General features: G+C 40.5%; 2 protein-coding genes across 2 annotated transcripts; both read left to right on the top strand.

Moving 5' to 3' along the window:
* Positions 1-20,985: 20,985 nt before the first annotated feature.
* On the top strand, positions 20,986-80,628 carry ITGB3 (integrin subunit beta 3). Its single transcript, XM_065909084.1, has 15 exons — positions 20,986-21,096; positions 37,804-37,889; positions 48,835-49,030; positions 50,414-50,666; positions 52,609-52,771; positions 53,409-53,570; positions 55,968-56,063; positions 56,474-56,563; positions 57,273-57,407; positions 58,955-59,384; positions 65,922-66,144; positions 67,386-67,486; positions 69,730-69,849; positions 75,880-76,046; positions 77,526-80,628. The coding sequence occupies exons 1-15, from the start codon at positions 21,030-21,032 to the stop codon at positions 77,589-77,591; spliced, it is 2,355 nt and encodes a 784-aa protein (XP_065765156.1). The 5' UTR covers positions 20,986-21,029; the 3' UTR covers positions 77,592-80,628.
* A 12,022-nt stretch (positions 80,629-92,650) lies between these two features.
* On the top strand, positions 92,651-226,192 carry LOC136150108 (EF-hand calcium-binding domain-containing protein 13-like). The gene is made up of 25 exons (XM_065910880.1): positions 92,651-92,716; positions 96,688-96,848; positions 115,088-115,202; positions 117,186-117,307; positions 118,282-118,364; positions 122,926-123,069; positions 141,307-141,450; positions 144,998-145,069; positions 155,682-156,173; positions 159,454-159,591; positions 161,755-161,826; positions 166,865-167,008; positions 170,083-170,157; positions 176,849-176,992; positions 182,467-182,538; positions 186,698-186,841; positions 189,706-189,777; positions 195,913-196,035; positions 204,554-204,697; positions 205,153-205,224; positions 209,161-209,304; positions 213,708-213,779; positions 217,964-218,107; positions 225,534-225,677; positions 226,058-226,192. Exons 1-25 carry the CDS (start codon positions 92,687-92,689, stop codon positions 226,135-226,137), a joined length of 3,147 nt encoding a protein of 1,048 aa, XP_065766952.1. The 5' UTR covers positions 92,651-92,686; the 3' UTR covers positions 226,138-226,192.
* Positions 226,193-226,958: the final 766 nt, after the last annotated feature.

Here is a 226,958-nt window from a genome sequence, read left to right as displayed (position 1 = left end):
CCACTCCAGTATTCGTGCAGCACATAATATAAAAATTTCCATCTTAACAATTTTTAAGTTTTCGGTTCCGTAGTGATAAGTGTGTTCACATTGGTGTGTAGCAAGTCTCCAGAACTTTTTCATATTAAAAAATTGAAACTCTATATCCATTAAACAATAAATCCCCATTTCCCCCTCTCTCCAGTCCCTGACAACCACCATTCTACTTCCTATATCTATGAATTTGACTACTCTAGATAGCTCATATGAGCAGAGTCATAGTGTATTTGTCTTTTTGTGACTGGTTTATTTCACTTCACGTAATGTCTTCAAGGTTCATTTGTGTTGTAGTAAGAATTCCCTTCTTTTTTAAGGAGGAATAGTGTTCTGCTATATGTGTGCAGGCACCACATTTTATTTATGGTTCTTGTAACTTTTTTTTTTACCACGCCACATGGCATGTGGGATCCTGGTTCCCTGCCTGGGGATCCAACTTGCACCTGTCACCTGCACTGGAAACTCAGAGTCTTAACCATTGGACCACCAAGGAAGTCCCAGTCCTTGTATCTTCATATGGGCCCTTTAGGTGTCTCTTCCCCTGAGAGCAAGGCCCCTGATGCCTGATTCAACCCTGCTTATTCTGGGCATCTCACTGACTCCCTGGCCACACCCGGGACTCCATACAGGACTCTGCACCAGGGCTTCAGAGGGAGAACAGACCTCAGGCTGGGCAGGCAGGGGTGTGGCGGGAGGCAACTGGGAAAAGGAGAGACAAGAAACCAGAGATTGAGCAGAAGGGGACAGACCAGGTCATGAAACTAAAGACACGCATATGAGCAGAACCCCTCTGGATGGGGGTCCCCACATCCCTGAGAGCCCCCGAAGGTGGATTAGATCCTCCTCCTCACAGCCTTTCTGCTGCCCTCTCAAGGCATCCAACTGTAGAACTTTGTCAAACATCCTTATAAATCCAGCGAAGGCTGAGATTCCATGAGCCCAAAAGGGAAGTTGTCATGGGAAACTGAGAACCATGAGCCCAAACTCAGCCTTCTCAGAATTTAAAGTCTGGTTGGGAAGATGAGACCAAGGCCCATGTATACCTTTTCTTCTGTGAGGAAGGGGCTCCAGTGATGGGAGAGATCTGTTGAATCATAAAACTTGAGATCTCTATGTAGTTGTGATAGGGGTCATTGACTCCAGTGGTTTTCAAACGTGGTTGTAGCTCCATAGCCTTTTAAAAAATTGTTTATTTACTTATTTGGCTGTGCTGGGTCGTAGTTGTGGCTATTACCATTTGTGGGCTCTTAGCTGCAGCATATAGGATCTAGTTCTCAGACCAGGGATTGAACCCAGGCCCCTTACACTGGGAGCAGAGTTTTAAACCACTGAACCACCAGGGAAGTCTTGGCTGCATAGCCTTTTACTCAAACTAAATTCTGTGTAGAAGTCAATGCATGAACTGAAGGGAGCAGGGATTCTCCAGCTGAGGAGGTGAGGGATGGATGCCTGTATCTTGAGCTGCTACCTGGGTTCCTTAGAGCACAACCAGAAGACCACTGACTGAGTCAGACCAGCTAACTGTAAAAGTAAGGAAATGGCTCCTTAGGGGAGACTTGATTCACCCAAGGTCACAGCTAATGACCCATGAACCCAGGTCCCCAGAACCCCACATTTTCCCATTTTTCGACACACATCAATCTGCCTTGAAATTTTTTTCAAGTTAGGCTCTTGGGAGCTTTCTCTTGTATTATCCCTACCATTCTGCTTGATCATTTTTGGCCTTACTTATTTCTCCTTTTAATTTTTGTTTATTTTATTGCCAGATAATTTCAGATTCCCAACCAGGGATTAAACCTGGGCCATGGGAGTGAAAGCCTGGAATCCTAGCCTCTAGGCCACCAGGGAACACCCCATTATTTCTCCTTTTCAATTAATTAATGAAGATTTTTATGTGGACCATTTTTAAAGTCTTTATTGAATTTGTTACAATACTGCTTCTGTTTTGTTTTGGCTTTTTGGCCATGAGACATGTGGGATTTTAGCTCCCCAACCAGGGATCAAACCCACACGCCCTGCATTGGGAGGTGAAGTCTTAACCACTGGACTGCCAGGGAAGTTCCTGGTTCTCCTTTTGAAGAGTCACCCTCCCGGACTTGAAATGCCAGCATTCCTCCTCGGCGCTGGGGCCTTGTCGGGTTTTCCTCACTCCTTTTTCCTTTCTTCCCTCCCACTTCCCCTCCCTCCCTTTCTTTCTCCATGAAGTATTTATTGTCCACTGTAAACATGTAGGAGGGAATGGGGCCAAGCTCCCCATGATTTAAAAACTGAAAGTGTTCTCCCCTCCAAAGTCGATTACCGTCCAGTCAAGCAAGGACATGAGCATCCAGGGACTCACCAGAGAATGATCACCTCACAGCAGACCACCAGCAGGACAACTTCCGGCCACACGCAGCGCGATTTCCAAGGGCCCCGCGCCAAGAGGAAGTGAGCTGTGAGCGGGGTGATCTTTCTCAACGGGCTTTAAGTGAGACCTTCGTGGAAGAGATGACACGAGGCTGGTCCTCAGGTTCCGGAAGGAAAAGGGCAGGAGAGGGGGTCACAGACTTACCTGACGGACCTTACTGAGGGCCGGCCGTGTGAGGCACTGGCTTGGGCCTTGAGGAGACACTGGAGCGGGCAGACACCGGCCCTGCCCTCATGGAGCTTACAGTCCAGCGGGAAGACAGACATTCAACAGTGTGATCATGCGACAGATAACAGCCAACACTTACTGAATGCAATATCAGTCATGATTATCTTTGGCTGTGGATTACGGAGACTAAAAGACTGGTTTAAAAGACACAAAAGTACGTTTTCGCCTCCCACTGAAGTCCGGAGGTTGGCTGTCCAGGGCTGGTATGGCAGCCGTTCTGCGCAAAGTTCTTGGGCCCAGACTCCTTTTATCCTGTGACATTGCACTGTGACACCTACTCACAGTCCTGATGGCTGCTCCGGATCAGCCACCTCGGCTCCTGAGGGGATAGTTCTGGAAGCATTTCCTACTTGGTGAACCTCCTCAGGAACTGGTATGGCTTGCCGGGCTCTTTATGGTATTCGGCTTACTCCTTTGAAGACACAAGAACCCTTGTGCTCCTAGTCACCTTTCCCCCGCCCTAGCCTCCTCCTCAGCTTCTCTGGTGGCTGAGATGGTAAAGGATCCACCTGCAATGCAGGAGACCCAGGTTCAATCCCTGGATTGGGAAGATCCCTGGTGAAAGGAACGGCAGTCCACTCCACTATTCTTGCCTGGAGAATCTCATGGGAGAGCCTAGCAGGCTATAGTCCGTGGGCTCGCATGACTCAGCACACACACACAACCTCCTTCTGGCCGGCCCATCAGTAAGGCTCAGCACTCGTCCCATCTGGGAAGAGGTATGGGGAAGACTGACCCATCTGCAGGATTTTCTTTGAATGGACTGACTTCCAATACTTCAAACCAGGACTCAGACCATGTCTTGGTCTGCTTGGGTTGCTAGGACAAAACACCATAGACTTGGTGACTTCAGTAACAGACATTGATTTCTCAGTGATTTGGAGGCTTGGAGTCTGAGATCAAAGTGCAAGCATGATTGGGTTCTGGTAAGGCCTCTTTCTGGCTTCCAGGTGGCTAATTTCCTGCTGAATCCTAACAGAGAGAAAAAAGGGGAGAGAAAGAGAGCAAGAAAGAAAGAGACAGAGACAGACTAATCCTATTATGAGGGCTCCACTCTCAGGACTTCACCAAAACATGATTACCAAGGGCTTTGCCTCCAAATACCATCACACTGGAGACCAGGGGCTTTACCATATGAATTTTGGGGGACACAGTTCAGTCCCACAGTGGACCATGTGACTTACAGGAACAGGACTGCGCCCCCTGTGGTTCGTTCTCTCACCCTGCAGGCTGGCTGGCTGGACTTGAGAGGGTGGCACCACAGGAGGCTGAGTAAGGGTGGGAGGAGGAAGGAAGGGGTGTCCCAGCTCTTGGGTGGATTCAAGGAAGGCTCGAGCCTGGATCTAGACATGGCATCATCCTGACAGGGTGATGGCAAGTGATGGACATGGGAAAATCGCTTTTGTGGAGCACAGAGGATGACTGGATGTACCCATAGGCTGGGCATCGTGCCTCCCAGAGGTTGGTACAGGAAACACGGCCTCCAGTGCAACTACCTTCCCACCCTAAACCCTGCAGACAGATGCTGAGGAGAAAGTTTTATGGTTCAGTTCAGAGAGGATGGGGCGTTTCCTTTAAAGTTCCCATTGCCGGAGGGAATGAGCCAAGGCAAGGGTAGGGAGGAGAAGTAATGCTCTCGTCACTCAGCTACTTTCCTCTGCGGCGTTTATTAATGAAGTGCCATCAGGTGTTTGGTTGGTGGCGCAATACCCACATCACACCACTAGATGGCATAATTGCAACAGCCACGCTTCCAAAGGACTCCCAGGAGTGAGAATTCCAGGAAAGCTGATTCCCACCCTGGGCTGAAAGGAATCCTTAGAAATCACTTAGTCCATCTCTATGTTTTCAGAAAAATGGAGGTTTTATTCATTTTCAAGGACTCACAACTATTAGTAAGCTTCCTTCAGGACCCCCTCAAAGGTTTTGCAGCGAGGGGACAGACAGAGGACTCTGTTTTGGACAGGTGGAAACCGGGCATCTAGACCAGTTTGGCTCCTAAGATACACACACACTCGGCTTCTGATCCACAGGTTGCAAAATAAGGAAGTCGATTAGATCATCTTTAATGTCCTTTCCAGCTCTCTGATTCAGATCATTTGGAATGCACCCAAGTACTTCCTATACTCAAATTCAGTCCAACTCTAGATCAACTCTAGTCTTGTTTTATTTCCACCCTCACTGTGTATATGTGTTTAGAACCTTAAGAGGCAGAAAGCATTCATTCAAAATAACTGCAGAGTGCATAGCTGCAGGTGTTTTGGGAGTCACCTTCCAAAAAGTGGTTCCAAAAGCAAAGTCACTCATAGTCTTTCACTCCATGAGTTTGTACTCTACTGAAGTAAGAACGATCTACAGGTGAAAAGTTATAAGACAAAAATAGAAGAAAGGACACCAGGCAGTGTATATCTAAGGACTGAGGGAGAGGTATGGTATCATAGCACTTGGATCTCAGGGAATGGTCAGGGAGGGCTTCATGGAGGAGGTGTGGCAAGCTTGGATGGGATATAAATAGACAAGGATCTGGAGAGTGCGATTCCTGACAGGACGCCTTATTTTTTCCCGGCTATAATCACGCGCATGTGTGCTCAGTCGCTCAGTTCTGTCAACTCTTTGCTACCCTATGCAGGCTCCTCCGTCCATGGGATTCTCCAGGCAAGAATACTGGAGTGGGTTGCTATGCTCTCCTCCAGGGGATCTTCCCAACCCAGGGATCAAAACTGACTCTTCCGTCTCCTGCATTGGCAGGCGGATTCTTTAGCACTGTGCCACCTGGGAATACCAGAGTCTCTGCCTTTTAGGATTTGCATAAAAAGAAATAAAGAAGGATAAAAGAAGAGTGAGAAAAGTAACTGGAGAATGGGATAAGAGGCAGGGAGAAGGAAGAAAGACTGAGAAAGGGGGGAAGGGTGAGCAGGGATCACACTGGTGTGAGGTGCAGCTGTCCAGAGATGGAGAAGCAAAGTTAAAAAAATCTAAAACTAAGGTGGGAAAGTGCTCATTCTTTTCTCCCCTGATCTTTCAGAGTCACAGAATCATAAGTTTTCAGGGTTAGAAGAGATCTCTAATCCAAACCCTTCCATAAAAGCCTTGTAGAAGTCATCCAGTGTTCACTCGGATACCCACTATGACAGGAGACTTGCTACCACCCATGATAGCCCACTCCATTTGGGAAAAACTCTAATTGATATTCTTCTTAATAGGAATCTGACATTTACATCCCTGAAATTTCCATCCACTGGTCCTGGATTTGTCTTCCAAAGTGACCTGGAAAAGACCTAGAACCATTCCCCACGACAGAAGTTGGCATTTGCTCTTTCTCAGCTCGGCATCTTCCAGCTGGTGCTTGTTCCACATTGAGATTCTCAAATCCATTTCATGTGGCCAGTTGCTGTCTAATGTGTTCTATCCTGGGATTCAGTTCCCTCTTGGCAGTGTAGTTGGCCACTTCAGAGCTGGAAATTAATCTTCTTGGCGGAAAACATGGAGCTGAGGTCAAACAGAGGTTGGTGAACTCTGCTAATGTCACTCATGCAGTACCGAGGACTGTGACCTTTCTGTTCTTCTTGCTCAGAACTTTAGTGTAGCAAGTTTTTGTTAATTTTGAGATTACAAAAATTTCAGGGACTTCCCTGATGACCCAGTGGTAAAGAATCCACCCAGCAATGCAGAAGACCCGGGTTCAATCCCTGGTACGGGAAAATCACACATGCCGCAGAGCAGCTATGCAGCTGGGCCACAGCCCAGCCTGGGAGCCACAACTCCTGAAGTCCGTGTGCCTAGAGCCCACGTTCCACAACAAGAGAAGCCGCCGCAGTGAGAAACTCACGCACTGCAACTAGAGAGTAGCCCCTGCCTGGCGCAACTAGAGAAAAACACTTGCAGGGACAAAGACCCAGCCCAGCCAAAAAAAGAGAATTCAGTTCACTTGGGATTTATGGCTTCTTGGCCTTGTGGTCACAGCTCCATGCGACAAATTTATGTTCATAATAAGCCCTTGGCTGCCCCTCCTTCCATCTATTCTGGATAAGAACCCTGGAGAATTATCTTTCCTCAGCTCCACCAGCCTTTTCAGAGCCCCTTCCCCACCTGTTTCCTTACTGAGCTGTTCATAGTTCTCTTTTGAAGACAGTCCATTCCTCTGGTGATAGGAACAGAGATTCTTTTTTAAATGCTGTTAATGTGACATATTTTTTCATCTTAATGACATTTATTGTTCTCTAATTTTACAAGCAATACACGTTCATTTCAGACAACTAGAAATACATAAAAAGAATAAAGTGAAAAATAACCATCACCCATAATCTCCAACCCTCAGAGAAACCACCATTAGTATTTTGATGTGTTTATGTCCAGTGTCTCTCTCTGTCTCTCTCTGTCTCTGTCTCTCTCTCTATATATATATGTATGTATGTATCCAGTGTCTGTCTATATATCATTGAGATATAATTGACTTACAACACTGTTAAGGAACAGAGATTCTCTATCATAAAAGACACTTGTGAGCACATTTACACTCTTTCCGAGAACTTACACTTTTCATCACATTTTCAAAAAGTTCAGAGACCCAAAAAAGGCTAAGAATTGCCATTCGGGAGCCTTTGTGGGATTCTGTTTATCTTTCCTCTGAATGTTTTGATATTGCATCTGCTTTGGGCAGCCTTCCTCCAGGCTACCACGAGCTCTAAAATAGCACATCTCTTTCTCTCAGGACCTGCTTCACTTCCTCCTCTCCCCCAGCCATTCCTTGGGTCACACTTAGGTTTAGAGAGACAGTTCCACCTTTTACTTTTACTTCCTCTGTGGCCCTGCTTTTTGCTGAGTTAGCATCCCTACTACACCCCTCTGAGTCTTGCTCCAGACGCTGCTGAACCCGTGTGAGTGTCCACCACTCCCCATCCTCCTCCCTCACCCCACCAGCTGGTGCCTTGGGTTCACAGGCTCATTGCGTTCCCATGGTCCCTTTGGTTCCACTCTCCTTGATCAGGCTCCGATGGCCTCTGCTGGACTCTCTCTTTCAGACAGGTGTGTTCTCTGTGATGTGAATCTTCTTGACTGTCAACACTCACGTGCCTGCTCTCCTAGAAGTTTTATTTTTCCTAGAACAGAGACCATTGTTGAATGGAGATGATGCCTATCTCACAAATCTATGGTCACACCCAAGACAGTATGTGCAATTCCTAAAAAATCTCCACCGTTTTACATTTACATAAGTCTCACAGGATGTTCAGAGAAGGCAATGGCAACCCACTCCAGTACTCTCGCCTGGAAAATCCCATGGAAGGAGGAGCCTGGTAGGCTGCAGTCCATGGGGTCTTGAAGAGTCAGACACGACTGAGCAACTTCACTTTCACTTTTCACTTTCATGCATTGGAGAAGGAAATGGCAACCCACTCCAGTGTTCTTGCCTGGAGAATCCCAGGGCCGGCTGAGCCTGGTGGGCTGCCGTCTATGGGGTCGCACAGAGTCGGACACGACTGAAGTGACTTAGCAGCAGCAGCAGCATAGGATGCTAGTTATTAGGGGTTGACATCTCATTTTATAACAAAGGGCCGTGGGCAGTGTAAGGACAGGCTGATGAGGGTTTCAGTTCGTTTTTGTGCAGGGCGAGGCTTTGGTCTGGGCATTTGAGGACTTGAAACAGTGCATCTGGCCGTGCTGGTCTCAGGGATCCCTCCGTTCCCAGCCCTTGGGCTTCAAAGGAAATTTAAAAAATGATCTTGTTATCCCTACCCTTTCTCCCATTCCATCCCACCCACACTTCAGCTATCATTGCAGCCCTTCTGTGCCCTACATCTTGAGGAATAGCCAGAGGTTAAAGATCTAGCGTTTAAAAGCTTGGTTACCAGCTGGAATGTGGAGAGCGCTCTTGTGTGGTTAGTTTCATAATCATATATTTAATGCACTTTATTACTGGTACTGCAAGTTTGTTTTTTTTTTTTTTCAGAATTTAGTCTTTGTGATATTTTGCCAGTGTCTAGTTTCTGATAATGGCAGCTGGAGTTTTGCCAGGCCTTTGAGGTTTAGAAAATTGAATGGGACCTGGCTGTTGCACTCAGGACGGTAGGTAACCTACGACAGAGTTTAGTGCCTGCGCTCAGTCGTGTCCGACTCTTTGAGGCCCCTTGGACTGTAGCCTGCTAGTCTCCTCTGTCCATGGGATTTTCCAGACAAGACTACTGGAGTGGGTAGCTAAGACATATATGGTATACAAACACAAAAATATCAAGTGGAAGCCAAAGGCTGTAAGATAGATACTAACAAAGAAGTGGGGGGCTTTTAAAGGGAAAAACAGCACTATTTCCAGTTAGGACATCAGAGAAGGCTCTTTGAAGGAGGAGGGGCTGGCACTGAAACTGTAGAGGATGCAGGTGACTTGATGAGCGCTCTTAGAAGAGAGTCGTGGTTAAGAGTATAGTCTCGGGGTCAGGATGGGTCTACACTCATGAGCTGCGTGACCCTGGGCAAGGTTTTCAACCTCTCCAAGCCTCAGTTTCCTAATTTATAAAGTGGGGACAATAGTAGTACTGACCTCATTTGGTTATTACAAGGATCCAGTGAGTTGATCGATGTAAAGCATTAAAACAGCATTTGTATACGTATAACGGATTCAATTGGCTGTACGCCTGAAACTAACACAGCATTGTAAATCAACTATACTCCAATAAATTAAAAAGAAAAAAAATCTAAAAAAACCCACCCAAAACAAAATAGCATTTGTAACCTAGTAAGAACTCAATTATTAACTCTATAGGCAGAGGGGTATTCTAGGCAGCACATACAGTTCTAGCAAAAGAAGGAAAATGAAAGAACTCTTATCCTTTTGGGAAATCCCCAAATAACAGAAATACCTGGGCAACAAGAGGAGAGAGAAACAGTGCTCATCAAAATAGTGGTAAAGAACCCACATGCCTGGGAGGTGTCTTCCTTATTGACAGATGGGTTCTTTACCACGACACCACCTGGGAAGCCTGTAATTAAGGTGGACATGTTACTAAATTTATTTTTTTTCTGGGAATTTGGGCTTGTTAGGGGTAGTCTTGTGTGATAATCACTCTCATATTTTTTATTTGATTTTGTTTTACAACTTGATAAAAATACAATTAAAAATTGCTACAGATAAATAGGGGAGAGACTTAACGTCTCCAACCCATGTAGCTAATTTCATGTACCTTTGGCAATTTACCATGTATTTCTCCTCTATCTTCTGCCATGCTGCAATTAGTTTTTGAGTGTCTCTAACAGTTCTGTCTTCCAGCCTCAAAGGACACTTATGGTCACCTGCCTCAGTGTCCCAAATGTCCATTATTATTTATTTTTTTTGCCTTATCCCATAGCACATGGGATCCTAGCTCCCCAACCAAGGATTCAACCAGTGCCTCCTGCATTGGAAGCACAGAGTCTTAACCATTGGACTGCCAGGGAAGTCCCTATGAAGTATTTAGTACAGTGGCTGGCAAATAATAAGCCCTTGATAATTGTTACCTTTGAAGTTGTCATCACTCTGTCATCTTACCTTAATGGATTGCTTGGTAGAGTTCTGAGGCAGTAGGAAATAAAGGTTCATTTTGTGACCTGGGCAGAAGAAAGCTCTAGAAAACTAGGATGCTCCCAGTCTGAAGGTACTACTTCAAAATCCTTAGAGTACTTAGGGAATGACTAGAGTGTAGGGTTTCCAAGGAAGAATCAAAGGGTCAGGAAGATAGATGAGTGGTGGTTGCAAGTAACTATCCACAGATGGGGAACACAGCCCTCAGGGTAATCATGGGTGCCTGAGCTCCAGAGGGGAGGAGAAGAGGGTGAGGGAGGAGAGGGAAGGAGGAGGGGGAACCCGGGAGGTCAAGGTGTTCTCCTGCCAGGGGTCCTGGTTGGAGCACCCTAGGTATGGGCTTTCCCCTTCCACTCCTTCCTCAGGCCCTGGGGCTCCCAAGTCCTTACTGCAGGCCTTATTGGGTTGGAAGCAGCCAGAGCCTTGGGGAAGTGAGGCGCGCTGCCGATCATACACCCAGCTCACAGTCATGCCTCTCTGTCTCATCCTTTCAGGGAAAAGCTGAATCCCAGGGGCTCTCTGTCCAACCCAGAACTTGGTCTAATGCCCAGGTTTTTCCGGTGTAGTTCTCATATCTCAGGAGTCAGGCGGGCATGGCTGGTAACTTCTTGTAATAGTTAAGACAGGAAGTGGTCAGGACCTGGAAATAGAGCTGGGCTAGGGAGTGGGAGGGTTAGGAAAAGGCTTTTTCTGGAGAAAATGTTCTGTGTGCCTTCTTGGGCTGGGAGCACAGAATTCCCGGTCTTGGCCTGGGCTGCAGGGACCCTCGGGGAAACTTCTTTATGGACCTCCCGATTTAATATTTTCCTTTATTCCAATAGGAATTTCTCGCATGAACATAGCAAGGCCCACTTGAAGCATTAGAGGGTATCGGGCAACCTGTAGCCCCACTTACAGTTAGGGAGACAGTGGGGCGTAGAGTCAGAGGGACCTGCTTCTCAGTGCTCCTTTTGTCGCTTACTACCTAGGCACTCTTTTTTTTAAAAAATAATAATTAGCTAGGCTTCCCTGGGTCTAATTGTGGCATTCGGGATCTAGTTACCTGACCAGGGATTGAACTCAGGCCCCCTGCATTGGGGGTGCAGAGTCCCAGCCAGTGGACCACCAGGGAAGTCACCCTAGGTGTTCTTCAGCTAGCTATCCCATTCCTCTGAGCCTCTGTTTTTTCACTTGTAAGATCAGGATTCCCATGCCTATTTTGTGCTGATTAAATAAAGTATGAAAAAATTCTTAGCATAGTATTTTGCATATAAAAATTACAAAATAAATGGGATCTAATATAATAACAATAATAATAATAATAATTGTTCTGTCACCCTACTTAACCTCAGCTTCTGTAAAATAAGTTATTATGAGGATTAAAGGAGATGATCAATATTTATAAAGAAAGTAGTGTATAAAAAGAAAGATATTTATTTATTTACCAAAGAAGTACTCTCAAATTCTAGTTCTTTTCCTTGGAGGAAAATCACACTTGGGGGAAAGGGCCTGGGTCAGCAGCTTGTGACAGTGAGGGGACATGGGGGTGGCGGGGAGAGGCCATTCTCTGGCTGGAGAAGACCTGGGGGGATAGCACTCCCTGTTGGGAGAAACTAGGTTGAGGGATTGGGGGGTGGATTAAGACAGGTTTGGGGGGACCCAGTGACTGGGCCCTGTTTCTTGGGGTGATGGTAAGGACCTGTGGATACTGTTGACGTTGGACCTTTCTGAGTCCCCAGTGGCCCAGAAGAAGGCCTCCTAGCCTCATGGATTAGGGCTTGACTCTAGGGCTCCCCTATCCCAAAGTGATAGTTCTTAATACATGGTCATAGACCATTTAAGAAACTAGTCAAACCTAAGGACTATTTCTGTAGAAAACACAAACTTTTGGCTATCAGAGGGAGTTCACAGATCTTTTGAAATTCATCCAAGGACTTGTGGTGAAGAAACAATGTCCCTGGCTTCAGAATAGCCCTGATGCTTTAGGTGTTGGCAAGAAGAGTGGTCCATGAACTTGGGACAATCTGAGACTTGTCCCAGCAACACTGATTATGCTAAAGATCTTCCAGAGGTTGGAATAGGTACAGGGCCCTGACCCAGGAGCTACATCAGGGGATGGTCAGTTTGACCAGCAAGGACCCTCCCCATAGCCTGTAACATCCCCCTGCCTCAATTAATCAGCTCACCTTAACTAGAGCCCAGGGGGCTAGTGACAAGCAGCAACTATGAAGCAGTGGGTATCTTGACTTGCAGAGAAAATTTAGGGAATTCAGCATAGATGAACTGATCCTAGGGGGAAGAAATAGCTCACATTTATTGAGGATGAGATGGCTAGGTAGCATCACCGACTCAATGGATAGGAACTTGAGCAAACTCTGGGTTAGGACTCGGCACTTTGACTGTGGTGGCCTGGGTTCAATCCCTTGTTGGGGAACTAAGATCCTACAAGCCACATGGGATGGCTGGAAAAAAAAGTCTGGAGCCCAGTTACAAGTTTGGATTCACTGAAGCAGGGCCCCAAGGAAGGTGACTGAGAATAGAAAGATACCCAAAGAGGAATTTGGGGCCAGAAGTCAAGCAGCAGCTCTGTTCATCACCCTGGCTTGGGGGTTGGATGGAGTAAGTATCTGGATTGGTCTGAGATGGGGTGTCAGCAGTCATATGATGCCTTCTGTGCTCACAGAGCTTGAACCCAGGCTTGGCCAGGTGGTACTTTGTATGATGAGTTGAGATAGAAAGTCCTTGGGCTCTTACTTGTCTGTTCAGCAGAGAAAGGTCTGGTTTATGTGAGAATGCACCCCAAGACAGAACTTGACTGTCTTAGGCCCAGTGGGGATCAAGTTTTGGGAGGGCAGGGCCTGGTGCTCTTCACTACAGCATTCTTAGTATGCTGACACACAGCAGGCACCTAATACATGCTTGTGAATGAATGTGAAATGCCAAGGCTGAGCTCATCCCTTCACAACTTTGATAAAAATCTACGGGTACTTTCCCATACAGCTCCCCAGAGCCTAGAAATTCCAAGTTCTATCATCATTAAGTCAGTGTGGACTCTGAAAACTCATTTCCTTAAAGCCAAAGGAACAGCCCTGTCATCTCTCTCTCTCAATGGACAGAAGAGCCTCTGCCAAACGTGTAGGAGGACAATACTGTGAACCAATACACTTACTCCACACTCAAGACTCCTTAACTACAGGAACAAATTTTTTAAAAAGTCATTTATTTATTTGACTGCTGTGGGATCTTTGTTGCAGCATGCAAACTCTTAGTTGTGGTACGCAGGATCTAGTTCCCTGACCAGGGATGGAATCCAGGACCATGGCTTTGGAAGCTCGGAGTGTTAGCCACTAGACCACCAGGGAAGTCCTCAGAGGAATGAATTTGCATTGATAGACCTACAATATCTCCACAAATAATAAGAACAATACAAACATACTTTTCTGTGTTTTTCAGATTCCAAAGGCTTTCATATCCCTGATTTCTAGAACCTCATAAACATGTGTGGGTGTTGGGAGTGAGTAGAGTGGGTTTGGGGGTGGGGAAAAGGGCAGGGAACAGTTATTTTTTATAGATAAGAAAAATGAATATTGGGAATTCCCTGATGATCCAGTGGTTAGGACTCAGTGCTTCATCAGCTTTGGTCCATGTGGGTGTGAGTTTGACCCCTCATCAGAGAACTCAGATCCCATCCCACAAGCTGAGAAGGAAGGCCAAAAAAAGAAAAAAGAAAGAAAAATGAGTATAGACAGGATTTGGAGCGTTTTTAGATCACTTAATCAGTAAGAAGTAGGGCAAGGATGTGAACCCAGGGACCTTCTGACTCTAAGTACAAAGAGGAAATAAACATGATCTTGAAGGAAAGAGATCCAGGAAATGGCCACAGAAGTGTTTCCTCCAACTTACAGTGGTGACAATGAGCAACTGGATGGAGTGGGGCTTCCCAAAGGGTTGACAAGAGCACAGGGCAAGGTTCCCTATCCTGGTGTCAGCCTGGCCAAGGTCACTCAAGGAACCAGATAACGCGACTCCTGCATCTTAAATGGATCTTGGGGATGATCTGCCTGCCATGCATTGGATAGCACTCCATGGTCCTATCCATTGTGGAATATGGCACTTGGATAAATCACGGAATAGACACAGATCTCCCAACATCACTGCTTGATTAACAATTTTTTTTTAACATTAACCATCAAGGGCTGCTAAGAAGATAAAAAGTAGGAAGAAATTATTTTATTTACCGAAGGCCTACTGAGTAATATAAAGATAAAAAGCAACTGCCCCTGTGCTCAAGGATCTCACTGTCTACCAGAGAGAGGTGATGGTGGGAGAGGCAGAGATGGATAAATAATCACGGAACTTCTGCTCCTGACTATGACGAAGTGACAGGTATAGAACTCACTCTCCCACGATAATCAAGAATATATTCAGGCAAAATATTTGAGAAACTGCTTTAGACATTGAATATGGCTAGCAGAATTATAATCCTTGTGGGAAGAGAAACACATGAGGTGAGGAGTTCTACATTTGCCTAGGAGCTTTTGGCCTGGGGGAGCAGTGGGAATGCTTCTGGAATGCAGTGGGAGAAAGTGAAAGTGAAGTTGCTCAGTCATGTCCGACTCTTTTTGACCCCATGGACTGTAGCCTACCAAGCTCCTCCATCCATGGGATTTTCCAGGCAAGAATACTGGAGTGGGTTGCCTTGTCCTTCTCCAGGGGATCTTCCCGACCCAGGGATCGAACCGGGTCTCCCGCATTGCAGGCAGACGCTTTAACCTCTGAGCCACCAGGAAAGCAGTGGGAGAAGGTGGAGTCTAATAAGGGCATGGTGATCTCACTGAGGTGAAAAGCATAGATTAGAGTTCAGGGCCTCTGAAGAAGCTGTAATTTGTGGGAAAGGCTTTTAGCGAGGGGGATACTGAACAGAGGGGTGCCCCAGAAGTCCGCATGGGTGATCTCTGCGGTCTTTGGACAAAGGCCGAGCTGCGCATGCGCATAGTGAGACCCTCTAAGGCTTAGCAGAGAGCAGCAGAGAGCTGAAGAGAACTCTAGAGGTGGCCCATGGCTTAGAGATGGAGTTCTAGCCCAGTCAGAATGAGAAGATCTCACTAAACAACTTGGTGATACAGCTTAGATGATACAGAACGTCCATACCTTAGGAGTAAGGACCACGTTCTACAGGCACATACACACAAACACACTCTCTAAGATTAAGGATAGAATTTGAAATGACCAGCCCTCCCTGAAAAAGAATAAAACCATCCTGTCAAAATAACCTGCCAGTAATTTGTCTAATAGAACTAAATTCAGTTCTCCTCAAAGGAAGACAACATAAACTCTGAAATGAATAAATCACAGTGCTAATATATAATCTAATATCACTATACATATGAAGAAGCAGAAACTTGGGACCCACCATTTTTCCAAAAGCAATAAAGAAATATAGTTCCTGAGATGAGCTAGAATTAGCAGACTGGAATTTTAGAATATTGGTTATAATCATGTCTATGGTTTTTCCAGTGGTCATGTATGGATGTGAGAGTTGGACGATAAAGAAAGCTAAGCACCAAAGAATTGATGCTTTTGAACTGTGGTGTTGCAGAAGACTCTTGAGAGTCCCTTGGACTGCAAGAGATCCAACCAGTCCATTTTAAAGGAAATCAGTCCTGAATATTCATTGGAAGGACTGATGCTGAAGTTGAAACTCCAATACTTTGGCCACCTGATGCGAAGAGTTGACTCATTTGAAAAGACCCTGATGCTGGGGAAGATTGAGGGCAGGAGGAGAAGGGGACGACAGAGGATGAGATGGCTGGATGGCATCACCGACTCAATGGACATGGGTTTGGGTGAACTCCGGGAGTTGGTGATGGACGGGGAGGCCTAGCGTGCTGCGGTTCATGGGGTCACAAAGAGTCGGACATGACTGAGCAACTGAACTGAACTGAAGGACATAAAGGAAAATATAGACATAATTATTGAAGATATGGGGAATCTCTACAGAGAAGGTGAAACTGTGAAAGAGAAGCATGGGAAAATTCTAGAACTTAAAACACAGTAGGCATAACAGCATAATAGAGACTGCAAAAGAAAGGGTTGGGAAACTTAAACAGAGATTACTATTTAATCAAAAAGCAAACAATAAAGTTATTTAAAAAACCTGGAGTCTCAGTGACCTGTGGGATAGTTTATTTTAGATAATATCTAAAATACGTATGGGCTTCTCTGGTGGCTCAGCGGTAAAGAATCTGCCTGCAATGCAGGAGAGGAAAGTTTGATCCGTGGGTCAGGATGACCCCTTGGGGAAGGAAATGGTAACCCACTCCAGTATTCTTGCCTGGGAAATCTCATGGACAGAGGAGCCTGGCAGGTTACAGTCCATAGGGTTGCAAAACAGTCGGACTCGACTTAGTGACCAAACAACAACAAAACATGCGTACCTGGAGTTTCAGAAGGCAAGGAGAGAGAGAATGGGCAGAAAAAGTATTGGAAGACATAATTGCTAAGGAGTTCCTATATTTGGTGAAAAATAAACCACTTACAATGTCTTCCCTGGTGGCTCAGACTGTAAAGCATCTGCCTGCAATGTGGGAGACCTGGGTTCGATCCCTGGGTCAGGAAGATCCCATGGAGAAGGAAATGGCAATCCACTCCAGTATTCTTGCCTGGAAAATCCCATGGATGTAGGAGCCTGATAGGCTACAGTCCATGGGGTCGCAAAGAGTTGGACACAACTGAACGATTTCTCTTTCTTTCTCTTTCTACATAAGGAGAAGAGGGAGGCAGAGGATGAGAAGGTTGAATAGCATCACCAATTCAATGGACGTGAACTTGGGTAAATTCTGGGAGAGAGTGAGGGACAGGGAAGCCTGGCATGCTGCAGTCCATGGGGTCATGAAGAGTCAGACATGACTTAGTGACTGAATAACAACAACAAAAACCATTCAAGAGTCCACTAACCTTAAGTTGGTGAAGAAGAAAAGCACCTATTCATCTTATAATCAAACTGCTAAAAAACTGATAAAGAGTTAACTCAAAAGCAACTAGAAACAAATCTGAGACAATCTGGGCAACAAAATAAGTTAGGATAGTTTTGTATTATAATTCATAGAATAAAATAAATATCCACAAATTCACACTGAATTTTAAAAATGAGAGAGAAGAGAGCAGGTCTTCCTTACTGTGGAATACTAATTTAACAGCTATAGAAGGAAAAAATGGAAATAAAAAAATCACTATTAATGAAATATCACACTAACTAATTAATTGCAATCAAGAACCATTGATGGATGCTGAAATTAGTGGGTGAAAGTAGGAAGAGAAACAGGATACTTGCATAGAATTGAAGTATCTTCCCAGAAAATATTGATTAATTACAAAGAGCAAAATCGTTCTTTTATAGTAAAGAAACCTGGCAGACATCACCTTCACCATGAGATCAAAGATAACATCATAAGCAGTAGGATTCATTGTTATGTCAAACATGACTTAATGATGAAACACCCGCCTCCCCCACACACATGCATACACACACACCGCCTGGTATAAGGTAATGACAAAGCACATATTTTTGTGATATTCTTGCTTAGAAAGCTTCAATACAATCATGAGAAAACTCCAGACAAACCCAGAGTGAGGGCCATACTACACCATGTGTGTGTGTTTAGTCACTCTCTCAGTCATGGCCAACTCCTTGTGACCCCATGGACTGTAGCCCACCAGGCTCCTCTGTCCAGGCGATGCTCCAGGCAAGAATACTACATCATAATTGGCCTAATAATTGACACAAAAATGTCAAGGTGATGAAAGAAAAGAAAGACTGAGAAAATGTCATAGATTGAAGGAGACTAAGGAAACATGGTAACAATACAATATGGGATGCTGGATTGGATCTTAGAACAGAAAAAGGATATTAGTGGAATATTGGCAAAATTCAAATATTGTGTCTAGATTAGTTAATAGCATCATACTGAGCTTTCTGTGTTCAATAATTGCAATATGGCAATACGAAATGTTGACTGTAGGAGAAACTGAGTGAAGAATAAAAGGGAACTGAATATTTCGAAACTCTTCTGTAAGTGTAAATGATTAAAAAAAAAAAAAAACCCAAAGGGAAAAGACAAGGAAACAAGAATGTATATGATGGGAATTCCTTGGTAGTCTAGTGGTTAAGACTCCATGCTTTCACTGATGAGAGCCCTAGTTTGATCCCTGGTTGGGGAACTAAAATTCCACACACCTCTTGCTGAAGCCAGAAAAATAAATAAATAAAATAAATGATGGCTGGCTTCTCATCAGAAACAGGGGAACCAGAAAACAGTGGGACAACATCTATAAAGTACTGAAAGAAAAAATTACCCTATTAACCTAAAAATCTCTATATAAGAAGTATCATTAAAAATGAGACAAATGAAAGTTGAGCATTTTGCTTTTTAGTCTCAAAGTCATGTCCAACTCTGCAACCCCATGCGCTGTAGCCCACCAGGCCTCCTCTGTCCATGGAATTCCTGGCAAGAACACCGGGGTGGTAGCCATTTTCTTCTCCTGGGGATCTTCCTGACCCAGGGATTGAACCTGGGTCTCTTGAGTCTCCTGCGTTTACAGGTAGATTCTTTACCACTGAGCATATTTATTGCCTTTAAAGTCTGCTAAAGATAGTTCTTCAGGCTGAAGGGATTGGAAACTTGGACAGCATATTTGCTGGAGAGGTGTCCACCCCAAGTGGTTGGTACCAGCAGTGTTAGGCTGGGGAGACACCTAGGTGAAGGGGAGATAGTTTATATACATGAGAATGAAGCAAATAAGTAAACATCTAGGTGGAGATGAAACCTGTGTGATCCAGATTTTGATCCACTGTTAAAACGGCGTCTGACCTAGATGCCTTCCAGCAGTTAGGAACAGCATATGGAGCTCAGGTCAGGAAGCCCAGTGACCCTTTGTGGGTGGCTCCTCCCCTGCCCCCTTGCAAATTACTAATGACACTTCTACTGATGTGTGCTCTTCTTTTTCCTAGTGTTTGGAAGGTCTGAAGAGGAAATGCCCATCTCTGCTGAGGGTGGGGCAGAAGGAAGGGGGGGGGGATCAGACATGGTTATATGGAAGAGGTGACATCTGAGATGCTCCGATAAGTGGAATTTTCCAGGTGGAAAGAGGAAGTAAGATCAGTCAGACAGACGGGCAAAGAGTGTTTGGGAATGTTACATATCATTTTGAGCTAGGATGGGAGGTGGAGCTGGAGACCTGAGGCAGGGCCAGTTTCCAGGTATCTTGTGCATCTCAGGAGAGGGCTTAGTGAAGCCCAAGGACAGCCTGGAAGGCTTTGGGGGAGCCCAACATCTGGAGAGATTCCAAATCCTGCCTGATGCCTCAGGGCTTTTTCTTTTCTTTTCTTCATTTTTAAAAATTTTGGGGCTGCTCTGGGTCACAGCTCTTTGTTGCTGAGTATGGCTATCCCAAGTTGCAGTTTTAGCAAGAGGGGGCTACTCTCTAGTTGCATTGTGTGGGGATCTCATTGTGGTGGCTTCTCCTGTTGCAGAACCAGCGCTCTAGGGTTCCAGGGCTGTCATTGCCGGGTACCATCTTAGCTGTATGTGGGAACTTGGTTCCTGGACCAGAGAACAAACCCAGGTCTCCTGCAATGGCAAGTGAAAGTCACTCAGTCATGTCTGACTCTTTGAGACCCCATGGACTGTATAGTCCATGGAATGGGGACTATACAGTTCATGGAATTCTCCAGGCAAGAATACTGGAATGGGTAGCGTTTCCTTTCTCCAGGGGATCTTCCCAACCCAGGGTTTGAACTCAGGTCTCCCACCTTGCAGGCGGATTCTACATCAGTTGAACCACCAGGGAAGGCCCTGCATTGGCAAGCCGATTCCCAACCACTGGACCACCAGGGAAGTCCTCAAGCCTTGTTTTTCATTATCCTTAGAGCTTCCTATGGAGGCAGCCTGCACCAGCCCCTATCTGTGGTGGGCTCCTGCTCACAGTCCCAGCGCTGTCGCCTTTGAGCTTCCCGAAGTTTCTAGTTTGTGGAGGACGCAGAGACCCCTAAGTAGGGATCCAGGCAGGCAGGAGGCTTTGAAGAGAATGAGATAAAGCTCTAAAACCTGTGAGTTTGAGTGCAGGCAGTATGTTGACTGTCTTGAAATGTTTATCAGATGCTGTGCTTACTCCGCGCAAGCACCTGTTTGCAGAGAAAGGTCCTTTATGCACATCGAGTGCTTACACAAGCTTGAGATGCGGTCTTGTCTTCAAGAGGCTTACTGTTTACTGGAAAACCAAACTAATCCAAGATAAATATTAGTGAATAACAAAGGACTAAACAGGTGCCTGGCACAGAGTAGGCGTTCAGCAGGTTTGTCAATTAAATGAATGAACGTATCAATGACCAAAAGTCAAGGTACAGAGGGCAGGTGCCCGAGGACCTCGAGGGAAAGAGAAAGCCGTGTGGGTGTCTCCGAAGAGAGGCACAGGTTCCTGGCTTTTCTAAGCATACCAAGTGCCCGATGCGGACCCTGGGGCCAGGATGTCCCCGGAGGATGCGCCCTCGACCTCCCTGGGGTCCCAGTCTTGCCTTGCGTACCCGCAGGCGATCCTCGCGGGCTGAGCCGCAGCGGCAGAGAGGAGCGGTGGTTTCCCACTTTCCGCCCTGCGGTGGAGGGTCCGCAGAAAGGCCGGAGGGGAGGGAGCATCAGTCCACGGCCCGCCCCGTTGCGTCCCACCCACCGCGTCCCCTCCCCTCCGGCCCCGGGAAAAGCGGCCGCGGGCGCCGCCGCTCGCTGTGGGGCGGGAGGACGCTGCCGAGAGGGAGCGCGGCGGCGGGCGGACGAGATGCGAGCGCGGCGACTCTGGGCCGCGGTGCTGATGGTGGGGGCGCTGGCGGGCGTCGGCGTCGGAGGTGAGTGGGGCTCCCGCGCGGTGGGGACCCGGGTGAGCCGCGCCGCGCGTCCTGCCGCAGCGGAGTGTACAGAGCAGACGAGGAGCGGGGAAGCCGGTCGGGTGGGTCCTGCGCCCCTGCGCTCAGAGTGCGCGGGGCCAGGCTGGAGCCGTCTGAGCGGGGAGCTGGGGACCTTCCGAGCTCCGCTGCGGTCCGGGCGAGCCCCTACCTAGGGGCAAGTCCACCGGGACACCCAACTAACTCGTAAGCCGAGTTAGGCGCCTGTCCCGGGCGATCTCCACGTGAGCGGCGCGGTGGGCGCATCTCTGAGCCCGGAGTTCAGTCCCGGCTGCGCGCCTCGCAGGTGGTCCCGGCCGTGCGAAGGCAGAGTGGCTCCCGGAGTCCGGGCGAGCTTCCCGGGGCTGTTCCCTCGCGTTGGCAGAGGGATGCGGTTGTCGCTTCTCAAACGAGAGCGTGCGCGCGCAGACTTACCGGTTACTCATTTCTCTTTCTCTTTGTGTACACGTTCTCCCAAGTTTTTGTCTGTTTAGTTTTTACTTGGAGGCTCCCCGCGGGAGCGATTCGGAGGAGGACGAGGGCTCTACCTCCTACAGTGTCCTAGGGTGGCGGCAGTAGCCTCCGCTTCCGGGACAAGCCCAGCATCCGAACACTCTCCACTGCGTGCGCACGGCCACGCCAGGGGTCCCCGGAGCTGGCTTGGCTCCTGGCTTTGTCTCTCTTGCTGCCGCACGCGCACTGTCAGCTGCCAAGGCAGCTGGCACTCGGCCTCATTGGTGCTGGGAGGGGCACAGCCCAGGTTGCTGTTTCTGGTACTCGGGTGACCCTCCTAGGGAGAACTCTGTCTCTTGGTCCACTGCGGCGTTTCTCTGCAGAGGACGCACAAGTGTGCACATACCTACTTTTAGTGAAAAGAGTAGTACTCATGATAAGTAGTACTCCCTATGGCTCCGTTGGCTAAGAATCCGCCTGCCATGCGGGACACCCCGATTCGATTCCTGGGTCTTGAAGATCCGCTGGAGAAGGGACAGGCTACTCACTCCACTTGTGGCTCAGCGGGTAAAGAATCTGCCTGCAATGTGGGAGACCTGGTTTCCATCCCTGTGTTGGGAAGATCCCCTGGAGAAGGGAAAGGCTACCCACTCCAGTATTCTGGCCTGGAGAATTCCATGGACTGTATGGTCCATGAGGTTGCAAATAGTCGGACAGGACTCAGTGACTTTCAATTTCACTTTTTCATGGTAAGACAACTTAGATTCTACAGAAGATTAAGACTTATTGCTAAATCTGTCAGGAAATACTTGATGACTTCCTTTAAGACTCCTGTAGGTGTAACAGATTGTCCAGGATAGGGCTGGACCAGAAGATTGCTGGTCCAGGAAGTTCCCCATCTGCGAGGTGTGGCCAAAACAACCCACAAAAACAAACAAACAAAACAAAAACAACAAAAATCAAAAACAAAGGACAAAAGATCGTGGACTCTAGACAAGACCTCCAAAGTAATAAACCCCCAGTAATAGTGACTTTCTCAATGTCTCAGTGGGTAAAGAATACACCTGCAATGCAGGAGACAAAGGAGATTCAGGTTTGGTCCCTGGGTTGGGTAGATTCCCCTGGAGATGGAAATGACATCCCACTTTAGTATTCTTGCCTGAAAAATCCCATGGACAGAGGAGCCTGGCAGGCTATAGTCCAAAGGTTGCAAAGAGTCAGACACAACTGAACAGAATAGAGAGCAAAAGCAGTTTCAGTTATATTTCACACCCCCCTCACTCCAGTGTTTATTACTGGGTTGCAGGGATCATCAGATCCCTGGGAGGCAGATATAGGATGAAAGTAGAGAGAGCTCTGTTGGAACCCAGTGTCAAAGGGACATAGACTGGATGGGGATGTCACAGAAAGGCTGTCCCAGCGTGGGATAGTCTGGTAAGGGGAGAAGAGAGGTTGGTTGGTGGTAGACTTGAGTTTTGGAATTCATGTGCAAAGATGATCTTTTTGACTTCATTCAAGAAATATTGGGTTTTGTGGCTTCCCCAAATATGGGTCTTTATTTTAACCCAAGACCTACTGAGTAACAGGTTTGTTTTCTATCTAATTTGATTAGTTCTGAGCTGAGGTGCTGATTTCTCCTCCTGAATTTATAATCTAAAACTCTCCAGCTGAAAGGAACTCTCAGCACCTGGAGAGACATAGCAGGGGGCTTTTTGGCTGGGGAAAGGAACAGCTGTGGTTTGAATGTGTGCGTGCTAAGTCACTTCAGTCATGTCTGACTCTGCGACTCTATGGACTGTAGCCCGTCAGGCTCCTCTGTCCATGGGATTCTCCAGGTAAGAATACTGGAGTGGGTTGCCATGCCCTCCTCCAGGGGATCTTCTTGACCCATGGATCAAACCTACATCTCTTGCACCTCCTACCTTGGCAGGTGAGTTGTTTACCTTTAATGCCACTTGGGAAGCCCAGCTATGGTTTAAAGCCAATCAAATGTGGGTTTAAGTCTTCTTTTTTAAGCATTTTATTTGTATTGGAGTATAGCTGCTTAACAATGTTGTGATGGTTTCAAATGGACAGCAAAGGAACTCAAATGTATACATGTATCCATTTCCCCCCAAACTCCCCTCTCATCCAGGCTGCCACTGGATGTGGGTGTAGTTCTTAATTTTGCCTCAGTATCTGTTTTACCTTGGGCAAGTGACTTAATCTCTTAGGTCCTCTGTTTCCTCCTCTATAGAGTGGAGGAATTAGTACTTCTACGATTGTACCAATTAAATGAAATAAAGGCACAAAATAAGTTTTCAATGGTAACCACTCCTGTTGTTATTTTTCTTGTCGGTGGTAACTACAGTGTTTTGGAGGTTAGACTGTTAGTGCTTCATCCATGCATAAAATTCAAGTTCCTAGAATGAGACCCATGGGGTCCCTCTTCCCACACTTATGTGATAGGGGCTAAGTCGCTTTGATCATGTCCGACTCTTTGCAACCTTATGACTATAGCCTGCCAAGTTCCTCTGTCTATGGAATTCTCCAGGCAAGAATACTGAAGTGCATTGCTATGCCCTCCTCCAGGGACTCTTCCCTACTTCAGCCCATTCTCATTGGTATATCTCAGCCACTCTGACCCAGCAAGAGCTCACACAAGAGCCCAAGGGGGAGTGGGGGTCTCTCCTCATACATTTGCTTTATCCACAAGAAAACTTCAAGTCCTGTCCTTGGGAACAGAGGAAAGTAAAATACATTCACAGGAATTGAGAAGGATGCGTCTACTTTCTTCAGTACTCTATGTGCAGTGGTTGGAACATAGGTGCAAAATATATACCTGTGGAGAGGCATCTTGAGGAGATATGCCTCACCTTAAGATATCCAATATTTGAATATCTGCATTCATTCATAGATGATCCTCAAATGCTCCCTCTGGGCATTGTGGAGGATATTAAAATACAGTCGAGACCATGAGTTCTTTGGGCACTTGGACCCCAACACTCTTGTGCCATTTAGACCTCTGCTCTGAAGGTCCTGGAAACTCAGAGGATCTTCTGTGAAGTGTCTGCCTTTGTCCCTGTCTTCTGGGAGAATATGCATGGGAGGGCAACATTCTCCTTTCCACCTTTCAAAATTGTGAGTGTGAGTGGCCGAGGTCTCCTGGGGACAGCATAAATGAGACAAGGAGGCAGAATGAGGAGGGGGAGTTAGGATAGGACTCGGACTTTCCTAGTAGAAATTCCTCCTCTGCAACTCCCCACCCAACTCAGGATCTCTGGTTATCATTCCCTCCCAGACCCAAGACTCCTGTCCTTTTTGGCAGGAATAGGCAGGAAGCATGCCTGCAGGAACCACAACTCATGAATCAGCAGACAGATAATTAACTGGGGGGATGACTGAGCAGCTTCGGGATCGACTGCTTAGTTTGACCCATCCCCCTCTGCTGCCCACAGAGCTGGCCTGCTGCTTCACTCCTGCCCCCAGGCCCTTTCTGAGTGGAATGGTTGTCGTGGCTGATGGAGCTCAGGTCACGAGTGGAAAAGCAAGTGGAAGCAGAGGAATGAGGCTGCCTGTCCTTCCTGGGAGTAAACTGCTGGTGTTTTTTTAAAGGGGAGACTCTGCAGCAAAGAATTTATAAAATCTGCCTTCTCTCCATGCACAGTATCACCAGGAACACTCTTTTTTTTTTAAATTAAAGTATAATTTATGTACAGTGAAGTGTGTTCTTTGTAGGTGTTCAGTTCTATGCGTTTTGACAAACACACACAGTCAAGTGACCTTTCCGAGTGGCTCAGTGGTGAAGAATTCGTCTGCCTGTGCAGGAGACGCAGGAGACTCTGGTGCGATCCCTGGGTCCAGAAGATCCCCTGGAGTAGGCAATGGCAACCCATTCCAGTATTCTTGGCTGGGAAGTCCCGTGGACAGAGGGGCCTGGCGGGTTACGTTACAGGGGTTGCAAAGAATCTGACGCGCCTGAGTGACATGCACGCACCAGAGCGGTGGGGGAGTGTGGTGTCTCCTGCTAGGACTCCTACAGGTTCAGAACAGACCACACTCTCTCCTGGGAGTTTCCTGAGGACTGTGGGAATGAATGGGCTGGACCGAGTTTCTTCTGGAGTTCCCCTTGAGCTTTGGGATTCCAAGAGGTTACCAGGTTTTGATGCTGAAGGTCCTCATTTGTATAGAGCCTGGCATGCTCTGGGGAACCTACATTTAAATGAATGCAAATCTAGAGACTGAGGCAGAACAGAGGATATGTAAAAATAGCTTTATATATATATATATATATATATATATACATATACATATATATTTTTTTAGCTTATAAAAATAATTCAGCTTTTTGTGGGGGAAAAAAAATAAGTCAGTGGAGTTCCCTGTCCATCTAGTGGCTAGGACTCAGGGCTTTCATGGCGATGGTCCAGGTTTAATCCCTTGTCAGAGAACTAAGATCCTGCAGACCTCGCTCCCTGACCAAAAAATAAATTAAAAAAATCAAGCAGTGCAAAAATAGAATAATGTAAAAAGTACAAGTCCCTTGTAGTCTTGTCCTTAAAGATAACCACTTAAAAATTTTTTTTGAATTATAGTTTTTTTATTTTTGAAATTATGAAATTATGATAACATATTTATAGGAGACTTGGAAAATAGAACAAGGTTACATATAGTTCCACTGTATATTGCACTTATTTTTTAAGTAGATAAATTAAGATTTTTAGTTGGAGTTTCATATCAAACTCTCAAAAATTAGTAGAATGAATAAACAGAGAAGTTGAAGTCGACTTGAAAAGCCCTATGAACCAATTCAACATAATTAAGATTTATACAGACAGAAAAAAACAGAATTCTGTAAAGCAATTATCCTTCAATTAAAAATAAATACATTTTAAAAATTAAAAAAAAATTTATACAATTTTCACACAACAGCAGGGTACAAATTCTAGTCAAGTTCCCATAGACTATAAACCAGGAGACACTGAAACATATCTAGAGACATAAGATCAGGTACAAACATTTCAGGTCTTAAAGTGTTGAAATCATACAGAGTCTGTTCTTTTATTAGTGTAGAATTATGTTAGAGATCAATATCAAGAGATATTTGAAGATAGCCCACATGTTTTCAAGCACAGTGTGACATTTTCCAAGAGAGATCTTTGACTTAGCTATTGAAAGCTTCAATAAAGTTAGGAGACTAAGAGACACAGAGGGTGACTGCAGAGAAGCAAGCATTTAAATGAGAAATTAATATCAAAGATACTTTAAAAATCCTATGTATTTGGAAATTAAATGTCCACTTTTAAATGATGGGTGTAAGGTAACCACTGTTGACAGTTACTCCAGAATTCTTTCCTATGTGTATGGAAATTTTATTTCCATAAATAAATTTTTAAGGAAATATTTTCCCATGTATATTTCCACTGTATATAATTATTTATCTTTGTTGTTGTTTCTCAAGCAGAATCATTCACAATAGCATTATTGTCACTTAATAATATACCATGGACATCTTTTTATATCAGTTTATGGCTTTCTATTACTGTTTATTCCAAGAGCTGTCATTCTAGACCAAAGGCATATTATTATATGGATATATCTGAATTTTCTTAACCAAGACCCTGTTGGTAGTCATTGGGATCACCCCTAATTATCTGCTACTACAGATAAAGCTGCAGGGGACATCCTTGTTCATTATTATTCACCTTTGGAACTAAAACTCCTGGGTCAAAGGACATGAATATTTTAAATTTAAATTTTTATAGCTTTTCCAAATTGTCCTCAAAATGGTGGGACCAATTTGCCTTCCTACCAAGAGAGACTGGCAGCAAGGGCTGGTGGCACCAGATATGAGCAGCAGATATAACCACAAGATGTGAGCTGGAGGAAGAAAAGTAATGAAACTGAACCATCAAATGCCAAGTGAAGTGAAGTGAAAGTCATTCAGTCATGTCTAACTTTTTGTGTCCCCATGGACTATACAGTTCATAGAATTTTTCAGGCTAGAATACTGGAGTGGGTAGCCTTTCCCTTCTCCAGGGGATCTTCCTGACCCAGGGATCAAACCCACATCTCCCACATTGCAGGAGGATTCTTTACCAGCTGAGCCAACTAGGGAAGCTAAGGAGGTCACCAAAAGGGCACTGCGTGGCTGGGCCTCAAACAGAGCTTGGTACAGGCTTGCCTCTTTTCTATATTGAGTGAGTCAGATGGGAGGTGGGTCTTGTGCTGATAAATTTTTCCAGAACTTGAAATGCAGCATTTGAATGAAATGTTAGTTAGTTAGAACATTAGGAAGAAATAGACATGTGTATAAAATTAGAGGGATCTTGGGCCCTGGGATGCTAGGCTTCCTAGAGTATTAGCCTACTGATATTTTCTGCCAGGAAGATATACTTTCAGGGCTGCTTGCACTGTGAAAATCACTAATTTAGTCCTGCTTGTTTTATGAAGCAGAAAGGGAGGTCCTGAGAGGCGAAGTGACTTGTTCAAGATCATACAGCTAGCTTAGTGGCATTGGAGAAGTCTAGCCCTGAGGGCATCTGTCTACTGGTCTGTGATTCTTCACTGTATCCCATAGAGACCAAGGGCCGTTTCTCATCTGCCCCTGAGGTGGGTGCAGAATGTGTGGGGATGGGCATTCCTAGTGCAGGAAGTGATTGGTATGAAAGTAAGGAGGAAGGAAACCAACATTTACTGAGCATCCACTAATTTTTTTTTCTATTTTTAAAATTGGAGTATAATTGCTTTACATTGTTGAGTTAGTTTCTGCTATGTGACGAAGTGAATCAGCTATATATATACATATATCCCTTCCCCCTTGAGCCTCCCTCCCAACCCATCCCATCCCTTTAGGTCATCACAGAGTGCTGAGCTGAGCTCCCTGTGCTATACATGGCTTCCCACTGGCTATCCAATTTACACATGGTAGTGTGGGTCGGGAAGATCCCCTGGAGAAGGAAATGCCAACCTGCTCAAGTACTCTTGCCTGGAGAATCCCATGTACAGAGGAGCCTGGTGGGCTACAGTCCATGGGATCACATAAGAGTTGGACATAACGTAACAACTGGACAACAACAACAGCTAAGTGTATATATGTCAATGGTCTTCTCAATTCATCCTCTCGCTTCCCTGCTGTGTCCGCAAATCTTTTCTCCATGTCTGTGCCTGAGCATCCACTATTGATGGTTCATATTATCTCATTTCATCCTAATGACTCTTGAAGTATTATGCCCATATTTGGGAGTGTGGGGGAAAGGAAGCAGTTGTTGAGGGTCACAGTGCTTGGCTGATGTGGTTGGGTTAGACCTGTTAAACACAAGGGAACAATGATAAGTTCTTGAACAGGGATGTGACAGAGCCTCAGAGTCACTGGACCTTAGAGAGAGCACCAGAGAGACGAGAGGATGTGCTTGAGGTCACAGAGCCAGTGGAGTGGTTAAAGGTCTCCTGCCTGCTGTCTGCATGCTTCTCTCACCACATCCACTGTTAGACAATAATAACCTTCATTGTTTTTTAAATTGGGGTTTAGTTGCTTTACAGTGTTGTGTTAATTTCTGCTGTAGAGCAAAGTGAATCAGCTATACACATACATGTATCTTCTCTTTGTCACACACACACACAAAATGTTCATTGTTTTCTCCTCCTGCCCTCAGGGTGTTTTCCAGGGGTCGGGTGTTAATTTTAGATGGCAATTACATGCAAGACAGGACTCTGTCCTTTTTATGCGGTGTTCAACGCATGGCTATCTGATTATACCAGTTGGAGATGATAACCTGACATGATGTGGCTTCACTTATAAGGACGGGGACTACGGCTGAAGAAGGGTCAGCGAAAGGGCAAGGCCCTGTTCAAGTTAACACGTTTGAACTTTGTCCAAGGGGATCCACTTGCTCATGGCAAAATCTTTCCTATTTTTGGGTCTTGCCCCTTGTGCCATTGGATCAGCAAATCCTCAGAGTACATCTAGGGCCTAACCACGCCATGAACACCACTACCATCCAAATCCAATCCACTGCCCTTTGCTGCCTGGATTACTATTTTAAAATTTTTTAAATTTATTTAATTTTGGCTGCACTGGGTCTTTGCTGCTGCAAGCAGGCTTTCTCTAGTTGCAGCCCGTGGGGCTACTCTTTGTTGAGATGCATGGCCTTCTCGTGGCGGTGGCTTCTTTTGTCGCGAAGCACAGGCTCTAGGCACATGGGCTCAGTAGTTGTGGCAGCAGGCTTAGTCGTCCTGAGGCATACGGGATCTTCCTGGATTAGGGATCGAACCTGTGTCCCAGCATTGGCTGGTGGGTTCTTAACCAGTGGAGCACCAGGTAAGTCCAGATGCCTGAATTATTGTAATGCATCCTGACTGGTCTCTTTCTGGTCTTGCTCCCCTACTGTCTGCCCTCCTTTCAGTGGCCACGATGATCTTTTTCTGCTCATCTCTGCTCACAGTCCGACAATGGCTTCCCACCACATGGAAAATGATGACCACACTCTGTTACCGTGGGGGCCGCTTCCCAGTATTATGGTTCCTGACTGCATTTCCAGCCACCTCTCCACCTAGCTCCTCTTCCCTCTCTCTCCCTACTCTTTCTTAAAGAGGCTGAGGTTCATCTAGCTGTTGTGGGTTTTTTCTGGAGTACTTGTCCTCTAGATCTTCCTGTGAGTCACACCTTCCTGATTTTGAAATGTCACTCAGAGAGGCCTTTCTTGACTTTTTTAAAAGAATTATTTATCTATTTAGCTGCATCAGGTCTTAGTTGCAGCACTCAGAATCCTCTTTGCATCATGTGGAACTTTTCCTTGTAGTGCCCTGGCTTAGTTTATCCTGTAGCATGTAGGATCTTAGTTTCCAGATCAAGGATTGAACTTGAGCCTCCTGCATTGCCAGGTGGATTCTTAACCATTGGACCACCAGAGAAGTCCCTTGACCACTTGATATCCTCCCCCACTGATGCTTTATCCTGCCCTATTTTCTTTTTTAATAATAAATTTATTTACTTTTAATCGAAGGATAATTGCTTCACAACATTGTGTCGGCCTCTGCCACAGATCATTATGAGTCAGCCCTTGTCTGTTTTCTTAATGCATTTGAAATTGTACTTTCCGTTTGTGTATGTTTTGGTTTTCTGTTGAGCATGTTTGATTTTCTAAACTCCAGGAGAGTAGGGAGGTTGTGTATTTCATCAGTGTGCCTCCAGTACTTAGCAAAGTGCTGGATACAGATGCAATGAGTTTTTGTTGGGTATGAGTGAATAAATGGCAACATCATTGATACATCTTAGTAGAAAAGTATATAAGTCAAATGACCACTTTTCTGTTATCCATAAGTGGATTGACCATTGCAAAATGTTCAGTCTCGGCTAGTTTTTCTCAATCATGCAAAATATTTCAGGTCAGTGCTTCTCAAAATCATGTCATATATGCTACAGAAATGCAAATCCATTTTACATTAGCTTCTTAGGGCTGCTGTAACTGGGTGACTTAAAACAACAGAAGTTTATTCTCTAGAGGTTAGAAATCCGAAATCAGGGTGTCAGCAGGGCCATGCTCCCTCTGAGACACTGGGATGGACTCTTTCCTGGTATCTTCCTAGCTTTTGGTGATAGTTGGCAATGCTTGATATTTCTTGTCTTCCAGCTATATCACTCCAACCTCTGTCTCTGTCTTCATGTGGCGGGATTCTATGTCTGCACCTGACATTTTCCTCTTATGAGGACATCAGTCATATTGGTTTAGTGTCCACCTTCATGACCTCATTTTGATTACATATGCAAAGACCTTTTTTCTAAATAAAGTCATAGTCATAGGGCCTGGGAATTAGGACTTCAATATGTCTTTTGTGAGGATGTAATTCAGTCTATATAACACATTTTAATATTGGTTAAGACAAATTGTACACAAATGCCTTCAGATGTTAAGTACCATATTTAATTGTCTCAGATACACTTAAAAAAAAATTGGAAAATCTCTGAAATCAGGATACTTTCTGTATGGTTGGGCTTCCCAGGTGGCTCAGTGGTAAAGAATCTGCCTGCCAGTGCAGGAGATACAGGTTCGATGCCTGGGTCAGAAAGTTCCTCTGGAGTAGGAAAAGGCAACCCACTCCAGTACTCTTGCCTGGGAAGTCCCAAGAACAGAGAAGCATGGTGGGCTACAGTCCATGGGATAGCAAAGAGTCGGACTTGACTGATCAAGTAAGCATGCACACACGCACCTGTAAGGTAATTTGGACTCTCTACTGCTTTGGGTGATGCTTACTAGAGCTTTCTGTTCAGAGCACTGTGTTACCTTGAACTCCACCTTCCTGTCTTCTTCCCCTTCCTTGGCTCACTGAGCTGCTGTCACATATAATGAAAGGACCAAAATAAAATAAACTTTCTTAACAACTTGCTCCAGAGAAACCATTTGTTGCATGCACTGTGCAGCTAGGGTATGTTTTGTTCTTGGATGACTCACTCAGCCAGGTGACTGCAATGGAAGATCAGGCCCCTCCTGAGTCACCCAGTGTCCCCGTGAACCTGTTTAGGAAGTCACCAGTCAAAGGTCACTGGCAGGGCCAGAACTCTTTCCTGGTAGACAGTAGGAGAGATATCCGCAGTGTTTGCAGTGTGGATCGTCCTCTCTTCCCACTGAACACCTGTCCCTCTGACTGAGCCCTCTTGGAGGGCTTACAAGGGTGGCCTATTCCTGAATACTGACATCCTGTCTCATTGGACAACATATCCTCAAAATAGCTCTCATTGACGCATTAATAACTTTCAGTGGTTCCACCTCCCTTCCTTTTTCCTCTTTTTTTCCCTCTATTTCCCCCACTATTTGTCTCTCTTCTGGTTCTGTGAATTGATCTGATGTGTCAAACCACAGCCTTCTACTTCTAATTTCCAGGCCACATTCTTGGCTAATCTCGTCTATCTTTTCTAACTGGCATTCTTTTCTTGACCATCCCTTCTAGACTGGGTTTTTGACCACCTGCCTTCTACTGCTTGGGACTCAGGATATAAACATCAACAAAAAAAAACAATAGCATCAAATAGATGACCAACGAGGACCTGCTGCATAGCACATAACTCAGTGTTATGTGGCAGGCTGGATGGGAGGAGAGTTTGGGGGAGAATGGATACATGCATATGTATGACGGAATTCCTTTGCTGTCCACCTTAAACTATCAAAACATTATTAATCAGCTATACACCGACACAAAATAAACAAAAAATGGCAACCATAGCAGCAGCAGCCTCTATAGGGTGCTTCTGTTTTTGCCAGCTGCAGTGCTCAGAGTGTGCCAGGGGTTGGATCACCTATAAGTACCCTGGGAGGAATGGGACCAGTCTGACCTTGTTGCCTTGCTCTGGCTAAGCTGCCCGAAGAAATGGGTGGTGGGAGTTGTTAATTCATTTCAGGGACAGAGTTCTAATGAAGGTCCCTCATTCTCTAGCAGGGCTGAATCTGGGCCTCTGAGACTGAGTAAGAAAAAACGCCTTATGAATGACTGCAAACAGAGGCCTAAACTCCTTCCACATGTCTGGCGGGGAGGGGTGGCCTCAAAGCAGCAGCTCACTGAATCTGCACAGTCAGGCGCAGGGCCTTCTGATGAGTCACTTGCTTTCAGCCGGGGAAAGCTGTGTTCCGGGGAACCTGCCCTTGGTGGGCAGCATTCTGGGGAGAGGGGGGGAATCATTGCTCTCATGAAATCAACCTGTGGTTCATTACACAGAGGATGGGTAAGGGGAACTGGGTAACCATGACTCCCCAGCCATGACTTCCTAAAGAACTACCCCTGGCAGCTCATCTCATTTTCTGGGGTCAGGGACCGCCCGTTCACTGGGAGGGGGCCTGGTGTTGTTTATTTCACATCTGGTAAGGCGTCCTTTTGTGGCAACAAGTCAAGGATTCATGGGAAATGCTAATTTGAGAATGAATGGAGGGCTAAATGGATAGACCGGGAAAAGTTTTCAAAAAATAATTTGATGGCACGCACACCTCCCTTGGTTGGTCCTCTTCTTTCTTCTAACTTGTCTCTCGTCTCCCTACTGGAAATCCGTGGTACTTATGTCCAGAATTACTCCCCTAGATGTTGGGTCTCATGAAAACTTCAAAAAGGGATGCCTAAAATAATTCAGGCTATGTTTTTCTCAGAACTCTTCCAATAAGGCAGTAAGGGGGACTGAGTTCACATCTGGCTGAGAAAAGAGCTAAGAGAAGGCCAGGCAGCCTTGGCAGGGAGAGGCCTCCTGGATGCATTGTGGATTCTGAACACTCTGTCATGCTGACTCTGGCAGCTCTGGGAAGACTGGCTGCTTTTCTCCCATTAGAGTCAGTACACGGCTGAGGGCTGTCCCAACTCAGAGAAGGCCTTGATGCCTTCGGGCCAGACCTGGAACTGCTGCTGTGATTTCCACCTTGCAGCCTTTGTATCATACACGTAGGCTGGAGTCAGTCAGAGGCTGGAGTCATAGAGGTTACTCATGAGCTTACAGTGGCATGTGACTTGCAGAATTTTCGAGTTGAGAAAGGCATTTGAAGTTAGACAGACTCAGGGGTCTGAGGAAACATGGGGCTTCCAGGAGGCACTTCAAAGATTCCACATATAATCTAGTGTTTTTCAGAGAACAATGAAAATTTCAATTGTCCAAGGAACTGTATCAACCCATTTGTGTGTTTTATATTGGAATTCTAGGCATAATTTGGAGAAATGAGCTCAGTTGCTTAAAAAACAAAACAAAACTGACCTAGTCCAGGACTTTGCAATTTGCTCTGTATGTATGCATGTGTGCTCAGTCATGTCTGACTCTTTGTGGCCCCATGGACTGTAGCCTGCCAGGCCTCTCTGTCCATGGGATTCTCCAAGCAAGGATACTGGAGTGGGTTGCCATTTCCTACTCCAGGGGATCTACCTGACCCAGGGATGAAACCCACTTCTCCTGCATCTCCTGCATTGGCAGGTGGATTCTTTTACCAGTGAGACACCTAGGAAGCCCCATTAAATGACTCATCCAAGACTATGTTGTTAGTGGGTGACTCAGAACCACAATGTACTGACTGTGCGTGTACCTTTTCTGTTAGGTCACTCTGTCCTGAGGTGGATACTGTTGCAGTGTAATTTTTAGAGTTAAAAATATGATTCTTGTACAACTATAAAAATGAAGTGAAGGTGAAAGCTGCTCAGTCATATCCGATTCTTTGGGACCCCATGGACTGTAGCCCGCCAGGTTCCTCTATCCATGGAATTCACCAGACAAGAATACTGGAGTGGGTTACCCCTTCTCCAGAGGATCTTCCTGACCAGGGATAGAATCCAGGTATCCCACATTGCAGGCAGATTTTTTTACCATCTGAGCCACCAGGGAAGTTCAATAAAATGAACATGTGTCAAAGACTTCATTCAACTCAATGAGAGAACCTGTAAGATGTTGATTAGTCTAAAAGAATTCAGGGAAGGGAGTTATAGTTAGTTAGTCAATGGAATGCTGAAATCAGTTGCCCAATAGATTCAATATTGGTTAATGTTCTACAAAGCAATAAACCTTAACCTCTGGTGGTTATCTTTGCTACTAGACAGAAATCATTTGCATTGCTGTTGGATAAGAATCATATACATCATTCTCTTTAAGAATTATATCCATTGTTATTGATTTTCTACAGGTCAACTTCTACTCGTATAGGACTGTAAAATATCCTAATCAGTAGAGGTCAAACAAAGGTACACACCCCTAAAGTTATATAACCCCTTAGCCTGGTGAGGCTACTGGTCAACCCCTTGCGTTACCTTGAAAAGTCACCCAGTACTCCCTTTGCCTGTTTCCACATTTTGGATAATTTCTTTTAACAATTTCGTGTGTACGTGGGTACGTGCACATTTTCTGTTCCCTCTCCCCACCACCAGATGTTGAAAGGGAGTTCAGTCACTGTATTATAAAGTGGCCTGAGATACTCAGCTCTGTAAGAAGTTTCAGGGACACTGGGGAAACATCCCAATGATAAGGACGATTTTCCCTCAAATATATTTGCTGGTCTTACCAACTAAGGAGAAGGGACCACTTCAGAAAATTGGATAAAGGAATTGTCAGGATAATTGAGTCATATCAGGAACGGGTCTGGGCTTCCCAGGTGGTGCTAGTGGTAAAGAACCCACCTGCCAATGCAGGAGACATAAGAGATTTGGGTTTGATCCCTGGGTCAGGAATCAGGAGGGCATGGCAACCCACTCCAGTATTCTTGCTTGGAGAATCCCATGGACATAGGAGCCGGGAGGGCTACAGTCTACAGGGTCACACAGAGTCGGACATGACTGAAGCAACTTAGCACGCATGCATAGGAAGGGAGTCTCCCTCATTCTATTCTTTGCACAGTTGTTCCTTGGGATCTGCAGGGGATTTATTCCAGGCTCCCTTGACCAAAATCTGAGGATGCTTAAGCCCCTTATAAAAATAGTTTAGTGTTGGCGTATAACATACATACTCTTGTATTCTATAAATCATCCTATGTTCCTTACCATGTGAATGCTATGTAAATAGTTGTAAATCCAATGTAGATAAATAGTTGCTGCCATGTGGCGAATTAAAGTTTTGCTTATTGGCACTTTCTGGATTTTTTTTTTTTCTATATATATTTTGACCCTTGGTTGTTTGAATCTGCGGATGTGGGACCTATGGATATGGAGGGCTGACTGTACTGGAAAAGGCCTTCCTGGGAGCCCTGGAGGAAGAGAAGGTTTACCTGACCGAGGTCAGGAAGGCTAAGCTGTGGGGAACACGAATGGGGGCTTCTGACCAGGTGAATGTCTGTGGTTTACTTCCTGGCTGGACTTCTTATGGAATGCTTTTCATCCCTTTGGTTGTCTCTGTTCCTCCCTCAACTTTTTCTGCATCCTTTGACACTTTCACGACCATTCACAGTCTTCAGTTGAACTGAGACAATTTGGAACCAGTTCTCAGAATTCTGATATAATCAGACTTGAGGGGTCTTTACCCTTCCATATTATTGGAATCCAGTAACGATTTACTGAGCATCTACTGCTTTTTATCACTGCAAATGTAGTGATAAAAAGTCAAGGTCTCTATGATTAAAATCAGAGATGTCTTCAAAAAAGGAATGTTAGGTTCTCTTCTGGTGTTCCAGAAAGGTTCAACCCATCTCTTGTGCCTTCTATGTCAATAGTCCTGAACAAGGAGATTTAACCTTTACAGTGTCATTTTGAATGGCATTTTGTAGTGTACCTAATGGTTTTCCTTTACCTCACTGAATTCCATGCGCAAATCCTGTGACATAGATATTATCAGTTTCGTGGAGGTTCACCAGGTTGACTGAGGTCATGACATGTCTAGTTAGAAAAGCATTCAGAATTCAAATACAGGCTTTCCAACTCCAAAATTCCATGTTCTTTCAGCTTATATCAGTCAACTTTTTCTAGTATTTCTTTAGTCCTACCTAAAGCATTCTATGCTTGCATCCCAAGATATATATATTGGGAAGCTTGAGAAGATTTCAGAAGATGTGCTTTTCCCCTCATGGGCCAGTTGGACACTGCTGTGGCTGTCACCCCCTACCCCCATATTTAGGCTGGGTATTGATATTATTCATCCAGGCTCTGAATTCCCTGTGTAGTGACTGTGAATAAATCATTAAAGTAATTACCATGGCTCTAGACCTGAGATTTTTATTTGTACAATGTAGGTGTTAAATCAGTTGTTAAAGCCTTTCTTTATTAAATCTAATTTTTTTGTGTGTTTCTTTTTTTTAAAATATTTATCTATTTGGCTACATCCAGTCTTAGCTGTGGCACCATGAGATCTTCCATTGTGGTGTGCAGGCTCTAGACGGCTTGGGCTCAGTATTTGTGGTGTGTGGGCTTAGTTGCCCTGTGGCATGTGAGATCTTAGTTTCCTCACCAGGGATCAAACCCACACCCCCTGCATTGGAAGGCAGATTCTTAACCACTGAACCACCAGGGAAGTCCCAATGAAAGCCTTTCCGTCAGTTATGATCTGACATTTGCTCCATCACTTGCCATCACCATGGCCTCATCAGTTAAGAGCAGTGATGAGTTTCTCTTGACTTTCCTCATTCTCCTTCTCTTTCCCCAAACCATCTATTTTGGGTAAGCGTCTATGGGCTGGTGAAGGTGTATTTGTGTGCATCTGAGAGCTGTAAACTTGGGCATTTGGGAAAGCTGGGCAAGGATAAGGCAGGCCAGTTACTGTGTCAAGCCAAATTGGATGCTAATACCTCTGTCTTTCTGTTGCAGGGCCCAACATCTGTGCCACACGAGGTGTGAGCTCCTGCCAGCAATGTCTGGCTGTGAATCCCATGTGTGCCTGGTGTTCAGATGAGGTAAGGAGCAGATATCTGACTTTATTTCTTTCCTGGACTTAGCTGCCTTTGTGTAGAAACAGACCCATGGGGCTATCTCCTCCCTCCTAAGTACACAAGCCCTTGTCCCTTCTGAGCAAAACTAGGGAGAAGCCTTCCCACAGATGGATGTTGAAGGGAGCTGTCACGCGCTGTTGCTGGGAGTGCCATCCAGAGTGTGTTACCTGGCCCTGGCCTTAGGCAAGTAGGCTGGGCCTCCTGGCCTCCCCTGTGGCTGTTTTACCATACTTGGCTTGCTTTTGTTGGGGTGCCACACCCCCGGGGGGCTGGGCCTCAGGTCACAAAAAGGAAGGCACAAGGGAGGTATAGGTACAGAGTGGATGCTGGCTTGTGAACATCCAGAATTTTTAAAAGGCAAATGACAGACGGATCTTGCGCTTGCACGTGGGGTTGTTTAGTTAGAGGGCCTTTTCTCTCCCTTTCCTGTCTGACACTTGGGGCCCCGTGGCTGCTTTACCTTCTCTGTCTTTCTCTCCTTCCTTCCTTCTCTTGGGAAGGTGTTGATGAGAGAAGGAGCCGGGCCAATTTGGTGAGGGCGGGAGGGTGACAGGAAAGGGTTAGCTGTGTCTAGGCAGTGGGTTTGTTGTGTCTGGGGCCCTGGGGAATGAGTGTGTCTGAGGGGATAGTTGTGTTTGTGGCTAAGATGGGAATTTGGAGCTGGCAAGGGCCGGGCGTGAGTGTGGCTGGAGAGGGTCCAGTGATTACAGAGTGCGAGGCTGAGTCATGGGCCTCGTCCCGGCAGGTGGTTACCTGAACTCCTGGCCTGGCTGGGTGTCAGCTGCCTGAGGTCCCCTAAGGGGACAGCCTGTCCCGCGCTCTGTGGCTCTGTGAAGTGCTCTACCCGAGCCCTGGTTGTCTTTGTCCGGCTCCTCTCCCCCATCTGCTGAGTTTCCTAAAAAGGCAACCTCCCTGGCAGGCTGGTGAGGGGAGGGGGAGTGGGAGCTGCGAGGCCGTGTTTATCAACGAGAGGGAGGCCGGGACGGCCGAAGCCAGCCCAACACAATGCCTTGGCCTCTGTGCAGTTCAGCACGAGAAAGGCTTCCAGAGGCAGCTGCCCAACATCTGGGCCACACTGACTTCATTTAGCAAATGAAACGTTCCCTGGGGCCGGGAGCTGGGGGTGGGGCATTGAGTGAGTCCTTCCCCTCCACCCCCGAAGGTTCTCCACCCCTCTGGGCTGAACTGGCCCCTCAAGTGTGATGTGGCCTCTCCCTTCTCATCTGTCTTATCCTCCTTCCCTTGATCATCATCATGATATTATTAAGCTTCTTTTACAAGGAAATTGGAATTCTGCGGCTGAATCCTCGAAGAAGGGAGAGCCGGATGGGGAGGGTGCTGGATTGGAGGGCGTCTAGCTGGCTGGAGCAGAAGGGTAGTCAGGGGAGAAGCCCTAGGATTGCTCAAAGGATGCTCCTCTCTCTGCCTTCCCCTCTTGGCAACCTAAAGCAAGACAAAAGGGAGAAACTGTGGTTCAGAAGAATCTGGGGGAAAAGAAAACCATTTTTGGAATGTCTGTCACCTCTCTTGATTGGCATAGGGACAAACCAGGTAATAGATATGCTGAGCCCCCACCAGACAAAGCCCTTAGGTCATGTGACCAGATTTTAGAGAAAAATGTAGAGTATTTAATGGTGGCCATGGTGAATTTTGTCCAATCTGAGGTGGGAGGAGGAAAGAAAGAGGGGAAGAAAGGTGCAGGATAGGATCAAAGCTTAATGTAGGACAAGCCTAGGGATGGTGGGGTGGAGTCAAAGAGAAGAGGTGTGTGTGTGTGCGTGAGTATGTGTGTACCCAGTCATGTCTGATTCTTTGTGATCCTGTGGACTGTAGCCCGCCAGGCTCCTCTGTCCATGGGGTTTTCCAGGCAAGAGTACTGGAGTGGGTGGCCATTTCTTATTCCAGGTGATCTTCCCGACCCAGGGATCGAACCTGTGTCTCTTGTGTCTCCTGCATTGGCAGGTAGATTCTTTACCACTGTGCCTCTTGGGGTGTATTTCTTTGACCAAAGAAATCTAATCAGAGGTGGTGATGGTCCAAAAAGATATTTTCTGGGAGGATGGAATTTAAACAGGAAAGTGTTTGTTTGTTTGTTTTGAGTGACAAAGTCAGATTTGCTGCTCTGGATTGAATCAATGGAGACAGGACCTAGGGGGCAGAAGGCAGAGACAGGAAGTTGGTGAAGCACCCTTTTGGCCTTCATCAGTATGCTGGGAAAGCTGGGGGTGGGGTGTGGTGTGGAGGCCAAGGGCTTAGTGAATGACTGCAACTATCTCTCGAGGAGGGAGGAGAGGAGGAGGGATAGCAGAGGAGGCCAGCATGGGGCATCGTCTGTCAACCAGGGAGAATGGAATCCCGGCCTGTAACCTGAACACGACTGCCATTTTAATTTTTTTCCCTGAGGGCTTCCCCTGCACTCACCAAATGTAACTGCTGAAAGTGTCTTGGCTGTTGATTTTAAAAACCAAAATGAACCGCCTGGGCCATGTTGCCTGTGATTTGTTGAATAATCGACCCTGGAAAACCTTCGGCTTCTGCTTCTCCTACCTTGGCTGTTATAGGCAGGGTTTGGCAGTGCCTGCAAAAACAACTGGTTGGGCTGAGCTTTCCCTGGTCCTGCCGGACAGCAGCTCTGGGTGTGGATAGCAAGCACTTGGCTGGGTCTTAGGAAAACATAGCCAATGTGGATGAGTGCAGACTTTTCGGCCCATCTGCATTGGGTGTGTTCTTGGGGGGCTGGATGCTGATATGGGTTGGGGTGGTGTGCTGCCTCTGGACTGTGAATCTAGCAGAGAAGTTGGCCTCACACTGAGATTCAGCTTGTGGTCTTGGCCTCGGTGGCATCATGTAGGGAATTAGAGCTTTCCAAACATGCCTGCTGGTAAGAATCACCTTGGGTGCTTGTTAAATGTAAGGATGTCCAGGATGGACCCTGAACCCGTTGCATTAGAATGAGTTGTTATTGAATATCAATAACAATAAACTAAAATGCTTTCCTTTTCCCCTCCTTCTTTCTGTTCCCTCCATACCTCTCTCTGTATGTTCAATTTCTTGTCCTCATTAGATGTCAATCAAGAGAACAATTTATTATTGTTAGTTATGGTTAATTTATTTGGAGGCATTTGTTAGCTCTCTGGGAGAGGGGAAAGTCACATGATATATTGTTCCTTGCCCTCCAGGAAAAAAGTATGCAGTAATAGTAGTAGTGGGGATTTTCCTGGTGGTCCAGTGGCTAAGATACCATGCTCCCAATCCTGGGGACCCGGGTTTGATCCTTGGTCAGGGAACTAGATCCCACATGCTGCAACTACAGATCTCACATGCCGCAGGGAGTTCGGAGATCCCATTTGCTGCAACTCTGACCAGGCACAGCCAAATCAGTAAATATTTAAAAAATAGTTAAAATGGCAACAGTAGAAAAGAGGTACCTATTTGAATTTATTGTTTCTGTGTGCTTAGTTGCTTTAGTTGTGCCCAATTCTGTGGACTGATGCTGAAGCTGAAGCTTCAATATTTTGGCCACCTGATGGGAAGAACTGACTCGATTGGAGAAGACCCTGATGCTGGGAAAGATTGAAGGCAGGGAGAGAAGGGGACAACAGAGGATGACATGGTTGGATGGTATCACCGGCTCCATGGACATGAGTTTGAGCAAGCTCTGGGAGTTGGTGATGGATAGGGGAGCCAGGTGTGCTGCAGTCCATGGGGTCACAAAGAGTTGGACATGACTGAGTGACTGAACTGAACTGAAGTGTGCAACCCCGTGGACTATAGCCTGCCAGGCTCCTCTCTCCAAGGGATTCTCCAGGCAAGAATGTTGAAGTGGGTTGACATGCCCTCCTCTAGGGGATCTTCCTGACCCATGGATTGAACTGGAGTCTCTTCCATCTCCTGCGTTGGCAGCTCAGTTCTTTACCACTAGCACCACCTGGACAGTCCTTGTTTATATCAAATCAAAACGACTTGAGTATATAGGACCTACACTGAGATTTTTACATCTTGAAAGTGTTTCCTGTTCACAGTTTTATTTTATCCCCTGACCAGCCCTGTGAAATAAGTAGAATAATGACAGTTATTCACACTGTGCTTCCCCAGTTTCTAAAATGGGATTAATGGAGAATGGGACTAACAGCATGTGTCATTCTCCCAGGAGAGGGTGGGAATTCAGCTCACACAGAACGTGGGCTGGAGCCTCCCACCTCTGTGCTCCAACCCTTTCCCTGGGTCTGGGTTATTTTTGCCCTTTTTGTGTAACATCTGGTTTCACTAGGAACTGGAACTTGACTACTCCTCTCCGCCTCCTTCCAGCTTTCTCTCTGAGTCACCTGCACGCATTCCTTCTACCTGCTCAGCCTGGGTTATTAGGACAGGGAATGGAGCCCAAGTGTGTTGAGGTCACTGCCTTGGTGTGCTTCTGGGACAGCAAGCTCTCAGGGAGAGGGTGGCCAAGGAGCAGCCCTGTTAGGTTCCTGACCTCTGATGTCAGCGACCACGGAGGGAGGGGAGGAGACAGTTTTTGTTTCTTAGTGTTTAGATTTCTAAGGAAATTCATAACAAACCATAAGTACTGTCAGCAAGGCTTAGTACTTCAAACTTTCTTCTACTAAACAGTTCCTAGTTAGAAAATGGGGGTCAGGAAACCCCCTCTAAAACATTCTCTCCCTTTATGATGCAGCTTGAAGATACCCGACAGCCTTGCTGTTCTCATTGCTTCCTGGGCTCTCCCTTCCCCCCCCCTCTTTCAGCATCTGTCTTAGTCCTGGAAAGGATCAGCAACAGGGCATCTTGGTCCATCCAGTCATTGCCTTTTTTGGAAGGTTTTCTGCCTGGGGCTTTGCGGGCAGCTGGAATCAGAGGTACAGTAGGGAGTTTTGTGAGCAAGAAAGAGACTGCTTCCTGAGAGAGAAGGGTTGGGAGAGATGGGCAGGAGCAGGAAGGATTAGAATACAAAAACACTAAATGCTCGTGAGTTCTCCTCTCTGCCGTTCTGTCCCCGGCTGAGCTAGGGGAATGGGGCAGGATTTTCATCTCTCTGAGACTTGGAGGAGCTGTGAAGTCCTGTAGGATCTTTTGAACCAGGAAGGTTAAGTCTCGTGCGCAACAGTTTCCTGTTGCTGATGCCATTTCTCTGCCTCTTACCAGTGAAACTGAGAATAAGAAGGAAGCTGCTGGCTTCCGGAAGCAGTTTCCGTGTTTTGCCTGGGCCAGGTTGGTGCTTATGCTGTCTATCTTAGTCTGTTCAGGCTACTGTAACAAAAATGCCATAGCCACGGTGGCTTAACAATAAACATTTATTTCTGACTATTCTGGAGGCTAGAAAGTATAAGATTGAGGTATCAGCAAATTCAGCATCTCCTCACTATGTCCTCAAATGGCAAAAGGGGACAGGGAACTCTTTTTTTTTCCCCTTCAATTTTTGGCCACACCTCTCAGCATGTGGGATCTTACATGAACATGGGATGAGCATGAACAGGGATCACACTTGCACCTCTTGCTTTGAAAGGTGGAATCTTAACCACTGGACTGCCTGGGAAGTCCTCCAGGGAGCACTCTGGGGCCTCTTTTATAAGGGCACAATACCTTTCATGAGGGCTTCCCCTCATGATCTATCACCTCCCAAGCCCCCACCTCCTAATACCATCACGTTGGCGGTAAGGGTTTAATGTATGAATTCTGGGGGGATGCAGACATTCAGTCTATAGCACTGTTGGTGTTGTTCATGGTCCCATCCATGCGGGGAAGCCCTTCTGCCTACTAGAGAAGGGCTGGGCAGGAGAGTTCAGTTCAGTTCAGTCGCTCAGTCATGTCTGCCTCTTTGTGGCCCCATGAACCGCAGCACGTCAGGCCTCCCTGTCCTTCACCAACTCCTGGAGTTTACCCAAACTCATGTCCATTAAGTCGGTGATGCCATCCAACCATCTCATCCTCTGTCATCCCCTTCTCCTCCTGCCCTCAATCTTTCCCAGCATCAGGGTCTTTTCAAATGAGTCAACTCTTTGCATCAGGTGGCCAAAGTATTGGAGTTTTACCTTCAACATAGTGCTTCCAATGAACACCCAGGACTGATCTCTTTTAGGATGGACTGGTTGGATCTCCTTGCAGTCCAAGGGACTCTCAAGAGTCTTCTCCAACACCACAGTTCAAAAACATCAATTCTTTGGTGCTCAGCTTTCTTTATAGTCCAACTCTCACATCCATACATGACTACTAGAAAAACTATAGCCTTGACTAGACAGACCTTTGTTGACAAAGTAATGTCTCTGCTTTTTAATATGCTATCTAGGTTGGTCATAATGTTCCTTCCAAGGAGTAAGTGTCTTTTAATTTCATGGCTGTAGTCACCATCTGCAGTGATTTTGGAGCCCCCCAAAATAATGTCTGTTGCTGTTTCCACTATTTCCCCATCTATTTGCCATGAAATGGTGGGACCAGATGCCATGATCTTCATTTTCTGAATGTTGAGCTCTAAGCCAAATTTTTCACTCTCTTTCACTTTCATCAAAAGGCTCTTTAGTTCTTCTTCACTTTCTGCCATAAGCTTGGTGTCATCTGCATATCTGAAGTTATTGATATTTCTCCCAGCAATCTTGATTCCAGCTTGTGCTTCTTCCAGCCCAGTGTTTCTCAAGATGTACTCTGCATATAAGTTAAATAAGCAGGGTGACAATATACAGCTTTGACGTACTCCTTTTCCTATTTGGAACCAGTCTGTTGTTCCATGTCCAGTTCTAACTGTTGCTTCCTGACCTGCATATAGGTGTCTCAAGAGGCAGGTCAGGTGGTCTGGTATTCTCATCTTTTTCAGAATTTTCCAGTTTGTTGTGATCCACACAGTCAAAGGCTTTGGCATAGTCAATAAAGCAAAAATAGATGTTTTTCTGGAACTCTCTTGCTTTTTCAATGATCCAACATATGTTGGCAATTTGATCTCTGGTTCTTCTGCCTTTTCTAAAACCAGCTTGAACATCTGGAAGTTCATGGTTCACGTATTGCTGAAGCCTGGCTTGGAGAATTTTGAGCATTACTTTACTAGTGTGTGAGATGAGTGCAATTGTGTGGTAGTTTGAGCATTCTTTGGGATTGCCTTTCTTTGGGATTGGAATGAAAACTGACCTTTTCCAGTCCTGTGGCCACTGCTGAGTTTTCCAAATTTGCTGACTTTTTGAGTGCAACACTTTCACCGCATCATCTTTCAGGATTTGAAATAGCTCAGGAATTCCATCACCTCCACTAGCTTTGTTCGTAGTGATGCTTCCTAAGACCCACTTGACTTCCTTGATTCCAGGATGTCTGACTCTAGGTGAGTGATCACACCATCGTGATTATCTGGGTCATGAAGATCTTTTTTGTACAGTTCTTCTGTTTATTCTTGCCACCTCTTCTTAATATCTTCTGCTTCTGTTAGGTCCATACCATTTCTGTCCTTTATTGAGCCCATCTTTGCATGAAATGTTCCCTTGGTCTCTCTAATTTTCTTGAAGAGATCTCTAGTCTTTCCCATTCTATTGTTTTCCTGTATCTCTTTGCATTGATAGCTGAGGAAGGCTTTCTTATATCTCCTTGCTATTCTTTGGAACTCTGCATTCAAATGGGTATATCTTTCCTTTTCCCCTTTGCTCTTTGATTCTCTTCTTTTCACAGCTATTTGTAAGGCCTCTTCAGGCAGGAGAGGGAGAAGGACTTCAAGCATCAGAAGAGGTTTTAGGCTACAGATTCAGGATTTTCTGAATATGGATGGCTCCTTGTGGTTCAGTCTCTCCCCTGGAAACATGGCTTCCACACCCGTGAGGGGCTGGGAAGACAGGATGCTACCTATCCATCCCACACCTCCCGTATCCCCATCTAGCATTCGGTTCCCTACTCGGGGCATTCTCAAGTGTGGCTCTTCCCAGGACACTCTCTTCTACAGTCCTGATTCTCTGTCTTGATCCCCACTCTACATGGAATGTAATACAACTTATCATTTTTTCAGGTTAATCACAGCCAGGCCATCTAGTCAGCATCTCACATCTGCCCCTTCTGAGCTCTGCAACTCTGGGCAAATTACCTAATTTCTCCAAACCTTTGATTTGTTACATGTTAAGACTGAGCTCCTCATTTGTGAAACCTCCAAGCCTCAGGTTTGTAATTTATAAAAAACCAATAGTTCCAGCATTATAGAACTGTAATCAGAAGGACTGCAATATTCCACGTACAATGCTTCTTACAGTGCCTGACATGAAGTATGTGTGTGTGTGTTAGTCACTTAGTCATGTCCGACTCTTTGCAACGCCATGGACTGTAGCCTGGCTGTCCATGGGATTCTCCAGGCAAGAATACTGGAGTGGGTCGCCATTTCCTTCTCCAGGGGATCTTCCTGACCCAGGGGTCGAACCCAGGTCTCCTGCACTGCTGGCAGATTCTTTACTGTCTGCGCCACCAGGAAAGTTACAGGTCAAAGAGTTTGTGTTGTGTGGTTGTCACTTTAAGTGACAGTGAATGCACAGTGAAGACCATCGGAGAAGCAAGGCCACTGTTTCTTCTGCAGAGACCACGGTCTGGCTCAGAGGACGTCCCTCCACTCACGAGTGTGCACCCAGCCCCGGACAGTCTCGGGACAAGGGCCTCAGCCCTAGAGGTGGAGGCTGAGGGTGAGCTTGGAGGTGTCTTGGTTCCGTGCGAAAGAGATCAGGTTTCACTCATTTTAAGAGGTTAATGACATGCAGTACATACTCCGTAAATGTTAACATGAGTTGTTCTGGGATGTTGGTGTGTGTTATTCAGCTGCCTTCTGAATGTGCTGTGAGAGGGGGTGGCTGGGGTGTGGGGGATTGTTGGACCGAAGGCCTCGATGTTGTGAAATAGGTCTCAGGAGAGGTTTTCTAGCTTTCCAGGCAGCCCCCCCACAAGGCTGGCAAGAAGCCCTCGTGGGCTTGTGTCCACACAGTGCTGGCTAAGTTTGCTGCATGTCAGAGGAGGAAGGGGCTGAGAGCATCATGTCATCTAAGCCCTCTGACGAGGGTGAATGGGAGAGGGAAACTGAGCCTCAGTGGAGTGAAATGACTTATCTGAGTTCACACGGCTGGTTAGTGGCAGACCTCAGGTCGAACCCGTTTACTGATTTCCAGTGTCTTTTCCAACACAGCGTGTCCCCCTGTTCAGTGCTTGGGTGGAAACACACATGGAGCTCCAGAGGGTGGTGGGACACATGCCAGGGTGTTTGGAAGGGTGCTCAGCCTGCCGTTTGGCCAGTATGAGGGCGGAAGCTGAAAGTGATGGAACAGGCTCTGGTTAGCGGCCTGACATCATGGGATTTGCCCAAGCTTGTGAAATTTATTCCTAATTAATTTATCCAGGAACTATTTATAGCTAACATTTGTCAAGCACTTACCCCATGGCAGGCCCCGTAGCCTGTGTTTTACAGGCGCTGCCTTATATTGTTGTCCGGTAGAACATCCTTGTGAAGGTGGGGCTGTTATTATTTTCGTGTTCTATATACGAAGCAAGGCCTGGAGAGTTTGGGTCTCTTGCCCTAGTGACTAGCTAGTAAGAGGCAATGCTGAGCTGTGGTCTCTTCTTAGCTCCTACTCTCTGTTCTCTCCCTGTATCCTCCCCTATCACCTCGGTGGCCAGCCTCAGATTGGGTGCTGGGAATAGAGGGGAGAGGAGATACACATCCCTGCTCTCATGGGTCTCACACCCCAGCAGTGTCTTAACACAGTGGCTTCCAAACTGTTTTGACCCTGACTTAAAGAAAGAAGTACATCGTCTTTCTTTCTTTCTTTTTTATTGGAGTATAATTGCTTTACAATGTTGTGTTAGTTTTTGCTGTATAATGAAGTGAATCAGTTATATATACACATTTATCCCTTCTCTCTTGGCCTGCGTCCCACCCACCCCCCATTACAGATCACCGAGTTGAGCTTCCTGTGCTTTATAGGTTCCCACCAGCTGTCTATTTTACATTTGGTAGTGTAAATGTCAATCCTACTCTCCCAATATGTCCCATCCTCTGCTTACCCAGCTGTGTCCACGTGTCTGTACTCTATGTTTGTATCTCTGTTCCTGCCCTGGAAGTTGATTCAGCTGTACCATTTTTCTAGATTCTACATATATGCATTGATATATGATATTTGTGTTTCTTTTACTTCACTCTGTATGTCAGGCTGTAGGTCCATCCATATCCCTACAAATGACCCAATTTTGTGTCTTTTTATGTCTGAGTAATATTCCACAGTATATGTATACCATATTTATTATACAATTTATTCCCCACTTTCCAATATATAAACCTTTCACAAAATAATGTTTACTTTTACTACTTATATACTTTGGTACTTTCTATTCCGTTATGTTGTTGTTTAGTTGCTAAGTTGTTGCTGACTCTTTCAGGACACAGGGGACTATAACCCACCAGGCTCCTCTATCCATGGGATTTCCCAGCAAGAATGCTAGAGTGGGTCACTGTTTCATTCTTCGGGCGATCTTCCTGACCCAGTGATCAAATTCGTATCTCCTGTATTGCAGGCAGATCCTTTATCACTGAGCCAGCTGGGAAGCCGTTCTATTATGTTGCATTTTACTTAATTAATGGGTGGTTGAAACCTATTATGTTGATTTTTCCGACCCACAGGTAGGTTGCACTTCACAGTTTGAAAAACGACCCAATAGGTATCTTATTGTACTGCATCTCCTTACCTGCCAATCCAAGAACAGACACTCACCCAACCTTTCTGATGCCTCAATTTCCCCATTCTGTACAACAGGCCTAGGTACTGTCTTAGGAAGGACCACATGCGTTCATTGATGTTGGTTTAGCTCCAAAGTGCTGGGTCAGCTCCAGGCAGTCGGGAGGTGGTAGAGGCTGCAGGAAGCAGAGAGCCACCACTGGTCTGATCACAGGACTTGCCCCTGGGCTTCTGTCTTACAGGCGCTGCCTCCAGGTTCACCCCGCTGTAACCTGAAGGAGAACCTGCTGAAGGATAACTGCGCCCTGGAGTCCATCGAGTTCCCGATCAGCGAGGCTAAAATCCTGGAGGCCAGGCCCCTCAGTGACAAGGGCACTGGAGACAGCTCCCAGATTACCCAAGTCAGTCCCCAGAGGATTGCCCTCCGCCTCCGGCCAGGTAGGGAGCCCTGGCTCACGAGGAAATTGTGGTGGGAAGAGAAGGATGTGGGGGGAGGTGTGAGCAGGAGAAGGGAAGAAAATGGAAGGCTTGGGGACCTGGAGTCCGAAGATCGGAGTTTGAATCTTGACTTTTCCACAGATTAGCTATTTGACCTTGGGAAAGTTATTTAACCCTGCTAAGATTGTGATGTTTAGTTGCTACGTCGTGTCCCATTCTTTGTGACCCCATGTAGCCCACCAGGCTCCTGTGTCCATGGGATTTTCCAGGCAAGAGTACTGGAGTGGACTGCGATAAAAATGTCTGTTTCTTCTTTTCCTCAATGTCTGTTTTCCCCAGTATATAGCTTTCTCTTGGGGCTCAAATGATATATAAGATGAGGAAGCAGTTTATAAGCCCCCTTTCCATGTGAGATTGAGGCAGGGCCGTGTATAGGGGCAGAGAAAATAGGGGCAGACCTTTGGAGGAGGTAAGGCTTAGACTAAGAGACAGGCTTTTGGAAGCACTGATGTTGACTTTCCAATTCAATTAAGAATTTAAGAGCATTTTATGTGCGAGGTGTGTGTTGGGTATGTGCGATTCAGGGCATAGTGGAACACGGTTCCTCCCTTTACAGAGTCTGGAGTGTAGTGACTGCCAACACTTCTGTGATCCTGGGTGGCAAACCCTTGGGACCCAGGGATTAGACAGATGGGGATTTAGAGACAGTGAAGACTTTTAGAATGGAAGAGGTTAAAAATAGGAGAGTTAAGAGATTGAAAGAGTAATAGAATTGCAAGGGGGGAGGAAGAGGAACCAGGGCTTTCAAGTTTGGTTTGCTCAAGGAATTACTTCAGGGAATTCCCTGGTGGTCCACTGGTTAGGACTTGTCACTTTTACTGTGGTGGCCTGGGTTCAGTCCCTGGTTGGGGAACTAAAATCCCATAAGCCACATGGCACTGCAAAAAAAAAAAAAATTTACTTCATCCTAAATATGTCCAAAGGCTTCCCTGATAGCTCAGCTAGTAAAGAATCCAGCTGCAATGCAGGAGACTCTGGTTCAATTCCTGGGTCAGGGTGATCCCCTGGAGAAGGGATAGGCTACCCACTCCAGTATTCATGGGCTTCCCTGGTGGCTTAGATGGTAAAGAATCTGCCTGTGGGAGACCTGGGTTTGATTTCTGGGTTGGGAAGATCCCCTGGAGGAGGACACGGCAACCCACTCCAGTATTCTTGCCTGGAGAATCCCTGGACAGAGGAGCCTGGGAGGCTACAGTCCATGGGGTGGCAAAGAGTCGGACACGACTGAGCAACTAAGCATGGCACAGCCCAGCAAATATGTCCAAATCTGCTTAACTCTTAGAGGAAGAAGAGGAGAAGACTTAACGTCCTTCTGCCTTACAGATGATTCGAAGATTTTCTCCGTCCAAGTTCGGCAGGTGGAAGATTACCCTGTGGACATCTATTACTTAATGGACTTATCTTACTCCATGAAGGATGACCTGCGGAACATCCAGAACCTGGGTACCAAGCTGGCCTCCCAGATGCGTAAGCTCACCAGTAACCTGCGGATTGGCTTCGGGGCCTTTGTGGACAAGCCCGTGTCACCATACATGTATATTTCTCCACCAGAGGCCATCAGAAACCCTTGCTATGAGTAAGTCTCTCCTGTAGAAGCCAGGATAGCATCTCTTCCCTTTGCCCCAGATATGCCCAAGTCCTGCTTCTTCTTTCTACCTCCAGGTTGGTTTTGTTGGCTGCCTTCTGGACAAATTGTTTCTCCTCTTTACCAAGGTCTCCCTGTCTGGCAAGCGGGCCAACCCACTTACTGTGTTAACAGTTAATAATAAACCAAAATTGTTAATAATAAATAAAGCTATTTGGAGACCTAGAAAGGAAATTCATTAACTTCCCAGTCTAGGTCACAAATAAATAGTAGACAAGAGAGAATAAAAGAGAAATGAGACCAAACGTAGAGAGAGAGTTTTATGGAAAAGTAAATAGAGGAGTTATAATTTCAGAATGGTTGATTCCATTGTTATTGTCCTCCCTATCTAGAAGATGGGTCCTACAGAGTTAAAATGCAAAGAAATAAGTCCTAGAGGAATATAAAAGAGTGGAAATGATATTTATTGAACCTTCTAGCATAAATTGATGTGTCCCTACTTTGAGACTTTGGCTTACAACTGAATGGTTTATTTATTTAATTGGTGGAGAGACTATGCAGATTCATGGATTATAATTTAAAATGATGGTTATCAAATCTGACAGGGTACGGCTTTACTTTTTAGATTTGAGAGTTATGTGGGTTGTAAGTTTACCCAGTAAGGATGTCAACCATGATTTAAAGAAATAAACCAATGGACTGGGACAGAAATGCTCCTGTTTGACACAGATCTATCAATTTATTGATAGTTCAGAGACATAAAGTTATTGATGAATTTTTGCTTATTGTTATGTTAATGTTACTTTAGAGAAGTGTTGAGTATAATGTGTTACCAATAGCAACCAGAGCCTCACTCTGATCTGAGAACCTTCCCCATGTTAACTCACTTAAACCTCACAACTAAAAGACGCTTGCTCCTTGGAAGAAAAGCTACAACAAACCTAGACAGTGTATTAAAAACAAGAGACATTACTTTGCCAACAAAGGTCCGTATAGTCAAAAAAGTCTGTGTAATCAAAGCTATGGTTTTTCCAGTAGTCATGTATAGATATGAGAGTTGGTCCATAAAGAAGGCTGAGTGCCAGAGAATTGATGCTTTTAAACTGTGGTGTTGGAGAAGACTCTTGAGAGTCTTTTGGACAGCAAGGAGATCAAATCTGTCAATCCTAAAGGAAATCAGTCCTGAATATTCATTGGAAGGACTGATGCTGAAGCTCCAATACTTTAGCCACCTGATGCGAAGAGCTGACTCATTGGGAAAGACCATGTTGCTGGGAAAGATTGAAGGCAGAAGGAGAAGGGGACAAAGGGGATTTGATGGTTGGATGGCATCACTGACTCAATGGATATGAGTTTGAGCAAGCTCTGGGAGTTGGTGGTGGACAGGGAAGCCTGGTGTGCTGCAGTCCATGGGGTTGCAAAGAGTTGGACACGACTGAGCGACTGAACAACAAGGCTTCACAACAACCCTTACTAGCTATCATGTCCTCATTTGTTTTACAGGTTAGGTATAGAGAAGCTTGCCTAGGGTTCCATGACTAGTAAGTCAAGGAACGGGGATTTGAATCAAGGCAGTCTGGTTCCACAGTTCACTCTCTTATCCTCTGAGCTAGGTGGAGGTTAGTTCAATGTGATGCCTAAGTAATTTGAAGGATTTGGAGTCTAAACTCTCTGGATAATTCTAGCTGCATAGAACTGGACTGGTCGTACCACTTTCCACATCTCTCTCCCTCTTTTCCCTCTCCACTCCTCAGGCAGTCTTTTCTCCACCCCATCCCTGGCTACACCGCATGGCATGTGGGATCCCTTAGTTCCCTGACCAGGGATTGAACCTGCATTCCCTGTATTGGAAGCACTCTGTACTGACAGGGAAGCCCCCCTCCCTGCAATCTTTTGTCAGATGTCTGTTTAAATCACCTCCTTCCCTCCCCAGTATGAAGGCTACCTGTTTGCCCATGTTCGGCTACAAACACGTGCTGACACTAACTGACCAGGTGACCCGCTTTAATGAGGAGGTGAAGAAGCAGAGTGTGTCACGGAACCGAGATGCCCCAGAGGGTGGTTTTGATGCCATCATGCAGGCTACCGTCTGTGATGTGAGTTTGGAGGATGTGGAGCGCCAGGTGTGGTTGGTGCAGATCAAAATGGGGAGGAAGTGGCTCAACGGTGGGGATTTCTGGGTGAAATACAAGATAGGAACTAAGCAGAACTTTGTACAGTATGAGCTACATGTTGCTGCTGATAAACAACCTCTGCTTGTATTTGCTCCCTGGCTAGAACTGATATTTTTTTGAACCTTAGGGGACCCAGATGCTTACTGGGGAGAGCATCTCCCCACCTTCTCTGGAAGTGTATCCAAGTCCAGGCTGGGTTCACTTAACCTCAGCAAAGTGGGCAGATGTTCAGGCAAGAGTTCTTCTAGCCCAGTCCAGCTCTGCAGATGCAGGTGGGTTTCTGGATAGGTCATGTGATTATCATTGAAGAAGTTCTATTTGGAGGTGAAGTAGGTGTCTTTCAGCTGCTTGAACTAGTGAGCTCTGAGACTGTTTTTCTAAGAGAACAGAAACTGCTGAGTTGGAAAGCTCCAGCTTGTGTTCCAAGTACTGGGACTGAGGCCATTCTTCAGCCCATGTCTAGCCCTTCAGACTAGGAACTCCTTGGGTCTTTGCTTTGTACCAGTGACATAGCTAAAGTTGCTGTCTTTCACCTTTCTTTTTTTTTTTTTTCAAACAGGAGAAGATTGGCTGGAGGAATGATGCCTCCCACTTGCTGGTGTTTACCACTGATGCCAAGACCCATATAGCACTGGATGGAAGGCTGGCAGGCATCGTCCAGCCCAATGATGGGCAGTGTCATGTGGGCAGTGACAACCATTATTCTGCTTCCACCACCATGGTGAGATTCTTTTTTCCACTTATGGTTCCTATTCACTATGGCCAGGACTGCCCTAACTCAGGCAGAGTCTTTGTGTATGAAATGAAATATGAAGATGACAGGCCTTCCTTTGGGCAAGATGCAGGGCTCTTTGCAGCCTGTCTTCATCCAGGGTACAACCTGCACAACCATTAAAGGTGGTCCTGGCTGGGGTCAGTGTTACTGATACCCCCACTGCCTCCAGCACCAGCCCGCAGCATCATGGCATCCAGAATGGACCTAGAGGATTTTTACATGTTTAGCTGGAAAGCAGGGCCATCCTGTAATTGTGTACAAATTAGCCCCCTCTTGGAGCATCATGCTCTCTGTGGTTATTGGAAGAAGACAGAGCAAAAAGAGACAGACTGGCCAACCATGGTGAGCCAGTTCTGTGAGGAAAGGATAAATGGCTCAGAGTCATTTAGTTGGAATACGAGGGCTAAAGGATGGGTTAGCTGATACATGAGAAGACTTTTTAAAGTTAAAAACTAAAAAATTATTATTATTATTTTTTAATATGGAAAACCATTAAAGATATTTTATTTATTTATTTGGCTGCATTGGGTCTTAGTTGCAGCACTTAGATCTTCGATTTTCATTGCAGCATATGAACTCTTAGTTGCAGTGTGTGGGATCTTAGTTCCCTGACCAGGGATTGAACCCAGGGCCCCTGCCTGGAGAGCCTGGAGTCTTAGCCATTGAACCACCAGGGAAGTCCCAAGAAGACTTTTTTTAAAAATTATTTTTTTTTGAGGTGACGTTGGTTTATAACATTATATGTTTCATGGTGTACATCAGTATCTTTCTACTTCTGCATACACTACACCATGCTCACCACCCCAAATTTAGTTTCCACCTGTCACCATACAGTTGGTCCTCTTCACCCATTTCATCCTCCTCCGTCCCTTCCCCTCTGGTAACCACTACTCTGTATGAGAAGACTTCTTAGAAGTTTTCTATGTCCACAGAAGGTAAAACAAAGGAAAGGAGTTTACATGGAAACAGGAGAAATTGCAGTAAACCATAAAGAAAATGTACAGACCTGCAGAATACTGATACTCTGAGTATATGGGAGTGGGGGGGGATGTGAACTCTTCATTTCTTAAAGACAATATAGCAACTACTCCATCTAGGTGGCTTAAATGTACACCTGTGTAAAGGCAGGAACCTGAGTTTCATGATCTCATGAGCTCCCTGAAAGGGCTAGGATTCCAGAGACATGTTCATAATTTGTCAGCACTGCCTTTTTGGCTTGAATTTTTGGTATCAGTCATATGCAGGTTGAGCACTACCAAGCAATGGGTGACTCTATAATGACTGACATCTAGTCTCTGCAGGGCCTTGGGGTTTCCCCAGTGTCTCAGTGGTAAAGAACCCACCTGCAATGCAGGAGACGCAGGAGACATGGGTTCAATCCCTGGATTGGGAAGATCCCTTGGAGGAGAGTATGGCAATCCTTTCCAGTATTCTTGCCTGGAGAATTCCATGGATGGAGGAGCCTGGCGGGTTACAGTCCATGGGGTAGAAAAGAATTAGACACAACTGAAGTGACTGAACACATACATACTCAGCATGACCTTACCGGGGTTGGAGAATGTTAACAAGACTATATACTATGGCTGATTCATGTCAATGTATGACAAAACCACTGAAATGTTGTGAACTAATTAGCCTCCAACTAATAAAAAAAAAAAAAAGACTATATAATGTCCTGCTCTTAAAGAGTTTTTGGTTTAGTCAAGAAGATATGGTACCAATAACAGAAGGTGCGTGATTAATGCTAACTAGGTGAAACAGTTGATAAAGGCTTTAGGTATTCAAAAGAAGAAAGCTCATCGTGAACTGGGGTGGTCAAGGAACGCCTTCTGCAGAAGGTGAGACCTGAGCTGGATCCTAAGGAAGGAGGAGGATTAACAAAAAGAAGTCCACTTTAGGTGGGAGAAAGACAGGGGGCCAGATCAGTGGTGAGTGAAAAGGGGAGAGAGGTTGCATGATGACTGGAAAGGAAAGTTGAGATCACGTGGCAGAGCACTGTGAACACCAAGCCAAGGCATCTGTCAGGAGCCACAAAACAGGAGTAAGCTTCAAAACGACGAGGCCTGGCAGTACCTGGTCCAGAAAGCTGCTCCTTGGTGTGGATGCTTCAGATCTAAGTAGGAAGAAAGAGATGTTTAGTTTTGATACTACAAGCCTGTATCTCTTCGTCTATCTCGAGTTCACACCTGAGTTTGTCTTTGCCTCTCATTGTCATGGGGTGAAAAAGTTAAAGCCCCACCACTGTCTGGACCATCGCCCAAATCAACCAAGTCCTAAAGTTTAGAATCCAGGGATGTATGTGAATTACTTCTTAACTAATCTCCACATTCTCCCTTTTTACAGGATTATCCCTCCTTGGGGCTGATGACTGAGAAGCTATCCCAGAAAAACATCAATTTGATTTTTGCAGTGACTGAAAGTGTAGTCAATCTTTACCAGGTGGCTATACCTTCGGAGCTTCCTGGAGTGGGAGTGGGCTCTGTGATGGGTGGACCTATCTCAGGGAATCAACCCAGACTACCTTTGGCCATGGTCCCCAATCAGAAAAGACCTGGGAGCTAATGATTACTTTTGGTGAACCTCTCTCCTCTAACCTTGAACCTAGCAGGATGGGTGTGTTGATGTTTGCAGTGGTGGAGGGGAGTAATTTGGTGGGAAGAGGAGTGTGAGAGGTTCTGTGTAATTTTTCTCAGGGCTAAAAAACTGCTAGATATATTCCTGGCAGTGCTAAGTAAAATATCCCATCCCTCCCTCAATTTTCGTTTCAAGACCCTCCATCTGTTTGGGGAGGGCTTTTGGAGACCACCACCTTTATCATTCATCCCTAGATATCTTGTCTTCTTTTCTAGAACTATAGTGAGCTCATCCCAGGGACCACAGTGGGGGTTCTGTCTACTGATTCCAGCAACGTTCTCCAGCTTATTGTGGATGCTTATGGGGTAAGTATCTTACACTGGGAAAGGACCTGCTAAGAGTTCATTGCACTTGGCATTACCCGGGAGGCCTCAGATTCGGGAGTCCTGGCAGCTAGTCCACCATGCAGCCTTGACTGCCTTCTTCTTGTTCCTCCAGAGGCTAGGTGATAGGCAGCACTGGGAGGGATGCAGCCTTCTGCAACAGAAATGGCTCAAGAGGGGATGGCGGGAGCCATAGGAACAACAGGGGAACTGCTTAGAGAAGGTGAAATGGAAAGAGACAATGGGGATGATGTTAAGGAGCAGGGCACTGAAACTGGGAGTGGGTTCAGGCTGAGGGAGAGCTGGGCTCCAACAACAGAGGAAAGAGGGAGCTGAATTATGGGGAATGTGAGGCTGATGAAAAATGAGGTAGAAAGTGGTACTACCCAAGGTGACCAGTATCAGCACTCCTTTCTTGCAAGTCCGTGAGGCCTGCAGGAGGGCACAGCTGGTTTAGATTTTATCCAGACTCACCTAGACACAAGTGGAGAAAGAGCGCGAGCAGGTCTTGGGCTGGAAGGTTAGCAGGATGCAGGCTCCTAGGGATGCTGTGGCAGCTGAGGTGGACCTCAGCATTTAGCAGGGCAGGTGCGTCCAGGACCACCTGGTGGTTTTTGCTTGGTACATAATTGGCCCCTACTTATGTCCTCTCAGCCCGTTTTCTTACCTTCGTTTGCCCTTTCTTGCTCAGAAAATCCGCTCTAAAGTAGAGCTGGAAGTGCGTGACCTCCCCGAGGAGCTGTCCTTATCCTTCAACGCCACATGTCTCAACAACGAAGTCATCCCAGGCCTGAAGTCCTGTGTCGGACTCAAGATTGGGGACACGGTGAGGCGGGCTGGACAGGGGCGGCGCTGCGGCTCTCACCTTGGCCTGTGACCCGGAGCCTCTGTGGGCACCCACCCCTTCCCTGTACTTTCTTCCTTAAAGTCCTACAAGTCAGATGTATGGAGCTGCCAGCCTTTGCTTCCGAGGCTTCTGTTGCCTAAACTTTCTCCGTTAAGTAACTTCCCCATCGGGATTTTTAAAAACTTGCATTTGGTGGCTGTTTATGCACAGTCGATTGCAACTGATACTATTTCTTGCCTTCAGCCCTTTACTAGTTTCCACCCTCCTCTAAGGTAATGCCTTTCTTTGCTTCGCAACGTAAAATGGAAATGTCATCTGTAAATATTTATTGATTGTCCTAGGCATTGTCCTAGCTGCTGAAGATTTGACAGCAAACGGAATAGGTGAAAACACCCACTATCATGGAATATCAGAATGCTAATGTTCATTTTGCCTCCTTAGTCCCTCTGCGGCTTTCCTCCCCTAGTGGTTGGTTCTCCTCGGCTTCTGCCTTAGGGGAGAGGGATGGTGAAAGGGGTGGCAAGAAAAGAGGGGCTTATCTATAGTTGTATCATCCATGTCTGTATCATTTAATGTCTATATGTCTATCTGCATCCATTTATCCCTCTTTCTGTCTATAGTCTGGGCACATGTGCACACACCCTAGTGAGAAATATTGGCCTGAAACATGTTTGATTGCATAAGTGATGAAATGTTATATGGAAATTGAACAGGGCCCTCCCTGGTGGTCTAGTGGTTATCACTCTGTGCTTCCACTGCAGGGCACATGGTTTCGATCCCTGGTTGGGGAATTAAGATCTTGCATGCTGCAAGGTGGGACCAAAATAAATAAATAAATAAAAATAAAGAGATTGAACAGTAGACCTTGAGCCTGTGTTGGCCACTATGTGACACTGTATGGGTTAGGGTTAGGGTTACCATTGTTGTTTAGTCGCTGTCATGTCTGATTCTTTTGTGACCCCGTTGACTGTAGACTGCCAGATTCCTCTGTCCATGGGATTTTCCAGGCAAGAATACTGAAGTGGGTTGCCATTTCCTTCTCCAGGAGATCTTCTCCACCCAGGGATTGAACCCATGTCTCTTGCATCTCCTGTATTGGCAGGCAGATTCTTTACCACTGAGCCACCCGGGAAGCCCCAGGGTTACCATCCAATGCCACAAAATAGTGCTTTGTGTACCTTGATATTATGTAATCAGCTAGCTTAGCTGGCCAAGGCAGAATGTTTATAAGATCATAGGTTCTGCTCTGCTTGAACTGGTTTATTTACCTTTTTAAAAAAAGCTATCTCATGATTATAAGTCATGTCTACACCCAGCCAGCAGGTCACAATGGCACAACTGTCCCCAGGATCTTTCTTTGGCTTTGCAGACCCTGGTAGTGACAAAGCTGAGGAACTTTGGCTTGCAGGGGACAGGACACCTAGTTTGAGTATTTCTGGGCAGGGCGGGGAACAGCTTCTTTGCCTCCAGGGCTGGAGTGTCAACAGGGTCCCCTGTGTCTGAACACGATCTTACTTTCCATCCAGGTGAGCTTCAGCATTGAGGCCAAAGTGCGTGGCTGCCCCCAGAAGAAGGAGAAGTCCTTCACCATCAAGCCTGTGGGCTTCAAAGACAGCCTCACTGTGCAGGTCACTTTCGACTGTGACTGTGCCTGCCAGGCCGAGGCTGAGCCTCACAGCCCCCGCTGCAACAATGGCAATGGGACCTTTGAGTGTGGGGTGTGCCGCTGCGGGCCTGGCTGGTTGGGGTCCCAGTGCGAGTGCTCGGAAGAGGACTACCGCCCCTCGCAGCAGGACGAGTGCAGCCCCCGGGAGGGCCAGCCCATCTGCAGCCAGCGGGGCGAGTGTCTCTGTGGCCAGTGCGTCTGCCACAGCAGTGACTTTGGCAAGATCACGGGCAAGTACTGCGAGTGTGACGACTTCTCCTGCGTCCGCTACAAGGGGGAGATGTGCTCAGGTGAGTGGAATTGCACATGCCTTCCATCCTGGTACCCACACACACTCACGCATCTGCAGCCTCTGGAAATGGATGCAGGCTAGCGCTTGAGGTGGGCAAGGGGGGCTCGGGCAGAGGGAGCCGATGGTTTCCAAGGGCAGGAAACAGAAGCGAGGTTCTCTTTCATTCCCCTCAGCTCCCTCTGTCCTTTCTCGAGGGATACAAGGATGGAAATGAGTGTCTGCTTTCAGGGGGCTTCTCTCTTGAAAGAGTGAGGAAAATTGAAAGTGAAGATAGCTTTTTTCTTTTCTCTCATCTGCCCTTCAGCTCACATTTTAAGTCACTGGTTTCTAATCTTTTTGAGGATATGAATCAACCCCTTTTTTACATTAAAAAAGTTTTTTTTTTTTTTGGCCACATCATGAGGTATCTTAGTTTAGTTCTTTGACTAGGGGTCGAAACTTGCCTCCCTCCGCTACATTGGAAGGGTGGAGTCTTAACCACTGGACCACCAGGAAAGTCCTCCAACCCTTTTTTTACTTAAAAAAAAAAAAAAACCCAAAACCACTGACTAATGATAATTAAAATTTTAGTATACATAGATTTGGAAACTACATGATGTCAGAATATGTAGTGAAGTTAATAATTATTTAACATGAATTTATTTTTTCATCACACAACATGTGGAAAACAAGTAGTGTTTTTGGAAGATATTGGAGCACATTTAATGAGCCAGTACACTTAGGAGAGTGACTGAAAAATAGTAAGCTCTTATTAAGTGTTGGTACTGTTTTATTATCACTGTTGGTATATTATTACTTTTTGTACTCTAGATCTCTACAGTCCAAAATGGTGGCTATTTTAAATGAATCAAATTTAATTAAAGCTTAAGTACAAAGTTTAAATCAAATTAAATTAAAAAAAATAAGTTTCTGTGTTCCTCAGGAGCCATGTATAGCTAGTTGCCACCCTATTGCATAGCACAGATGTTTCTTGGGGGTGCTGTCACAGACAGTCCCAGACTGCAGGCTGGGGATTATGAGTTTGAATCCTCCTATCTGCAGGATACTGAATTGTTGTCTACCTCATGACAAAATTCAGTAAAATCTTGAGGCCCATGATAATCTCAAGCTGGTTTCTCCCTACCCCAAAGTCCACTCCTGGGGTACTTCCCCAGCTAGAAGAAGTCCAAGTAAGTTAACATAATTCTTATCTGCAGACATACTGACAACACTCCCAGAGGCAGTTAGGCAGTCTGAGTTGTTCCTGAGCACTAGTGATACATTTTTGCTGGGCTGTAGTCACTGCGGCTTAATCCCCACTGTGAGAGATAGACTGAAGATATCTGCAATTTGGTTGGGACCAGTTTGCAGTTGTATTGTGTGGCCAATCGAACAGAGATTATCATTGGCTTCTGGGGTGATCAAACCTATGACTCAGATTGGCTTCACTTGCACTGGGGTTCTAACAAGTGGAGCTAATCTACCCAGGTGTTCACTTTAACATTGGCCTTTAGGAAAGCTTGAGGAGAAAGGTAAATGTGTGTCATTCTAAAGCATACCCAATGGAGAAGGAAATGGCAACCTACTCCTGTATTCTTGCCTGGAAAAGTCCATGGACAGAGGAGTCTGGCGGGCTGAAGTCCATGGGATTACATGACTGAGCATGTGTGCACGAGGGTGGAGGGAAATGGGTTGGTAGCAATAAAGTGGTAGAACTGAAAAAAAAAAAAAGGAGAAAAAAAAAAAAAGCACACCCAAGTAATATAAAAATGGCTTCTATCTATTACCTACAACATTGTTTACTTAGGTCAACAAAATTTGAGAGACTGGAGAAAAATGACATCAGAGAAAAGGAATACTGTTCCTAGAATGTTAAAACCTTCAATTTGCTGTAATATGTTATAGCATTTGAGACGGATCAAATTAAATATCTTCTTATAACAAAAAATTGATATCAGAGAGATTAGGGAAAGAGAGATCAGATATGCATGGACACACAGACACACCCAGCAATTTGAATTCAGGAGTGAGGCAGGAGTTTCAGTTCCTTCCCATAGCGGTTCCCAACATCCGGGATCCAAGGCCTGATAATCTGAGGTGGAGCTGATGGATTAACAACAGAAATAAAGGGCAGAGTGAATGGAATGCTCTTGAATCATCCCCAAACCGTCCCCCCCAACCCCAGTCCATGGAAAAACTGTCTTCTGTGAAACCCATCCCTGGTGCCAAAAAGGTTGGGGACTGCTGCCTTCTAATATTTAATAGTATTTATGTCATATTCAGGACTTCCCTGGTGGCTCAGACAGTAAAGAATCCACCTGCAAGGCCGGAGACCTGGGTTTGATCCCTGGGTTGGGAAGATCCCCTGCAGGAGGGTATAGCAACCCACTCCAGTATTCTTGCCTGGAGAATCCCATGGACAGAGGAACCTGGAGGGCTACAGACCATGGGGTTGCAAAGAGTCGGACACGACTGGGTGACTAAGCACAAACACACAGGTCATATTCCAGGCACCAAAGGGAATGGTTAAGTTTGACGTGGGAGACGCATGAGGAGAAGGTTGGGACTGAGGGAAAGAAAGTTCCCCCTAGGAGAGGCTTACACTTGGACCACGATGGCACCAGGGTGGGAGGGAGGCCCGCTGCTACTCTATGGGCTGACTGTTCCTGGTCTGATGTGGGGCATGTGGGAGGGATCCCAGCCAGGGTGTGTTTCCTTTGGCCGCCCGCCCCACTGAAGCCACAGAACAAAGGCCCCGGGTCAGCAGCCCTGATTCCTGCCTCTCAGCTGCGCAGGAACAGCTCATCCCCAGTGAGCTCCAGCCCATCACACGAGGGAAGCCCAGGCAGCCACTGTAGCTCTGAGGCCTCCCTCTCCCTTCCTGCCAGGGTGTTGGGTGCCCGCCGGCCTCAGGTCTGGACCCTCTGGTGCCGTCATCACATCCTCCAGGGACACATGCTCGCTGAACACCTGCTCTGTGCCAGGTCCTCGGTCCATATGGGTGCACAGGGGTCATGCGTGGTTCCTAACCTGGCGGGGCTTATAGCCCAGCTCATCCTTGTCCCTCCCTGCCCAGAGCTGCTGGCCTGGTCTCTTCTTTGCTCAAGCAGGGGCTCAGGAGCGCAATGACTTGGCCATGGTCCCAGCTCCTGGCTGTCCCTGTCCCCTCCTCCCTGCTGGAGGCATGGTCTTTGTGGTTTCATGGTATCAGCACCCCTCAAACGTCAGGGCGTGCATCCTTGTCCTCAAGGGACTCTTTCCCTGTCACATCAAGGTTTTTTTTCCAAAAACTGTCCTCAAGCAGGCTACATTCTTGTTATATAATCCTAAAGAATGTAGAGGGGAAAAAAAGTTTGTCCTTTCTCTTCCTTGAGAATTCCACATCCCTGTCTCCTTGGGGACCCCCGGACTTCTTATCAACTTGCCTAGGAGTTGACTCTCACGTGAATGCTGATCAGGCGCCAGGGTGAGCCAGGTTCTGTGCTGTGTGCCATAGTGTTGTGGGATAGAGAGGCATGAATAAGAAACTTCCTTGGTGGTTCAGTTGTTAAGACTCCAAACTCCCAATGCAGGGCGGCCCGGGTTCGACCCCTGGTCAGGGAACTAGATCTTGCATGCCACAACTAAGAGTCTTCATGCCGCAACTGTGACCTGGCACAGCCAAAAAAAGAAAAAGGGAGAGAGAAGCATGAATAAGATAGTTTTGTTATAAACTTACCCATGGAGAATTCACAGCACAAGGCAGAACCTGCCAGATCCCAGAAGGGAAGTGTCCTCAGTGAGTGTTATAGAGAGACTCAGGACAGGGCAGCCCTGGGGGGCTTTATGGAGGAAATGCGAAGTCAGAGGAAGGGCTGGCCCAGAGGAGGGCAGCGGACTGATGTGTCAGCCCAGAATGTCAGTCTGTGTGCGGGGAGTGACTGCCTGACCTCTGACCTGAGACCCCTGCTCCTCCCTTTCCTCCCCCTCCCCCACGCCTCCTGGGCCACCTTCTTCTCTGCCTCCCTCCTCTTTCTCACCTTTTCGCTTCATTTGCCACCCTCCTCCCCTGACTTTCCTGAGAACCCCTTTTGCTGGAGGGATGCCAGTCCTGTGACGTTACCGCACTGCGGTTTCCTTTTAAAGCTTGATCCTGCTGGAGCCTTGCAGTCAGCCTTCTGGCGCTGGCCTGCCACTGTCCACTCCCGGCCTCACTCCCGGGCTGGCCTGCGGGTCGTCTTCTCAAAGATCACTTTGTTTAGCCTCACAAAGGAAACACTATGAGACAAGGGTTTCTGAGGAGACCGAGGCCTCTGAGTGCTGCCAGGCCTCTGTGGTGTCCGCTTTTCCTTATCCAGGAGGCATGGTCAAAAGCTGGGTGTAGAGGACACTGTGGGGGTCCCACTCTGCTAGCTGGCCCATCCCCCCGCCGCTGGTAGAGCTGCTGAGAATACCTCACAATTGCACCTTCTCTGGAGAATTATTTTCAGCTGACAAGAGCTGGGTGGCCCTCAGACCTTGGCCAGTGACTGGTGGACAAGGGCTTACACAAGGCCAGTCTCTTTGCCTCAAGGTTGCTATGGTGCCAGTCATGCCCATCAGCCTGCCATGGGATCAGGCTGAGGGGAGTTGTCAGGCTGAGACCACATTCCTGCCAGCTTTTTTTTTTTTTTTTTTGGTGTGGACCATTTTTAAAGTCTTTATTGACTCTGTTACAATATTGCTTTTTCGTTTTTTGGCCCTGGGGCATGTGGGATCTTAGCTCCCCAACCAGGGATTGAACCTGCTCTCCCTGTGTTGAAAGGTGATATCTTAACCGCTGGACTGCCAGGGAAGTCTCCCTGCCAGCATTTGACTCCTGCTCTGCCCTGCTTCCCTCCTTCCCTTCTGCATCCCCAAGAAGTCGCTGGGACAAGAATGCTCACCACAAGTCATACTAATAGGGAACCCAACCTCAAAATGCAGTCTGTCTTCTTTCCTCCTCCTTCTACCAGCTATCTCTACTCTCTAGATCAGGGGTCCCCGATCTTCGGGATCTAAGGCCTGATGATCTCAGGTGGAGCTGATGTAATAATGTTAGCAATAAAGTGCAGAATAAATGTAGCAAGCTTGGATCATCACGAAACCATCCTTCTACCCCAGCCTGTGGAAAAATTGTCTTCCACAAAAACATGATGTCTTCCACTTTTGACCATGGTGCCAAAAAGACTGGGGACAGCTGCTCTAGATGTATCAGGTTGGCTGAAAGTTCATTTGTGTTTTTACCATAAGATGATGTGGAAAAACCCCAACGGATTTTTTGGCCAACCCAATATTTGGCAGCTGGGGTCATTGAGGTTATGTTTCCCATCCTTCTTGGGAAACAGACACACATAGTGAAGGTGTGTCTGAGCCTTGAATGCCAGGGTGGTTCCTAGAGGATTATGCTGGTATCACTCATCCTTTAGTGGGTGATACCATCCAGAGGGACCTATAGTGGCTAAGAGATATTAATCAGACCCACTGGGTCACTGGGTAGCCAGCTTATTGCTATTTGAGCCTGGCTGTGTACCATCCTCTCCTCCACCATCCTGGGGCCCATCTGCTCACACAATGGCTTGATTTTCAAATCAATTCATGTTACTTCCCCCTTGCTCCCTGCCTTTCCTCTGATTAACAATCAGATTTTTATTATTCATCCACTTCTTCCTGATTTAGAGTCCTGGAGAATGAGTCACCTTTCTGCAGGATTTAGGAGCCAAGTTTTAAAGCCTTGGTAAATGATTATTAGGGGAATATAGTGTTGAGAGTTAATGCCTGCATTTAAGCAATCTAACCTACCCTCACCCCATCTCTCTCTCCTGTTCCTATACTCAGGTAGGGAAGCAAATAAATCTTTCCTAGTAAGGCTGGCGGCTCTTTGCAAACTATGGTAACACAACGAAGGGCATATGTTGGTGAAGGTTTGTATGTATTTTCTATGAATTTAACTAGAGGAGATAAGATCTATAATAGTAGGGATCTTGCCTGTCTTGTTCACTGTTGAGTCCCCAGTGCTCAAGATGTGGTATGAGCACAGTAAATATTTGTTGAATGAATAAATAAGAAATTGCATTAGTTGTATACCTACTGTGTGTAAGATTTTATACTAATCACTATTGATGGAAAAATGAATATGAAATGTATTCCCCCATCAGGGAGCTCACAATCCAGAAAGAAACAGATAAGCAAGCAAACTGGTTGAACATCAGGGTTGAAATAAAGGTATCTATAAATACTGAGAGAGTACATGGGCAGACAGTTGATTTGGCCTGGGGAGGTCAGAAAAAAGTTTCAGAGGGGAAGGAACATTTGAATTGGGCTTTAAAGGATGAGTAGGAGTTTGGTAGTGGCCTCAGGATGAAAGGGCATCTAAGCAGAGGGAACAGCAGGCAGAGAAGCGTGAGGCTATGAGAACAGGGTAGAAGATGGTGATTAGCTCAGTGTGGAGGCAGAAGTGTGGTGATGTGAAGAGGGTGATGAGAGGTAAAGCCCCGGATACCGTCCTGGAGTGGGGGCCTCACTGACCGGTCTGCCCCCTTGGGCTGTGTGTTTTCAGGCCATGGCCAGTGCAGCTGTGGGGACTGCCTCTGTGACTCCGACTGGACCGGCTACTACTGCAACTGTACCACGCGCACGGACACCTGCATGTCCAGCAACGGGCTGCTGTGCAGCGGGCGGGGCAAGTGCGAGTGCGGCGGCTGTGTCTGCATCCAGCCTGGCTCCTACGGGGACACCTGTGAGAAGTGTCCCACCTGCCCTGATGCCTGCACCTTTAAGAAGTGAGTGGGCAGAGACGTGAGCTGGAGAGAGTTGGGTGTCTGGGATGGGGGAGAGGGTCCCCCACACTGTGCAGGTTCTGTCTCTCACTCACCAGAGCTTTAGAGAGAGAGGAGTCTGTTCCAGCAAATGACTAGTGTTCATCTTTCCATTGAAAACTTAAGGGAAAGTTGGAGATAGAGCCAGGGGTGAAGGGAACAGAGTGGTACCAGCTGGACTGCAGTTGGAGACACCTCTCTTTTAGGCAGGATCCTGAATCCCTGAGTTGGAGGAAGGCTAAACCAGGTAACTCCGGGGGAATGTTCCAGTGCTGAGGTTCTGATTTTGTGAAGGAGGTGGGGCCAGGATTATGAAGGCTACTGTGTGAAACAGGAGACGTTCGCCACTATAAACATCATTCATCTGGGGGCAGAGGAAGCCCCCCTCAACCCAAGTCCATGGCCCACTGTTTCTCTTACTGCTTTAGCCGGGCTGGACTCATGGGTATGCAGCCTGCACATTTGTATAGCACCCTGTGCTTAGGAGAACCTCACATTTTGTTTAATGCTCTGCTACCACTGTTTTGAAATTCTTCCTAATTTTTTAAAAAATTATTTAATTATTTATGGCCACACTGGGTCTTCATTGCTGCGCAAGGACTTTCTCTACTTGTGGTGAGCGGGGGCCACTCCTTAGTTGTGGCATGCGGGCTTTTCATTGTGGTGTCTTCTCTAGGGAGCACGGGCTTCAGCAGTCGCAGCAGGCAGGCTCGGTAGTTGTGCAAGGACTTAGCTGCCTTGTGTTATGTGGGATCCTCCCGGACCAAGGATCGAACCTGTGTCCCCTGCATTGTCAGCAGACTCCCAACCACTGGACCACCAGGGAAGCCCCCTACTAATTTTTGAATAAGGGACTGACATTTTTGTTGTGCACCAGGCCCCCAAATTATGAGACTGGTTCTGACTTTAGGGTTCCCAGAAGTGGCATAGGGTCACAGTCTTGGATGGGACATAAAGAAGTTTAATAAAGTTCCTGGAGGCCTCTGCCCACCTAGCCTTAGCTATCCGTTAGGAGGGCAGTCCCACCTCTGAACTCCAGATGTGACTTTCTGGGTCCCCCAAGGTTGTCTTACAAATGTTTTTATTTTTGTGTCTATTTTCTGGGGGAGGGGCAGCTTTCTGGGTATATGGCAGGCAGAGCCAGACTGTAGCACACTTAGGGTTCTTCCTTCCCTGCCTTCACCCCTGTGTCCCCTCTCTTTTAGGGAGTGTGTGGAATGTAAGAAGTTTAACCGGGGAACCCTCAACGAGGAAAATACCTGCAATCGTTATTGTCGTGATGAGATTGAGCCTGTGAAGGAACTTAGTAAGTTCAGCAAGCCATAGAGTTATGCACACCCACGTTCTAGGTTTTTCCAGTTTAACCCCAGAAACTTTCCAACTCTCATCTGTAAAATGGAAGAGTAATTCCTACTTCAAAGGTATACTGTGTAGGCCTGATACGCAGTAGGTCCTTCCTAAAAGCTAGCTTCCCTGAGAGCCTTTCTGCATATCTGCAAATGTGTTCAGCAGTCCCCTCCGCTTTTACTTCCTAGAGCCCATGGGCTCAGCAAAATCCTGCAAAGAACTTTTAAAGTATGTATAAATCCAGCAACCCTAACTTTACTACCCCAAGGAAAGAAAGATGATGTACTCCATTTTACAGGTGAAGAAACTGAGGCATAGAGTGAAGAGGTAGTTGCCCATGATAACCTTAGTATAGTAGGCCAGTAAGCATTTACTAAGGGGTTTCCGGGTGGCTCAGTGGTAAAGATCTGCCTGCCAATGCAGGAGATGCAAGAGACATGGATTCGAGTCCTGGGTTGGAAAGATCCTCTGGAATAGGAAATGGCAACTCACTTCAGTATTCTTGCCTGGAAAATTCCATGGACAGAGGAGCCCGGTGGGCTACAGTCCATGGGGCCGCAAAGAGTGGGACATGACTGAACGAATGAACACACAAGTTTACCTCAGAATGTTAAGCAAGGTCCAGCATACAGCTCTGCAGATATAGAGAGAAACCTTCACCTTTATGGATTTGGAGCCAAAATTATTAGCCTGCAGCCCTTTTGGCTCCTGGGAGCCCCTCCTGGTATAAGACAGAAATACAGTGAGGAATAAAACTCTTGCCTGCAATTATTCTGGTTGGTACTTCATCTTGACTTAAAAGGAGTTGCTCTTTGCTGCTGTCACATATCTGATGTAGTTATCTAGGTCAGTTAGACGTTGGGTGATGCTGAGAGATAGCGATCTCCCATGAAGGAAGGAAACATATGTTCAGTGAGAGCCACAGAAGACACAGCTAGCCAGCCAGCTTCAGGGTGGGGGTGCTTTGGGAAAGAGGAAGATCTCTGGATCCTTTGGCTAATGTCTGAAGTGGGTCTGGACTAACAGTGATTTGGGAATTGAGCTTGAAGAGGCCGTTTTTCCTCTGGAGGAGACCAGGCTTGCTATGATTAGCTTAGATGGAAGAGGCTGCTGATAGGAGAGATTTTTATCATCTAGACTAGATGAGTATCACAAGTTAGTTGATAAATACCCCCATCCTCCACCATGATAATCATAAAAATAAATGCTTCTTTGTATGGAGTTTTATAACTTATACAAATGATAAAAGTATCTTTTTGTGCACATTCTTCTCCCAATAACCTAGTAAAGTAGAACTTAGTACTATTGTTAACTTCATTTTTGAAGATAAGAAAATTGAGTCTCAAGAAAGTTGTCACTTTCACAAAGCAAATTATTGGTGAGTTAAGGTTGGAACTAAATCCTGAAATCCTTACTCTTTGCATTGCCCTGTAATACCACTGGTTTACTGAAGGCTCTGTAGGATGCGCTTTGAGACTCATGTCCTAGTCCTGCTCCATCACTTATTTGCTGTCTGACCTTGGTACATTTGCTTAATCTCATCATGTGTCAGATTTATCCATCTGGTAAAGCTGGTGGAGGGTAACCCATAGTATCACAGTCAGAATAACAGGTTTTAGAATTGGAAGGGATGAAGCCAACAAGACATGATGAGTCAGAGAAAAAGAGATGGCTCTGGGGAGGAACACTGGATAGGAAGCAAAAATAGAAGAAATGTAAGGGTTGAGCAAGCAAACTATTGGGAATCGTTGAGCAAACAGAGAAAGGAAAGAGAGGAAAGGGAACACCCACTGTGTGTTAGGTGGTTTATGCTCAACCATCCTTGTGAGTGAAGGTATCTTTTCTGCTATAGAAGAAGAAAGAGATTCAATGAGGTCAGATAACTTACCCAAGATCACGCAGCTGGGAGATGATAGAGCCAGGCTTTGAATCAGACTGTAATACTGTTATGTCATATCCCTTCCAGAGGAAGGAATAAGAACCCAAAAGTACTTTGTGAGGGACAAAGCACGAATACAGCGGTGAGAGTCATCTAGAAGCAATTGCCAGGCACGACAGCCATCTCCAAGCATATTGCCTAATGTCAGGTGTAGGGTTCCCTGTCACATGCTTTCCCAGAAGTCTTAAGACTGGATTTGGGGGTGGCTCCATCTTTCAGGGACTGACCTGTTTTTCATTCTCCCATCTTTCCTCCTCTCCCAGAGGACACTGGCAAGGATGCTGTGAATTGTACCTACAAGAATGAGGATGACTGTGTCGTCAGATTCCAGTACTACGAAGACTCCAGTGGAAAGTCCATTTTGTATGTGGTAGAAGAGCCAGGTGAGTGAACCCCGAGGGTCCTGACCCTTCCCCGAGGGAGAGTGAGACCAATATTAGGCAGTTAGTTCCATCCATCACTCCTATTAAACAGAACATCCAGGTGAAACCTGATCTTACAAGTGATAGATCAGGGCTTGTCATCTGAGTGTGGGGTATATAAATATAGACATTAGCAAGAAAATGACCTGCTAATTGAGGAGATAGAAGAATAAGGAGGTGGGTAAGGAGAGGAAGAGGGTAGGTGTGGAGCTCAAGGAACAGATGATAGCCTGATATTTTTTGAGGTGACATTGTAAGGAAGAGGTAAGGAATTTAAATTCTAGCACTTTTCAGCACAAGGCATCTGCTCTACTAAGAGTTAAATGGTTACCAGGAACAAGCTGCTTGCTGCTTCAGAGGAAGGCCTGAGGTTTGAGGTCTTCACCTTACCAGTTACCATGTGACGTGGTGAAGGATGTGAGGCTGCCTCCAACACTGTAAAGTTAATGCTCGGTCTCAGGACCCTCTGGAGGCAGGAGAGCCCATTGTGTCGTACACACACCCCCCACAGGTTTGTCACCATCCAGCGCAGTAGATTTGCTTGTTTCTCCTTATTTTCTTTATCTCCTTTCTTTCCCTTAAACAACAGATGAAGGTATCAATCATTAGACTTTTTTTTTTCACCACACCACTCAGCATGTGGATCTTAATTCCCTAACCAGGGATCAAACTTTTGTCCCCTGCGTTGGAAGGCGAAGTCTTAACCCCTGGACTGCTGGAGAAGTCCCAATCATTAGACAGTATTTTTGAGTACTTATACATCAGGCGTGGGCTAGGTGATGGAGATGTAATAGTAAATAAGGCAGATGTGGTATTCACAGGCATGTAAAGCAGTCATGATGCTGCAGGGGCATAAGGCCTATGGTATGGTGGGAATGGGGGATGGGAGGGGTGGGCCAGAACTATCTGGAATGAAGGAACAGTCTCTGAAGGCAGAGGCTAAATCAGTTGGTCACTTGACATTCTTCACAGCTGTAGGAGTGTCTTCAAATCATTCTTTAGACCAGGGGCCAGCCAACTTTTTCTGTAAAGGGCCAGATGTTAAATATTTTACGGTTTGTGGACCAGATGGTGTCTGCGGTGACTACTCAACTCTGACACATAGCAAGAAAGCTGCCGTAGACTATATGCAAATGAAGGCATCTGACTGTGTTTACCAAAACAGGTGGCCAGCCGCATTTGGCTCACTGGGGTGTTCTTTGCTGGTCCCTGCTTGAGGGCGGTGGTTCTTGAACTTTTGTCTGTTCCCTTGTTAAAAAATCCAGAGTTCTGAACCCTGTCTTACTTCTACAAGCCCATGCCTCTCTCTTCCTTGTTAGTGCTCCTGGTAATTGTGACATATTCCCTGACGTTTTAGACATACCACTTCCCAGATGAGCCATGTGAGACCTCCTCCAGCATCCATTCTGATGATTAGATTTGGTGCATATCTTTGATTTTCAGAGCAGCTGTGCTTCCACCCCGCCCACCCCCCCCCCTGTTTTTTTTTTTTTTTTTTTGGTATGGACAATTTTGAAAGTCTTTATTGAATTTGCTACAATATTACTTTTGTTTTATGTTTTGTTTTTTTAGCTACAAGGCATGTGGGATCTTGGCTCTCTGACCAGGCATTGAACTTGCACCCGTTGCATTGTGTCGCTGTGCTTCCCTTTAGACCGGCTAAGTTCTTATATTACTTCTTTAGGGAATTCCCTGGTGGTCCAGTGGTTAAAACTCTGTGCTTCCATTGCCAGGGGCCCAGGTACGGTCCCTGGTTGGGGGACTAAGATCCCACAAACCTCAGTCAAAGAAAAAAATTGCTTCTTTAATCTCCTGTCTTCTTCAGGTGACTATATGTTCCTTGAACATAGGAATTGTGTCTGTCTTATCTACTGTTATAATATCTCTATACCTGGCTCAGTTATTTACAGAGAAGATACTTCATACACAGTTTTTGAATGAATGCATAGGATGGATTATGCCCAGGAGACAGACAGACTCATATACATCTTAATATCTGTTGGGAGAATTTTGGCTGCTTAAAGACAGGAGTGGTTGAAAGTGGGAAAAGGGCTGCATCTATGTCACTGGGGGTGTTGTCCTCCCCGTGGGTGGAGGAGAGCGTGGGGTCCCCATTTGTGATATTGTTTATCAGTCTCTCCAGGGCTCTCATCCTTTATAAGGGAGAAGAAAGGTAAAGAAAGGGTATCACCTTAGTTTGATTTTGTGACTGAAGGGAACACTGACATGGGGAAGTGGAGAGGAAAGAGTCTGGGTATGTACTGGGTTGGCCAAAAAATTCATTCAGGATTTCCCATAGGATGGGATGGAAAAATCCAAATGAACTTCTTGGCCAACCCATTACGTCTGGGGACGCAGATGTAGGTTAGTTTCAGCACGACTTCCTCATACTTTCTTGTCCACCTGTGTTAACGTGTTAAATGGATTTTCCACACCCACCCTATCTGTACTTTTGTCCCTTCTCATCTCAAACGTGCAGTGTCCTCTTGCTTTGGGGTTTAACATTACCTCATCTCTTTGCTGTAACAATCTGGCTGGTGCTCCTGCTGTAGCACTCACAAAAATCATTTGATCTGGTATTCTGAAACTGAAATCTATTGCCTGGAGTCCTGGGAAACAAAAATGATGATAACTGGGATGGTGACACCTCACTAGTTATCAGAGTGGAGGTAACTTTTTAGGCTTACTGCTAGTGTAGCCCTTCCTCCACATCAGGAGATAGGTCCCCAGACCTACATTTCTTACCTTGTTGCCTTGAATTCCAAGTTCTGCCTTTCCTCTCACCCTGGCTTCCAATCATTTTCAGGGGCTCTGGCTTTGAGTAAAAGGTAACATCTGGGGCCCTCAGTCTCGGAGGAGATTATTCTCATTTGCTTCCCTGACTCTTGCCCTTGCAGCTGTTCTCTCTGAAGGGCTGAGCCACTACGGGGCAGTGAAGAGGGCACCGCTAAAGAGTTGGACATTAGCCAGGTGGTCAGGGAATGAGCTCCTTTGAGCTGGGCCCTCATCACTTCCAGATAGGGTTGTCTGATAAAAATACAGTAATGTCTGCCTTTGGACATTTACACTGTTTCCATGTCCTGGCTATTGAAAATAGTGCTGCAGTGGGCATTGGGGTACATGTGTCCTTTTGAATTACAGTTTTCTCAGGGAGAAGATATGGTACATATGTACAATGGAATATTAATCAGCCACAGAAAGGAATGAAACTGGGTCACTTGGAGAGATACGGATGGACCTAGAGTCTGTCATACAGAGTGAAGTAAGTCAGAAAGAGAAAAACAAATATTGTATATGAACACATATATGTAGAATCTAGAAAAGTGGTACGGATGAACCTATTTCCAGGACAAGAATAGAGACACAGACTTAGAGAATGGACATGTGGACATGAGGGGGGAGGGGAGGGTGAGACAAATTGGGAGACTAGGATTGACATATTAATATATCCACTACCAGGCGTCAAACAGATAGCTAGTAGGAAGCTGCTGTATATCCCAGGGAGCTCAGCTCGGTGCTCTGCGATGACCTAGAGGGGTGAGATGTGGGTTGGGTGGAAGGGAGGGCCAAGAGGAAGGGGATACATGTGTACATATAGTTGATTTCACTTCATTGTGCAGCAGAAACTAACACAACATTACATTGTAAAGTGATTATACTTCAATAAAAAATACAATATGCAAGATGTGGTACATACTTAAAGTTATTTGTTATTTATCTGCAATTCTAATGTAACTGGACTTCCTGTACTTTTGTTTGTCAATTCTGCTAGCCATCCCCAGTCATCCCTGGTCATCATCCATCATGGGTCATCATCACTGTGGCTGGGAAGGCACTTCAGAGACCACCTGGTCTTGTATCTGTTTCCAGGAAACCTGCCGTCTGCCCCTTTTAGGACAGATGGTTAACAGGTTTACTTTTCCCCCCGAAGATCTGGCTTTCTACCTGTCCTGGCCATACTGACATGTAAAATTGAAGCGATTCCACTTTGAGGTTTGAGGGTCAGCCCTGCCTCAGTCTTCCAGAGAATTCATAACTGCTTTTCCCAGAAGAACTGGGATGGACCCTTCATCCCTGGGAACTCAGACATTGGGATCTCATAGCCTCTTTCCAGACATTCCTTTAATTATAGACAGGTTGTAATTTGGTGGGATAGGAAATAGCCAGCTTGGGTTGTGGTAGTGGTTGTTTTTGGGTCATGTGTGGTAAGCATAGTGTGTATGTTTAGAGAAGAAGGTGGGAGACAGTGTGGAAAGTAGGTGTGACATCTCTTTAGACCCATCAATACTCAGATATACAAACACCTAATTATATAACACCTGAGAAGTTACTGGAGTGAGGTCACTCATCAGACATCTGTGGTTTATGGGAAATGGAGCTGTTCAGAGCATACTCAGCTTGGCCCTCAGAGGGCTGACGTCGTACCTCTGTTTTTGTTGGTTGTTGACTGGGGTTGAACAGGAAGTTGGTTCTCAACAGGGTGAGAATTTTAGATGACTAAATATTTTGGGAAGAAACCCAAAATATTGTCTTGGTTGGCAGACCTCCTAGTTTCAAAGTATGTTAAGGAGGTCATTAGGTTCCCAGCCCTCGGGGGTTGTAAATATCTGAACCAGGGTAACTAACTCAAATACCCAGCTCAAACTCAAGAGGGAGCTGGGTAAATAAATTAGGAAAAACAGCCTCGGATAACAGGGATACCAGTAATAACAGTAGCTGATATTTATTGAGCTCTGACTCTGTGCCAGGCACTGTTCTGAGTTCCTTAAATATATTTAGCTTAATTATTCCTTTTTTAAGATTAAAAAAATTTTTGTTTTATTTATTTATTTTGGTTGCACTGGGAGGGTCTTCATTGCTGTGCATGGGCTTTCTCCAGTTGTGGCGAGTGGGGGCTACTCTCCAGTTGCAGTGTCTGGGCTTCTCGTGGTGGTGGCTTCTGGCTGAGCACAAGCTCTGGGCGTGCAGGCTCAGTCGTTGTGGTGAGTGCACTTTTTAGTTGCCCACAGCATGTGAAATCTTCCTGGACTTGGGATCGAGCTTATGCTGCCTGCATTGGCAAGTGTAGTCTTATCCACTGTACCACCAGAGAAGTCCTTAATTATTCCTTAACTATTGCTCATAATACGTTTTTTAAATCAGAGCTATCACTGTTAGAGGTGGAGAAACGGAAAACAGACACCCTGAAAGGTGAAGTCATTTTTCAAAGGTCACATAGCCAGGATTTACTCCCAGGCAGTGTGGCTCCAGAGTCCACAGGGGCACAGACTCAGTGACAAGTCACACTTCGCCTCTGTTTAGTGCAGAAAAGAAAGAGTGGTGAGGAGTCTGGAAAACTAAAAAAAGTGTGTTCCGACTGAAATGGGCAGCTACCCCTCAGCCCTAGCTGTTTGAAACCCTGTAAAAGTGTAAGTTCAGTGTTTCTAGATCTTTTGACTTGTTTTTTTTTTTTTTTCTGAAGAGAAGAAGAATCTGAAATTTTTGTGGGGAGAATCTCCTGGATTAATGTTGCCAGCAAAATCAAACGTTTTCTTTATCTGGCAGCGCCAGGTCTTTGTTGCAACCTGTGGGATCTTTAGTTGTGGCTTATGAACTCCTACTTACAGCATGTGGGATCTAGTTCCCTAGTTGGGAGTTGAATCTAGGCTCCTGCATTGGGAACTTGGAGCCTTAATCACCATTAACCACCAGAAAACTCCCCAAATTGAATTTTTAATGAACATTTGTGTGAACTCTCACCAAGTAGGCTAGACTCTGCTTGTGGATGACCAGCTAATGACCTTTGATTTAATCCACTCAGGACAGATGATTACTGCTCTAAGGATTTTACCCCATTCCTTTTAAAAATTAATAGGCTTATTTTGTAAGTTCTGTTTCCTTTGGAGAATGCTCCAGTACTATATTCCTTTGTCGAGAAGATCTTATTTGTAACCAATTCAAATGATTCCTACTCCATTCCCAACCACCCTGCTCTGCGCTCTCTCCTGATAGAGTGTCCCAAGGGCCCTGACATCCTGGTGGTCTTGCTGTCTGTGATGGGGGCCATTCTGCTCATCGGCCTTGCGACTCTGCTCATCTGGAAGCTTCTCATCACCATCCATGACCGGAAGGAGTTTGCTAAATTTGAAGAAGAGAGAGCCAGAGCCAAATGGGACACTGTAAGAGGCTGGGCTGGGCGTTTTCTTAAGTTGTTGGTTCAAGAGTCTGAAGTGGAAGTAGCAGATGCTTATTTTAGGGCAGGGCAGGCTCAGCCAGCACCAGAGTTTCCCAGTTAACCTTTTCCTGGAAGTTGGGAGATGGACTAACTGTCCTAATGTCATTATGTTTCCTGGAAACCATCTGGTTCTTTCTCTATGACATCAGTGAGCACCACCTGAGCACGGATAGGGCTTAGCTCTGCCCTAGAAGCAGGGAAAAGGAAACTTACTCTCCAAGTGAGTAAGGTAAGACAGACTTGAGGATCCTACATTGAGGACATATAGTAATCCACTATATACTGATGAAGTCCAAAGCATTAAACATAAACAGAAACAAATGATAACAGCTAACATTTACTGAAGATTTACCATGTACCAGGAACTGTCCTAAATGCTTTTTTTATATTTCCTTCCTGTAACAGTCCTATGTGATAGATAACATTATTATCCCCATTTTATAGATAAAGAAACTGAATATAGAGAAATTTAGCAGCTTCCTTGATTATGGGAGGGAACTAGGTTATGATAGGAATTACTTTTTGTATCAGCCTCTTAAAAGAATGCTCCCTGCAGTTTACCCTGATTGAATTTAATCAAACAAGCTTTTAATTGAGAAACTTCTATATACTTAAGCTTACTCTCCTTTGGCTCATGTTCCACATTTTAACTTTTTCCTGGGCTTCCAAGTGAATGACTTCACTGAATATCCGAGGTTAGGTTGAAAGTTTGTTCCCATCTGATGGTGACCTCAGGTCTTTGAACTCAAGGATTCTAAGAAGTTGAGATGTTTCTGTTCAGACAGTATAGAAATCCTGACCCTCTGAGGCACATGAGAATGTGTTGTGTTTCTTGAGGTTACCTACCACTAAGGACTATTAGACCTAATGGGATTTGTCACTTTGTTTTAGAAAATAATTTGGGAAACCTAGTGAGGGTCTTTTTCCTGCTAATGTGACAGTTTGTGGGCAAGGCTTGAGGGATAAGATGAGAACAGATTAAGAATCATTTGAGCAAAAGTGGTCCTCTGTATTCCAACCATCACCTGCTACACCTATCTTCTCTGCCTGCGCCCCTTATCACAGTCACAACAAAGAAAAAAAGGGGGCAAGAGGGAGAAAGAGAGTTCAGAAGAGAAGGAGGAAATATGAGATATTAGCTAAAAGCTAATCTTGGAGGGTTTTGGGATCCGCAAGAGTGATGGGCTGAATTTAACCCCTCAGGAATGGTGGAAGGATGGCATGCCATTTTCTCTCTCCTCTTATTTCCTACCCATTCCCCCTGTATGAGCAAATGTATGAGTATTAAAAGCATCACACTGTTCATTGATGGTGTATTTCAGAGAAGAGTGTCATGGGTAAACTTTTCAGACAACAAGTAAACCCCCAGGATAGGCAAGAATTGAGGAATTTGCTGTAAGACACTTTTCTCTTCTCTCTGCAGGCCAACAACCCACTGTATAAAGAGGCCACATCCACCTTTACCAACATCACCTACCGAGGCACTTAACGAGCAGTCATCCCAGGATCACTCTTGGACTGTCCCAGGATCGCGGACGTCTCTGCTTGTCATGTTTACAGGGGGCAACACCTGTGGGGCGGGATTGGGGGCTTGGAGTGGGGTGGGCTGGAAGAATGTGGGTCTGTGTGTGTGTGTGTGTGTGTGTGTATGTGTGATACGTGTAGGGGGAGTGTATAATTTAAAACCTGTGTCCCAGATGAGCGAAGCTCCTCAGTCTTTGTCCTCAGAATGCCTCCTTCCTTCAGGGAGTTTCCTGCTTAACCTGAGGGTGACCTACATCGCTGAGCAGGTGTTCCTTATTACCTCAGTGGGCAGCCAACTTTCCTTCTCAGGACAGTCTCTTGGAGAGGAGGGCAGGGCCAAGGACTCTCGATCCAGAGAGAGGGACCTTGGTTTACCTTGTATTTCTGGTTCTCGGGCCTGACTCACAGCAGCTCTGGTGGGAGCTGCTGGGCTTTGAGGCCTTGTCGTGTCATTCGAGCCTCTGTCTCTTGTCCCTTCCCTCAGGCTGAGGGAGACATTAGGGGAAAGCTGACCCATCAGGCCTGCCTGTCCTTGCCGTCACCTCAACCCAGCATAGTTCTCTACTAAGGGAAGTCCTTGCTGTCTAGTCTTCGATCTACTGGGAGATAGGCTGGCGCTGGGGAGCGGGGGGACATGCATGACCTGGGGTTAAGGTGCCTGGGCTCCCCCATTCATGATCATAACCCTTCAGATTTGCCTTATTGGCAGTTCCTTCCTAGAGATTCCTTTAGAAGTTGTGTGCCACCCTTAGCCAGCATCACCTCTTTGGTTCCCATCCCATCCTTTCACTGCTATAGACATTTGTTATGTACTGGGAGGGGCTTCCCAGGTGGCTCAGTGGGTAAGGAATCCGCCTGCAATGCAGGGAATGCAGAAGGCGTGGGTTCGATCCCTGGGTCAGGAAGATCCCTTGGAGGAGGGCATGGCAATCCTCTCCAGTATTCTTGCCTGGAGAATCCCATGGACAGAGGAGCCTGGTGGGTTACAGTCCACGGGGTCGTGGAGTCAGACACGACTGAAGTGACCAAGCATGCACGCTCGCACGTATACTGGGAATTTCTCTCATGACCAAAGGCTTTGCCTTCCAGTGAGAGTGCTATGGTTAGAGTCAGAGGTCTGGCCTCACCCTTCAGGCCTTCTGTCCCATGTTCAAGGCACCTCCACACACCCAATTCTGTGCCTCTATGTGCTACACCCACCCACGGGGATGATTGCATTTATCTACCTCTTGGGTGTCTTGTGAAGGAATCATTCCCATGGGACTCTGAGTCTGCTGGGCATAAATGCCAGGGTGGAAGGATGGGCCAGGTGAATCAGCATGTGTGGGCCATCTTCCTGTGGGCTGGGCAACCTCATTTGAACTCAGTCTTTAATTTGAGAGGCCACAATTGGAATTTTGTTTTTCTCATTGGGACACCTGAAATCAGGATGAGGCTTGCTGAATCTAAAGGAGCATATATATAAACACACTTGCATTATATTTGTAATTTCATTTGATGATGAGGAAGAAAAGGATGAAAAGCCACACCGACTTGAGCTGGGTGCAGACACGCCCACTTGGCATCATTCATAAGAAGTTGCTACCCCATTGCTGGGTCTGTAAGGGCTCTCTCATTCTGGGAGCCTGCAGGGTTGGACACATGGACACGCTGGACCTCTCCCAAGGAGAAGGAGGAAAATGGGCTGTGCTTTTTTTTTTTTCCCTAGCAAAAGCAGTTGCTCCATTGGTGTTTACATTTATTCAACATTAATCACCACCACCACTCCCTGAGAAAAAGGGAAGGGCCTATAAAAACAGGGTCTGATGATAAAAAAATCTAGGTTCTGACCTCAGTGTTATAGCTAAGGAGCTTTAACCTTAATTAAGGCAAGTCTTCTCCCTGGGGCTCAGTTTTCTAGTTTGAAAAATGATGGATTTTGCCTAGCCAATCTAGGAGGTCTCTGTCAGTATCCACATTCCATAATGCTGGGACTTACTGTGGCATCAAATATGCAGTCAAGATTCTGTGGGATGTTGATACTGTTTGTTTTTTCATTTGGGAGATCTGGCTCTGGCAAGAGCAGGTGGCATCCCATATCACCTTTCTCAATGAAAAAAACCTCATTCTATTTTCTCTGAGAACACCCTTTTCCAACTTTTGTTAGCAGTTACATCTCCTATCAGGAGCACTTAAACTCCACTTAGTTATTTCTTTGTTCACTTTGCACATGGTTGAATCCACGTATTGGGGAAGAGGAATCCATAAGAACTAGCTGGAATGTGTGTTCTGTATCCATGTGTTAACATTGAGAATAAACCTTGGGATTGGGAATGGGGCAGATATCTGAGCCCGGTGTCACTCATGGATTACTCCTTCCCATAGGGAATGGTAATGTTGTAGAGAGAGAAATGGGAAGAGACGATTATAAATCCAGGAAGTTTAGAATCTAGTTCTAACTGTTGGCTCCTGAGAAAAGACTCCATTGAAGTAACAGTCATTTTCTTTAGATAAGATGGTTTATATGAAGAAATGTTACCAAAGGAGTTCTCGAGAAAACTGTATCCTAAGGAGGAAAAAATTAGTAGGAATCTTTCTGAGCTTCTGGAATGAGGCTTACAGGCTTTGAAGATCAGTGTTTGTATGTGGGGAGAAACCATAGCTGTGTTCATGAGCTAGCAAATAGCAGTCAGTTTTGGCGTCATGTAGGGTGAACCCCTAAGTAGTATTTTAGCATCAGAAAACACAGCCCAAAGAAGTTCTTTGTTCTGAGCTCTTTTGGTGATATTTAACGTTCAATCTCAGGGTCTGTGGACAAAAATGGGAAACTTTGAACATTCCTGACAAGTTGTCACCTAAGGAGTCAAGTTCTTTACCTCTCAGATATTCCTAGACCATCCATGATTTCAAGATATTTCTCTTTGTTAAGTATTTCTGGTTGACCTAAATGCCTTCCTGACTTCCTAACCACCTCCTCTGTTTGAGTTGTGCAACAGTGAATTAAATGTGGTTTCCAAAAAGAATTGGCCTAAGGCTCCCCAGTGCTTCCTGTGCTGTTATTCCTGTTTCCTTTGGGTGAATAAAGTGACATTGCCTCACAAATGATTATTTTAGAGCAAACATGTTTCCAAATGTAACAGAATGATGATGACTCCAGGAACTGAAGTTAGTTTCCGAATCTAGGGCTTTTGTTTAGACTTGAATCACATTTTCAAAATGAGAAGGTTTTTACTGGCCTAAGAGAATTTTTTGGTTTTGGGGTTTTTTTGGGGGGCGGGGGAGTTTAAATTGGGGATTTCTTAGAACCTTGTATAACTACAACAGAAGGGACTGTCAATTTAATGTAGGTTTTGTTTGCAGGAGGCATAAATTAGTAAAGTAAAGGCTTAATGGCAAATTATTTACAGGACCATGTAAATGCCCAACTTTTTAAGACAATGGGTCTCCAAGTGTCGGCCCTAGGACCAGAGGAGGTCCTCTGGTGATTCTGTTGCATGGTCAAGTTTGAGAACTACTGATTTAAGGAATCACATACTTACCCTTTCTGGCTTAGAAAGAAATTTACAATAAGTCAGCTCTGCTGCTAAAAGATTAAGAACGTACTTTGGCTGATAGATTAAGAAAACCAAGTATGTACTTAGAGAAAACGGAAGTCTATTTTCAATCCATTTTTCAAGTTAAGTCACAGGCTTGTTGGGTTCACTCAAAGCCACAAATTCCCATGAAAAACTAAAAGAAGTAATAGATGAGAATCTCAGAGGGAAAAACAGCTAACAGAATACTTGGCAGGCATCAAAGAAAACCTTTCGTGTACCAAGCTGAAACAAGAAAACACTCTTACATATACCTATGGCTGATTCATGTTGATGTATGGCAGAAACAAACACAGTATTGTAAAGCAATTATCCCTCAATTAAAAATAAGTAAATTTAAAAATAGAATACTCTTACAACATTTGTTTATAGGAGATAGGATCAAAATCTTAAATATCATCATCCTATAGGATGTCAGAATAAGACTTTAGAACTTGTAACTTTACTTTTTGCTACTTAAAATTTATTGAGCACTGACAGTGTGGCATTGAAATACTTTACAGAACACTTATAATCCTTGCCTTTCTTACTTGAAAAAAAAAACAGCACACTACAGTACATGACATCATTAAAAGATTATGTGAACCTAGACTGAATCCTTTTATGGTGAAATTTTGTAAGATTCACTGTGTTTTATTTACGTCATGCTAACTGATGACTAAATGTCTGGATGAAAATGGAGGACTTTATGTGAAAATGAACTGGATAGCAATATGTCAAATCATATCTATAAGCCTTGACCTCTGTAGCCTGAATTATTTGATAATAGCCATCTAATGACCACTGGGACTGACCACAAGTAGACTGTCTTGAAATTACAATACCCTCATTTTTCACGATGATGTAAGGAAACAATAATATATGCTTTGCAGTAAGCCATTTAATACTTGAAACTAATTTCTCTTTGGTTTTGTAACATATTTCTGGATATATGTTTCCCTAATTTGTTTTAGTTTGACTAATGTGCACAAGGAGGCAGTTTTAAATGTTTTGATTGGGGTTGACCATATTGTTAAATAAAATTTTAAAAATCCACTACTGTGGGTATCCAAGAATGGATTGTATGTGAAAGGAAAATTATAGATCAGGAACATGATGGTGTTCCTTGCAGTTCCTAATGTCATAGTGATGTCTCCAACCTCTTACATACAGAAAATATGTTTTGTTAGCTCTGTATCTTCTGACAATACACCAAGGAATGAAGAATATAAATATTGGGTTGAGCAAAATGTTCATTCAACTTTTTCCATAACATGGAAAAATCCAAACAATCTTTGTAGCCAATCCAATGTGTAGAGAGCAACATTTAGGAGATTTAAGAGTCCTTAGGCAAAACCACCATTGTAAAATATTCTCTAGCAGTAACCCTGAAAAGAACTTTGAAAGGAAAAAGTTTTACAATTCACTGTGTTTTACCCAGTATATCGGTTGGATTTTCTTGTGACTCACACCATTGGCATGATTCTTTAGAGAGGTCAGAGTGCTGCCTGTATAAATATCATTTGTTGGCTGATGGAAATACTTTGTTAAATAATAGGAAAAATGTTGATGGATATTTGCTAGACTTTACTTTTCCTGACCCTTATAATCATCCATTGTGACAGAGATTGCTACTTCGGCCCATTATCTGTTATCACCATTCTCACATTGTATTAGGATTCTTAATTTTTAGTCGGACACATGGTTGCTCATAATAAATACAGCTGGGTGTGCAATGGTCATCTCTTTGGCAGTGAGATGTTAATGAAGGGGGTACACACAAGTTTCAGCAAGTGCTATCTAAGGGAGGGAGCATGCCTTTCTTCTCTTCCTTCTTCCTGCAGGAGGATGTGTAGAGATGATAGCAAGACTCTAAGCAGACATCATGGATCAAGATGTAACCTAGGGATTATATTAGTTATCTATTGCTGCATAACAAATGACCACATGATTTTAGCAGCATAAAACAACAAACATTATGTTAAAGTTTCTGTGTTCAGAAATTCAAGAACAGGTTAGCCGGGTAGTTCTTGCTCAGAGTCTCTCTTGAGGTTGTAATCAAGCTGTTGGCCAGAGCTACAGTCAACTGAAGACTCAAAGGGGTTGCAGGATCCATTTCCAAGATGGCTTATTCACATGGCTGTTAGCAGGAGGCATCGGTTCCATGCTGGCTATTGACAATAGGACATTTGCATAGGACTGCTTGACGGTTCACAAGACATGCCATCTGGCTGCACTGCAAGTGAGTAATCCAAGAGAAAGCATGGAGAAAGCTGCAGTGTCTTTTATTACCCTCTCTTCTGCCATACTCTTCATTATAAATATCTTACTAAATCTAGCCCACCTTCAAGGGGAGGGAAGTAGATGTCACTTCTTTATTTCCTTATTTGGCTGCATTGGGTCTTAGTTGCAGTATGTGGCATCCTTGCTGTGATGTGGGATCTTTTGTTGTACATGAACTCCAGGTGGTACTGATGGTAAAGAACCTGCTCGCTAGTGCTGGAGACATCCCTGGCTTGGGAAGGCTTGATCTCTGGGTTGGGAAGATCCCTGGAAGAGGGCATGGCAGCCCACTGCAGTATTCTTGCCTGGAGAATCCCCACGGACAGAGGAACCTGGTGGGCTACAGTCCACAGGGTCGCAAAGAGTTAGACACGACTGAGTGACTTAGCACACACATGAACTCTCTAGTTGCAGTGGCAAGCTCAGTTGCTCTGTGGCATGTGGAATTTAGCTTCCCAAAGCCCCTAGATGCCACTTCTTGAACAGAAGAGTACTGTGGTAGACAAAACCATTGCCTATGACCACTCCCACCCCCAGCCAAAAATATCCTTATCTTAATCTCCAGAACCAGTGAATATGCTACTTTACATGCAATAAACTTTTCAGGTTCTGGCAGGTGGGTGCAGAGACCTACTCGTCTTGCAGCCACCAAGATAAGTCTTGTATGTAAGTTCCCTTGCTTATTAAACTTTCCATCTACCAAGGTGGAGTGGCCTGCCTCTTTCTTTGGTCTCTCCCTACCCTTCATGTAAGAGAGTTGGTTTCAGATTTCACCTGGGACGCTCTCAAGATTGCAAACTAACAAGCATCAGCTCAAGTTGAGTCTTAGCCTTTAAATACATCCAGGGGCAGATCGGCTTCTTGGGTGAATTCCTTATATACTTGAGTACAATACTTCTCAGTCTGAAGTCCTGTGAACTAAAGGAAAAAGCTATATGCTTCCTTCATACAACAACCAATGTAAAATGGTGGAACAGGTGGGATAACTGCTACAGTCACTCCTATTTCAACAGGCAGGAAAGAGGAGATGCACAGATGTTCACAGCAATTCTGAAATTCATTCAGGTACAGGTCTGCAGATCTACCTTCAAGGCCTCAGAACAATTCTCCGTGGCTCGATGTTGTACCCTCTAGGCTGTCAGTTGTTGTTGTTCAGTTGCTCAGTCGTGTCCGACTCTTTGCAACCCCACGAACTGCAGCTTGCCAGGCTTCCCTGTCCTTCACTATCTCCTGGCATTTGCTCAAACTCTTGTTCATTGAGTCAATGATACCATCCAACCATCTCATCCTCTGTCTCCCCCTTCTGCCCTCAAGCTTTCCCAGCATCTGGGTCTTTTCCAATGAGTGTGTCCTTGAATCAAGCAGTCAAAGTACTTGAGCTTTAGTTTCAGCATCAGCCCTTCCAATGAATATTCAGGGTTGATTTCCTTTTGGATTGACTGGTTTGATCTCCTTGCTGTCCAAGGGACTCTCAAGAGTCTTCACCAGCACCATAGTTCGAAAGCATCAATTCTTGGGTACTCAGCCTTCTTTATGGTGCAACTCTCACATCCATACATGACTACTAGAAAAACCATAGCTTTGACTACATATATGAACCTTTGTCAGCAAAGTAATCTCTGCTTTTTAATATGCTGTCTAGGTTGGTCATAGCTTTTCTTCCAAGGAGCAAGTGTCTTTTAATTTCATGGCTGCAGTCACCATCCACAGTGATTTTTGTCTTGCTTAGTCAACAATTATTCAGGAATTTTCTGTTACTGGCAAAAGAATCTAATCCTCACTAATATATACTTGGTGCTATTTTAAAGTCTATGAAACTGACTAATACAGTACCTAACTAGCTCATCAATAGATTCAGTGCTAAAAAATCTACAAATGTTCAAGATTTTTAAAATATTCACAGTCTGTTGATCAGCATACAGATTGAAGCCAATGCAATTCTTACAAATTAGAAATTGAATCTTTATGAATAAGTGGAAAATGGGATGAGTCATTAATAGAGGTGACTGTTAACAATGTGGGTGGTGGGGAAGTAGGGAATGGCGAGTTTACAAAAATAAAAACATAGTCTCAGCACTCAGATTACATATAGACTATTTAGAGAGATAAACTGTATACACTTTAAAAGTACTAAAGAATAATACTCCATTGTATATATCACATCATCTTTATCCATTCCTCTGCTGATGGACATGTAGGTTGCTTCCATGTCCTGGCTATTGTAACTAGTGCTACAACGGACACTAGGGTGCATGCATCTTTTGAAATTATGGTTTTCTCTGGGTATATGCCCAAGAGTGGGACTGCTGGGACATGTGGCAGTTTGAACCATAAAATGGAACAAAATTATGCCATTTGCAGAGATGTGGATGGACCTAGTGATTGTCAGAGCGAATTAAGTCAGAAAAACAAATATATATTAATGCATGTATGTGGAAATGAGAAAAATGGTACAGATGAACCTACCTACAAGGCAGAAATAGAGACACAGATGCAGAGGAAAAAAATGTATGGACACTAAGGCGGAAAAGGGAGGGTGGGATGAATTGGGAGGTTGGAATTGACATATATACACCACTATTTATGAAACAGATAACTAATGAGAAGCTACTGTATAGCATGGGGAACTCTACTCAATGCTCTTGTGGTGACCTAAATGGGACAAAAATCCAAAAACGTTGGGATACATGTATACGTACTGTTGACTCATTTGCTATACAGCAGAAAATAACACAACACTGTAAAGAAACTATACTCCAATAAAATTTTTTAAAAAGAAGTACTAAATGCCTACAGAGCAGAGTTTAAAACACAAATGAGCTTAGCAGTATCACTGAAGGAATTAATTAGGGTAACATACTGACTACTACATACATTTTTGAATTATCATGATCCTGGGAAAACTGAGGCTTAGACAATTTGTCTAAGGTAATTTGTCTTAGGTAATTTGCCCCACTGCATACAGTAAATAAGTAAGACTTGAATTTGGACAGATCTGTCTCTAAAGCCCATGATGTTCCCCACATGTAAATAATGGAAAGCTCAGGTTGGATCAATGTGTACAATTTTACCTATATGTTTGTAAAGAAAGATACTTTAAATCGTGGGTTTTTTGGGTTTTTAAGAATACTCTTTGCTTGACAGCATTTACAACTATAGTTTAACAAAACTTTAAAATGATTAATTTCATCCAATTGGATTTACACAACGTTTTAGGGACTAACTGAGGAAAGCCAGGAACAGAGGATGAACGCTGCTTTGCGTCATTTCTTTGACCAATTATCATCTGCAGCGTGCCTAAAAAGTTGATTTTCGTAGAAAAACAAAGTATCTCTTCCAAAAGCAGGGTTAGTCCTTTGAAGGGCAGGCTGGAACAAACTTCAGTAAGGTTGTGGGACAATGACTTCGAGCCACTGTCCACTAATAAGTAGCAGAAGCGAAGTTAGACTGTACATTTTAGCAGAAAGGGAGGGCCGGAGGTATTGAAAGCATGGATAGAAGGTAAGATTGAAATGGGACCAGATGGGGTGGGACAGCACACCAGAGAATGAACGGAATTAACAGAAGAGCAAAGAGCGTGCAGGATGGAGAGAGAAATCCAGGCTCTTGGCGCGCAGAGATGAGCCCCTCCACTCTTGTCCAGGCCGCCGAGCCCTGTCGGGGTGAGGTCACAGGCCCTTATGAAGGTCACAGGCCCTTGTGAGGTGGGGCAGACGGGTGCGGCCGCAGCGCTGTCCTGTCCGCGCTAAGGCGGCGGCGATCAGCCGCTCCCTGGAGCCCCGGAGCCCCTGCAAAGTGGCGGTGGCAGTGGCAGCCGAGGTAGCCCAGGTCCCGCGGTTGCTCAGCGCAGGCGGCTCAGTGGGCGGAGCATCGAGCGCTGTCAGGTGACCCAGGGGCGGGGCCTCGCTGCAAGGGGGCTCGGGAAGGGAGGCGGAGCTAGAGCGTCGTGCTGAGCTAGGGCTGAGGGGCGAAGAGGTCTGCGTGCGGACCGGCAGACAGCTGAGGGAACGAGGGGCAGATTGGCGAGCCATAGGGGGTGACGGTGGGACCTTCAGGGACAGAAGTGGGGAGAGGAGACCTGCTGAGGAAGAGCTTCTGAGGTTGAGGGAGAGAAGAGTGTCACGTGGTGTGAGGGACAAAGCAGAACAGTTCCAGAGTTGGGCGAAAGTTCCAGGAAGGGCAGTGAATGACGAGCCAGACAGTCAAGGTGCAGAGTGAGGGGAGACTGGACCGGAGCCGGCGGCCCCTCAGCAGCGGTGGTGGTTCTGGAAGGGTGGCGGTCACTGTGGTGGGGGACTTTAATGCTTCTTCGCAGACCGTTCGGCCTCCGTTGGAGCACTTGTTTCCGCCTTGCGGGGTGATTTACTTGTCTACTCGTTTTCTTACTTTATCCCTAGAGAAGTCGTAAATTTCGCTAGAGCAGGGCCTGTTACAATCCTCTACAGCGCAGGATTCTGCATGAAGTGGATTTTCACTTAATGTTTGTTATAAACAAAGGCAGCTAATGGGGGAGGTGGTGATAAAAGTTTCACGTTAGTAGCAGTAGATGCAGTGACGTGGTTGTAAGATTGCAGTTAATGGACGTGTGCCGTCAGCAAAACGGAAAGAGTGAGCGAGTGCGTGAGGCGTCTCGTGAGAAGGGCGGTGTGAAAGGAAAGAGTGGAAGGTACTATGTGAGGGGTTGACACCCTCAGAAGAAGCCAGTTACTCTGTGAAGGTGGTGATAATTCACCAAGGGACAAGGTGCAACGGTGGAAGCGCAATGTCAACCTAGAGGCACTAAACAAGATGAAGCCTCGTTTTGGACTTTCGGAGTCAGAATCTCTGTTTTCTGCCTCAGCTCTGCTTCTTGGTTTACTGAGAAACAATGGAATTTTGTAAAACTATCCCTGGACTTTGGTTTCTCGGGTGGCTCAGTGGCAAAGAACCTGCCTGGCAATGCAAGAGATGCGGGTTCGATATCTGGGTGGGCAAGAGCCCCTGGCTCACAAAAGAGTTGGACAATACGTAGTGGCTAAATAACAACGCAATATTCATGAACTTGTGAGTCAGAGATCTGAAGTTGGTTAGTATGCGTTTTCTTCTGTATTTTGTGTGGGCAAATCAATCTGTGCGTTAGTTTCATCATGTATAATTAATAATTAAGGGGTTAGACTGGAAAGGTTTGTTAAGTTCATTCTAGCAGTGTTGGGGATTCTGTGATTTCATGTAACATTACCTGCCTCCAAGCCCTTAATCATATGTGTTTTTTTCCCCCCAATTTCCATTAAAATGTTATTTAATTGACAATATTTTACAGAAACAAGAGCAGTTTTTATTTAATACAGATAGGTATGTTTATCTATTTATATATTTATATTTCTCTTTTTACAAAATTGAAACATATCAAATTGTTTTCCCTAAAACTGTAGTGCAAAAAGCAACACTAGGAAATATAAATACTGAAATATGTTCATCATTAAATTATAACCAAGGGCCTTCTGAATCTCAGCAAGGTATACGATTTGGAGAAAGAACATGAGATTTGGAGCCAGGAGATCTGGTCTGCATTGTTTACTTGCTTTGTGTCCTAGGCATATTTCTCAATATCTCTGAATCTCAGTTCTCCACCTTGAAAACAGGAATATTAATTAGTGTTTTTTTTTATTAGGACACATACCCAGCAGTGGAATTGCTGGATTGTGTTACATTTTTATGTAGAAAACTTCATATTGTTTTCCATAGTGGCTGTACCAATTTACAATCCCAGGAACAGTGTACTTGGGTACCCTCTTCTCCACATGCTCACCAACACTTGTTATTTGTAAACTTTGATGATAGTCATTCGGACAGGTATGAGGTGACTGAGCTGTAATCACTTCTTCCACTCTCCTAAATGACTATTTTTTAATAATGCCATTCCCCTCAAACCTCCAGCTCACTGTCTCATCCTCATTCTCTGTTGATTATCTTGCTTCCTGTTTCACTAAGAAGACCAAAACAATCAGAGATGATTTCTACAAGCTCCTATTACCAGATCTACTCACCTATTCTACATGCAATTATGCTGCATTACTCTGCATTTTCTCTTATCTTGAATATGTTCTTAGCTAAGGCCAAATCCTCCATTATGTCCTAAATCCTGTTTCTTTTCTTCTACTTGAGAATATTGTTCCAGTAATTCCCCCCTCCTATATGATCAGTTTTTGCTTCTCTGCTAGGTTATTTCCATCAGCATATGAACATGTGTTTATTTTTCCCCATCTTAAAACCTCATAGCCATGCTTACCCCTCAGCTGCTACCTCATTTCTCTTTCCCTTTATAGAATAACTCCTAGAGTTGTCTCATATTTCTGTTCCCCATTCTCTCTCCAATCCACTCCTAGGATATTATTTCCTTATAACACCCAAATGGCTGCTCTTAGGGTAGTTGGTGTCTTCTATGTTGCAGGATCTAGTGAATCATTCAGTACTCATCTTATTTGACTTAGAGACAGCATTTGTCACAGCTGATTACTCATTCTTCTTTTGGACTACTTTTTTTCACCTGACTTTCAGGAACCCAGGACCCACCAGATTTTCTTACTTGTAGAATCCAGAGTGATCCTTTCAGAAAGGACTTTAGGTCATGTTATTTCTCTGCTCAAAATTCTCCTATGGTTTCCTGCCTTCTCAGAGTAAAAGCCAAAGTTTCTGCTGTAATACAGGAGCCCTTCATGAGCTGCCTCCCTTCCTTCACCACTCTGATCCCTTCTCTCCCTCCTTTCTTTCCCCTTTGCAGTGTTTCAGCCTCATGGGTCTTCCTACCATCTCAGAACATTCAAACTCCTTCTTGCTTTGGGGTCTTTGTATTTACTTTTTTCTGACTGAAATGCATTGGCTTTTAAATGCATTGGCTTTTAAGTTATGCATTGTCTCCCCACTTTAACTCCTTCAGGTGTGTACTCTTAAGTCTCCTGCTCAGTAAGGTCTTCCTTGGCTAACACATCTGCTCTTTGCATCTCTTTCCCAACACCACACTTAATATTCCTCTCACTCTTTTACATTTCCCCCCTTAATACTTGTCACAGATATTATGCTATATATTTTATTTATTTATTTTATTGTTTCTCTCCCTGGTTAGAATGTAAGCTCCATGAGGGTAGTTTTTTTTTTTTTTTTCCTCTGTTTTGTTCACTGCTTTATCCCCAGAGCCTGGAAGAAAGCCTTGCACATAGTAAGTGTGCAATGTATGTGTGCTGAATTTATGGATGGAGGGATGGAATGAATTGGAGAAAAGGGCTACAACTCTTTTTATTTTTCTTGGTTTGCTCTTGCAAGTTCACATATCTATCATAAGATTCAAAGAGTTGGGAAACAATTGTGTTGTCACAGTTATGGGGAAGAGACTTCCTTTGCTATCTTTTCTCTTAACTTGGAGAGCGTTATGTGGTATCCAGTTTATACAGCAGATTAAACCTGCCAACTTTTCGATAATGTGACCAATAATTATGGAACAGTTCTTCCTTTCAAAGTTTATTTGTCATGTTTACTCTGCTTAATTAAGTACTTTGATGACCTAAGCGCTCTTGGTATGTAAGTTCAGAAGGGACTGAATTCCTTCCTTGCTCCCTCTCTCCCTCCCTTCCTACCTTCCTCCTTCCCTCCCTCCCTCCCTTCTTTCACTCTTTCTTTCCTCCTTCCTCTTCTCCCTCTTCTTCTCTGCTTCTCTCCTTCCCTCCCTTCTTTCCTACCAGCCTTTTTTCTTTCCTTCTTTTGCAATGCCTTTATAGTACTGTGCTTGGTTCTGTGAGAAATAATTCAAAGAATGATGAGATACCAGCCCATTCCTTAGAAATTTAGACATTAATTGGTGTAAGAATTATACATGTGATAATTAAACATACAAGGCAAATGGTTAATGCAAGTTGAATAATGAAGACAATAAGAATACTGAAGACAGTAAGTGCTATGCTAAGAGGTTTAAAGGTGAAGATTGAACTGGTTAGAGAAGTTTTAGAAGAGGTTACATAGAGTGGTTTGCTGGGGAAACCTATAAAACCTCTAATGTCTTCTGAGATGCATATTTTTAATGTGGTTTCATTTTATTTTTAACATGTTTTGAATTCCAGAAATTTTGGACTTACCATATTAAACAGTAATTACATATTATAGAAATATTTTAAAATACTGTCTATTAGAATATTAATACTTACAGTTAAACTTTACAATGTGAAAAAGACACTAATAATTGCAACTAACAATGTAATGTAGCTAGCAGTGTAATAAATCATGACTCAGATATGAGTATTGGGTTGGTGGCTCAGACAGTAAAGAACCTGCCTGCAATGCAAGAGACCTGGGCTCGAACCCTGGGTTGGGAAGATCCCCTGGAGAAGTGAATGGCTGCCCACTTGAGTATTCTTGTCTGCAGAATTCCATGGACAGAGGAGCCTGGCGGGTTACAGTTCATGGGGTCACGAAGAGTCAGGCATGACTGAGCGACTAACACACTTGGATCAGATATGATTAAAATATACTGTGAAAAATTTGGGAAATTTCTAAAGTTTGTTATCACATTTACATAGTGTGGAATTGGATAAAACATTTTTTGTTTGCAATAGTATTGTTTTGAGAGTCAGTGTTGTGTGATGCTGAAGACCTCAGGCTGCCTGAATTCAAAATCTGATACTATTATTTGTTGGCTGTGGAATCTTGGGCAATTTGATCTAAGTCTTTATTTTCCTCATCTGTAAAATAGAGATAATGGTAATTCCTTGAAAGGTAATTGTGAGAAATAAATGGAATAATGCAAGTTCAAGTGTTTATCATAATGTCTAATAGACAGTAATATTAAATGTTAGCAATTACTACCTATGCTAGTTCTGCTTAACTGGGTTTATTTGAATAAATAAATATTATTGAACTTTCTGCTTTTCATGCCATTCAAATTTGGATTTCTCTACTCCTTCTTATACCACAAAGTTAAGGGACTGGATGAACTCCTGTGATTTATGATTTATTAACTGCTTTTCTAACTTTTGTATATGTATCTGAGTTAGAAATGTCTAGTAGGTATTGTGCTATAAGTGAGTATCACATTTAAATAATTGCATCAGGTAGTTTAATTACTTACATCTCCTAAACAAGGATATGATTTTTTATTTTTCTTTTTTTGGCAGGAAATCATTTTGTGCTATTGTTCATTCATACTTGTTCATCAAGTTCTTTGAGTCTTCAAGGGCAGAATTTACCTCTAAACAGAAAGATGGAAACTAAAGTTCATTTATTTTGCCAGGTATTTTTCAAAACGGTTTGTAAAGATTCCTTCCTTTTCTTCCTTAAAAATTTGTTTACATTACTTCACATCTATAATCAGTAAGCAGATTCATAGCAACATAGTCATACTATCTTGCTTAAACTGAGGTGACTTTTGAACTGTTTTAGTAGAAATATATTGAACTCTCATCCCAGCAACCCATGATGTAGTATCAAGAGATCTGTAATGTATGATAAAACTAATTTTGGGGGGAAGGGACAGACACAATTTTTTTGGAGACCAAAGAATTTAAACCTACATGAGAGATTGTAAACAATGTAATTAATAACATGGCAGTCTAACCGAAAGCTAAAAGATAATTTAAAAGATAGGGCTTCGCTGGTGGCTCAGTGGTAAAGAATCTGCCTGCCAAAGCAGGAGATGCAGATTTGATCCCTGGGTGGGTGTGATAGCCTGGAGCAGGAAATTGAAACCCACTCCAGTATTCTTGCCTGGAATATTCCACAGACAGAGGAGCCTGGTGGGTTACAGTCCACGGAGTTGCAAGAGAGTCAAATATGACTTAGCCACTAAACAATAACAACAATTTAAGAGATGCCAAGTGTCTCTAGTCTTCTTATCTGTGATTTGGGGGATATTCTTATCTATTGGCCAGAATCTTGTCAATAAAAAACCAAATCTGGACTTATTATTGAGAGACTTTGTTCAAAAGGATTATTGTAAGGGATGAAAGAGACTACTGAAATAGAAGGAGGGGGGACTAACTGAAATAGAAGGAGAGGGGACTAACTGAAATAGGGACCATAAGATCTGCAAGCATCTCAAGGACTAGGCAAAAAAATTTTTTTCTTTTAAGGTTTATTTTATTATTTAAAATTTTTATTGTGTATTGGGGTATAGTTGATTGATGTTCTATTTGTTTCAGGTGCACAATAAAGTAATTAAAAGAATGGTCTTTTATTGAGAGTGTAAACAAGGCTAGGTGCTAGAGGTAAAGAATCCACCTGCCAATGCAGGAGAATTGGGTTTGATCCCTGGGTTGGGAAGGGGATCCCTGGAGAAGGAAATGGCAGCCTTCTCCAGTATTCTTTCCTGGAAAATTATATGGACAGAGGAACCTGACAGGCTACAGTCCATGCAGTTGGACACTACTGAGTGAGCATGAAGAAGGCTAGGAAGCATTGGTTATGGGGAAATGGGGAGTAGCAAGATCAGATAAAGAGATCGGAGAAAGAGGCCAGCCTGTTCTCTAGAGGGGCTGCCTGCTCACTGGCTCAGGGTGGTGGTGGTGATGTTCATTTGCTCAGTTGTGTCCTACTCTTTGTGACCCCATGGACTGCAGCATGCCAGGCTTCCTTCACCATCTCCCAGAGCTTGTTCGAACTCATGTCCATTGAGTCAGTTATGCCATCCAGCCGTCTCATCCTCTGTCGAGATGGCTCAGGGTGAGGGTAGGCCAAAGTTCTGAGGCTTGGAGGAAGGAGAGAAGCTTAACCAAACCTTGCTTAGTAAGTGTTTTGTCCTGATAAATAGGTGGGGATAAGACAGCTCAGCTAATCATTTATGAGGTAAAGAAAGGAAAATTTGAAGATGTTTGGCCATGTCATAGGTAAACATGAAGGGTATGTGGTAAGTCTTATCTAAATCTTTTGAGGAAGGGTGGTTCTTTGCAGCCAGCTGTTATCTAGAACACAAAAGAGTGAGGGAATTCTTTTAAATTTCACTGTTTTTTCAGAAGCACAAGGCTCAGGTGAAATTTAACATTGCCAATTGAGAGTCTTAATCTTTTAAATTTATTGTTTTAGTGGATCTGGTGCCACTATATAAGACATGTACCTGTACAGTAATCCAAAATATAACTTCAGAACTTCTTGCTAATTACTGAAGGCTGGATTTGTCTAGACCTTTAGGCTCAGATGGTAAAGAATCTGCCTGTAATGTGGGAGACATTACATTCAATCTTTGGGTAGGGAAGATCCCCTGGAGAAGGAAATGGCAACCCACTCCAGTATTCTGGAGAATTCCATGGATAGAGGAGCCTGGTGGGCCACAGTACAGTCCATGTGGTCGAAAAGAGTCAGACACGACTGAGTGACTAACACTTCACTTTGGCTAATTACTGAGACATGTAATGTACACATTGTTGAAGGTTCCCTTATAAACTAATTTTGAAGATAAATTCTTAAATATTAAAAAATTAACAATATCAAGATATACCAGTTTATTTCCTTAAGCTATATACTTTGTATTTTACAAATGGTTCACTTTTAACAGTAAAGTTTTAGAGATTCTTTTCTTCCTCTGTTAAAGTTTCTACTCACTCTCTCTTTCTGTTCATCTGAACTTTGATAACAGATTTTTGTTCCCCTCTGTCTTAAAGATTTTTTTTTTAAGTCAATTAATTTCTGGCTATGCTGGGTCTTCATTGCTGCATGAGGGCTTCCTCTAGTTGCGGCGAGCAGGGGCTACTCTCTAGTTGTGGTGTGCAGGTTTCTCATTATGGTGCTTTTGTTGTGGAGCATGGGCTCTAGGCGCTCAGGCTCAGTAGTTGTAGCACGTGGGCTCTAGAGTATGGAGGCTTCAGTAGTTGTGGAGCACAGGTTTAGTTGCCCCGTGGTGTGTGGTATCTTCCCAGACCAGGGATTGAAACCATGTTCCCTGCACTGGCAGGCAGAACCCATGTCCCCGCACTGAACCACCAGGGAAGTGCTAGAATTGATTCTTGATGTTGTACATTCTATGGGGTTGGACAAATATGTGATGACATGTAGCCACTATTAAAATGTTACATAGAATATTAATAGTTTCACTGCCCTAAAATCCTCTGTGCTTTGCCTATTTATCTCTTCTCACCCTACCTACTCCCACCAGCAACCACTGATCTTTTCATTGTCCCCAAAGTTTTTCCTTTTCCAGAATGTCATATAGTTGGATCATACAATATGCAGCTTTTACAGATTGGCTGCTTTCACAATGTAGAACTATACATTTAAGATTCCGCCATGTCTTTTCATGGCTTGATAGCTCATTTCTTTTTCGCACTGAATAGTATTCCATGATCTGAATGTATCACAGTTTGATCTACTGAAGAACATCTTAGTTTTTACAAGTTTTGGCCATTATGAACAAAGCTATAAATGTCTGTGTTCAGGTTTTTGTGTGGATATACGTCTTCGACTCCTCAGGGTAAATATGGAAAGGTACGATTGCTGAATTGTATGGTAAGAATATGTTTAGTTTTGTAAGACACTGTCAAATTGTCTTTCAGAATAGCTATGCCATTTTACATTCCCACCAGCAATGAATGGGAGTTCCTCTTGCTTCATATTCTTGTCATCACTTGGTATTGCCTATGTTTTTTATTTTGGCCATTCTAATAGATGTGCAGTGCTATCTTGATGTTTCAATTTGTGATTCCCTAATGACGTGATGTTGAACATCTTTTCATGTGCTTGTTTGCCATCTGTACATCTTCTTTGGTGAGGTGTCTGTTAAGATCTTTTGCCTATTTTTTAATTGGGTTGTTCTTTTTCTTGTTGAGCTTTAAGAGTTCTTTGTATAGTTATGAATATACAAAGTAAACATACTTTGAATACAGTCCCTTATCAGATATGTCTTTTGCAAATATTTTCTCCCAGCCTATGGGTTGTCCTTTCATCCTCTTGACAGTGTCTTTTGCAAAGCAAAAGTTTTAATTAATGAAGTTAAGTTTAATGGTGCCATAAGAACTAGATTCAGTGAGTGTTAGATATATTCATGAATGCTGCACATTTGTAGCTGCATAGTGCACTAAGGAAAGTTGGAGTCATTTAGAATATATACCTAATTCAAATTAATGCATTAAGTAGCTCTTTTCAACAAAATTCTTTTTGTTGGAACCTTTTTGGAGAGAGTATTGATCTAGAGTGAATGATTTGACTCAGAATGTCATATTTAATTTATGTATGCAAAGAGAACATGGCTGACAGTGGCTTTTGATTGCTCTCCAGGGGGAAGAAAATACTGATTCATCAGATGATGACTGTAATTCTTTTGCATCTGACTTATTATCAAGAGATATTGACAGCAAAAAGTACATCAGGTTTTCTAAAAGAACAGAGAAGAGAATTTCACCTGAAATTAGGGGTTTGAGCCCAAACCACACAAAAAAGTAAGTTGAACTGTGAACTTGCTTAATTGAATTATAAACTTTTGCCAGTTTAAAAGAACCAAAAATGTAACTCATGTGTTCTCGTAATATACTAAGTATAGAGGATCATGCATGTTGTGGCCATTCTTTTAGGAGCATGGTTTTAATTCCTAAATAACGTCTCATGTTTTTCTCACTTCTCTCACAGCCATGTGGAGGCCTATAAGCTATCATAGTTTCCCAGTGAGGCCATTATCCATGTATCTGTCTGGACTTTTTTTTTTTTTTATGAAATTGTAATTTATTTAAATATATGATGTTGTGATTTAACATATGTATACATTATGAAATGATTATCCCCATTGAATTAGTTAACACAGTCATCACCTCACATATTTACTACATCATCATCATCATCATCATCATCATCATCATTATTATTATTATTTTGGTGAGAACAGAAGTTCTGATCTCAGCAAATTTTAGTTATAGAGTACAGGATTACTATCTAGTTACCTTGTGACTTTTTTTTAAAATAATGTATAAGTCATATAGCATTTGTCTTTCTCTGTTTGAATTATTTCACTTTGCATAATGCCATCAAGGTCCATTATTTCCTTCTTTCTCATGGCTAAATAGTATTCCATTGTTTATATTTACCACATCTTCTTTATTTGGAGAAGGAAATGGCAATCCACTCCAGTATTCTTGCCTGGAGAATTTCAAGGATGGAGGAGCCTGGTGGGCTACAGTCCATGGGATCTCAAAGAGTCTTACATGACTGTGCAACTAACTTTCACTTTCACTTTTCTTTAACTATTAATCTGTTGACAGACATTTATATAGTTTTCATATCTTGGCTACTGTGGATAATACTGCAATGAACATGGGAGTGCGTATATCTCTTTGAGATCTTGTTTTCATTTCTTTTGGATATATACCCAGAAATAGAATTTTTTTTTAATTAAAAAATTTTTTTTTAATTTTTTTCATTTATTTTTATTAGTTGGAGGCTAATTACTTTACAATATTGTTGTGATTTTTGCCATACATTGACATGAATCAGCCATGGATTTACATGTGTTCCGCATCCTGATCTCCTTCCCACCTCCCTCCCCATCCCATCCCTCTGGGTCTTCCCAGTGCACCAGCCCTGAGCACTTGTCTCACGCATCCAACCTGGGCTGGTGATCTGTTTCACCCTTGATAGTATACTTGTTTCAATGCTATTCTCTCAGAACATCCCACCCTCACCTTCTCCCACAGAGTCCCAAAGTCTGTTCTATACATCTGTGTCTCTTTTTCTGTTTTGCATATAGCGTTACCGTTACCATCTTTTTAAATTCCATATATATGCGTTAGTATACTGTATTGGTCTTTATCTTTCTGGCTTACTTTACTTTGTATAATGGGCTCCAGTTTCATCCATCTCATTAGAACTGATTCAAATGAATTCTTTTTAATGGCTGAGTAATATTCCATGGTGTATATGTACCATAGCTTCCTTATCCATTCATCTGCTGATGGGCATCTAGGTTGCTTCCATGTCCTGGCAATTATAAACAGTGCTGCGATGAACATTGGGGTGCACGTGTCTCTTTCAGATCTGGTTTCCTCGGTGTGTATGCCCAGGAGTGGGATTGCTGGGTCATATGGCAGTTCTATTTCCAGTTTTTTAAGAAATCTCCACACTGTTCTCCTTAGTGGCTGTACTAGTTTGCATTCCCACCAACAGTGTAAGAGGGAATTGCTTGTAGACTTTTGGATAGCAGCCATCCTGACTGGCGTGTAATGGTACCTCATTGAGGTTTTGATTTGCATTTCTCTGATAATGAGTGATATTGGACATCTTTTCACGTGTTTGTTAGCCATCTGTATGTCTTCTTTGGAGAAATGTCTGTTTAGTTCTTTGGCCCATGTTTTGATTGGATCATTTATTTTTCTGGAATTGAGCTGCAGGAGTTGCTTGTATATTTTTGAGATTAATCCTTTGTCTGTGGCTTCATTTGCTATTATTTTTTCCCAATCTGAGGGCTGTCTTTTCACCTTGCTTATAGTTTCCTTTGTTGTGCCAAAGCTTTTAAGTTTAATTAGGTCCCATTTGTTTATTTTTGCTTTTATTTCCAGTATTCTGGGAGGTGGGTCATAGAGGATCCTGCTGTGATTTATGTCGGAGAGTGTTTTGCCTATGTTCTCCTCTAGGAGTTTTCTAGTTTCTGGTCTTACATGTAGATCTTTAATCCATTTTGAGTTTATTTTTGTGTATGGTGTTAGAAAGTGTTCTAGTTTCATTCTTTTACAAGTGGTTGACCAGTTTTCCCAGCACCACTTGTTAAAGAGGTTGTCTTTTTTCCACTGTAAATCATTGCCTCCTTTTTCGAAGATAAGGTGTCCATAGGTTCGTGGATTTATCTCGGGGCTTTCTATTTTGTTCCGTTGATCTATATTTCTGTCTTTGTGCCAGTACCATACTGTCTTGAGGACTGTGGCTTTGTAGTAGAGCCTGAAGTCAGGCAGGTTGATTCCTCCAGTTCCATTCTTCTTTCTCAAGATTATTTTGGCTATTTGAGTTTTTTGTATTTCCATACAACTTGTGAAATTATTTGTTCTAGTTCTGTGAAAAATACCTTTGGTAGCTTGATAGGGATTGCATTGAATCTATAGATTGCTTTGGTAGTCATTTTCACAATATTGATTCTTCCAATTCATGAATACAGTATATTTCTCCATCTGTTTGTGTCCTCTTTGATTTCTTTCATCAGGGTCTTTTAGTTTTCTATATATAGGTCTTTCGTTTCTTTAGGTAGATATACTCCTAAGTATTTTATTCTTTTTGTTGCAATGGTGAATGGTATTGTTTCCTTAATTTCTCTTTCTGTTTTCTCATTGTTAGTGTATAGGAATGCAAGGGATTTCTGTGTGTTAATTCTATATCTTACAACATTACTGTATTCATTGATTAGCTCTAGTAATTTTCTGGTAGAGTCTTTAGGGTTTTCTATGTAGAGGATCGTGTCGTCTGCAAACAGTGAGAGTTTTACTTCTTCTTTTCTTGTCTGGATTCCTTTTATTTCTTTTTCTGTTCTGATTGCTGTGGCCAACACTTCCAAAACTATGTTGAATAATAGTGGTGAGGGTGGACACCCTTGTCTTGTTCCTGACTTTCAGGGAAATGCTTTCAATTTTTCACCATTGAGGATAATGTTTGCTGTGGGTTTGTCATGTATAGCTTTTATTGTGGGAATGCAAACTAGGATAGCCGCTAAGGAGAACAGTGTGGAGATTCCTTAAAAAACTGGAAATAGAACTGCCATATGACCCAGCAATCCCACTCCTGGGCATACACACCGAGGAAACCAGATCTGAAAGAGACACGTGCACCCCAATGTTCATCGCAGCACTGTTTATAATTGCCAGGACATGGAAGCAACCTAGATGCCCATCAGCAGACGAATAGATAAGAAAGCTGTGGTACATACACACAATGGAATATTACTCAGCCATTAAAAAGAATTCATTTGAATCAGTTCTAATGAGATGGATGAAACTGGAGCCCATTATACAGAGTGAAGTAAGCCAGAAAGATAAAGACCAATACAGTATACTAACGCATATATATGGAATTTAAAAAGATGGTAACGATAGCCCTATATGCAAAACAGAAAAAGAGACACAGATGTATAGAACAGACTTTGGGACTCTGTGGGAGAAGGCGAGGGTAGGATAATCTGAGAGAACAGCATCGAAACATATATACTATGAAGTGTGAAACAGATCACCAGTCCAGGTTGGATGCATGAGACAAGTGCTCAGGGCTGGTGCACTGGGAAGACCCAGAGGGATGAGATAGGGAGGGAGGTGGGAGGGGGATTCAGGATGGGAAACACATGTAAATCCATGGCTGATTCATGTCAATGTATGGCAAAAACCACTACAATATTGTAAAGTAATTAGCCTCCAACTAATAAAAATAAATGGAAAAAATATATATATATAAAAGCTTTTATTATGTTGAGATATCTTCCTCCTCTGTCTGCTTTCTGGAGAGTTTTTATCATAAAGGGATTTTGAATTTTGTCAAAGGCTTTTTCTGCATCTATTGAGATAATCATATGGTTTTTATCTTTCAATTTGTTAATGTGTGTATTACATTGATTGATTTGTGGATATTAAAGAATCTTTGCATTCCTGGGATAAAGCCCACTTGGTCATGATGTATGATCTTCTTAATATGTTGTTGGATTCTGTTTGCTAGAATTTTGTTAAGGATTTTTGCATCTATGTTCATCAGTCATATTGGCCTGTAGTTTTCTTTTTGTGGCATCTTTGTCTGGTTTTGGTATTAGGGTGATGGTGGCCTCATCAAATGAGTTTGGAAGTTTGCCTTCTTCTGCAATTTTCTGGAAGAGTTTGAGTAAGATAGGTGTTAGCTCTTCTCTAAATTTTTGGTAGAATTCAGCTGTGAAGCCATCTGTCCTGGGCTTTTGTTTGCAGGAAGATTTCTGATTACAGTTTTGATTTCCGTGCTTGTGATGGGTCTGTTAAGATCTTCTATTTCTTCCTGGTTCAGTTTTGGAAAGTTATACTTTTCTAAGAATTTGTCCATTTCTTCCAGGTTGTCCATTTTATTGGCATAGAGCTGCTGGTAGTAGTCTCTTACGATCCTTTGTATTTCAGAGTTGTCTGTGGTGATCTCTCCATTTTCATTTCTAATTTTGTTGATTTGGTTCTTCTCCCTTTGTTTCTTGATGAGTCTGGCTAATGGTTTGTCAATTTTATTTACCTTTTCAAAAAACCAGCTTTTAGCTTTGTTGATTTTTGCTATGGTCTCTTTTGTTTCTTTTGCATTTATTTCTGCCCTAATTTTTAAGATTTCTTTCCTTCTACTAACCTTGTGGTTCTTCATTTCTTCTTTCTCTAGTTGCTTTTTGGTGTAGAGTTAGGTTATTTATTTGACTTTTTTCTTGTTTCTTGAGGTAAGCCTGTATTGCTATGAACCTTCCCCTTAGCACTGCTTTTACAGTGTCCCATAGGTTTTGGGTTGTTGTGTTTTCATTTTCACTCATTTCTATGCATATTTTGATTTCTTTTTTGATTTCTTCTATGATTTGTTGGTTATTCAGAAGCATGTTATTTAGCCTCCATATGTTGGAATTTTTAATTCCTGTAATTTTTTTTTCCTGTAATTGAGATTTAATCTTACTGCATTGTGGTCAGAAAAGATGACTGGAATGATTTCAATTTTTTTGAATGTACCAAGGCTAGATTTTTATGGCCTAGGATGTGATCTATTCTGGAGAAGGTTCCGTGTGCACTTGAGAAAAAGGTGAAATTGATTGTTTTGAGGTGAAGTGTCCTATAGATATCAACTAGGCCTAGCTGGACCATTGTGTCATTTAAAGTTTGTGTTTCCTTGTTAATTTTCTGTTTAGTTGATCTGTCCATAGGTGTGAGTGAGGTATTAAAGTCTCCCACTATTATTGTGTTATTGTGAATTTCCCCCTTCATTCTTGTTAGCATTTGCCTTACATATTAAGGTGCTCCTATGTTGGGTGCATATATATTTATAATTGTTATATCTTCTTCTTAGATTGATCCTTTGATCATTATGTAGTGTCCTTCTTTGTCTCTTTTCACAGCCTTTATTTTGAAGTCTGTTTTATCTGATGTAAGTATTGTGACTCCTGCTTTCTTTTGGTCTCCGTTTTCGTGAAATATTTTTTTCCAGCCCTTCACTTTCAGTCTTGTGTGTCTCTTGGTTTGAGGTGGGTCTCTTGTAGACAGCATATATAGGGGTCTGCTTTTGTATCCATTCAGTCAGTCTTTGTCTTTTGGTTGGGGCATTCAACCCATTTACATTTAAGGTAATTATTGATAAGAATGGTCCCGTTGCCATTTGCTGTCTTGTTTTGGGTTCACGTTCATACAACCTTTCTGTGTTTCCTGTCTAGAGAAGATCCTTTAGCATTTGTTGAAGAGCTGGTTTGGTGGTGCTGAATTCTCTCAACTTTTACTTGTCTGTAAAACTTTTGAATTCTCCTTCATATCTGAATGAGATCCTTGTTGGGTACAGTAATCTGGGTTGTAGGTTATTCTCTTTCATTACTTTCAGTATGTCCTGCCATTCCCTTCTGGCCTGAAGAGTTTCTATTGAAAGATCAGCTGTTATCCTTATGGGAATCCCCTTGTGTGTTATTTGTTGTTTCTCCCTTGCTGCTTTTAGTATTTGTTCTTTGTGTTTGATCTTTGTTAATTTGACTAATATTTGTCTTGGAGTGTTTTGCCTTGGGTTTATCCTGTTTGGGACTCTCTGGGTTTCTTGAACTTGTGTCACTATTTCTTTCCCCATTTTGGGGAAGTTTTCAGCTAGTATCTTCTCATGGCCTTTCTTTTTGTCTTCTTCTTCAGGGACTCCTATGATTCGAATATTGGGGCGTTTCACATTGTCCCAGAGGTCCCTGAGGTTGTCCTCATTTCTTTTGATTCTTTTTTCCTCTCTGCTTCATTTATTTCAACCATTTTATCTTCTACCTCACTTATCCTATCTTCTGCCTCCATTATTCTAATGTTGGTTCCCTCCAGAGTGTTTTTGATCTCATTTATTGCATTATTCATTTTTAATTGACTCTCTTTTATTTCTTCTAGGTCCTTGTTAAACATTTCTTGCATCTTCTCAATCCTTGTCTCCAGGTTATTTGTCTGTAACTCTATTTTGTTTTCAAGATTTTGGATCATTTTTATTATCATTATTCTAAATTCTTTTTCAGGTAGATTCCCTATCTCCTCCTCTTTTGTTTGGCTTGGTGGGCATTTTTCATGTTCCTTTACCTGCTGGGTATTTCTCTGCCTTTTCATCTTATTTAGATTGCTGTGTTTGGGGTGGCCTTTCTGTATCCTGGTAGTCTGTGGTTCCTTTTTATTGTGGAGGCTTCTCCCAGTGGGTGGGGCTGGATGTTTGGCTTGTTGAGGTTTGCTGGTTAGGGAAGCTTGTGTCGGTGTTCTGGTGGGTGGATCTGGATTTCTTCTCTCTGGAGTGCAATGGAATGTCCAGTAGTGAGTTTTGAGATGGGTCTGTGGGTTTGGTGTGACTTTGGGCAGCCTGTATATTGACGCTCAGGGCTATGTTCCTGCGTTGCTGGAGAATTTGCGTGGTATGTCTTGCTCTGGAACTTATTGACTCTTGGGTGGTGGTTGGTTTCAGTGTAGGTATGGAGACTTTTGGATGATCTCTTATTAGTTAATGTTCCCTGTAGTCCAGAGTTTTGGGCTTAAGTCTGCTGCCTCTGGATTTCAGTCTTATTCTTCTAGTAGCCTCAAGATTTCTCCATCCATACAGCACTGATAATAAAACTTCTAGGTTAATGATGAAAGGATTCTCCACAGTGAGGGACACCCAGAGAGGTTCACAGAGTTACATGAAGAAGAGGAGAGGGAGGAAGGAGATAGAGGTGAGCAGGAGGAGTAAAAGCAGGATTCAAGAGAGGAGAGACAGATCTAGGTTGTACTCTGTTCCCTAAGTGTTCTCCGCAGCCCAGAACACCCACAGAGATTCACAGAATTGGATTGAGAAGAGAAGGGGGAGGGAGGAAATAGAGGTAATCTGGGGGAGAAAAAGGAGAGTCAAAAGGGGGTGAGAGTGATCAAACCAACTCCTGAGTAAAAATGGGTACTGAAGGTTGGATTCTTAAATGTCCAAAATTGATATCAAATACTGAAAAACAAAGATTAAAAATCTAGAGTAGAGGTTAGACTCTTAAAAATACAATATTAAAAAACCACAAAAATACAAAAAATTTAAGAAATATATCTGAAGTTCACTTTAAAAATAGGGTCCTTTTTTTTTTTGCCAGGTTATAGTGGGTTGTAAATATGAAAATTGAGGAGTAATAGAGGAGTAATAGAGGACTTTTTAAAAAAGAGAAAATAAAATTTTTTTAATTAAAATAATAATAGTAAATATATATCTAGGAATTTCTCTGGAGCTGTTGTGGGTTTGGTTCAGTTTCAAATAGCTCCTTGTTCCAGCTTACACTTCTCAATATCTATAGGTCCCTTCCAGGGTAGTTGGTGTTAACTACAGGGATTTTTAATCTGTTGCACCTGTCACTTCTGAGTCGGTTCCCTTTGTTTATTTGGGTTCTGTTTGCAGGTCTCTTCAGTGTCTAATTTCCGCCCTGATACAAGTGGGCAGAGGTTGTCACTTGTTTAGGTTCCCTTGTTCAGTCGTGCTGTGGGGAGGGAGGGGCACTGCAGACAAATATCGCTGGCCTGTGTGGGGAGCACTCGCAGTGTCGCAGTGTTCGGGCCACGCTGGGTTTGCCACCGCTCACAGCGTGTGTGCTTTCCCCATCTGTACTGCTCAGGCTTCAGGCTGCTCTACAGGGAGCGGGCCGTGAGTTGCGTGCACTTCCCAGGCCTAAGCTACTCAGGTTCAGGTTTTCGGGTACCCCACAAAGACGCAGACTCGGTTGGGCCTGTGTTTTGTGCCTTCCCTGCTCCGAGCAACTCAGAGAACCAGGAGCTTGAGGAGCGCACTCTCCCCGGGTGCAGTGCGCCTTGTCCCCTCCGCGGTTCCAGCCTCAGTTTCCCGGCGTGCCAGTCGGGTGCGCCTTGTGTCCCTTCTGGGAAGCTGATTTCTGGCTGTGAACCTCCCGGTGGATGTCAACCATCCAGAATCTCAGGAAGTCTTTGGTTAGAAGCTGGAAGCCTGTTTGCCCTTTGGTAGGGGATGCTGTCTCTGGGGCCGAGTTTGCCCCTTTCCCCTCCCCCCTGCCTCCTGCCTCCGGCGGGGGATGGGCCGGTCCGCCACTGGCTAGCTCTTCTCTGGTATTTGCTCAGTCCTTCATTCTGGGAATGGGCGGGTAGTGCCTAAATTTAGGGTTTTTCCCAGGTTAATTCTCTCTATCTGCTATCCCACAGTTTAAGTTACTATCTCGTGTTAGCTCCTTCCGATTGCCCTCAGGGCATTCAGACCCGGTCCTTACCCTAAGCAATGCCGCCCACTCCTCTCCGTTCTGCCCCACTTGCTGGTGGCAGATGCAAATGTCTGGGGTACTTTTCTGCTGGGAGTTGTGTTTAGGCATGTAATCTATGGGTTTTATTTATTTTCCCTCCCAGTTAGGTTTCCCTCCGAGGTTCGAAAACTTACCCCAGACCTGCCAGTGAGAGGGTTTCCTGGTGTTTGGAAACTTCCTCTATTAAGACTCCCTTCCCGGGACGGATCTCCGTCCCTAACTCTATTGTCTCTCTTTTTATCTTTTATATTTTGTCCTACCTTCTTTCGAAGACAATGGGCTGCTTTTCAGGGTGTCTGATGTCCTCTGCTAGCGATCAGAAGTTGTTTTGTGGAGTTTGTTCAGCGTTCAAATGATCTTTCGATGAATTTGTGGGGGACAAAGTGGTCTCCCCATCCTATTCCTCTGCCATCTTAGTTCCCTCTCCCAGAAATAGAATTGCTGGATCATTTTATAGTTCTGTGTTTAATTTTTAAAAATTTTTATTTATTATTTATTTCTGGCTGTACTGGGTCTTTGTTGGTGCATGGGCTTTTCTCTGGTTGCAGTGTGTGGGTTTCTATTTAGAGTGGCTTTTCTTGTTGTGGAACATGCATTCAAGAGTGTGTGGGCTTCACTAGTTGCAGCACGTGGGCTCAGTGGTTGTGGTTCCCTGGTTCTATAGCACAGGCTTAATAGTTGTGGCACATGAACTTTGTTGCTCTGTGGCATGTGGGATCTTCCTGACTCAGGGATCAAACTCCTGTCTCCAGCATTGGGAGGCAGATTCTTTACCACTGAGCCACCAGGGAAGCCCTGTGTTTAAATTTTTTAAAGAAACCTGTCCATACTATTTTCTATAGTGACTGTACCAACTAATATTCCCACCAACAGTGTACAGGGTTCTCATTTCTCCACATCCTTGCCAACTCTAGTTATCTCCAGTCTTTATGGTGATGACCATTCTAACAGGTGTGAGGTGACACCTCACAGTGATTTTGATGTTAGTTTCCCTGATGATGAGTGATGTCGAGCACCTTTTCGTGTATTTGTTGGTCATTGCTATGTCTTCCTTGGAGAAATGTCTATTCAAATCTTTGCCTATTTTTAATTGGGTCATTTCTTCATTTGCTTTTGGGTTATATGAGTTGCTTATGTGTTTTGAATATTAACTCATCAGATATATGGTTTGCCAATATTTTCTCTCATTTCCTAGGTTACCTTTTCATTCTGCTAATATTTTCCTTTGCTGAGGAGAAACTTTTTAGTTTGATATAGTCCCACATGTTTATTTTGCTTTTTTTGCTTTTGTTTTTGGTATCAATTGAAAAATCATTGCTAAGACTGATGTCAAAGACATTTGTTTTCTTCTAGGAGTTGCACACTTTCTTTACCAAGATTGTTTTAGCTTTTTGAAGTCTTTTGTAGTTTCATACAGATTTTAGGATTGTTTATTTCTGTGAAAAATGGCATTGGAATTTGGATGAGAATTGCTTTGAATTCATAGTTCACTTTAGATAGTAATGACATTTTAACAATATTAGTACTTCCAAACCATGAACACAGACTATCTTGGCATTATTTGTAATCTTCTTCAATGTCTTTCATCAGTGTTTATAGTTTTCAGTGTACAGATCTTTCACCTCCTTGGTTAAATTTATTCCTAAGTGTTTTATTCCTTTTGATTATGTAAATAGGATTGTTTTCTTAATTTCTCTTTCTGATACTTCATTGTTAGTGGATAGAAGTACAATTGATTTTGTATATTTTATATTTTTCAACTTTACTGAAATTGTGTGTTAGTTACAGCAGTTTTGTTTTTGGTGGAGTCTTTAAGGTTTTCCTGTGTATAAAATCATGCTGTCTGAAAACACAATTGAACTTCCTTTTCTGATTTGAATATCTTTATTTTTCTTGCCTAATTGCTCTGTCTAGGACTTCCAGTTGAATAAAAGTGGTGAGAGGGCACCCTTGTCTTGTTTCTGACCTTAGAGCAAAAGCTTTCAACTTTTCACTTTCAACATCACAGTATGATGTTTACTCTGGGCTTGTCATATATGGCTTTATTATGTTGAGGTACATTCCTTCTAAACCTATTTTGTTGAGAGTTTTTATCGTTAGGTGAATATTGAGCTTTGTTAAATTTCTGCATCCATTGAGATGATCACGTCATTATTATCCTTCATTTTATTAATGTGGTTGTGTTAGGAAAAGCCTAAGTTCTCCTGTTTATCTCCTTTACTTTCATGCTACTACCACACTAACACTTCTGATACCAGATGTGTGGATTTTCCCCCACACCAAGAAATTCTGTGACACCAGCTGGGTAGCCTACAATTTAACTCAATTCTGATGCTATCCACCTACAGATAGTGCCAGATCCCACAGGTTAAGGGTGCAGAGCCATGAGACTGCCCCATCCCCACTTCATCTTACAGTCTCAAGTGGTAGGTCCTCAGGTTACTTCTATCTGACTTGGCTATAAATCAGAGGTCCCTATGACCCCTCCTCAGGTTTGATTAATTTCTAGAATAGCTCAGAAAGCTCAGGGAAACACTTAACTTACATTTACCAGTTTATTTAAAAAAATGTGATAGAAGATACAAATGAATATCCAGATAAAGAGATACATTGGGAGAGGTCTGGGAGGATCTCAGATGAAGGAGCTCTGTCATGGAGTTGGAGTGTATCATCTTCCCAGTATGTGGGTATGTTCAAGAACCTATAAAGCTCTCTAGAGAGGGTAGAGGACTGTAAATGGAGTTAATAATTGATAATGCCTACATGAGAAGGTGGAGAAGGTGATGGTGACCCACTCCAGTACTCTTGCCTTGAAAAATCCCATGGACAGAGGAGCCTGGTAGGCTGCAGTCCATGGGGTCACTAGGAGTCGGACATGACTGAGCAACTTCGTTTTCACTTTTCACTTTCCTGCATTGGAGAAGGAAATGGCAGCCCACTCCAGTGTTCTTGCCTGGAGCATCCCGGGGGTAGGGGAGCCTGGTGGGCTGCCATCTATGGCGTCGCACAGAGTCGGACACAACTGAAGTGACTTAGGAGCAGCAGCAGCACTTGAGGAGGCCTCTAAAAAACTCCCAATAGTATGGGGTTCAGAGATCTTTCAGGTTGGTGAACACATCCACATACCAGGAAGGGTAATGTACCCTAACTCCATGGGAACTTAATTTCCTTCACCTATGATCCTTCAAGACCTTATCTTACATATCTCTTCATCTGGCTATTCATCTGTATCATTTTTCATGTCCTTTAGTAAACTGGTAAGCATACGTAACTGTTCTGAGTTCTTGAGTCCCTCAAGCAAAATAATGAAACCCAAGGAATGGCTTGTGAGAACCTCTGATTTATAGCCAGTTGGTCAGAAGCACAGGTGAAAAATGGGCCTGCAGTTGATATCTAAGGTAGGGTGGGGCGGTCTTGTGGAACTGAGCCCTTACCCTGTGGAATCTGAAAGTATCTCCAGGTACTTTGAATCAGGATTGAGTTAACTTATAGGACACCCATCTGGTGTCACAGAGAATTGCTTGGTGGGGCAAACCCCACACACATTTGGGGTCAGATGTGAGTGTGATTGTAGTGTGAGAATAAAGGAGAAACAGAAGGAACACTGATTTTTCCCTACATAGTTGTGTATCACATTTATTGATTTTCCTATCTTGAACCATGTTTGTGTCCTGGGAATAAATCCCACTTGATCATGGTATCTGATCTTTTTAATGTACAGTTGAATGTGGTTTACAGATACTTTGTTGAGAGTTTTTGCATCTGTGTTCATCAGGAATATTGGCCTGATATTTTTTTCTTGTAGTGTCCTTGTCTGGCTCTGATATTGGTAATGCATGCTCCGTCGCTTCAGTCGTGTCCGACTCTGTGACCCCATGGACTGTAGCCTGCCAGGCTCCTCTGTCCATGGGCTTTTCCAAGCAAGAATACTGGAGTGGGTTGTCATACCTTTCTCCAGGGAATCTTCCCTGACCTAGGGATCGAATCCACGTCTTCAGCATTGCAGATGGATTCTTTACCGCTGAGCCACTGGGGAAACCCATTAGTAATGCTGTCTTCATTAAATGAGTTTGAATGTGTTCCCTCCTCTTCAGTTTTTGGAAAGAGTTTGAGAAGAATTGGCATCAATTCTTCTTTAAATCTTTAGTAGAATGCACAAGCAAAGCTAACTGAGTCTCGACTTTGTTGAAAGGTTTTTGATTACTGATTTAATATCTTTACTAATAATTGGTCTGTTCAGATTTTGTACTTCTTCATAATTCAATCTTGGTAGGCTGTATTATTTTAGGAATTTCTTTCTTCTAGATTATCTAATTTATTGATATATAATTGTTCATAGTAGTTTCTTATGATCTTTACTATTTCTCTGTTATCAGTTGTAATACCTCCTTATTTATTTCTTATTTCACTTATTTGAGTTTATCTCTCAGCAGCCCCTACCCCATTTTTTTTTGATGTCACAGTTTACATCTTTTTGTATTATATATCTATAAGCAAATTGTTGTGGTTATAGTTATTATTAATACTTTTGTCTTTTAACATTTATACTAAAGTTGTATGTGATTTACCTCCACCATTACAATAGTGGTACACCATTATACACCTCAGGTTTCCCAGGTGTCTCAGTGGTAAAGAATCCACTTGCCAGTGTAGGAGATGCAGGAGACCTGGGTTCAGTCCCTGGGTTGGGAAGATTCCCTGGAGGAGGAAATGGCAACCCACTCCATTATTCTTGCCTGGAGCATCCCATGGACAGGAGTCTGGCGGGCTACAGTCCATAGGGTTTCAAAGAGTCAGACGTGAATGAGTGACTGAAAGAAGTCAGAAAGTGAAGTCACTCAGTCATGTTCGACTCTTTGTGACCCCATGGACTGTAGCCCACCAGACTCCTCTGTCCATGGGATTTTCCGGGCAAGAGTACTGGAGTGGGTTGCCATTTCCTTCTACAGGGGATCTTCCTGACCCAGGGATTGAACCCAGGTCTCCCGCACTGTAGGCAGATGCTTTACCGTCTGAGCCACCAGGGAAGATGAGTGACCGAATACATCACAATATTAGAGTATTCTGAATTTGACTCTCTCTCTCTCTCTCTCTCTCTATATATATATATATATATACATATATATATATATATATGTTTATTTATTTACCTTTACCAGTAAAATTTATATTTTCAAATGTTTTCTTGGTACTAATTAGCATACTTTCTTATTAGCTTGCAGAACTCCCTTTAACATTTCTTATAAGGTCAGTCTAGTGATGATGAGCTCCTTCAGCTTTTGTTTGCCTATAAAATTCTTTATCTCTCCTTCAGTTCTAAATACAACTTTATGGGGTAGAGTATTCTTGTTTTTGTTTCTTTCAGCACTTTGAATATTTCATCTCTCTCCTTCCTGGCGTGCAAGATTCCTGCTGACAAATTTGCTGATAATCATGTGGGAGTTCCCACTATTCCATTGAGTTAGAGGAAAAAGATGAGACAGTCATTTCTAGGCCACCACATTAAGGGGCTTCCCAGGTGCTGCTAGTGGTAAAGAATCTACTTGCCAATACAGGAGACCTAAGAGATGCAGGTTCAATCTCTGGGCCAGGATGGTCCCCTGGAGGAGGGCATGGCAACCCACTCCAGTATTTTTGCTTGGAGAATCCCATGAACAGAAAAGCCTGATGGCCTACAGTCTGTAGGGTTGCAAAGAGTCAGATGTGACTGAGGTGATCTAGCATGCTCGAACCACACCACAATAAAGCTTGTTACCTAGGAAGAAATGGAACGTAGTAGTAGTGTTTCTTTCCTTTCTTTCATTAGTATTGTTTAAAATGGTTAATACCTGGGGAGATACAATGCACCTAAGGAATGCAATATGAAACAAATGTTTTTAGTTATTTGTCATTTATATCAAATCATTCCTATTCCCTAAAATATTTGAGTTATCTTGTAATTAAAAGAACACAGTTATACTTTTAAAAATAATAAAACATAAAAGGTGATGTAATGAGGTAGAAGTCATAATTATTCTAGAAATATGAAAATCAGTTTCAGTACAGATATATGGAAGGGGATGGGGGATGTAAAGCAGCAGTATGCTGTAGGTTGTGATTAATTTATGTGTCATGAAATCAAGAGGTAGCTACTAGTAGTTTTCTAAAAAGAAATTAGCATAGAATCAAAGACATTATAGTGCTTTTCATATAATAAGGATAAGTATTCTTTTGTGAAATTGTTTTATTTCTGTCTCTCTTTGTATATGGGTGTTACATCTCAATAGAAAATTTATTTTATACTCTGGGACATAGTCAAAGTAAAGTCATTGCCTTGTAAGGGGAGGACTGTCGAGGGGACTGACCACAGGGCATCTTCAGTGGGGATAAGAGCAAGGTAATAGGGCTCTCAGGGTAGAAGTTTAGGGATTGGATTTAAAGGGGTATAATGTCAAAAGGGGGCTTCCCAGGTGGTGCAGTGTAAAGAATCTGCCTGCCAATGCAGGAGATTCAGGAGACATCAGTTTGATCCCTAGGTCTGGAAGATCCTTTGGAGGAGGAAATGGCAACCCACTTCAATAGTCTTGCCTGGAAAATTGCTTGGACACAGGAGCCTGATGGGCTGTAGTCCATGGGGTCACAAAGAGTCTGACACAATTGGGTGACTGAGCTTGGTCTCAATGTCAAAAGATCAACGTACCTACTAAGAAAGGGGAGTAGGCTGCATGATAAAAATTTCCCTTATTTCACAGTTTTGCTTAGTGCTAAGTTTATCTAAAGATGTTGTAGACTCAATCTAGTCATTTTTCTATGTATCACCTAAGCAGCCCTTGCATAGCAGATTACTCTAAAAGGAAGGAATCATTTCTGCTAAAGAGTTTTTAGTTTTACATGCAAGGAAGAATAAGGTGTTACTTCTAAAGTACTAGATTACAGCCCAGTTGATATGAGTTCTGGGTAGAAACAAGCTTACGAGGTATTGACATAGTGATTCTCAATTTATTCTGTGTTAGAATCTAGTATCTTTAGGGAAAAAAAAAACCTAGTATCTTTAAAAAATTCCAAATATCAGCTCAGTCTCCAAAATAATTAAAATCACAACATTGGGGGATTGGACACAGGCATCAGAATTTTTTGAAGCTCTCAGGTGATTCCTTTGTGCAGACAAGTTTGGAATCTAGTTTATCTCAGAGTCATTCTTAGTCTATAAGATCCCAGAGCACAAAATAATTTTAGGGTTGTCCTTGAAATTTAGATCTACTTTGGGTTACTTAAAGCAAAGTATGAAATTTCCAAAAGCTCTTCTTTTTCAAATTCATTTCAGGGTTATTTTATTGATCTCACTATTGTATAGTTTGTGGAGTATATATTTGTTACAAAAGTTCTTGACTGTTCAATAAGAAGAGGAGGGAAAGAGGCATAAACAGAGAAAACCAAGAAATAAGAAAGCAGAGTAATTGCTAAAAAATAGTTCAGAATCTAGCTTGGACTTTAAAATACCATTTCTTATTGAAAGAAACCATTTCTTTGGAGAAATGTGTGATAGCAGGTCTGGAAAAGGAAGTGTATAAATGAGCTTGGAGCATCTTGTCTTCCAGAAATGAGGAAACTAACAAAGACTGCTACCAGAGATGGATCAAGAGCCCACTTGAAAAGGCTCTCACCCCTTCCCAACCCACATTAGAAAATTAGAGCATCAATAAGGGTAAAATTGCAGGGAATTAAAGTGAATTTAATATATTTAAATTAGTGTGTTCACAATGATATAAAAATCATTTTGTCATTGTTGAAGGTTCAGTTCAGTCACTCAGTCGTGTCCGACTCTTTGTGACCCCATGGACTGCAGCACACCAGGCCTCCCTGTCCATCACCAACTCCCGGAGTTTACTCAAACTCATGTCTATTGAGTTGGTGATACCATCCAACCATCTCATCCTCTTTTGTCCCCTTCTCCTCCTGCCTTCAATCTTTCCCAACATCAAGGTCTTTGCAAATGAGTCAGTTTTTCTCATCAGGTGGTCAAGGTATTGGAGTTTCATCTTCAGCATCAAGTTCTTCCAATGAACACTCAGGACTGATCTCTTTTAGTATGGACTGGTTGGATCTCCTCGCAGTCCAAGGGACTCTCAAGAGTCTTCTCCAACACCACAGTTCAAAAGCATCAATTCTTCAGCGCTCAGCTTTCTTTATAGTCCAACTCTCACATCCATACATGACTACTGGAAAAACTATAGCCTTGACTAGATGGACCTTTGTTGGCAAAGTAATGTCTCTGCTTTTTAATGTTGAAGGTTACAGGTGAGCAAAGTCACTGTTATGGAAAGTGATAAATAAGGGAAAAGCAGTGAATGATCTTGACTTTCTGAACTGTACCAAAGGGTAAGCAAATAGTACGTGAGAGAAAGTTTCTGTTTATGGAAATATTTTAGCTAATGAGTGAAGAAGGAATGATATTAGATTTAGAATGTAACCATTTTGTGGCCCCTGATGATTTACTGCAGATAGTTATTAGTAGCTGGTAATATCACAAATAGAGAGTTACCTGGACATTATATGCTTCCTGATGGAAAAATACCATCACCTATATAACCCCTTCCAACTCCCCTCTAAAAAAGTAGAATATTAATCACATTGAGTCTTTAAACTCCTACAATCTTGGCAATAAAATCAGCAAAATCTAGACTGTGAAAAATCTTTAAGACAACTGGCAATAATGATGATAATGATAATAAAAGACATGGGGGAAGAACCTATAGGTGGAAAAAGATCTAAAAGACATGTCAGCCAACTGTAATGTGGGGACCTTATTGAATCCCAATGTAAAGTGTTAAAAAATTTTGACACTTAGGAGACAATTGGAAATTTGAATACAGGTTCAGGTGTATTTGATGATATTAAGACATTATTGGGGACTTTTGGTTTCATAACTGTGTTTTAAATATATTTTTAAAAGAAAAAACACCTTGAAGAAATGCATATAAAAATCCTATGAATGAAACAATATGATACTGGAATTTGTTTTAAAGTAATAAGGAATGAGAGCAGGGATAAGAATATAGATGAAATATTCTTATATTCATATTCTTCAGTAATGAAATGTTCATTACTGAAGCTGGGTGATGGGTCATTACTGAAACATGGGCAGATCATCACATTATTCTGTCTACTTTTGTCTGTGTTTGAAAATTTACATAAATAAATGACAAAAGAAGAAGAATCAAGAAAAAAAATCAATTCAGGAATACTTCAATTTTCTGTGCAATTTAGGTATGAGGCATCAATGTTCCTACTCGAAGAAGAAAAATCCTCTGACTTTTCGGGAGGAAAAAAAGGCAGGAGGAAGAAGAGTTTACAAGTACAATTTCATGCTAGAAGAACTGAGGTAAATAAAGACTTGTAAATTTTTTTGCTTTGCTTTCAAGTATTTTCTTTAGCCCTCAAATAATCCATTGCATTTTAGTCCAAGTATTGATATGTCATAATCTTAAATATTTCTTCTTCATCCAGCTCCTTTACCCTATTCCTCCTTCACCTTCTCTTTCTACTCTAACTCCTCTAAAAATATCAATAGAACATGGAACCTTTCAAGAAGAATATTAATTGTTCCCCTTCTTTATCCATCAGACCAGCATTTTTTATTATTATGTGCTCTGTTAACGTTTCTGCTGTTGTAGCAGTGACTCTGGCATTCCCTGGCATTTGGCAGCATAAGTTCAATCTTGGCCTTCATGTTGCTCTTCATATGGCCTTCTCCCCCGTGTCTGTAGTTCAGACTTTTCTCTTATAAGCACATCATTGTGTATTTCATCTTGAGGTCTTTAACTTGAGATTACACTGTAAAGACCATTTCTGCAAATAAGGTCGCATTCACATTTTCCAGGGATTAAGATAGAGACATCTCTTAGTGGGGTTATGTAACCTACTACATTCACTGTATGATATATTTAAGTATATATTCCTTTGTTTCGATATTTGTTTGCTTCCTGAGGCTGAGCACATTTGGAAAACTCAGCAGTGGCTACAGGAATTTGGTGATGGACAGGAAGGCCTGGCGTGCTGTGGTCCATGGGGTCGCGAAGAGTCAGGCATGACTGAGTGGCTGAACTGAACTGAGGCTGAGAACACATGTCTTTAACTCTGGAAAATGTGAATCCATTATCTTTAGACTATTTTCCCTCCTCCAATCTCTTTATTCTGTTCTTCCGTATCTTCTGTTAGATGTGTGTTAGACCTTATCATTTTGTTTTCTGTGTTTTTTAACATTGCTTCATATTTTTGATTTTTTTCTATTTTGTTCTGAGTAATTTCTCCCATCAACTTTCTTGTTTACTTTTCTTTTTTCCAGCCAAATATAGTCTGCAGTTTAACCTATCTACTGAAATTTTAATGTCTATAAATTTTACTTTTTGAAGTTTTATTTAGTTCTTAAAATTTGCCTTATATTATTTGCTTATGTCCCATAATTATTTTAGGATTGATATCTGATAAATCTAGATATGAAGTCATTGGGGGATTGAAATCTTCCGTTTGTTGTTTTGTTTGATTCTCACTCATTAACTCATATTCCTGTCAGTCTTGTATGGTTTGAGAGTCCTCTCTGGATCCTGCATGGTCTTTACAAGTTAGTGCTCCAGTGAATTCCTTGGAGGTCCAGTGGTTAGTAATTGGGCTTACACTGCAGTGGGCCCGAGATTCAAATCCTGATTGGGGCACTAAGATCCTGCAACCTGAACAGTGCAGCCAAAAAAAAAAAAAAAAAGTCAAGGCTCTAGGTTCCTTCCATAGAGCCATGTGAAATTGAAGACACCTAGAATTCAGTTCTTATTTTCTAAAGTGGCATTTTTCTATCTTCCTAAGCTGTTTGCCATTTTTGAACTATGTTTATACATGCAGTGTTATTTTTATCAATGTTTATGGTAGTTTTCTTAACCATAAGAATAATTTAAAGCACACTTACCTGTATTATTTAAATAACTGTGTTGATTCTTCACATTACTTTACTTATATAGTCAAAACTTGTATATGTAGCCTAGAGTTTGATAGTCTTGTCTTCACTATACCATAGATTTGCTATCTTTTGTAAAATACATTACTATAAATTGACACAGCATTAATTATAAGATGATGTTGCATACTTAAGAAAAATGTGGCTTTGTCAAAGAATATGATGTAGTTTATTTAAAATTTTAGTATTATAAGCTGTAATTTAATTACAAAAAGTAATTTTATATTAGAAGTATAGTAATTGGGTATAGGTATGATTGGAGCCTAGGTATGATTAATTATGTTTTAAGGGATTTATTGTTCAAGAATGCCAGTTTACCAATGTGATCTGAGACACAGATATTCTTGCATTTGGCTCTAGGTTGCTCCTTTGTCTGTGAAGGAGAAGATGACTAGGAAAGAAAGCTCTTTATGCAAGTTGCCAAGTCAGTACAGCATTCACAAGACTTTGTCACCTCTTGACAAATCTTCCTCAGTTATTCGGTATTTAAATCATTGTATTTTTTTTAAATATTGGATTCAGATTTGGGATTTTTCTACAACATTCATTTCTCCCTTCTACAGAAAGTATGCCAAATAGTTTGTGCTAACTAAGACTGTTTTTAGGAAGGATGGTATGGCACTAAGAGCCCTGCATGTGGAATTGAAAGGCTTAGAGTTGAGTCCTGATGGACTTCACATGCTGGTTTAGACTCTTATAGAATTCGCTTTGTATTTCTGGGCCTCAGTTTCCACATCTGTATAAGAACCTTGTACTAGATGGACTCAATATTTTTTCCAACACCAACATCCTGTGATTTCCATGTTATGGAATCAGATGAATCATCTTTTTAAGATGTTTTTATCAACAGGTTATGGGATCTGAGATTCTTTGACTGTTTAAAGATATTCTTATTTATCTTATAATGTTGTTGTCGTTAAATTGTGTCTGACCGTTTTGTGACCCCATGGACTGTAGCCCACCAGGCTCCTCTGTCCTTGGAATTTCCTAGGCAAGAATACTGGATTGGTTTGCCATTTCCTTCTCCAGGAGATCTTCCCCACCCAGGGATCGAACTTGCGTTTCCTGTGTCTCCTGCATTACGGGCAGATTCTTTACCTGCTGAGCCACCCGGGAAATCTTATTATAACTTTCTATAAAATTTGCTGTAAGTTGAATTAGGAATAGGAAAAAGTGGACCACAGTCAAGAGATATTACATATTGACTAGGGTAAATCTGCTCCATAGAGATATACCTAAAAGAAATAAGTGAGAATTCTAGGGTGAAGAATATATAATAACTGATTATCACTTGGACAGTTTTTAAAGAAAGGTTCTTATGGAGTATAAGAGATGAGAATTTCAGGCTAAATTTTAATGGCAAAATATTATATATCACAAAGTGACATAAAAGTTTTGTGGATTTTTTGTTTTATTTTTGTTTTCTTGCTTTCTGATGTGGCTGTTTCTTTGACAGGAAAGATGAAAAACTTTCTAACCTTTACCAGACACTATATGATGAAGTACCTGAAGGACGCTTTTACTCAGAAGAATTAAGCGGTAATAATAGGTTTCAGAATTTCTTGAATAAATTTCCTGATTATGTGTTCTGTGTTCTCAAAGAGACAATTTAAGTTATTTCTTTCCAAGTTTGATGACTTTCTAAAGGGGTAGGTTTCTTTGCTTGATAGTTTTTTTTTTTTTTCTTTCAGTATTTTGAGTGTATCATCACATTCTCTCCTGGTCTGAAAAGTTTCTGTTGAAAAATTTGCCAGTGGCCTTGTGGGATTCTCTTGTCTCTTTTCTCTCCTTGCTTTCAAAGTTTTTTCTTTGTTTTTGGCTTTTGACAGTTTAATTATAAAGTGTCTTTGTGTAACCTTATTTGAGTTCAAACTATTTTGGGATCCTTTGGGCCTCTTGGATTTGAATGTTCATTTATCTTCCCAAGTTTGGGATGTTTTCAGCCATTGTTGTTTTAAAATATATTTTCTGTTTCTTTCTCTTTGTCTTCTCTTCCTGGAATTCCTGTAATGCAGATATTGTTTCTTTTGTTTGTATCCTATAAGTCATATAGGATCTCTTTGCTCTTTTTTCCTTTTTTTGCCTGGGTAATTTTAAATGTTCTTTCTTTTAGATTCTTTCTTCTATGTGGTTCAGTTTGTTTTTAAAGCTATTTAAATTTCCTGTTAAATTCACTATATTTTTCAGTTCTAGAATTCCTTTTTATTTTCTCTTCTTTAATATTTTCTGTTTCTTTGTTGAGCTTCTTGTTTTTTGACTGACACTTAATAGATTTCCATTTCTTTAGGGCCAGTTATTGAAACTTTATTAGTTTTCTTTGGTAGTGTCACATTTATGTAATTTTTCATTATCTTTGATTCCTTATGTTGGCATCTACATTTGAGTAAGTGATCTCCTTTTCCAGATATTACTGGTTTGCTTTAGCAGAGACAGTTTTTCACCAGTCAGCTTAGTTTCTGTTTCGGGATGTGTTAACTGGTAATGTCTTTGGGAAGGTGGGTCTTGCTATCAGAGTCTCTTTTAGGGCTAGGCCACTGCTCGTGTTCTAAGATTGGGGAGGGGATGCACTGGTTGAGAAGAGCTGGCTAGAACTGCCGGTTTGTCCCCTAAATGAAGCTATAGGAAAGGTTCTGTGTTGCTTGGGTTCTCTGGTCAGTCAGGACAGGGTTCTATACTCACTAGTAGGCAGGGCTATGAATTAACTTTTGAGCTTTGCAGGGCAATAGAACTGGTCCCAAAGGAATGCACTGCTTTTTGTTTGGAAATCTGAATCAGGCTAGACAGCACTGAGTTTCTTAGTTAGATGCCCCAGTTTTGCTCTGTAGACAGAGAAAACCCTGGGCTGGGCTATCTGTTCAACTGTTACTGTAAAGAGGGCTATAGGATGGGTTATACAACTCCCCTTGTGCTCTGGTTAAGTCCCCTGGTTGGGCAGGCTAAAGGACTGTGTTCAACAGTGGGTGGGACTATAAATTAGTTTCCTGGTTGAGCAAGGCACCATATAGGCCCTAAGACCTGCAAGGTTTGTTTGGGTATCAAGTTGGGCAGAATTATGCACCAAGTTCCCTGGTCTACTGATCTACCATCCTGTCTGCAGACAGGTTAGGGCCAGCAGTGGCCCTATCTCAAGTGCCATTGTAATTGGAGTTGCAAGATGGTGTATAGAGATTCTCAGGAGTTATGGTTAAGTTTCTCGGTCAAATTGGACTGGAGCCTTTATATTCAGTTTTCAATGGGGCTATAAATTACCTTTCCTGCCTGGTTGGGGCTGAAGGACAGGTCTCCAGGGCTGGTAAAGCTCTTTGTTTGGGAATCAAATCAGACAGATCTCTGCACCAAACTCCCTGGACAGACAAAGCCACCATCTTGGCTTTGCAGATGCAGAGTTGCTGGTTGGGTTTTCTGCTCAAATGCCAATGTAATAGAGGCTTCAGGGTGGCCTACTGAGTTTCCCAGGAGCTCTGTTTAGGATTCCTTGTTAATAGGATTGGAGTTTATATTCAGCAGAACAGGCTCCAAGGCTGATAAGACTCTTGTTTGGGGAGCTAATCAGGTAGATCTGTGCATCCTGGCCAGATGCAGTTGCTGGTTTGTTTCTACAAGCAGACAGACCCACTAGCCAGGCTATCTGCTCAGGTACTGCTGGACCAAGTCATTTCTCAGGTGTTCAGGCCAGGCTTCCTGGTCAGGTGGGGCCAGAAGCTCCATTCAGCAGTGCACTGGGATGTGAATTACTTCCTCTCTCTGGGTAAGCAGGAGAACCAGCTCCAAGGCTGGAAAGGCTTTTTGTTTGTGGTCTTGACTCAAGCAGACCTGTGCCCCAAGTTCCCTGGCTAAAGCAGGGCATTGACTTTTTCTGTGGATGACCAGTTCTGCTTGCTGGACTCTCCATTCGAGGATTGCTGGGCTGCATAGCTTCCTGGGTGTTTGGGTCAGGCTTTCTGGTCAGGCAGAATCAGGAGCTACAACTCAGCATTGGATGGAGATGTGAATTAGCTCCCTTGTATAGATGGAGTATTAGAACTGACCCCAAGTAGCTTTCCAGGTATTCTGGTTAGTCTTTCTGGAGAGGCAGGGCCACATATCTTTAGTGTCTTTAAAGACATCTTTAGTGTCCAAGTGGTTGATTCATATAATACTCATACAATACTTGTTAAAACTAATTATTACTTCAATTTCTCTCACCAACCCTGATGTCCACCATTTGATCATTGTTATAATGTTGAAACCTCAGACTTTAATGTCTTGTTCTCTATTTTCCAACCTGAGCTGCCTTTAGCACCAGTCGGTATCCCCTTTTGTTTTGATCAGATCTCTTGTTTCTTCCTGTACTTATTTCTCATCTTCATTGCTCTCTTCAAATCTTCAATCCTATTACCTAGTCCTTCAATTCTTAAAAGATGACATTGCTTTTTCATAGAGACTTAATAAAGACTGTTCGGCAGAATCTTCCTGAACTCCTTGACTATAAATGAAATCCATAGCCTTCTGTATTGTCTCACTGAGAAAGAGTCGCTTTCACAAGACAGATCCTTTCACTTCTCTTTTTTTCAGTTTTATTTTCTTCTGCTTCCTTAGGGACAATGCTTTGTCAGCTTTATACTCTTTCAGAGAAGCTTATTGAAAGAGCTGTTTTCATTAATTACTGTTTACTTCCTGTTGTTGTTCAGTTGCCCAGTTGTGTCTGACTCTTTGCAACCCCATGGACTGCAGCATGTCAGGCCTCCTTGTCCTTCACCATCTCCCGAAGTTTGCCCAAGTTCATGACCATGGCATTGGTTATTACTTCATCCAGGTTGAAGTAATGGAACTGGATGCCATGATGTTAGTTTTGTTTACTATTTAGTTTTAAGCCAACTCTTTTACTCTCCTCCTTCACCCTCATCAAGAGGCTCTTTAGTTCCTCTTTGCTTTTTGCCATTGAGTGGTATCATCTGCATGTCTGAAGTTGTTGATGTTTCTCCTGCCTATCTTGATTCCAGCTTGTAACTCATCCAGCCCGGCATTTCTCATGATGTACTTAGCTTACAGTTAAATAAACAGCAGACAACTCTGTCATAGTCCTTTCTCAGTTTTAAACCAGTTTGTTGTTCCATGTCCAGTTCTGACTGTTGCTTCTTGATCTGCATACAGATTTCTCAGGAGATAGATAAAGTAGTCTGGTATCCCCATCTCTTTAAGAGCTTTCCACAGTTTGTTATGATACACCCAGTCAAAGGCTTTAGCACCATCAATGAAAAAGAGGTAGATGTTTTTCTGGAATTCCCTTGCTCTCTCTATGATACAGCAAATGTTGGCAATTTGCTCTCTGGTTCCTGTGCCTTTTCTAAACCCAGCTTGGACATCTGGAAGTTCTTGCTTCATGTAATGCTGAAGCCTAGCATGTAAGATTTTAAGCATGATGTTACTACCACAGGAGATGAGTGCAAATGTCCAAAGGTTTGAACATTCTTTAGTATTGCTTTAGTATTTACTTCCTACTTCACTGAAATCTGGTTTCCAGAAACTTCCAGAAGTGAAACTTCTATTAGTAAAGTCATTAGTGTCTTTTTAAAAGTCTTTTTTCTGGTATTTATCATTGTTATTTGTTGCCTCTTTTTCTGAAAACAAGGTGAATTCAACCCAATTTAGTTCAGTAGACATTTTTTGAGAATCTCTTCTGAAATAGACTCTGGGACTTGAAGAATGAAAAATCTTGCTCTCTATTAGCTGACAGTTTAACTGAAGGATACTGACATGCAAGTAGTCAGAATACCAAGAGCTTTGACTGACACACACACAAGTTATAAGGAAACAGAGAAGGGTTTAACATGCCCAGGATAAGTTGTGGAAGCCTTTGCTTATGTGAACCTTGCGTGAGTTTTCTGATAGTTTCTGAGAATTCTTTAGAAACTCATAGGCTTAGAGGTCACTGGCTCCAGACATACCCAAATAAGTAACAAGACTGATGTTAAAGCAAAGAGTTGGAACAGAAAGATTTGTTCTTCTTTTTCTTTAGTGATTGTCCCCCACCTGCACCTCAGCCCCGACCCTGGAGAGGATGGGGAGAATAAATGATTATTCCCTTGAATTAATTAACTGTTTTGTTATGTGTATTCAGCACTTCAGAAAGCCTGTAAAATTTTTAGTAAAATTCGAGGTGGTAAGATTTATGTGAATGATCTGCCAATGATCCATCGCATCTTGAAGATCTCTATAAGTGACACAGAAATGCGAAAGGCACTGAAGACTATTGATATTGATGGTAAGTTTTTGTGTTTTCATTGTTAGTTTAGGGGGTCTACAACCATGGACATAAGTTAGATGTTGTTGTTGTTCTGTCACTCAGTCGTGTCCAACTCTGTGACCCCATGGATTGCAGCACACCGGGCTTCCCTGTCTTTCACCATATCCCAGAGTTTGCTCAAACTCATGTCCATTGAGTCAGTGATGCCATCCAACCATCTCGTCCTCTGTCGTCCCCTTCTCCCCCTGCCTTCAATCTTTCCCAGCCTTAGGGTCTTTTCTAATGAGCTGGCTCTTTGTATCAGGTGGCGAAAGTTTTGGAATTTCAGCATCAGTCCTGCAAGGAATATTCAGGACTGATTCCCTTTATGATTGACTGGTTTGATCTTGTAGTCCAAGGGACTCTCAAGAGTCTTCTCCAGCACCACAGTTTGAAGGCATAAATTTTTCGGCGTTCAGCCTTCTTCTCAACTCTCACATCCATTCATGACTATTGGAAAAGCCATAGCTTTGACTATATGGGCCTTTGTCAGCAAAGTAATGTCTCTGCTTTTTAATACACTATCTAGGTTTGCCATGGTCAGATTAATTACAAAAGATAGAAAAGCTAAACTTTAAAATGTTATAAAAAAACTTCTGTGCACATTTACAATAATGATATTAAAAAATTGGGCCTCAGATACACATGACTGAATTGATTGATTACTAGGTTGGCTTATGACATGCTGTCATCAACATTTGATATTTTTAGACTTTTAATTTTTGCTAGTTGCCTTAGTATGAAATGGCATGGGATAGGGAAAATTTCTTAAAGCAAAAAATGTTTGAGATTAATATATTTGATATATTTAATTATATTAAAATTCATTGCCTGGGTTGGGAAGATCCCCTGGTGGAGGGCATGGCAACTCACTCCAATGTTCTTGCTTGGAGAATCCCATGGACAGAGAAGCCTGGTAGGCTACAGTCCATTGGGTTGCAAAGAGTTGGATATGACTGAAGCAACTTAGCACACACATTTAAAAAGACACCTGAAAGTGAAAAGACAGGTTACAAACTTGGAGATATTTGCAATTCACACAATTGACAAATGATTAGTTTACAAAATGTGTAAAGAATTCATACAAATAGATAACAAATAATGAAATAGAAAAGAAGGCAAAACACATGGACAAGTATTTCACATAAAATGTAACACTTATAGTCAATAATTATGTATAAATAGATTCAACATCACTCTTGTTCAAGGACATGAAAACAAAACCCTAATAAATTACACTTTAAGTAGCTAGAGAAATTGGACATGATTGGACTATTGAACAGTAGCAGAAACCTAGAAAAAAATATATTTTTGCACTCAATGTTTGATACTTGAATCAAAGAAGTAGATAATAGAGAACGCATTACTTTTACAGACCATTCAAAGCTTGTTATTAAGGGAGCCACAGGTCATAATGGCCATCATCAAAAAGTGCATAAACAATAAATGCTGGATAAGATGTGGAAAAAAGGGAACCCTCCTACACCATTGATGGGAATGTAAATTGGTACAACCACTATGGAGAAGAGTATGGAGGTTCCTTAAAAACTAAAAATAGAACTACCACATGACTGCTCTTGTGTGTAGACTATGGTATTCTACTGTCAGTTAATTCTAGTCACATTTTTAGTTTGTACTTTTATCTTATATGCTTAGTGAATCTGCTGATAAATTTGCTAATGGAGTCTTTTTCTTTCTTTTTCTGAATCATTTCTTATAGTTAATGGAATGCTGGATTTTTCAGATTTCCTTAAGGCTGTGAATGATGTCTGTTATTTGGTCTCTCAGAATCCAGGTAAAAAGATTTTCTTCAGAATTATAGAAGAAAATTATTTTTTGTAGTAACTGATTTTAGGGTGGGGTGGTTATACGAATTTATGTTGTTTTCAGAATTTCTTAACTCCTTTTTGCCCTAGTAGTCCAGGTTGAGAAAAATTAGACATGGGCTATTCTATAAAAGGCACTAAAAAACCTGGATCATTGCCATGGTATCCTAATTTTCTCTCTTCAATCTCCACTTTTTCCTGTACACAACTACAAGACCAATTTTCTTAAAACACAATTTTTGTCATGTCATTACCTCAAAAATTTAGCTGCTTTTCTTAGTCTAAACTCTTACGCTTTGGGTCCTCACTTCTTCATAATTTTGCTTTATGCTCTTCCTTTCTCCATAAATCTCTCCCAGGCAAGAACCCCATGCTCCAGTTCAGTTCAGTCAGTTAGTTGTGTCCGACTCTTTGCGACCCCATGGACTGCAGCACTCCAGGATTCCCTGTCCATCACCAACTCCCGGGGCTTACTCAAACTCATGTCCATGGAGTCGGTGATGCCATCCAACAGTCTCATCCACTGTCGTCCCCTTCTTCTCCTGCCTTCAGTGTTTCCTAGCATGAAGGTCTTTTCTAATGAACCAGCTCTTTGCATCAGGTGGCCAAAGTTTTGGAGTTTCAGCTTCAGCATCAGTCCTTCCAATGAATATTCAGGGCTGATTTCCTTTAGGATGAACTGGTTGGATCTCCTTGTAGTCCAAGGGACTCTCAAGAGTCTTCTCCAGCACCACAGTTCAAAAGCATCAATTCTTCTGTGCTCAGCTTTCTTTATAGTCCAACTCTCACATCCATACATGACTACTGGAAAAACCATAGCTTTGACTAGATGGACCTTTGTTGGCAAAGTAATGTCTCTGTTTTTTAATATGCTGTCTAGGTTGGTCATAGCTTTTCTTCCCAGGAGCAAGTGTCTTTTAATTTCATGGCTGCAGACACCATCTGCAGTGATTTTGGAGCCCCAAAAAATAGTCTCTCACTGTTTCCATTGTTTCCCTTTCTATTTGCCATGAAGTGATGGGACTGGATGCCTTGATCTTAGTTTTCTGAATGTTGAGTTTTAAGCCAACTTTTTCACTCTCCTCTTTCACTTTCAAGAGGCTCTTTAGTTCCTTTTCACTTCCTGCCTTAACCCTGGTGTTATCTGCACATCTGAGGTTTTTGATATTTCTCCTGGCAGTCCTGATTCCAGCTTGTGCTTCATCCAACCTAGCACTTTGCATGATGTATTCTGCATATAAGTTAAATAAGTAGGGTGACAATATACAGCCTTGACGTACTCCTTTCCCGATTTGGAACCAGTCTATTGTTCCATGTCCAGTTCTAACTGTTGCTTCTTGACCTGCATACAGATTTCTCAGGAGGCAGGTAAGCTGGTCTGGTGTTCCTATCTCTTTAAGAATTTTCCAGTTTATTGTGATCCACAAAGTCAAGACTTTGGTGTAGTCAATAAAGCAGAAGTAGACATTTTTCTGGAACTCTCTTGTTTTTTTGATGATCTAACAGATGTTGGCAATTTGATCTCTGGTTCCTCTGCCTTTTCTCAATTCAATTTGAACATCTGGAAGTTCATGGTTCACATACTGTTGAAGCCTGGCTTGGAGAATTTTGAGCATTACTTTACTAGCATGTGAGATGAATGCAATTGTGTGGTAGTTTGAACATTTGGCATTGCCTTTCTTTGGGAATGGAATGAAAACTGACCTTTTCCAGTTCTGTGGCCACTGCTGAGTTTTCCAAATGTGCTGACATATTGTATGCAACACTTTAGCAGTATCATCTTTTAGGATTTGAAATAGCTTAGCTCAACTGGAATTCCATCACCTCCACTAGCTTTGTTCGTAGCGATGCTTCCTAAGGCCCACTTGACTTCACATTCCAGGATGTCTGGCTGTAGGTGAGTGGTCACACCATTGTGATTATCAAGGTCATGAAGATCTTTTTCGTATAGTTCTTCTGTGTATTTTTGCCACCTCTTGTTAATATCTTCTACTTCTGTTAGGTCCATACCATTTCTGTCCTTTATTGTGCCCATCTTTGCATGAAATGTTCCCTTGGTATCTCTAATGTTCTTGAAGAGATTTCTAATCTTCCCTATTCTGTTGTTTTCCTCTATTTCTTTGCATTGATCACTGAGGAAGGCTTTCTATTTCTCCTCGCTCTTCTTTGGAACTCTGCATTCAAATGGGTATATCTTTTCTTTTCTCCTTTGCCTTTAGCTTCTATTCTTTTCTCAGTTATTTGTAAGGCCTCCTCAGACAACCATTTTGCCTTTTTTCCCCATGCTCCAGTTAATCATAAATCTCCATACCTGCCAATTTCATTTTTACTTCATGCCTTAGTTCACTTTTTTCCCCTTCTGTTGAAGACTCATATCTGTTTTCTTGTCTACCCTTGACAGTTCTTTTCCCATTGCCTGGAATCTGCATGAATTTCTACCTAAAGTTTTCAGATACTGAATTGTCTCCTAATAGCTTTTAGCTTGCACTACATATAAATTGTAAAGAAAATAATTGAAACGACTGTTCATGTTAATGATAGAAATAGTGCTTCCAAAGGTCTGCAATCTCTAGTGTTCATGATCTAATTTTAGCAGTCCTTTTGTGTTTCCCTTAGACAAAATTAAGTTTCTGTGCTTATAGAAGGTTACATATATTGGGATTATATATATTTATTGTCAGCCAAACTGTATTTTCTTAGAATCAAGGATACATGAATGTGATAGTCAATATTCCCGAGTAAGCAAACAAGAGGCAAGAAAAACTCTTTCAAGTTTACTGATTCATTAATGTAATAAGTGTTGTTAAATGCCTGCCATATGAAGCTGTAGACATGGTGTTTGGTTTGCTTTTCCTTTTTTAATTCCTTACTTCCTACTTGGCATTTTGATTAACTCCTGTGGCATTAGGATTCTCCTTTATCTCCTTGGTTTTTGACTTACAGCCTTTTCCTGACCATAGGTTTATATGTTTGTTTGGACTCCTAGGTACTGCCTACTTGTTGTACCACAGTTAAGAATAGCTTATTTGCTCCCTTATATTCCTTGGTTTTCAATTCCTGGTTTCCTATTTCGACCTTATTTCTGTTTATTGCTACATGTTCTGCAACTAATCAGGAAGTCCCAGGCTTCTTTTTTTCATTTTAAATCAACACACATAATTCTTGAATGTTATTTTTATAAAATATCCAAGGAATATTTAAGTGTAAAAAGATGTGAAAGACACTGTTTATTCCTCCTATAATTTAATGTTGGCCTTAGAATCCATTTTGCATTCCATTATGAATATATATATATGTGTGTGTTTTGTAAGATGAGATGTTACCAATTTTTAGGCAGAGGGTTGATTGAACCCAGGTCTCCCACATTGCAGGTGGATTCTTTAGCAGCTGAGCTACAAGGGAAGCCCTTTGATCTCACAGAAGCTAGTAAAAAGACCAAGCATACAGTTAGGAATTGAGAGACCCTCTAAAAAAGGGAAAAATAGAAATAATCTACTTTAAGAGAAAAGAGTCATGCTATATACATTGTTTTCTAGTATGATTTTTAAAAAATAAGTAATATATCTTGAAAAGTTTTCCATGTCAGTAGATATAGGTCAGCCTTTTTTTAAATTAAAACTTAAAAAAAATAAATTTATTTATTTTAGCCTTTCATTTTCAAATAGCTACATGGTATCTGAAAATGTAGATATACTGTAATTTAACCCCATAATGTTGAATATTTAATTCATTTTAATTACCTTACTATTGTAAACAATTCCACAATGATTGTAACTTTTCTTATATTTTTATATTTATTTGATATTATATTTACATTTATATGTGTGCATGTGTCTTTATCATACCTTTATGAGGAAAAATGAGTTATAAATTATTAGGCAGAGGAGAGCCAGTGTGTCCATTGGGACATGCCTTCAATACCTTGCCAGATAGTTTCTCAACTCTGCCTTAGCCTTCACTTCCTTCCTATGTATCTCCTCAAGGTAAGCCAGTGGTAAGAGTTTGTTGTTGTTCAGTTGCTCAGTCATTTCTGACTCTTCATGATTCCATGGACTATAGCACACCAGGCTTCCCTGTCCTTCACTATCTCCCGGAGTTTGCTCAAACTCATGTTCATTGAGTCAGTGATGCCATTCAACCATCTCATCCTCTGTCATCCCCTTCTCCTCCTGCCCTCAGTCTTTCTCTCAGCATTAGGGTCTTTTCTAGTAGGTCAGCTCTTTGCATCAGATGGCCAAAGTACTGGAGCTTCAGCTTCAACATCAGTCCTTCCAGTGAATGTGCTAAGTGCTAAGTCACTTCAGTTGTGTCCAACACTTTGTGACCCCATGGACTATAGCCCACCAGTCTCCTCTGTCCATGGGATTCACCAGACTGGGTTGCCGTGCCCTTCTCCACTTCCAGTGAATATTAAGTGTTTATTTCCTTTAGGATTGACTGATTTGATCTCCTTGCTGCCCAAGGAACTCTCAAGAGCCCTTTTCAGCACCAGACTTCAAAAGCATCAATTCTTCAGTGCTCAGCCTTCTTTCTGGTCCAACTCTCACATCCATGCATGACTACTGGAAAAACCATAGCTTTGATTAGGTAGACCTTTGTTGGAAAAGTGATGTCTCTGCTTTTTAATATTCTGTCTAGGTTTGTCATAGCTTTTCTTCCAAGGAACAAGCGTCTTTTAATTTCATGACTGCAGTCACTGTTTGCAGTGATTTTGGAGCCCAAGAAAATAAAGTCTGTCACTGTTTCCATTGTTTGCCCATCTATTTGCCATGAAATGATAGAACTGGATGCCATGATCTTCATTTTTTGAATGCTGAGTTTTAAGTCAGCTTTTCCACTCTCCTCTTAACACCTTCATCAAGAGGCTCTAGTTCCTCTTCAGTTCTACTGTTAAGGTGGTATCATCTGCCTATCTGAGGTTATTGATATTTCTCCTGGCAATCTTGATTCCAGCTTGTGCTTCATCCAGCCCAGCATTTTTCATGATTTACTCTGCATATAAGTTAAGTAAGCAAGGTGATAATATACAGCCTTGATGTACTCCTTTCCCAATTTTGAATCAGTCTGTTTTTCCATGTCTGGTTCGAACTGTTGCTTCATGACCTGCATACAGTTTTCTCAGGAGAGTTTAGGACCTTCTCAAGTCTTTCCTGAGTGTCTATACAGCCTGAACCTTGTGTGTAGCCATCTAGATTCCCAGGAGTATGTTGGAGATTTTCAAAGCCACCTATGGATATCTCATTTCCCAGATTTTCCTCTTAAGTTTGTTTGTTAGCCTATTGTTTGCTCTGTTTCCATTACTACTGGCAGTTGTGATGGTAAACAGTTATCTCTGTTTTTGGTGAATTCTCCTGGGGAAGAGTCTGTTTGCACTGGGAAAGCTTTGAGTTAGTTTACATAAGAACAGATTTGTAAGTAGGGTCTTCCAGAGAACCACCAGACAGGTCTAATAATAGCAGTTCTCAGGGAATGGCACTTTGAGGAAGTTTCAACCTCTTTTTTCTCCATTGGATTTTAGGTTGCTGGTTTTCATTGCAGTTTTCGACTCTTGGTTTTCAAGGCTCCTGGTAGCCCCTGGGAAGGGAAGGTGGGAATACAGCAAGTTAAAATGCCACAAAGCTCAGTGTTCTTAAGGAGAGTCAGACTTTTTTTTTTTTTTTTAAAAAAAAACCATTCCTTGGGTTGTTGTAAGCCTTTTGTTGATTTCCAGAGTATTGAAAAAGTTGACTTTGACATTTTTGCCAGTGCTCTCATTGTTTTATAGAATAGAGGATTCTCGGAGGTCCTTCCTCTGCTGTTTTTTTTTTTTTACTGAAGGATAATTGCTTTACAGAATTTTTTTGTTTTCTGTCAAACCTCTACATGAATCATATATATAGGTATACATATATCTCCACCCTTTTGAAACTTCCTCCCATCTCCTTCCCCATCCCACCCCTCTAGGTTGATACAGAGCACCCCCCCCCCTTTTTTTTTATTTTTCAGTGGGTTTTGTCATACATTGATATGAATCAGCCATAGAGTTACACATATTCCCCATCCCGGTCCCCCATCCCACCTCCCTCTCCACCCGATTCCTCTGGGTCTTCCCAGCCCACCAGGCCCGAGCACTTGACTCATGCCTCCCACCTGGGCTGGTGGTCTGTTTCACCATAGATAATATACATGCTGTTCTTTCGAAACATCCCACCCTCACCTTCTCCCACAGAGTTCAAAAGTCTGTTCTGTACTTCTGCGTCTCTTCTTCTGCCCTGCATATAGGGCCATCATTACCATCTTTCTAAATTCCGTATATATGTGTTAGTATACTGTAATGTTCTTTATCTTTCTGGCTTACTTCACTCTGTATAATGGGCTCCAGTTTCATCCATCTCATTAGAACTGATTCAAATGAATTCTTTTTAACGGCTGTGTAATATTCCATGGTGTATATGTACCACAGCTTCCTTATCCATTCATCTGCTGATGGGCATCTAGGTTGCTTCCATGTCCTGGCTATTATAAACAGTGCTGCGATGAACATTGGGGTGCACGTGTCTCTTTCATATCTGGTTTCCTCAGTGTGTATGCCCAGAAGTGGTATTGCTGGGTCATATGGTAGTTCTATTTCCAGTTTTTTAAGAAATCTCTGGAGATTTCTTACAGAGCCCCTTTTGAGTTTCCTGCGCCATACAGCAAATTCCTGTTGGCTATGTAGTTTACATATGGTAATATAAATTTCCATGTTACTCTTTCCATACATCTTACCCTCTCCTCTGCTCTCCCCATGTCCATAAGTCTGTTCTTTATGTCTGTTTCTCCATTGCTGCCCTGTAAATAAATTCCTCAGTACCATTTTCCTAGATTCCGTACATATACATTCAGTTCAGTTCAGTCGCTCAGTCGTGTTTGACTCTTTGTTACCCCGTGAATCGCAGCCTGCCAGGCCTCCCTGTCCATCACCAACTCCTGGAGTTTACCCAAACTCATGTCCATCAAGTCGGTGATGCCATCCAGCCATCTCATCCTCTGTTGTCCCCTTCTCCTCCTGCCCCCAATCCCTCCCAGCATCAGGGTCTTTTCCAATGAGTCAGCTCTTCACATGAGGTGGCCAAATTATTGGAGTTTTAGCTTCAGCATCAGTCCTTCCAATGAACACCCAGAACTGATCTCCTTAGGATGGACTGGTTGGATCTCTTTGTAGTCTAAGGGACTCTCAAGAGTCTTCTCCAACACCACAGTTCAAAAGCATCAATTGTTTGGTGCTCAGCTTTCTTCACAGTAGTGTCTTATAATTTTCTATGTACAGTTCTTTTGTCTCCTTAGGTAGGTTTACTCCTAAATATTAAATTCTTTTTGTTGCAATGGTGAATGGAATTGATTCCTTAATTTCTTTCTAATTTTTCATTGTTAGTATATAGAAATGCAAGTGATTTCTGTGTATTGATTTTGTATCCTGCAACTTTGCTAAACTCACTGATTAGCCCTAGTAATTTTCTGATACTATCTTTAGGGTTTTCTATGTACAGTATCATGTCACTTGCAAACAGTGAGAGCTTTACTTCTTTTCCAGTCTGGATTCCTTTTATTTCTTTTTCTTCTCTTATTGGTGTAGCTAGGACTTCCAGAACTATGTTGAATAATAGTGACAGAAGTGGAACAGAAGTGGCAGAAGAAGAACACCTCTGTCTTGTTCCTGATCTTAGGGGGAATGCTTTCAGTTTTTCACCATTGAGAATAATGTTTGGTGTAGGCTTATCATATATGGCCTTTACTATGTTGAGGTAGGTTCTTTCTATCCCCATTTTTTTAAAGAGTTTTAGTCATAAATGGGTGCTGAATTTTTTCAAAGGCTTTTTTGTGCATCTATTAAGATTATCACACATGGTTTTTATCTTTCAATTTGTTAATATGGTGTATCACATTAATTGATTTGCGTATATTGAAGAATCTTTGCATCCCTGGAATAAACCCAACTTGATCATGGTGTATGAACTTTTTGATGTGTTGCTGAATTCTGTTTGCTAGAATTTTGTTGAGGATTTTTGTATCTATGTTCATCAGTGATATTGGCCTGTAGTTTTCTTTTTGTTGTCTTTGTCTGGTTTTGGTATCAGGGTGATGGTGGCCTCGTAGAATGAGTTTAAAAGTGTTCCTTCCTCTGCAATTTTTTGAAAGAGCTTTAGAAGGATAGGCATTAGCTCTTCTCTAAATGTTTGATAGAGTTCTCCTGTGAAGCCATCTGGTCCTGAGCTTTTGTGTTTTGGGAGATTTTTGATCCCAGCTTCAATTTCAGTGCTTGTAATTGGGTTGTTCATAATTTCTGTTTCTTCCTGGTTCAGTCTTGGAAGATTGAACTTTTCTAAGAACCTGTCCGTTTTTTCCAGGTTATCTATTTTATTGCCATATAGTTGTTCATAATAGTCACTTATAATCCTTTGTATTTCTGCATTGTCTGTTGTAACTTCTCCTTTTTCATTTCTAATTTTGTTGATTTGATTCTTCTCTCTTTTTTTCTTGATGAGTCTGACTAAAGGTTTGTCAGTTTTGCTTATCTTCTCAAAGAACCAGCTTTTAGTTTTATTAATCTTTACTGTTGTTTCTTTCATTTCTTTTTCTTTTATTTCTGCTTGGATCTTTATGATATCTTTTCTTCTACTAACTATGGGGTTTTTTTGTTCTTCTTTTTCCAGTTGTTTTAGGTGTAAAGTTATGTTGTCTGTTTGATGTTTTTCTTGTTTCTTGAGGTAGGAGTGTATTGCTATAAACTTCCCTCTTAGAACTGCTTTTTCTGCATCCCATAGGTTTTGAGTTGTTGTGTTTTCATTGTCATTTGTTTCTAGAAATTTTTTGATTTCCCTTTTGATTTCTTCAGTAAACTGTTGGTTATTTAGAAACATGTTGTTTAATCTCCATGTGTTTGTGTTTTTTACACTTTTTTTTCTTGTAATTAATATCCAGTCTCATAGCATTGTTGTTGGAGAAGATGCTTGATACAACTTCAGTTTTCTTAAATTTAGTGAGGTTTGATTTGTGATCCAAGATGTGGTCTATCCTGGAGAATGTTTCATGTGCACTTGAGAAGAAATTGTATTCTTCTGCATTTGGATGGAATGTCTTGAAGATATCAATGAGATCCATCTCATCTAATATATCACTTAAGATGTGTTTCCTTATTAATTTTCTGTTTTGATGATCTGTCCATTGGTGTGAGTGGGGTGTTTAAGTCTCCTACTATTATTGTGTTACTGTCAATTTCTCCTTTTATGTCTGTTAGTGTTTGTCTTATGTATTGAGGTGCTCCTATGTTGGGTGCATAGATATTTACAATTGTTATGTCTTCCTCCTGGATTGATCCCTTGGTCATTATGTAGTGTCCTTCCTTATCTCTTGTAATCTTCCTTATTTTAAGGTCTATTTTTTTTCTGATATGAGGATTGCTACTCCAGCTTTCTTTTGCTTCCCATTTGCATGGAATTTATTTTTCCATTCGCTCACTCTCAGTCTGTATGTGTCTTTAGGTCTGAAATGGGTTTATTCTGTATGGGACTCTTTGTGTCTCTTGGACTTCATTGACTATTTCCTTTTCCATGTTGGGGAAATTTTCAACTATAATCTCTTCAAAAATTTTTTCATACCCTTTCTTTTTCTCTCCTTCTTCTGGGACCCTTATAATTTGAATTTTGGTGTGTTTGATATGGTCCCAGAGGTCTCTGAGACTGTCCTCGGCTCTTTTCATTCTTTTTACTTTATTCAACTCTTCAGAAGTTATTCCCACCATTTTACCTTCCAGTTGACTGATTTGTTCTGCTTCAGATATTCTGCTATTGATTCCTTCCAGAGTATTTTTAATTTCAGTAATTGTGTTGTTTGTCTCTATATGTTTATTCTTTAATTCTTCTAGGTCTTTGTTAATTGATTCTTGCAATTTCTTTGTTTTGTTTTCAGGGTTTTTGATCATCTTCACTATCATTATTCTGAATTCTTTTTCAGGCAGTTTGCCTGTTTCCTCCTCATTTATTTGGACTTCAGTGCTTCTAGTTTGTTCTTTCATTTGTGCCCTATTTCTCTGCCTTGTCATTATTATTATTATTTTTTAGGTTACTATGTTTGAGGTCTCCTTTCCCAGGCTTCAAGGGAAGTTGAATTCTTTCCTTGAAGAAGGTTGAATTCTTTCTTCCTTTAGGTTTCTGCACTCCTAAGGTTGGTCCTGTGGTTTGTGTGAGCTTTGTATAGGGTGAGATTTGTGCTGAGTTTTTGTTTGTTTGTTTTTCCTCTGATGGACAAGGCTAATGAGGTGGTAATCCTGTTGCTGATGATTGGGTTTGTGTTTTTGTTTTGTTTGTTGTTTAGGTGAGTCATCCTGCACAATGTGCTGCTGGTTGTTGGGTGATGCCGGGTCTTGTATTCCAGTGGTTTCCTTTGTGTGAGTTCTCACTATTTGATACTCCCTAGGGTTAGTTCTCAGATAGTCTAGGTCTTGGAGTCAGTGTTCCTACTCCAAAGGCCCAGGGCTTGGTCTGTGGTCAGGAATGAAGATTCCACATGTGGTTTGTTATGGCATTAGGTGAGATTAAAGCAAATATCCAAAAACAAGAAACCAGAGGTGAACCCCAGACAAATGGCAGTTACAAAATCAGGCAAATAATAACTAAAATAATGGAATATACACATATACATATACACCCATGAGCAAAGTGAAAACAGTCCAATGAAAATAAAGTACAGTAGACTGATCTGGTGAACAAAGGAAATAAAAAATTATATTTACCAGTTAAGAACAAAACTAACTTAAGTACAAATTGGAAATCAAAACTAAGTCAAGGTGCCAAGTGGAGAATAAATCAATGAAAACAAAACGAACAAATGTGTTGGGAGAAAAGGAAAGAAAGAAAAGAAAGAAATAATAGATATACAAAGTTAAATAGAGGTAGGTGAAGAAGATTTATATACATTAAAGATTAACTGCAAAGGGAAAAAACAGTAGGAAAGGCAAACAAAAGAATAAATGTAGAAAAATATAATAGGTTTAAAAAAATTAAAAATATAAAAACTAGAAAAAAAAAATCAGAAGAAGAAAGAAAAAAGGAAAACTCTGCAGAACTACAAAAACCCAATGTAGAAGCAGAGGTTTATAACAGCAATAGAAAGTGTGGCTGAATATACACATATACATATACACCCATAAGCAAAATCAAAACAGTCCAACAAAAATAAAGTACAATAGATTGACCTGGCAAACAAAGGAAAACAAAAATTATATCTACCAGAACAAAACTAATTAAAGCACAAACTGGAAAACAAAACTAAAGCAAGGGCCAATTGGGGGAATAAAGCAATGAAAATAAAACTAACAAATATGTTGAGAGGAAAGGAAAGAAAGAAAAGAAAGAAAGAATAGATATGCAAAGTTGAATAGAGGTAGATGAAGAAGATTTATATACATTAAAGATTAACTGCAAAGGGAAAAAACAGTAGGAAAAGCAAATGAAGGAATAAATGTATAAAAAATAGTAATAGGTTTAAAAAATTAAAAATTAAAATTAAAAAGAAAACAAAAAAAAAAAAAAAAAAAGGAGGAAAACTCCACAGAACTGCAAAAGCCCAACATAGAGGCAGAGGTTTATAACAACAATAAAAAATGAGACAGAAAAAAAAAAAAAAGCTCAAAAGCTTAATTGGAGAATCAATATTGTCAAAATGGCTATACTACCCAAAGCAATCTATAGATTCAATGCTTATCCCTATCAAGCTACCAATGGTACTTTTCACAGATCCAGAACAAATAATTTCAAAATTTGTATGGAAATACAAAAAACCTCGAATAGCCAAAGTAATATTGAGAAAGAAGAATGGAACTGGAGGAATCAACCTGCCTGACTTCAGACTATACTACAAAGCCACAGTCATCAAGACAATATGGTACTGGCACAAAGACAGAAATATAGATCAATGGAACAGAGTAGAAAGCCCAGAGGTAAATCCACGAACCTATGGACACCTTATCTTCGACAAAGGAGGCAGGAATATACAATGGAAAAAAGACAACCTCTTTAACAAGTGATGCTGGGAAAACTGGTCAACCACTTGTAAAAGAATGAAACTAGGACACTTTCTAACACCATACACAAAAATAAACTCAAAATGGATTAAAGATCTAAATGTAAGACCAGAGACTATAAAACTCCTAGAAGAGAACATAGGCAAAACACTCTCCGACATAAATCACAGCAAGATCCTCTATGACCCACCTCCCAGAATATTGGAAATAAAAGCAAAAATAAACAAATGGGACCTAATGAAACTTAAAAGCTTTTGCACTACAAAGGAAACTATAAGCAAAGTGAAAAGACAGCCCTCAGATTGGGAGAAAATAATAGCAAACGAAGCAACAGAGAAAGGATTAATCTCAAAAATATATAAGCAACTCCTGAAGCTCAATTCCAGAAAAATAAATGACCCAGTCAAAACATGGGCCAAAGAACTAAACAGACATTTCTCCAAAGAAGACACAGATGGCTAACAAACACATGAAAAGATGCTCAACATCACTCGTTATCAGAGAAATGCAAATCAAAACCTCAATGAGGGACCATTACACGCCAGTCAGGATGGCTGCTATCCAAAAGTCTACAAGCAATAAATGCTGGAGAGGGTGTGGAGAAAAGGGCACCCTCTTACACTGTTGGTGGGAATGCAAACTAGTACAGCCACTATGGAGAACAGTGTGGAGTTTCCTTAAAAAACTGGAAATAGAACTGCCGTATGACCCAGCAATCCCACTTCTGGGCATACACACCGAGGAAACCAGATCTGAAAGAGACACATGCACCCCAATGTTCATCGCAGCACTGTTTATAATAGCCAGGACATGGAAGGAACCTAGATGCCCATCAGCAGACAAATGGATAAGGAAGCTGTGGTACATATACACCATGGAATATTACTCAGCCATTAAAAGGAATTCACTTGAATCAGTTCTAATGAGATGGATGAAACTGGAGCCCATTATACAGAGTGAAGTAAGCCAGAAAAATAAAGACCAATGCATATATATGGAATTTAAAAAGATGGTAACGATAACCCTATTTGCAAAACAGAAAAAGAGACACAGATGTACAGAACAGACTTTTGGACTCTGTGGGAGAAGGTGAGGGTGGGATGTTTCGAGAGAACAGCATCGAAACATGTATATTATCTAGGGTGAAACAGATCACCAGCCCAGGCTGGATGCATGAGACAAGTGCTCAGGGCTGGTGCACTGGGAAGACCCAGAGGGATCGGGTGGAGAGGGAGGTGGGAGGGGGGATCGGGATGGGGAATACATGTAACTCCATGGCTGATTCATGTCAATGTATGACAAAAACCACTATGATATTGTAAAGTAATTAACCTCCAACTAATAAAAATAAATGGAAATAAAATAAAATAAAATAAAATAAAGTTAATTTGCCACCAGAAACAAACAAACAAAAAAGCTTAATTGGATTTCTTTCTTTTTCTAAAATTTATTTTAATTGGAGGCTAATTACTTTACAATATTGTAGTGGTTTTGCCATACATTGACATGAATCCACCATGGATGTACATGTGTTCTGCATCCTGAACTAATTGGATTTCTTAGTGCCAATAAAACCAACAACTGCAACAGAGGAAGGAAAAAAGGAAAAAAAAAAGAAAACAAAATCCACAAGTATCTACAGAAAAAGCTAAAAAAATAAGAATAATAAATGTTTTTCTTGAGCCACTGCTGTCAGAGTCCTTTCCCTTGCTGGCAGTCACAGTCCACCTTACCTCCCGAGGATGCCCTCCAAAGCTGTGCTGATCTCTGTACCTGCTGTGGGGGCAGCTCAGATTCTAATCTGGTCCTACTCCTGTGTGTTCTTGCCTCCAATGTCCATTGGAGTTATCAGCACTAGTGCATTTTTGTTTTTTTAATGGGAGCTCTCAATGGCCTTTTATATATTCCATTGACACAGAGTCTGCTTAGTTGATCTTGTGGATTTAATCTGCAGCTTGTACAGATGGTGGGAAGTTTTGGGGTCTTATTCCTTAGCCACACTGCCCCTGGGTTTCAATTGTGGTTTTATTTCCACCTCTACATGTGGGTCATCCCCTGGAGTTTAGCTCCTGAGGCTGCCCTGGAGGGTTTGGGTTTCCCCCTGTGAGGGCCAGGTGTGGAGGTGATGCAGCCGCTTGGGTCACAGTTCTGGCAGCGCTAGATACTCAGGGGAGTTGTGGTGGCTAAGGCAGCAGGAAATATAGTGCTCTAGAAGGGTATGGCAACCAGTTTCAGCCGATATGCTGCAGCATTCTTGCCTGGAGAACCCCCCTCTCTGATAGAGAAGCCTGTCAGGCCACAGTCTACAGGGTCGCAAAGAGTCGGACATGACCGAAGCGACCCTGTGTGCATAGACACAAGACTTTTTTTTGCCCATGGTAGCTCTGCCCCAGTAAGACTTGAGGAGTAATGGCCGTATCAGAGTCTTTTTTCCAAGCCTCTTGTAGCTGGCAATCAGAAAGCCTCTCTGGCTAGTCTTTCTCTGTAGCTCTGCCCATTCAGGCAGTTAAGAGGGCTTCCTTACCTGGGGTCCTCCTCTGTTGTTTGGTGTGTCAGGCACATGGAGGGGCCTCCCTGGCTGGGGTCTTACTCTGTAGATAGATGTCAGACACTTAAATGGGCACCCTGGGTGGGATCCTACTTTGAGTTCATGGCATCAGAGATTTGATGGGCCAGCCTCTCTATTGTTCAGCTGCCAATGCTGGTGTTTGGGGAGAGAGAGGCTATGGTGATGGCTCCAGCCCCTACACATGACTCAGCAGTATTACGTTGCTTCCATGGTTGCCTTACTTTCCTCCACTGGCATTTCCCGCCATGATCTCCCTCACATCCCCTCAATCTATCTCTCTGAAGTCAATAGCAGCCCTCGCCTTGAGATTGCTCCACAAGCGCTAAACTCCAGCTCCCAACTGTTGTGCCTTCCAGGAGACCAGCATTCCTGTCTGGGATATGTATGCCTGTGGCAAGGACCGTCTGATTCTCATTCCATTTAGGCTGCCACAGATCAGCTGTTTCACTCTCAGCCATAAATGTTTCTTCTCTGACTCAGACAGTTGCCCCACTGTGGGGATCAGACCCCTGCTTCAGTTACCCCACCCACTGAAGGCAGGTCCAGTCCTTCTAACTCTCCTGTTTTTGCCCCCTAGATCCTTCGTAGTATCGAGTTTTGCATGGTTCTATATATTCTTTTCCACTGGTCAGGTACTCCTGTCCTTAGCTGGTGTTCTGCATGCGCTTCTGTGTCTGAAGATGTATTCCTGATGTATCCTTGGAGAGGTGTACTCCACAGTCCACCTACTCCTCCGCCGTCTTGTTCTCCTTCCTCAGCTGTTTTTGCTTACTTGATTAATAACTACTAGTTGAATGAGTAGTGCTCAGTTCTTCCTCTTCTACTGTGCTTATCTAAGGACTTGTAGATCATTATGTTTACTATATGCTGAATGCCAAGGAAATCTAGTCTGACTACAAAGAGATTTGCACTCTGGAATTATTTGAATTGTGTTTCCTTAACAAGATAAATTAAGGGATACAGTGGTCTAAGTTACACTTAAATATCTTAAATGTAGCATTTGGATACAGATAACTGTTTGGGTTTTAAGGAAGCCTTCTTTTGGGGGGAAATTCTCTTCATTATTATGTTCACTTTTTTTTTAAACCATGTTCTTCCCAGTTCACTTTTGATGTCAAGGACAGTGAAGAAATTTCTGTGGATAAATAGACACTTTAATAGTGGTTAAACCATTGTCAAATTCTTTGTAGTATATAAAAAATCTGAAGAAAAATTCTGTATTTACACACCGTTCTTCTTTCTTTTACAGTATCTTTCCTCAATTACACTTTAAAGTAATTATTAACTGCCCCCAATTTTGGATTAAAGTGTCTTGCTATTCTAGATTATACAACTGGTAAGAAATTGTATAGCATAATGATTAAGAACAAACATTTTGGATTAGAATTCTGGCTGTTCCATATACTTAACAGTGCAATCAAGAGACTTTCTGAGACTTAGTTTCCTTATCTGTAATGTAGGGATAATGAAAAATTTTATTTTATAGGCCGATTGTGATAATGGAATTATATAGCCCATAATTTTTAGCACAGTTCCTGGCACATAGACAGCATTCAGTAAAAACCAGTTATTATTGATTATATTATTTTAGCAGCATAATAGTATAGTAGCAAGCATTGCATTTTATATTAAGAATATGGCTAGAATTGGGCAAATGCCTACTTGCAGGTAAATTTTTAGAAATCCCTAAATTTATTTTTCCCAGACCAAAATCTGCTCTTCCAGGGAAAGATGTTGATTGTCATTGTACAGTAATTTCTTTGTTTATTGTACTTTTGCAGCATTTCAGAATGCCTTGAAGATTTTTCACAGGATAAAAGGTGGTCAAGTTTCAGTTTCTGAAGTGGATGAAGTGTTGGATAGCATGGATATCTTGGTAGTCCCTGAAACTTTGCAGGAAGTGGTAAAATATGCTAATATCAACAGTGAGTTATTTGAATCGATGTATACGTATTTCTTTTTTGGCTTCAAATTTTCTGACTCATCCTTTACTTCTCCTTTTTCTACTTGATTCTTGCCCTTTGCCATGATACTGCTTACTGGTGTCTATGATAAAAGTTGGTCTAGAAAAATTAAGTGAGAAGTTTCTAATTGTTATATTTTGATATGTTTGGCAAAAATATAACAGAAAAATGAAATTTTTTTCTTTTCAATGTTATCTCTCTTTTCCAGTAGTCATTTCTTGTTTTTGTGGAGAGGTAGTTTCTGTGTATCAAGAGCATTGACTCCACAAGTTAGGAGACCTAAGTTTCTTAAATTTCCAACTTTGTTTTGTAGCTTTGATTACAAAATCTTCCTGTGCTGTACAATTACATTCTCTTTAAACCGTATGTTTAGCATATGTTTTATATTAGGTGTTTACATGTGACCAAGAGATGTCCTATAATATATTGATTAGTGATTTATTAATTGATTTATCCATTCATTTAATGAGTCAGATAGCCATTTAATATCTACTGTGCCTGAAACTATGATAGGTGATACACAGATGAATAAAACATATTTATTGTTCTGAAGGAGCTCGCATTCTGATGTAGAAAAAGACAAATAAACTGAAGATTATGATAATATATGTAGCAAATACTATTATAGAGTGTATATATGCATATTGGAAGCATTAGAGAAAGATTATTAGAGGAGGTGATGTCTGAGCTAAATGTTGAAGGATTTGTAGGAGTTAGTTGCAGATGGTGGTGGAGGGTGAAACTTTTTAGACTGAGGGAACATTTTGTGTAAATGTGGCAGGAAAATAATCAGACGTGGCATCCTTTCTGGTGGGATTATACTGGATTTTGTCATTTGGTAGTGGTGGCTTTATAGTAGGCCTTTGATTGGTGAAGTGTAGTCTGGAGGTAGAAGCAGGCTGCGTGCAGTTTCAGTAGGTAGTCATTTGTGGTGGGCTCTTGGATGATAGACATGAATGGAGAGATATGTATTGGAGCATGAAGATGTATATAAATTGGAATTTTAAAGACTAATCTCAAGTCATATTATTAAATAGCCTTCAGGTCATGCTCTATCAGGAGCAACAGAAATCATATATGAAACTACTGCATTGCCTTGCTTTTTGTCTTATGAAATTCTAGTCTGGGCTTGTAGGTCACCCACTTTATTTGGAGACATGGATTAGACAAATAATACTAATTTCATAGGATTATTGTAGGATGTAGATATAAAAATTTATCACTGTTTGGCACCTAGAACAGGCTCAAGAAATGTGAGGCAGAAACCTAAGAATCATCCTTGACAGCTGTGTTTTCTATGTGAAATTATTATGAAGTATTATTATTTTAAAATCCTACATATCTCTTAAATCTTTCTGTTTTCAGCATTGCTACATTTTTCCTTAGGACAATTGGAAGTCTACCCATATTCTAACAAGTCTACCCATATCCAGGCTTCCCTGATAGCTCAGTTGGTAAAGAAGCTGCCTGCAGTGCAGGAGACCCTGGTTCGATTCCTGGGTCTAGAACATCCCCTGGAGAAGAGATAGGCCACCCACTCCAGTATTCTTGGCCTCCCCTTGTGGCTCAGCTGGTAAAGAATCTGCCTGCAATGTGGGAGACCTGGGTTTGATCTCTGGGTTGGGAAGCTCCCCTGGAGAAGGGAAAGGCTACCTGCTTCATTATTCTGGCTTGGAGAATTCCATGGAGTCACAAAGAGTTGGACACAACTGAGTGGCTTTCGCTTTTCACTTTTGCCCACGCCCAGTCTTAATCTCCCTTTACACTGTAGCCAGAAAGATCTTTTCAAAAGAAACACCTGGTCATGTTACCTTCTTTGTATAAAATCTAATAATACCTCTTTAATGTACAAGGTTTTGCAAAGTCTGGCCTTTACGTGGATCTTAGCTTTATCTCAGACCACATTCTCCCTTACTGTCTGTGCCTTTCTAGAGTTTCAACCTTACACTGCTCTCCTCCTGCCACAGCCATTACACATATTCTGTTCTTTTCTTGGAATATTCCTCTCCTCCTAGTTATTCCTGCTTATATTTGAAAAGTGAAAGTCGCTACAGTCCTTGGAATTCTCCAGGCCAGAATACTGGAGTGGGTAGCCTTTCCCTTCTCCAGGGGACCTACCTAATCCAGGGATTGAACCCAGGTCTCCCGCACTGCAGGCAGATTCTTTACCAGTTGAGCCACAAGGGAAGACCAAGAATACTGGAATGGGTACCCTATCTCTTCTCCAGCGGATCTTCCTGACCCAGGAATCAAACTGTGGTCTCCTGCATTGCAGGCGGATTCTTCACCAACTGAGCTATCAGGGAAATATTTATTTATTTTCTAAAAAATTTATTTATTTTTAATTGAAGGATAATTGATTTATAATATTGTACTGGTTCCTGCCATACATCAACATGAATCAGCCATGAGTGTACATATGTCTACTCCCTGTGACCCTCCCTCCCACCTCCCCGCCCCACCCCCCCCACCTCTCTAGGTTGTCACAGAGCACAGGTTTGAGCTCCCTGCGTCATACAGAAAATTCCCACTGGCTATCTGCTTTACATATGGCAATGTAAATGTTTCCATGCTACTCTCTCCATTGTCCCACCCTTTCTTCCACCCCATGTCCCCAAGTCTGTTCTCTATGTCTGCATCTCCACTGCTACCCTGCATATATGTTCATCAGTACCATCTTTCTAGATTCCATATATATGCATTAGTATACGATATTGTTTTTCTCTTTCTGACTTACTTCATTTTGTATAATAGGCTCTAGATTTGTCCACGTCATGTGAGCCAACACAAGTGCATTCCTTTTAATAGCTGAGTAATATTCCATTGTGTATATGTATCACAACTTCTTTATCCATTCATCTGTCGATGGACATCTAGGTTGTTTCCATGTTTTAGCTACTCTTGTAAATAGTGCTGCAATGAACATTGGGGTACATATATCTTTTTAAATGATGGTTTCCTCAGGGTCCTGCTTAATACTTTAAATCTAAACTACAGTCTGTTTTTTAGAGATGTTTCCCTGACCTTTCTGACTAGGTCGTATTCTCATATTGTACACTTTCACAGGATTGATCTCAGTTGCGATTTATATTTTAAACTGTTTAATTAAGGTTTGTGTATTAATTAACACTAGTTAAGCACCAGGAGAGCAGATATCGTGTCTACTTTTGCTCAATATTGTATCCTTAGTATATAGCACAGTGAATATGGCAGATATTAACCGCTGAAACAATGTTGAAGGAATTAATAATTCTCACTCCTTATTCCATCTCCCCCAGTCAGGAAGAACAAGATTTCTTCATTTTGTCATATTAATCAAGTCTTATGTTTCAGTGTATACTGAATTACTAATTCATAATTCCAGATATTGTTCTAAGTCCATAATAGCTGGCCCTTTTTTCCTACTTGCACATATTTATGTGGTGTTTTAATTTTAGAATAGGATAGCAGCTGTATTGTGTTCAAAAGGAAATACGGTGTCTAAACTCAGGAATTCTTTGTATTACAGGTAATCAAATGGTGGATATTGGGGATATTATATTTACTTTGGATGAACTACAGCAAGAGTATGAGAATATTTGTAAGTGATCTCTTGTTGCTATAGCAAATTTTGTTTATAAGTTGTCTTTAAGTACTAATTTATAGATTTTCTTATATGAGTTTTGAAAGACTTCTTTAAACTGTTTACACTCTTAAATCAGAGAGGTAAAAATTTAATATAGTACCCTGAATATACCGGATAATCAATATTATAATTATATTCCCTAATGGCTCAGATGATAAAGAATCTGCCTACAAGGCAGGAGACCCAGGTTCAATCCCTGGGTCAGAAAGATCCCCTGGAGAAGAAATTGGCTACCTATTCTATTCTTGCTTGAAGAATTCCATGGACAGAGGAGCCTCGTGGGCTACAGTCCATGGGGTCACAGAGGGTCGGACACGACTGAGTGACTAACATTTTCACATAATTATCTAATATTACAATCTCATAATTTTTCTGTTTTTATCTTTCTCTTAATATCTTGCAACATAGTCAACTTTAAAACAAAGTAGTAACACTAAAAAAAGATAATATTTAATTTGCAATTTGTGGTCATTCTGACATCCTGACATTGACTGTTTAAAAAACCGTAGTATGTTTTTCTCTATCACTCATTGTTTAGTTTTTCTTCATTAAGTGCATTGTTTTTGATGCTTTCCTGTTGCACATCGTTATTCTTTACTCTTTGTTTCATTTGTCCAAATGTCATTTGATCAAGATTATCTATATACATAATTTTAAGGATTATATAGCTCTGTAAATCTTGCTAGAAAAAAAAAAAGCAGCCTCTTACCTAATCCTCCTCTCAGCTTCTCCAGAGGCAAAAATTTCAAATGTTTTAGCTGATTACTTGATATTTATCTTCATGACTGAAAATAGCATGTTTATATTGCTACTTGTTAATTTCTAAAATTTTAGATAGACAAAGTAAACTTCCTACTATTGATGCTGAAAGCTTGCCTTCTCTGCACCCATGTTGGATTGAATCTCAGAAACAGAGTTTTGGGTGAAGTAGAAAAGAATAGCTCTGAGACTGGGAGTGGAACTAGTTGACTATGGACTGAGCACTCTAGAGTAGTGGTTCTTAACCAGAAGTGATTTTGGTTATCACTCTCCCACAGGAACATTTGGCAACTTGTGGAGATGCTTTTTGGTCATTAAAACATGTGTTACTGGCATTAAATGATTAGAGGCCAGGGATGCTTCTGTTGACTTTTAAAAAAAAGCACAACCTAAAAATTGAGAATTGTGTTTTATTGGGGCATTAATGAGGACTTAAACCTGGGATATAGCCTCTCAGAAAGCTCTGAGGGACTGTTCCAAAGAGATAAGGGAGGAGCCAGGATATACAGGAGTTTTTGCAAAACTCCTATAGAATTCATGTAATCAAATATCAAAATATTACTGCCCATTAAAGAAAATCCAGACATCTAAAGTTAATGAGTGGTTTTTTCTATATGTGGGAAGATGCAAGAGTCTGGGCTTAATGAAATCATTCCTTTGACATGTACTTTAACTCTGTAGAGCCAATATTCTGTTTTTCTCCATCCTGAACCCACTCGGGATGTACCATGGGGGTGGCTGCAGTGGCTGATGGCTTGATGGCCTCAAAATCTTTTGTTTACTTATATGGTGGGTGATACTCTTTGTGTGAACTTCTACTCTTTTTTTTTTTTTTTGGCTGTGTGGCATGTGGGATCCTAGCTCCCCATCAGCAATCGAACCCGTGCCCCCTGCTTTGAAAGTTCAGAGTCTTCCAAAGTCTTCAAAGTCTACTGAACCTTCAGGGAAGTCCCTGCACACACTTCTAGATATCCCCTTCTCCCCCTCTTAATAAGGAATTGAAGTGAAGTCGCTCAGTTGTGTCTGACTCTTTGTGACCCCATCAACTGTAGCCTACCAGGCTTCTCCATCCATGGGATTTTCCAGGCAGGAGTGAGGAATCATGTGTCCCCAAATGCCAGTACTGCTGAGGTCAGGGCATCATGCTGTAGGCAATCTGGCTGGATTTTTGCCTTGCAGATCCTTGATATCACCATCTTTAGGGTCTTTTTCCTTTCAAGATGGTCAGTGTTTTCAAAGAAGCAGCTTCTAGTTTCCTTCTTGGAGGCTGTAAGTTTTCTTGCCAGAGTTTCAGGTGTTTAATGAGGCAAAAGACCTGGAGTTCTCTTTATTCAGTGGTAATTGTCATGTAACCCTCCCTTTTCATTATTCAGATAATACCCTTACTCTCTTCTATGTTTTGTATTTCCTAACCCAGAGACCTTATGTTTAAACCCTCTCTGGTGAATTGTTAGTCTTCTGCTGGAGTGGGAGAAGATCAGTACATGGCCTTGAGAAAATATATGGCTGTGTGAAGTTTATCTAGATATCTGATTACTGCTTAAACAGACTTTTAAACGATCCTTTATTTCCAGTTTTACTCTTTCCTTCACTTTCAGAAGTAATTAGATGCCACTAATTTATGATCCTTTGGAGGTTTTGTGTTATGAATTGGGTTGTTGGCATTTTCCTTCTGGCTTAGAATTCAGCCTTTTCCCATCTACTAAGTTCATGCAGTTGTTTCTTTTCCTGTTCTTCTTATGAATTTATTATATTTTAAGAATAATTTTAATGGGATTTTTGAAAGCTGTTCAATTTGCCATCATTACCTGAAAGTTCAAAGTTTATTTTGAATTCTAATTTTGTCTCTGATATACAAGTTTTACATTTATTTTTCTTTTCCTGCAGAGATATTACTGATAATCACATACCCACTCCCATGCATGATTTTCATCATTTATAATTTTTTCTGAATCTTTCCTGATTTTCTATTAGTTCTATTTCTGTGAAAGGAGAATAGTATTGAAATATATAATTGTGGATTTGTCTGTTTCTCTTTTCATTTTTGTTGGGCTTTGATTCATGCATCTTGAAGCTCTGTTAGTTTCAGGACATTTAGGATAGTTGTATCTTCTTGGCAAACTGACTCTTTTATCATTATGTAATGTGTATGTAATCAATGGTAATTTTCTTTGCTCTGCAATTTACTTTTTAAAATATTAATAAAACTACTTCTGCTTTCTTTTAATTAGTGTTTTCATGTATAGATTTTCTATCCTTTTCTTTTTACCTTTTTATATCATCATATTTGGGCTTCCCAGGTGGCCCAGTGGTAAAGAATCCACCTACCAAGCAGGAGCTGTGAGTTCTATCCCTGGATTGGGAACATCCCTGGAGAAAAAAATGGCAACCCACTCCAATATCTTTGCTGGAAATCCCATGGATAGAGGAGCCTGGCGGTCTTTAGTCCATGGGGTTGCGAAAGAGTCAGACACAACTTAGTGACTAGCAACAACAACTGTCCTCATATTTCAGGTATTTTGTAGAGTTGGGTGAACGTGAATGTGAAAGTCACTCAGTCGTGTCCAACTGTTTGTAACCCCATGGACTATATAGTCCATGGAATGCTCCAGGCCAGAATACTGGAGTGGGTAGTCTTTCCCTTCTCCAGGATATCTTCCCAACCCAGGGATCGAGCTCAGGTCTCCCACATTGCAGGTGGATTCTTTACCAGATGAGCTAGCTACAAGGGAAGTCCAAGAATATTGGAGTGGGTAGTCTATCCCTTCTCCAGCAGATCTTCCTGATGCAGGAGTCCAGCTGGGGTCTCCTGCATTGTAGGTGGATTCTTTACCAACTGAGCTATCAGAGAAACCCTGTAGAGTTGGGTGATGCTTTTATATTCATTCTTATAATTCCTGTTTTTTAATTGGAATGTCTAGGTCATTTTTACTTAATGTGATTAATTATATCAGATATAGGTAGCCATGTTATTTCTTTTCTATTTTTTCCTCTCTTTTTCAACCTTTTCTACCTTCTTTTTTGGAAGTTTTTAAGAAATTCTTAAAAAAAAATTTACCTATATATTTTTTCACCATATGTCTGCATTTTTCAGTAATTATTCTAAGGATTATAACATACATATTTAACCTTCAGTTCAGTCAGTCAGTTCAGTCGCTCAGTCGTGTCTGACTCTTCGCGACCCCATGGAATTCCTCACGCCAGGCGTCCCTGTCCATCACCAACTATTGGGGCTTACTCAAACTCATGTCCATCAAGTCGGTGATGCCATCCAACCATCTCGTCCCCTGTCGTCCCCTTCTCCTCCCGCCTTCAATCTTTCCCAGCATCAGGGTCTTTTCAGATGAGTCAGTTCTTTGCATCAAGTGGCCAAAATATTGGAGTTTCAGCTTTAGCATCAGTCCTTCCAATGAATATTCAGGACTGATTTCGTTTAGGATGGACTGGTTGGATCTCCTTGCAGTCCAAGGGACTCTCAAGAGTCTTCTCCAGCACCACAGTTCAAATGCATCAATTCTTCTGTGCTCAGCTTTCTTAATAGCCCAACTCTCACATCCATACTTAACTACTGGAAAAACAATAGCTTTGACTAGACAGACCTCTGTTGACAAAGTAATGTCTCTGCTTTTTAACTTGCTGTCTAAGTTGGTCATAGCTTTTCTTCCAAGAAACAAGCATCTTTTATTTTTTTATTTTTTTTAATTATTTTTTTTTCTCTTTTTTTTATTTTTTTATTTTTCAGTGGGTTTTGTCATACATTGATATGCATCAGCCATAGAGTTACACGTATTCCCCATCCCAGTCCCCCATCCCACCTCCCTCTCCACCCAATTCCTCTGGGTCTTCCCAGCCCACCAGGCCCGAGCACTTGACTCATGCCTCCCACCTGGGCTGGTGGTCTGTTTCACCACAGATAATATACATGCTGTTCTTTTGAAACATCCCACCCTCACCTTCTCTCACAGAGTTCAAAAGTCTGTTCTGTACTTCTGCGTCTCTTCTTCTGCCCTGCATATAGGGCCATCGTTACCATCTTTCAAAATTCTGTATATATGTGTTAGTATACTGTAATGTTCTTTATCTTTCTGGCTTACTTCACTCTGTATAATGGGCTCCAGTTTCATCCATCTCATTAGAACTGGTTCAAATGAATTCTTTTTAACGGCTGAGTAATATGCCATGGTGTATATGTACCACAGCTTCCTTATCCATTCGTCTGCTGATGGGCATCTAGGTTGCTTCCATGTCCTGGCTATTATAAACAGTGCTGCGATGAACATTGGGGTGCACGTGTCTCTTTCAGATCTGGATTCCTCAGTGTGTATGCCCAGAAGTGGTGTTGCTGGGTCATATGGTAGTTCTATTTCCAGTTTTTTAAGAAATCTCCACACTGTTTTCCATAGTGGCTGTACTAGTTTGCATTCCCACCAACAGTGTAAGAGGGTTCCCTTTTCTCCACACCCTCTCCAGCATTTATTGCTTGTAGACTTTTGGATAGCAGCCATCCTGACTGGCGTGTAATGGTACCTCATTGTGGTTTTGATTTGCATTTCTCTGATAATGAGTGATGTTGAGCATCTTTTCATGTGTTTGTTAGCCATCTGTATGTCTTCTTTGGAGAAATGTCTGTTTAGTTCTTTGGCCCATTTTTTGATTGGGTCATTTATTTTTCTGGAATTGAGCTTCAGGAGTTGCTTGTATATTTTTGAGATTAATCCTTTGTCTGTTTCCTCATTTGCTATTATTTTCTCCTAATCTGAGGGCTGTCTTTTCACCTTACTTATGGTTTCCTTTGTTGTGCAAAAGCTTTTAATTTTCATTAGGTCCCATTTGTTTATTTTTGCTTTTATTTCCAATATTCTGGGAGATGGGTCATAGAAGATCTTGCTGTGATTTATGTCGGAGAGTGTTTTGAAACAAGCATCTTTTAATTTCATGGCTGCAATCACCAGCTGCAGTGATTTTGGAGCCCAAGAAGATAAAGTCTCTCACTGCTTCCATTGTTTTTCCATCTATTTACCGTGAAGTGATGGGACTAGATGCCATGATCTTAACTTTCTGAATGTTGAGTTTTAAGCCAACTTTTTCACTTTCCTCTTCCACTTTCATCAAGAGGCTCTTTAGTTCCTCTTCACTTTCTGCCATAAGGATGGTGTCATCTGCATATCTGAGGTTATTGATATTTCTCCTGGCAGTCCTGATTCCAGCTTGTACTTCATCAAGCCTGGCATTTCATATGATGTACTCTGCATATAAGTTAAATAGCAGGGTATCTTTATTTAACCTTAAAGTATACTAAAATAAATATTTTACCACTTTCAAGTAAAATATAGAAATTTTACCATTGTGTAGGTCTTATAGCCTTCTGATTTTATGTTCTGATTTTCTTATGTATTACCACTACATTCTTGGAAAGCATACCAGATAATATAATGTTTTGCTTTCAATGATTAAACGTATTTTAAACTATCAAGAGGAGAGGAGTAGTCTTACATTTAACCAAATCTTTGCCATTATATATTTTTCTTCTTTCATATTGATTGCCTACATGTCTTTTGAATATCATTCTTTTAATAATTTTAAAGGATTAAGCTTCTGTATGAAAAACTTTTTTTAATCATTTTTTTAAAAGAGCAGATATACTAAAAATGAATTAGCTTAATTTTTCTTCATCTGAGAATATCTTTATTTTCTTTACTTTCTGATGGATATTTTTATTGGATATAGGATTCTGAGTTGACAGTTATTTTCTTTCAACACTTTAAAATGTTGTTCTTTTTACTTTTGACTTCCACAGTTTCTGAAGAGAAATCTGATGTTATCCAAATAATAAAATAGACTGTTTTTCTGTGATTGCTTTCAAGATACTTTCTTTTTTCTTTAGTTTTTAGCTGTTTGATTATGATGCATTGGGAGTGTGTTTTTTGAGTTTATCCTGTTGGGGTTCATTGAGTTTCTTGGATCTATCTTGCCAAACTTGCAATCTTTTGTCATTGTAACTTCAAATATTTGTTCTGCACCACATTTTCTCCCCTGTCTTCTTGAGACTGCAAAGACACAAATGTTAGCACTCTTTGATGTTGTCCCATAGATCCTTGACACTTCTTAATTTTGTTTTCATTCTTATTTAACTCTACTGTTCAGATTGAATAAGTTCAATTAATGTGTCTAAAGTTTCATAAACTATCCCTCTGACATCTCCATTATGTTGTTGAACCTATCTGATTAATTGTTTTTACTTTAATTATTGTATTTTTAAGTTTTAAATTTCCAAATTTGGTTCTTGTTTATATCTTTTATTTTGTCTTCTGAGACTTTCTTTCTATTTTGAGTGTTTTTTTTTTTTTTCCACTGTAATTTGGAGCATTTTTAGAATAGATGCTTAGAAGTTTATGCATTTATTTGACTGTGTTGGGTCTTAGTTGCAGCTTGCGGGATCTTCCATGGCGGTGCATGGGCTCTCTGGTTATGATGCTTAGGCTCAGTAGTTGTGGTACCTGGGCTTAGTTGCTCAGGTATATGTGAGATCTTAGTTCCCAGGGATTGAACCTGTGTCCCCTGCATTGCAAGGTGGACCCCTGGACCACCTGGGAACTCCTTGCTTGAACGTTTTTATAAGGCAATTTCAACATCTTTTTCCACTTGGTCTTGACATCAGTTGCTTGTGTTTTCCCATGCAAACTGAGATATTCTTTGTTCTTCACATGTGAAGTGGTTTTGAGTTATATCCTGGACATTTAAAAAATATATTTATTTATTTATTTTACTTTACAATGTTGTATTGGTTTTGCCTTACATTGACTTGAATCTGCCGTGGACATACATGTGTTCCCCATCCTGAAGCCCCCTCCCACCTCCCTCCCCATCCCATCCCTCTGGGTCATCCCAGTGCACCAGCCCCGAGCACCCTGTATCATGCATTGAACCTGCACTGGCAATTCATTTCACATGTGATAATTTACATGTTTCAATGCCATTCTCCCATATCATCCCACCCTCACCCTCTCCCAAAGAGTCCAAAAGACTGTTCAATACATCTGTGTCTCTTGCTATCTCGCATACAGGGTTATCGTTACCATCTTTCTAAATTCCGTATATATGCATTAGTGTACTGTATTGGCGTTTTTCTTTCTGACTTACTTCACTCTGTATAATAGGCTCCAGTTTCATCCACCTCATTAGAACTGATTCAAATGTATTCTTCTTAATGGCTGAGTAATATTCCATTGTGTATATGTACCACAGTTTTCTTATGCATTCATCTGCTGATGGACATCTAGGTTGTTTCCTTGTCCTGGCTATTACAAACAGTGCTATGATGAACATTGGGGTACATGTGTCTCTTTCAATTCTTATCCTGGACATTTTGAAGATTAAGTTGTGAGACTGTGGGTCTAAGATTCTATGGAAATTCTATGGAAAATGTTGAAATCTTGTTTTGGCAGGAATTTGACTCAATTTGGTTTAGGCTACAAATTTCAATTAATTTTCTATGTTTTTCAGTTTCAATATCAGTTTGTTTTTCATAGCCTTTGCAGTGCTATTCAGATCTGTGTGTCATCCAGAGCCAAAGTGGAACCTGGGTTGTGGTCTGTCCTGAAGTTTAGTTCTCAGAGTTATGGTGTACTGTTTAGGGCCAAATTCATGTGTAGGTCAGGGGTGAGTGCAGGAGTTTATAAGCAGCTTAATGAGATTATTTTCCTGAGCTACTTCCTCTCCACAATCTGTTTAATGCTTTTTTTAATCTCTGAGAGCTCTAGTTTTTGTTTCTTTAGCTGAAAACAGTGATTTACTTACAACACTCTGCTACACAGTTCTATTATCAATGCCCATGTCTAAAGTCAAGTGGCCGAAGGACACAGAGAGAATAAAAGCAACTTGCTAATATATTCCTCTACTTTTTTGAATATATAAAATATGCTAATAGTTACTGTGTTAATGTATTTGTGTGATAGTTTTATGAACTCTTCCATTTCTGAACAAGTTTCTATCAATTGATTTTTCTGCTGATTGTGGTTTATATTTTCCTATTATTTTAGATGCATAGTAGTTTTGATGGGGTACTGTACATTGTGAAGTTTATGTTATTTGCTGAATTTTGTAGTATTCCTGTAAATAGTGTTGGATTTTGTCCTGATGCAGTTGAGTTACTTGGAATCAGTTAGGTCCTTTGGAAGCTTGTTTTCTAAAGTTTGTTAAGGGTGATCTCAGAGCAGCTTTTAATGCTAATTTAGCTCCACTACTAAGGTAGCGTTCTTCAGATGATTCCACTAGATGACCCATATATTATAAGATCTTCCTGCTTTGATTGGTGAGATCATAAACTCTTCTTAGTTCTCAGTGAGATACAGGAATTGTTCTACCTATAATTTTCTGGTAATTCTTTCCTTGTTATTAGGTCATGTTCTCTCATGTAAGTACAGATCAGTACTCAGCCAAAGTGTCAAGTAGACCCCTTCGCTGATCTCCAGAGCTCAGCAGTTCTATTTTCTCTTTGCTCTCATATTCTAGCCTCTTTGGCCTTCCTAATCTCATCTCTCTTCTCATTCAGACCAGTGGGCTATATTTAGGTTTTACTTTCCTGTGTTGTGGAAACTGTCCAGACAGTAAGCTAGTGCAATGGTAGGGCTTTAGCTCATTTGTTACCCTTCTTTAAAGGATTATTGTCCTATGCTACCTGTTGTCCAATGCCTGAAAATTGTTCTTTTTCACATGTCTTATCCAGTTTTTAGTTGCTTAAAGTCAGAGGGTAAAGTTAGTTCCTATTATAGTGTCTTGGCCAATAGCAGAAATGTCAAAGATTTTATATTTTTACCCTATTCCTTTTTGAGAGGTAGCACTTAGAGGTCAATGTCTTTATCTTTAAGGATTTCTAGACTTTTTTTTTTAATTTCTAGACTTTTTATACATAAAACTAATATAATGTTATATGTCAATTACCAAAAAAAAAATAATAAAATAATTTTAAGTTTCTAAACTTTTAAAATCCAAACACTTTCCTTCAATTGTTCATTGTAATACACCCTAAGCTAAGAAACTTTTCTTTTTCTCTAAATAAAATGTCTTCATAATCAATATTGTATTGCTACTCTATTAGAAGTCTCTTGTTTTGTTTGGTTTTATAGGAACTTGATGCTCTCATGGAATTATTTTGAGGGTCAAGTGTTGTAACATTTGAAATATTTTAAAATGTGTTATTCAAATGCAAGGTACTATTATGAGCCATGAGATGGATTTTGTAAATGAAGCCCCAATTGGGATATTATGTCAATATTTTTCTAAAAATTTTCTTTTATGTATGAAGTTACTAACCTCCTGCAAATGCTGCAGATTTTTAGGAGAGTAATTATTTTACTGTCTTACTTTCGGAGAGTATCATTTTATTTATAAAGTGTTCTAACTTTGTAAATATTTAAAAATTTCCCTTTACAACTTCTTCATATTTCTGCACCCTCGTAGCTAAGGGATTTGTATCTGTGTTGGCTTATTAGTCTGTTATGTTTCTGAATTGGAAAAGAGTGGGGAATGAGAACCATGTACTTTAGTAGGCTTTTGCTTTAGATTCAGTGTGGCTATGAATAGTGTTGGATGGAAGTATTTAACTATATTAAACCAGTAGATTATATTTAGCCTAGTCAATAGTTAACCTTTTAGTCATCAGCTCTGTTAGTTATTAACTTCATCTGATGTATTTAAGCAAATGATAATTTCTTGAACAGTTTTCATGAGGACTTAAGTATTGTTTTTTTAAAAGGCATTACAAATTGTACAGGTAAATGAATTAATGGAATATGTTTCTCTTGCTTAGCAGTTATGGAAGGAGCAGCCTCGGATGAAGCTACTTCAAGAAAGTTATCAAATGTGTCAGGATGCTATCCACAATATAGGAAGAAAAGCGTTTTAGCTTCTGGACTGTCTGAATCATCATTATTCCAAATATTAAATACAAAGAGCCTCCAAAATCATAAAATTATGAGTGAGAATGATGACTATGAATTTAAAAGACCAAAAAATATTTTGCAAATAAGAAGATTCCAGGATGAGGTTGATAGCGGTGATATAGAGTTCCAGGAACCGTATTCAAAGGATGGCATGAACTTTAAGAAAAGTTCAGAGAAAGTTGAAATTCATGACTCAAAGTCTAAACCACAAGACTTGAAGCATGTTTCAGGCCTCAGGAAGACTCTGGATAAAAGTGATATTTTTAGTATCCCAAAACTTCAGAAGCCAGCTGTGAAAAGGAGCTCTAGCCTTCTAAAACAAGTTTCATCTAAGGAAAAAACTGCAGTTAATGCTCTGGGTCAGTATCATATATGTAAGACAACATCTGGGCCCTTCAGTTATTATAGAAATGAGCTGAAGTAAGCAGTATTAGATAGTTGTAGACATTTCAATTGTCAATACTCTGAATATCCATCACTTTTGGAATTTAGACTGATGGATACAATATTGTGGTTTTGATAGCAGTTCCTTTCCAGATGCTCCCTTTTGTGGGGAGCTAACTTGGGCTGTTGGCGTGCTGAGATTCATGGGGTTGCAAAGAGTCGAACATGACTGAGTGACTGAACTAAACTGAACTGAACTTGGGCTGAGAAGTTTATTCAGTGATTAATTGGAATCACTCAAGTTCAGAGGATGAGATGGTTGGATGGCATCACTGACTTAATGGACATGAGTTTGAGTCAATTCCAGGAGATGGTGAAGGATAGGGAAGCCTGGTGTGCTGCAGTCTATGGGGTCGTAGAGTCGGATATGACTTAGCGACTGAACGAGTTCCCGAGAAAGTAGAGGGCCTATTTTCCTTTGGAAATGGTTTTTTATGGTCATTTATTTAACCAAGTATATATGAAGCCTATGTGAAATTTTTGCTCAGAGTTCCATAATTTAAATTTAGGATATCTATAGTACTTCAGGTATTCTTTTTTTAAAAATTTTAATTGGAGGCTAATTACTTTGCAATATTGTGGTGATTTTTGCCATACATTCACATGAATCAGCCATGGACTTACATGTGTTCCCCATCCTGAACCCCCCTCCCACCGCCCTCCCCATCCCATCCCTCAGGGTCATCCCACTGCACCAGCCCTGAGTACCCTGTCTCATGCATCGAACCTGGACTGGCGATCTATTTCACACGATGATATACATGTTTCAATGCTATTCTCTCAAATCATCCCACCGTCGCCTTCTCCCACAGAGTCCAAAAGTCTGTTCTTTACATCTGTGTCTCTTTTGCTGTCTTGCATATATGGTCATTGTTACCATCTTTCTAAATTCCATATATATGCATTAATATACTGTATTGGTGTTTTTCTTTCTGACTTACTTCACTCTGTATAATAGGCTCCCATTTCATCCACCTCATTAGAACTTATTCAAATGCATCCTTTTTAATAGCTGAGTAATAGTCCATTGTGTATATGTACCACAAATTTCTTATCCATTCATCTGCCGATGGGCATCTAGGTTGCTTCCATGTCCTGGCTATTGTGAACAGTGCTGTGATGAACATTGGGGTATACGTGTCTCTTTCAGTTCTGATTTCCTCCGTGTGTATGCCCAGCAGTGGGATTGCTGGGTTGTATGGCAGTTCTATTTTCAGTTTTTTAAGGAATCTCCACACTGTTCAGGTGTTATTTCTTATGGATGTGGGAATATCAAGAGAAAGTAATTAATAGTATACCTCTCAGATCCCTAAGACTTTATGATATTCCTCAAAGATGAGCAGTGACTTCCCAACCAGTATATGTTTTTCCCTTATGTACTACTTTTATCATAGAAATATTGTGTATGTGCATGCATGCTTAGTCACTTCAGTCATGTCCAACTCTTTGCAACACTATGGACCATAACCCACTAGGCTTCTCTGTCCATGGATTTCTCCAAGGAAGAATACTGGAGTGGGTTGCCCTGCCCTTCTCCAGGGGACATATTATGTAGGGAACCCAATTAAACACTCCTTTCTATAGGCCTCAGCTGGAGTTACTTAATTTATATTTATTTTATTTCAAGAAATTTACCACCCTTTAAAAATTGTATTTAGTACTGAGTGTAATTGTTAAGATGAATGCTTTGTGAATCATTAGTGACTCTTATTCCCTGGTGGCTCAGATGTTAATAAATCTGCCTGCAATGCAGGAGACCTGGGTTTGGTCCCTGGGTCAGAAAGATCCCCTGGAGAAGGGAATGGGAACCCACTCCAGTATTCTTGCCTGGAGAACTCCGTGGACAGAGCAGTCTGGCGGGCTACCATCCACAGGGTCACAAAGAGTTGGACACGATGCAGCGACTAACACACACACATACGCTAATTGATACTAATAACTCAATTGAAAAAGGAGTGTGATCTGTTAAGGAGGCATAAAGATGTTTATTATGATTCCTTTACTGATGCACTGCTTTTATGCCATGTCTCATTTCTGTCTCTGAGTTTTTTTGTATTTCATTAAGAATTAAAACTCTGATTAAAGGAATAATGGAGTAGTAGGCATTTAGCCAGTGGGTAGAACAGGATTGTGGTAGAAAGTGGTTATCTACCTTGCTGGTATCACTAAAATCAAATGATTTCACCTACCACTGTCATACTTAACATTCTGTATTTGGAGAAGTATAAAATAGTTTATCTCCTACAACTTCTCCAAATAAGCTGATGATGGTTGAACATCTGTGAAATGTGACTGCCACTTGATTTACATTTAAAAAACATTTAAAATTTTTTGTTATTAAATAATTTTAAATTAATAAGAATTACACAGAAATGAAAACATTTCTACATATTCTTCATCTAATGTTCCCACATATTAATATCTTATATAACCCCAGTATAATGATCTAAACTGGAAAATTAACACTGATACAACAATATTTACTAATATAGGACCTTATTAAAAGTTTGACTGTTTTTCTATGAATGTCCTTTTTCTGATCCAGGATCTCTTTCAGGATCACATGTTACACTTAGTTGTTGTGTGTCCTAGTCTTCTTCAATCTGGGATGGTTTTTCAATATTTCATGACCTTGATACTTTGGAAGAGTATTGACTAGTTGTTTTGTGTAATGTCCCTCATTTTGGGTTTTCTTGTATTTCTTCATGAATAAATTCAGGTTATACATTTTTGCCAGAATACAACAGAGGTGATATTTTTCCCATTTAGGCTCATTATGGTTATGTGTGTCTGCTAGGATTTTGTAATTTTGAAGGTGGTGAACTGAAAACATGGTAGGTAAAATGATAGGGAAAGAACTCTCAAATTTTGTCTGAAATTTTGAAATTTAAACATGGCACATTGATGTTTTAATCTCTTGGACTCCATTATATTTTAATCAAAAACAAACTGCAGGTATAAATGTTCATAGAATTTCAAGACAGTTTTGTGTTTGAGCTGTAAGAGAAAGATTAGGTATAATGTAAGATACAACAGAAATATGAAGAGTTTTAAGTTGGTATTAAGTAAGTAAAACTTGATTTCTGATTACAAGAAAAAGATTTTAGCTGCCAATTATTGCTAAGACACATAAATTATGTTGCTAAGACATATAAATTATGTTGCTAAATAGTCTTCCACATTTTGTATATTTAGGAAGTATCTGTGAAACTATCAAAAAACTCCAAGAAAATTACATTGATGCAGAAGAACTTCAGTCCATTTTGCCTTCAATAGGAATTACTTTATCAGATAAAGAGTTCAAGAAGATTGTGACCGACACTGCTAGAAATGGTGAGAGACTGATAATATCAAAATTTTGAAAAAAATTAGATACTTTCACATGATAGTATTAAATGTTGGAGTAAGATCTCTCAACTGGGAATGGAATGGGTCATTCTAAAGAAGATTCAGAAAGAACAAACAAAAATTGGAAGTAGTTATATATAAAATAGATAACTAAAAACTAATAAGTATAGCACAGGGAACTTAACTCAGTACTCTGTAATGACCTATATGGGAAAAGAATCTTAAAAAGAGTGGATATATGTATTACTAATTCACCTTGCTGTAGAGCAAAAACTACTAATAACACAAGATTGTAAATCAACTATACACCAATATATACGTTATTTTAAAATTGAGAGTAGTAAAAAATTGATTTCTGGGAAGTTTGGTATAATAGATTGGTTTGGAGGGTCTAGGTAGGTTTTTTCTATTTCAGAATTCTTTCATAAGGTTCTTCATCATTATTCCTAGCTCTGCCTTCTAGTGTGGGACAGGTCCTGGGGAAAGCTTATCTAGTTGTAGAAGAGAGGTTCAAGTAGCAAGACTCTGATACCCCAGAGGTTCAAAAATCTCTCAGTAAATAGCCTAGGGAGTCCACGGAGAAATGATTGGAGATTCTAAAATGTAGAGGGAGTACTGTGGCTAGGAATTTAGGGCTAGTGATTCTTAATCAAGGCAAGCAGTTATTAAATAGCATCTAGAAATAAAATAGCATATCTCACTCCTCAGCCTAAGTTTAGGGCAGAGTTTGAATTTCTAAGAAAGATTTTTGTGTTAGAGAAGTTGATTTATCATTAAGTAAGAATTTTCCACAGCAAAAGTTCAGTTGAAGAGAGGGCAGAGGCAACATTTTGGGAAAATACTGACAGAAATAACATTAGGAGTGAACTGTTAGACCCTGAGCAAAACTGTTAGTTAAGGTAAATAAGAAAGAAGGTTTGATTTAAAAAAAAAATCTAAGGAGTAGAGATCAGAGTAAATGGTTGCGAAAGGGGTAAGTGTTGGCTGCTGCTGCTACTGCTGCTCTTGCTAAGTCGCTTCAGTCGTGTCCGACTCTGTGCGACCCCATAGATGGCAGCCCATCAGGCTCCACCGTCCCTGGGATTCTCCAGGCAAGAACACTGGAGTGGGTTGCCATTTCCTTCTCCAATGCGTTAAAGTGAAGTTGCTCAGTCGTGTCGGACTCTTCGAGACCCCATGGACTGCAGCCTACCAGGCTCCTCCGTCCATGGGATTTTCCAGGCAAGAGTACTGGAGTGGGGTGCCATTGCCTTCTCTGGTAAGTTTTGGGGGTGGAACAAAATGGGTAAAAGGGATCAACTGTATGATGATAGATGGAAACTAAATTTTTGGTAGTGAGCACACTGTAGCATATATTAAAGTAGAAATATACTGTTGTACACGTGAAGCATGCAATGCTGTAGATGAGTGTTACCTCAATACAAAATAAAATTTTTTTCATTTATTTTTATTAGTTGGAGGCTAATTACTTTACAATATTGTAGTGGTTTTTGTCATACATTGACATGAATCAGCCATGGATTTACATGTATTCCCCATTTTAAAAAATCTAAAGGGTAGAAGCCACTAAATTTTTTCAGCCTTGTTTCTGCTTATCAGGATTGGTATGAACACAGTGCAGGGTTTGTATCTAAAATAGGTGTTGTTTGGACTAGCTGGATAACCAGGGGTAGGGATGGGGATATGTGGGTCCATTAGGGCTGGTTAGCATTGTCAAGGTATCAATGGATAGCATATTGGTTGACTGGGTTTTCATAATTATGTGAAATAGACTCATTAACTTTCTCATGGTCCATATCTTTGAGCACCTTTCCTTTTTCCTATATCTATCAAGAACTTAGTACCTAACCCTGTCCTTTGCACTTTATAATAAACACTGAAAAAGCAGGGACTGTGTCTCACTTACTTTTGAGTCCTTGGTGCCTAGCATAGTTCTTGGCACTAATATACACTCAGTAATGGTTGAAATGAAATGAAATGTAATGACCTAATTTAGAAAGACTCATCTAGGGGGACAGGCTATGTAGAAGAAATAAGCTAATGATTAAGTGAAGGGTAAGTATATGTTTCATAGTTGTATTAAAATGTGAATTTACATTTTACACAAAAGTATAATAGAATGTATCATCTCAACTTTTTGTTTTACAGAAAATGGAATGGTGAAATTAGATGATTTTGTGAGTGCTGTCTCTAAAGAGCAAACTCTTCCTGAATATGATGGTAGGTAGGAAATTTATTTTAAAGTCATTTGAGGAAAGAGCAGTTAGGTTGAGGAGAATTAGGTTCAACTGAACTGAATTTGCTTTTTTTATGTACTAATAGTTCCAAAACCCTTGACAAGCCATTTGGCATTTTTTAAAAACTTCATGTATCAGGGTACTAAGAACTAACTTGCTTACTTCACAGAATTATTATGTGGATTTTATGAACTGGAGAGTGCTATACCCATGTACAGTAATGGTAATGATAATTAGGAGGTCAAATAGGTAATTAGCTCCATTATTAGCCATTGATAAATGATTTACTTCTTTAAAGAGGAACTTGTTTGAATCAAATACTTTGGTTTTTCTTTGCTTTAGAACATTAAAAAAGAAACAGTTCTATTGAGGTAAAATTTGCATACATAAAATCTCCCATGCACTGATTTACAAATTTATAGTCATACCACAATCTAGTTTTTTATTTGCAATGTTTTAATTTTTTATATAAATAATTTTTTTCTGTGAGATTAAAAAGCAATGAAAGTTATGAAGGCATGCTGTTTTATTTCCTTCTGTTTATTCATATGCTTAAAAAGAAGTGAACTTTCTGTCTCTTCCTATAAGATTTCTCAGATAAGAAAAAATTAATTCAAAGGAAGATACTTCCTTTTACACCTAGATGAAGAATCTCATGTTAAAAGCTATATTATCATTTGTCATTTCTGATGAATGTAAGTGCTTAAATCTCTGGATTCCTCGAAGATGCTATTAGTATATAGATTTCTTGAATGCTTCACCATGCAATCATTCATTCACAAATTCAATCATTCTTTCATTGCTATTTTGTGAAGTAGTGTCTGTCTTGGTCACAAACTCTCTGATCCATATATGACTACTGGAAAAACCATAACTTTGACCAAATGGGCCTTTGTTGGCAAAGTAATGTCTCTGCTTTTTAATATGTTGTCTAGGTTGGTCATCACTTTTCTTCCAAGGAGCAAGCATCTTTTAATTTCATGGCGGCAGTCACCATCTGCAGTGATTTTGGAGCCCCCCCGAAAATAAAGTCTGTCACTATTTCCATTGTTTTCCCATCTATTTGCCATGGAGTGATGGGACCAGATGCCATGATCTTAGTTTTCTGAATGTTGAGTTTTAAGCCAACTTTTTCACTCTCTTTTTTCACTTTCATCAAGAGGCTCTTTAGTTCTTTGCTTTCTGCCATAAGGGTGGTATCATCTGCACCTCTGAGGTTATTGATATTTCTCCTGGCAATCTTTATTCCCGCTTGTGCTTCATCTATATACCAGTTATACCTACATACCTATACCAGTTAAATAAAAATTACCCATCCTTGACCCTCCAGCTCTGGAAATCATCATTCTACAATACTTTTTGTTTCTGTGAATTTGTTCTCTTGAGATACCCTAGTAGAATCATATAGCATTTGTCTTTCTGTGACTGACTTATTTTGTTTATAATAATGCCCTCAAAATCTGCGTTGTAGCATGTGTCAGAATTTCCTTCCTTTTTCACCACATTTTGCTTATTCATTCATCAGTGCACACGTGTGTTTCTTCCACCACTTGGCTGTTGTGAATAGCGCTGCTATACAAATGGGCATGCAAATACCTCATTAGGCTGCTACTTTGATTCTTTTAGCTATACACCCGGAAGTAGACACAATCCAGTTTGTAACATTTCTATCAGTACTGAAAATTCTCTCATGCCCATTTGTAATTAATCTTCATCCCATCCCTAGACAACCACTAATTTGCTTTCAGGCTCTATGATTGTGACTTTTTTGACAGTTAATACAAATTAAATCATATAACATGTCTTTTATACTTGGCTTCCTTCATTTTGCATAATGTTTTTAAGGTTAATTCATGTTGTAGTAAGTATCAATAGTTCATTCCTTTTTATGGATAAATTCATATTACAGTCTATAGATATACTCTGTTTTGTTGATGGTTGACAAGTTCATAGACATTTGACTTTTTCAGTTTGTGACTTTTATCAGTAGTAATGAAATTAATATTTGCATACATGTCTTTCTGTGGACATAGGCTTTTATTTCTCATGGGTAAATTCCTAGGAGAAAGATTGTTAGTCTGCATAGTAAATTTATATTTAGGTTTTTAACAAATTGCCAAACTGTTTTCCAAAGTGGCTATAACATTTTCTTTCTCAGCAGCAATGTATAAAGATTCTAGTTTCTTCCCATCTTTGTCAACACTTGTTTTTTTTTAAATTTTAACTATTATAATAAGTGTGTAGTGGTATTTCATTTTGCTTTTAAGTTTCATTTCTCTAATGACTAATAATATTGAGTATTTTTGTATATGCTTGCTAGCCATCCAGGTGTCTTTGGTAAAGTATATATTCAAATCTTTTGCCCATTTTTAGAATTCCATTTTGATTTATCTATATTATTTTAGAGTGTATCTCTTTTTGGTGGTTGCTTCAGGTATTATATATACACATAACTTATACAGTCTACTGATGTCATTATTTTACCAGTTCAAATGAAGTATGGAAATATTGTCTATCCTTACATCCCTTTACCCTCCCCTATGTATGATAGAATTGTCTTAAATATATCCTTTACATATATTTAAAAGCATACTGGACAGTTTTATAATTTTTGCTTCAACCATCAAATGTGATTTAAAAACTTAAGAGAAGGAAAGCCTACTATATTTACCCATATTTTGGCCTACCATTTTTTATTCTTCCTTCCTGATACTCCAGAGTTCTTTGTTTTATCCTTTTCTTTCTGTTTAAACATCTTCCATTTAACCATCCATCGGTTTACTGTCAACAGATTCTCTTCATTTTCTTCCATCTGAGAACATCTTGCTTTTCCCTTCATTCCTGAAGGATATTTTTTTTCTAAGTATGAATTTGGGGTTGACAGTTCTTTTCTTTCAGCACTTGAAAAATATGGTGCCACTTCTTTCTGGTGTCCATGGTTTCTGAGGGAAATCTTCATTAGGTTTTTCCCCCCCTATAGGTAAGTTGTCATTTTTCTTTAGCTACTTTTTTTTTTCATTTATTTTTATTAGTTGGAGGCTAATTACTTTACAGTATTGTAGTGGTTTTTGCCATTCATTGACATGAATCAGCCATGGATTTACATGTATTCCCCATCCTGATCCCCCCTCCCACCTCCCTCCCCACTCCATCCCTCTGGGTCCTCCCAGTGCACCAGCCCTGAGCACTTGTCTCATGCATCCAGCCTGGGCTGGTGATCTGTTTCATCCTTGATAATATACATGTTTCGATGCTGTTCTCTCGAAACATCCCACCCTCGCCTTCTCCCACAGAGTCCAAAAGTCTGTTCTGTACATCTGTGTCTCTTTTTCTGTTTTGCATATAGGGTTATCGTTACCATCTTTATAAATTCCATATATATGTGTTAGTATACTGTATTGGTCTTTATCTTTCTGGCTTACTTCACTCGTATGATGGGCTCCAGTTTCATCCATCTCATTAGAACTGATTCAAATTTTTTTCTCTGTGTTTAATTATGATGTGTCTTGACATGGTTTTCGTTAGCTTTATCCTGTTTGAGTTTCACATATTTTCTTGGATCTGTAGGTTCATATCTGTTGCTAAAAATTTGGAAATTGTTTAGCCATTATTTCTTTGAGTACCTTTTAAGCCATGTTGTTTCTCTTTTCTTCTGAGACTCTGATTTTACAATTTTAGATCATTTTTTTATACTGCTTCAGGTCCCTGAGACTCTATTCTTTTTTATTTCAATCTATTTTCTTTATACCAGACCACCTGACCTGCCTCTTGAGAAACCTATATGCAGGTCAGGAAGCAACAGTTAGAACTGGGCATGGAACAACAGACTGGCTCCATATAGGAAAAGGAGTACGTCAAGGCTGTATATTGTCACCCTGCTTGTTTAACTTATATATAGAATACATCATGAGAAACGCTGGACTGGAAGAAGCACAAGCTGGAATCAAGATTGCCGGGAGAAATATCAATAACCTCAGATATGCAGATGACACCACCCTTATGGCAGAAAGTGAAGAGGAACTAAAAAGCCTCTTGCTGAAAGTGAAAGAGGAGAGTGAAAAAATTGGCTTAAAACTCAACATTCAGAAAACTAAGATCATGGCATCTGGTCTCATCACTTCATGGGAAATAGATGGGGAAACAGTGGGACCAGTGTCAGACCTTATTTTTTTGGGCTCCAAAATCACTGCAGATGGTGATTGTAGCCATGAAATTAAAAGACACTTACTCCTTGGAAGGAACGTTATGACCAGCCTAGATAGCATGTTAAAAAGCAGCGACATTACTTTGTCCACAAAGGTCCGTCTAGTCAAGGCTATGGTTTTTCCAGTAGTCATGTATGGATGTGAGAGTTGGACTGTCAAGAAAGCTGAGCGCCAAAAAATTGATGCTTTTGAAGTGTGGTGTTGGAGAAGACTCTTGAGAGTCCGTTGGACTGCAAGGAGATCCAACCAGTCCATCCTGAAGGAGATCAGTCCTGGGTGTTCATTGGAAGGACTAATGTTGAAGCTGAAACTCCAATACTTTGGCCACCTCATGCAAAGAGTTGACTCATTTGAAAAGACCGTGATGCTGGGAGGGGTTTGGGGCAGGAGGAGAAGGGGACGGCAGAGGATGAGATGGCTGGATGGCATCACCGACTCGATGGACATGAGTTTGAGTAAACCCCGGGAGTTTGTGATGGACAGGGAGGCCTGGTGTGCTGCGATTCATGGGGTCACAAAGAGTCAGACACGACTGAGTGACTGAACTGAACTGATTTTCTTTATGTTGTTCATTGGGTGATTTTGCTCTCTTTCAGTTCATTGATTCTTTCTTCTCTTTTCTCCACATATTTCATACTCTGATTTTATAACTTATTAATGTTCATATTATTAAAGATTCTGACAATGCTTTTCATATATAACATTTGTGAAATATTTAATATTTCATTGGTATGTTAAAACCAAAATTCATCTTACTATTGGTGTTTTCTTTTTGATGTATATTTAATACTTATTTGCATACTGCTTTATTTTCAGTGTTGACTGGTATCATTAAAGCTATTGATAAAATTAAAGATGAAAATATTGATTATGGGGATCTGAACACTTGTCTTCAAAATTTAGGAGTTTACCTTTCTAAGCCAGAATTTCAGAAGATCATAGAGTTGACTGAAGTTGGTGGTAAGTGACATATTGTCAGGAAAATTGGGTTGATATATCTGAAAAGAGGGTGAGTTTGCTATTCTTTTCCTCAGAGTGATGACTTTACAGATTTTATTGGAAAAAAAGTCCATCAAAGTTAAGCAAATACAGAAAAGTACAAAAATACTCAAAAGTACAAGACTCTTAAAATCTCATTGTCCAGAAATAAGCAGTCTTAATAGTCTTTCAGACTATTTTTCCCTAGGCAAAAATGTAAGGAAAAAGAAAGTAGGGTTTGTGATTTTACTCTCTGATTGACACAAGTCAGGACTAAAGGCATTAAGTGGGACAAAGGACGACTTTATTATGTCAAAGCCCACAGTTCATAACAAAGGTACCAATTCTTTTAGGTGCCCCTAGAACATAGCAGCAACTTTCCTAAAGAGAAAGGTTGAGAGTGAGGTAGAGGAGTGTATATGGTTATAGATAAAATAATAATGACCATGAGTTGATATTTGCATCTAGGGAGTATATTTGGTGCTCATTGCCATTTACTTTCTATTTTGAATATATTTACAATTTTTCATAATGAAAAGTAAAAAGAAATAGAAACAAATCTATTATAAGTTATATAAGACCTATGTGGATAAAATGATAAAACTTTTAAAAGAAATTACAAATACCTGAATAAATGATAATATACCCCATATTCATGGACTCAGAGACCCAAGACTGTCAAATCTAATTAATCTATTTATCCAAAACAATTCTAATAAAACCCTAACTTTTTTGATGAGCTAATTCTAGTATTTGTATGTGTGAGCAAGGGCCAAGAAGAAGAAAAACGTGTGTAGCTGTGTGTGTGTGTGTGTGTATGTGTGTGTATGGTGTTGACTGAGACATGCTTTCTGGGTTATCAAGGCTCATTATAAAGCTATAGTAATTTAAACAGTGTGAGAATGGCACAGGGATAGAGAAATTGACCAATAAGACAATAGAAGGAACTTCTGAATTTATCTACACACATATATGGAAATATATAATGAGGTGGTAGATCATAAGGGGAGAAAGAAGCCCCATTTAATAAATGGTGCTGGAGTAATTAACTATATGCCATATTCAGTAATACTTTCCAGATGTGAACAGTAAAAGTTTTAGGAAAAAAAGAGGAAGAATTTTCTGACTTAGTGTTAGGAGGGATTTTTCAAAAAAAATTCAAAATCACTAAGCAGAAAAGATTGATAAATTTTGCTACATGAGAATGAAGAACTTCTCTTCACTAAAAGATAATACAAAAAGGACAAGTTACACACTGAGTAAAGATTATTTTCAATACATAGCAGCAGATGATTATTTTAGAGTATTTGTAGGGAGCCCCTATAAAATAACCACCTAATAGAAAAAATATCTAAATTTCAAGAACTGTTATTTCCAAGGGGAACAAATACAAATTTCTAATAATCATATAAAAACATTTGCAACATCATTAGGAATCAGGGAAATGCAAAATTTAGGTCACAGTGAGATAACTTTTTATATCCACCTACGTGGCAAAAATTAAGATTTCTGTTAATATAAGTGTTGCTAAATATGAAAGTGAAAAGTGGTAAAAGTGGTTTAAAAAACTTTGAAAAAGATTATGTAGTATTTTGTAAGGTTTTCATATCCCTGTGGCTTAGAAAAATTCACTTTCAGCTATAAATCCAAGAAAATCATTTGCACTGATGTACAAGCAGACATGTTCAAGGCAGCATTGATTTTAATGTGTGCCCAGTCACTCAGTCGTGTCTGACTCTTTGTGACGCTATGGACTGTAGCCCTCCAGGCTCCTCTGTCCATGGAATTCTCCAGGCAAGAATATTGAATGGGTAGCCATTCCCTTCTCTTGGGGATCTTTCCAACCCAGGGATCAAACCTGGGTCTCTCATATTGCAGGCAGATTCTTCACCATCTGAACCACCAGAGAAGCCTTTCGTAATGAATATATGTCTCAAATATTTTTTTTGTATATATGTGTATGTGCTTAGTCGCTCAGTTGTGTCCAACTCTTTGCAACCCTATGAACTGTAGCCCACCAGGCTCCTCTGTCCATGGGGATTCTCCAGTCTAGAATACTGGAGTGGGTTGCCATGCCCTTCTCCAGGGAATCTTCCCAACCCAGGGATCGAACCCAGGTCTCCCACATTGTAGGTGGATTCTTTACCATCTGAGCTACGAGGGTATAAAATATAATAAAATAAAAGAGCAGAATTTATTGCTTTAGAAAATTTATGTGTTCCTGTCAGGGAATGTAAATCTTAATTAACTCTGAATTCCCCCGGAATTTTTCAAGGTCTCACTTCTTTTTTCTCAATAGATTTGGCTAAGAATATAAAGTGATTTGGTGCTCTTTGAAGTAAACTACTCAAGGCTATTTAGTGTTGAAAATAGAAAGTATACTGTGCTGTATTTTTTATAGTGTATTAGAATTTTTTTTTTCTCAGTGGGGTAAGCAAAGGACTAGGATTATAAAAAACTCACCATATTTATGTAAAATCTTTATATCAGGCCCTGGAAAATTCTTAGAAATGTTTTATTCATTATCATTGGGATATTATGAAGAATTTTTAAGGTATAAAGTGACTATTAAAATGTTTAATTGTTTCAGTAGCATGCTTGAGTAAAGATATTAGTATGAATGTTAGTCTGATGTAGAAGAAGTCAAGAGTCAAGAGAGCTCTCTTCTAATTCCTGGTTTTGTATTATCTGTTGTGAAATCATATCATATATGCATGTTTTTTAACATGTATAAATAGCATATTAATTCTTTGCCTACATATTTACTGAGTTGTTGCAAGGTCAAGTCAAGATAATATAAGTTTAAAGTTAAAAACGTTGTACACTTGTGACTAGAGGGATTTTTGATAAGCTTTCATGGTGTTTTCAGGGCTTAGTTTTTGCTTGTAAATTGAACTGCTTTACCCCTTATACCCATATATCTTTAGTGGTTTGTATTAGCTGATGGATATAATGATGTTATCTCCCTGAGTATATAACTTATTTTACATAATTTAGTATTTATCACAATAAATCTTTAAGTTAATACTGAAGAAAATGTGTTCTTTTCCCTTTAGAAACAAAAAAAGTGAATTTTAAACAATTTGTTGATACTATGATGAGCAACACGGAACGCTTCTCTGAAAAATTAGGTAAGAATTTGTACTTTTTGTGGACTAAATAGTTTGACAGACTTTAGAAAAGTGTAATACACTAAAAGAGCCAGGTATCCTGAAGATCATCAGGCAAATAAATAGTTGGTTTACTGCTATGTTTGACCTTAATCATCTCCGTTACTGATTCCTAAATCTAGAAGACCTTCCCTATGCAAATGAATTGAAAGCTATCATAATCTTATTACTCAACCTCACACCTCATTATATAGAGCTAGAATCATATATATGAAATCCATATTTTGGGAAGATTTTAAGTGTTTTATTATTTTGGGAAAGTGATGCCATCTAGTGATCATAGCTGAGTACTATAATACAAAATTTCTGGTTTCAGCTGTTCATATTTTTTTCATCTTCCAATTTATTTGATAACATTTATTGCGCCATTACTATGTATCAGATTATATGTTAAGCTGTGAGAGTATTAAAGACACTGTTTGAAAATGAAAAAGACAGTCTTTGTAACTAAGAAGCTCACTGTAAAAAATGTAAGGTCATATATGTATATTTTAAATGGAATGAAATTAGTAACTTAAAAATTGGTGCTAAAAGTAGGATTGTGTTATTTTGTGCCATATATTAGGAAATAGTGCACTTTAAGTAACAGCCAGTTTTACCTTATATATTAATTTGTTTCCTATATAAGGAAATCCAATTGATTAGTTGGATGAAAGGATTATTTGCTTGTCACTCACTTTTCCTAGAAACTTCATTTTTAGATTATTTCCTTTCTAATTCTTTTTCTTTAAGTAATTTTAAAATTAAAGTAAATGCCAAGAGAAAATAATTTTAGTAAAACCATTTCAAGCACATTCAGTGACTGGATGTATATTTTTACATTGTGTACTCATTCAGATTTTATGTAAGTCATTCTGTGTGGTTATTCTGTGTTGATCATTCTGTGTGGCTGCTGTAGAATTTATTTTTGTTTTTATTCTTTTATCTTGATTTTTATTCATTTACTTTATTTTTTGTATTTTACAAGATGATGGCTATAATTACCTGTGCTATACAGTATAGCTTTGTTGCTGTCTATTTTATGCACAGAAGTTTGTATCTCTTAATTCCATTACAGCTATTTTGTCCTTTCCCTCTGTTCTTTCCTCTCCTCACTGGTAACCACTAATTTGTTTTTTATATATGTGAATGGTTCTCTTTATTGTATACATTCATTTGTTTTATTTTATTTGATTCCACATAAAAGTGATATCATACAGTATTTTTCTTTATCGGACTGATTTCACTAAGCATAGTATTCTCTAGGTGCATCCAAATTGCTGCAGTGGCAGAATTTGGTTCTTTTTATGGCTGAGTAATATTCCATTTTGTCAGAACTCTCCACTATGACCCATCTGTCTTGGGTGGCCCTACACACCATGGCTCATAGTTTCATTGAGTTAGACAAGGCTGTGGTCCATGTGATCAGATTGCCACACAATTGCACTCATCTCACACTCTAGCAAAGTAATGCTCAAAATTCTCCAAGCCAGGCCTCAACAGTACATGCACTGTGAACTTCCAGATGTTCAAGCTGAATTTAGAAAAGGCAGAACAGCAAGAGATAAATTGCCAGCATCCACTGGATCATCTAAAAGGAAAGAGAGTTCCAGAAAAACACCTACTTCTGCTTTATTGACTACACCAAAGCCTTTGTGTGGATCACAACAAATGTGGAAAATTCTTAAAGAGATGGGAATACCAGACCTCCTGACCATCGTCCTAAGAAATCTATGTGCAGGTCAAGAAGCAACAGTCAGAACTGGGTGTGAAACAACAGACTGGTTTCAAATCGGGAAAGGTGTATATTGTCACCCTGCTTATTTAACTTATATGCAGAGTACATCACGGGAAATTCTAGACTGGATGAAGAACAAGCTGGATTCAAGATTGCCGGAAGAAATATCAATAACCTCAGATGCGCAGATGACACCACCCTTATGGCAGAAAGTGAAGAAGAGCTAAAGAGCCTCTTGATGAAAATGAAAAAGGAGAGTGAGAAAGTTGACTTAAAACTCAACATTCAGAAAACTAAGATCATGGCATCTGGTCCCATCACTTCATGGCAAATAGATGGGGAAACAAAGGAAGCAGTGAGAGACTATTTTCTTGGGCTCCAAAATTACTGTAGATAGTTACTCCAGCCATAAAATTAAAAGGTGCTTGTTCCTTGGAAGAAAAGTTGTGATCAACCTAGACAACATATTAAAAAGCAGAGACATTACTTTGCCAACAAATGTCCGTCTAGTTAAAGCTATGGTTTTTCCAGTAGTCATGTATGGTTGTGAGAGTTGGACTATAAAAAAAGCTGAGCACAGAAGAATTGATGCTTTTGGACTGTGGTGTTGGAGAAGACTCTTGAGAGTCCCTTGGACTGCAAGGAGGTCCAACCAGTCCATCCTAAAGGAGATCAGTGAATATTCATTGGAAGGACTGATGCTGAAGCTGAAATTCCAATACTTTGGCCACCTGATGTGAAGAACTGACTCATTTGAAAAGACCCTGATGCTGGGAAAGATTGAAGGCAGGAGGAGAAGGGGACAATAGAGGATGAGATGGTTGGATGTCATCACTGACTTGATGGACATGAGTTTGAGTAAACTCTGGGAGTTGGTGATGGACAGGGATGCCTGGTGTGCTGTAGTCCATGGGGTCGCGAAGAGTCAGACACTATCAAGTGACTGAAATGAATTGAACTGAATATTCCATTGTGTGTGTGTGTGTCTTTGTGTATGTATATATATGGCATTTTTTCCTTTACAAATTCATTTGTTGATGGACACTTATGTTGCTTCCATATCTTGGTTCTTATAAGTAGTGTTGTTATGAACATTGAGGTGTGTCTATCTTTTGAAATTAGTGTTTTTGGTTTTTCCAAATATATACCCAGGAGTGAAATTGCTGGACATATGGTTGTTCTGTTTTTAGCTTTTTGAAGAACCTTCTTACTGTTTTCCACAGTGGCTGCAACAAATTACCTCCCTACTAACAGTGTACAAGTATTCCTATTTCTCTACATCGTTGCTGATGTTTGTTATTTATGGACTTTTTGATGATAGCCATTCTGACAGGTGGGAGGTGATATCTTGTTGTGGTTTTGATTTGTATTTCTCTAATAATTAGTGATGTTGAGTTTCTTTTCATGAATCTCTTAGCCATCTGTATATCTTCTTTGGAGAAATGTCTAGTTAGCGGGTATCGGGGGTGAGCTGTGGTGGAGTGGCCACCCTCAAAGAACTGGGCTGCTTCTCACGTTGATAAGTAAGCTTCAGCAAATACATTATTGATGGATATTGTTAATTTAGCATTAAAATATATTTTATGTTTGAGGTTGAAGGGGAATCTGGCTATTCTTAGTCTACCATATTGCCAGTTCTCTCTTTAAAAGCACTGTTCAGATTTTTGACCTTGCCACTCCACACTGCATGTGTGCTCAGTTTCCTAGTTGTGTTTGACTGTTTGCAACCCCATAGACTGTAACCCATCAAGCGGCTCCTGTCCATGGAGTTTTCCAGGCAAGAATACTGGAGCAGGTTGCCATTTCCTATTCCAGGTTATCTTCCTGGGATAACCTGGAAGGATAACCAGGGATCAAACCCGAGTCTTCTATGTCTCCTGTGTTGGCAGGTGAATTTTTTACCACTGAACCAGCTGGGAAGCCCTGCCACTCCATACTAGCTTTTTACAAAAAGTTAAATCTTGTCTTGCTAAATGCAGTGGTCAATTTTCTGTCTTTATCTTATTTATCTCTAGTAGGTTTTAACATGTTTTTCTTGAAAATTTCTCTCCCCCTGTCTTCTGTGACATGTAGTCTCCTAATTTCCTTCTCATCTAATTGGCTTTTCCTTTTTCAAAAATTGAAATATAATTGACATATTGTGTAAGTTTAAGGTGTGCAATGTGTTGATTTGGTACACTTTTTGCAGTAGGATTACCATCATAGTGTTAGCTAACACCTCCATCACATCACATTATTATTTCTCTTTTTGTGGTGAGAACATTTAAGATTTAGTCTCTTAACAACTTTCAAGTATACAGTACAATATTGTTTACCATAATCACTATGCTGTTCATTAGAACCCCAGGGCATACTAATCTAATTGCAAGCTAGTATCCTTTGACCGACATCTCCCTAGCTCCCTGACTCCTCAAGCCCTGGTAGCCACCATTCCTATTTTCTGTTTCTATGAGTTCTGCTTTTTTAGTTTTCACATATAAGTGAGATCTTCTAGTATTTGTCTTTCTCTGTCTGACTTACCTCACTTAATACCCTCAAGGTTGCAAGTGGCAGAATTTTCTATAGTTGCTGAATAATATTCCATTGTATATGTCCCTTCCTCTTTTGTTTTGTTTGCTGGCTGCTTCTTTTCTGGCTGACTTTTAAATGTCAGTGTGATCCCAGATTCCATTTTGAGTTTCATTCTCTAAGGCTTTTTCTGAGTGATCCTACTGCTTTAAATAATGCCTGTATCCTTCTGACTCCCTATTTACCTCAAACTTAATGTATATGGAAAAGAATTCTTGTTTTCTGACAAGCTTATTCTTTCCCTAGTCTTTCCTATCTCAGCTACTGATCCTACTCTCCACCCAGCTGCTCAGGTCTCAAACCTAGAAGTTCTTCATGGTCCCAGCCCCCTTAGACTGTCATTCAGTTCATCATTAAATACTCTCTCAGCTTTATGCTCAAAATATATCCTATGTTTGTTCACTTCTCATCATCTCTATCATTTTCACCCTTGTTGATGCCACTGACATTTTTCAAAAGCTTCCTAACTGCCTGATCTTCAGAAAGTTCATTGTCTACATAGCAATAGAATAATATTTTATACTTTTATAATAAGATAATTTCACTTCCCTGTTAAAACCTTACAAAGGTTTTCTGTTGGAATTTTAATAAAACAAAATTTCCTTCCATAGTCTGTGGTATAGTGAAGAGGAAATAGTTATCCAGAAAAGGATTTTTTTTCCCCACTTATTTTTATTAGTTGGAGGTTAATTACTTTACAGTATTGTAGTGGTTTTTGCCATACATTGACACGAATCAGCCATGGATTTACATGTATTCCCCATCCTGATCCCCCCTCCCACCTCCCTCTCCACCTGATTCCTCTGGGTCTTCCCAGTGCACCAGTCCTGAGCACTTGTCTCATGCATCCAACCTGGGCTGGTGATCTGTTTCACCACAGATAATATACATGTTTCAATGCTGTTCTCTCTAAACATCCCACCCTTGCCTTCTCCCACAGAGTCCAAAAGTCTGTTCTATACATCTGTGTCTCTTTTTCTGTTTTGCATATAGGGTTATCGTTACCATCTTTTTAAATTCCATATATATGTGTTAGTATACTGTATTGGTCTTTATCTTTCTGGCTTACTTCACTCTGTATAACGGGCTCCAGTTTCATCCATCTCATTAGAACTGATTCAAATGAATTCTTTTTAATGGCTGAGTAATATTCCATGGTGTATCTGTACCACAGCTTCCTTATGCATTCGTCTGCTGATGGGCATCTAGGTTGCTTCCATGTCCTGGCTATTATAAACAGTGCTGCGATGAACATTGGGGTGCATGTGTCTCTTTCAGATCTGGTTTCCTTGGTGTGTATGCCCAGGAGTGGGATTGCTGGGTCATATGGCAGTTTTATTTCCAGTTTTTTGAGAAATCTCCACACTGTTCTCCATAGCGACTGTACTAGTTTGCATTCCCACCAACAGTGTAAGAGGGTTCCGTTTTCTCCACACCCTCTCCAGCATTTATTGCTTGTAGACTTTTGGATAGCAGCCATCCTGACTGGCGTGTAATGGTACCTCATTGTGGTTTTGATTTGCATTTCTCTGATAATGAGTGATGTTGAGCATCTTTTCATGTGTTTGTTAGCCATCTGTATGTCTTCTTTGGAGAAATGTCTGTTTAGTTCTTTGGCCCATTTTTTGACTGGGTCATTTATTTTTCTGGAATTGAGCTTCAGGAGTTGCTTATATATTTTTGAGATTAATCCTTTGTCTGTGGCTTCGTTTGCTATTATTTTCTCCCATTCTGAGGGCTGTCTTTTCACCTTGCTTATAGTTTCCTTTGTTGTGCAAAAGCTTTTAAGTTTCATTAGGTCCCATTTGTTTATTTTTGCTTTTATTTCCAATATTCTGGGAGGTGGGTCATAGAGGATCCTGCTGTGATTTATGTCAGAGAGTGTTTTGCCTATATTCTCCTCTAGGAGTTTTATAGTTTCTGGTCTTACATGTATATCTTCAATCCATTTTGAGTTTATTTTTGTGTATGGTGTTCAGAAAAGGATTTTGTGGGGAGATACAGAGCAAAAGCTATTTAATTCATGGTTTTATCAGTTGGACGTATTTGTGAATTCAGGTTATTGTAAATCAATGAAAGTTCAATGAAAGTTATTCTTTATAATGATTACTTAGGGGTGCTTAGTTATTTTTAAGTTTCCTTATATATGGAACTATAAGTTCTTGAAATATTTTAGAATCTTCAAAGATGCACTTAATTTTATGTTATGTTATTGTATTTTAATATTTGGGAGTTGGCAATTTATACTTTATTTGTTATTCTTCTTAACCATAAAAATCTCAATTCATAACTATTCCAGATAATAGTTTGCTATGTTAATTTCTTGAACAAGAATGTTGTAAAACATGTGTTTTGTGTACCCTTTAGTATTGTCTGATACTATTGAAAACTTCCACAACCTCAGCAAAGAAAAGATGACTGCTCCTGACCTGTGGAATACTCTGTCTAATTTGAACAATAATTTAAACAAAGATGAATTCCTAACTGCACTGAAATTGGCAACAGCTGATGGTGAGTATTCCAAATACTAAAATGAAAAGATACATGGTTTTATCTTCTGCCAATCTTTATTTATCCTTGTATTTTGTGTTTGACTGATATGCCAGTATATACATTTAGGAAATATAAAGAAAGCTCATATTGTTTGGCTGTCCTATAGAAAATAATTAATATCTAATATATTATTTCTCTACATTGATCAAATATGCACTGACTGTCACCGGATGAAGCCAAACTGAATCCAGGTTTGGCTACTTGTTGCTTGAAAGGCCAATACTCTGGAGAAAAGTATTGGTATAAATGGAAAAAGTTGCTTTATTCAGGCCAGCAATCTGAAAAGATGGTAGACCAATGTCCTAAGACCATTTCCAAGTTGCCAGTTAGGAGTCAAAGGTTTTAATGACAGTGTAAGAGAGGGGCCTACAGGGTGTATGAACAGCTTGTGCACAATTCTCGGATTGGTTGGTACTGACTGATTAGTTTAACTTTATCAGCATTACGTTTCAGGCATCATCTACCCTCTGACTTTAACCCATCTGGGGTCTACATGCCTATGGCCAGCAGTTTTCATCTGATGAAGTCTACTTCCTATAGAAACAACTTGAGAATGTGTGTTAGACCCTGATCTATTAATAAATCTTTCTGGGAACTGGGAATTCAGTGATTGTGCTGTGTGACTGGTTTATAGTTTAAATTTTTCACCACTCTCCTGGCCCAACAGCTAGCTGTGGTTTGTTTTTGTATTTTCACATTTCATAATCATTTACTCTTGAGCCAGCCTTTTGGGACTCTTGGGAGGCCTAGGAGAGTAAAGCTATTCTACACGTAAAAGGCAGGTGGAGGATATGGAGGTGGTGGTCTGTCCTGGGAAGGCAGAAGGCCTGATAGGGTCCTGCTTGGTTACTTGACTACTTTCAAGTTCCATAATACGTTAATGGAAAATGGAATATCCCAGTGAACACAGGGAGTTAGGAAAATGGTTTATATCCCAGTTTTATTAACACTTTTTGGGATAGTCATGTTCTTTGGTTGAAATAGGCTTTTTTTAATTTGTTAGGAAAATGCATTTGCTGGTGGCTACCACCTGTACCTCGTTAAGAAGTGAAAAAAGATTCACACGAAACAAAAAAAAAGTTCACAAAAATACTATAAAAAAAGACAATAGATTACAGTTTTAAAAATAAATTCTCCATTATATACTGCTGATATTCTGCATTTAGGAAAGACAGAGTCCATGGCTACATGTGATCATTTCTACTCTCTCATATTCTTAGTACCCTGAAGTTACGAATGTGTTTTTATACTCTTTTGTGTGGAATGTTTATGCAGGACTAGCCTAGTAACATAAGCTTGCTGTCTGGGGTCTTTTTCAAAAATTGTCATCCTCTGTGTGTTATTACCCCCCCTTTTCTCCTTTAATTGAGGCTGGTAATTTTAGACTGTAAGCATGTGGATTGTTTTCTTTATTGAGATATGAGGTGAGAAGGGTTGATTTAAACAGAAGGGTAATTTTCTGGTAGTAGGGATATTTTCCCCCTTCTCTTTTCCTCTGTGGCAAAGTTTCAGGTTCTTTTGATACAGTGAATGGAAGTTGTGGGCAACATGTGCCAGAGAAAATATTACATAGCTTTTATTTTAATCAGACCAGTAAAACATTTTATGCATTATGAAGATAATTCAGCTGTCTATAAAACCACTTATTGTGGTAATAAAACTCCATATATTGTATCCTATTCAATATTATATGCTTGTGAAGCAAATATATAATATGTAAAATGTAGATTATTTTACCATCTAAATCCGAATATATACAAGATATTGAAAACTATATGTGGACTTCATCTGTCATACTATTTCTTCTTTTAACCTTAAGCCTTTTATACAAAGTGATTTGGGTCTTATTTTAGTGTACATGGGTGCTCAGTAGCTTCAGTTGTGTCTGACTTTTTTGACCCTGGGGACTGTAGCGTGAGAGGCTCCTCTATCCATGGGATTCTCTAGGCAAGAGTCCTGGAGCAGATTGCTGTGCACTTCTCCAAGGGATCTTCCCAGCTCAGGGATTGAACCTGTGTCTCTTGTCTCCTGCACTGGCAGACGGATTCTTTACCATTAGTGCCATCTAGGAAGTCCTATTTTATTGCTGTAGTTTGCAAAGTTTTGAAATTCTTTATTTTTGGTTTTTGTTTATATTTGGTGCTGTTAAATCAGTAGAATCCTTTTGTTCCAAATGAAATCTTGTAGAGTACCCCAATGTATAAAACATAAAAGTTGAGTTCTTCTGACCAAAGTAGGTAACACGACCAAGTGAACTGCTAAAGCATCTCAACACATCCTTAGAAATATGAGAAAGAACTTAAGGATTATTGTCCTGAAATAATCATTTGACCAGGTTATGTTAAAAAGAAAAAAAAACAACAGATGTAGGTTCTCTCTAAGTGAATTACTTCCTGGCTGTTGATGATATTCCATATTGACTCCTCAGTATTTTAAAGTATATTTAAAATGAAAAAATTAGTTTTATGTTGATTAGAAAAATGCATTGAAAAGTAAAAACGTGTGTATCATTTGGCAAATTCAGAAGTGCTTCCCAAATATCAAGTTATATAGCTTTTGAGTCCCTCCCTGTTTCTGATGAAAGATCTAAATGAAGAGAGTTGAGGTTGAGCCAAAATATGTCGGGATGATGTGGAAAATAGTTAAGGGGGATGTGAGAGACTGAATCCATAGACTAGGAATTATAAGGAGGAAATCATTATAGTTGTAGCCAGGCATAAAGACTTCAGATACTCTCTTCTCTCCTGGTTTCTCCAGTTTTATTTGTTTTAGGTTTTTAAACTTAAACTGAGATGTATTTGTTCTATTTCTCCTGACTCTGATCTCTGATGGAATTGAAATTAGCTAAATAACTTTCTTTTCTTTTGGGCTTGACAACCTGATTCAGAACATGTCTTTGTGATATTGCTATTTTCGTTTATACTTGTTCAAGTTAGGTCTGAATGTTTATTTCAGGCTCTAACTTTGAAACCTGGCACTTGTGGAAGTTAACCTTGTGTTGGTAGTTTAGCAAAGAATGAGTGCCAGATTCCAAAATCTCTGTCTACCCACATGTCTTTTCACAGAGCATATTTAAGTGTACCCAAGGAATCTTTTCTGAAGCCTGTGGTTGCTTTTCTGTTTCAGCATATGTAAGAACTTAAGGACCAAATGGAATTATAGGTCATAGAGATTTGTGTCTGTTGGTAAACAGGCCCAACCCTAGATGCAGATTTTGTTAGAGCACCTGCTAGTGTCGTTGGCACCTGGGGACTTCAGATGCTCCTTGTTTGTTTGCTTTTTTCCTTTCTTTCTTTTAGAATTCTAAATAGCTGAATTTAGTTGTGTTTGAATATATGTGCTGGATTCAGAGGAATCTCCACTTAGTTGACTGAGCTGCAATGCCTACTGCTTACTTTAAGCTTGTCTTTAAGCTGCTATAAATTGAAGACACTATAATTGAGAAGGTATTTTTGTAACCAGTCTTAGAAAATTTGATTATCTTGCCTTGCTGGTTGATATGAGGCTGGTAGGAGATTATCCAGAGTAACAGACTATAAAAGAATTGTGGGAAATGGGATACACAAACTCTTTGTATCCTTTTCTACCTTTTCTTCCTACATCAGAGAGATACCTGACATATTTAAGGCAGAGCTCTTATAGTTAGGGAGATGTAGGGCCTACTAAGGGGCTTCCCTGGTGGCTCAGAGATAAAGAATCTGCCTATAGTGTGGGAGCCAGAGGAGACGTGGGTTTGATCCCTGGGTCAGGAAGAACCCATGGAGAAGGGTACAGCAATCCACTCCAGTATTCTTGCCTGGAGAATCCCATGGACAGGCTACAGTTAATAGGGACACAAAGAGTTGGACACGACTGAAGCGACTTAGTATGACTCAACAGGGCAGAGAGACAGAAGCTACTAAAAGACAGAAGCTGGAAAAATGCAATAAAGATACATGCTCTTACTGTAGAGTACGGTTCCTAAAAATCAAAGTGTTAATTTGAAAGCCAAGGAAAGATAAAAGATAAGACACTATTGGTTGTAGCTATATGTGTGTATATATTTCCAATTTTATTGCATAGTAAGTGACAAATATAATTGTATATAAAGTGTATAATATTATGATTGAAAGATATAGTGGAAGGATTAACAAGATCAAGATAATTAACACATGTACACCCATTACCTCACATAGTTAATTTTGTGTGTATATGAATGATTAGAATGCTTAACATCTAATCTCAGCAACTTTCAAGTGTAAATTGCCATATTTTCAACTATAATCACCATGCTGTGCATTAGATTCTCTGAATTTATTCTTTTTCTTTTATTGAACTTATTTTTCTTATAACTGAAAGTTTTTGCCCTTTGACCTATGCTTCTCCATTTCCCCTTCCTCCAGCCCCTATCTACTTTATGTTTCTATGAAATTGGTTTTTTTTTTTTAGATTCCAAATATAAGTGATACCCTACAGTACTTGTCTTTCTCTGTTTGGCATATTTCGCATAATAAAATGTATAATGCCCTGCAAGCTTATCTATGTTGTCACAAATGGCAGAATTTTCTTTTTTATGACTAAATAATAGTCCATCATGTATATATAATTTTAAAAAAAAGGAAAATGGTTGAATCATGTGGTAGTTCTATATTTAGTTTTTTGAGGAACCACTATACTTTAAAATTAATGACTGTACCCATTTACATTCCAATCAACAGTGTATAAGGGTTCCTTTTCCTCTATATCCTTATCAGTATCAGTTATTTCTTTTTGGTAATAGCCACCCTAACAGATGTGAGATGATATCTCGTTGTGGTTTTGATTTGTATTTCACTGATAATTAGTGATATTAAACACCTTTTCATATACCTTTTGGCTTTTGTAGCTATATATTTAAGCTCTAGACAAGGTCTTATCTGCTGTCGATACACTTTCTGCTTATATTGTATTCTAACCTATGATCATAAACTATAGTTATTCTAAATCCTTGGATTAATTTTCCCTGTTCCAGATTCATAAAACAAAGTGTCTGTCACTTTGTCTTTGTACTCTAGTAGTTATGTATTTTTGTATAAGAAATAGGTGTAAACATCAATCAGAAATTCTAGCTATAGAACCATCTAACTTTGGAAAAAGTTTTACATCTGCTACAGTATTTTTATCTTCAAACATTTGAAAGGCTAAAATTAAACTGAGATTTGTGTCTTAGTTTTGTTTGTAGTGATATGGATTGCATAGTTTCTCTTGACTATTGGAGATGAAAATCTCAGCCTGATTTCTGCAGCCATAAGGTTTCTTCATTCCATAAAATTAATCTTTTGGTCACTCAACAATATACAAAGGAAATATAATTCTTATGAGTACATCAAATAGTTTACATTTTCAAAGATTGCTTTATTGAATCCAACTTTTGCTTCAGTGAGGCGGATTTATTTAAAATGTTTTTCTTACAGAAGGTGACAAAGTACAAATTGAAGAATTTGCAAAAGTGGTAAAGGAAATGCATGCTACCTCCAAGTTAGAAGGTAAGTATTGGATTACTTGTGACTGTTAAATTTATTTTTATTGGAGGGATGCCTTTGGTTTCATTTTCTACCTTTTCTGGTTGTGCTAATTTCTGGTTAACATATTGGCATTGATCTATTTATAGGTAGGCAGAGCTTGGTTTTGATTAAAAGTTGACAGGTTTCTTAATGAAAGAAAAAAGGTTTTTTGTAGAAAGGGATCCACTTAAAGCTATTTTTAACTTTTTTTGTTTTTAGGACTTTATATGTACAGTCAACTACTGGCCTTAAAATTTTTCCAGATATGAAAATTCTGTATATCATTTTAAGCCTCAGACGTAGGATTCCATCCTGTGTATAGGCTTCTATATTGTATAATTTCTCATAAATCTTTTACTTCTTTAATAGACACTTCTCATGTTCCTTTCTTTAGTTTTTGTTAAATATCAGAGAGACCATGTGCAGTTCAGTGGCACAGGTTTTCTACTATTTGACTTCCATTTTGATTTAAAAGTTAAAGATGTAGGACTGAAACCAATGAAGATTGTACTTGTGGGGTTTGTGTACTTTCTTGTTTGGAAAATATGTTTAAAACAGTATTACTGGTGATTTATTTGAATAGCCATTCAAATGACTATTTGATCAGTGAGCACTCTTGTGAAAAGAATGACAACTCAGAAAAATGTTAGGGAAATGACTCATTGCAGAGTCATTTCTGTGTACAAAGAAGTAGACAATATACTTTATAGATTTTTAATACATAGGCTTTCTTGGTATATGAAATACCCACCACTAGAGCTCTCTTTTAGGTAAGAAATGTATTTAATATTTTCTGGTTTACATATAAGTATTTTACCTGGGTCATAACATAATTAGCATGAACATAGTATAGTAGTTAATTAGATTAGCTAAGCAATGGGAAACAGTGCTTAGTAGTAGAAAAGAGCGTGGGCTATGGAGTATGATAAAAAGATGGGTGTGTGGTTCTTTGACTTATTAGCTGCCTACTCACTCTAGGCCATTCTGATTTCTTCATCTTTAAAACAAGGATGCTAAAAACATCGTGTTTCTCATACAGTTGCCAGGATCAACTGCAAAAATACATATAAAGCAGAATTGTTAGGTACATATTATCTGCTTAGCAAATGGTAGTTAACTTTGAAGTCAGAGAGCAGGGCTCAGATGGTAAGAAAAAAAATGTTGAAATTAAGCCATTGTGAAAGGAGAGCAGATGGATTCAGGTTAGGTACCTGAATCTTGGGAATGGTCACAGGAACTAGGGAGATGGCATTGGAATCTGCCAGTTAGTGCAATATAAGACCAATAACTACAAGGAAGAATAAACAAGGGCTACCCAAGAAGGAAAGAGTTAGCATAGCAGGCCCTCCATTATGACTGATCCAGCTAGTTCACTGTGTCTCAGCTGTCCGCTGGAGAACTTGCAGGGGCCTGGAGAGGAGGCATAATGTGCAAAGTTCTGTATTTCCCTTCAACAAACACACATATAGTCTTAAAGGGTTATGGTCTGTGTCTGATCTTGTAGTTTAGGATATTAGGGATGAGGCAGGCAATGCTAGGTAATGATGAGGATTAAGAATAGCCATTCGTGTGGATGACTTTGGAAAGAAAGTGAAGGCTTGTTGGAAGTTAAGATGTCAAGGTGCTCTGAGGTTAGGATCATCCTTATTGTCATTGGATGATAAAAGGATAAAGGGTTGAGGGAAGATTATGATCAATGTGCCAAAATCCTTAGAGACTATGAAGGAGTGATCAGAAAGTAATAGAAAATGGTGTCGGAAGGGTGGTATAGTTGAATATCAGGCTTGAACCTTAAAGGGGAGTGATATATTTTGATTGAAGTTGGACTAAAATAGGCTCAAAACAGCAGCAGAAAACCAGAGAATGGTGGTCTGTTTCCTGGTCCTATGGTATATGGAACAGGGGAGGATGAATAGACTGTACTCAAGATGATTATGCAAGGAAACAGTATTTTAAAGGAAACCAAATTTTGGTTAAGACAAAGAAGAGTTGATACAAGTTTTTAGGTGTTGGCAAAACTCAAATTGCCATCTGCAGTCGTCTCCTAATAATGTTAGGGGAACAGGAAGTGAGGTAGGCTCTAAGGCACTAAGAAGCTGTGATTACCATTTGTAGCTACTTTCTTGTTTCAATAATTATAATAAAAATGACAATTATTTTATTGCTATTAATAATGACACTTAATAAACCCTTAGTGTATGGTTGGATGGCATCACCGACTCAATGGGCATGAGTTTGAGCAAGCTCTGGGAGTTAGTGATGGACAGGGAAGCCTGGAATGCTGTAGTCCATGGGGTCACAGAGAGTCAGACATGACTCAGTGACTGAACTGACTGAACTGATATGTCTAACACTGTTTTAAATGCTTTTCAAAAACACATGAAAAGATGCTCCACCTCACTCATTATCAGAGAAATGCAAATCAAAACCACAATGAGATACCATTACACGCCAGTCAGGATGGCTGCTATCCAAAAGTCTACAAGCAATAAATGCTGGAGAGGGTGTGGAGAAAAGGGAACCCTCTTACACTGCTGGTGGGAATGCAAACTAGTACAGCCACTATGGAGAACAGTGTGGAGATTTCTTAAAAAACTGGAAGTAGAACTGCCGTATGACCACAGCAATACCACTTCTGGGCATACACACCGAGGAAACCAGATCTGAAAGAGACACATGCACCCCAATGTTCATCGCAGCACTGTTTATAATAGCCAGGACATGGAAGGAACCTAGATGCCCATCAGCAGATGAATGGATAAGGAAGCTGTGGTACATATACACCATGGCATATTACTCAGCCGTTAAAAAGAATTCATTTGAACCAGTTCTAATGAGATGGATGAAACTGGAGCCCATTATACAGAGTGAAGTAAGCCAGAAAGATAAAGAACATTACAGTATACTAACACATATATATGGAATTTAGAAAGATGGTAACGATAACCCTATATGCATAACAGAAAAAGAGACACAGAAGTACAGAACAGACTTTTGAACTCTGTGGGAGAAGGTGAGGGAGGGATGTTTCGAAAGAACATCATGTATATTATCTATGGTGAAACAGATCACCAGCCCAGGTGGGATGCATGAGACAAGTGCTCGGGCCTGGTGCACTGGGAAGACCCAGAGGAATCGGATGGAGAGGGGGGGTGGGAGGGGGGATCGGGATGGGGAATATGTGTAACTCTATGGCTGATTCATGTCAATGTATGACAAAACCTGCTGAAATGTTGTGAAGTAATTAGCCTCCAACTAATAAAAATAAATAAATAAATAAATGCTTTTCAATATATTTTCATATTTAATCTCCACATCAACCTTGTGAAGTAGATACTATTATAATTCCATTTTACATATAAGACAAATGAGATTTATAGAGGGGTTAAGGGTTAAGTAGTAAAAATTTGCTCAAGGTCACAGAGTTCTAGGTCACAAATTCCAGGGTCAGGATTTGAATGCAGATCTATCTGACTTAACACTGCCTCCTTTGAAAAGGCTGGATGTGAAGCAAAATTCCAGATGCTAGAGTACAATTGAGTCTTGGTAGAATTGAAGAGAAAAGATGAATGAGCCCTTGTGATACTGTGTTTTATAGTTTACAGTTTTTGTGATTCTGAAATTTATATCACCTCAATAAATAAGTTAATTTTGCTTGCTACTATTAGAACGCCATATGTCTGACTCTTTGCGACTCCATGGACTTTAGCCCACCAGGCTCCTCTTTCCAGGCAAGAATACAGGAGTGGGTAGCCATTCTCTTCTCCAGAGGATCTTCCCAGCCGAGGGATTGAACCCAGGTCACATGCATTGCAGGCAGATTCTTTACCACTGAGCCACCAGGGAAGCCCAGTAAAATAACTCTTCTGTGTAACTGTAGTAAAAATTCAACTATATGAATCATTTTGGTTATGCCAATTTTATATTAGCACCAGAGAAATGTGATCAAGAATTCTTTGTATGTTATACTGGTGGACATAGTATTTCCTGAGGTCTGGATTCTTCACTGAGATTTCTTATTCCTCGATTCAGGATGTGATCATAAACCATGGGTTGCCACTGACAAAAGCCTTTAGTGATGGCTACTGCTTTTAAATTCAGAGGCTAGATCAGTTACTAAATAACTTCTTTCTACTTCTAGAATCACAGAAGACTGTCTTAGCTGTTGATTTGCCTGAAGATGACATGATACCTAGGAAGAACTTGGAAGGTTTTCTAGGAGATATTGGAATTAAGTCACCTAAAGAAGAGGTAGAGAAAATCCTTCAGTCAGATTTTGTTTCTGGTAAGCATTTAAATACTTCTATCAGGTTTTTTGTTTGTCTCATTTGGTTTTCGGTAAGACTAGTCTTTATAAGTATTCTTTATAAAGAAAGTGCAAGGTCTTTGTTCAAGTAAATTCAGTTCCTTTGCTGAGCAAATATCTGTAGGTATTTGCTTGTTATTTTAAACATTATCTTTGAAAAGGAGTCTTTCCTCGTTTGTAGTTATGAGAATAATTTTAACAAGCAGTTTGAAATTTTATGGAGAATGGGCTTGTTGTAATCCTCTCTCCTCAGATATATCATAATTTAGTGACTGAAGAGTAGTTTGAATTCAGAATCTATGAGTAGAAATCCTAGCTTTGTTGCTTTGGGTAGAGTGAAGTTACTGGATTTTAAAAGTTTCTTGGTATTTTAGTTTTTTTACACAGAGCTAGTGTATCTACAATCTCATCACAAGGCATTCTGGATGAAAATGAATCCAAAGTGTCTGGTAAATAAAACTTTCAAGAATAAATTAAAGGTTTAAAATTTTCAATGTCGGAGAGTGTTTTGCCTATGTTCTCCTCTAGGAGTTTTATAGTTTCTGGTCTTACATTTAGATCTTTAATCCATTTTGAGTTTATTTTTGTGTATGGTGTTAGAAAGTGTTCTAGTTCATTCTTTTACAAGTGGATGACCAGTTTTCCCAGCACCACTTGTTAAAGAGATTGTCTTTTTTCTATTGTATATCCTTGCCTCCTTTGTCAAAGATGAGGTGTCCATAGGTTCGTGGATTTATCTCTGGGCTTTCTATTCTATTCCATTGATCTATATTTCTGTCTTTGTGCCAGTACCATACTGTCTTGATGACTGTGGCTTTGTAGTAGAGTCTGAAGTCAGGCAGGTTGATTCCTCCAGTTCCATTCTTCTTTCTCAAGATTACTTTGGCTATTCGAGGTTTTTTGTATTTCCATACAAATTGTGAAATTATTTGTTCTAGTTCTGTGAAAAATACCGTTGGTAGCTTGATAGGGATTGCATTGAATCTATAGATTGCTTTGGGTAGAATAGCCATTTTGACAATATTGATTCTTCCAATCCATGAGCACGGTATGTTTCTCCATCTGTTTGTGTCCTCTTTGATTTCTTTCATCAGTGTTTTATAGTTTTCTATGTATAGGTCTTTTGTTTCTTTAGGTAGATATACTCCTAAGTATTTTATTCTTTTTGTTGCAATGGTGAAGCAAGATTTTCTATGACCCACCTCCCAGAATATTGGAAATAAAAGCAAAAATAAACAAATGGGACCTAATGAAAATTAAAAGCTTTTGCACAACAAAGGAAACTATAAGTAAGGTGAAAAGACAGCCCTCAGATTGGGAGAAAATAATAACAAATGAGGAAACAGACAAAGGATTAATCTCAAAAATATACAAGCAACTCCTGAAGCTCAATTCCAGAAAAATAAATGACCCAATCAAAAAATGGGCCAAAGAACTAAACAGACATTTCTCCAAAGAAGACATACAGATGGCTAACTAACACATGAAAAGATGCTCAACATCACTCATCATCAGAGAAATGCAAATCAAAACCACAATGAGGTACCATTACACGCCAGTCAGGATGGCTGCTATCCAAAAGTCTACAAGCAATAAATGCTGGAGAGGGTGTGGAGAAAAGGGAACCCTCTTACACTGTTGGTGGGAATGCAAACTAGTACAGCCACTATGGAAAACAGTGTGGAGATTTCTTAAAAAACTGGAAATAGAACTGCCATATGACCCAGCAATACCACTTCTAGGCATACACACTGAGGAATCCAGATCTGAAAGAGACACGTGCACCCCAATGTTCATTGCAGCACTGTTTATAATAGCCAGGACATGGAAGCAGCCTAGATGCCCATCAGCAGATGAATGGATAAGGAAGCTGTGGTACATATACACCATGGAATATTACTCAGCCGTTAAAAAGAATTCATTTGAATCAGTTCTAATGAGATGGATGAAACTGGAGCCCATTATACAGAGTGAAGTAAGCCAGAAAGATAAAGAACATTACAGTATACTAACACATATATACGGAATTTAGATAGATGGTGGTGATAACCCTATATGCAAAACAGAAAAAGAGACACAGAAGTACAGAACAGACTTTTGAACTCTGGGGGAGAACGTGAGGGTGGGATGTTTTGAAAGAACAGCATGTATATTATCTATGGTGAAACGGACCACCAGCCCAGGTGGGATACATGAGTCAGGTGCTCGGGCCTGGTGCACTGGGAGGACCCTGAGGAGTCGGGTGAGGAGGGAGGTGGGAGGGGGGATCGGGATGGGGAATACGTGTAACTATATGGCTGATTCATGTCAATGTATGACAAAACCCACTGAAATGTTGTAAAGTGATTGGCCTCCAACTAATAAAATAATATTAAAAAAAAAATAAATAAAATAAAATTTTCAATGTAAAAGTGGTACGCTGATTTTGATACTATATATGTTTCAATTAATTAATTTATTCTTGGCTGAACTGGGTTTTGGTTGCTGTGCCTAGGCTTTTTCTAGGGGCATTGAGCAGGAGCTCCCTTCTAGTTGTAGTGTACAGGCTTCTCATTGCAGTCACTTCTCTGGCTGTAGAGCCTGGGCTAAAGGCTCTCGGGCTTCAGTAGTTGTGGCGTGGGGGCTCAGTAGCTGCAGCTAGTGGACTCTAGAGCACAGGCTCAGTAGTTGTGATGCACGGGCTTAGCTGTCCTGCATCTTGTGGAATCTTCCCAGATCAGGGATCCCCTGCATTGGCAAGTGGATTCTTAACCACTGGACAACCAGAGAAGTATGATACTGTATTTTTAATATTATTATGTCCACAAATCCTTGCTTGTGACCTCTCTTTCTTTTCCTTCCAGAAGACAACATGGTTAATGTTAAAGACTATATGAAGACTCTGAGTGACACCCAGAAATTTTCCAATTTTATTGGTAAGCTCTTTATGGTAAACTATTAAAAAGCAACTCAGGACTCATTCAGAGGTCATCTAGTCAAACACTGTATTGGATGCTTAATCTTCTCTGTGGTATCTGTGACAAATGTTTGTTTCATCTATATTTGAACACTTCCAATTATGGTAAACTACTATTTTTTTTATTTAAGAATTGTGCATTTGTGATGGAAAAGACCGGGAAAAAATAAGGTCTTGATCTTTTTCATAGTCAAAATAAGAAAATTGTATTATATACTAAAGGCAATATTTTAAATGTTATAAAAATTTTAATGACCAGAAATGTAAGAAATACAAAGTGTAGCCTCTGTAATGTCACTGTCTGGAAAACTGTTAATATTTGGTAAATATCCTTTTAGGCTTTTTCCTTTAGATCAATGAATATTTGTGTATTCCAAATTATTATTTTAAAATTAGATCACTTTGCTCCAGTATTCTTGGGCTTCTCTGGTGGCTCAGATGGTAAAGAATCTGCCTGCAATGTGAGAGACCTGGGTTTAATCTCATGCCCATAATATTCCATGTGCATGTATGCTAAGTCACTTCAGTTTTGTCCAACTCTGCGACCCCATGAACTGTAGCTCACCAGGCTCCCCTGTCCATGGGGATTCTCCAGGCGAGAATACTGGAGTGGGTTGTCATGCCCTCTCCAGGGGATCTTCCCTACCCAGGGATTGAACCCAACTCTCCTGCATTGATAGGTGGGCTCTTCACTACTTGCATCCCGTGGGAAGCCCATAATATTCCATAATTGACTTTAAAAAATTAACAGTGTATCTTAGATACTGTTCCATGTTTTATTATAGTCTATAAGCTACCCCATTCTTTTTTTCTTCTGGTTTTATAGAGATATAATTGATATACAACACTATATAAGTTTAAGGTGTATTGCATAGTGATTTAATTTATATACATCAAGTAATTACCACTATAAGTTTAGTGAACATCTATTTATCATACAGACACAAAATTAAAGAAATAGAAATAATATTTTTTTTTTTTTGTGGTGAGAACTCTTAGGGTTTACTCTCAACAACTTTCATATATAACATACAGCCTTAATTATATTTATCATGATGCATGTCACATCCCTAGTGCTTATTAATCTTATACCTGGAAGTTTTTACCTTTTAACTACCCCCCATCCTCCATCTGTGGTAACCACAAATCTGATATCTTTTCCTATGAGTTTGCTTTTAAGTATAATTGACCTGCAACACAATGTTAATTCCTATTACATGACATGGTGATTTGACATTTCTAAACATTTCAAACTGACCACAATGATTCTAATTATCCTATGTCACCACCCAAAGATACTACATAGTTATTGACTATGTTCCACTCACTGTACATTTCATACCCATGACTCATTTCTTTGATAACTGTTTAAGTTTGTACCTCTTAATTCCCTCACCTATTTTCTTCTCTTCCCCAAACTTTCCCCTCTGGCAAATACCTATTTGTTCTCTGTATCTAAAAATCTGTTTATATTTTTGTTATTTTTATTTCTCTCTCTCTTTTTTTTAGATTTCATATATAATTAAAATCATATAGTTTTGTATTTCTCTGTATGACTTAGTTCATTTGCCATAATACCATCTAGGTCCATCCATATTGCAGCAAATTACAAGGGTTTATTCTTTTTTTATGGCTGAGTAATATTACAGTGTACATGTACACCATATCTACTTTGTCTGTTCATATATTGATGGACACTTAGGTTGCTTTCATATCTTGAATATTATAAATAATGCTCCAGTAAACAAAGGGATGAATATGTCTTTTCTAATTAATGTTGTTTTTGTTTTCTTTGGATATACGCCCAGGAGTGGAATTGCTGAGTCATAATGGTAGCACTGTTTTCAGTTTTTTGAGAAGCCTCCATACTGTTTTCCATAGTGGTTGCACCAAATTACATACTGACATTACAGATTTCCCTTTCTCCACATCTTGCCAAAACTTGTTATTCGTTGTCTTTTTAAAATATAATATTTGGTTTTTATTTTTTATTATTTATTTATTTTTTGGCTGTGCTGGGTCTTTGTTGCTGAGGGGGCTTTTCTCTAGTTGCAGCAAGCAGGGGCTACTCTTTGTTGTAGTGCATTGTGGTGGCTTCTCTTGTTGCAGAGCGCGGGCTCTAGGGCATGCAGGCTTCAGCAGTTGCCACATGGCTAGGTAGTTGTGGTTCCCGAGCTTTGGAGCACAAGCTCAATGATGCATGGCTTAGTTGCTCCACAGCATATGGGATCTTCCCTGGACCAGGGATTGAGCCTGTGTCTCCTGAATTGGATGGATTCTTTACCACTGTGCCACCAGGGAAGCCCCTATTTGTTGTCTTTTTGATAACAGCCATTCTGACAGGTGTGAGGTGATATCTCATTGTGGGTTTGATTTGCATTTCCCTGATGCTTAGTGATGTTGAGCATCTTTTCATGTGCCTGTTGATCAACTGTATGTCTTGTGGAAAAATATGTATTGATATCCTCTGCTTGTTCTTTAATGTGTTTGCTTATTTTTTTGGCATTGAGTCATACCAGTTCTTTGTATATTTTGGATACCCTTATTGGATACATTAATATTACTTGCAAATATCACCTGACATTCAGTAGATAGATTTTTCATTTTGTTGATAGCTTCCTTCACTGTGCAAAAAGATTTTAGTTTAGTTTGAGTTAGTCCCATTTGCTTATTTTTGCTTTCGTTTCCCTTGCCTAAAGAGACATGTCCAAAAAAATATTACAAAGACTTATATCAAAGAACATCCTGCCTATGTTTTTTCTAGAAGATTCATGGGTTTGGGTCTTACATTTAAGTGTTTAATTCATTTTGAATTTATTTTTTTGCATCATGTAAGAGGGGAGTCCAGTTTGATTTCTTGCATGTAGCTTCCCAGTTTTCACAACACCATTTAGTGAAGAGGGTGTCTTTTCCCTATTGTGTATTCTCCCACCTTTGTCATAGATTAATTGCCCACATGAGTGTGGTTTCATTTTTGGGCTCTCTATTATGTTGCATTGAATTATATGTCTGTTTTGTACCAATACCATACTATTTTGATTACTGTTACTTTGTAATATAGTTTAAAATAAAAAATTGTGATGTCTCCAGTTTTATTCTTCTTTCTTAGGATTGTTTTTGCTATTTGAAGGGTCTTTTGCATTTCCACACAAATTTTAGAATTATATGTTTTAGTTCTGTGAAAAATACCTTTGGTGTTTTGATAAGAATTGCACTGAATCTTTTTTTCTGGTTTTGTTATTAGGGCAGTGGTGGCTGTATAGAATGAGTTTGGTAGAGTTCCTTTCTCTGCAATATTTTGAAATAGTGATAGGTATTAACTCTTCTCTAACTGTTCAGTAGAATTCACCTGTGAAGCCATCTAATTCTGGACTTTGTTGGGAGTTTTTAAAATTACAGATTCAGTTTTTAACTGGTAATAGATATGTTCATATTTTCCATTTTTTCCTCATTCAGTCTTGGGAGATTATCGATTTCTAGAAATGAATACAGTTCTTTTAGGTTGCCCATTTTATTGGCATATAATTGTCCACACAGTAAAATCATGATCCTTTATATTGCTGCAGCTTCAGTTATAACTTCTCCTGTTTCATTTCTGATTTTATTGATTTGGACCTTCTCCCCCATTTTTTTTCCTTGATGAATTTAGAAATGAAAAGATTGGTATTTATTTTGGAATATTATGGGTCTATGAATAGCTAAGACCATTTTGAAAATAGAATAATATGGGTTGCTTTACATATTAAAATACTATTGAATGTGTGTAGTGAAGTGTTACAGTAGTCCAATGCATCACAGTATAGACATCCACAGAGACCCTATTTATAGAAACTTGACACATGACAGAGATGACATCAAGATGGTGAGGGACAGAGCAGCCTGGCATGCTGCAGTGTGTGGAGTTGCAGAGAGTCAGACATGACTGGGTGACTGACATGGGAAAATTGGCTCACTGTATGGAAGAAAATGAAGTTGGATTACTACTTCATACCATATACAAAAATAATCTTCAAATTAATTAATCTAAAAGGTAATACATTAAAGCTGATGGAGAAAATATTCTGCCTGTGGTTGTGAATAATTTATCATAATTAATATTCCCAAAAGTATAGCCATTGAGTAAAAAAGATTTGATTATATCTTGATTAAGCATTTGTGATAATAAAATGAAGGACTCTAAAAAATTACCAGATATGTAATAGGTTGGAAGAAGATAATTACAACTTTTAGGACTAACAAAAGATTAATATCTTGAATATGTAAGAAATTCTGCAACTCAGTATTAGAAAGAACAATATTCATTGGATAATAAGGGTATAAGAAGTCAGTACCCAGAAGAAGAAACCCAAGTGGCTAAATATGTATATGAAAGGATGTGGGAATACTCAAGAATTGCTGTTGGGTAGGTAAAATAGTGTACAGTGAGTCATTCTGCATAGCAAGCTGGCAGTACTTGTCAAATTAAGTATGGATATTTCTTAGGACTCAGTAATTGTCTTAGGTAAATGGCCCAGAGAAGTCTCTTGTAGAGAGATGTACAAGAATGCTCATTGTAACATTGTTTATGGGAGGAAAAAATAAAAGTAACTTAGTGTCCATCGCTAGGGGAATGGTTAAGTAAAATATAGTCTAATACAAACACCAAATCATAAGCAATAAATTAGATTTATATTCATACCATAAAAAGATAGAAGAAATACAATAAATTTGTAGCATAAAATACTTCATATAAGTTAGACTTATTATAATGCCTGTAGGACAACACCATATACACACACACACACACACACACACACACACACACACACACATACACTTTCAGCTGAACACATAAATCTTCAGAGAAAGATGAGAGATAGATTGAAAGAGATTGAGATTAAAGTAACAACATTAACAAACTTTAAGAAACAGACATAGTACTTTATATACTAAACACATTCTCTTCAAATGCCTGTGGAATATTCATGAAAATAGATAATATTTAAGTCACAAAGAAAAATTTTGATGAATTCTAAATATTAGAAGTCATTCAGACCACATAGACTCACCATTAGGTAGTAACAAAAATTGTTTATGAAAGAATATGGAAAATTTTGCTTTAAAGACTGAAAACAAATGTTCTAAGTAATTCTTTAGTTAAAAAATAAATGCATGTGTGCTCAGTCGCATCCAACTCTTTGTAACCCCATGGATGTAAACTGCCAGGCTCCTCTGTGCATGGGATTATCCCAGCAAGAAACTGGAGTGGGCTGCCATTTTCTCCTCCAGAGGATCTTCCTGACCCAGGGATCAAACCCATGTTCTGCATTGGCAGGTAGGTTCTTTACCACTGAGCCACCTGGGAAGCTCAAAGGTGGCCTTGGGCTAAATACATTAAAATAGGAATTTAAAAAATTTTAAAAATGAATGACAGTGAAAACAAAATATATCAAAAACACAAAATGTGATAAAAACAGTCTTGCAGGAACTTTTATAGCATTAAATGCTTTTATTAAAAAACAAGAAAATTAAAAATAATTTATCTTAAATGTTCAACCCATGCAGCTAGCCAGCAGCATAAACAAAACAGCAAAACAATCACCCTCTCCCCAATATAGTAGTCAGACACTAATGAAACTGTAAATATAAGTTAGCAATATAGAACACACTCATACACAGATTATTCACATAACCGAAACAGTGAATAATACTTTAATTTAATAAAATATCAATTTATTAACATCTTACCAGCATCACTGTTATTCTTTCCAAACACTGGATAAGGAGAAAAGGGGCTTCCCCCCTGCCCCGCCCCACAATTGTAGCATTACTTTCCTTGAGTTCACTTTGCTGTTTTGTTGTTTTTATTTATTTAGCTTCATGGGTTGAACTAAAAAGGTGAAGTACTGCAGTGTTTCTTGTTTTCTAATATAAACATTTAGACCTATAAATTTTGTGGATCTTTGGCTTTGGAGGATATTGCAGACACAAAAACCTCAAGATGGATTTCCAGAAAGTGAATACATTTTACCCAAATCAAGTTGGTATGTGCTTATTTGAACAGACTAACCAAATAAATACCTTCACATTTTGTCATCTTTCTCTTTCTCTCTAGGAACAGAAGATCCTTGGAACATTGTTAATAGTGTCTCTGATGGGAAAGTTGCAGTTAAAGACTTTTTACCTACCTTGGAGAAACCTTGGAGTAAAGAACAACTTAGAAACTCTACAACAGATGGTGAGTACTTCAGTTACCTCTCAGGTTTCCTCTTTAGAGTATACCTGTTCACACCGACTAAATTTTTTAAAAAGGAGTGAGAATACTGTATGTTTAGGGAGGTTGTTATGAAACTATATTGATAATATTGGTCACTGTGAATTGTTGGAACTTTTTTGGAAAGTGTATGGATATTCTTCTTTATTTGGAGAAGAAAGCACAAGCTGGAATTAAGATTGCCGGGAGAAATATCAATAACCTCAGATATGCAGATGACACCACCCTTATGGCAGAAAGTGAAGAGGAACTAAAAAGCCTCTTGATGAAAGTGAAAGAGGAGAGTGAAAAAGTTGGCTTAAAGCTCAACATTCAGAAAACTAAAATCATGGCATCTGGTCCCATCACCTCATGGCAAATAGATGGGGAAACAGTGGAAACAGTGTCAGACTTTATTTTTTTGGGCTCCAAAATCACTGCAGATAGTGACTGCAGCCATGAAATTAAAAGACGCTTACTCCTTGAAAGGAAAGTCATGACCAACCTAGATAGCATATTAAAAAGCAGAGACATTACTTTGCTAACAAAGGTCCGTCTGATCAAGGCTATGGTTTTTCCAGTGGTCATGTATGGATGTGAGAGTTGGACTGTGAAGAAAGCTGAGCGCCAAAAAATTGATGCTTTTGAGTTGTGGTGTTGGAGAAGACTCTTGAGAGTCCCTTGAACTGCAAGGAGATCCAACCAGTCCATCCTGAAGGAGATAAGTCCTGGGTGTTCATTGGAAGGACTGATGCTGAAGCTGAAACTCCAATACTTTGGTCACCTCATGTGAAGAGTTGACATATTGGAAAAGACCCTGATGCTGGGAGGGATTGGGGGCAGGAGGAGAAGGGGATGACAGAGGATGAGATGGCTGGATGGCATAACTGACTCGATGGACATGAGTTTGAGTAAACTCCGGGAGTTTGTGATGGACAGGGAGGCCTGGCGTGCTGCGATTCATGGGGTCGCAAAGAGTTGGACACAACTGAGTGACTGAGCGACTGAATTGAACTGAACTGAACAGAAACAAGTAATCTTGTCCATGTTTTAAAAGCAGATGCTTATTTATTGGAGTGAATGGTCACAATAATACGTATGATAGAGCCCTACTCTTCTACTTCCCCAACCTTGAATTCCAGAGACAGGGTATTTCTTATAGAAAGAGCATCATAAACAAGTGTGAATTTGGTGTGGGTTTTTCATAAATACCATTCACTGGTCTAAGGAAATTGCCTTCTATTCCTTTTTTGCTAAAAATATTGAATTTATATTTGTTTATTTGGTTTATCATGAATTTTCTAAACAATTCTTATGTATCTCTTAAGGGAGGTCATCTGAATTTTCTCTTTTAATTTGTTAGTGTGGTGAATTACAAGAGTTGAACTTTATAATATTAAATGAAACCCGGATTTTTGGATTAAACCCATCTTGGTCATGAAATATTATTATTTTAATTTTTCTAATAAAATAGAAATAGAAAATTTTATTTTTGTAAACTTTGTTTACAATTTATTAATCTCTATTTATGAGTGAGACTAATACTAGTTTTGTTTTCTCGTACTGGCATTGTTAGGCTTCAGTGTCAAATTATCCTTGTAATTTGAAAAGTATTCTTTCTTTTTCTAAATCCTAAAATAGCTTATGTAACATTGGAATTACATATTCCTTTCATGTCTAGTGGTAGTCACAAAAGAAGCTATCTGAGCATTATAGTTCTGTTTGGGTAGGTTTTTGATTAGTAATAATCTTTCATGTTGTACAATTATTAATTTTTCTTTTATTCTTGAAGTCAATTTTGGTAAGTTTTTCCCTAGGAGTTTGTCTTTTTATATAAAAATTTATTGCTATAATGCTATAATGTTTTTAATAATAAATTCTTAGTATTTTTGTAGTTATTTATAACATCTATAGTAATACTTCCATTTCATTCTTCATTTTGGTTATTTTTATGTTTTCCTTTTTAAAATCATTTGTGCTAGTGGTTTCCAAAAAAAATTGAAAAAACATTTTTTCCCTTCCTTTGTCATTCTTGTTCAGTAAAGCATCTCTCTAGGGAGTTGTTCAGTTGAGAAGTCATGTCGGACTTTTTGTAACCCCGCGAACTACAGCACACACAGATGGTAAAGAATCTGCCTGTAATGCAGAAGACCTGGATTCCACTTTCTAACTCATTTCACAGAGCCAAAATTGCCCTGATACCAAAACTAGACAAGTTCAGTTCAGTTCAGTAGCTCAGTCGTGTCCAACTCTTTGCAACCCCATGGACTGCAGCACACCAGGCATCCCTGTCCATCACCAACTCCCAGAACTTGCTCAAACTCATGTCCATTGAGTTGGTTATGCCATCCAACCATCTCATCCTCTGTTGTCCCCTTCTCCTCTTGCTGTCAATCCTTCCCAGCATCAGAGTCTTTCCCAATGAGTCAGTCCTTTGCATCAGCAGGTGAAGGTATTAGAGCTTCAGTTTCAGCATCAGTCCTTCTAGTGAATATTCAGGACTGATTTCCTTTAGAATGGACTGGTTGGATCTCCTTGCAGTCCAAGGGACTCTCAAGAGTCTTCTCCAACACCGTAGTTCAAAAGCATCAATTCTTTGGCACTCAGCTTTCTTTATGGTGCAAACTTCATATCCATGCATGACTACGGGAAAAACCGTAGCTTTGACTAGACAGACCATTGTTGACAAAATAATGTCTCTGCTTTTTAATATGCTGTCTAGGTTGGTTATAGCTTTTCTTCCAAGGAACAAGCATCTTTTAATTTCATGGCTGCAGTCACCATCTGCAGTTATTTCACAGCCTCAAAAATAAAGTCTGTTACTGTTTCCATTGTTTCCCCATCTATTTGCCATGAAGTGATAAGACCAGATGCCATGATGTTAGTTTTTTGACTGTTGAGTTTTAAGCCAGCTTTTTCACTCTCCTCTTTCAGTTTCATCAAGAGGCTCTTCAGTTCCTCGTCACTTTCTGCCATAAGGGTGGTGTCATCTGCATATCTGAGGTTATTGATATTTCTCCTGGCAACTTGCTTCCAGCTTGTGATTCATCCAGCCCAGCATTTCACATGATGTACTCTGCATATAAGTTAAATAAGCAGGGTGACAATATACAGCCGTGATGTCCTCCTTTCCCAAATTGTAACAAGTCCATTGTTCCTTGTTCGCTTCTAACTGTTGCTTCTTGACCTGCATACAGATTTCTTAGGAGGTAGGTCAGGTGGTCTGGTATTCCCATCTCTTTAAGAATTTTCCACAGTTTGTTGTGCACCACACAGTCATAGGCTTTGGCATAGTCAATAAAGCAGAAGTAGGTGTTTTTCTGGAACTCTCTTGCTTTTCCTATGATCCACCAGATGTTGGCAATTTGATCTCTCGTTCCTCTGCCTTTTCTAAATCCAGCTTGAACATCTGGAAGTTCAATCTAAGTTGATCTGGTTGGAGAATTTTGAGCATTACTTTGTCTAGCGTGTGAGATGAGTGCAATTGTGCAGTACTTTGAACATTCTTTGGCGTTGCCTTTCTTTGGGATTGGGATGAAAACTGACCTTGTCCAGTCCTGTGGCCACTACTGAATTTTCCAAATTTGCTGGCATATTGAGTGCAACATTTTCACAGCATCATCTTTTAGGATTTGAAATAGCTCAGCTGGAATTCCATCACTTCCACTAGATGTCCCTAGATGCTTCCTAAGAACCACTTGACTTGCACTATATCTGGCTCTAGGTGAGTGATCATATCTTTGTGGTTATTTGGGTCATGAAGATCTTTTTTGTATTGTTCTATGTATTCTTGCCACCTTTTCTTAATATCTTTGGCTTCTGTTAGGTCCATACCGTTTCTGTCCTTTTCTGTGCCCCTCTTTGCATGAAATATTCCCTTGCTAACTCTAATTTTCTTAAAGAGATTTCTAGTCTTCCCCATTCTGTTGTTTCCCTCTATTTCTTTGCATTGATCACTGAGGAAGGCTTTCTTATATCTCCTTGCTATTCTTTGGAACTCTGCATTCAGATGGGTATATCTTTCCCTTTCTCCTTTGCCTTTAGTTTCTCTTCTTTTCTCAGTTATTTGTAAGGCCTCCTTAGACAACCATTTTGCCTTTTTGCACTGAAGAAGGGACTGGCAAACCACTTCAATATTCCTGCCTTGAGAACCCCATGAACTGTATGAAAAGGCAAAAAACCAGACAAAGATACCACAAAAAAGAAAATTATAGTCAATTATCTGTGAGAAATATAAATTCAAAAATCCTCAACCCAATATTAGCAAAATAAATACAATGATATGGATCATTCACCATGACCTAGTGAAATTTATTCCAGGGATTCAAGGATGGTTAAATGTCTGCAAGTCAATCAACTTGATGCATACTACCTTGTGTGCTGTGCCATGCTAGGTCACTTCAGTCATGTCCGACTCTGTGATCCCAAGGACTGTAGCCCGCCAGGCTCCTCTGTCCATGGGATTCTCCAGGCAAGAATACTGAAGTGGGTGCCATGCTCTCCTCCAGGGGATGTTCCCAACCCAGGGATCAAACCTGCATCTCTTGTCTCCTGCATTGGTAGGGTTTTGTTCTTTTTTTTTTTTTTTTTTTTTTTTTTTACCACTAGCACCACCTGGGAAAACCTGATACATCACCTTAATGAAGGATAAAAAATATGTGAGCATCTCAATAGATACAGAAAAAGCATTTGTAAAGTCAGTGATCATTTATGATAAAAACTCTTACTAAAGTGGGCATAGAAGGAATGTACCTCAACATATTGTTCCCTTGGTATCTCTTATTTTCTTAAAGAGATCTCTAGTCTTTCCCATTCCATTGTTTTCCTCTATTTCTTTGCATTGATAATGAAGGCTATATATGAGAAACCCACAGCTTTTATCATACTCAATGGTGAAAAACTAAAAACTATTCCTTTAAAATCAGGAATAAGATAATGATGCCACTCTTATCCAACACAGTATTGGAAATCTTAACTACAGCAATTCAATTCAGTTCAGTTCAGTTGCTCCGTCGTGTCTGACTCTCCGCGGCCCCGTGGACTGCAGCACACCAGGCTTCTTTGTCCATCACCAACTCCCAGAACTTGCTCAGACTCATGTCCATTGAGTTGGTTATGCCATCCAACCATCTCTTCCTCTGTTGTCCCCTTCTCCTCCCACCTTCAAACTTTCTCAGCATCAGGATCTTTTTTTTTTTTTTTTTAGTTGGAGGCTAATTACTTTACAATATTGTAGTGGTTTTTGCCATACATTGACATGAATCAGCCATGGATTTACATGTGTTCCCCATTCTGATCCCCCCTCAGACCTCCCTCCCCATCCCATCCCTCTGGGTCTTCCCAGTGCACCAGCCCTGAGCACTTGTCTCATGCATCCAACCTGGACTGGTGATCTGTTTCACATTTGATAGTATACTTGTTTCAATGCTATTCTCTCAGAATATCCCACCCCTGCCTTCTCCCACAGAGTCCAAAAGTCTGTTCTATACATCTGTGTTTCTTTTTCTGTTTTGCATATAGGATTATTGTTACCATCTTTTTAAATTTGAATCAGTTCTTCACATCAGATGGCCAAAGTATTGGAGTTTCAGCTTTGGCGTCAGTCCTTCCAATAAATATTCAGGACTGATTTCCTTTATATAGACTGGTTGGGTCTCCTTGCAGTCCAAGGGACTCTCAAGAGTCTTCTCCAGCACCACAGTTCAAAAGCATCAATTCTTTGGTGCTCAGCTTTCTTTGTAGTCCAACTCTCACATCCATACATGACTACTGGAAAAACCATAGCTTTGACTAGATAGACCTTTGTTGGCCAAGTAATGTCTCTGCTTTTTAATATGTTGTCTAGATTGGCCATAACTTTTCTTCCAAGGAAAGAGTGTCTTTTAATTTCATGGCTGCAGTCACCATCTGCAGTGATTTTGGAGTCCAAGAAAAAGTCTCTCACTGTTTCGATTGTTTCTCCATCTATTTGCCATGAAGTGATGGGACCAGATGTCATGATCTTAGTTTTCTGAATGTTGAGTTTTAAGCCAACTTTTTCACTCTCCTTTTTCACTTTCATCAAGAGGCTCTTTAGTTCTTCTTTGCTTTCTGCCATAAGAGTGGTATCATCTGCGTTTTGATATTTCTCCCAGCAACGTTGATTCCAGCTTGTGCTTCATCCAGCCTGGCATTTCTCATGATGTACTCTGCATATAAGTTAAATAAGCAGGGTGACAACATACAGCCTTGACATACTCCTTTCCCTATTTGGAACCAGTCTGTTTTTCCATGTCCAGTTTCTAACTGTTGCTTCTTGACCTCCATACAGATTTCTCAGGAGGCAGGTCGGGTGGCCTGGTATTCCCACATCTTTAAGAATTTTCCACAGTTTGTTGTGATCCACACAGTCAAAGGGTTTTGCATAGTCAAGAAAGCTATAGCAATTAGGCAAGAAATAAATAAAAGGCATCCATATTGGAAAGAAAGAAGTAAAACAATCACTATTTGAGGATGATATGATTTTATATATAGAAAACCCTAAATACTCTACCAAAAAAAAAAAAAAACTATTAGAAATAATAAACAAATTGGTAGGGTACAAAACCAATATGAAAAAAAGTCTAAAATTTTCAAATCCAGGAGTCTAACTCTATACAGTGATCTAGTAACATTGGTCACAAACAGAGAAAAACAAAGGAGTAAGAGCATACATTGGAGAATGGATAGTTTCATCTTCAATAAATGCTGTTGGAAAAACTGGACAGCCACACACACACACACACACACACAAATAAAACTAGACAACTATCTCACACAACAGACAAACATGATTTTAAGTCCTGAAGCTATAAAAGCTCCTAGAAGAAAATATAGGCAGTTCATTCTTTGACATGTCTTATCAATATCTTTTTGGATATTTGTTCCTAGGCACGAAAAACAAAAGCAAAAATGAACTAATAGGATAACATCAGACTAAAAAGATTCTTCACAGCAAAGGAAACCATCAACAAAACTAAAAGACAACCTAAAAATGGGAGTAGATATTTGCCCATGTGATATCTGATAAGGAGTTAATATCCAAAATATATAAGTAACATACACAATTCGACAACAATAACAAAAACTGATCTAAAAAATGGGAGAGAAGTCGAATAGACATTTTCCCAAAGAAGACAAATAACCAAAAGGCACATGAAAAAAATGTTCAGCATCACTTATTATTAGGAAAATGTAAAACTTCCCACCTGTTAGAGTACCCATTATAAAAGAGACAAGAAATAAAAGGTGTTGGTGAGAAAGTGGTGAAATATTTATTGGTGGTAAAGCCACTGTGGAAAAAAAGTATGAAGATTCCTCAAAAAAATTAATAATGGAACTACTATATGATCCAGCTGTACCACTTCTGGGTATTTATTCAAAGTGTATAAAAACTAATTCACAAAGGCTTATGCACCCCCTAAGTTCATCACAACATTATTTAAATTAGCCAAGATATGAAAACAACTCAAATGCCCATCAATGGATGAATGGATAAATAACGTGTGATACACACACACACAGACACACACACACACAGAGGAATACTATTCAGCCATAAAAAAGAAAAATAATGCCATTTTGCAGCAACATGGATGGACCTTGAGATTATCATACTAAGTGAAGTAAGTAAGAAAGAGAAAGACTAATATCACATGATATCACTTATATGTGGAAGCTAAAAAAAATACAAATAAACTTATTTACAAAAGTTAAGTAAATTCACAGACATAGAAAACAAGCATTGTTACTGAAATGGGATAAATTAGGAGTTTTAGATTAAAATATGCCCACTGCTATATATAAAATAGATAACCAACAGAGATCTACTGTATAGTATAGGGAACTAAACTCAATATCTTATAATAACCTATAAGGGAAAATAATGTATAAAAGCAATGTATGTATATATATTGAATAATAGTGGGATTTAAAAAAATTTTGCAGAAACCAAACTTTTGCCCAACTAGGGATGCTGGGCTTTCCTGGTAGCCCAGCGGGTAAAGAATCTTCCTGCAATGCAGGAGACCCCATTTTGATTCCTGGGTCAAGAAGATCCCCTGGAGAAGGGATAGGCTACCCACTCCAACATTCTTGGCTTTCTTGGTGGCTCAGATAGTAAAGAGTCCACCTGCAATGTGGGAGACCTGGGTTTAACTCCTGGGTTGGGATAATCCTCTGGAGGAGGGCATGGCAACCCACTCCAGTATTCTTGCTGGAGAATCCCCATGGACAGAGGAGCCTGGTGGGCTACAGTCCAGGGGGTTGCAAACAGTCAGACACAACTGAGTGACTAAGCACTGCACAGTGATGTTAAATTTTGCTTATTGATTAATTGGCTTCTAAAAGCAAAGCCCATTGATATGTTTTAAAAACTTTTAAACTCAGAATTCCTTCTGTAATACACCTAAGCTGTGTGCAAGCTAGGATGTTAGCTTTTTACGCAAACTTCATCATATGTTCTTTGTTCTTCATGTGTTTACAGATTTATATAAAGAGATTACAACTCTTGAAAAGATCAGAAATGATAAGATGCCTATAAATGAACTGAGCTCCCAACTCTTGAGTACTGGAGTTCCTTTAAGCAACAAGGCATTCCAGGAGATTCTGAATGAAACATCTACTGATGGTGAGTTTTTTGAAAGAACAGTCTGTACTGAGCTTTATGAAACCTTAGTTTTACTGAGTACTTGGGATATCTGTTGTGTGTGTGTATATTTTAGACAACTAGTTCTTAGAAATATAATGAGAACATAGGCATATTGAAAACTAATTAAAATTAGCTTTTTCTGGAAATATTTTCTGGAAATATTTTTAAGATATATCTATTTATCTGGCATCAAATCTGTAAAATATATATATCAATATTTAATTATTTAAGCTGAATAAGTTAATATAATTAGATTTTCCCCCTTCCTTTGAGAGAAAAGATTATGGGTAAAAGTGTTTTAAATTAATTGGTTTTTATCCAACTACTTTTCAGAAATTATAAAATTTGCTCACCCATCTCTCTCTGTTATAGTTATTTAATAATTATTGGCATTACAACTTGCCATTTCATAACCCTTATACTTTACTTTTTAGAAACTGGTGAAGTAAATCTCAAACACATTTTGGAAACTTTTAACACAAGTATGCCAGTTTCTGAATTTAAAGGTGAGTAAATAACTCTTTCCTTTTAGATATTTGTCATAGTTTGCATTGTATTTTGTCATTATTATTATTATTAAGTGCTGTTGTGAGTTATATATGGCGTACAAATCAGCTGTATATTTTTATGATTAAAGTGCACAATTTGATCAGTTTTGACATATACATATACTTATGAAACTGTCATCACAATCAGTAGTGAGCACATTTAACCCCTAAATTTCCCCACGTCACTTTGTAATCTCTCCTGCCTTTCCATATCCTTCTTCTTCCCATCCCCAGGCAAGCACTGTCAGTAGGTATTTGTTAGCATACCCGGAGTTTTATACAAATGGAGTACTCTTTTTTTAAAAATTTTATTTATTTATTTATTTGGCTGCTCTGGGTCTTCGCTGCTGCTTGCAGCCCTTCTCTAGTTGCCGTAAGTAGGGGCTACTCTGTTGTGTTCGAGGGCTTCTCACTGTGGTGGCTTCTCTTGTTGCCGAATATGGGCTCTGGGGCACGCGGACTTGAGTCATTGCCGTGTGTGGCTCAGTAATTGTGGTTCCTGGGCTCTAGAGCACAGGTTCAGTAGCTGTGGTGCATGGGCTTACTTGCTCCATAGCATGTAGGATTTTTCCCGGCCAGAGTGATAACCCTTGTCTGTTGTGTTGGCAAGCATATTCGTTACCACTTAGCTATCAGGGAAGACCAATAGTTGTACACTTTTTTTTCTGGATTCTTTCACTAAGAATAATTATCTTGAGATTAATTCATATTGTACCCTGTATCAATAGTTTATTCTTGTTTATGACTGAATTGTACTCCATTTTATAGATATACTGTGATTTATTTACTTACCTACTGATACACATTAGGTTGTTTCCAATTTTTGCCCATTACAAATAAAGTTTCTATTTGTGTAAGTTGTTATATAGACATATGCTTTAATTCTCTTGGGTAATTGCCAATTATTGATTGGATACTAGGTATGTATTAACTTTTTAAGAAATTGCCAATTTCCAAAGTGTTTACACCATTTTACATTCCCACCAGCAATGTAATAGAGTTCCACTTCTTCCAAATTTTTGCCAATGCTGGATATAGTCTGTCTTTTAAATTTTAATCATTCTAATAAGTGTATAGCTGTATTCATTGTGGTTTTAGTTTGCATTTCCTTAATGACTAATGCTGTTGAGCATCTTCTCCTGTGCTTACTTTTTAGTTGTGTATCTTCTTTGGCAAAGTATCTGTTCAGAGCTTTTGCCCACTTTTTAAGTTGGATTTTTAAAAAATTTCTGTGAATATTCTGGGTACAAGTCTAGTATAAGATGTGTACCTGGCAAATATTTTCTCTGAGTCTTTTGCTTATCTCTGTATTTTCATTTTCTTTTTTTTTTTTTTTTTTAATTTTATTTTATTAGTTGGAGGCCAATTACTTCACAACATTTCAGTGGGTTTTGTCATACATTGACACGAATCAGCCATTGAGTTACACGTATTCCCCATCCCGATCCCCCCCCCCCACCTCCCTCTCCACCCGACTCCTCTGGGTCCTCCCAGTGCACCAGGCCCGAGCACTCGTCTCATGCATCCCACCTGGGCTAGTGATCTGATTCACCATAGATAATATACATGCTGTTCTTTTTAAAACATCCCACCCTCACCTTCTCCCACGGAGTTCAAAAGTCTGTTCTGTACTTCTGTGTTTCTTTTTCTGTTTTGCATATAGGGTTATCGTTACCATCTTTCTAAATTCCGTATATATGTGTTAGTATGCTGTAATGTTCTTTATCTTTCTGGCTTACTTCACTCTGTATAATGGGCTCCAGTTTCGTCCATCTCATTAGAACTGATTCAAATGAATTCTTTTTAACGGCTGAGTAATATTCCATGGTGTATATGTACCACAGCTTCCTTATCCATTCATCTGCATATTTTCATTTTCTTAACTGTCTTTAGAAGAACATTAATTTTGATGAAGTCTAATCAAGTTTTTTCTTTTATGCATTGTGCTTTTGGTTTTATGTATATGAAATCTTTGCCTTACCAGAGTTTAAAAAGTCTTTTTGGTATGTTTTATTCTAAAATTTTATGGGTTTTCATTTTGCATATTAGGCATATGATCTATTTTTAGTTAAATTTTGTATATGAAATAAAGTTTGAATCAAAGTTCTTTTATTTTTTTACATATGGATATCCATTTGTTCCAGTACCATTGTTGAAGACTATGCTTTTTCCACTGATTTGTCTTTGTACTTTTATAGAAAATCACACACGCACACATATACACACACACATGCATATATATACACACTCACAGTTGACCATTGAGCAACACAGGTTTGAATGGGTTGGGTCCATTTATACATGGATTATTTTGAATAAATGTATACTATAGTAGTATACAATCCAAAGTTGATTGAATCTGCAGATATAGAACTGTGAATATGTGAGACCAACCATAAAATTATATGTGGATTTTTGACTGTTCAGAGGTCAGTGTCTCAAACCTCACATTATTCAAAAGTCAAATGTATATATATATATATATGGCTTCCCTGGTGGCTCAGATGGCAGAGGATCTGCCTCCAATGCAGGAGGTCTGAGTTTGATCCCTGGGTTGGGAAGATCCCCTGGAGAAGGGAATGACTTACCCACTCCAGTATTATTGCCTGGAGAATTCCATGAACAGAGGAGCCTGGTGGGTTACAGTCCATGGGGTTGCAAAGAATCAGATATAACTGAGCAACTAACACACACACACACCACACATATAAATATATATTCCCAGATTCTCTGTTCTGTTTTATTGATCTTTTTTCTATCTTTACACTAATAACAGCATTGCCTAATTACTATAACTTTCTAATAAACATTGAATTCCATTAGATTGTATCAGTTCTCCAACTTTTCAAAAGTTTTTTGGCTACTGTAGGTCTTTTTACATCGCCATACGAATTTTAGAACCAGTTTGTAAATTTCTACAAAAAAGCCTACTGGAATTTATTGGAGAAATTAAGGAGCTCATGAATTAAGATTTGTTCGAAATTTTTCTTATCTAATAAATTATTCCTGCAACTTTTTTATGTATTTGTATTTTGCCTCCTTGAAAAATTTTTTCCTATAGTCTCTTAGGAAACTAGGGATTCTGATCCAATTAGTGACTTTGAGTGTAGGATGATTTGTATAACTTGTGATAAAGCAGTTAGGGACATGGGTCTAATCCTGAGGATCCTGTTTAGAGGAGAAAACTCATAGAGGTTTAGCTAAGACCCGGAGGAATGCAGAGTGCTTCAGCTTGAAAGAACCTCTAGCATTTTTATTTTCCTCAGAGAAAAACCCTTTTATCTATTTTCTATAATCTTGAAACTTTTCAGTCTGTATTTCATCTACATTTGTGGCATTTGACCCTTGTATATAGATATCTTTTAGGTTAAGAAGTAAAGGCCATTTCTACCTTTAGGCAAAATATATTTCTAAAAACACTACTCTTGCAGTTTTGGGGTACTTTTAAAAGAGAGTAAAAGTTATGAGGACTAAGCAAAAAAAAAGGAAGGAAAATATTTTTAAACAGAAGAAAATTCAGGGATAATAGCTTTATATTCTGAAATTTGAATAGTTTCTTAAAGATAAAATCTCTAAGAAATCTCTCTCACTGACAAAAAAAATTGAACATTTCCTTATAAGATGCAATAATGGCTATATTTAGATTTTTTAAAATTGTTTGTTTTATTCAGCTAAATTAGAAAAACTCAGTCAACTTTTTTTGTGTTGAGTCAAAAATAACTGGTTTCTCAGGGAAATTCTTGAAACAAAAGATTATTTTTGTCCTATTAATTTTGGAATCATAAAGTTAATTGAGATACATGTTTGGACAATAGCCTAGAATTTTAGGTACATTATTGTTCAGAAGTTTCCAAAGGATATTAAGTGACTTACAGAATCCCCATTTGCTTTCAGATATACACACTGCCCTCAATACTGTCAGCTTGATGAACTGCAACAGAATTCAAGCTAATGACTTAAAAGATGCTTTTGATGAACTCAGTGTTTCTGTAAAGCCTGAAGAACATCAGATGTTAGAGAAAACCCTTGACATTGATGGTATATATAACAAGGATAAGTTTGTTTTCTGGACAAAGTGATATAATTTTTAAAATTTCCCTTCTTTATCTTCCACTCATCACTCCCCAACAACTTTCTTTTTATTATTCTGATGGGGAAAAAAAATACTCTAACAGAGCAACTCTACTGAGGTCATGAATTTATCTTGATAAAAAAGTCTTTGAATAAAACTAGTAAGGTGTTTTAAAGCCTATATAGCCCCATCAGATATTCTGTGTTGACTCCATCAGGGCATATTTATTTGTTTGTGTGATTTTAGCACCTACAGCACTATAGAAATCAGGAAAGGTAAGATAATTGAGAAGGTTGTGCTGATGCGAAACTGCTTTTGGCCAGGAAAATATTAGAAGAGGACTTTACCCCCCCGCGTGAGGTATTTATGGCATAAGGTCGATTAATGTGAATCCTAAGAGCTTTCAGAGAAAACTATATATAATTTTCAAATTTTGAAAATTATTATGTTTTTAAATTAACTTAAAATCAGTTTCTAAAAATATTTTCTTTTTTACATTATTAAATGAGTTTTTGACTTGCTTCATCAGTAGTATTGACTGGGGCTAATGTATGGCACAACTTCTGGGGCACATTGTTATCTGAGTAAACAGGATTCCTTGGATTCCAGTGCCTGTCCTGAATGACTAAGTGTGGCAGACTTGATCTTGAGTGCCTATTATATGTAAGGTGTCATGTAATATGTAATCAAACAAATATAAAATATTTAATTTAGGAATCTTTTGGTCTAGCTAGTAAGGCAAGGTGTAAACAACAAAAGAGTATATTACAATACAGAATATAAAAGTTCAGTGAATGTATAATGTTAACGTGGCAGAATTTGAATAATTGCCAGGGAAATTGATGTGATATTGATTTATAATAAGAAATATATATTTAGTCTCTGTCCTCATTTCTGGGACAGAGCTCCTAAAACTCTTGTAAATTCCTAAGTAATAATAAGAACACTAGGAGTATCTTTTGTTCTAATGAGACAGCTCTGGTGGGGCTCCTGGATGTGGGCTGAATGGGGGCTGATTACCCTAAAGACCAAGCCAAGATTAGAAGCTTAGAATTTTCAGTCCATCCCACCCCTGCTCCCAGGATGGAAGAGGGACTGGAAATTGAGTGAATAATTGATTATGCTTTTGTAAGGAAGCCTTACTTGAGATCCTCCCAGATATCACCTTATATATCTCTGTCTGGCTGTTATCTGCATACTTTATCATACCCTTTAATAAACTGGCACACATAACTAACTGTTGCCCTGAGTTTTGTGAAGTGCTCTAGCAAATAACCAAGCCCAAGTGGGAGGAGGTCATAAGAACACCCAGTTTGTAGCCAATTTGGACAGAAGTTGTGGGTAGCCTGAAGTCCTCCTACTTACAATTGGCATCTGAAGTGGGGGTGGGGTGTCTCATGGGGCTGAACTCTTAACCTATGGGATGTTATTTCTGGTAGATAGTGTTAGAATTGAGTTAAATTACAGGCCATCCAGCTGGTGTTGTAGAGAATTGCTTGGTGTGGGAACTCTTCCTTCATCAAACTGGTGTTAAAAATATTGTGAGTGTGGTGGTAGTGTGAAAGTAAAGGAGTAACATGTAAAGAAAGACTGGATTTTTCTCATACAGGTGATACTGTGTTGTGTGAGTTCAGAGGAAAGCTATTTCATTTATTCACTGAAAGTTTATTGAGCACCTGTTGCTTGCTGGACACTAAATATAAAGATAAAAAAGCTTACAGTATATTGAGATGACAACAAGAACACCAATTAAATTCTATGATACTATGCCAGTTAAATACCATATAGGTAAACATTCATTGAGTGTTGTGGAAAGCACACACAATATGTACCTAACCCACACAAGGTTGGATAGGGTAGTCAGAAGATTATTCCCGGAGGAGATGACATTGGAGTTGAGTTTTGAAACATGAGTAGGAAGTAGTCAAGAATTGGGAGTTCAGGGAAGGGGACTGGAAGGAGTTAGAAGGGAATGCTGAGAAATCAAAGGAACTCTAAGTAGCCCAGTAGAACTTACACCAGTGGATCTTTGATTTATATCAGTATTACTTAGGGAATTTGTTAAACCCAGATGCTTTGATCTCATTCTAGATCTCTTGCTTCAGAGATATCTGCATCAGATCCAAGGCACATGTGTGTGCATGTGTCTGTTTTTCAACGAACTTTACAGTTCATGTTGAAATCATGAAATCAAAGTTTGACCATTGACTTGGTGGTGCATAGTTGTTGGGAGTAAGGCCAAGAGCAGATAAAGAAGGGTTTTACTTTTGTTTTTTTCTGAGCAGAAGAGTTAGAACTTTACCCTGCAGGTTCTAGTGAAAGTTGCTCAGTCGTGTCTGAGTCTTTGCGACCCCATGGACTATACAGTCTGTGGAATTACCCAGGCCAGAATACTGGAGTGGGTAGCCTTTTCCTTCTCCAGGGAACCTTCCCAACCCAGGGATCGAACCCAGGTCTCCCACATTGCAGTTGGATTCTTTACCAGCTGAGCCACAAGGGAGTCATTGAAAATTCAGCATTGAAAAGTGACATGATTAATTTTGCACTTTGTAATACACATTTTGATAGTGGTGTTGAGAAAGGACTAAAGATTGTGACAACATAGATGGGCCTAGACAGTGTTATACTAAGTGAAATAAGTCAGAGGAGGACAAATACCATATGATTTATTTTATATGTAAAATCTAATAAAACAAAGGAACAAATATAACAAAACCTAAACAGAGTCACAGATACAGAGGGTAAACAGATAGTTGCCAAAGGGGAATGGAGTGGAGGGATGAGAGAAATAGGTGAGGAAGATTAAGAGGTGAAACAGTAATAATGTAATATCTTTGTATGATGAAGATGGTAGCCATACTTACCATGGTGACCATTTGTAATGTAAAGAAATACTGAATCATGTTGTACATATCATGTTGTAGGAACTAACACAGTGTTGTATGTCAGTTATACATCTAAAACCCCACAAATTTATAGAAAAAGAGATCAGATTTGTGGTTACCAGAGGGGAGTTGGGGGAGGGGGAATTGGATGAAAGTGGTCAAAAGGTACAAACTTCTGGTTATAAGATAAATAAGTACTAAGGATGTAATGTACAGCATGATAGATACAATTAACACTGTTGTGTGTTATATATGAAAGTTGTCAAAAAAGTAAATCCTAAGAGTCCTCATCACAAGGAAAAGCATTTTTTCTTTAATTTTGTATCTATATGAGATGATGAATGTTTACTAAACTTATGCTAATCTTTTTACAATATATGCAAATCAAATCATTATGCTGTACATCTTAAACTTATATAGTGGTGTATGTCAATTATATCTCCAAAAAAAAGGAATTAAAAAAGGACCAAAGGAGGATAAGTTTGAAAGTAGGGAGACATTTTAAAATTCATAGTTATCCTGGTTAGAAATCATGAGTGTTGAACTAAGGCATTGGCTCAAGTGATGGAAAGAAAGGAACAAATATGATTTCTGGGAGGCAGAACATCATTGTTATTTAAGTTAGGGAAGACAGGAGAGGAATTAGGATGAATAACATATTTTTGGTTTGGGCGACTTACTTCATGATGATGCTTTCTAATAAGATAGGGAATGTAGGAGGAGGATCAGGTTTTAGTGCAAAAATGAGGATAACATTGTGTCTGAGATGCTTGTGGACATAGAATTGAAGACATACAGTAGATAGTCTAGGCTAGAAATAGAAATTTGAGAGTCATCAACATGTTGCTTGCAGTTAAATTCAGAAAACGTTTATAGAGTAAAATAAAAAGAGAGCTAAGGATAGAGGACTGGCGCATGCTAACATTTAAGTAATGGTGAAGAAAGAGTAGTTATAAACGACATTAAGAAGAAGTAAGCAGAATGGTAGGAGGGAGTCCATGAGAAAGCTGTAACCACAAAACAAAGAGAAAAAAAAAGTTTCAAGGAGGAAAGTGTAATATAAAACAAAAAAATTTAATGTGTTTACAATTTTGGCAGTAAATAATTAATTGGTGAACTTGGTAAAAGCAGTTTCAGGAGAAGTGAAAGCCAGATAGCAGCAGTTTGAGGTGTGAATGAGGATATGATAAAATATGAATAAAGACATTTCTTTTCAGGAATTAGGTTGTCAAGGAAAGGAAAGAAAGGAGCAGTAGCTGGAGGGTAATATAGGCTCAAGGGAAGGCTTTCCTGAAAACGACTTATGGTCTGGTTTTGACATGAATAAGATCTGGTTAAGGACAGAATGGGTACCTTTCTGGACAAAAGTTTACAGAGGTAGAAACTCGTAAGCTACTTTAAGGGAACCAGTGTAACTCATTGTGGAAGTCCTTTGTGCTTCTTGAATTGATCAATTTATCTTTGTACTGTTTTTGTCTTTACAGAAAAGGGGCATGTTTCCCTGAAGTCTGCCCTATTAGCATTGAAGAGCAATAAGCATTTTCAAGATTTTAGGGGTGAGAATAATTAGGGAGTTTTATACACATTTCAAACATAGATAATACTTACCGTAATTGTTGATAAGTGATGGGCCACTTACATAAAATCATAAGTGAAGTGAAGTGAAGTCGCTCAGTTGTATCCGACTCTTTGCCACTCCATGGATTGTAGCCTACCAGGCTCCTCCCTCCATGGGATTCTCCAGGCAAGAATATTGGAGTGAGTTGCCATTTCCTTCTCCAGGGGGTCTTCCCGACTCAGGGATCGAACCCGGGTCTCCTGCATTACAGGCAGATGCTTTAACCTCTGAGCCACCAGGGAAGCCAAAATCATAAGTAACACAGTAAAAATTAAATGAGTGGTATACATTTAGTATTTTAGGAGTTCAGATGAAGGTGAACGTCAAATGTTCACTAGTTTAACTTTTAACATTACTTATAAGCTTATAATTGAAGCAAATAGTATGCATTCTAACAAGGATGCCAAAAATATCTGACCTTAAAAATTCTTTAGTTAATTAAGTTTTTTGGTTAGGTAACATGTTCGACAGATCACAAATTAAAAAGTATATAAAGAGCCAGAGGAGATCAAGATGGTGGAGTAGGAGGATGCTGAGCTCATCTCCCACAGACACATCAAAAATACATCTGCATAGGGAGTAACTCTCACTTAAAGGAAACTGGAGACTGGCAGCAAGACTCTTACACAACCAAGACTGTAAAGAAAGATCCCTGTGAAGTTGGGTAGGAAGGGAAATAAAGTGATCAGGTCAGGAGCTGTGCCCCTAGCAAGGGACATAGTGGAGGAGAGGGATTATAAAGGCTCAGAGATACTTGCTGAGGAGTGAGCATTTCAAACCACATATTGGGCACCCCAGCCCTGTGATCTGACATTAGGGAGATGAGTCCCCTCAGCTCGTTTGAAAACCAGTGGTACTAACAGGCTGTTGTTCAGTTGCTAAGTCATTTCTGACTGTTTGTGACCCTATGAACTGCAGCACTCCAGGCTTCCCTGTCCTTCACTGTCTCCCAGAGTTTGCTCAAACTCATGTACGTTGAATCAGTGATGCTGTCTAACCATCTCATCCTCTGCTGCACCTTTCTCATCTTGCCCTCAGACTTTCCCAGCATGAGGGTCTTTTTCAATGAATCAGCTCTTCGCAATAGGTGGCCAAAGTATTGGAGCTTCAGCATCAGTCCTTTCATTGAATATTCAGGATTGATTTCCTTTAAGATTCACTGGTTTGATCTCCTTGCAGTCCAAGGGACTCTCAAGAGTCTTCTCCAGCACCACTATTTGAAAGTATCATTCTTGCGCGTTCAGCCTTCTTTTATGGTGCAGCTCTCACATCCATACATGACTATGGGAAAAACCATAACTTTGACTATATGGACCTTTGTTGGCAAAGTGGAGAAGGGCTGTAAGAAACTATACCCTGCTTGTGAAAAGCATACACGTGCTTGCTTATTCCTTGGAACAAGGCAAAGGAAGCAGATTGAAACTGCCTGGGACTCTGGCTAGTTTCCTGTGATGACTCCAGTGCAAACCCTGGCCCATGCTGAGCACCTGCTCTGGCCCCTCTGACTCTGGTGCAGTTCTGCTCTAGGGAGAGGGTTGCCATTGCTGAGAGGAGTATACACTTGTGACAGGAGGAGCCAGCACGGCGTCTGAATGGGGTGAGGGCAGCCATTATTGGTATTCACAGAGGGAGCAGATTGGGAGGGGTCTGGAGCTCTGACTGAGCATATGAGAAGCTCTGGTTCACACCTGGCTCTGGCTCTAGCCCCTCCATTCCCAGTGACACATCACACCAAGGTGATAGCTGCTAGCACATGTTTGGGGAAGACATGATCCTTGCTCCCATCTTCTGACTCTTCCACCAAAGCCACATGTGAACTGTATAGGGGCACTCTCATACAAGAACACCCCTTTAAGCCTGAAATAGGTAACTGTTTCACCTAAATTCATAAAGACAGAGAAATTTGTTTCAAACAAAAGAATAAGAACCCCTCCCCCCCAAAAACAAGGTGCTAGGTGCTCAGATGCTTAGTCATGTCCCACTCTTTGTGATCGCATGTACTGTAGCCTGCCACGTTCCTCTCTCCATGGGATTTTCCAGGCAAGAATATTGGAGTGGGGTGCCATTTCCTCCTCCAGGGGATTTTCCAACTCAGGGATTGAACCCTCATCTCTTACATGTCCTGCATTGTCAGACAGATTCTTTACCACCAGCACCACTTGGAAAGCCCCTCCCCCAAAACAAAGTAACAGACAAAAATTTGTCACATAAAGTATTCAAAGCATTAGTAATAAGAATACTATCTGAATTGGGAAAAGAATAGTGAACATAGTGGGAATTTTAACAGGGAATTGGAAATTAAAGAACTAGCCAGGGCTGAAGAATATAACACTAGAAATGAAAAACACACTAGAAGGAATTGACAGCAGACTAGGTGATAGAGAAGAATGCATAAGTGACCTGGAAGATAAAATAATGGAAATCACCAATTCAGAATAGCAAAAAGAAAACAAAAAAATCAACAGTTTAAGGGTCCTTTAAGACAACATCAAGCATATTAATACTGTCATTTTAGGGGTGCTAGAAGAAGAGAGAGAAAGGGATGGAAGATATGTTTGATGAAACTATGGCTGAAAAATTCTTGAACCTGAAGAAGGAAATAGGGAGAAACTTTGCAATTGTGATTATCCTCTGTTGTTGTTCCTTCTTATTTAAAAAAAATTTATTTTTACTACTCATAAGCTGCTTTAAAAAACATTTGTTTATTTATTTGACTGTACTAGGACTTAGTTCAGCTTGCTGGGTCTTTTTTTCTAGTTGCAACAGGCAAACTCTTAGTTGGGGCATGTAGGATCTTGTTCCCTAATCAGAGATAGAACCCGGTCCTCCTGCATTGGGAGCATTGAGTTTTAGCCATTGGACCACTAGAAAAGTCCTGATTCCTTTTTTGTATCTTTAGTTGTGGCAAATCTTTTCTGTTAGTCTTCAGATCATTCTCATAGATGGTTGCCCTGTAAATAGTTGTAATTTTGGTGTGTCTGTGGGGGGAGGTAATCTCAGAGTCTTCCTACTCTGCCATATTGACCACATAAACCCCCTCAAAAATAAACCAATTCTATCAGCATATTAATTAGCTATTACCATATTAAGATCATGGTATCTGGTCCCATCACTTCATGGCAAATAGATGGGGAAACAGTGGCTGACTTTATTTTTTTGGGCTCCAAAATCACTGCAGATGGTGATTGCAGCCATGAAATTAAAAGACGCTTACTCCTTGGAAGGAACGTTATGACCAACCTAGGCAGCATATTAAAAAGCAGAGACATTACTTTGCCAACAAAGATTCGTCTAGTTAAGGCTATGGTTTTTCCAGTGGTCATGTATGGATGTGAGAGTTGGACTATAAAGAAAGCTGAGCGCTGAAGAATTGATGCTTTTGAACTGTGGTGTTGGAGAAGACTCTTGAGCGTCCCTTGGACTGCAAGCAGATCCAACCAGTCCATCCCAAAGCAGATCAGTCCTGAGTGTTCACTGGAAGGACTGATGTTGAAACTGAGACTCCAATACTTTGACCACCTGATGTGAAGAGCTGACTCATTGGAAAAGACCCTGATGCTGGGAAAGATTGAGGAGGAGAAGGGGATGACAGAGAATGAGATGGTTGGATGGCATCACTGACTCAATGGACATGAGTTTGGGTAAACTCTGGGCGTTGGTGATGGACAGGGAGGCCTGACGTGCTGCGATTTTTGGGGTCACAAAGAGTCAGACACAACTGAGCAACTGAACTGAACTGAATTACCGTATATACCATACTTACATTCTCAGCCCTAAGTAAAAGAGAGTCAGTATAAGTTTTAATAAAAAAATAGAAAAGAACCAGACTGAGGTGGTAGTAACTGGGAAGCAGCAAAGAGAGTACAACATATAAGGCAAGGATGTGGGAAGAATGAGAAGCAGAAATGGACATCCAGAGCTTAATTCTTATGATGGATTTGCCTTGTAATTGATCCTCTATTTTATGTGTTTGAAATGAGAATTACCTCAAGAGAGTATTTAAAATGAATGCTATATTATCTTTAAGTAAAAAATGCTAGGTATTTAAGCTAATTTCTTGAAATACAGTTAAAGTTAATTATTAGAGTTTGTATTTAAACTGAAAATATTTTCTTTTTATAGAGGTTCATAAACTTGCAAATGCCTTAGACAAAGTCACCAATGAAAAAGTTGATGTTGATGATATACAATCTATACTGAGTGGCCTGGGGGTTTATTTTCCAGAAGAAGAATTACAAGAGATGCTTTCATCAGTTTCTGTTGATAGTAAGTATTTTCTTTTCTAGGACATTTATTATATATAAAACTTGTGTCTATTTTCACTCATAAATCCACAGAGCTGAGTGGTAAGGAATCAAATATGAGTTCAACAATGTTAAAATTTCCCTCTAGGCTTGGGTGAGATTTTGTTCTGGATTATATTCATATTGAGTTATCCTATAAAAGTATAATCTTCCTCTCTTTTTCCCCTCCCCCCCCCCCTTTTTTTTTTGCATCCTGAGGTTTGAATCATGGTTTATTGGTTAGAAACTGTGAAGTTGTCTTGTGCCCATGAAACAAAGGCCTAAGCTTTAGTATGATGATACATTCTACCAGTATGGTTTCCTTACAATCCTAAACAGGCTATGCTGCTGTTTTGGAGCTCTGCCAGTGGAATGTTTAGCTTACATGTACAGCCTTGTAGTGTTCTTTTTCTTCTTAAGTTCCAAGTATGTTACTGGTAGAAAGCCAAATATTGTGTAGTTCCTGTATTAGTATATCTTTGCTCATAAGTATATGTAGTTTTCTTTAAATATTATAGCTTGTTTGGTTTATGGTACTTATCATTTAGTGGATAAATTATATTCTGTGAAGACATAGGTAGTTATCATTGGATGTGTAATGCTGAAAAATTACAGGAATATAGCATCAGAGAGGAAATGTGAAAACAGTGATCTAAATTGGTTAAGGTATGTGTAAAATCCATAAAATGCTCATTGGCTCTATAGCAAAAAAGATCACAAGAGTCATCATAATCATGTTCCTTTTTATAATTGTCTGAGATATGTTTATTAGAATCAGTGTCAGAAAAATATAAGACTAACTTTGGTTTTGAAGATTTAGTAGGCATGCATATCTTCTTACTTCATACTTTTGTATCTTTGGACCAAAGACCATTCATTCCTTTATATTTCATTTCAGATGATGGAAAAGTGGACTTAAAAGATTTCCTGATTAGGTTGTCACAAACTCCATATTTTACAAAAGGTTCAAGTGAGTGAGAACTTTTTAGCAATAATTTTGAGTGGAATTGTTTAGTTTTGATTATATGCATTTATGCAGTTCTCTAATGCTGCAAAGCATGTCATATGCATAACAAATGTACTTTGAATGAAGAACCAGTAGGGAATTCTAGTCCTAACCTTTTCTTGATTTATATTTCCTAGAGTTATAGTATATTTTTTCATCACTCAAAAGGGGTGAATATACAAAATCTATCTGGATGATTCATCCTAGTAGTTGACTTTGTGATCCAAGATGGCTGCCATCAGTTGGCAATGTCTTGGCCATTTTACTGAAATTCTGGGAAGAAGGTCAATATTCCTTTTTCTTTTTCTGTACCATTATAAACTTATTTAAATGAGATTTTATCATGGGAATATTAACTATTGAAACATATAGGAACATGTTGAAACATATAGGCTTCCTCCATGGTATTTTTTGCATTACTCCACTCCCTTAGACATGAGATATTGGGTGTAATCTGGGTTTAATGTATTCAGCTAACTGCTATCTCCAACTGATAGAGGTGTCTGTGGGAACTTCTGCATCTCCTTGAAATTTAGACTAAATAAGCCTCAATTAGTAAATTCACAACTATTTTGGATTCCTTGAGTCTCCTTGCAGCAACCCATTTTTTTGAGGTTAATTGAAATGGTTTAATTTCCCTTAGATGCTTTCTAAGGTCGAAACTGAACTAAATTCAAAAGGCTTAACTTAAATAGCTACAAAATGAAATTGTTTTCCAGAGCCTAAGTGTTTAGGATGTGATCAAAATGGTATGCTTTCTCAATTAGCAAAAGATTTTGTCCTAAATCTTTGTTTTTCTGAATGGGATCTTATAAAACTCTCCCACGTATATGGTTTATAAGCAATTCTCTTATAGGGTTAATGTTTGTGACAGTATTTATCACAATACAACATTAAAATTTTTTTCTTACTTGAATGAATAATTTATACATAATACTTTCAAAAATAAATATTAGCATTTTTTGTATTGATATAGCAGTGCTAGTCTTTCCATTGTTGGGGGAATATTTTTGGCATATGTATTGGCATGTACAGGTATCCACTGAAGGAAAAAAACTGAGGCCAGTCACATCAAGTTATGACCAGCTATGCAATTTTTAGCAAGAGGATTACTTTTATGATTATTTGCCATAGCTTTTTTGGGGTTTCTCTGGTGGCTCAAATGGTAATGAATCTGCCCACAATGCAGGAGAACTGGGTTTGATCCCTGGGTTGAAAAGATCCCCTAGAAGAGGAAATGGCTACCCACTCCAGTATTCTTGCCTGAAAATTCCCATGGACAGAGGAGCCTAACGGGCTACAATCTATGGGGTCATAAATATTTGGACATGACTGAGCAACTGAGCTAAAGTACCTTAGCTTTAGTGGAATTGTTTCATTATTTATGATGTAGATAAATATATGTTCTGAGTTTTGTGTGTGTGTGACCATCCTTAAGTCTCAACTTTAAACATTTGCAAGAGTCTTGGGTTAGCATGCTAGCTAAACATTCTGCCTAAGAAATCAGATATCCTGCACTTCAGACTTGACTTCACTTTTAATAACTATGTATGCTAATTAGACGCTCTGGTGCCTCAGATGATAAAGCGTCTGCCTATACTGCGGGAGATCCGGGTTCCATCCCTGGGTTGGGAAGATCTCCTGGAGAAGGAAAGGGCAACCCACTCCAGTATTCTTACCTGGAAAATCCCATGGATAGAGGAACCTGGTAGGCTACAGTCTATCAGGTTGCAAAGAGTCGGACACAACTGAGCGACTTCACTCACTTTCATGCATCACAGCCTTGTTGTGGCGGAGGGACTTGCATAACTCAGTGAAGTTATGAGCCATAATATGCAGGGCCACCCAAGACAGATGGATCATAATGAAGAGTTCTGACAAAACGGTGGTCCACTGAAGGAAGAAATGGCAACCCACCCCAATATTCTTGACTGGAGAACCTCATGAACAGTATAAAAAAGCAAAAAGATATGACACTAGGAGAGAGTCCTCCAGCTCAGAAAGTGTCCAATATGCTACTGGGGAAAAACAGAAGGCAATTACTAATAGCTCCAGAAAGAATAAAGCACCTGGGCCAAAGTCGAAACAACACTCAGTTATGGATGTATCTGGTGGTGAAAGTAAAGTCCGATGCTATAAAGAACAGTATTGCATAGGAATTTGTAATGTTAGGTCCATGAATCAAGGTAAATTGGACATAGTCAAGCAGGAGATGGCAAGAATGTATATCAACATCTTAGGACTCAGTGAACTAAAATGGACTGGAATGGGTGAATTTAATTCAGATGACCATTACATCTACCACTGTGGGCCAGAATCCCATAGAAGAAATGGAGTAGCCCTTATAGTCAACAGAAGAGTCCAAAATCCAATACTTGGGTGCAGCCTCAAAAACGAAAGAATGATCTCAGTTCATTTCCAAGGCAAACCACTGAACCTCACAGTAATCCAAGTCTGTGTCCCAACCTCTCATGCCAAAGAAGCTGAAGTTGACTGGTTCTATGAAGATCTGTAAGACCTTCTAGAACTAACACTGAAAAAGTTGTCCTTTTCATCATAGGGGACTGGAATGCAAGCATAGGAAGTCAAGAGATATCTGGAGTAACAGGCAAATTTGGCCTTGGAGTACAAAATGAAGCAGGATAAAGGCTAACAGTTTTGTCAAGAGAACACACTGGTCATAACAAACACCCTCTTACACCAACACAAGAGACTACCCTACACATGGACATCACTAGATAGTCAATACTGAAATCAGATTGATTATGTTCTTTGCATCCAAAGATGGAGAAGCTCTGTACAGTCAGCAAAAACCAGACTGGGAGCTGACTGTGGCTCAAATCATGAGCTCCTTATTGCAGGATTCAAGCTTAAATTGAACAAAGGAGGGAAAACCACTGTCCATTCAGGTATAACCTAGGTCAAATCCCTTATGATTATACAGTGGAAGTGATAAATAGATTCAAGGGATTAGATTTTGTAGACAGAGTGCCTGAAGAACTATGGACGGAGGATTGTAACACTGTACAGGAGGTAGTGATCAAAACCATCCCAAAGAAAAAGAAATACAAGAAGGCAAAGTGGTTGCCTGAAGAGGCTTTACAAATAGCTGAGAAAAAAGGGAAAAATAGGCCCAAATTAATGCAGAGTTCCAGAGAAGAGCAAGGAGAGATAAGAAGACCTTCCTAAGTGAACAATGCAAAAAATAGAGGAAAACAATAATTAGAAAGACTAGAGATCTCTTCAAGAAAATTGAAGATATTAAGGGAACATTTCATGCAAGGATGGGGACAATAAACAACAGAAATGGTAACAGAAGCCGAAGAGGTTAAGAAGAGGTGGCAAGAATATATAGAAGAACTATACAGGAAAGGTCTTAATAACCTGGATAAACATGATGGTGTGGTCACTTACCTAGAGCCAGACAACCTGCAGTGTGAAGTCAAATGGGCCTTAGGAAACATTACTACAAACAGAGCTAGTGGAGATAATGGAATTCCAGCTAAGCTATTTAAAATCCTAAAAGATGAGCTGTTAAGGTGCTTCACTCAACATGTCAGCAAACTTGGAAAACTCAGTAGTGGTCACAGGTCTGCAAAAGGTCAATTTTCATTTCAATCTCAAAGAAGACCAATTCCTGAGAATGTTCAGACTCAGTATGTGAATTGAGCACTTCCAATGTACAAGTTGGGTTTTGAAGAGGCAGAGGAACCAGAGAACAAATTTCCAACATTTGTTAGATCATGGAGAAAATAAGGGAGTTCCAGAAAAGCATCCAATTCTGCTTCATTGACTATGCTAAAACCTTTGACTGTGTGGATAACAATGAACTGTGGGAAATTTCTAAAAAGATGAGAGTACCAGACCACCTTACCTGTCTCTTGAGAAACCTGTATGCAGTTCAAGAAGCAACAGTTAGAACCAAACATAGAACAATGAACTGGTTCAAACTGGGAAAGGAGTTCAAATTGGGAAAAGGCTGTATATTGTCACTCTGCTTATTTAACTTATATGCAGAGTACATCATGTGAAATACTGGACTGGATGATTCACAAGTTGGAATCAAGATTGCTGGGAGAATTATCAACAACCTCAGATATGCAGATGATACCTCTCTGATGGCAGAAAGTGAAGAGGAACTAAAGAACCTCTTGATGAGGGTGAAAGGAGAAAGTGAAAAAGCTGGCTTAGAACTCAACATTTGAAAAACTAAGATTGTGGCATCCAGTCCCATCACTTCATGGCAAATAGAAGGGGAAAGAGTGGAAACAGTGACAAATTTTATTTTCTTGGGCTCCAAAATCACTGCAGATGGTGACTGCAGCCATGAAATTAAAAGATGCTTGCTCCTTGGAAGAAAAGCTATGACAAACCTCAGTTGAGTTCAGTTGCTCAGTCATGTCCAGCTCTTTGTGACCCTATGGACTGCAGCATGCCAGGCCTCCCATCACCAGTTTCCGGAGTTTACTCAAGCTCATGTCCATTGAGTTGGTGATGCTATCCAACCATCTCATTCTCTGTCATCCCCTTCTCCTGCCTTTACTCTTTCCCAGCATCAGGGTCTTTTCAGATGAGTCAGTTCTTCGCATCAGGTGACCAAAGTATTGGAGTTTCAGCTTCAGCATCAGTCTTTCCAATGAATATTCAAGACTGATTTCCTTTAGGATGGACTGTTTGGATGTCCTTGCAGTCCAAGGAACTTTCAAGAGTCTTCTCCGACACCACAGTTCAAAACCATCAATTCTTCAGCACTCAGCTTTCTTTATTGTTCAACTCTCATGTCCATACATGACTACCAGAAAAACTGTAGCTTTGACTAGACAGACCCTTGTTGGCAAAATAATGTCTTTGTTTTGTAGCATGCTGTCTAGGTTGGTCATAGCTTTTCTTCCAAGGAGCAAGTGTCTTTTAATTTCATCACTGTAGTCACCAACTGCAGTAATTTTGGAACCCCAAAAATAGTCTGTCACTGTTTCCATTGTTTCCCCATCTATTTGCCATGAAGTGATGAGACTGGATGCCATGATCTTAGTTTTTTGACTGTTGAGTTTTAAGCCAGCTTTTTCACTCTCCTCTTTCACTTTCAGTCTAACGCTCTCCCAACTGAGCTATTTCGGCCACTTGCGCCTCTTTCACTTTCATCAAGAGGTTCTTTAGTTCTTCTTTGCTTTCTGCCATAAGGGTGCATATTGATATTTCTCCTGGCAGTCTTGATTCCAGCTTGTGCTTCCTCCAGCCCAGCGTTTCTCATGATGTACTCTGCATATACGTTAAATGAGCAGAGTGACAATATACAGCCTTGACAAACTCCTTTCCCTATTTGGAACCAGTCTGTTGCTCCATGTCCGGTTCTAACTGTCGCTTCTTGACCTGCATACAGATTTCTCAGAAGGCAGGTAAGGTGGCTTGGTATTCCCATATCTTTAAGTATTTTTCCACAGTTTGTTGTGATCCGCACAGTCCAAGGCTTTGGCATAGTCAATAAAGCAGATGTTGATGTTTTTCTGGAACTCTCTTGCTTTTTTTATGAACCAATAGATGTTAGCTAATCCTTCCTCAGTAATCAGTGCAAAGAAATAGAGGAATTACAAACCTAGACAGCATATTAAAAAGCAGAGAGATCACTTTGCTGACAAAGCTCTGTATAGTCAAAGCTATGGTTTTTCCAGTAGTCATGTATGGATGTGAGAGTTAGACCTTAAAGAAGGCTGAGTGCCGAAGAAGTGATGCTTTCAAATTGTGGTGTTGGAGAAGACTCTTGAGAGTACTTTGGACTGCAAGGAGCTCAAACCAGTCAATTCTAAGGAAATCAACCCTGATGAATATTCATTGGAAGGACTGATGCTGAAGCTGAAGCTCCAATACTTTGGCTACCTGATATGAAGAGCCAACTCATTTGAAAAGACCCTGATACTGGGAGACTGAAGGCAAGAGGAGAGGCGGGAGGCAGAGGATGTGACCGTTAGAAAGCTTTACCAATTCAATGGACATGAATTTTAGCAAACTTGGGGAGATAGTGGAGGACAGAGGAGGCTGTTGTACTGCTGTCCATGGATTCAAAAAAAGGTGGACCTGACTTAGTGACTCAAAACAAATGCTTTAGACTGAATACCTTCTCTAAAGCTAGGTATATTTATCTGTTAAGTAAGGAAAATATTAGTACCAATTTTCCAAAGGTTTTTTGGGATTAAATAAGATGGCATATATAAAGGACTGAGCATTATGCCTAGCAAGCTGAGATTGGGAAGTGCCAATAAGTGGCAGTAGTAATGAAGATAGTAGTAACAGCAGTAGTAGTAGCAGCAGCAGCAGCAGCTGGTGGAGTAGTAATCATTAGTCAGTACCTACTAGTGATATTTGAGTGTTTTTAAAAACATTGAACTTTGTATTTTTTTGAATATAGAACTAAAAGGTCCCATGAAAGCTCTGACCTCCATTAGGAAAAATATGGCCAATCCTGATGAACTAGGTTCCATGATGAAAAATATAGGAGTTCCATTACCCCAAGATGTGATTCAAAGTGCACTGAAGAATGTGACTATCATGGGTAAGTATGTAATATGTTTCTAGGATCTTTTATCTTACCTTACATGCATCTGTTTGAATTTTTCATGAGTTGTTAAAGGGTTTATCTGCTTCATGGATTATCCAAGGCTTTTATACCTACCACCCAGTTAGTTTCTAGTTATTTTCAATAGATCATACCAAGGAAGGATCTATAGAGGATAAGTGTTTGTGTGTGTGCCTGAATGATATGCATTAATCTGTCTTTCAATCAATATAATTGAATATAGGTATGTATTTAACTATATTTCAAGGTCAAATCCATAAATTATTTTTCAGTCTAGCAGTTGTACTATAGCTGCCTACCTCTTATTTCTTGTCACTTATCTTTCCCATGTTCCCTGACATGTATGTTTCTTTCAGATGATGGGATGGTGAATTTAGAAGAGTTTATGGGCAATTTGGTCAATTCAGGATTTTCATCTCCATCTGAAAGTGAGTAAGAATTTTCATTTGAATTGAGGTAGATAATGTGTATATCGTGGATCTCTTGGGAAAACCTCAGATAGGCTTTTGAGGTGGCCCTCAGCTGCTTTAAAACTGGCAGAATATTCCAATGTCATTGTTCCACACATGGCAAATGTGTAGCACAACTGAAAAACACCATGAGTTTTAGAAAGAACTAGTTGGGATGCATGAGTCAAGTGCTCGGGCCTGGTACACTGGGAAGACCCAGAGGAGTCGGGTGGAGAGGGAGGTGGGAGGGGGGAGAGGGAGGTGGGAGGGGGGATTGGGATGGGGAATACGTGTAACTCTATGGCTGATTCATATCAATGTATGACAAAACCCACTGGAAAAAAAAATTTAAAAAAAAAAAGAAAGAACTAGGTACCTCTGCTGCCTGAGGGCTTCCCTAATGGCTGGGTGGTATAGAAGCTCCCTGCAATGCAGGAGTTGCTGGAGACACAGGTTCAATCCCTGGGTTGGGAAGATAGCAACCCATTCCAGTACTCTTGCCTGAAAAATCCCATGGACAGAGGAGCCTAGTGGGCTATAGTCCAAAACAGCCAAAAAGAGTCAGACACAACTGAGAGTCTGAGCATAGCACAGTTACCTCTGCCGTCTAGTCTGAGCACTAGCGTCTTGACTGCAGTTGTCTTTCACTAAGGGCCTTTTAAAAACAGGAATTATGTAAATAATGGACTTCTGATACTAATTTATATCTCTTCACTAAGAAACTGATGGAAACCCTTACTGTTACTATTTGGAGAAATTTTGTTCAGGTTTGAATTTCTCTTCTTTTATTATTCAAAGTTTGTTTGGT

The sequence above is a fragment of the Muntiacus reevesi genome, chromosome 18 (genome assembly GCF_963930625.1).
Source record: "Muntiacus reevesi chromosome 18, mMunRee1.1, whole genome shotgun sequence".
NCBI classification, from domain to species: domain Eukaryota; kingdom Metazoa; phylum Chordata; class Mammalia; order Artiodactyla; family Cervidae; genus Muntiacus; species Muntiacus reevesi.
The sequence above is the reverse complement of the archived record's forward strand: the minus strand, read 5'-3'. Positions and strand labels throughout refer to the sequence as shown.

Coding starts and splice junctions, on each gene's coding strand:
- LOC136150108 (XM_065910880.1), top strand. CDS start 92,687: ATGGAAACTAAAGTTCATTTATTTTGCCAG. Junction 123,070..141,306: donor GAAGACTATTGATATTGATG/GTAAGTTTTTGT, acceptor GTACTTTTGCAG/CATTTCAGAATGCCTTGAAG. Junction 189,778..195,912: donor GAAATTTTCCAATTTTATTG/GTAAGCTCTTTA, acceptor CTTTCTCTCTAG/GAACAGAAGATCCTTGGAAC.
- ITGB3 (XM_065909084.1), top strand. CDS start 21,030: ATGCGAGCGCGGCGACTCTGGGCCGCGGTGCTGATGGTGGGGGCGCTG. Junction 21,097..37,803: donor GGCGGGCGTCGGCGTCGGAG/GTGAGTGGGGCT, acceptor TTTCTGTTGCAG/GGCCCAACATCTGTGCCACA. Junction 50,667..52,608: donor ATCAGAAACCCTTGCTATGA/GTAAGTCTCTCC, acceptor TTCCCTCCCCAG/TATGAAGGCTACCTGTTTGC.